Consider the following 288,358-nt stretch of genomic DNA (forward strand, 5'->3'; position numbering starts at 1 on the left):
TTAGGATCTCAAAAAAATTATCAGACGTTCAAGTCCCAAAAAAAAAAAAAAAAAAAAAAAAAAAAATTAACTTCTCGCTGCATTCAAATATACAGACATCAGGTAAGTACCCTTAGAGTGATATTTTTTTATCCCGGAAATCAAATTTGCCAGTATCTACGCTACAGAGACAAGCGCGCATCATCATAAATAAAAAAAATTATATGTAAAACAAAGAATATAAAGGCAGATCCAGTCTTTTTTTTTTTTTTTTTTTGGAATGTTAAAAACAAAAACTATTTTCCAAAAGTAGAGATTGGCGCCATTACAGTCCACAGAGGCGACCGTATACAGTTCGGTTTAACCCATCACCTTCCAATATAAGTGTTTTATGCTCCATTCACATCCAAAATTGAGCCGATATCACGCCCCCTGCTGGTTAAAGGCCAAGGTTTCGCTATGGGGTAGGTGCCAGACCTGAACCCTGCTAACCATCCCCCGGCGCCTCTTGTGATTGGCGTGACTCGTACCGGGGCCAGGGAAGCCACCGTCAGATAGATTTGCAGGGTTCTGCAGACTTGGGTACTTGCCAGTGATGAAGGAACGAGCTGGGATAAGGCGTTATCTGAGCATGCTCGAGTGCCAACAGTGTCTTCGGCGTGCTCGAATAATAATTTCGAGTCCCCGCGGCTGCATGTCTCGCGGCTATTCGACAGCCTTAACACATGCAGGGATTGTCTCTTTTGGTAGACATGCAGCCATGGGGACTCGAACATATTATTCGAGCACGCCAAAGACACTGTTAGCACCCGAGCATGGCGGATGACGCCGTATCCCAGCAAGTTCGCTCATTACTAGAACTTACAACTTTTACAAATGTCAAAAATTTCTGTATTGGTTGTCTACTTATAAATGGGATTTTTGTGACAAATCTGCCACATGTGAACATAGCTACAGTAAGTAGTCTCGGGTGGGTGGTTGGGGGGGGCCTGGTAGCACTGGATGTGAATGGAGTCTAAGTTCTGCCAAATTAGAGCTGTACAGAGAAGCAATACGGCTCCGCACTCGTGGGGCCATTACCCAGGCTCTGTCACATGCACGAGGCCAGATACACATCAGTGCATGGGAAGTGAAGCCAAAATATTCCTAAAATGGCTCAACACTATGTAGAGGTCTTCAAAGTGCTAAAATTCATACTTAAAAGTGAACCCACGATGTAAAAACAGCAGAATCTCTCGCTCTACGCCCTGACAGTGCCATCTTCCAATGAGCCCATAGGCCGCACTTACGCCCTTCATGCCCCCCATGAACGGAAGAGTCAGGTGCACTTGCATTTTGGTTAAAAAGTCAAAAACGTACATTAGGAGAAGCTCCGCGCGCTTGTACATTCACTGCCGTAGGAATTTGTGTGGACAGGAAATAAACACCAGATTCCCGCGCTGCTATATTTCAACCATCAAATAGAGGAAATCCAGTAGATTGTAGAAATTGGTTCCAATATCAGTACTTTATTTATGGTACATACAGAGAATAAAGTACTGATATTGGAACCAATTTCTACAATCTACTGGATTTCCTCTATTTGATGGTTGAAATATAGCAGCGCGGGAATCTGTTTTTTTCCCTCTTGGGATCTCCTCCTTGAGTAATGGAAGCAGACGCTGTCTACACCATCCTGCTGCAGATTCATTGCATGCGACTAAGCACATACAGTAGTTGTGGCTTTACACAACTATTGAGGGCGAGTACCCTGCACAATTTAATTTATATCCATTATATCTGCACTGGTACGGCCCTATGGGCGCGCTTTTGTGGTTTCTTTTATATTTGTGGAGAGGAAATGACGTTCCTATCAAGTCTTCAATATAATTAAAAAAAATAATTACAGAATTAAAGTCTAGCAGAAATTAAATTTCAATGATGGAGAAGGAACGAGAGACATTTGATTTTTTTTCATATGAAAAAAAAAAAAAACGAAAAAAAAAAACACGTAAATGAACTTTCCAGTTTTTAAAAACCTTTCTAAATAAAAAAAAAAATTCTATACAAGAACCACTGAAATGACCAAAATCAACAAGTCAGTGGTGACCAGAACCTTAAGTATTGAGAGACTTGCAGTCCTGACATGGGGAGAATAAAGCTCAGTTTCTACTCCAGAAAAAGTTTGTAATTTTTTTGTGTATTTTTTTTGATTCACAACCTGCCTTTTTGTAAAACTAAAGGTCCGCTTTTATTAAGTAAAATTTGTATACAGTGTAAAAACAGAACTGTCTGGAAAATACTGGTGTCTCTAGGTGTCAGTGGAGTTAGTCCTGTTCCATAGGTTCCTCTGCTACATCTGTCGCCCCTTCACTGTTATCCATGGGAGACTCGGGAGGGATTTCGGGGGTCTTTTCAAGAGTTTCTGGGTGCTCGGGTTCAGTGCACTCTGGGTCAGCTTTACTAGTGGAGGTTGCGCTTTCCGCCTCGTCAGTGCTCGAGCCGCAGACAGGTTCGGACGCTTCCGACTGCTCCATTTGCTGGGATTCCTCCTCGGAGGTGTCTTCAGTTACGCACACATCAGCAGATTCCTTCTCGACCTCTTCAGTCGCAGATTCGCTTGATGTCACTAAAGATTCTGCGTTGAGGAACAAATAAAGGATTAAACGAAGAAATGTGCCCTGAGAGGTTCAGAAGAAGCAGTCACTTTTGTGAATGGCAGAGCCGTGCGGGGAAAAACGGAAAGAGTGCAAAACGGACGATTCATAGGATTGGTTGGATCTAAGGATCATAACCTGATGGCACATCCTCCCAATGTATCAACCGCAAGAAGAAATGCAAAGTGTTAGAGATGGAATATACGGTTGAAACTAGAAGTTTACATACACAATATAAAAAGACATCTGCATGTTTTTCTCAATATCTGACATGAAATCAGAATAAATCTTTTCCATTTTAGGTCAATTAGGATTACAATTATTTGCTAAATGCCAGAATAATATGAGAGCGAGAGAGAAAGCGAGAGCGAGCGAGAGAGAAAGCGAGAGCGAGCGAGAGAGAAAGCGAGAGCGAGCGAGAGAGAAAGCGAGAGCGAGCGAGAGAGAAAGCGAGAGCGAGCGAGAGAGAAAGCGAGAGCGAGCGAGAGAGAAAGCGAGAGCGAGCGAGAGAGAAAGCGAGAGCGAGCGAGAGAGAAAGCGAGAGCGAGCGAGAGAGAAAGCGAGAGCGAGCGAGAGAGAAAGCGAGAGCGAGCGAGAGAGAAAGCGAGAGCGAGCGAGAGAGAAAGCGAGAGCGAGCGAGAGAGAAAGCGAGAGCGAGCGAGAGAGAAAGCGAGAGCGAGCGAGAGAGAAAGCGAGAGCGAGCGAGAGAGAAAGCGAGAGCGAGCGAGAGAGAAAGCGAGAGCGAGCGAGAGAGAAAGCGAGAGCGAGCGAGAGAGAAAGCGAGAGCGAGCGAGAGAGAAAGCGAGAGCGAGCGAGAGAGAAAGCGAGAGCGAGCGAGAGAGAAAGCGAGAGCGAGCGAGAGAGAAAGCGAGAGCGAGCGAGAGAGAAAGCGAGAGCGAGCGAGAGAGAAAGCGAGAGCGAGCGAGAGAGAAAGCGAGAGCGAGCGAGAGAGAAAGCGAGAGCGAGCGAGAGAGAAAGCGAGAGCGAGCGAGAGAGAAGGCGAGAGCGAGCGAGAGAGAAGGCGAGAGCGAGCGAGAGAGAAGGCGAGAGCGAGCGAGAGAGAAGGCGAGAGCGAGCGAGAAGGCGAGAGCGAGCGAGCGAGAAGGCGAGAGCGCGCGAGAGAGAAGGCGAGAGCGCGAGAGAGAACGCGCGCGAGAGAGAGAACGCGCGCGAGAGAGAGAACGCGCGAGAGAGAGAGAACGCGCGAGAGAGAGAGAACGCGCGAGAGAGAGAGAACGCGCGAGAGAGAGAGAACGCGCGAGAGAGAGAACGCGCGAGAGAGAGAACGCGCGAGAGAGAGAACGCGCGAGAGAGAGAACGCGCGAGAGAGAGAACGCGCGAGAGAGAGAACGCGCGAGAGAGAGAACGCGCGAGAGAGAACGCGCGAGAGAGAGAACGCGCGAGAGAGAGAACGCGCGAGAGAGAGAACGCGCGAGAGAGAGAACGCGAGAGAGAGAGAACGCGAGAGAGAACGCGAGAGAGAACGCGAGAGCGAGAACGCGAGAGCGAAAGCGAGAAAGAGCGAAAGCGAGAAATTGAGCGCGAGAAAGAGAGCGAGAAAGAAAGCGAGAAAGAAAGCGAGAACGAGAAAGAAAGCGAGAGCGAAAGCGAGAATGTTTTAAGGCATTTTTATTACTTAATGCAACGTCAAAAATTTACACACACTACTAAGATTACTATACCTTTTCTGGACTGCCCATATGATGATGTCATGTGTTTGGAAGCTTCTGACAGGTGTGTAACTCAGATGTTGCCAAAAAACCCTTGGATGTATTTTAATGCACACCTGAAACACACTGCTTCTTTGTGTAGCAACATGGGAAAATCTAAAGAAATCAGCCAAGATATCAGGAAGAAAATTGTGGACTTGCACAAGTCTGGATCATCCTTGGGTACAATTTCAAGATACCTTAAGGTGCCTCGTTCATCTGTACAAACAATTATAAGCAAGTATAAACAAGATGGGCATGTCCAGCCATCATACCGCTTAGGAAGGAGACGGGTTCTGTGTCCCAGAGATGAGCGTACTTTGGTCCGACATGTGCATATCAACCCAAGGACAAAAGCAAAAGACCTTGTGAAGATGATGGTGGAAGCTGGTAAGATTGTGTCAATATCCGCCGTGAAACGAGTACTGTATCGATATGGGCTGGAAGGCCACTTCTTCCAGGAAGAAGCCATTACTCCAAAAGTAACACAAAAAGCCAGATTAATGTTTGCAAATGCACACAGGAACAAAGGTCTTCATTTTTGGAGACATGTCTTTTGGTTTGATGAAACCAAAATTTAACTTTTTGGGCATAATGACCATTGTTACGTTTGGAGGAAAAAAGGAGAAGCTTGGAAGCCCAAGATGAGCATCAAAACTGTGAAACAAAGGGGTGGGCAGCATCATGTTGTGGGGTTATTTTGCTGCTGGAGGGACTGGTGCAAATTTATGGGCAAAGCTGACAAGGACGGTGCAAGCAAGGTGACCTACAAACCTGGATCGGTTACACCAGTTTAGTCAGGAGGAATGGCCCCAAATTCTGACTATTATGACAAGCTTGTAGAAGGAGATATGAAATGTTTGACCCAAGTCTTTCAGTTTAAGGTCAATGGTACCAAATACTATTGAAATGTCTGTATACTTTTGACTTCACAGTAAGTAATAAAAATGCTTTAAATGAGTTAGATTATACTCACCCAGCGGCGGTCCGGATCTGGTCCGATGGGTGCCGCGGTCCGGTGCCTCCCATCTTCTAACGGTGACGTTCTCTTCTTTGCTTCCAGTCGTGGATCCTGCGCAGGTGCACTGCTCTGCCCTGTTGAGGACAGAGCAGAATACTGCAGTGCGCAGGCGCCAGGAGAGGTCCGCTGCCTGCGCACTGCAGTATTCTGCTCTGCCCTCAACAGGGCAGAGCAGCGCGCCTGCGCAGGAGCAACGACAGGCAGCAAAGAAGAGGACATCACTGTTAGAAGATGGGAGGCGCCGGACCACGACACCCATCGGACAAAGACCGGACCACCTCTGGGGGAGTATAATATAACTCATTTTTCTTAATTTTCAGGTTAAACCGGGGGCTTATCTATAGCATTACAGACTGCTGTAGATATATTCGAAAAATGAGGTGACAGATTCCCTTTAAAATATTCTCCCTCTCTCATTCTGGCATTTGGCAAAAATTAATAAGTAATCCTAATTGACCTAAAACGGGAAAGGTTTAATCTGATTTCATGTCCGATATTGAAAAAAACATGCATATGTGTCTCTTTATATAGTGGATGTAAACTTCTGGTTTCAACAGTATATTATATCTAAAATCTTACAACTTTCACGCTGGCCACCAAACTTTATACAAAACTCACATTTCCTGTTCAGTAAAGAGTTTTCATCATCACAGATCTGCTACTGATCATAATACTCTATATACAGTACATTACACAGGATTCACCATTTACAATAGATGTCACTGCTCAATATAGTAATGTATAACCCAATACATAGCCTATTTTGGGAGCTGCAAGCTATGTATTGGGTTAAACATTACTATATTGTTTAAATTATTATTGTTTAAATTTTCATTTTAACAACAAGAGTCCATGCATCTATGATTACTTGCAATCAGGTTTACTTGATTGGTCTTCATGTTATGCAAATTATTTGCTATTGTATTTAATGCCTTGTCATGTTATACTATCATGTCTATTATATGGTTTATATAGGTCTCATTTTATGCATATATTTGCATCTTTATGCACCGTTATATTGTATGCCTTTGCCCAGTACATTGAAGGAGGTGAATATCAGGTTCTTATTTTAGAACCTTTTTTTTGGAGTGTCATTTATGGCTAATTTGTTTTGGCCTTTTTAATTGGTTTTTAATCTCATTCTTGTCACTTGTGTGTTCCTTTTTTGTATGTCAATAAAATTTACTATTTTTGTCATATATTATGTTACATTTTTGATTTTGGGGTTGATCGCGTCCATTTTACACACTTCTTCTTTGATTTAGTGTTCTGCGCAAATGTGTGGTCAGCAGTCCCCCGTAGATAGCTTGTAGTGCCCTCAAGTTTTTTGCTCTTTGATCTATGCATCACCCACTCACCCCCTGACAGGGCAGAAGTCATGGAGATCAGCCAATAATCTACTGTCAGCATGTTTGCACACTAAAGCAACAGATCACGTGTACAGGACAGACCCCCACCTTCTGAAGCAAGTTCTGCATCACAGCTCTCCTCCGCCTCTTCGCTTGTGGATACGGCTTCTGCGTCGTCAGTCATTTCACTGGATGACTGGCTGGAAGAAGGCTCCTCAGTGGCGGTGAGCTGCTCCTCGTCTTCATCGTCAAACTTGAGTCTCTTCACCTCATGCTCCTCTGTTGGATCTTCCTCCATATGCTTGTTCTTTACAGTACTTGGAGAACTGTCGTCAAGGGACAGGGAATCGCTGTGGAGAGAGTTCAGGGTCAAAATTAACAGCTGATTGATTAAAAATGTCCAGATGGTTTGGCCATACAGGGGGGGGTCTAATGTTGACCACCACTAAAATTAGGTCAAAACATTTGCATTGTTCAGATTAATCAGACAACACATACCGGGGAAGGAAGCAAGGCAGGCGACCACCCGATCGAGAAGGAAGCAAGGCAGGCGGCCACCCTATCGAGAAGGAAGCAAGGCAGGCAGCCACCCGATCGAGAAGGAAGCAAGGCAGGCAGCCACCCGATCGAGAAGGAAGCAAGGCAGGCAGCCACCCGATCGAGAAGGAAGCAAGGCAGGCAGCCACCCGATCGAGAAGGAAGCAAGGCAGGCAGCCACCCGATCGAGAAGGAAGCAAGGCAGGCAGCCACCCGATCGAGAAGGAAGCAAGGCAGGCAGCCACCCGATCGAGAAGGAAGCAAGGCAGGCAGCCACCCGATCGAGAAGGAAGCAAGGCAGGCAGCCACCCGATCGAGAAGGAAGCAAGGCAGGCAGCCACCCGATCGAGAAGGAAGCAAGGCAGGCAGCCACCCGATCGAGAAGGAAGCAAGGCAGGCAGCCACCCGATCGAGAAGGAAGCAAGGCAGGCAGCCACCCGATCGAGAAGGAAGCAAGGCAGGCAGCCACCCGATCGAGAAGGAAGCAAGGCAGGCAGACACCCGATCGAGAAGGAAGCAAGGCAGGCAGCCACCCGATCGAGAAGGAAGCAAGGCAGGCAGCCACCCGATCGAGAAGGAAGCAAGGCAGGCGGCCACATTAGTCAGCTGCTCATATTTATCAGCTCAGTCTGATGAATCACCTGTGAGTGTCAGCTTTTTGTTGTCCTTCTGAGTCTTTGTTTTCGCTGCCATCGGGCAAACCATTAGTTGTCATGGGACTTGAGACAGATATCTTCGGCCGGCTCAGTGGTCTCGGGGTCCCTGGACCATTAATGTTCGATCTGAAAGACAAAATATATTTCTTATACTTAAAAGCAGAGTAGTCACAGCAATGACAAGTAATTAGGAAGACTGCACTTTGGAAACACTCTCATAATGGGTGAGCGCCAGTGACATTCCTGAAGGCACAAAAGTTTCATTAGCATATCCATAGACATGTGGTTCTCACTGAGGTGTGAAGAACAAGAACTACTGACGCGGTGCGTTATTACATACCTGTCTGTGTAACTCTGGGAGTTTCCAGGGAACATCACACCGTTCATTCGGTTTATGCTAGTAGAGTTATTTTTCCTGTAAGAAAATAAACCAGATTTTAGAAAACTCGACAGACTGCAAAAACGAACCCAGTGTGCACATTTATACAGGTGCCAACGCCAAATGCAAGGCAGCCGGGTGCAGAAAGATACGTAATAAATCGCCGTCTAACTCCACAGTGTCGGCCGAGCTAAACAACGACCCTCTCTGGTGTAATTGGATTGGACTAAAGTGTGCTGGAAATCATTTCACCAAGTCAGAGTTATGGTCTGCACTCGGTCACAGATGTGATGCAAGATGATGTAGTTGATGCTCGTTAATTCTTAAACTACACAGCGGTCACATTTTCACCTGTCGTAAGACATCCATGGGACCTGCACAGACCACGAGAATTAATGGGGAACTCGAGGCCATTATAGTTTTCCCTGCAACACAGTTTCATGTACCGAATACAGAGCCCAGCAAAGAGACGTGCCGCGAAAACAGGGGAGAGCTGCGCCAACGCTTTCTCCCCGTCATTCTCAGGATTGCAGCGGTCAGTGGCTCGCTTATCAAAAAATGATGGAACACTTTAATAGTGCTGCCGCCAATCAAAGGAGGTCACACATTTTTTACAGATATACTACGAGATTTTCCAGCATCTTGGGTCCCCCGCTAAATACACGGCACCCCACAAGCATGGCTGCACTATGGTTTTATCCTATGTACTTACTCAGAAGAAGGGTACACACAGCTGACAACCATGACGTTCTGCAAAAGCAAAAAAAAAAAAAAAAAAAATGTTTTATGCATAGAACATACAGCGTACATCAGCGTTCGTAATAGGAACGACGCTCTGGCTCCCAGCTATGAGGAGATGCAATGCTGCAATGTACAGTTCCTCCATAAGTAATGCCTGGGGGGGGGGGACACAACCAACCATCACTTTCTCCCACATCTCTGGATAACTTACCTTTTCCACTCCTCTCAGAAACTTGTCTGTGCCGGTGTAATTCCTCCGGGGGTCGGTCACCAGCTCACAAAGCCGCTGAATAGTGAACGGTGTCCTGCAAGGGAGAGATACGAGGATATAAGAGTGTGTATGTTATAAGTGTGTGTAGTTCCTGAGAAAAAAAAAAATTAGTGGAGGTGCCCCATGCCGTGTAGTATACAGTGGCTTGTAAAAGTATTCCCCTCTTGGCATTTTTTGTGTTTTGCTACCTCACAACCTGGAATGTAACAGTTTTTTTTGAGGTCTTGCATCAGTTCATGCAAAGATGCCGACAACTGTGAACATTTGGTTTTCTTTTTATTGTGAAGCAAACAACAAATAGGACAAAACTAAAAAGTTCATTGTACACAACTATACACCCCCTAAAGTCAGTACTTTGTAGAGCCTCCTTTTGTGGCAATTACAGCTGAAAGTCGCTTTGGATAATGCACCATGAGTTTTCCACATCTTGCCACTGGGATTTTTGCCCATTCCTGAAGGTTTAACTGCTCTAGCTCCTTCAAGTTATGTTGATTCCTCTGGTGAACAGCAATCTTCAAGTCTGACCACAGATTCTCCATTGGATTACGGTCTGGGCTGTGACTCGGCCACTCCAGAATATTTACAAGTGTCCCCTTAAACCACTCGAGTGTTGCTTTAGCAGGATGCATTGTGTCATTGATTTGTTGGAAGGAGAACCTCCGTCCAAGTCTCAAATCAATTACAGACTGAAACAGGTTTTCCTCAAGAATATCCCTGTATTTCACGCCATCCATGTTCGCCTCAACTTGGATTATTTCCCCCCCATCCCTTCTCCCAAAAACATCCCCACAGCATGATGCTGCCACCACTATGTTTCACTGTAGGGATGGTGTTCTTGGGGTGATCAGTTGTGTTTGTTTGGAGCCAGACATAGTGATTACACTGGTGGCCAAACAGTTCCGTTTTGGCCTCATCTGACCACAGCACCTTCCTCCATACATATGGGGAGTCTCCCACATGTCTTTTTGCACACTCAAAATGAGCCACACACAAAATTTGTAAGGCTTTTTTATGCCCACTCTTTCATAAAGGCCACCTCTATGGAGTGTACGGCTTATTGAGGTCATAAGGACAGATACTCCAGTCTCTGCTTGGGAACTCTGCAACTCCTTCAGGGTTACCTTTGGTCTCTGTGCTGCCTCTGATTAATGCCCTCCTTGCCTGGGTTGAGAGTATGGTGATGTCCCGCTCTTGGCAGGTTTGTTGTGGTACCATGTTCTTTCCATTTGATGACAATAGATTTGATGGTGCTCCGGGGATCATCAGAGATTGGGATTTTTTATATATATATATATATATATATATATCCCAACCATGACTTGTATTTTTCAACAACTTTGTCCTTGAGTTGTTTGGAGATCTCCTTGGTCTTCGTGGTGTTTGGTTAGTGGTGCCTCTTGTTAACGGTGTTGCCGCCCTTCTGGCCTTTCAGAAAAGGTAAACTGTATATACTGACAGACTAGGTAGATTGCACATATGGAACGTCCCAACACTAACCATCGGACTTAAGGGAATTGCTTGCACCATAAATTTTTAGGGGCTTCACAGCAAAAGGGGTGAATACATATGCACATGCCAATTTCTAGTTATTTTATCAGATAAATGTAATTTATGCCTATATTTTCTCACTTCAACTTTAGTGCTGATGCATCACACACAAAAATATTAACAAAGGTTGTAATGTAAGAAAATAGGTAAAAAGCCAAGGGGGGTGGGGGAGTGACCATTTTCTCAAGCCCCTCTATGCAGGACGAGCCCCCCGTGCCATGCACAGAGGATCTGTAGCTGACGTGACGGAGGTATAATAGTTAGGGCATGCTAGGAGTTGTAGTTTCCCTAGATCATGAGATGATTGGAGCCACATCACTTTCTTGCTGTGGTTGCAGCTGCTCAGTTTTCTGGTTGGATTATTTCTTGGTTACCAGCAGCTTGTTACTTACCCATTAAAACCAGTTACAATCTTGAGTATTCTTTCCTTCATCTCATCGAAGGGGATGTACTCCACGTTGGGATTTGGGGGCCCTCTGGGCTCCGGTGCAGATGATCGGAAGTCGTCCATCACTGTTTCAAGCTTGAACATGAAGTAATCTTTAAACTGGGGCCACTGGACTCTGCAAAAAGAAAACAGGGAAAGCCCGTAATGAAAAATGCCCTTGAGCATAAGAATGTGACCGAATCATGTGGAACTTCACAGCGAATAAAAAAAGCAATCAAAAAACTTTGCAGAAAATTGTAAAAAGAGCTGAAAAAAGCATTTACAGCAACCTAGTAAAGTGCAGCTTTTATTGTGCCTTATAAAAATGAATGTGCACGGCGACTTAAGAATAGAAAAACATGTCAGCAAACACAGCTAGAAAATAAATTAGATCTCTGAAGTCTCATCTACACATTGCATTCTCTTCCATGTGGAAACTGACTGAACTTCAACCCCTTAACGACCTGTGTCGTGCATTTACATGATGGTCGTTAATTAAGAACTGAACCCATGTCATACCTGGCAGAAGATATACCTGCAGAGATCGAAGCGTGCTCTGATCATTCACTAACAGCAGCATGTATATCACACCATTGCCTGTGAACATGTACGTGCTGGATCCTATCAATCCGGATGACGCAAGCACTACGTAACCACGAAAAAAAGTCTGGTTACAAGATCTACTACAGCAAATCAATTGAGTATTTTCTGTGATTTTTTTCTGGTAGACTTCAAAAGTGCAGGGTTTTTGCACAAAAAAAAAAAAAAAAATCATAAGGCTGCGTTCACACGTTCAGGTTTTTACCGCGCAATTTTGCCACGAAAACGCAAAAAAACACATCCCATGCAATCCTACGGGATTCCGCAATGCTGTGCTAATGCTGCGGATTTTCCCGTGGCGGAAACGCGTAGTGGAAAAATCCGCAGCACGCTCATTCATTTGCGAAATCGCAGCGATTCCGCCCACATAGGAATGCATTATTCTGCTTACTTTCCGCATGTGGCTGTGCCCACCATGCAAAAAGTAAGCAGAACATTTGCGGATGGTACCCACGGTCCGGAGGAGAGGAGACTGTCCCTCCGGGCTCTGGGTACCATATCCCTGTAAAAAACAGAATTAAAAAAAAAATAAAAATAAATAATAATAAAAAAAATCGGGTTATATTCACCTTCCGACGTCCCGCGCAGTGTCCCCAGGCTTCAGCGATACACGCGGAAGGTCCCGTTCCCAATAATGCATTGCGATGACCTTTGCTGATGTCGCATCTCGCGATGCTGTAGCGGTCTCGCAAGACCGCGACTTCATCAAAGGTCATTGCCGCAATGCATCACTTGGGAACGGGACCTGTCGGAGCATCGCGGAGGCCTGGGGACACTGCGGGAAGTCGGAAGGTGAATATAAACCGATTTTTTTAAAATTATTTTTAACATTAGATCTTTTTACTACTGATGCCGCATAGGCAGCCTCAATAGTAAAAAGTTGGTCACACTCGTCAAACACTGTTTGACGAGTGTGACCAACCTGTTAATCAGTTCTCCAAGCGATGCTACAGATCGCTTGGAAAACGCTAGTATTCTGCAATCTAATTACGCTTGCAAATCGCTAGTTTTTCCGCGGGAATTAAAATGCGATTTTCCCGCGGAATGGAATTCCGGAATTCTCGCGGTAACTTCCGTGGGAATTCCGCTACATGTGAACTTAGCCTAAAAGGTAGCTTTCTAAAAAAAAAAAAAAAGTGATGCAAAATTACAAAAAAAAAACTTTGCCAAATAGCTTGTTGAACAATAATCCAGTCTGTTCTTTTATTTATAAAAATCAGACGCTTTGTGGCAATAAAGGGGCCTGATCGCGATTATTCGTTGCAGTAACGCCTCTGTGGGCATCACGGAAACTTGTAAATGCATTTTTTACACTTTAGAATCAGCTTCATGCATCAGAAGAGGACGCTGCATGGCGGGGAAGGGAAGGCAAGTATAATGTTTTTTTTTTTAAAATCATTTAGTACATGGTGCTCGTGGCCAATACGCCACAAGGACGCTGGGCCGTGCACCACGCCACATGGAGGACGCTGGGCCGCGCATTATACTTTTGGTATTGGGCCCCATGACCTCTATGTACGACCCTGGTGAGTAATATACCAGGCTAGAGGATACAGACAGATATATTAAAAATAAAGTTTGGGGGGGGGGGGGTTGAAGGGTCCTCTGGTACAGAGCTTGTACCCTGGGGGCCCATCAAACTCTAGCGGCAGGGGACCCGATCTGCTGCACACTGACTGACTCCTTGTGCAGTTTTCTTTTCCACCCCTGCCTGGGAAGAATCGCTGACTGGTATAATCAATCAGCACTGCTCCTTCACTTTGTGCTGCTTTTTCTATGTTGCATATAGTTAATGGTTCTGATTTCAGCCTAGCAATGGGCACAGTTTGGTGCTCATTTATTGGCCCCTTTACACAGGCTGACAAATCAACCATGGCAACAGAAAACGATGGTTAGCAGATCCTTCTGTCCCCAGCATTACATGATCGGCAGCACATCCTCAGTCTACATGGGGCGATGTGTGGCAGAAAACAATTTTGAGCTGGAATAAATCATCCGATCACTTGACAAACGAGCGTTTTCCTCGCTCTGGTGATTGCTGACATCTCGGAAACAAGGCTCCCTACAAACGCTTGTTTGCAGACTTGTTATTCTTGCTTTGCAGTTGTGTGGAAACCGCTCTATTTCCACATGCCCTTAGACATCAAAAGCAAAAAACGGCAGGTTATGTTCAGTTTTCAAACTCTTGAAATCAAAACTTGTGGTTTTTGCAATGTTTCTGCCCCAAAAAGACCTTAAAAATTTGGTGTGTCATGCCCTTGGGGGAATTTCGGTGCTGCTACCTTCTGCATGAAGCCATGCCTATGATGTTATGACCCCCACATGCTTGTCGGGATGCATGCACGATCGGCAGGAAAAAAAAAATACATCTCATACGTCTATCTCAATGGAAAAAAAACAAAAACAAACTATGATTCTTGGAAAAGGGGGAGGAAAAACCAAAAGCGCAAAAATGAAAAAAAAAAAGAATAAAAATTAATATGTAAAATTGCCCGGTCAGGAGAGGGTTAATCAGCATGTGACACTTTTAGCACCCTGTCTAGTCCATTCTTGGGACAGTTTACTAGGGCCCTGCTCACACGTGCACCGTCTCTGTTCCTGCTTTTTGACAACATATAATCGTCAGGCGATCTGTCCGTATCCGAATTAGCCCCTACAGTAGCATACACATGAATGTGTGGTCATATAAGAGGCCATCCGCAAGCAAGACAAGAAAAACCATGTCCTGCCATCATGCGCCACAACTGTTCGCAGGACGAGTTTGGTATTGCAGCTCAGACCCATTGTTTGCAATTGAGCAGAGCTGCAGTACCACCCACGATCCAGGGTCCGGTTGCTGATACCTCCTCTGCCGGCGTTAGCGAGGGGGCACGTGTCCCTGGTACACTATGGACGATTGCTGGGCACTTCCGATATAATCCCATCCCCACTTACATGGTCTCTCCGGTTTTCGCCACATGGCTCAGAAATTGATCCAGTTCTGAACACACTTCCTTCTTTCCTTTTTTTTCAAAATCTAAAAGGAAAAAAAAAACAAACTCAGCGTCAATGTTTTTTTCCCCCCATTAATCTTTTTATTGGCTGGTCCCGCTCTGCACGGCATAGGAGGGCTTCCTCTGAAAGAGCCATTGGCTTCAATGAGGCACACGTTTCATATTTTCCCCTCCGTTCGCTTCATTAAAGTCAGTGGCTCTGTCGGGATGAATGGCAGCGGATTTCTGGTATTCAGACAGGGGTGCTGAGCGGGGAATGGGAAGTGGTGTGAACTCATCCTCCTAAAACATAAAAGCACATATTACACCCCTATTTAGTATAGACTAAGGATGTACAGCAGACACAAAGCTGAAGTTATAACTCAGGATCAATTGAAAAGAAAACCATTAATGCAGCGAAATGCGACAGACAACCTATGCTGGAAACTAGATGCAAAAAAAAATAAATCGCAAAATGCACCAGTGAAACGTGAATCACGGTAGCAAGAAAGCGGAGCCTCCGCAGGTGAGATATCCACAGGAAGAATTGACAATTGTGAATATTGATTGGAAAGAACAAGGGCAGACGAGGTCATAAAGGCTATGATGTAACGTGTGAGCAGGAAGAGAACTTTCCTTCCAACACTTCCTTCTATGCGTCAGTACGGGATATAAAAAAGGTTTGCACAAAGATTAGGTAAAACTCAAACTGAAATCTGGTTTATGGTGATGGTCGGCAAGTCTCTGCTGCTCCTCCATCTGATGGGAACCAGGGGTCCCGTGCCATGTAAGAGGCACAATCACACAGGTAGAACATATCACCCGTGGCTGCGAAATCTACAAATGGTGCAGATTTATCCCAGAGTTTACCATCTGCCTTGCTGGGAAAGAAATCTGCAGCCTGAACTGCCATTCATTGGAGCTAGTTAGTAAAAAATCTGCAAGAAAAAGTAATGCTGGCCTGACCACATGTATCAGTTGGCAGTGGGCCGCACAATGCGACGGACACGTCCACTTCAGCCATCTCGCCAATATACAGGGCGTTCGTTCGGCTAAGCACCCGTGTTATATATACACGTGTCTGCGGACGGATAATTCTCTGGGAGAACAAGGTGATCGGCAGTCCAAACATCTTCCCTGAACAAGCAGTCGGCCGACGTCCCCATGCAAACTTGAAAGTGTACGGGGCCTTAACATCAGAGTCATCAGACTGGATGCAAAAACCAGCGTCCTATCCTTAATATATGAGTATAAGTTGTGCAGAGACATAACGGCACTATCGTGGTCCTATTATACTTCCATACTGGTACACAGGAGCATGCATGGATCAGATTAGCAGTGGCATGATCCGTGGTATGCCACGTCACAGAGCCGATATATAACATACTGTATTATCACCCATCCCTTGAAGATTGTGAGCCCTCGCGGGCAGGGTCCTCTCTCCTCCTGTACCAGTTATGACTTGTATTTTTTAAGATTATTGTACTTGTTTTTATGTATACCCCTCCTCACATGTAAAGCGCCATGGAATAAATGGCGCTATAACAATAAATAATAATAATAATAATAACATTCCCTTTTTGCTCCGCCAGTCTCGTGTGATAAAGTTGCAGTGCAGCGATTTTATTAATTTGTTACTTTTAATCTACCCCCCTAGTAATAGTTGTGTGCACAGTGCGTGTATTACAAGTCATCGGCCGTCCCCAGCCTCCTCTGCACCACGTGCACACACTTCTGACTAGCCGCTCCACACCGTGGACCATTAATCGCTTTCACGATGTAAGTTTTTGACATGAGTTTTGTATGGAGAACATGACTTCCGCTCTACACAGATGTGGCGAGGTGCCGGCAGTGACCGGTAAGTATTTTAACACATGCACTTTGCACATAATAAAGTCAAGTAGTTAAATAATTAAAAAAAAAAAATCGCCAGAGTGCTACTTTATCGCTTAAAAGAATCGATCATACCTTAATAGCCAATTGCTCAGAATATACAAATCCGATTTGCAGTGATACAGACGCCACGTTTTTTTCCCCCCTAGTTACAAATGAAACAAACAGCTGAAGGTTGTGACGGCAAAAAAGCTGGATTGTGCTAGTCCTGCTGGGAGGGGGTTGGGAACAGACTCCCTGGAAATAGTGCAGACAACCATCGTCCGAGTGCTCGCATAATGCCCGTGTCTCCAGAACACAGAGAGCATGCTCTCATCACACCCAGCTCCGTGCCCTCGCATCCTTCTCTCCGAGCATTCCCCTACTGGCCCGGGCAAGACAGACAGACAAAGCCAAGGAGGCCAGGAAGCTAGCCGACCAGGGCAAGTTTGGAACGACGACGTGCCAACCCGGCTTCACACAGCACGGAGGTGCAGCCATCCAAACAGCGCACAAATAAAGGGAAAACTTTTACAAACTCTTTTTGGGATGGGAAAATGACAAAACCAGAAATCAGTTCAGTGTTATTAGTTACCAAATAATAAATCCAAAAGCCTACAACAAATTTCAAGACAGGTTCCTAAGATCCAGAATTAAAGATCAGGTCAATTTCCTGCATCATACTCAAAACTAGTCTGGATACACCTTGTTAGGACAAAAAAAAACAAAAAAAAAAAAAAAAAACCACCAGAACAAATCCTCCATCTCTGCTCATCAGTGACCCCTCTGTGCATTAAAGGGGCTCTCCAGTGATGAAAAAGTAGCACCGATCCACTGATTAGGGGATCACATATCGGTGAGGGTCCGACTGCTGGGAATGGGACACTTTCACCCCACGTTAGAATGGAGCCGTAGTGTGCATGCTCGACCGCCGCACCATTAATTCTCTAAGGGGGGCTGCACTCTTTCTGGCAGTCCCATAGGGAATGAATGAGGAGTGGTCAGACATGCACACTGCTGCTCCATGAAAACGTCCAATTGCCAGCAGTCGGACCCTAGAACTTATCACCTGTCATGCTTTGGATAGTTGATAAGTTATCACTGAACAATCCCTTTACAAGAAAAATGAGAGCGGCTTTCCTAAAAAAACAAAAACAAAACAGATCTGCTCCTCAGTAGAATTTATTACCGAATCATCATTTTAGCAGCACTATAGTCTGGGACAAGGTCAGACAGACGTGAAATTTTCAGACAATTTTTCAACCGATTGTTTAGACCCAATCAATGTGTATTGCCAGAGCTTTGAATGTAGGGAGACAAATGGTTCAAAAAAAGAGACTAATATAACAGGATATTGTTTTGACACGTGTGACGGTAACACTTACTCGTTACATTCACTTAGTGTCAACCCTGATAATAAAATTTGCTACAGATGAAACGTCTGACTGTCCAATTTCTCTGGATGTGGCTGGTGCACACGTGCTCCACCCAGATACGTCACAGTTCCCTCATTTTCCAGGACCCTCAAAACCTCAACACTAGACTCACAAACGTAGTTTAAGCATTCACATCCCTCCACCTCCCTCCTCAAAAAATTCAATTTCCCCAAGCCTCTGCACTCACATCGTGAAGTCACTAAGGTACAGTACCCTCTTAGTGTCCTCAAACGGATCCCTTACCACTGTACCCTCAGTTTTAAGTTCCCTTTAACAAAAAAACTCCATGCTTGCCTCTCCCATACCACAAAACTATCTCCCCCAGGCCTCCACTGGGTCTCTGTGCACACCTCCGGGCTCGTCCCCTGGACCCCCTCGTAGCCTCTGCGCCCACCTCCTCCGGAACCCCTCGTAGCCTCCGCGCGCCCCGGAACCCCCCGCAGCCTCCGCGCGCCCCCGGGACCCACCGCAGCCCCCGCGCTCTCCTGCCCCCGGGACCCACCGCAGCCCCCGCGCTCGCCTGCCCCCGGGACCCCCCGCAGCCCCCGCGCTCGCCTGCCCCCGGGACCCCGCGCTCGCCTGCCCCCGGGACCCCGTAGCCTCCGCGCTCGCCTGCCCCCGGGACCCCGTAGCCTCCGCGCTCGCCTGCCCCCGGGACCCCGTAGCCTCCGCGCTCGCCTGCCCCCGGGACCCCGTAGCCTCCGCGCTCGCCTGCCCCCGGGACCCCGTAGCCTCCGCGCTCGCCTGCCCCCGGGACCCCGTAGCCTCCGCACTTATCTCCATCCTGACAGCCTTCCCTTTGTCCCCCATTACACACCCTGCACCCCGATAGTCTCTCCCTCCCATTACCACCACAGTCAGAGCCTGAAGAGCAGCATTGACCTTTCAGAGCCTCCTGGAGCCGGTCGACGTCCATGGCCGGAAGAGGGGTTGTCGCACACCGGCTGCCTCCCGAGCCTCCGAGCCACACTTTCACCTCCAGAACCAGGAGACCCCAACCCTTTCTCCCCGGTTTGGGGCCCCCTGTTCTGTTTCTGACAGGAATACGAGATCAGGAGCTGGCGGTCGCCGGTATCAGTCTATGAAGCAGCGGCGGAAGCAGCTTCGGGAGCGAGGAGCAAAAACTGTCGTTCAATATGGCGCCCGTGACGTCACTGGGGCCGCGCAGAGGAGGAGGAAGCGGCGGAGACGCGCTTCTCTACAGGGAGCGCCGCGGGCACGAGCACGTCAGGAGACAGGGCAGCGCGCGCGCAACAGCAGAGTGACGGGAGGAGTCAATCTCGGAAAGCTCGCTGATTGGTGTGTTCTGCAGGCCGGCTCCGTCCTGATTGGTGCGTTTTAAAATGACGTCACGGATGACTGAAAGGCTGGTAATGCTGTTTTTATCCTGTTTCTCTCCATCTCCAAGCGGTGGATCGTGGTAATCGTTGTTGGAGTACAACGACGCTCAGCATTTCTAACGATGTGGATACTTTGTGCAAACTTTTATGGGACTCTTGAGAAATGAACATTATTTGTTGCCCATAGCAACCAATCACAGCCCAGCTTTCATTTTATAGCGTGCCAACCCCAATCACAGAACAGCTTTCTTTCCTATAGTGCCAACCAATAATAGCCCTCCTGTCACTTTGTATAGTGCTCTGGAAAAATGAAAGCTGAGCTGTGATTAGTTGTTATGGACAATAAAGACAATTTTTCTTGTAGTCAATTAAGCCTCATGTTTCTCCCCAGAAAAGTAAAATATGAGGGCAGATAAAGGGGTTTCTGACAATCTATGAGCCAGACTGTACTCACTAGCTCAGAAACGTCAAGCTCTCTGCTTGCTGCAGCCAGTGTTACATGTCAGACAGACATTATTAGCTGCACTTAAAGGGGCTTTCCAGAATTGGGACACCATGTCTGTGTTTAGAATCGTACAGTTGGAAGGGACCTCCTGGGCCATCTGGTCCAACTCCCTGCTCAAAGCAGGATTCGCTAAATCATCCCAGTCAGATGTCTGTCCAGCCTCTGTTTGAAGACTTCCATTGAAGGAGAACTCACCACTTCTCGTGGCAGCCTGTTCCACTCATTGATCACTCTAACTGTCAAAAAGTTTTTTCTAATATCTAATCTGTGTCTCCTCCCATTCAGTTTCATCCCATTGCTTCTAGTCTTTCCTAGTGTTCTTTTAAAAAAAAAAACAGCACCCACCTGCCAACAGGTTGTGTCTGGTATTGCAACTCAGTGAATGGGGCAGAGTTATGGCGCAGTCAGACGGTCGTATAAATGGGAGCGAGATCGGACCGCAGTGCACGGACCAGCCGCACTTTCCCAATCTGAGTGTTACAGCTGCATAGAAACACATGAAGCCATCACGCTCGGGTCGGGAGAGCCGCCGGCCAGTCTGTGCACTGCGTCCCGATCTGTGTCCGCTTTATACGGCGGTCTGACTGCGTCCTAACATTACCAGACACAGGAGCGGCCCCTCTCCCCACTGCCGGCCCGATCTCTAGTCTCTGGAGAGTACACAGCACCCCTATACACAGCACCCCTATACACAGCACACACAAACATGAGACTCCTGCTCTCCGGTGTCTATGTAGCACTTTGTTAGAGCCGTCACCATTTTGTTTGTCCTCTTACTCCTTTTTGTATGCTTTCACCTAATGATATTACTTGGGATTACCCGGTTAGATAACATAATAAATTATTTCGTTTCTTTCCTGTGCATCTGCGTATTATGAAATCGGCTACGTGACTTCTTTGTTATATAAGGTTTAGTAACTCGTTAAAGTTTGGAAAACCCCCTTATACAACCCCTTGCAAAAATTATGGAATCACCGACCTTGGAGGATGTTCATTCAGTTGTTCAATTTTGTAGAAAAAAAACAGATCACAGACATGGCGCAAAACTAAAGTCATTTCAGATAGCAACTTTCTGGCTTTAAGAAACACTAAAAAAAATCAAGAACAAAAAATGTGGCAGTCAGTAATGGTTACTTTTTTAGACCAAGCAGAGGGAAAAAATTATGGAGTCACTCAATTCTGAGGGAAAAAAAATATGGAATCATGAAAAACAAACCAACAAAAAAACCCCCTGCAACACATCACTAGTATTTTGTTGCACCACCTCTGGCTTTTATAACAGCTTTCAGTCTCTGGGGCAGAGACTTAATAAGTGTCACAGTACTCTTCATCAATCTGGCTCCAACTTTCTCTGATTGCTGTTACCAGATCAGCTTTGCAGGTTGGAGCCTTGTCATGGACCATTTTCTTCAAATTCCACCAAAGATTTTCAATTGGATTGAGATCTGGACTATTTGCAGGCTATGGCATTGACCTTATGTGTCTTTTTTCAAAGAATGTTTTCACAGTTTTTGATCTATGCCAAGATGCATTATCATCTTGAAAAATTATTTCATCATCCCCAAACATCCTTTCAATTGATGGGATATGAAAAGTGTCCAAAATATCAACATAAACTTGTGCATTTATTGAAGATGTAATGACAGCCATCTCCCCAGTGCCTTTACCTGACATGCAGCCCCATATCATCAATGACTGGAAATCTGCATGTTCTCCTCAGGCAGTCATCTTTATAAATCTCATTGGAACGGCACCAAACAAAAGTTCCATCATCATCACCTTGCCCAATGCAGATTCGCGATTCATCAGTGAATATGACTTTCATCCAGTAATCCACAGTCCACGATTGCTTTTCCTTAGCCCATTGTAACCTTGTTTTTTTCTGTTTAGGTGTTAATGATGGCTTTCGTTTAGCTTTTCTGTATGTAAATCCCATTTCCTTTAGGCGGTTTCTTAAAGTTCGGTCACAGATGTTGATTCCAGTTTCCACCCATTCGTTCCTCATTTGTTTTGTTGTGCATTTCCTGTTTTGGAGACATATTGCTTTAAAGGGAATCTGTCATCCCATTTTCGGCCTATCAGCTGCGGCCACCTCCATCAAGGGCTTATCTACAGCATTCTGTAATGCTGTAGATAAGCCCCCGTTGAAACCTGAAAGACAAGAAAAACACGTTAGATTATACTCACCCGGGGGCGTGGTCCGGTCCAACGCCTCCCATCTTCATACGATGATGTCCCCTTCCTTGCTTCTCCCTCGTCTCCTGCGCAGGCATACTTTATCTGCCCTGTTGAGGGCAGAGTAAAGTACTTCAGTGCGCAGGCGCCGGGAAAGGTCAGAGAGGTCCGGCGCCTGCGCACTGCAGTACTCTGCTCTGCCCTCGACAGGGCAGAAAAAGTATGCCTGCGCAGGAGCCGAGGGAGAAGCAAGGAGGAGGACATCATCGTATGAAGATGGGAGGCGGTGGACGGGACAGCGGCACCCATTGGACCGGACTGAACGCCGGGGTGAGTATAATCTAACTCTTTTTTCTTATCTTTCAGGTTACATCAGGGGCTTATCTACAGCATTACAGAATGCTGTAGATAAGCCCCTGATGGCGGTCGCCACAGCTGATAGGCCGAAAATGGGGTGACAGATCCCCTTTAAGTTTCCGGTATTGATGCTTTGATGTCTTCCTTGGCTTACCAGTATGTTTACCTTTAACAACCTTCCCATGTTGTTTGTATTTGGCCCAGATTTTGGACACAGCTGACTGTGAACAACCAACATCTTTTGCAACATTGTGTGATAATTTACCCTCTTTTGAGAGTTTGATAATCCTCCCCTTTGTTTCAATTGACATCTCTCATGTTGGAGCCATGATTCATGTGAGTCCATTTGGTGCAACAGCTCTCCAATGCGTGATCACTTCTTTTCAGATGAAGAGTAACGAGCAGATCTTATTTGATGCAGGTGTTAGTTTTGGGAATGAAAATTTACTGGGTGATGCCATAATTTTTTCCCTCAGAATTGAGTGAGTCCATAATTTTTCCCCTATGCTTGGTTAAAAAAAAGTAACCATTACTGACTACCACATTTTTTGTTCTTGATTTCTTTTAGTGTTTCTTAAAGCCAGAAAGTTGCCATTTGAAATGACTTTAGTTTTGTGCCATGTCTGTGATCTTCTTTTTTTCTACAAAATTAAACAACTGAACGAACATCCTCCAAGGCCGGTGATTCCATAATTTTTGCCAGGGGTTGTACTTACACCTGACTTGTGTTTTGTTGTCTCTGGTTGCAGAGGCGTATCCAGGGGGGGCAGCCGGGGCAGTTCCCCCGGGCGCAGGCAACAGGGGGGCGCAGTTGGGCCGCCTAATGCAGCGGTCCACAGTGTCTCCCCCGGCGGCTGCGTTCTGCCGCTCCCCATCCTGGGAGTAGGCGGTTCTCTGTGTCAGCTGTCAAGCTGACAGCTGATGCAGAGGAGGCCGCGCCGGCATACAGATGCCAGTACAATTGAAGCTCTGACCGCTGGGTCAGAGCGACGTCAGCAGCGTGATCAGGTCATGTGATCACGCTGCTGACGTCACTCCCCGGCGCCCAGAGCAAACGCTGGTGGCAAGTGTGCTCCTCTGTGGAGCTGAAGAACCACCGAAGATGGGAGATGGGGGGGTGTTAGTGAGTGGGGGGTTTAATGTGGGGATGGGTGTTAATGAGTGGAGATGGGGGTTAATGAGTGTGGGGGTTAATGAGTGGAGATGGGGGTTAATGAGTGGAGATGGGGTTAATGTGGGGGGTTAATGAGTGGAGATGGGGGTTAATGTGTGGGGGGTTAATGAGTGGAGATGGGGGTTAATGAGTGGGGATGGGGGTTAATGTGTGGGGGGATTTGTAGTGGGGGTATATAATGTGTGGGGGGATTTGGGAGTAGGGACGAGGGGTTATTGAGTGGGGATGGGGGATACTTAATGTGTGGGGGGATTTGGAGTGGGGATGGGGGGTACTTAATGTGTGTGGGGGATTGGGGATGGGGGATTTGGAGTGGGGATGGTATTTAATGTGTGTGGAGAGATTTGAGGACACAAAATGAAGAGTATGTATGAGGGCATGTATGAGGAAACAGTATGGGGGATGGGTGCAGACAGTAAGGGGTGCGAACGGGTTAATGTATGTGGACACGGTATGGGTAATCAGGGGTATGTGTGAGCAGACAGTATAGAGAGTGAGGGGTAAATATATGAGGAGACAGTATGGTGAACAGGAGGGATGATAGAGGAGACAGTATGAGGAAGGAGGGGAATAGTGTGAGGAGACAGTATATTACAGATATTTTTTATTTGGGAGCATTATAATGACACTTCTATCTTTAAGGGCATCGTGTGGAGATTTGCTGCAGAAGACCGGAGAAGATGGACGGCGACAGAGACGAGATGTGGATGAGAAAACTCATCATGGGGTCGGGACAAGAAGAAGAAAAGAAGGAGAACAACTCCAGAGACGACGTCATCTATAAGGCACCTGGATGTAAATATTATTTGTGCTACTGACTTATTCTCTTGTTTTTATTTGTTAGGAACATTACAGGGATTGTCCAGGTTTGTGCTGAGTCTGCTGTCATTCTATGTGACTGCAGACTTCTGAATTCTCACAGTGCTCACTGAACGCTGTCAGGATTCTCTCGTGCCGGTAATTTACATACATGCGGTAACATGCTGACTAGACATGTGTGGCCTCACTCAATGAAAATGAACAGAGCGAGGCCGGGCACGTCTAGTCGGAGTGTGGCCATAAGTATCCAAGTCACATACTTGTGCTGACATGACTGTACATCGGCAAGGGAGAATCCTAAAAGTGTGCAGTGCATTCGTTGTGAGAATTCAGAAGCTGCAATGTCAGGATTCAGCTCTGCAGGTTCCAGTAGTCATCACATGGACACTTCACTCATATGCGATTTTCATAGTTATAGTCTTGTGACAACGAGCTTCTCTTCCTGCTTTCAGTTTTTTACTGAACATTGAGAGCATTAGGGAGAGCAGCTCGTGGGTACATGGCTAAGTGTGCAAGTCGCATATGTACATGGGGGGGGGGGGGGGGCGCCGAACCAAATTCTTGCCCCAGGTGCCAGAAAGTCTAGATACGCCTCTGTCTAGTTGCATCCGCTTTCTTTTTACAAGGTAGACTACTCCGACTCACACGTTCAGAAGGAGCAGCATCGAGAACATTATTTAGCAGTACTGAGCAGTGTAGCTGTAGCTACTGCATCAGGGTGAGATAAATACTTACTAGAAAGCAGCAGCACAGATCAGTGTTTTTATCTGTGCCTCTTTCTTTTTAATTCTGCATATCTGCCTCCCCTCCGCCCGCAGCTGTAAGAGGATACCAATGCAGGGGCCCTGAAGGGTATGTGCACACGTTGCAGATTCTGCTGTGGATTTTTTCGCACGGATTTGGCGTAAAATGACCTGCGTTTTACCTCCAGATTTAGTGCAGATTTTCTGCAGTTTTTGTGCGTATTTCCCCTGCGTTTTTACTCATGTGGATTCCTATAATGGAAGGTGTAGAAAACGCAGCAGAATCCGCACAAAGAATTGACATGCTGCGGATTCAAACCCGCGTGGAAAAATACGTAGCATGCGCACAGCGTTTTTTATTTTACATTGAAAATAATGGTACTGGACACCGCAGGAGAATCTGCTGTGGATCCGCAGAGCCAAATCCGCTGCGAATCCGCAACGTGTGCACATACCCTTATTCTCTGGATAGTTGGGGTTCATAGAGGTAGACTTCCACGAGTTCTTCGGATATGACATCACTTAATGAGATTGGAAAACCACCTACGACGGTAGGCGATCATCAGAACTGGACGATGAAGAATTAGAGGCCGGCCATGTGCACGTAGGTCACTTACCTGGGGAATTAAATACGAAAATATCCTCTTCAGGGAGGAAGAGGACAAGAACTTCTATTAGACATAGCAATCCGAAAAGTCAATATCCACCCTTTAACAAGCTTTGGCACATGATTTAGGATTAAAGCTAAACCAGACACTAACTTTGCAGACACGTGTTTCAGGGGAGTACGCCCTTCATCAGGGCAAAGCAGGAGGTCTGAATTGACAGAGTGATAACTTTTTTATTTTTCTGTCAATATGGCCATGTGAGGGCTCTTTTTTCTTGCGGGAACAAGTTGTACTTTTGAATGACACCATTGGTTTTAACATATCATGTACAAGGAGAAAATTCCAAGTGTGGTGAAATAGCAAAGAAAAAAAAAGTGCAATTCCACTGTTGTGGGTTTTTTTTTGTTCACTAAATGCTAAAACAGACCTGCCATTATGATTCTCCAGGTCATTACGAGTTCACAGACACCAAATATGTCTAGGTTCTTTTTCATTTCAGTGGTGAAAAAAAAAAAAATTCCAAAGTTTGTTAAAAAAAAAAAAAAAAAATTGAGCCATTTTCCGATACCCGTAGCGTCTCTGGTTTTTGTGATCTGGGGTTGTGTGGGGGCTTATTTTTTGTGTGCCGAGCTGACCTTTTTATTGATACCATTTTGGTGCAGATACGATCTTTTGATCGCTCGTTATTGCATTTTAATGCAATGTTGCAGCGACGAAAATAACATAATTCTGGCGTTTTTACTTTTTCTCTCGTTATGCTGTTTAGCGATTGGGTTAATTTTTTTTATATTGATAGATTGGGCGATTCTGAACCCAGCAATACCAGATGTGTATATTTAATTTTTTTTAATTTTATTTTGAATAGGGAAAAAGGGGGGGGGGGTGATTTTAACTTTTATAAAGTTTTAATATTTTTTTAAATTTTTTTTTACTTTTTGCATGCTTCAACAGTCTCCATGGGAGACTAGAAGCTGTAATATTTCGATCGCCTCTGCTAGACACAGGCGACGCCTGTATGCAGTAGAAATGCTCACTTGCTATGTGCGGCGACCACCGGGCGGTGCTCATAACAACCTGACAATGATAACTATAGAGGTCTGCTTCATGACCTGCGCATGTGACAGGGTCATCGATGGGCGGGATTTAAGACGCGCTTCCGGTAAGCGAGAGTGAAATGCCGCTATCAGAGATTGAGAGCGGCATCTAACTAGTTAACAGCCGCGGGTGGATCTCGATTCCACCCACGGCTGTTGCGGGCACATATCAGCTGTATAGATCAGCTGACACGTGTACGGAAAGGTGCGGGCTTTGACGTGGGCGCACTAACATTGGAAAGGGCTTAATGGATACTCTAGAATCTCTGCTTCAAAAACACTTGGAAAATTCTTTCCATTCATTTCTATAGGAAATCCACCTTTCTGTCCATATGAGCAGTTTTTGGAGTGTTTTTTTTTCCCCCTTCAAGAGGTTTTGAAATCACCTGATTAAAAAAAAAAAAACCACAGGTGACTTCTCTGAAGCGTCTCCTGATGGAATCTGTTCCAAACTACTAGATAATTTTCAATCAAAAGGATGACAAAATCTAAAACACTTCAGAAAAAAAAAAAAAACTTTTATACAATTCTTCACAACCGCTTCCAGAATATAAAAAGAAAAGTTTGATTAAAAACACAAGTGAGTTTTTTTCTTTTACATGCATTTTTTTTTATGTTTAATGGAGAAAAAAAATTTTTTTGATCGGATCATCGGATCACGTGCGTCCATGAAAGTCAATGGCTGCTTGTAAAACATTGGACTCGTTGGGATCTATGGTTTTATGGCAACAAAAAATTTCACATAAAAATGCAAGAATAATGTGGGAAATTGTGCACAGGTTTCAGATGTAGAATTGCTGGTCGGTCACTCATTGTGTATTTGCACCAGATTTAAGTGCAGAAATTCTGCAGCGTAATACGGCACCAGTTACGTAGATATTTTCTGCACGTAAACATGCAGCGAGTCAATTCTTAGGGCGAGTGCACACAGTGCGGACTCATCTGCGGATTTGCAGGTAAAACCGCAGGTAAAGTGACCTGTGGTTTACCTGCGGATTTGCCTGCGGTTTGACACCTGGAAAATGGAACAGGTGTCAAACCGCTGTGGAATCCGCAGAAAGAATTGACATGCTGCGGATTTCAAACCGCGGAAAAATCCTCCGCATGTGCGCAGCGGTTTTTAAATCCCATTGATTTGCATTGTACTGTACAGTGCCTGCGGATCCGCAGGGCCACATCTGCTGCGGATCCGCAACAGAATCCGCAAGGTGTGCACATACCCTTACTGCAGATTTAGTGCAGATCTCACCCTATAGAATAGAAAGGGTGAAATTGTCGCTAAATCTACAACAAAATGTGAATGGAACAGGTGCGGATTTTTTTTTTTTTTACTGCCGATACGCCTTGGAAAAATCTATACCAAATAGGCAACATGTGAACTTAACCTGAGGATATTTTCTGCATCTTTCCCATTCCTATGATACAATCCCATTTGGATGAATTGAAGAGATTGCGAATTCAACTTGGCGTACGTTCACACGTTGCGTATTTGGTGAAGATTTATTTCGCAACATATCTGCTGCAAAACCTTCAAATTAAAAAAAAAAAAATCTATGTGGATTTGCTACAGATCATCATTTCTTTCCAGTGCTGAATTCTGCGCATAGAATTAAAGGAGTTGTTGCATCTTCTATCTTCAGGACAGCATCACTCCCTCATCTTCCTTCTTGTCCAGGGGTCAGGGCACTCCTTAAAATTGACAGCTCAGGACGATGGCATGGGGGAGCCGTTGATCAGTACTGTGCGCTCTTCGTTGCTGCAAGCAGAGTCAACGTTACATCGGAGAAGGGTCCGAATCAAGCATTCCGGCTAGCTGCAGAGCAAAGCTTGCAGACATGCACTACTTGCCTAGAATCTGGCCACCTCTGATAAGACTGCAGAGGTGGTCGGTAACCTCGACAATGAGAGTTAAATTATTACAGCCCTGCCATGGGTTTTATCACTCGAATGCTACAGCCTCATAGGCATATGTATAAGGCTGCCGATTTCGGGGCCGGTCTGTAGATTTTGGTCCAGACCATGCGGTTAAGCTCATAAATCAGAGCAAAAACATTTTTTAAAAATGGCGGCGGCTTTAGATGGTAAAGAGAGTTCCTGAACTTGGCACAACTGGCTGTACGTAATACTGCGATTCCCTTTCAGCAGATCCCCGGTGATCAACTCCGCACCGGGGGAGAAGTCACAATAAAGTGCATTTTGGTGGTCCCATCCAATCTGTCCGTCCTCCGCCTTAAAATAAGCAGATAAGAACATGACGACATCTAGGATTGTTTTACCATCTTTATTCTCGAACTTAATGTTACACATGAGAGAAGTTGGAAAAATTAGCAAATAATTAGAAAAAAAAAACAAAAAAACAAAAATCAGACATTTAAAGTGTTAATAACCTGCACAAATTTGGGAGCAGCCATTCTGTGCGCCCATCCATCCGCAGAACAGCCTTCATCACTGGTCTGCCATGAACTGGTATGACCTGACATCTCCCAGCATGCCCCGAGAGTCGTAAAGGGCACAAAAGCCGGAGAGCTGCCATGCTGCAGACTGCTGGGTAACAACACACTAGCCAGCAATGTGCTTCATCCAGCCGTCCCGTACGCCTGGAAGTGATGACTGTACATATTCTCTTCTTCATTGTCTCCTTGGGAGACATAAACCATCAATGCGGAGATTCCGCAGGAAGTCACAAGGCAGATTTCACAGTTCCAGTATAATATAATGCACTTATGTAATAACGCAAAATAAACAAAAAAAAAAAAAGGCAACATGCTAACGTGTATTCCCCATAATGCAGGAAATAACATGGAGCCGGCAGGGGGAGGGGTGTACCACATGGAGAATTGGGTGATGGCGGAAGTCAAAAGAGATAACAAAACTCAAGAAGTGCCAAGACAACCAAAATTTGGAATATGCAAATTAGGCTTGAAGTGCATGTGGGCGTGTCACTGCACTAGGAAGACGCGGTTCTAGAGCATTGATACGCCCTCTGAGCACTTCTACGTAGTGTAGGGAGTTGAATGACAGGATAATATGGAGGGAAAGCCCTTACAGGCGGTGTTACCGAGGGCACCAGCCAACGTATGGCAGAATTAATCGCTTCTTCAATCTAGAATCATGGTCCACCCCAGGCACTTCTACAACGCACGGCCCTGTCTGCAGAGACCAGTCCTGCCGATAGATAGCAGAGCCTTATAAAAAGTTGCAGATGTGATAGGAACATGTACAGCACTACAGGATCTGTGTTCTGCAGTGTTTACACCGGCCACTAGGGGTGCTATTTCATGGGCCTCAATGGAAACAGACATGATCAATCTACCGTCAGGCTTCCTATAAAGTATTTGCAAAGTTACCAAACTTCATTTTAGGGCTTTTTTTTTTTGTTTTTAGATATGAACTAGATCTGGACATATGATGTTTTAACTGGAGTGGTTTGAGCCTTAGACAACAAGCAAAAAAGCTCAATCAACATCAAATTGCCATTTTTAGGAAATTGCATATTATGCCGCCATATAGTGCCCAAATAATATGCAGTAACTAAATGATACTCCCGTTAGTATATTGATCCCAAGAACGGAGCCCTTCTATCTCCAACAGTCCCATAGACAATGGATGAAGTGGAGGTGCACGTGTTCAACCTCAGTCCCACCTGAGTATTCCCCCACCACCTTTATATTTAGTTAAACTTTTTACGCTCGTTACAAGGGGGGGGTTAAAAGTACAGACACGCCTCTGAGGATCCTAAAAACACGCCTCTGAGGATCCTAGAGACACGCCTCTGAGGATCCTGTGCACCACTCGCTCTTACTGTACACAATGAAACTTAGTACTTAAGGGGAAAAAAAAGGTCCATATTTCTACAGCTATATGGCGGATTAAAAAAATAAAAAAAACAGAAAAAAAGGGGACTATTCAGGGGAGCAGTGGCATTAAAATAAGAGCAAAAACTGCCGACTTACGCCTTGCTGACCGCTCCTCTTTAAACACCCGATATACTGCCTCATAGGTCCGACATAATACTACAGTTCAGAGTCCAAATAATACCGCCATACACTGATGAATTAAATTGGGTGGTTTAAGGGGAACCAGCAATAAAAAAACAAAACATACTATAGATGTAATTTACAGGCAGGGCGTTCCAGAGGCGGCACCGGGGCAATCAGCACACAGTATACAGTGAGTGCGCTCTAATCACGCACAGGCACCTTGACTGACATCTTGCTGAGCACACACGCTGCAGAGCAGGCTGTCAATCAAACTGCAGGGGAGTGATCACAGCGAGCGGTGACTTTAATCGCTCCCTGTAGTCGTTTGCTTTCAGTCATTGGGGCGGTGCAGAAGGCAATTACAGTAATCGCTCCCCTGCACTGCCCTGCAGGGAGGGTACAACATCGTTTGGTGGTTTTGTTAAAAATGTTGCTCCGTATGGGCGCTTTTGTTTCGCTGCGCGCACAACTTTGATGCAGTCTGTGGTCATAAATGAGCCGAGATGAGCTCTCAAGACAAATAACAGTCAAACTCTCTCCCGCAAGGCCGCCAGAAAGAGCTCACTGATGGATTCTTTGTTAACTCATTCTGCAGCCAGCAGTAGACAGTGGAACGCAGAGGCTACAAAAAAAGCAAACGATCGAAAAATTTATAATCAAGCCCAATTGCAAAAATTGTTTTAGCCCCAAATTTATGCATTTAAATAAAGGAAAAAAAATATATAAGAAAATTGTCCCTGAAGTAAAACAACATTAAATCTATATAATAATTTTTGAGCATCTTTTTGCCGATAGGGTCCCTTTAAAAAGGGGTTGACAATTTTCTTTTTTTTTCCTTTAGCTAAATGCATAAATTTGGGGGCTAATATTTTTCACAATTGGGCTCGATTACAATATTTTCCCACCTTTCGCTTTCTGTAGCCTCAGTGTTCCACTGTCTATTGCTGGCTGCAGAATGAGTCAACTAAGAATCCATCAGTGAGCTCCTTCTGACAGAGAGTGAGTGTTATTTTTAGAGCTCATCTCAGCTGATTGATGACCGCAGGCTGCATCAAAGTTGTACGAGCAACGAAACAAAGCGCCAAACCGTGCACCATTTTTAACTAAACCCAATGGCAAAGTTTTTTTGTTTTTTTTTTGTACTCTGGGTTTAAAAAAAAAAATTAATTTGCTCATAAGGGATGGGGAATCCCTAAAATTAGCCTTAATTGTTTGATTCGGGCACATTTCCTAATACCGTCACGCATGGCACCAGTAGGCGTCTCAGTGCCTCGTGCCGACTCCCCATGAATCAATACCAGGCTCCTTCCTGCGCCTGCACGGAATCATAACCTGTTTGACAACAAACATTTTAATCTTCGCCTCCTTCCCGAGCGACGCACTTCATCAGCATTACACAAAAGTCGCTTAAGTGCGAACGTATTGGATTTCCCGCAGTAGTCGCGGCACTATCAATTACCACACGCTGTGAAAAAGTGGAGACGATGGGCAGCAATAAAACTGGATGTGAGGAAACTGTCAGACTTCCAGCCCCGGCGGCGAGGACTGAATTACAATGTACGGTCCTTTGTCTTATATAGAATGCCACATTGGGACGGGTTTAATAATCCGCTGCCCATGGGGGGGGCTCAAAATTTGGGTACTGCTTCAATGAGATCCACCCTCCATATCATGACGCTTTAACTCCCCTAACATGTATAAGTTTGGTAATTATTTTCATTCCCCATTATTATTATTTTTTAATCCCTCTGTTGTCCCTCCTGGAAATGTAAAATATATATATATATATATATATATAACTGGGTCTTACAATTGGGAAGGGTGTGTATCCATCCACACTGCAAGCAATGGTAGCCTGTAGTCATACTGTGCCGGCAAGGTTACACACCCATTTGTCAATGTATTCCTATATTTCCAGGAGGAATAGCAGAGGAACATCACTATGCAGCGTTCTATGAAAAAAATCCTCCAGCAATTTTATTCAAAAGACTAAGGCTATTTTTATTTTTGTAGGAATTTTTGTCCAAATTTTCCTTTAAATCTGGAAACTGTGCAAAAACTTGGGAGTTTTCGCTCAGTTTCTGCTCCAAGAATTAAAAAAAAAAAACAAGCAAAAAAAAAAACCACACCCTAAAAGGAGTTTTACATCAGTAAAAAAAAAAACAAAAAACATATAGAATTATATACTTCCAACAGCGCCCCACCAGCTCACAGGTTGTTCATGGTATTGCAGCTCATCTTTCTTTTAAGCCGAGCGTCACATTGGCAGGTTGGGAATACACGTACCATTAATGTGAGAATGTTTCATGATTCCACGGCTTTATTACAGAAAATATATATTTTATTACATTTTCTAATTTAAAGCTTAAAAATAATACAAATTAATAGCTCTTGAACGCTATTTAAATGGGTCTCCACCCCCCCCCCCCAAAAAAAAAAAAAACTAGCTGTAAAAATAAAAGTATTTAATGCAACTCTTATAAAAAAAAAAAAAAAAAAGGAAAAACATTGGTGGATGGTCTTGATTAAAAAAGAAAAAAAAAAATCTGATTTTTGTTTTAGGTCTACAGCTGCTATGCAGAGCTATGCGTTTCTATGGTAACAGACTACAAACAGGAGCTGTGTAGTCAGATCCCGCAATCCTGCTTTCATTTATCACTGATTCTGGTGACGGACAGACAGAAGGGAGTAGGGCTGTAGGATCGGAGAGTTTGTTTGCCGATTGTTACCATAGAGACACATAGTTTCGCATAAGTTGTAAACCAATTAAACCGGAGAGGTGATACATTATTCTATATTCTTGATTGCGAGACTCCATTATTAGATGCCGGATTATAGGAATTTTACAATATAAATTCCAATTTTTATTCATCACTATTATGCGTATTATTCCCATCTGAGAGATCCCTACTGTGACCATGTATGGGGTCATTCCGTGGCAATCAGTGGACATCTTGATTGGTTGTTATAGGTAACCTGAAGCTCTTTCCTTCCTGGGAATGCAACACTCATTTTTTTTCCAACAGAAGAGATTAAAAAAAAAAAAAAAAAGCACAAAAAAAATAAATAAATAAAAACCGGGGTAATTAGGCCTCATGTATGCAAAAAAAACCTGCTACAGATAAGAATAAGATCTGTTGCCCATAGCAACCATTCAAATTTCTTACATTCTTTTTTTTTTTGAATGTGTGCTGAATTCTGATTGGCTGCTAATGGCAACACCCCTGATGAAAAGACTGAGGATGAATTCGGATTGGCTCCTAATGGCAACACCCATGCTGAAAAAAAAAGGACAAAGCTGATTGGCTGCTAATGGCAACACCCATGTTGAAAAGACAGAAGATGAATTCTGATTCGCTCATAATGTCAAATTCTATGCTGAAAAGACAGAAAATGAATTCTGATTCGCTCCTAATGGCAACACCCATGCTGAAAAAAAAGGAGAAAGCTGATTGGCTGCTAATGGCAACACCCATGTTGAAAAGACAGAAGATGAATTCTGATTCGCTCATAATGTCAAATTCTATGCTCAAAAGACAGAAAATGAATTCGGATTTGCTCCTAATGGCAACACCCATGCTGAAAAAAAGGAGAAAGCTGATTGGCTGCTAATGGCAACACCCATGCTGAAAAGGCAGAAGATGAATTCTGATTGGCTCCTAATGGCAACACCTACGCGTAAAAGACTTAAAATGAATGCTGATTGGCTGCTATGAGCAACACCCCAATTTTTTGCCTGCACCGTGAAGGCTAATGTTTATAACAGTCTTTGTTATCTGCCAGGAGTTTTTTTTTATATATATATATATAAGTTATATTTATTTTTAGAAGATTTTATCTTTCTAAGAAATATACAGGTGTTCGTTCCTCTTGGATTTGAGATGCACAAAAAAAAAAAAAATCTTGAAAAACGTTGTAAATCGCGTTGTCCGATCCAATGAGGTTTATATTTGCATAGCATTAGACGTCACCGATAAAAAAATGTAAAAAAAAATAATAATAAAAAAAAAATTAAAAAAACCGAACAGTACCGAAAGTGAAAACTCCTCAGCTCCGGACTCGAGATCCGGCGTAGAAGATCACTCGCCTCTCGTACACCTTCTTCATAGTGTTCTCTATCTGCTGGAGGAACACCTGCGGAATCCGACCGCATAACGTGTGGACGCTTTCCAGGAATTTTGACTGTAGGGGGTAATACATGGACTGGAACAGATTTCCATCAAAGGGATACTGTCGGGGGAGGGGAGGAAAAAAGAAAGCGTTAGGTTAATACGTCATAAAACTATACAAAAACTCACCATATTCATGATTTGAAGTCTCTGTTGCACGTACGTCACGTATCACTTCGTAGAAAGCCTTGAATGCCGGTTGCTTGTCATCGTGATAGACGCCCCTGTTACCGTGGAGGATAGATACGCCATCTTCTTCTGCAGATTTACAGTTGCTCCCGTACATGCAGTGATCGGGTCGATAATTCCACTGACACGGAAACACAAACAGATTCTCTAAAAGAAAAAAAATAAATAAATAAAGTATAGAATTTGGCCTATGTTATTATGTAGCCACATCTCTTTTTATTGACATAATCTGGAAAAAAAAAAGAGCAGAACTGCAGTGTAAAGCAGCGGGGAGGGACAAAAATGTAAACTTCTAAAAAGAGGTTTTTAGATTACCATAGCCTCCCACTATACAATGCAGCTAAACTGGAGTCAGTGATGATAGCACTTCCCTAGTGGAGAACAGCCACAAAGCAGCGACTTATGCAGTACTCCAGTCATTTTTACCTGGGTTGAAGGAGAATATGATATTTAGTAAGTCTTGGTCTCCCCATGTGATGTAATTTTTGTATTTCTGATATAAGGGATGGAGCATCTCTTCCCACGTCAGACCAGCGGGAATCATGTTATTCTATGGGAAAAAAAAATAGGATAATTAGACATAAGCGTGCAGCCGGCTGATGTAATAAAGGCAGCACAGAGTGTTTCAGCCTCTTATGCTTTTTGGCACCTGAGGCTTGTGACCACAGAAAATCTTCAAGGGCTGTTCTGAGAACACAAAAAAGGATCACAGGAGAGGTGGAAAGTGCCTGATCACTGGGGGACCACCATTGATCGCAATATTGGGGGGGGGTCCGTGCTGTGCTCCCCCACTTGAATGGAGCAGCAGTAGGGTCCGCACACTGCCGCTCCATGCAATGTCTATGCGAGTGACAGATCTAGAGTACGATGAATTCTCTTTACCAACAATGTTTCTATTTCCTGACAACAACAAGAGAAAATTTGAAACAAAGTATATTAATTTCTATAGAACCATTCATTATATAGGGATTTTCGCCACTCATTTTTTTCTTAATCATTGCAGAGAACTAGGGGTCTGATCAATGAGGCTTCCCCTGGGGCATATAACAGAATTAATCTATTAGGCTTTGCTCACACGTTGCTTTTTTGCTGCAGCCAAAATCTGACCTCTTAGCAGTAAAAAAAAACTGAAGACAATTCACAGGTTTTTCTGCCTTTTTTTGCTGTTATAACCTTCTGCATTTTCCAGGATCCCAAAGTTCAGCTTTGCTTCCTCCTTGCAAACATTAACAATACAAGGGTAGGTCATTGTTTACTTAACACATTGGTAGTGCACTGAGTTGGTAGGGCAGTGTTTACTTAACACATCAGTAGGGCACTGAGTTGGTAGGGCATTGTTTACTTAACACATTGGTAGGGCACTGAGTTGGTAGGGCATTGTTTACTTAACACATCAGTAGGGCACTGAGTTGGTAGGGCATTGTTTACATTGCACATTGGTAGGGCATTGAGCTGATAGGGCATTGTTTACTTAACACATTGGTAGGGCATTAAGTTGGTAGGGCATTGTTTACTTAACACATTGGTAGTGCACTGAGTTGGTACGGCATTGTTTACTTTACACATTGGTAGTGCACTGAGTTGGTAGGTCATTGTTTACTTTACACATTGGTAGGGCACTGAGTTGGTAGGGCATTGTTTACTTAACACATTGGTAGGGCATTAAGTTGGTAGGGCATTGTTTACTTAACACATTGGTAGTGCACTGAGTTGGTAGGTCATTGTTTACTTAACACATTGGTAGGGCATTAAGTTGGTAGGGCATTGTTTACTTAACACATTGGTAGGGCACTGAGTTGGTAGGGCATTGTTTACTTAACACATTGGTAGTGCACTGAGTTGGTAGGGCATTGTTTACTTAACACATTGGTAGGGCACTGAGTTGGTAGGGCATTGTTTACGTTGCACATTGGTAGGGCACTGAATTGGTAGGGCATTGTTTACGTTGCACATTGGTAGGGCATTGAGCTGATAGGGCATTGTTTATTTTACACATTGATAGGGCATTGAGTTGGTAGGGCATTGTTTATTTTACACATTGGTAGGGCATTGAGTTGGTAGAGAATTGTTTACTTTCACACATCACTAATTTAATTAAACTGTCATAATGCTAATATCCAGTCTCATGTGAGATACCAAGACATTATGGTTTATACTTGGGAAAAATCACAAAAATAAATGAGTTATACATCCTGCTGTACCTTTCTTTTTTTCACCCAAAAATGATGCAAAAATTGCACTTGCTTATTGCTTACTAGGGGTAAAAAAAAATGCAACAAAAATGCTGAAAGAATTTATGCTGCAGTGTAATAAAAAAAAAAAAAAAAAAGCAGTTTTCCAGTTCAGTCAGATAAAAAAGCATGTGTGTGCATGAGACTTCTGAGAACTCCTAGCTTTTGCTGGTACTAGAAAAAACAGCTTCCAATTTGTATAAATAAAACACAGCAAAAATGCAACATGTGAACATAGACTTAACTTAAAGCACTGGCTGCACATTCATGGCCGAGACCTGGCGGTCCCATAAGCAATGAATGGGTGTGTTCTAATGGGGCATTTTTAGAGGGTTTGAGAAGTCGGACCCCTAGAGCCCATGGAGTTATCACCTATCCTGTGGGACGTTATAGACCCCTCTACTTACACAAGAGGATAAAATATTAATAGGTCATCAATATTTACCTTTAATTCCATGAGGGTTCTCATTTAATGTCCCTGAGCCGAGGTGGCATCCTGTGATTGATTCGCGCTGGTTATCTCCCTACAGCCGCCGCACATCCAGTAAACTATTATCCCGCGCACTACAGTAAATATCCGCGGCAGGAGTGGAGCCGGCGCTGTAGATCTCCCTAATGTTCTCCGCTGACATCCATGTTTCAGATCAGTAAGGACATGGACATTGCCGTTCACCTTGAGAGAGGATCCCGCTGATCCGTAACACGGCTGTCAATGCAGCGCTGAGTGAAGGACTTACCGCGGAGATTGGTTTGATTTACAATACCATGTAAGCGGTTTATCAGCCTCGTAGGCACGGTGGCGGCTCCTGGGCGCGGTTTTATTGTAGCAGCACTTACAGAACCCTTTACTTTTACATCGATGTTGGACCGACCTATCAAAGAGCAGTTAAATGGATGCTAAAATAGACCGCAATATCTACTTACGGCATTTTTTATTCTCGCCTTGTCACTGAATATTTTTTTTTATTATTAATATTGATTTGCTTTCTACATCCAAAGTTAGGCAATTTTCCAAATAGTCTGAATTAAAAATTTACAGACACATAGTTGTCGTAGAGTCTGTGTAACTTCTTCATATAGCCGGCTGTCCTGCTGCTTTTGAACACAGATCCGACAGCATATTGCTCTTGGCTCTTTTCGCTCTCTCTCTTCCTCTACTTAGGGTTTGGCTGGCCATTCACAATAAACGGCTTTAAGTCAAATGCTCCCTGTTGGGCAACAGTTAAGGCTCCCGATTCGCCGTGCCCATAAATGCAAGGCTCGTCCAAGCACGAATGCAGGCAAGTATGTTCACGAGGGTGTAACCTGCTACCAAACTCTTTAGGTGGTGACTCTTCTCCAGAGAATAAAGGATTGATCAGTCAAAATACAACCACTCAGTCCTTTACTCCTCCAACATACGACGTCTGAGGAGGGTTGGGAGACCTCTTTACGTATTAGAGGGTCTGCCGTTCCCATATAAACTGATGACTTTAGCTAATGAACAGCTAACGAATATGTTCATCTTAACAGAGCAACAGGGAGCAGAAGGGGTGCGTACACAACAGATCAAGGTGCGCAGAGGGGGCAAAGCATCCACAGCATCAGGGAGGACAGATCACATATGCTGTAGAGAGTAAGGAAAGAACCCATGGATTGCAGAAGGGGAAACAATCACAAACTCCACAGCATTACATTGTGACAGCAAGTAAGAAAAGATACAACACGGGCTGTACAAGGGAAAATCAGTACAGAAATGAAGCTGTGCTGATACATGAGAGCTAGTGAGGACACGTCACCTCCAGCCAGCATGTATTACTGAAAATGAGACATCTACTTTCAATCCTAGGGCCTAATAAGAAATATTCTAAAAAGACCTAATTGATAATACTTATCACTGTCAGCAAGCAAGAAAAGATACCACACGGGTTGTACAATGGGAAATCAGTACAGAAATGAAGCTGTGCCGATACATGAGAGCTAGTCATGACATGTCACATCCAGCCAGCATGTATTACTGAAAATGACACATCCACTTGAAATCCTAACTCCCAAATCAGAAATATTCTAAAAAGACCTAATTGATAATATTTATCCCAGCATATGGGGAAAAGGAACTTGGAGCCATCTCAGAAGCATCACCTTTTATTACCCCCTCCTTCAATGGATTTTGGTAAGACCGCAAAGGAGGCAAAGCAATGCATTGCAAAATCTGTTCCAACACCCCTCTCCCCCATAGTCATGGATCCTTCATGGCGCCGCTCTCATCATACGTGGCAGAGGAGCCTTAAAAGGTTTCAGAGGTGACATTGAAATATCTTACTAGATAAATGCTCTTCTCTTTTACTTAATAGGGGATGAACGTTCTTATAGGTCTGCGGAGAGGAGTATATAGCAAAAAGGTCATGCCCCTTTAAGAAACACGAGCAACAACAATGACCTCTATGGATGAAACAAGGAGACTTTCTAATATTGATCAAATACATTTTTATAGTAACAGTCTTTGTATGAAAAATTTCATCCCATTATCTTTCTTCCCTCGAAGGACCGTCTTCCCTCTCCCTCTGTAGAGACCATTAACATGTCGCGGGTTTCTACTCTCCTCTCCGCCGGGCACATTAAGTTCACTCATCCATCCAGATATATTTTATCCAGCGTTATTGCAGCCCGATGATTTATTTTCTATGTAGTCGGCGCCATTAACCCATTTTTTTTTTTTTTTTTACCTTAAACTGCTGCTTCCTAATACGTGTCAGATTCATCAACATGACCCCAGAGTTGACGCCCGTCGTGCCGTAGAACGGGTGACGGGCAAAGCGGCTGTACCAGCCGATCTTGGGGACCTCGTGCTCGGGAGCCATTGCTGCCAGTTGGGTGTCATTGAATTGTTTGAGAAAAGCCCAGATGTCGTCGAGAGGCCGCAAGAAAAGAACGTCGGTGTCCACATACAGCAAGGAGTCCACGTCCTGCAGAATCATCTGTCCGGTAACACAAAAGGGATTTATTTACAAAAATGAATATAAATGACTGAATTGTCCCTTTATGTTTCAGCGCCCCAAATCAGGATATTTTTAAGCCCAACCACTGGGAAATAAATTGGGATCACAGTTTTAGGGAACGGTGGAGAACCCTTCAGCAATTATACAATTTACCAACTACCCTGTAGACTAGTGATCGATATACTGTACTTAGCAGGTAAAACCCTCTAAATTTCTGGAATATTGAAATGACTCTGCTGATCTATCCCAGACTATACAGTAAAGCTGACAAATGTGTTCTCTACAGGAGGTGAAAATTGGAAGATTTCAGGATTTAAAACATAAAAGAAACATTCTCCCTCACCCCCCCAAAAAAATATATATATTTTTTTTCATTTCTTTTAGGTTTTAAATCTTTAAATATTCTTATTTTCACCTCTAGTAGAAAACACACTAGTCAGCTTTACTGTACAGGCTTGGACAGATCAGCAGTCATTTCATTACCACAAAATAAAGGATTTTACCTCTAAGAACATTCATCACATAAAGAAGTAACACATACAGTGGGGATGGAAAGTTTTCAGACCACTTTACATTTTTCACTCTTTGTTTCATTGCAGCCATTTGGTAAAATTCAAAAAAGTTCATTTTTTTCTCATTAATGTGCACTCTGCACCCCATCGGACTGAAAACCCAGAAATGTAGAAATTTTTGGAAATTTATTAAAGAAGAAAAACTGAAATATCACATGGCCATACGTATTCAGACCCTTTGCTCAGACACTCATATGTAAGTCACAAGCTGTCCATTTCCTTGTGATCCTCCTTGAGATGGTTCTATTCCTTCATTGGAGTCCAGGTGAGTGTAATTAAACTGATAGGACTTGATGTGTAAAGGCACACACCTGTCTATATAAGAGCTCACAGTGCATGTCAGACCAAATGAGAATCATGAGGTCAAAGGAACTGGCCAAGGAGCTCAGAGACAGAATTGTGGCAAGGCACAGATCTGGCCAAGGTTACAAAAGAATTTCTGCAATACTCAAGGTTCCTAAGAGCACAGTGGCCTCCATAATCCTTAAATGGAAGAAGTTTGGGACCACCAGAAGTTGTCCTAGACCTGGCCGTCCAGCCAAACTGAGCAATCGTGGGAGAAGAGCCTTGGTGAGAGAGGTAAAGAAGAACCCTAAGATCACTGTGGCGGAGCTCCGCAGATGCAGTAGGAAGATGGGGGAAAGCTCCACAAAGCCAACTATCACTGCAGCCCTCCACCAGTCGGGCCTTTATGGCAGAGTGGCCCGACGGAAGCCTCTCCTCAGTGCCAGACATATGAAAGCCCGCATAGAGTTTACTAAAAAACACATGAAGGACTCCCAGACTATGAGAAATAAGATTCTCGCGTCTGATGAGATGAAGATAGAACTTTTTGGTGCTAATTCTAAGCGGTATGTGTGGTGAAAACCAGGCACTGCTCATCACCTGCCCAATACAATCCCAGCAGTGAAACATGGTGGTGGCAGCATCATGCTATGGGGGTGCTTTTTAGCTGCAGGGACAGGACAGTTGGTTGCAAATGAAAGAAACATGAATGCGGCCAAGTACAGAGATATCCTGGTTGAAAACCTCTTCCAGAGTGCTCTGGACCTCAGACTTGGCCGAAGGTTCACCTTCCAACAAGACAATGACCCTAAGCACAAAGCTAAAATAACAAAGGAGTGGCTTCAGAACAACTCTGTGACCATTCCTGACTGGCCCAGCCAGAACTCTGACCTAAATCAAATGGAGCATCTCTGGAGAGACCAGAAAATGACTGTCCACCAACGTTCACCATCCAGCCTAACGGAACTGGAGAGGATCTGCAAGGAAGAATGGCAGAGGATCCCCAAATCCAGGGGTGAAAAACTTGATACATCATTCCCAAGAAGACTCATAGCTGCACTAGCGCAAAAGGTGCGTCTACTCAACACTGAGCAAAGGGTCTGAATACTTATGACCATATGATATTTCGGATTTATTTTTTTTAATAAATTTGCAAAAATGTTCAAATGATATTACAGGTTGTCACGGCCTAGCAAAAAAAACAACTAAACTTAATGTCAGAATATAACATACAGTACAGCACCCAAAGAAAGAAATAAGCTTTCATGCAAATGATTACAGGCGTCTGATCCAACTGCAATTTTTATTGGCTTGGAGCGTTAAACTAATTATCCCGGTGTCCCCTTTGAAAGGTTCATTATTATTCATGAGAAAGCAGAAGAGCAGCTTAGTATTAAACTGAACACAATTTATATAATATACATAATTATTTTATAAATTTTGGAACATTTATTCAATTGAAAAAAAAAAAGAAAGATCTCTTTTTAGGTCAATATTGAAGCTGCATCCTGCCTGCAGACTCAGATCCACAGCTTTATTTCAGGGTTGCCTAATAAAATTCTGACTGCTGAAAGCGATCACTAGAGGGAGCTCACTGCACATGGATTTATACAGTTAAAAATCTGTATGCAGTGAGCTCCCCCTGGTGGTGGCAGCAGACAGATGCTATAGCAGAAATCAGTCCATGTTTAAGGTAGGTATGATGTTCATTTAACCCTTTTGGTGACACGCTGTGCAAACAGGGCTTTTTAGAAGACTGAGATTCACTCTATACCACTATACTGAAGTTTTAAGTGATCAAATAATTGCAGGTTGAAGTCTCCTTTGAAGACTAAAAATTTCAGTGTAAAGAAAAAGTTTCTAAACGTACTTTACTTATAAAAAAAAAAAAAAAATAAAAAAAACAGAATAAATAATTTAGAAATAATAATAATAATTTTAGGAATAAATAATTTATTTTCCCCATTAAATGAAGAAATGTAAAAAAAAAAAAAATTAGCATATTTTGGTATAAAAATTAAATTTAGCAAATTATAAAATTATATAATCCAGAAGTTAACTGCTGTAAAGAGGAAAAAAAAAAATCAAAAAACATCAAATTCCAGAATCTTCCACAAAAAAGCAACACAGAGCGCCGTATGCATCCAAACAGGATACCCATAAAAAAGAAGAAATTTAAAAAGAATTAAAAAAATTAAAAAGAAAAAAAAAAAAAAGACAGCGCTCTCAGGAGCCATTCTGCCGATATATTATTAGGCAAATGCTAGTCTTGCAATTCCATAAAGAAACAAAATGTAACAGACTATCACACATAGCAGAATAAGGCATCCGGAGGATACCCCAGCAATGACCTGAGTGGTGAGGCGGGCGGCGCACCGCTCCACGAGACGCTGATTATCATCAGAAAAAGGTGACAAAGATAATTAAATACCAGGAGCGGTGAATTGAATAGTTGCAGAAACGCGTTGGCTCCCGCTATTTAGCAGTCAGGAAAGTGAGAACTTCTGTACCTTAGAAGCAAGGTGGATAAAAGGGTATAATATCGCTGGGGAAAACACTGTAATTAACCTCCGCGCACTCAACCTCACAGCCGCGAATCACTTCAACGCGCTTCGTAATTATCTGTATCTCGCCACGAGATGTAATCTCGCCCAGCAATCCCAGGGTGAGAGATGAACACTGAACATTTAATGCCCCCCGCAGGATGGCGGCGCTCCCCACGTCCCGCGCAACGAGTCGTTTAAAGGAGAAGCCATTTCATTTTATAACTCGCAGACGCTACTTCCGCATCTAATGCCTATTAAATGGTGGATTTACAGGGCTGGATACTTTACCTTACAGACAATAGCACTTAACGGGGTTGTCCAACAAGTGCTAGGGGAGACCTGGTGATCAGCGGTGACCTGGGGAGTAATGGGGCACGATCGATTCTGCTGCTGCGCCACCACAGGGGACATAAAGTATCACACTGGTTCTACTGAATTGAATGTGTAAAGTGCAAGTGCAACGGATCCTCCGGAGCGGGAGGCGTTGTGTGTGGGGGCACCGGGTCCTCCGGAGAGAGAGGCGTTGTGTGTGGGCACGCCAAGTCCTACGGAACGAGAGGCATTGTGTGTGGGCGCACCAGGTCCTCCAGAGAGAGGCACTGTGCATGGGAGCGCCAGGTCCTCCAGAGAGAGAGGCACTAAGTGTGGGAGCGCCAGGTCCTCCAGAGAGAGAGGCACTGTGTGTGGGAGCACCAGGTCCTCCAGAGAGAAAGGCACTATGTGTGGGAGCGCCAGGTCCTCCAGAGAGAAAGGCACTGTGTGTGGGAGCGCCAGGTCCTCCGGAGTGAGAGGCACTGAGTGTGGGAGCACCAGGTCCTCCAGAGAGAAAGGCACTATGTGTGGGAGCACCAGGTCCTCCGGAGAGAGAGGCACTGTGTGTGGGAGCGCCAGGTCCTCCAGAGAGAGAGGCACTGTGTGTGGGAGCGCCAGGTCCTCCATAGAGAAAGGCACTATGTGTGGGAGCACCAGGTCCTCCAGAGAAAAAGGCACTGTGTGTGGGAGCGCCAGGTCCTCCAGAGAGAAAGGCACTATGTGTGGCAGCACCAGGTCCTCCGGAGAGAGAGGCACTGTGTGTGGGAGCGCCAGGTCCTCCAGAGAAAGAGGCACTGTGTGTGGGAGCGCCAGGTCCTCCGGAGAGAAAGGCACTATGTGTGGGAGTGCCAGGTCCTCCGGAGAGAAAGGCACTATGTGTGGGAGCGCCAAGTCCTCCAGAGAGAAAGGCACTATGTGTGGGAGCGCCAGGTCCTCCGGAGAGAAAGGCACTATGTGTGGGAGCGCCAGGTCCTCCAGAGAGAAAGGCACTATGTGTGGGAGCGCCAGGTCCTCCAGAGAGAAAGGCACTATGCGTGGGAGCACCAGGTCCTCCAGAGAGAAAGGCACTATGCGTGGGAGCGCCAGGTCCTCCAGAGAGAAAGGCACTATGTGTGGGAGCACCAGGTCCTCCGGAGAGAGAGGCACTGTGTGTGGGAGCGCCAGGTCCTCCAGAGAGAGAGGCACTGTGTGTGGGAGCGCCAGGTCCTCCGGAGAGAGAGGCACTGTGTGTGGGAGCGCCAGGTCCTCCGGAGAGAGAGGCACTGTGTGTGGGAGCGCCAGGTCCTCCAGAGAGAGAGGCACTGTGTGTGGGAGCGCCAGGTCCTCCGGAGAGAAAGGCACTATGTGTGGGAGCGCCAGGTCCTCCAGAGAGAAAGGCACTATGTGTGGGAGCGCCAGGTCCTCCAGAGAGAAAGGCACTATGTGTGGGAGCACCAGGTCCTCCAGAGAGAAAGGCACTATGTGTGGGAGCACCAGGTCCTCCAGAGAGAAAGGCACTATGTGTGGGAGCACCAGGTCCTCCGGAGAGAGAGGCACTGTGTGTGGGAGCGCCAGGTCCTCCAGAGAGAGAGGCACTGTGTGTGGAAGCGCCCGGTCCTCCGGGGCGAGAGGCACTGTGTGTGGGCACACTCTGCTCTTGTCCCGACATGTACAGACAGACCAAAGCACCTTTAACACTGATCTAAAGACAGTAACAGATTTAACATTTAGTCCTTGGTACCAACCATGAATGTGGTCATATCCGTAGTCCGTATGCAAATACCTATATACAGCCGTGCCAAACCAGCGGACACCAGGGATGGGAACACTATGGATGTGACACCAGGTCACCAAGGAATAGGTCACCAAAGGATATGGCCATAGGTAAGCACCAAGCCACTAGACACCAGGGGGAATGGACATTAAACCTAAGGATATGTGCATAGGTGAGCCTCCATCCACTAGACAGCAGGGACTTGGGCACTAACATCGAGGATATGTTCACCTGGGAGCAAAATTAAACTAAATGCAGAGTTGTCCTCAGCGACATGTGCTATATAAGCCCCCAACATCTACAGGACAATCCCACCCCGCCATCACACGGTAAGAGGCAAGAATTCATAAACTAACCTCAGTGAAGGGTGTAAAGAGTTAATGGACGACGGACGGTCTCATGGTATTAAGAAGCCAGCGGGAAGTCTAATGCCAAGATGTTTGTAGTCAATCTAAAGGAACAGGTGCTGCCGCTACCTCCCCCCACCCGCAAGTCACACACGGCTCTGGTGTTAGGGGGTCCGGAGCGTTCCCATCCACCAGGGGATTAAACTGTGAAATGATATACATATAATGGACTCAATCAGAGTTTGTTCCCACGGACAAAGTTTGCCTTCCTTGAGACATCTGTACTGACACAGAAGTGTCCGCTATGTCTATGCTTGAGCACCGTAAAAAGGATCAAAATTCTGCGCTAATATCTTAATACATCTTTATTTCAGTTGGAGACTGTTTTTTTTTCTGATACAGAGCTCCAAATCCTCTGCAAAGACAAAAGTAAAATCATAAAATCCTAAACACTTACTGCAGCCATCACTAGGGGGAGCCAACATTCAACTCAATGTCAACAACCGTATGCAGGGAGCTCCCTCTAGTGGTGGCTGCAGACAGCAAAACAGTAGGTTCTGTCCGTGAAGTTAATTTGGAGCTGTGTGACAGACATCACGCTCCCTCCACTATTAATATATGTTAAAAAATGTAATCAGCCTGTTTGTTAACCTGAGATCACGCAGTGTCAGAAAATTAAATCGAGTCATGTTTGCAATGTCTTCTTCATGCATTGCATCGCAACTCCATCATAGACACTGAATCAAATCACTGCTGCGGAAATCTAACCAAGTCACGCCCCTATGTCAAGCCACGCCCCTAAGTTGGACTCCAGTTGAAATGAACAATGTCATGATCCAGGCCGGGGTTTGTTTCTTGTTATTTTCTCCCTGGTCTGATCGTGCGGGAGTTAACCTTATCTGCCTCGTTTTGGGATCTGTGTGGCTATTTCAGGCTGCTGCGGCCTGCAGACCAACGTCAGTGATCGTTCATGCTTCCAGGCTAGAGCAGCTGAGCCCTTGATACCATGTTTTGTCCTCTGCCCGTTTACTCTGATCCCATGACTTCCCTTTCCTGTCACCCCGCTTGTCTTAGTGTTCGCTCCCTGTGCTTGAACCTCTTGGTATGTGACTCGGCTTGTCTTCTGACCTGTTTGACTGTCTCACGTCTCGGTTATCTCTGCTCCTGTCTGGCTATGACTTCTGTCTTGTATTTGACCACGTGTATTGCTGTGACCTCTGGGACTTCTTTTCCTGACTCGGCTCGTCTGACCACTCTTTCGCCACCTGGTGGCGCCTGTGCTGCTGCAGTGGTGCTACACTGTGCATGCAACCTCTCTTCCCTCACCAGCATCCCCTGGTGGAGGTTGCGTTATACTGCACTGCAGCAGCATTACAGACAAGATGGGAAGTTTTTGGTCTGATGTTTTTAATACAATTTTCTTTTAAAAAAAAAAAAGTTTAGCCATGCAAAATGATTATGATATAAAAGTTTAATTTTTTTTTTTTTTTTTAGGGTGAGTGTCCCTTTAAGTAGAAACACACACGGTTCAAGGGCAAACACAACCCTGCCCGTTCACCTCAACCTTTGAAATGGTGCCATTGTTCGTCCCCAGTTTCTCTCACGGGGACACACTTTCCTCCTTCAATAGGACGACTATTCTTACTGCCCGGGCATCAGAATCAGTATTCCACGCCGTGGCACGCTCAGCGTTCCTGGCAGGGAGACTAAACTTGTGACCGGGTCTTCAAAGAGAGCAAAAAAAAATCACAAAGTGAAAAGTGGAAAAAAAAATAAACGCCTCCGGCCAGGAAAATCTTAAGAAGCCATAAAAAAAAAATAAAAAAATAAAAAAAATTTCTCGCCAGAAGAAGAAAGTAAAAGTTGCAGATAATCCGCTCAGGACGACCAGATGCAGAAGAAGAAGAAACCTGGATCCCATCACTGACGACTTACCGGAAGGAAGAGCCGCTGAGCGGCGCAGGGTTTGAATAATTTCTTCCATTCCTGAGCGTTTCCAACAGAAAACGTGATGGGGTAAATCTTGTAGTCAAATTTTCGGGAAAGCTGATGTGGCCATTCTTGAAGCTAGAAGAAAAGCCATCCATTAAAAACAACTAATATTGACATTAATGTATCGATCGGAATTCGTGAAGTTAACCTTAAGGCTCTGTTCACACGTTGCATATTTTTTTTGCTGCTTTTTTTTTTTTTTTTTTTTTTATGCAAATCCTATGAAATTTCAGAAATCTCATGCACACGATTGAATCTTAATTTTTTTTAAATTTCCCGGGCTGAATTAGAAAACTGCAGTTTACATGTACTGTAAGCAAATGTCACATATAATCTGCACCAAAAATATAAGCAGAAAAACCTGCATTTTATAGGCAGCTTCCTTACTGCCAAGACAGCAGGTTTTGCACACGCATTGTTTGCAAAAATGCAGCAGTTTTCCAAGTTTGCATTAAAAAAAAAAAACGTTGAAAAACCTGCTAAGAGAGGTGTTTGCCATTTCCAGAATCTGTTTTTGGCTTTAGGAGCTTTATCATTTTGCACTTAGTAGTAATAAATGCAATTACTATGGTGCGGCAGATACAGGCTGCCATAAAACACGTAGGACGGGAGCGCACTGCCAACGTTTGATTCTCTGCTATTAAATCAGCGGGCGTTAGACTTTCCGACAATAAAAATGCCAAATTACCCAGAAAAGGCCCCAAAAAGGCCACTTTTGGGATTGTTTTCACTACACTCCTGCAGACCGGTCCACAAGGATATAGGTGCAGACCCTCTATGGACGCTTCTGCTGACGGGTCACAAGTGTCAACCCTAGAAAATCCCCTTTAAGTTCCCTTTTGCTTCCTTTCCCTTTCCTGATCATGGCGGTCATTATGTCATATCTGTTCCTCTTCCTTTCTTTGCCTGGCAATTGGTGCTCAATCTTCTGCAACGTCAGCAATGGACCAGGTCGGGCAACGTCAGCAATGGACCAGGTCGGGCAACGTCAGCAATGGACCAGGTCGGGCAACGTCAGCAATGGACCAGGTCGGGCAGCGTCAGCAATGGACCAGGTCGGGCAGCGTCAGCAATGGACCAGGTCGGGCAGCGTCAGCAATGGACCAGGTCGGGCAGCGTCAGCAATGGACCAGGTCGGGCAGCGTCAGCAATGGACCAGGTCGGGCAGCGTCAGCAATGGACCAGGTCGGGCAGCGTCAGCAATGGACCAGGTCGGGCAGCGTCAGCAATGGACCAGGTCGGGCAGCGTCAGCAATGGACCAGGTCGGGCAGCGTCAGCAATGGACCAGGTCGGGCAGCGTCAGCAATGGACCAGGTCGGGCAGCGTCAGCAATGGACCAGGTCGGGCAGCGTCAGCAATGGACCAGGTCGGGCAGCGTCAGCAATGGACCAGGTCGGGCAACGTCAGCAATGGACCAGGTCGGGCAATGTCAGCAATGGACCAGGTCGGGCAACGTCAGCAATGGACCAGGTCGGGCAACGTCAGCATTGGAAAAGGTCAGTCAAGGTCACATCGATTGTCTCCTATGGTTGGAGGTTATGTGGTTTATATGTTAAGTCATTAACCCCTGCAAACACTGATGGCAAAAAGGAGTTTCACTCTAGAGGAATGGCATACAGAGATTTAGTATTTACACAGCGACAGAGAGGGTGATTCCATAAAATGTGTTATGTCTGAGATTCCCCGACATCCCTGCAGATCGATCACTTCTGCAGCTTTTATATTACCACCAACAGCGCCATCCCTATGAACATGGCTGTGCCTGGCACTGCAAGTAGAGGTACCAGATGCGGCCACATGGACCAGAGTAGTGATGTGGGGAAGTATAAGACCCCACTATGTGACTCATGGGTGGTCTTTCTGCTGGGATGTCTTTTTTTTTGCATATTTCCCCATTTACTTACCTTTCGGTCAAATTCCGGTTTTAATGCATCTTCGGCAAATATGTGGAAACGGATTTTTTTCACGCTGAAGAGCACGGCGGATTTCACCATAGTGACGGTCTCCTCTACACGCTCTCCGCACGCCACCACGGCCAGGTGCATCCATTCTGCAGGGGCCACGGCTTTCTGCTTTTGTTCCGTCACTCTATGGAAAGATGGAGGAAACATTGTTATAGAAACCGCAACCTCGGTGCTACAGATTTCACCAGCCCCGGGCTCAATATTGGGTCATTAAGGCATAAAGTGACTCAAAATACAAGTCTTTGGGTTGTTAGAATGCGTTTCAGATGCCACGTGGAGGGGACCAGTCACGGATTTTGCAGTGGCCCAGTTGGGATTGCATTATGGTGTATGTCTGGGAAAAGAAATCTGCGCTCCGTCCGCTGGCACCACCAATGGCTTCATACAGCACCCATGTACGCCATCTCTTCCGGAACATCCGGAAGGGCCTTGGAAAAAAAAAATTAATGAGGACATTTTGGACGAGCTTGGAATTCTTCTGGGTTTTGCACAAATTTCCCGCAAGGCAGCGCATGCTACAAACCCGATCCTCCCAGACAACGATTTGGAAAAGTTGGCAAGTATGATATAGACATTATCAACCTCGTAACCAAAAAACCTCGCACACAACATCCCCCCCTTATTACGTTCTCCTTGAATCACTCACACTAGATCAAAAACTTTTTCCTTGGCCAAAAGCTTCCAAGGTATTGTTCAATAGCAAAGCACAACAACAGAAGCACAACTTCCTCTCCGACTTGGCGCAGGCTGGTCACTACTCTATTGTGATCCGAACAGGATGAAGCCAACTGAAAAACAAAGCTCCAAGGAAGACGTACGCACAAACCTGGACTTGAAGATGGGAAAGGAACCAGGATTTCACGGATCCTGACAATAAAGGGAATGCACCACCAATTTACTGCAGTGTCCCTTTCTAATTTTTTCCCCTGCACAGCAGTACTCCCAGCCACTCACCCTGCGTGCACAGTGGTGCTCCCAGCCACTCACCCTGCGTGCACAGTGGTGCTCCCAGCCACTCACCCTGCGTGCACAGTGGTGCTCCCAGCCACTCACCCTGCGTGCACAGTGGTGCTCCCAGCCACTCACCCTGCGTGCACAGTGGTGCTCCCAGCCACTCACCCTGCGTGCACAGTGGTGCTCCCAGCCACTCACCCTGCGTGCACAGTGGTGCTCCCAGCCACTCACCCTGCGTGCACAGTGGTGCTCCCAGCCACTCACCCTGCGTGCACAGTGGTGCTCCCAGCCACTCACCCTGCGTGCACAGTGGTGCTCCCAGCCACTCACCCTGCGTGCACAGTGGTGCTCCCAGCCACTCACCCTGCGTGCACAGTGGTGCTCCCAGCCACTCACCCTGCGTGCACAGTGGTGCTCCCAGCCACTCACCCTGCGTGCACAGTGGTGCTCCCAGCCACTCACCCTGCGTGCACAGTGGTGCTCCCAGCCACTCACCCTGCGTGCACAGTGGTGCTCCCAGCCACTCACCCTGCGTGCACAGTGGTGCTCCCAGCCACTCACCCTGCGTGCACAGTGGTGCTCCCAGCCACTCACCCTGCGTGCACAGTGGTGCTCCCAGCCACTCACCCTGCGTGCACAGTGGTGCTCCCAGCCACTCACCCTGCGTGCACAGTGGTGCTCCCAGCCACTCACCCTGCGTGCACAGTGGTGCTCCCAGCCACTCACCCTGCGTGCACAGTGGTGCTCCCAGCCACTCACCCTGCGTGCACAGTGGTGCTCCCAGCCACTCACCCTGCGTGCACAGTGGTGCTCCCAGCCACTCACCCTGCGTGCACAGTGGTGCTCCCAGCCACTCACCCTGCGTGCACAGTGGTGCTCCCAGCCACTCACCCTGCGTGCACAGTGGTGCTCCCAGCCACTCACCCTGCGTGCACAGTGGTGCTCCCAGCCACTCACCCTGCGTGCACAGTGGTGCTCCCAGCCACTCACCCTGCGTGCACAGTGGTGCTCCCAGCCACTCACCCTGCGTGCACAGTGGTGCTCCCAGCCACTCACCCTGCGTGCACAGTGGTGCTCCCAGCCACTCACCCTGCGTGCACAGTGGTGCTCCCAGCCACTCACCCTGCGTGCACAGTGGTGCTCCCAGCCACTCACCCTGCGTGCACAGTGGTGCTCCCAGCCACTCACCCTGCGTGCACAGTGGTGCTCCCAGCCACTCACCCTGCGTGCACAGTGGTGCTCCCAGCCACTCACCCTGCGTGCACAGTGGAGCTCCCAGCCACTCACCCTGCGTGCACAGTGGAGCTCCCAGCCACTCACCCTGCGTGCGCAGTGGTTATCCCAGCCACTCACCCTGCGTGCACAGTGGTTATCCCAGCCACTCACCCTGCTTGCACAGTGGTTCTCCCAGCCACTCACCCTGCGTGCACAGTGGTGCTCCCAGCCACCCACACCCTGCGTGCACAGTGGTGCTCCCATTCTCCTCTGTAATATCTGCCATTATGGTACAGCTGGAAGATCGCCCCATACACACAAGATCTACTAAAATTGATGGATCAACTGACTAATGTGTGAGGCCAACCGGACAGCCATATACAACTGATGTGGAGCTCAATGGCAGCCCAACGTGGTGATGAAAAGAAGGATCTTACATGCACGGTCATCCTGTGTTCCCACAAGTCTTATTCCCTAGCACATTCCACTAAGTGAATCCACAGAAGATGTTGAGTGTTTGCCAACCAGCTCAAAATACATTGCTCACCACAGAATAGGTGCTAAAATGTAAGATCGCTGGGGGTCCGAAAACTGAGAATGGTAGTCCCAGAGCACCCCATCTAAACAGAACCATTGTGCGCATGCATGACCATCACTCTATCCACCTCTATGGGAATGATGGAGACCCCACTCAGCTATCTGTCTATTCGCCAACTGTCCAGGAGGCTACCAAAAAAACGGGTACACCTCCAAGACCCAAAACTCCTGGAAGCCACGAGGTTTCTTGTGCAGGATGCTCCATCATATCCAATTGGAGCGCCCGGCCAGGGCTATCGGGGTACTCGTCACCGGGCCCGTTGATCTCAATGGGAGTTGTCACGGAAGCTGTGACCCGGTCCGTGGCCCTGGGGCTCCATGGCAAAAAGGTGGTGAACGAACAATGAAATAGAATTGATGAATAGTTCGTGACGCCATCCAGCGTCGGACTGGAACACCTTGGGCCCACCAGAGAAAATCATTCTTGGGGCCCACTATGTAGCTGCATAGAGTTAAATACCAGACCACCAATTGTGCGGTAAAACACGCTAATATCCGGGTATAATATAAGGTTGTACATGTCTTAATTATGTAGCAGGAGTTGGGGTAGCCCCCTCATAGAATATAAAGCAGCCCCCTCATAGAATATAATGTAGACCCCTCATAGAATATAATGCAGCCTCCTCATAGAATATAATGCAGCCATCTCATAGAATATAATACTGCCCCCCTCATAGGGTATAATGCACCCCCTCATAGGGTATAATGCACCCCCTCATAGGGTATAATACTGCCCCCCTCATAGGGTATAATACTGCCCCCCTCATAGGGAATAATGCACCCCCTCATAGGGAATAATGCTGCCTCCTCATAGGGTATAATACTGCCCCCCTCATAGGGAATAATGCTGCCTCCTCATAGGGTATAATGCTGCCCCCTCATAGGGAATAATGCTGCCCCCTCATAGGGTATAATGCTGCCCTCCTCATAGGGAATAATGCTGCCCCCTCATAGGGTATAATACTGCCCCCCTCATAGGGAATAATGCTGCCTCCTCATAGGGTATAATGCTGCCTCCTCATAGGGTATAATGCTGCCTCCTCATAGGGTATAATGCTGCCCCCTCATAGGGTATAATACTGCCCCCCTCATAGGGAATAATGCACCCCCTCATAGGGAATAATGCTGCCTCCTCATAGGGTATAATACTGCCCCCCTCATAGGGAATAATGCTGCCTCCTCATAGGGAATAATGCTGCCCCCTCATAGGGAATAATGCTGCCCCCTCATAGGGTATAATGCTGTCTCCTCATAGGGTATAATACTGCCCCCCTCATAGGGAATAATGCTGCCTCCTCATAGGGTATAATGCACCCCCTCATAGGGAATAATGCTGCCTCCTCATAGGGAATAATGCTGCCTCCTCATAGGGTATAATGCTGCCCCCTCATAGGGTATAATGCTGCCCCCTCATAGGGAATAATGCTGCCCTCCTCATGGGGTATAATGCTGCCCCCCTCATAGGGTATAATGCTGCCTCCTCATAGGGTATAATACTGCCCCCCTCATAGGGTATAATGCTGCCTCCTCATAGGGTATAATACTGCCCCCCTCATAGGGAATAATGCTGCCCTCCTCATGGGGTATAATGCTGCCTCCTCATAGGGTATAATGCACCCCCTCGTAGGGTATAATGCACCCCCTCATAGGGAATAATGCTATATAGATATAGAGTTAGATAGATATAGATAGAAAGATAGATGTAGAAATAGATAGATATAGAGATAGATAGTAGATAATGGATAGAAAGTAGATAATGGATAGATATAGATAGAAAGATTCATAGAGATAGATAGAGATAGACAGAGATAGATATAAAGATAGATATAGAAAGAAATATAGATAGATAGATAGATCGATAGGTAGATAGATATAGAGATAGATAGAAAATAGATAATGGATAGATAGATATAGAGATACATAGCTATAGATAGAAAGATATAGAGAGATAGATATATAGATAGAGATAGATAATAGATAGAGATAGATAAGATAGAAATATAAAGATATAATAATAATAATATAGACATATATAGATAGATATAGAGATAAATATATATAGATAGATGGCTATAAATAAAAATAGATATAGAGATATATATAGAGATAGATAGATATAGAGATAATAGATAGAGATAGATAGATATAGAGATAGATATAGAGACAGATAGATATAGAAAGATAGATATAGAGATAATAGCTAGATATAGAGATATGTATAGAGATAAACAGATATAGAGTTAGAAAGATAGATATAGAGAGATATAGAGATAGCTAGATAGATGGATAGATAGATATAGATAATAAAGATAATAGATAGATGTAATAGATAGATATAGAGATAGATCAATAGATAGATAGATAAAGAGAAAGAGATAGAGATAGATAGATAATGAGATATAGAGATAGATATAGAGATATAGTGTTAGATAGAAAGATAGATATAGAGATAGATAGATATAGAGATAGATATGGATATAGAGATAGATAGATATAGAGATAATATATAGATAGATAGATATAGAGATAATATATAGATAGCTATAGAGAGAGAGATATAGAGATAGATATAGAGAGAAACAGATATAGATATAGAGATAGATGTAGAGATAGAAAGATAGATATATAGATATAGAGATAGAAAGATAGATATAGAGATAGAGTGATAGATAGATATACAGAGAGATAGATATAGAGATAGATATAGAGAGAAATAGATATAGATATAGAGATAGATATATAGATACAGATATAAAGATAGATATAGAGATAGAGCGATAGATAGCGAGAGATATAGAGATAGATAGATACAGAGAAAAGATATAGAGATAGATAACGGATAGATAAATAGATAGATAGGTATAGAGATAGATAGATATAGATATTAGATAGAGATATATATAGATAAAGATAGATAGATATAGATGGTAGCTAGATAGATAATAAATATAGAGATAATAGATATAGAGATAGATAGAGTAAGATAGATAGATATAGAGATATATATAGAAAGATATAGAGATAGATAGATAAATATAGAGATAGAAAGATAGATATAAAGATAGAGCGGTAGATAGAGATAGATATAGAAATAGATAGATATAGATAATAGATAGAGATAGAAAGATAGATAGAGATAATAGATAGAGATAGATAGATATAGATAATAGATAGAGATAGAAAGATAGATAGATATAAGAGAGATAGAGAGAGAGATATATAGAGATAGAGAGAGAGACAGATAGAGAGAGCGAGAGAGATATGAAAAAACAAAACAAAACACAATACTCACCTCTCCTCCTCGCTCCCACGCTGATCCCGGCTTCAGTGTCAGGAGCTGCCCCCTCTGCCAGACACACAGCGGGTGCGCGATGTAGTGACGTCATCGCGCACTGGCTGTGAGCCAGGAGCAGAGAGGACTGAGGGCGGCGCCGGCCCTGATGCAGAGCGGCTTACTGGGCTGGGGGCGGGGCCTCTGGGGGTGGAGACCTGAAATGATATGCTTCGCAGTGAATATTCATTTCTCTTTAGCAGCGGGGACAGGGGCTCCTGCCTCCTGACACCCGCTGCTGCTCCGCTGGCAGGGGCCCCCATAGCAGCTGCATGGTGTGCGACACACCACTGGCTGGGGGCCCCTGGAGCAGCGGGGGCCCTAGGCAACTGCTGGCCCTGTATGCCAGCAGGTGCCAGGGCCCACCAGATGCCAGGGCCCACCGGAGAATCCTCCGGTTCTCCGGTGGGCCAGTCCGACGCTGACGCCATCTATGGTGTTTGGCAAGGGAGATGTTAAGCCGACGCTGCATGCAGATCCTCTGGGACTGGTGGTGTGTTGCAGCCAAGATGGTGAAGCTCCCCACAGGTGGAGCTGTAGTCCCAGGGCAGTGTAGATGTAGCTGAGAGGCGCAGGCAGTGTAGAAGCTGGTACCCAGATGCAGCGGTACCAGGTGTGTTGGCGCAGGAATGAATGGAGGACACCAGGGTCTGTAGCGCCAAAGATTTACTCACAGTCTGTAGTACACACAGGTGCCTGCCTCCGTGCTGTGTCCTCCGGGTCAGGGACTCAGTCGACCTCCAGGCAAGATAGGACGCTCCCTTCCAATACTCCGCCAACATGTGCCTCTCTGAACGTCTCCTCTATAGCGCCTGTAAGTGTGAAGATCTCCTAGTACTGAGTTACACTGGAGTTCCTCCTGACAAATGTTCCCAAGAACTCTACTTGTACGGCAGACAGCTGTAGCCTGCTTCGGGGACTCCTTACTCCTGAGTCCCGGCTCACTATCAATGTTGCTGTTGTGCCCCCAAGTCTTAGATGGGAGTAGTGCATTTACAGCCCACTACTCCACCGGTGTCTGCTGCAGAACCATTAGTGTCCATACAACCTCGGGTACCGGGCCCTGGCCTTGCGCTTAGAACTTCTAGGCAGGGTTCTTCCTCTAACCCACGTCCTCTGTTCCCTTTTACTCCTACGTTCCGTACTAGTCTTTCCTTCTTATGGAAGATCAGGTTTCTGTTCAATGTCTTTCTCTTTCTTTCCTTTCCCGACCCAGGTCACTGAGATCTGCTGCAGCACCTCCTTCCTCCATCTCTCTCTCAGGGATCCTCTCTCCTCACTCAATGACCTCGAACTGACTGACTGCAATTCTAAACCTTCCCGCTCTTTATGTATTCTAAACTCCACCCGCCTCCCAGCACGTTTCGTGTTCCAAGCAGGGAGCCACCAAAGGTGCTCTGCTACACTCGCAGGGAGCCGCAATGTGGCTTTGCAGAACTACCGTGCTGTGTGGGATGCGAGTGTTGGAGCGTGGTTAGGAGCCTCCAACTCAAGTGGATGGTGGGGTACCACACCTCAGGAGGAGGTGCAGTACCTCTGTGGCAACTGAACCCTCAGGGGCGCCACACAATTGTACATTCAGCCCGGTTTCACACATCAGACTTTCACGGTCCAAGGATGGGTTGCGATGTCCGGACCAGCAACGGGTCACCAAACCTGAACTCAACAGTCTCATATATGACTGTTGCGTTTGCATCTGTAGACTCACGGCCGATCTGGAAATTACGCTCCGTACTTGGGACTGCGAAAGTCGAATGAGTGAAACTAGACTTGGTGGATTGGAAACGTTTCGCAGGACCCTGGTACAGCGGCCACGTCATGTCACCGTGGCTGCCGGAATCCCTGGTATCTCCTCCAGTGTGTAGCCCCGGCATGACGTTATCGTTGTGGTGTGACGCTTACATGATATTGACCCAGACCGGCTTATCAAAAAAGAAGCTGGGAATGTCAACTGGTAGGAGATGGTTCGGAGGGCTTCAGTCTGGCAGCAACAGAGAACTGGCCGCTGGATCAAGGATTTGCTCATCTCTGGCGGTGTCGCCTGCGCAGTACGGCTCGATTCACACGGGGATGTTAATAAAGATGGCGTCCGACCTGTTTCTTCTACAAGGCAGTGCCGAGGTCCTAGTTGCTCCAGTCTTATAAATGGCAGATTTCACGCTGGAGCTTGAACTCTGCTCCCACCATTACGTTATCCAAAGTGCATTACTCAGCAGGGGGCGTCATTGAGCGCAGCAGAATAACACCGGCACAGGCGGTCTCAGGGTACAGCGCGCGAGTTATATCTTTTTTTGCGAAGCGCAATTTCCATAAAATATGAAAGTCTGAGAAATAGCGAGCGAGAGCCATGAATAAAATGTCACAATGAAAGCTTTGCCGCCGGATTTACGAGAGCGACTACTGTGCAGCGATCCCGCGTATCAGTAAGACCGGAGAAGGCTTAGGTCTTAATTAAATTCTACTTTCAGAGGGGCATAAATATTGAATGAGCTCATTTATGTGAATTAGTATTTACCTTCCAGCTTTTAATGTAACACCGTGAATTATTAAAAGGGAAATACCGCGCGTTAAGACCCATCATCCGAGCGGCCGGATTTACAAGTAATATACTTTATTTTCAAGTATTCTGCCATGCAAAACCAAAGAGGGAATCGTATACAAAACACCAACGATGGAAAAGAAAAAAAAATATGGAACAAAATCAAAAAGTATTAAAAAAAACACAAAAAAGTTATAAAAAAAAAAAGTACAACTTACTTGTCTATCAGACTAGCGCCGCTCCACGCCGGCTAGCTGCCAACAGGTGGCGTCTCACATGACCGCTGCAGTTAATCTGTTGCTGCAGACTGGTTGCAGTGGTCACATTAAAATACATCGATTTAGATAGCACGTCGTTTTCTGATGACACATTCCCTTCAACTGCAATGTTATTGTTCTCACTTAATCAGCCTTTTTAGAATTTTGATAAAATCTTCAAAGGGAGGACTGATAAAACGTTAGGATAAATCTCTGTCCCCATGGCCTTCTTCAGTTCTGAGAACCCACAGTAACGTGAAGATGTATCACTGATATTTGCTAATATTGTGATACTTTATTACCGTATGCTTTTTATTTTAGAATACTGGCCCTTTAAGGAACCAAAAAAAAACAAACACAAAACAGTAGGAAAGTCTTGCTAAATCATAAAAGCAGATTCGGCCGAGCAGTGCAGAGTGTCCAGAGCGTTCAGAGCGCGGCCGCGGAGGCTTTTGTGCGTAACAGCTATTTCTTGTTAAGTCCTCTTCCATTTACATGAGAAAAGAGGAACAGTCCCGAACTCTGCTGCTCTGCTCAGATCTTACCGATTAGTAAGGATTAAATGAACGGCCGTAAAAAACCCACTGACTGCAGAGCGGCCTCTTATCCCTGCGCCCAGATACAGTGTACGGCTACAAAAAAATAAAGGTCTGAGACTCTGGCAGGATAATATTAAAGGGGCCGTTATCTAGACCAGGGTTCCCCAACTCCAGTCCTCAAGGCCCACCAACAGATCATGATTTCCTTTGTATCTGTTGGTGGGCCTTGAGGACTGGAGTTGGGGAACCCTGATCTAGACGCTTCCCTAAAAGGGAGGCAGAAGGAACAATAACATAGTAAATGATCCAACGTCATAGAAGACTGTGGCCGGCAACGTCATGGGGGAAGGAGGCAACCGCGGCCGGCAACGTCATGGGGGAAGGAGGCAACCGCGGCCGGCAGCGTCATGGGGGAAGGAGGCAACCGCGGCCGGCAGCGTCACGGGGAAAGGAGGCAACCGCGGCCGGCAGCGTCACGGGGAAAGGAGGCAACCGCGGCCGGCAGCGTCACGGGGGAAGGAGGCAACCGCGGCCGGCAGCGTCACGGGGGAAGAAGGCAACCGCGGCCGGCAGCGTTATGGGGGAGGAAGGCAACCGAGGCCGGCAGCGTCATGGGGGAAGGAGGCAACCGCGGCCGGCAGCGTCATGGGGGAAGGAGGCAACCGCGGCCGGCAGCGTCATGGGGGAAGGAGGCAACCGCGGCCGGCAACGTCACGGGGGAAGGAGGCAACCGCGGCCGGCAGCGTCACGGGGAAAGGAGGCAACCGCGGCCGGCAGCGTCACGGGGAAAGGAGGCAACCGCGGCCGGCAGCGTCACGGGGAAAGGAGGCAACCGCGGCCGGCAGCGTCACGGGGGAAGGAGGCAACCGCGGCCGGCAGCGTCATGGGGGAAGAAGGCAACCGCGGCCGGCAGCGTTATGGGGGAGGAAGGCAACCGAGGCCGGCAGCGTCATGGGGGAAGGAGGCAACCGCGGCCGGCAGCGTCATGGGGGAAGGAGGCAACCGCGGCCGGCAGCGTCATGGGGGAAGGAGGCAACCGCGGCCGGCAGCGTCATGGGGGAAGGAGGCAACCGCGGCAGGCAGCGTCATGGGGGAAGGAGGCAACCGCGGCCGGCAGCGTCATGGGGGAAGGAGGCAACCGCGGCCGGCAGCGTCATGGGGGAAGGAGGCAACCGCGGCCGGCAGCGTCATGGGGGAAGGAGGCAACCGCGGCCGGCAGCGTCATGGGGGAAGGAGGCAACCGCGGCCGGCAGCGTCATGGGGGAAGGAGGCAACCGCGGCCGGCAGCGTCATGGGGGAAGGAGGCAACCGCGGCCGGCAGCGTCATGGGGGAAGGAGGCAACCGCGGCCGGCAGCGTTATGGGGGAGGAAGGCAACCGAGGCCGGCAGCGTCATGGGGGAAGGAGGCAACCGCGGCCGGCAGCGTCATGGGGGAAGGAGGCAACCGCGGCCGGCAGCGTCATGGGGGAAGGAGGCAACCGCGGCAGGCAGCGTCAGGGGGGAAGGAGGCAACCGCGGCCGGCAGCGTCATGGGGGAAGGAGGCAACCGCGGCCGGCAGCGTCATGGGGGAAGGAGGCAACCGCGGCAGGCAGCGTCATGGGGGAAGGAGGCAACCGCGGCCGGCAGCTTCATGGGGGAAGGAGGCAACCACGGCCGGCAGCGTCATGGGGAATAGTGGCAACCGTAGCTGGAATTGTTATGGGGGAAGATGGCATCCGCAGCCAGCAAAATTATGGGGTACGGAGGCCAGCATGGCCATCAGCGTTATGGAGAAAGGGGGCAACTGCATTTGGCAACATCATGGGCCAAGGGGGCAACTGCACCCAGCAATGTCATAGGAGTAGGGGGCAACTGAGGCTGGCACCATCATGGGAAAAGGAGGTGGCTACCGTGCCTGGCAACATTATGGACGAGGGCAGGTGTGCTTTATGTCAGCTGTAATGGGGAGATTTGACTTGAGGTGTCTGCAATGGCGGAATATCCGACGTTGGCTTTCTGATATCGTAGCATTGATTTGAGGCAAAGTTGCAGTACCAGACACAGCCTGTATACAAGAGTTGCACTATTTCTTTCGAATGACTCTTACGGTCTCTTTAAACACAAGTCAAAATGATATCTGGGACCTGATAACGGAGCAGCTGTCAGTCCTAGCAGATTGCCGAACTTCATCCTGAGTATGGGATCAGGTTGCTCTGGGAAAACAGACGAGCGAGCGCTCGGAGCTGCACTGACGCCTGTCGTGTCTGACGGCCTCACGGGTTTCTATGTACGCTCAATGGATCCGGGTCCAGATCTTCTTGGTCCACACACGGTGGCTGCTTACAAAACGACAAGCAAGGAAACCCCTGCACACCTGTATCAGGTATCCTCCGCACTACCATAAGATCTTGTTTGGCTGGCACGTTTTTAATATTTCTTCCATTCTTTTTCTTTGACTGTAAAGTGTTTTTTAATCATTAAAATGTAGGCCGCTTCCCCTATGCGCAATAGCCCAGTCCACCATACTTTACACTGTAGTACAGCTGCTGTGTCATTAATAACTTGTGGATTTCGGGGAAGAGGGTCTGACCTCTGGGACCCCACCGATCACTAATCTGGGCTATCTCCAGCCTTAGGGAATGACTGGAACTGTGCAGAGCCCAATGGAGTTCACAAATGTTCAAGCCCTGATCCTAAAATTCACTGGATAGTTTGTAACTTTTTGGAGTGACTGACACTTGGCAACTTTTTTTTACTTTTAAAAGGATTTGCAGGAGGAACTCTTCTTCTGCCTTTCTATTAGATACAACGCCCCATTTCATACCTCCTAAATGGGCTCCTGGACATTGGGGCTTAGTCTGATGTGGAAGGTTCCCGGTGACAGACTCAAGAAACTTTGCAGGAGATTCTCGGAGGGACCCAAAAGTTATAAGGGGGTCACCCACTTGCGGGAGCGTCAAGGTGACCACTAATGGTTCTGATCACTGCATTATCTAATATCTATGTGGTTTCCTTTCTGTCTCACAATGGCAGATGTTCTGGCAAAGCAGGATTGGGCATGTTAATTTCAGCATGCCCAGTGCTATCGTTCTGCCACCGATTCCCGAGTAAACATAAAAAGTTCACACTCGGCTGAATCCCACTGACTTCCTTATGAATATTTAAAGAGATCACAAAATACATAATAAACATCTATCCCCCCCCCCCCCCCCATTAATTACGCCTCCCATTCAGTGCCCCCTCCGGAACTGCAACACATATGCAGTATATATCTAGGGCACTTCTACCTGCAGAGTAAAAAGTTCTGCCAGAAAAAAAAAAAAAAACTAAAAAAAAACAACAACCCAAAACCTCCCCGCCATCTACTACAATCGCGAGCAGTGTCTTTTATTCCAGCCATTACCGGGAGGGAATACGAAAATCAAAAGGCGCATTTGTATCCATTTTCCCCGTGGCAGATCAATCAATTACAGCTTTATAAAGAGTTTCTCGGCCTCACATCTGCTTAGACAAGCTGTTTATCAAGAGTCGTCCTCTGAAGAGACGTAAAACCCTTGATTTCTGCGCGGATATAAAGGCTTCGGTGCCGATTTTTCATTTTATGGATTCGACAATTATCTTCAAAGTTAATAAATGATGGCTGCCGTGCCGCTCGGCGCTGAGCAGGAGGACGCCAGACACGCGATGGCGGGACGGTCCGCGCCGAGGTGATCAGACTGTCCATCATTTACGGACCATGGTTTTCCGGTCCGTAAGAGATAAAAATAAAATATGCATTATAAATTACCGTAGTATCGGGGGTTTTCCTTGCTTGACACAAATTAGAACATTGAGAAAAGAGGAGTGACCGCCTGCTTGCGCTGGGAATAAATAGGAATCGTGACAGCGCGCACATTGCATACTGTCGTGATTCGGTGCTATGGACTCAACTAAAGCGATTGCAAAAACTTGTGTAGAGCGCGGAAAGCTCATTTTAAAGTGAACCTCCACCCTTTACTACCATGTCAATTTCAATGCTCTCATTCTGGACTGGTTAAGAAGGCTGCAGTACCAATTACAACCACTATACAAAGTATGGAGCAGTCCAGTGAGCAGCAATCAGATGATCGGAGGGGTGACGGGAATCAGACACGACCAATCTATTATTGAGTAGATGCGCTAATCATAGGTCAATAATATTAAATTCCCCCCCCCCCCAAAAAAAAACACAAGATAAAAAAAGCTAATGCCTGTAATTGGCTGCAGTAGTCACCTGCATGGCCAACGTGTGATCATGTGACATGCGGCAATCAACAGTCTTGTGCATGTCCGACATGCGATGCCTGCAGCAAATAATAGTCTTGTGATTTTTGCAAATGGCAGCCTTATGCGTTTCCGACATGCGATGCCTGCAGCAAATGACAGTCTTGCGCATGTCCGACATGCGATCCCTGCAGCAAATAACAGTCTTGTGCGTGTCCGACATGTGCTCCCTGCAGCAAATAACAGTCTTGTGCGTGTCCGACATGTGCTCCCTGCAGCAAATAACAGTCTTGTGCATGTCCGACATGTGATCCCTACAGCAAATGACAGTCTTGTGCATGTCCGACATGTGATCCCTACAACAAATGACAGTCTTGTGCATGTCCGACATGTGATCCTTGCAGCAAATGACAGTCTTGTGCGTGTCCGACATGTGATCCCTACAGCAAATGACAGTCTCGTGCATGCTCAACATGTGATCCCTGCAGCAAATGACAGTCTTGTGCATGTCCGACATGCGATCCCTGCAGCAAATAACATTCTTGTGCATGTCCGATATGCGATCCCAACAGCAAATGACAGTCTTGTGCATGTCCGACATGCGATCCCTACAGCAAATAACAGTCTTGTGCATGTCCGACATGTTATGCCTGCAGTAAATAACAGTCTTCTGCATGTCCGACATGTTATGCCTGCAGTAAATAACAGTCTTCTGCATGTCCGACATGTGATCCCTACAGCAAATGACAGTCTTGTGCATGTCCGACATGTGATCCCTACAGCAAATGACAGTCTCGTGTGTGTCCGACATGTGATCCATACAGCAAATGACAGCCTTGTGCATGTCCGACATGCGATCCCTACAGCAAATGACAGTCTTGTGCATGCTCAAAATGTGATCCCTACAGCAAATGAGTCTTGTGCATGCTCAACATGTGATCCCTACAGCAAATAGGCTTGTGGTATCCGACATGTGATCCCTGCAGCAAACAACAGTCTTGTGCATGTCCGACATGCAATCCCTGCAGCAAATGACAGTCTTGTGCGTGTCCGACATGCGATCCCTGCAGCAAATGACAGTCTTGTGCGTGTCCGACATGTGATCCCTACAGCAAATGACAGTCTTGTGCATGTCCGACATGTGATCCCTACAGCAAATGACAGTCTTGTGCGTGTCTGACATGTGATCCATACAGCAAATGACAGTCTTGTGCATGTCCGACATGTGATCCCTACAGCAAATTAGTCTTGTGCGTGTCCGACATGTGATCCCTACAGCAAATGACAGTCACGTGCATGCTCAACATGTGATCCCTACAGCAAATGACAGTCTTGTGCATGTCCGACATGTTATGCCTGCAGTAAATAACAGTCTTCTGCATGTCCGACATGTGATCCCTACAGCAAATGACAGTCTTGTGCATGTCCGACATGTGATCCCTACAGCAAATGACAGTCTTGTGCGTGTCCGACATGTGATCCCTACAGCAAATAACAGGCTTGTGGTATCCGACATGTGATCCCTGCAGCAAATAACAGTCTTGTGCATGTCCGACATGCGATCCCTGCAGCAAATAACAGTCTTGGGCAAGTCCAACTTGTGATCTCTGCAGGAAAGTCAACAGAGACTGAAAAGGTTCACGAGAGTAGCGGCGGTGTACGATGATAATATCAAGAGGTGATTAGCGGTGATTGTGTGTTTTTTTTAGATTTGCCGTTGTAAAGAAAATATAAATAATGTTAAATGCTAAAATTCTGACTACCTACAACGACCACTAGAAGGCGCTTACTGCACATAATTTAGGCTAAAGATTATAACATGGGAGCAAAAAAAACGTGCAGGACAGACTCCATTGACTATAATGGGGTCCATCGGGGCTCAGTGTTGATGTCTGCCATCTTTCCACTGCATACTGGTTTAGTAGCTTATGATACAGTCTTTCTGGTGAGCTGGTGCTAATGCACAGCAGCCAACCTGAACAAGCAGAGCCGCAGTGTAACACACAGGCAGATGAGGCTTAAATATACATTTTTAAAGGGATTTTCTGGGACATTAATACTATATACCTATCCACAGACTAGGTTCTCGATATTATATTAGCCAATTCCTTGCTCCCCTCACCAATTAGTTAATTGAAGGGGCCATAATGCACCAGAAGTGACACCACTTCATGCATAGTTTAGTGGTCATGAATGGTACTGCAAGTGGTCTTCTATTTGCTTGCAACACCACTCAAGGCCACTACATAATGAACGGCGCTGTACCACTTCCAGCCTGTTGTTCATGGGGGCGCTGTAAGTCGGATTCCTAGTGATTGATATTATTATTCTCTTATACATTCTTAGAAACTAGACTCACCCCCACCCCCCTGATGATGTATGGAGACCTTGTGTCTATGACCGTAACAAGTTTGGGTCACATGACTTATTTGGGGGTTTTGCGTCCAAGAACCCGCCAGGAAGCCAAATGGAATATTTCTGAGATTACAAAAAGCTGGAAACATAAAACAGTAATCCGATCCAAAACGCAGCAGCGGGAACGTATCCCCACATCAGACCCAAGCTAAACAATGCACAAAAGTGCAAACTTGTTTCATGGAGTTAATTAAATCCGATCTGAACCACTTTCTCTGCCAAGTAAAAGCTTTTTTCCCAACTCAATGTGAGCAGAGCTGAGATTACACAGCTTCGTGTTTTTAGGTCCCCAATTCTTTATTGATGAATTTCCTCATACAGATCGCCAAATCTCCAGCTTTCCTTCACAGTCGGTAAAATTCTGGTTCCTTCAGCCACCACTAGGGGGAGCTAACCGAACATAGATTAATATACAGCAAGCTCCCTCTAGTGGTGACTGAAAACAGCTAAAATTTTATCAATTAGATCTATGTGATGCCCAAGTCTCGACTGAAGTATTTGCATTCCCTATAATTATACCCCAAGATATGGCCTTCCCAAAACACTGTCTGATGACAAATGCACATATAGCAGGATTCTGCAGGCCTCCACTAATAAAGGCAAGGAGCAGCACAGGTGCAGACTACTGATAAAAACAACCACCCCACACCTACCAGACCATGGAGGGGTTGGCTGCCTAGTAGAAAAAAATGCACATAGATAAGGCTTGCATAGGACACTTACATGTGTGACTGGCGTCCTATGCAAGCTTTATCTATGTGCATTTTTTCTACCTGTGCTGCTCCTTGCCTTTATTAGTGGAGGCCTGCTGCATCCTGCTATATGTGCATTTGTCATCAGACAGTGTTTTGGGAAGGCCATATCTTGTGGTATGGTTTTTTTTTAAATTTTTTCTATGTTAGCTGTTCTCCTATAATTATACCCCTCTGCTTCTACAAACGGCTTGTAGCTCTTTGTCTACACTAATTGACGATTAGTCTGTTAGGGGTTAAAACTGATAGCTTTTCCTAAACAATCAATAACAGATTGGTGAGGGTCCATCTCTAGTCTGTTGGAAGGGCCAAGTGAATGGATCAAAAGTTGCAAAACCCATCACAGCTGCAATTAAATAGTTCAGAGTTACGTGGAGGCTGCAGCGATCACCTGATCACAGCACGCCTCTGGAGTTGCCATGTGCTGGAACACCCACAGATCTGAAGTTTATTTTATAGAAGCAGAAAACCTCTACAGATTGGTGAGGGTCCAATTCTAGTCTGTTGGATGAATTACAATTGCAAAACACAGCACAGCTGCAACTATGTGGTTCAGTGTATACAGAGTGATGTAGAGGTTGCAGCGATCACCTGATCACAGTACGCCTGTGTAGATTTGTCATGAACTGGACACCCACCAATCTGATATCTGAAAACCTCTACAGATTGGTAAGGGTTCAGCTCTAGTCCGTTGGAAGGAGCAAATGCATGTATCACAAGCTGCAAAACCCAGCACAGCTGCAACTAAACAGCTCCTTAGAGTTATGTAGAGGCTGCGGCGATCACCTGATTGCAGCACACCTCTGTGTCGTTACCATGATCTGGCACCTACCAATCTGTTTTAGAGAAGCGGAAAACTTCTACAGATTGGTGGGGGTCCACCTCTAGTCTGTTGGAAGGGACAAGTGGATGGATCAAAAGTTGCAAAACTCAGCACAGCTGCAACTAAATAGTTCAGTCTACACAGTTATGTAGAGGCTGCAGCGATCACCTGACTGAGGCATGCAACGAGCTGGACGCCCACCAATCTGAAATTGGTTTTATACAGGCAGATAATAACCTCTACAGATTGTGAGGGTCCAGCTCTAGTCTATTTAAAGGGGCAAGTGGATGGATCACACGTTGCAAAAAGCAACACAGCTGCAATTAGTTAAGTATACAGAGAGATGCAGAGGCTGCAGTGATCACCTGACTGCAGCACACAATGAGCTGAACATTCACCAAAACTGAAATTGGTTTTATAGAAGCAGGAAAACCTCTACAGTCCAGATTAATGGCAGCACGGGCAAGTCACATCCCACCAGCCTGTCTCCTATAGTCAGCCATGACTGACAAGCCGCAGTCCTATAATCTTCAGCTTTTGCTGCTACAACAAACCCCCGCTGAATACGGGAAATTATTCTATCAGAGATGGGGGAATCTGTGTTCGACTGATGCAAACACTCCAGAGAGCGCAACGTATCAACGAGACAAGCACAAAAGGCCCAACAGAGACGAGAAGCTGAGAATACTGATACATTAGATTCATCACCACCGGAGTTTTTGAGCTTTGAATTCTCTACAGGAAAATTTACGTTTCTCGTCTTTCCTTATAAAGCTGTCAAAACTCACAAATCCTTTGGAAACAGAGCATTAAATGTAACGTGGAGACGTCGTACGATTCTGCATTGTATCGCCTGCCAAACCCTACAGAGTCGTGGCACGCACCGCAGACGGCTCGGTAACAACGTATAATTGAAAGTTAAAAGTATCTGAACGGTAACAACGCAGGAAATTCCCATTTATGTTCTCCTCGCTGGCTGGCATCGCCCGCCGTAATGTATATTTAACACTTCGATTAGACGTTAACCTCCAGCCAATATTAGTCCTTCATCCAAACTCTAGAACATCCATCATGAATCGATATATAATTGCTACATAAAACCACAAATAAAACGCAGCTCTAAAATCCCAAATACGGAAGTGTCTGAACATTCGCCAACAATCTAATACAAGGCACACTGAATGAAAATTGGCTGAAATTGATGGGACTGGACAAAATCTGACATGTATGGGGGCTTCCCGACCCTCCCAAGGCAGATGATGTCGGGGGAGAGAAGGATCGGGTATTGGGAATTTTCACGGCTGATCTTTTTGTTTTCAGAGAAGAGGAATATGGCAAAGGCTTTCTCCAAGGAAAACCCATGAACGCTCTGCCGAGGGGAAACATTATGTGTATGGGGGAATGGAAAGAGACAGCGGTCTGCTGAACGAACGCTTGTCAGTTATCTCATCATGTATATGGCCTGCTTAAGTGGGCCGATCGAGAACAAGCTCGATCATGGGGTAATTGGATCATCCGTGCCGGCATTAAAATAATTGTTCTCGGAAGAACATCGACCAGTGTAAACGGAAGTGCCGCCGAAAATATGATATTCTTTGTGCACAGAACAATAGTACACATTAAAAGAAGTTAAATCCATCAATGCCATAAAAAGCAGAGATGGGAATAACCCTTGAAAAAAGTTTTCAAGAGGCCAGTGGCATAATGAACACTCACTGTCCTTGAAAGTCTAGAACTGAAGAAGAAAATAAACTAAGGCTGTGTGCACACGTAGCGATTTTTAAGCGTTTTTGCCGCGATTTTCGGAACGAAAACGCTTAAAAATCGTGTACAGAACGCCCCCCATGCATTCCTATGGTATTCCGCACATGCTGTGCTAATGCTGCGCTTTTTTCCGCGGCGGAATCGCATCGCGGAAAAAATCGCAGCATGCTCATTCTTTGTGCGGAATCGCAAAGAATTGCCGTGATTCCGCACCCATAGGAATGCATGAGAATCGCTTACTTCCCGCATGTGGCTATGCCCACCATGCGGGAAGTGAAGCGTCTCATGTGCGGTTGGTACCCACGGTGTGGAGGAGAGGAGACTGTGCTCCAGGCCCTGGGTACCATACCCCTGTTAAAAAAGAATAAAAAATAAAAAATCGGGGTATATTTACCTTCCGGCGTCCCGCGCTGCATTCCCGGCCTAAGCGTTCCCAGTAATGCCTTGCGGCAAGGCCCTGTAATGACGTGTCTCGCGTGACTCTAGCGGTCTCGCGAGATCGCTATAGCAACGCGAGACTACCTCATCACAGGTCTCGCAAGGCATTACTGGGAACGCTGAGGCCCGGGAATGCAGCGCAGGACGCCAGAAGGTAAATATACACCGATTTTTTAGTTATTTTTTTAGCATTTTAACATCCTATCTTTTACTATTGAGGCCGCATAGGCAGCCTCAATAGTAAAAACCTGGTCACACTTGTCAAGCACTATGTTTGACGAGTGTGACCAACCTGTCAATCACTTTCCAAGCGATGCTTCAAATCGCTTGGAAAGTGCTTGAATATCGCACGCGAAAATCGCGGCAAAATCGCGATCATAATCGTGGTAAAATCGAGGTGAAATCGCGTGGAAAAAAACGCGCGATTTCTGGGAAGGAGTCCGGTTTTTAGTAAGCGTTTTAACACGCACCGTGTGCACATAGCCTTACAGTCTGAATTGAGCTTGTTGCAAATATGTATTTTTTTTTTTACCTGGTGTAAATGCCGCTGTTCTCCTGAATCCGGCGATGTTTTTCTCTCGTTCCTGCGCCGCTCCGTTCCCGAGATATGGCCCTTTCTTCTCTGTATGTAAATCCTGTCTTTGTAGCATAATGGGAGTGGCCATCATGAAGATGCCCACAGAGAAGCGTTTGACCCCACCCACTTCGTTAAAAAGGCTACATTTACATATTGGAAGATGGGGCCATATCTTAGGAACGGAGAGGCGCAGGAAGAAAAGAAATACATCGACGGATTCAGGAGAACAGCAGCATTTATACCAGGTAAAAAAAAAAATACACATTTATGTCAAGTAACAGGTCCTGTTTAGACTATCTGATCCTTGTGAGGATGGGTGGAAGTAGATGTGTTTGGCAGCTGCTCATTCATTCACCTCCACTTACTAAAAAAAGTCTTGCTGAAACTTGGCAGAAAAAAAAAAGTTAATCTGCAGGGGCAAAACTTCGAGCAAAGATTTGTGTCCCCTGAAAAAGCAGAGGAGCGTAAACCCAGATTTCTCAGCGCGTAATTATCAAACACAGTTTACATTTGTAAATGATGAAATAGCATCTGAAAATAATGATCACACCGTGGATGAAAAAGGCGGCACCGGCAGCCCAACTCTGCCCCAATGAACCTTTGTGCCGTCGATCCCTGGAGTAGGAGTGTACGTGGAACTATAATAGTACATTGTTATAATAACCGCAGAAAAAAACCTGATAAACGAGCGCAGAGCACCGGCCAAAACTTTATTACGTAACCGAGAAGTCTGGATAACAGACCACAGAATAAACCTGGAGCGAAAAATGAAATTACAGCCTGACCCTTGCACCGAGGCTTCGTGTGTACGGATCCCAGCTGCCAAGATGAAATGCTCATTGTTACTCTTGGGCCAAAAATTGCCGAGCCCCAAACTCAGGGGGGCTCATTTACAATAAGCAGAGCAAGACTGAGGTTGGCGAAGGCCCCCCCGAGACCCCATCCCACCTTTGGACCACACTATAAGGCCGGGATCACACGTGAGAAACACGACCGAGCCTCGCATGTTAATACCCGGCACTGCCGCATGCACTCGGATCGGAGCATGCGGCCGCATAGCAATACATGGAGGCGCATGCTCCCCTCCCGAGTGCCGGGGGCAGTGCTGGGTATTAACATGTGAGACTTGGCCGAGTTTCTTGCATGTGTGATCCCGGCCTAACACAGGAAAGACAGTCGTCATCAGGCGGGTTTGATGTTGGGGGTTTCCTAGGTCGCTATAGTAGTGGATGCCCCCGGTGTGCCCACCCTATAATAAAATCCTTTAGGACATAATGAAGGGAAGGTTTATGTCCCAAAATATAAAAATGTAAGAATCAGTGAAAATGGAATGACTGGCACCAAGATGGCGCAGCTTACAAAAATCAATGTAATGTAACCACAGACATTCCCAGGCACCCCTGAAACCCCCAAATTCCCACTTTGTTTTGCTGAGACCCATCAGAGTGCACGTACACGGGGAAGTCAGAAGGAATAGCTGACAACGAAAAAGCGTTCTGCTGACAGCTACTGAATTTGTATGGCCACCTTTAAAGGGGATCTGTCACTTGCTATAAATATGCATTTTCTTTAGCCGGTGTAAATGCCGCTGTTCTCCTGAATCCGGCGATGTTTTCTTTTCTTCCTGCGCCTCTCCGTTCCTGAGATATGGCCTCCTCTTTCCTGTATATAAATCTAGTCCTTTTAGCCACAACTGGGCGTGGCACTGTATCTTCTATGTGAGCTTTTTCTTGAGGATCCCACCCACTTGGCTAAAAAGAAAAAAAGATTTATATCCAGACAAAAAGAGGCCATATCTCAGGAACAGAGAGGTGCAGGAACGAAAAAAAAAACATCGCCGGATTCAGGAGAACAGCGGCGTTTACACCAGATACAATAATGACATATTTATGACAAGTGACAGGTCCTCTTTAAAACCTACCACCCTATCTATGACACCCACTTTACAGAGCAAGAGGTACTGACCAGATGGAGATATATACTTTTGATGGAGAGCAGATGACTCCAGGGGGTGGTTTCACTTAAAAGGGTATTCTCATGTTTGAAAGCTATAGGGAATAAGTTTCCAATTGCTGGGGGTCCCTGACACCGAGTGATCCCGAGAACTGGGGCTCTTCAATGGAGCGGTGGTTGATTAGGACTACAATTCCATTTACTATTAAAGGAGTTGTCCACTACTTGGTCATCTCCTTCTTATACCCCACGCTTGGCCCCAATAAAATAATAAAGCCTACACTCACCTCCTGTGCCGCTTCCGCGGTGTCGACAATCGCTCTCCTGAGGCTCTTGCGCGATTGTTGTGACGCGTGACCCCAATTATCGCCTTTGGACAATCTGAACATGAAGTGGGAAGTCCGGGCTGCAGCTGATCTCTGTCTTCCTCTTCATGTTCAATTTGTCCAAAGGCGTGGACAGCGACGCCAGTGCCGGGTACCACGTGTCATATAACCGCATGAGAGTCCCGGGACCACGAGTGCTGACACGGCAGGCGAGTAAAGGCTTTTTTATTTTATCAGGGCCCAACTTGGCTTACGAGAAGGGGTTGTCCTATGAGGAGGGCTTGTTGAGTGCAGCGCCTGCCAATCTTTGGCAACTCCCATTAGAATGAATGGGAGCGGCAGCGCGCAATATCGACCTCTGCTCCAGTTCTAGGGATCGCTGGGGGTCACTGCAGTCAAAAAGTTATGGATGGGGGGGGAGTTTCAAGCTTAAAACTGCGCCACTCATCCCCGATAAGCCTATGATCTCCAATAGTCTGGGCACAGATGATCCATGTTGGTTCCTCGGCACACACGTGGATGTTGCTGCGCTGTCTCCGCACCATGGACAATATCACAACGGACTAAACTTTATCCCAGAACCCAACTTTTTACTGTCACCCGAATTAAAACTTGTGCTTCTATTAAAATGATGGCACTGCTGAGACACATAAACTAATACATCACTGCTTAGATCGAGCGAATCGCTTGCTAAATGCAGCGGTAATCACTCTCTGTGCAGCAATTTAACCTCAAGAGCACTTTATGGCTCCGGCGGCAGTCAGGAGGCGTATATTACCGAAATATACGAGACTCTTCAACTCTAAAACTGCAAGTTCCCGGGAGTCCTGGAAATCAATGTCGCCACCAATAATAATCACCCAATGCAGAAAAAGTTACAGTAATTAAAAGGAGCACACCGGGCAAAACTTAAATTGCGTTATGGCCGGAGGGGACGGTGTCATGCTCTGCCTCTTTAAAAGGTGCAGTCCAGCGTCAAGCATTTATCATCTATCAACTGGAGGAGTGGTGCAAGATTACAGTGGTTTCATACCCTGGGACCCCAAAAAATTGCCAGAATGGGGGAACCCTTGACCCTTGTTTTCCGCAGCCTCAAAATCGCAGCCTAGGAGGAGTTTGAATGGAAAGATGTTCAAGAAGATCTTTTGTTGCTCCACTCAACGTCGGTGGGACTGACCATAGAGTGCAATAGTGGGGGTCCCAGTAGCCCCATTAATGAGCATTAATAAAATATATTGGCCTAGAATACCCTCTCTACTTGATCCGGAGTTTTCCTTTAAAGGAGTGGCCTAGATTTAAGATATTGATGACCTATTCCAAAGACAGGTTATCAATATTACACTGATGGGGGGGGGGTGTCCGGCATCCCAATAGTCAGCCGATTACATCCTGCTGCCAGCGGAACTGAAAACAGTAAAACGGAGCTGAACGCAGAAATCGCTGCACAGAACTACAACTCCTCCTTTCCTCCTATTTATGGTCCTTCAGTAGATAGAACAACCAATTCCCAAAATGAAGAATGTAATAAACTTTTAGAGGGTTTTCGGTTTTCTGGGATCACAATGGTGGGGACCTGACACCTGGCCCCCTCAAACAGCTGATGGCGGGAGAGATTTGGAGCCGATTTGATAGAGATAGGCCATCAAAATAGTGTTCCCTAAAAAAAACTTTAACACTGTCCTTTTTTTTTTTTGCAAAGTTCCAGTTTTTTTGTCCTAGCGCTGTGTCGAAATATCCGGGCTTTTTGGCGCCCCAGCACACCTGCCCTGAACGCCGTGTCCATTACGGACACCCAAAAGCAAATCTCAGGCTGCTTAGTTCGGGTTCAGGAGACCCCCGGCCCATCTATAGCTCGGATTGTAAAAGTCTGGATGCGAGAAACAACCGGCTTGAAATAAAACCGCCATTCAGTGCTAAGAGGGTGTGGATCCAGTCACAACAGATCTGGGAATTGCTGGGAGTCATTTATCGCGACCAATGTTACATATCAGAAAGGGGATTAAAGAGGAAAATCCCTTGAAGAGAACAATGTATTGTAGTATTTAAAATATTGTTATATTCTGATAAAGGTGAAATGATAAAACCAAAGGTAAGAACCAAACCCAGGAAACCCCCCACCTACAGTCTGCGTACCGCCATCCTTTCCTGGATTACGCGGCGCAGTATCTTGCAATGTGAATAGATACTTTGCTATAATTTCTATAAATAATAAACAAACAATCGTAAACAAACAGAACACATTCACTAAACGGACCACTGCTGTCAATCATGATAGAAAGTACAAACCGCCAGCCAAGATGTTCCGCAGCAGCTGCGTCCTGAACTTCTTACCTGGTTTTAGCTGGTCTCCCGTTTGTGTTGCTTTTCTTCTTTTTCAGCCTGGACTCTTTTTTTGGTTTGTGCTCCTCTATGGCTCTGAAGTGCCTAGGGGTGGTGGTGGTGGTGGTGGGCTGCACCAGGTTATGTCCAGAGGGGGCTGGAAGTTTGGATCTCCTGGTCCCTTTACCAGGAAGCTCATCTGTATTCCCCAAGAAGAGATACAGGATCAGAAGCCCCCCCAGGCAGAGCAAGCTGACCAGGAGCTTGCAATGGATCCTCATAGTGTGGGGTCTCCCTTGTAGGTCATATTTGGAGGGGGGCTTCTTACCCCTTGGGGATCAGCATTGCAGGCAACATTGTTGAGAAGCTTCCACAGGGAGCTCCGGGGGCTGCAGGCAGTCACCACGTATCCGATTGTCAGGGCAGGGGGAGGGGGGCAGAGGAGACAGAGGTGGGAGGGATCCTACCGTAATGTGTGGAGCTCAAGCTCCCTCTGTTCTTTATGACACATTCTGCACGCGCTGCTGTTCCTGAGCTGACCTGCAGAGGGCGCGCACGCGCACTGTTACAAGAAGATACATTGTATCAACGTTCTACTGTAAACATTCCAAAGAGGATCCACCTGACCTAGGAGAAACAGAGGAGCATTGCCTCCCAAATACACCTCTATACCTGTCACTAAGTCATCAGTTTTATCTATATCAATGAGAGAAGGGTGACAGGAGCCCGAATAATGATCTAAGAATAATTTCACACATGGGCCTGATTTACTAGATAGAACAAGTACCCATTATAATCTATGGAGCTGTTCATACATTATTATTATTATTATTATTATTATTATGCATTTATATAGCGCCATTTATTCCATGGCGCTTTACATGTGAAAAGGGGAAATATAGACAAGTATAATAAACATGTGTAAGACAAGGGACACACAAGTACATAAGGAGAGGGGACCCTGCCCGCAAGGGCTCACAGTCTACAGGGATGGGTGAGGATACAGTAGGAGAGGGTAGAGCAGGTCGTGCGGTGGTTCAGTAGATTGAGGATCATTGCAGGCTGTAGGCTTGTCGGAACAGGTGGGTCTTCATCTGTTCTTTATTACGGAACAATTGTCTGAAGAAAGAAAAAAAAGTGTAGACGGGTTTGTTTCAGATCTGATTTACAGATAAAACTCGCTTATTCGATAAAATTCGTCAGTCAAAAAACGGATAGGATGTGAATGCCCTCCGTGGGTCAGCCGAGTGATGTCCTTTTGTTAGGGCTTAATCAGACATCAGTTTTTTCACGAAAGACCGGGGTCACACTTGTGAGTGCTATGCGAGAAACTCGCGCCTCAATACCTGGCACTGACCGGAGTGTGCGGCTGCATGTATTTCTATGCAGCTGAACGCTCCAGTCCGTGTGCCGGCGGCAGTGCCGGGTATTGAGACACGAGACTCGCGCATCGCACTCGCAAGTGTGACCCCGGCCTAAGAGGAAAATCGGAATAATTATTCTGATCAGATTGTGATACGAGTTTTTTGTTAGTGGAGAAAGGAAAAGAAAATAACTCCACCTTCTCCATGCTGAGTGTCTGTGATGTAATCCGAGTGTGGTCTGCATTTTTCCACTGTCCGTTGACTTAAATTGATGATTTTGATGCCACTTTCAGATTATAATTGAACATTTCTCCGATATATTCAGGGGTTCACAAGGAAAAAAATCAGACACGTGAATGCCCCATCAGTTATGGCGGATAGCACTTGTATGCAAAAATCAGACATCTGAATGAGGCCTTACTGTCTAATTAGGTCTCGTTCACAAGTCAGTATTTTTCATCAGTGTTTATATGCCAAAGCCAGGAGTGGAACTTACAGGAAAAAAAAAAACTATAATTAATAGATTTACACATATTCTGTGTTTTTTGAGACACTCCTGATTTGAGCAAACAAACAAAATACTGATGTAATACTGATAAAAAATACTGATGCATGAATAATGCCTTATGGGTTGGGAAAAGCTAGGAAATGTAAACAGAGTAGGAATATTGCATCAAAAATGGCACATGGGGGGTCTGACAGTCAAAAAGTGTTGACGTATCTTTGTAATTGGATGTTTATCATCACGACTGAAAATCACTTCTTGTCCAAAAATGATAATACCTTAGGGTCCAAACAGATAAATCACTGTTAGAAACTTCAATAACAATATATCGACGAAAGTCTATTGTGGCCAATTTGCCACTAGACCAGAAGAGATTCCAATGCAAAATAAGATAAAAATTATGCAAAGTTTATTAATAACAAGTTAAAAAAAAAATTTTTGAAAGGATACTAAAAATTAGATCTAAGACCTCAAAAAACAAGGAGGAAGATCACAGCCTAAAAAGGCACAGCATAGTAATATCAATCATTATCAGAGACGTGCCTATGTCGATATATATCTGAACATAAGGGCGCATACTCACTTGCGAGGAGGGCGGATATTTTATTGGTGGAACCAGGGGCCCAAGAGGTGAGGGGCCACTTTCACCTCCAAAACAAGTGGAATTGTGTATTATGATGAGCTATTAGACTGCAAAGGGTCTTGCATAGGGACCTTCTTCTGTCTTTGTCCTCTGGAGGCTCAGTTCATTACCTAAACCAGCTCCTATCTCCATCATGGCTGCTGCACAGACTGACAAATTGATTGGTTTAGCTATTGAACACTGCACTGAGAATGGGGGAGTTTCTTTCCTGTGTCAGAATGAATGCAAAAGTGAAGTTTACTATTCTGCACCCGTGGTGCTAAAATCAGAATTAAAGGGGTTGTCTAGGACTTAGGAGGACAGATCATCAGTAAAGGTTCCAACATCTGGCACCCCCACAATCAGTCACAGCTGGATGTACATGATGGACAGAAATGGAATAGAACAGGGTTTAGTGGCTGCTGCCGATCACCCCGGCTCAGATCCTATTCAATTAAATCATGCATGTTATGAAGAAGCTTTATATAATCTCCAGACCCGTCTGCCATTCAAAGCAACCAATGAATCACATCTTGTCCCTAGAGTCATATGTTGCACATAGATAAACTACGTTATCATTAACCCCCCCGTTATCAGTGATCAGCCATGCACAAGATGATAGCAGTACTGTCAGTCATACACTGCTGTGATATGGATGGGGTCAGCTATGCCCTGCAGAGATAACCACTCTCAATTGCTGGCCATGACTTGTAGACGCAGCGCCATGTCTGGTAGATGAATACTAGGATGGGATTAGCTGCCACAGTCCCAGAGATGGCCACGTGCACAGAGCCCCCCCCACATTACTAGCCCCTTATGTCACCGTATACTCCGCTACAAGCAATGCTGGAAGAATAAAGCATGCAATGGAAGATTATTTGTTTGTATAACATCATGATAAAGAATAAATCTGTATGCCACCCTACACCATTGCAGCCATACAGAATTGGCCCATAGATTTCTATGAACGATACATTAAGGACTGTAATTGGGATGGACCGATGCTAATTTTGAGTCATCACAAAAATGTGTCCATAGTTGTTCATTTAGACCCCATTCTCAGGACCTATGGGGGTCTCAGCTGTCGGACCCCCAGCAATTAGTAAGTGATCCCTTTTCATATGACTTGGAGATTATTTACATTCTTGGCGTAATCGCCACAGCATTGATTGTAACGGAGAAACCAAATGCAAAGTTCAAATATCAAATCCAGATACACCACCTGTCTTGTTTAAAGGGACAATGAACGATCGCTTCCCCCATGTGGTTTCTCATTAAAGCTTTGAGGGACCTAGGAATCTTCATATTCAGCAATTTACTGATTGTGCTGTACATGTGACCGTATAAGAGAAAACAGACGCCGTTTATGATGTTTATCTGTGAGTCCACATGTAGCCCCAGAGCAGAGTTCCCCAACATGTGGCTCTCCAGCTGCTGCAAAACTACAATTCCCATCATGCCCTCACAGCCGCAGGCATCTTTGGGTGATTTATCTTAGAGTCGCTATGTAACTTTAGGCAGCCTCGGGGCCTGGTATGGACTGGGGCTGAAATTCAGCCCAGGCATTTGAAATCACACAGGCCCATGGTGGCAGCATGTCCAAGTACCAGATAGGGATATATTACTAATATTACCCTGGATGGAGGATGCAAGATTTACTACAAGACCAATATGTCTAATAATACTCATGAGCTGCTGGGGTATGTGACAGAGTCATCAACTTTGTGATCTGTCACAACTCTGAACAGTATGGGTGTCTTGAGAACACAGATTCTGTTAACAATGTAGCAGACAAGGCAGCCCGCGACCAGACAGGCCCTTCTCTGGCATTTGCCACAATTGCCAGATGGCCAGTCCGGCCCTGCCCGGGGCTCTTAGGGCATGATCAGGGTTGTTGTTTTGCAGTAGCTGGAAACTCAGGTTGGGGAGCACTGTTTTAGAAAAGAAAGTGGCCACATCTGGGGATAAATGGGCACAACTGTAGGAACGGAAGTGACCACATCTGGGAATAAATGGGCACAACCGTAGGAAGGAAAGTGACCACATCTGGGAATAATTGGGCACAACTGTAGGACCGGAAGTGACCACATCTGGGGATTAATGGGCACAACTGTAGGAAGGGAAGTGGCCACATCTGGGGATAAATGGGCACAACTGTAGGAACGGAAGTGGCCACATCTGGGGATAAATGGGCACAACTGTAGGAATGGAAGTGACCGCATCTGGGGATAAATGGGCACAACCGTAGGAACGGACGTGACCACATCTGGGGATAAATGGGCACAACCGTAGGAAGGGAAGTGGCCACATCTGGGGATAAATGGGAATAACTGTAGGAACGGAAGTGACCCCATATGGGGATAAATGGTAATAACTGTAAGAACGGAAGTGACCACATATGGGGATAAATGGGCACAACCGTAGGAATAGAAGTGACCACATCTGGGGATAAATGGGCACAACCGTAGGAAGGGAAGTGGCCACATCTGGGGATAAATGGGAATAACTGTAGGAACGGAAGTGACCACATATGGGGATAAATGGGCACAACTGGTGGAACAGAAGTGGCCACATCTGGTGATGAATGGGCACAAACGTAGGAAGGGAAGTGATCACATCTGGGGATAATGGACACAAACATAGGAAAGGAAGTGACCACATATGGGGATAAATGGGCACAACCGTAGGAACAGAAGTGTCCACATCTGGTGATGAATGGGCATAACCGTAGGAACGGAAGTGACCACATCTGGGGATAAATGGGCACAACCGTAGGAAGGGAAGTGGCCACATCTGGGGATAAATGGGCACAACTATAGGAACGGAAGTGACCACATCTGGGGATAAATTGGGCACAACCGTAGGAACGGACGTGACCACATCTGGGGATAAATGGGCACAACCGTAGGAAGGGAAGTGGCCACATCTGGGGATAAATGGAAATAACTGTAGGAACGGAAGTGACCCCATATGGGGATAAATGGTAATAACTGTAAGAGCGGAAGTGACCACATCTGGGGATAAATGGGCACAACCGTAGGAATAGAAGTGACCACATCTGGGGATAAATGGGCACAACCGTAGGAAGGGAAGTGGTCACATCTGGGGATAAATGGGAATAACTGTAGGAACGGAAGTGACCACATCTGGGGATAAATGGGCACAACCGTAGGAATAGAAGTGACCACATCTGGGGATAAATGGGCACAACCGTAGGAAGGGAAGTGACCACATATGCGGATAAATGGGCACAACTGTAGGAACAGAAGTGGCCACATCTGGTGATGAATGGGCACAAACGTAGGAAGGGAAGTGACCACATCTGGGGATAATGGACACAAACGTAGGAACGGAAGTGACCACATCTGGGGATAAATGGACACAACTGTAGGAACAGAAGTGACCACATCTGGTGATGAATGGGCACAAACGTAGGAAGGGAAATTACCACATCTGGGGATAATGGACACAACCGTAGGAAGGGAAGTGACCACATCTGGGGATAAATGGGCACAACCGTAGGAAGGGAAGTGACCACATCTGGGGATAAATGGGCACAACCGTAGGAACGGAAGTGACCACATCTGGGGATAAATGGAAATAACTGTATGAACGGAAATGACAACATCTGGGGATAATGGACACAAACGTAGGAAGGGAAGTGACCACATCTGGTGATGAATGGGCACAAATGGGAATAAATGGGCAGAAAGGTAAGAAGGGAAGTGACCACATCTGGGAAAAAATGGAATTCCTTTCAGTTATACCTTCACAGAACAGAGGTTTGTTTATTCAGCGCAGAAGATGAGGACACATTGGTAACTTAACCAAGGATTTTTTATTCCTCTAATGCAATGATTTTGATGATTCAGATACAAAATTTAATGAGGTTAGGGTGCAAGAAATGATTATTAAGGTGCAATAAAATATTTTCCAGTTTAAACGAGTCACTTCTTCGAATTGGAGCAGTGGTAATGGATAGCACAGTGGCTCAGTGGATAGCACTGCAGCCTTGCATCGCTGGGGTCCTGGGTTCAAATCCAACCAAGGACAACATCTGCCAGAAGTTTGTATGTTCTCACCGTGTTTGCGCGGGTTTCCTCCCACATTTCAAAGACATAGTGATTCTAGATTGTGAGCCCCAATGGGGACAGTGATTATAATGTATGTAAAGTTCTGAGGAATTTAATGGCACTATATAAATGAGTAAATTAAATAAATAATGAAACCCTATCATACACGGCACTAAACATTTACAATAGATACAAGCATCCTTCTCTCGGGTCTGGTCACTCAATTCTTCTCTGAGGCCTGCTCTCTTGTAATGACGGCTATAACCCAACCTCGCTGCACCGTACGTCTGTCCTGCTGCAGGTTCCTAGCCTCCACTGCCCCTCTGGGCCTTATATAAATACTAACGCTGTCACCTGACCTGGTGTCTCCTCCAGTCTCTTCCCTGAGGGAACATGCACTTCACTCTTCCATTCCTGCTAATATAATTCTCTCTGATTCCCTTTTCCGATCATATCTGACCGGCAGCTGGGGTGTTCGACCTTAACTGTGTGCACCTTCTCACTTGTCCATCTCCTTACACTCACATTATTAGCCACTGTGACCCCATACAGGCCAACTCCAATACCCCCATAGTAGAGCAAGGGGGTACTATGGCGTGCCTAAATAAGTGCCATATCAGATCACAATGTATTATACACCAAATAATAAATAAATATTACCAAAACCCTTTATAAAACCTAAAATAAAAGATATCTGGCGAAATTAGACCGCGCTTGTCCCGTACGTGACCCGTGAAATCCGAAGCACGCTCCTAAAATGATGATAAAAACCATCACGTGGGGGTAGAAAGGGGCCTCTTTGGCTTTAAAACAGAAACACGAATCCCTGGAACATCTGGATAGCTTAGGACGACTCGACCAAGCGTCGTGCAGCTGCAATGACTTCATGTGCAGCGTGGCGGTAGTGTGGCCGTCGCTGACTAAATCACAAGAAGAAAACGGCGCGTTATCGCTCACTGCACGACTATATACACGAGAAGACCAGATATAGTTACTTTCCTTCCTGGAAATGGTGTTTATCTGTATCATTTTTTATTTTTTTATTATAGGCCCAAAATGAAGCCTGTTCTAAATTACTCCCAGAAAGTAACGTCTGTCTAGAAATATGACCGCACTGCGCGAAAGTAACCTGGAGTGACCCGTCGCTGTGGCTCCACATTTGGCTCTTGAGTGGATTTATGAGCGTGGAGGGGGTCCTTTTTTATTTTGGGGAGAGAGGGGATGTTTGAAATGAATCTTGGAAATATCAAATCACAGGATATAAAGTCACAAATGTGGGATTACATCTCCTGCTCCATAGGAGCATTTATCCTCCCTTGATAGGTTGTCTTTCTTTCATATGGTCCATATTACGGAGGGCAGAGCGGCACGACCTGGGAATTCATTGTGTTTTATGGAAAGAAAATAGCGGGTTTTTTTTGCTGAGTAAAGCGAGAATAATCCCCTGATTTCTTTGAAATTTATTATTAAAAGCAGAACTTTCATCACCAGTGTTGTAAAAAAAAAAACACAAAATTTTATTTTTAGTGTTAACCCCATGATTCCAGTGAAGGCTGAAAATGAAATGACATGTTGTCATAGGCTGCAGGGCATGCTGGGAGTTGTAGTTTTCCAGCTTATTAGAGATTGTGGACCACTGCCATTAATTTCTGCAGTCGTGGGGACATTTTTGCCATAGTGCTCCCCCTAACATTGGTAAATGTGGTAGTGGTACCACCATAAGCAACCGCTGGAGCCCCCTTACATCGCTCGCCATGATGACCCCGTTCTTGCCAGCCCCAGTGCCCTGGAGCAAATCACAGTGCCCATATAACATTGCTAGCTATGGTGACCTAAAAAGCGCAAGCTACAGCCCCCACCTACATTACCAGGCACACACTGGCAGACCCTGACAGAGGCCCCTGTGCAAGAACAATATATAGGCCCGCTGTAGACCAATAGTTCATCACAATGCACAATTCAACCTGCTTTGGGAGCTGGGCATGGGCCCCTTGACCTCCTGGGCCCATGTGGAACTGCACAGGTTGCACTAATGATATGTCCACCCCTGCAGGCATAGTGACTCCATTCCTGGCAACCTCAGGCAGCCATGATGCCCCATAACATCAAGACTTATGGTTGCTCAAAAAAGTACAGCGGATGAAGCCATAGTGCCAGCTCCAGCTTTTTGCAGGTCCGGGCGGCGACAGTGGGACCTTCTTCGCTTTCATTTTTACCTTCTCACCTTCTAAGAGCTATATTTTTTTCCTAATCATTGTAGATAGAGTTGATCGAGGCTCGTTATTTGCGGCAAGAGATGCAGTTTTCGTCATTACCGCTTCAGGGTCCGTTTTTTTGATTCTTAAATTTTTATAGTTTTTGTTTCGGCGTTACTGTATGATATTAATAATGTATTTTATTAATTTGGATTGTTACGTACCAAGTAGTTTTTTTTTACATTTTATTTATGTTTTGGAAAAAGGAGGGTGATATGAGCTTTCATATACTGTATTTAAACTTCTTTTTTTCATTTTTTTTTTATTAGTCTTCCTGTGATCGCTTGTAGAGAACACCATAATACTATAATTTTGCACTTTATTGTAAAATGACCGACCTCCTATGAAGACTGAGGCAAACATAGCCGACATGGGGGTCTTTCATCTAATCCGACGCTGCCATGATAATGCCTTTATACATATAAGGCCGGGGTCACACTTGCGAGTGCAATACGAGAAACTCACGCGAGTCTCTGGCATCAATACCTGGCACTCGGGACCGGAGTGTGCGGCTGCATGTATTTCTGTGCAGCTGAACGCTCCGGTCCGAGTGCCGGCGGCAGTGCCGGGTATTGATGCCAGAGACTATCGCGCGTTTCTCACATTGCACTCGCAAATGTGACCCCTGCCCACCATTGCCGATGGAAACGTGCTGCTGTGTAATATTCTTTGCATTTCAGGTTTTCACCATTTTAAAACTCTGCTTCCTGTCACATTCTTATTTGCCAACAAAGACTGAAAACCTGATTGTGTCTTACTAGTGCATAATCAGGACAAGTACTGAGCCTGAGTGCAAACATCAAAGGTCCTATTCACTGTCGTAAGAAGTGAGGAACATTTCATACACATTTATATATTGTCCTTTAGTTCCTATATCATGTTACATGACTTTTTTTTATCTCGTTTCTATGACAACCATGACGCTTGAATGGCACTTTCATCTTTCTTTCCGCCAACCACAAGATGTCTGAACGCCCCGCCCTGTAGCCCCTGTGTCAGTATCCAATCTCCGCCTGTTTGTTTCTAATCTAGGCTGTCATTGGTGAGAAGGTATTGAGAGGGTGGGGACTCGTTGGATCATTCGTCCAATCAGTGTTCTGCTTTTGCTCTCATTCTGAAACACGTGCAGACCCGGAAGTAGTAAGAACTGGAGCGCGGCGTGTGCGGAGTGTGTGGCGCAGGTGAGTGGGGAGAGCGCTCCGGTACTGACAGTTACGTATAATGTGGGCTATTAGCCGGAGTAGCCTTACCGGACTGTGGTGGTCTGCAACATGTGGCTTTACGGCTGAAGCTCAGGGCATGCTGGGAGTTGCAGTGTACAACCAGCTGACAAGTTATAGATAGACATTCGTTGCATGCTGGGAGTTGTAGTTCAAAGCAGTTGGAGTGCTAGAACTTGCAGACTCCTAGTGAACAAAGTATTGGGGGTAATGTCTGTGTGGAATAAGCTTAATAATCTGAAGGGGAACTACAAGTCCCAGCATGTCTCAGATGTGTTCTCCATTATAAGTGTTTTGTGTGGACCGACCATTCACCGGCTCACATGGGTTAAAATTGGACCTCCAAAAAAGTCTGTGCTCCCCTCTGTAGCTGATCATATATTTATATAATTTTTATTCATTTTTCTTTTTCCAATAGCCATCACTGTGTTTTGTTTTTGTCTCCATACCCATCTGAGGGCTTGGTTTTTTTTATTTTATGTGTGTGTGTGTATATATATATATATATATTTGGGCGGGAGTTGTAGTTATGATCAATGCCGTTCATTTTACCGTATACTTGTAAATAAACTTTCTGCCATTGTGTTTTTTTTTTTTTCTTTTTATAGTGTTTATTATGCATTGAAAATGACCCGGTAACATGAGTCTCCAGGTCAGGATGATTTTGGCATAGCGAATGCTTTAATTTTTTTTTATTAATTCAGTGATAAAAAGTTTGGTTTGGAATTTTTTTTAATTTCTTTTTAAAATTTCCAAGACCTAAACCCCCCTTTTTTTTTTTTTTTTTTTTTTATGGCGATGTGCAAGTTGTTTTAAATTATATTATTTCCGGGCACATGCAACAATTTGACAAATAGAAAATGAAAAGCAGCACCAGAAAAATATGAAATATGGGGGGGTGCAGAAAATCCTTCCAGGTAGATACCAAACCTCATGCTATAATTCCCCCCCCAAAAAAAAAAAAAAAAATGAAGGTAGCACTCCAACATGGAAAGTGGATGCGGTTTTATTGGCCCATGTGCGACGTTTCGGTCCAAATGTGGACCTTTCTCAAGCTTGAGAATGAGAAAGGTCCTCATTTGGACCGAAACGTCGCACATGGGCCAATAAAACTGCATCCACTTTTCATATTGGAGTGCTGCCTTCATTTTTTTGTAATATATATATATATATATATATATATGTGTGTGTGTATCTATCTATCTCTGGGGGCAAGTTAAACATAAAATCGCATGTTTCTAGAATCTACCTACTGGGGGCACAGAAACCACCTGAACCCTGTTCACCTAGCTCTTGTATGAAGAGAATAAATGGCATCCTATAGGACAGTGTGGTGTGGACGGACCCTTCATATAGGACTGAGTGATAATAAATGGTTTCACATCCAATTGGAGGAGTGTTTCAAGTGGGGACCACAAGGCTCTGTCCTGGCCCCAGTGTTTTACATTTTTATAAATGATCTAGATAGTCCCTTATCTAGATAGATCCTTCTGAATCCTTTGTCTTCTCTAGTGTTAGCTATCCCTCCAAGCTTTGCATTGTCTGCAAGTTTGATCAGTTTACCTTCAGACAATGCAAAGCTTGGAGGGATAGCTAACACTAGAGAAGACAAAGGATTCAGAAGGATCTAGATAAGCTTGAACAATGGGCATCTACTTATAGAATGGTATTTAACAAGGAGAAATGCAAGATTCTACATCTGGGCAAGAAAACGAAAATTACATCTGTAGAATGGGAGGAATAGAACTAAGCAATAGCACGTGTGAAAAAGACTTGGGTATACTGATAGATCACAGACTGTACATGGGTCAACAGTGTGATGCAGCAGCAAAAAAAGGCGAACAGGGTTGTAGGGTGTATTAAGAGATGCATAGAGTCTAGATCACGTGAAGTAATTATCCCCATCTACCACTCCTTGGTCAGGCTTCATCTGGAATACTGTGTCTGGTTCTGGGCACCACAGTTTGAAAAATACATTGAAAAACTGGAGCAAGTTCAGAGAAGAGCGACCAGGATGGTGAGCAGACTGCCAAGTGTGTCCAACAAGGAACAGTTAAAGGATCTGGGAATGTTTAGCTTGCAAAAAAAAAAAAAGTTTAAGAGGAGACTTAATAGCTGTCTACAAATATCTGAAGGGCTGTCACAGTGTAGAGGGATCATCATTAGGCCGGGGTCACACTTGCGAGAAGCTCGCAAGAGTCTCGCATCTCAATAGCCGGTACTTGGGACTGGAGTGTGCGACTGCATGTATTTCTATACAAGTGCCCGGCCTTATTCTCATTTGCACATGGAAACATGAGAAGCAATGGAATGAAACAAAGGGAGAAGATACAGATTAGAAAAAGGTTTATGACACGGTGATCAATGAGTGGAGCAGGCTGCCACGAGAGGTAGTGAGTTCTCCTTCAATGGACGTATTAAAACAGAGGCTGGACAGATATCTGTTTGAGAGGGTTTAGTGAATCTTGCATTGAGCAGGGGGTTGGACACGATGACCCTGGAGGTTCCTTCCAACACTAGTATTCTAAGAGTCTTCCTTTCTCTCATCCTCTGGGAGTTAATATTGGGGAATGCTGATTTTTGGTTGGGTGGGGCGGCTACTTGTCCAAAATCAATAGATATAAAAAAAAAAAAAAATTGACTTATGTTGTGTTCTCTTCTAGTGTGACCCATAATGATCACTCCGGCGTTTGGCGTTGCGCAAGATCCAGACTTTCTTACCATAACCATCAAGGTTCCCTATGCCAGAGTGTCCGAGTTCGATCTCTACATTGATGGCGAGGACTTGAAGTTCTATGCCAAGCCGTACTTCTTAAGGTGAGATAAAAGCCACGTTTGGCCTCATTCCGACTTCCATTTTTCACATTTTGGGTTCTTACTGATGGAACGCATTTTAGTTTGTGGGACGTTTTGTGAACCATATATCTAGTTACGCAGTTTTGCTACGGATTGTACTAAGGATGCACTGGATGAGATTGGCGGAATAGGTGCAAGAAGATGAACTTTGTAAAATGTATGCATTTTGCCACAAAATTGATGCCGAATTTGTGATGAAATTTGCAATTAATTTTTCCTATCCGAAGGACTCTTAAAGGGAATCTGTCACCCTTTTTTTCGAGTATCAGCTGGCGGCATAGACATCGGGGGCTTATCTACAGCATTCTGTAATGCATTCTATAATGCTGTAGATAAGCCTCCGATGTAACCTGAAAGAGAAGAAAAACACGCTATATTATACTCACCGGGGTGGGCGGTCCGGTGCCTCCCATCTTCATGCGATGGCGTCCTCTTCTCCCCGTCCTGTAGTGGCTCCGGCGCAGGCGCACTGCTCTGCCCTGTTGCCGCTCTGAGCCAGCATCGAGTAGAGTAGGCAGGCTGTTGCCTCTGTTAGTAACTATCTACCTGTTTGCTTTTAGGCCCATAGTGAAAAAATAAAATGGTCCTGGACAACCCTTTTAGGCTATGTGCCCACGTAGCGATTTTTAAGCGTTTTTGCCGCGATTTTCGGCGCGAAAACGTTTAAAAATCGTGTACAGAACGCCCCCCATGCATTCCTATGACATTCCGCACATGCTGTGCTAATGCTGCGCTTTTTTCCGCGGCGGAATCGCATCGCGGAAAAAATCGCAGCATGCTCATTCTTTTGTGTGGAATCGCAAAGAATTGCCGCGATTCCGCACCCATAGGAATGCATGATAATCGCTTACTTCCCGCATGTGGCTATGCCCACCATGCGGGAAGTTAGGCGTCTCATGTGCGGTTGGTACCCACGGTGTGGAGGAGAGGAGACTGTCCTCCAGGCCCTGGGTACCATACCCCTGTAAAAAAAGGAATAAAAAATAAAAAATCGGGGTATATTTACCTTCCGACGTCCCGCGCTGCATTCCCGGCCTAAGCGTTCCCAGTAATGCCTTGCGGCAAGGTCCTGTAATGACGTAGTCTCGCGTGACTCTAGCAGTCTCGCGAGATCGCTATAGCAACGCGAGACTACGTCATCACAGGTCTCGCATTACTGGGAACGCTGAGGCCCGGGAATGCAGCGCGGGACGCCGGAAGGTAAATATACCCCGATTTTTTTAATTTTTTTAGCATTTTAACATTCTATCTTTTACTATTGATGCCGCATAGGCGGCCTCAATAGTAAAAACCTGGTCACACTTGTCAAACACTATGTTTGACGAGTGTGACCAACCTGTCAATCACTTTCCAAGCGATGCTTCAGATCGCTTGGAAAGTGCTTGAATATCGCACGCGAAAATCGCGGCAAAATCGCGATCATAATCGCGCGCGATTTCTGGGAAGGAGTCCGGTTTTTAGTGAGCGTTTTAAAACGCTACGTGGGCCCATAGCCTTAATGTTATAGAAGTTGTCTTATATCAACATTTATTAGCTATTCACAAGATAGAAAATGAATATATGATAGTTGCGGTCCAACTTTTTTTTTTTGGATCCCTGCCAATCACAAGAAAAGTCCTTTGTATGATGGAAGAATTAATAAGCATTTTCAGATTCTTCCCTGTTAATTATAATTTAACAGTTTCCTGACCGAGTGATGTTTTGTTCTTGTGCTTTCATTTTTTTTTCCCCTTCCCTTCTTTCAAGTCCCATAACTTTTTAACTTTTCTGCTCATATAAAGGCTTGTTTAAATAAAAACAAAATTAAAATCAAAGGAGAAAATCCACTGCCAGGCCAAACTGATATTTCTAAGCCCTGACCTTGTTGGAAAAAAACAAACAAAAAAAACATGTCCAATATAGAAATATGATTGTGACAGAAAGGCGAACACAATTTAATATGTCTCACAGTGGACCTAAAAAAAAAAAAATTGGCAAAAATACACGGGCATACGATTGTGCTATAATTCATGCCAGTTTTGTGGTGCCAGTGTTAGGAAATGCCCCTCCGAGAAATCTCTGTCCACTTTTCAAAAAAGATGGTGGAGCTGGCATAAAAGCATCAAAACTAGCAACAGTTTTGCACAACTATGTATTTCTCAAAGAGGTTGATGGATTGGCCCCTTTTCTCTTTTTTTTTTTTTTTTTTTTTTTTATTTACGGTACATTTTCCCAATACACAGTAAGAAAAAAAAAATACGACTATAAAAGTTACATAAAAATCAGACTCCACATGCCATGAAAAGCAAATTTTATTTGAATAACCGATTTAATTTTTTTTTTTTTTTTGAACTCTTGAAACCAAACATATGAAGAAAAAAAAATATGTATGGTCGTAAAGGGGGGGGAAATGGCCCGGTCTGGAACTAGTTAATAGAGCAGCAATTGCAAATTCTCACAAACAATTAATTTATACAAGGAAGATATTCGCGAGATTAGTAAGGTTCTCAGCGGGCAGACCCCCAGTAATGCTTCACTTATCTATACCGTGGATATGTGATAAATGGTATTTTGGGGGGAACAACTTTAAAATTACCAAATAGAAGTTATACCCTGGATAAGTAAAGTATTTATTTAGCCATAATATAATATATATGTATATACTGTGTGTATGTGTGTGTATATATATATATATATATATATATATATATATATATATATATACTGCTCAGAAAAATAATAGAGAATGATTAAAAAAGTTGTGCACTACTTCTACAGTGGGGAAGAAGTATTTAGTCAGCCACCAATTGGGCAAATTCTCCCACTTAAAAAGATAAGAGCGGCCTGTAATTGACATCATAGGTAGATCACAACTATAAGAGTCATAATGAGAAAACAAATCCAGAACAACACCTTGTCTGATTTGTCAAGATTTATTTTGCAAATTATGGTGGAAAATAAGGATTTGGTCATTAATAAAAGTGAACCTCAATATTTTGTTACATATCCTTTGTTGGTAATGACAGAGGTCAAATATTTTCTGTAAGTCTTCACAAGGTTGGCACACACTGTTGGTGGTATGTTGGCCCATTCTTCCATGCAGATCTCTAGAGCAGTGATGTTTTGGGCTTGTCGCTGGTCAACACGGACTTTCAACTCCCTCCAAAGGTTTTCTATGGGGTTGAGATCTGGAGACTGGCTAGGCCACTCCAGGACCTTCATATGCTTCTTACGAAGCCACTCCTTTGTTGCCCTGACGTTGTGCTTGGGATCATTATCATGCTGAAAGACCCATCCACGTTTCATCTTCAATGCGCTTGCTGATGGAAGGAGGTTTGCACTCCAAATCTCACGATACATGGCCCCATTCATTCTTTCATGTACACAGATAAGTCGTCCTGGTCCCTTTGCAGAGAAACAGCCCCAAAGCATGATGTTGCCACCCCCATGCTGCACAGTAGGTATGTTGTTCTTTGGATGCAACTCAGCATTCTGTCTCCTCCAAACACGTCGAGTTTTGTTTCTACCAAACAGTTCTACTTTGGTTTCATCAGCCCCCCCGGTTCCCTCTCTGGGAAAAAAAAAAAAAAAGGAAAAATGCCTTGCTCATGCAATATGGCCAGGGAGGGTAAAGAGCACACATTATTTATTTGTTACGCTGCATGCATCTCCGGTAGAGTAACTGTGCGAGGGCCACCGGCCATTCTAGGCCGAGCAGCAGGTGGCGGCTGCTAGGCAGCCTGAATCTAAGCCCAAACATGCCCAGGAGCCCCCATCCGGTAGCTGAGTCCAGAGAGCCAAATCCTCCGGAAGGTGGCGTCGCTTACAAAGGCGATCGAGTCTATTCACGCCCGGAGAAAGGTCCTCCATGTCACGAGAACCCTCGGCCTGCAGGGGCCGCTCTCATGCCAGACTGATGCCAAAGAAACGCAGGTCTTCCCGGGTTGCCCGGTGCCTCGGCATCGCTCTCTGTCGCCTATGTTCAGGAGCAGGCAAAGTGTCGATTGGGACTCAGACGCTCCACCGGACCTGGATATCCTGGGCTGTCAGTAGCAATAGACAGCCTCATGGAAGCTGTCAAGCAGGCCTTGGGGGTGGAGAATGAAGTTACCCTGGCTTTGAGCCATAAAGTAGCCTTTAGATAGGCCAGGCGTCCGCACAGAGTCTTTGGCACTCACCCAGAGTTTGAAGGCATTGGGCAGCACAGCGGAGAACGCCCTGATAGGTGCTTCTCGGGTCAGGAGACTATGGAGGCAAGATACACATTTGCCCCTGAACTCTGTTAAAAAAAAAAAAAAAAAGAGATGAATCACCAGTGGTGGATCCACCAGTATCTCGTCTGGCCTCGAAGTCCCTGTTGTCGGTTCCTTGGGGCTCGTGCATTAAGAATCCCTCGGATAGGCTCATTGAGAGCTTGGCTCGATTAGTGTTTTTGAAGCGTCAGCTTCAGCGCTCGCCCCTCCTTTGCGCAACAGGGAGAGCCAAGGCCAGGATGTCATGGCTGGAGTTGCTGAATAAGGTTTTGCGAGATAGAGACCTGCCTGCGGAGGTGTTAGAGGTCACAAATCAGATCCAATGGCCGGAGACTACTTGATCAAGGCCTCCTTGATTACGGCCATTTGTGCAGCATCGGCAGCCGCTAACGCAGTAGCCATTAAGAAAGCCCTTTTTGTTAAGGGCTTAACGAGAGGATTCTATTTCCGAGAGGTCTCTGACTTCCGTACCCTATTAAGGGTCGGTTTGGGGGAAAAATTTGGATCAGCGCGTTTATGATCCGGCAGGAGGAAAGAGCAGCTTCCTTCCGCAGCAACCTTTTTTCCTAGTTTCCGACATAGTTTCGGGTTTTTCACAACTCCGGGTGGACGGCGGCAGCCAGTTCGGCCGGTCCAAGTCGCCCCAGCCAGGATAGGGAGCGACAGGTCTCATGTAGACCCAATCCGGTGGAGAGTTCCGCGCCCTCCAGGTCGAGAGGTACCAAGAACCCCGAGCCAAATGGCTCGGGGAGCATTATGGGCGACATCAACAGGGCAGGAGGGCGCCTGCTCTTATTTCGTCATTCTGGGTCGAGTTAGCACACGACTCATGGGGGACGAAACTGGTGTCTACGGGTATGTCTTACAGTTTGTCAGGAACCCCCAAGACGGTTTCTTGTCTGCCCGACTTACCAAGGTACAGTCCAGGGCAGGGACGTTGCAGGGGGGGGGCCGTCAGGTCACTCCAGGACAACAGGTCGTTATTCCATACCAGAGCTCGAGAGGGCTCAGAAGTTTTATTCCAATCTCTTCGCAGTTCCCGAAAAGGACGGGACAGTCAGGATGATTTTGGACCTGAGGCTCCTGATCAAGTTCATCAGGATCACACATTTCAGGATGGAATAGCTTCGTTCGGTTATATCGGGCAGGATGCAGAGAGAATTCATAGCCTAAGTCGGTTTTTAGGATGCCTACCTGCTTTTCTCCTCTGCATCAGAAGCTTCTTCGGGGCGCCATCAATGGCCAACATTTTTAGTTTGCGGCACTGCCCTTCGGGCTAGCACCACCCCTGAGGGTTCACAAACTAAGGGTAGGCGTGAGGGCCATCTTACGCTCTCGGGGCATAGTCGTCTTGCATTCTTAGACGACCTCTTGGTGAAGGTTCCCTCTTTTTGAGCATGCAAGGAGAATGTTAGCATTCCGTTAAATACACTATTCCGCTTAGGATGGTTGGTCAACAGGGAAAAGTCATCCCTGGTCCCAACCCACAGTTTTTTCTTCCTAGGAATGATCTTCGATACCTCCCGAGGGCTGGTGAGTCTCCCTCAGGACAGAGCCGTACCGCTCCAGCAGGGAGTCCGGAGGCGCCAGCAGCCAGTTCCTCGCTCCATTCTTTTCGGGATGAGGCTGCTGGGGAGGATGGTAGCAGCAAGGGAAGCGATTCCGTTTGCCCAGTTTCCTTCTCCACCCACTACAGCAGGCTCTTTTCTCAGATTGAGATAAGAATCCATTCGCCCTCGATCAGCGGTGCCAGCTATTCTCTCAGATCAGACAATCACTGGAGTGGTGGACGGTCATATCTTCACTCCTTCAGGGTAAACCTTTTTCCCCCAGAGCACTGGCTAGTGGTCACGGCAGATGCCAGCCTCCTGGGCCTGGGGAGCAGTTTTCATCACCACACGACTCAGGGCCAATGGTCGCGACAGGAGGCACGCCTCCAGGTCAACTTGTTGGAGATACGTATAGTCCGGCGGACACTGCGGTATTTTCGGCACTTCCTAGCCGAACCACCCGTTCGGATTCAGTCAGTCAATGCCACGGCAGCGGCTTACGTAAATCATCAAGGGGGAACGCGCAGCAGGACAACCATGCGTGAGACGGGACACGTCCGTCAGTAAGCCGAGAACATCCAGCGGTATCTTTGGCGGCCCACATCCCAGGGGTAGAGTATTGGACAGTCTACTTCCTCAGCCGACAGGAGGTCGTGGCTAGGGAGGGGTCCCTGCACCCCGAGGTTGTTCAGCATGTTTGCAACGATGGGGGACACCAGATGTAGAGCTGATGGTGTCCAAAATGAGCGCCAAGGTGCCCGTGTTCGTTGCTCGGGCACGGGTCCCTCGAGTGTTCGGGGTGGAGGCGTTGGTTCCACCAGGGGACCAGTTTCGCCTTTCCATACCAGTTTCCTCCGTTGCCATCGCTTCCAGGAGAGGTCAAAGTGGAAAAGGTACCAGCAGAGCTGCGGGCACCAGATGGGCCCTGACGGGCATGCTATGCAGATCTGATACAGCGGCTCACCGACATCCAGTGGCGATTGCCGCATCGTGCGGATCGGCTGTCCCAAGGATCGATCTGCCACCCGAACTCGGAGGCCCTGTGTTACACGGCATGGCCGTTGAATCTTGGATTCTAGCTCAAGCGGGGTTGTCACCACGAGGTGGTCGCTACAATGGTTAGCGCCAGGAAGCATACCTCGGCGAGAGTCTATCGTTACTCCTGAAAGTTGTTCTTTACTTGGGGTCGAGAGCATGGTCTTTCGCCCCGGACATTCTCTATTCCCGACATCTTGGCCTCTCTCCAGTCGGGCCTAGACTCAGGATTAGCCCAAGCTCTCTTAGGAGTCGGAGATCGGCATTGTCCTTCCTATCCCAGTGTAGAATGGCTACTAATATGCAGGTAAAGGCTTTCATCCAGGGAGTCTCTCATCTAGTACCTCCCTATAAGGCGCCAATGGGCACCAGGGATCTTAACCTGGTCCTCAGTGTTCTGCAGGAAGCTCCCTTTGAGCCACGACAGGTCGTTCCCTTACCATTTCGTTCGTAGAAGGGGTTGTTTTTGGAAACAGTCACCTCAGTTAGGCGATTGTCGGAGTTGGCGGCGCTGGCGTGCAGAGCACCGTTCCTCGCTTTCTGCAAGATAAGGTGGTGCTTAGGTCAGCTCCCCCCTTTTTTCTTCCAAAGGAATGTCCCCATTCCACATCAAGGAGGATATTGTCTTGCCTTCGTCCTGTCCGGTATCAGTGCATCGTGTGGAAGAAGCTTTGCACACGTTTGACCTGGTAAGAGCTCTCCGGAGGTACGTGTCAAGGACGGCACCTTTGCGCCAGACGGATGCGCGTACGTGCTCCCTGAAGGGCGCAGGAAGGGACTCGCTGGCTCAGAAATCGACCATAGCCAGAGGGATCCGTTTAACTATTCAAGAGGCCTATCGCAACTGAGGGGCGCTGGTTCCATCAGGGATCAAAGCGCATTTTACTCAGGCAGTGGTGCCTCTTGGGCGCTTCGGCATCAGGCTTCGTTGGAGCAGGTATGCAAAGCAGCAACCTGGTCCAGCCTGTACACGTTACTAAATATTACATTGTCTATACTCAGGCTTCGGCGGATGCGAGCCCGGGTAGAAGGATTCTCCAAGCTGCGGTAGCGCACCTTTAAACAAGGGATGCATGGAGCTTGGATAGGTGAGTCAATCTCCCACCCAGGGACTGCTTTAGGACGTCCCACAGTACCTGTGTCCCCCAATGAGACGAAGGAGAAACAGGGATTTTTGTGAGTACTCACCGTAAAATCCTTTTCTCCGAGACGCTCATTGGGGGACACAGCTCCCACCCTGTTAGCCTGTCGGTTTTTGGTTATTGGATTAATTGGCATGTTGTTGTGAATGTCAGGGTGGTCCTTTGCCAGACATATTGTTTACTGCATTAAGGCTAATGGTTATTGCTCTCCTACTGCTTTTGCACTAAACTGGTTTCCGCCCGCAATCAGGGCGAGGGTGTATGCGGCGGGGGAGGAGCTAACTTTGTGTTGTATTGCCTAGTGTCAGCCTCCAGGTGGCAGTAGCATACACCCCACAGTACCTGTGTCCCCCAATGAGCGTCTCGGAGAAAAGGATTTTACGGTGAGTACTCACAAAAATCCCTGTTTCTGTCCTGTCCTATCTAGACAACTTGGGCCCCACCATTTGCTCAGTCTATTTTTGTGCCTGTGGTTTTGTTCATCTTGTCTCACCAACAATATATGTTTAGGGGCTGTCTATTCCTTTGGGGATCTGCTTCGGGGCAGTTTAGATTTCACCTTTCTGCCTTTAGGCTTAGTTAGCTCTCCGGCTGTGCCGAGGTGTCTAGGGCTTCGTAGGAACGCTCCACGGCTACTTCTAGTTGTGTTGATAGGATCAGGGGTCTGCAATCCGCTCAGTTACCAACCTCTCTGGTTTCCTGGTGGCTTAGCCTGTTCCTGCCATCCTCCTCGGTGACCCATTCATAACAGCCATCCACTTTCCAGACACTTGAAGGATTATCATAAGAAATCAACAAGAGGAATTTTGTTCTGTGGTATCCAGGTGGTACGTAAAAATAAAAGGGGCGGTGACTACCTCAAACGTATGTCCTAGGTGGAATCCCAGTGGATTTTCACCTTGGATTGTCTAGCCCCTAGGGGCCTCAATCATGAGATTGAACTTCATGCCTTCTCATGATGGGTGAAAAGCTCTCTCACCCACATGTTTTTATTAATCAACTGCATTTTTATTTCCATTTTTTATCATGGCATAACTAATAATGGTCAGTCTCATACATTTATCTATTTTTACGATTTTTAATAGATTGTTATATTTTTTAATGTACTGTATATACTCGTGTATAAGCCGACCCCCTCTAAATTTGCCACAAAAAACTGGGAAAACTTATTGACTCGCGTATAAGCCTAGGATGGAAAATGCAGCAGCTACTGGTAAATTTCAATAATAAAAAGATACCAATAAAAGTAAAATTAATTGAGACATCAGTAGGTTAAATGTTTTTGAATATCCATATTGAATCAGGAGCCCCATATAATGCTCCATACAGTCCAAGATGGCCCCATAAGATGCTCCATACAAAATACACCCCATGTAATGCTGCACAAAGGTTATGGCCCCATAGATAACGCCCCCATATGCTGCCCCATAGATAACGCCCTCATATGCTGCTCCATAGATTACGCCCCCATATATTGCTGCTCCATAGATTACGCCCCCATATATTGCTGCTCCATAGATTACGCCCCCTTATATTACTGCTCCATAGATTACGCCCCCTTATATTGCTGCTCCATAGATTACGCCCCCTTATATTGCTGCTCCATAGATTACGCCCCCTTATATTGCTGCTCCATAGATTACGCCCCCTTATATTACTGCTCCATAGATTACGCCCCCTTATATTGCTGCTCCATAGATTACGCCCCCTTATATTGCTGCTCCATAGATTACGCCCCCTTATATTGCTGCTCCATAGATTACGCCCCTTATATTGCTGCTCCATAGATTACGCCCCCTTATATTGCTGCTCCATAGATTACGCCCCCTTATATTGCTGCTCCATAGATTACGCCCCCTTATATTGCTGCTCCATAGATTACGCCCCCTTATATTGCTGCTCCATAGATTACGCCCCCTTATATTACTGCTCCATAGATTACGCCCCCTTATATTGCTGCTCCATAGATTACGCCCCCTTATATTGCTGCTCCATAGATTACGCCCCTTATATTGCTGCTCCATAGATTACGCCCCCTTATATTGCTGCTCCATAGATTACGCCCCCTTATATTGCTGCTCCATAGATTACGCCCCCTTATATTGCTGCTCCATAGATTACGCCCCCTTACATTGCTGCTCCATAGATTACGCCCCCTTACATTGCTGCTCCATAGATTACGCCCCCATATATTGCTGCTCCATAGATTACGCCCCCATATATTGCTGCTCCATAGATTACGCCCCCATATATTGCTGCTCCATAGATTACGCCTCCATATATTGCTGCTCCATAGATTACGCCCCCATATATTGCTGCTCCTACAGATTACGCCCCCATATATTGCTGCTCCTACAGATTACGCCCCCATATATTGCTGCTCCTACAGATTACGCCCCCATATATTGCTGCTCCTACAGATTACGCCCCCATATATTGCTGCTCCTACAGATTACGCCTCCATATATTGCTGCTCCATAGATTACGCCCCCATACATTGCTGCTCCATAGATTACGCCCCCATACATTGCTTCTCCATAGATTACGCCCCCATATATTGCTGCTCCATAGATTACGCCCCCATATATTGCTGCTCCATAGATTACGCCCCCATATATTGCTGCTCCATAGATTACGCCCCCATATATTGCTGCTCCATAGATTACGCCCCCCATATATTGCTGCTGGTGCCGCTGCAAATAAAAAATGAAATACCTCTCGTCGCTGGGGCCCGGTGCCGGTGTCCTGAGCAGGCGGTGACAGGTTCTGATGTCACCGCTGGCTCAGGACCCCGGCGCTGGCGATATTTACCGATCCCCGCTCAATGGCTGCGCGTCGCTCTGTCCTCTCCTCCGCATCCTGTCAGTGACGTTCAGGCAGAGGGCACGAAGCGCACTAACTACGTCACAGCACCCTCTGACCTGAATATCACAAACAGGACGCAGAGAGGATGCAGCGATGGACCCGGGACAGGTGAATATAGCTTATACTTACCCCCTCCTGGCACAGTCTCTGCAGCCCCCCCTGCTTCTCCTGGTCTCAGGCTCCTTCCTTCAGTGGTCACGTGGTACCGCTCATTAAAGTCATAAATATGCACATATTCATGACTTTAATGAGCGGACCATGTGACCACTGAAGGAAGGAGCCTGAGACCGGGAGAAGCAGGGGGCTGCAGTAACCACGCCAGGAGGGGGTAAGTATGACCTGACACCCCCTCCCCCTCTCCCCCGCCGACCCCCTGGTATATGACTCTCGTATAGGCCGAGAGGGGGACTTTCAGCCCCCAAAAATGGGCTGAAAATCTCTGCTTATACGCGAGTATATACAGTATTCACCTTCTTGTTTGTTTTTATTCATATTTTTCATACAGTATATGCCTCTATATTTCTGGTAAGCTACACCATGCTGCATGGTTGACTCTTAATTGCTCTTATTTAATTTTTAATTCACTTAAATAAAATATTTAAATTTTAATTAATGCATCCCCTCTCCCACCATTATGGTCTTTCTTATTACCATTCTGATTACCCACATGCTTTCAGCCTAACTATGCATATTTTCACATTAATATATCAGTATGGGCACTTCTATTATTCACTTTTTAACATTGCACTTTCTATGGTGGCGTCAGATGGGGGGAGGTGCGGGTCAAGCTGTATAAGGGGTTGGGCGCAACAGGGGCTGATAGCCCTGACGAAGAAGCTCCAAGTACCTTGGAAACGCGTTGGCACTATTTTGGCCCACTTGCGCTCCCATCCCTAGTCGCGTTGATGTCACCCTGACCACGCCTCCTCATCCCGCTGCCATCCGGCGGCGTCTCTAGACCCGAGTATGCCGCCGCTGCCTTTCCACTCCAACTTCCAGCAGCATCGGAGTCATCGTCGCACCAACAAGGGGGGACACCCTTTGGTGCCACGCCACCATTTCAACCATCCCTCTGCAGTGATTCCAGCCATCACTCCACGTGCCAGATAACCGCTGCTTGCTAGCTAAGTTCCTGCAGCCACCGCACTTCCCTACTAAAGTAAGTTTACTGCAGTCTTTGTCCTTGCTTTAATTACTCTAGGTTTGTGCGATTTATGACTCATTGTTTGCAGCTACTACTGCACATTTAATTGATCTTTTCATAAGTATATACAGTGGCATTTAAAAGTTTGGGCACCCCTGGTCAAAATTACTGTTATTGTGACCAGTTAAGCAAGTTGAAGATGGAATGATCTCTAAAAGGGCTAAAGTTAAAGATGACACATTTTCTCTGTATTTTAGGCCAAAAAAATTATATATTGTCATTTTTTACATTTTAAAAATTACAATAAGGAAAATAGGCCAATGCAAAAGTTTGGGCACCCTGCATAGTTAGTACCTAGTAGCACTCCCTTTTAAAAATATCACAGCTTGTAAACGCTTTTAGTAGCCAGCCAAGAGTCTTTCAATTCTTGTTTGATGGATTTTCATCCATTCTTCCTTGGAAAATTCTTCCATTTCTGTGAGATTCCTGGGTCGTCTTGCATGCACTGCTATTTTGAGGACTAGCCACAGATTTTCAATGATGATTGAATCGGGGGACTGTGAGGGCCATTGAAAAACCTCTAGCTATCGCCTTTTGAGGTAGTCTATTGTGGATTTTGATGTGTGTGATCATTATCCATTTGTAGAAGCCATCCTGCTTTCAAATTCAGTTTTTTTACACATGGTGTTATGTTTGCATCAAGAATTTGTTGAAATTTCATTGACTCCATTCTTCCCTCTACCTGTGAAATGTTCCCTGTGCCATTGTCTGCAACACAACTCCAAAGCATGATTGATCCATCCCCATTCTTAAAGGTTGGAGAGATGTTCTTTTGCTGAAATTCTATGCAATTTTTTTCTCTGCACATACCTTTGATCTTTGCTGCCAAAGAGTTTTATTTTAACTTCAACGATTCACAGTGTGATGTGAGACTAAGGTAGATCTGGAGTGGACCCGCTTGACCGTGGCAACGAACCTCCCACGGGCGAGCTGGCCAGGTGGACCGCCCCCTATACAGGGAGTGTATGGGGCAGGCCCGCGGGTAGCTATCGCCACGGCAGCTGGTACCCAGAGAGAATACAGGAGGGCCGACAAGAAACCGGAGATGCAGGCGGAGGACCTCCTCTGGAACAGGAACACGGTTGGCGGGCAGATTGGGAGCACGGCCGAGACGGAGGGAAGAGGGCACCAACTAGACAACACAGCCAGGGGACCAGGACAGACCGGAATGCGACCTCGACCTCTAGAGCCTAGGAGAGAGGACAGAGGTAAGACGGGAGAACTAGCGACAGGAAGGAGATGGGTGCGCACAGGGACAGGGGCCAGAATCACTTAGCAGGGCATCAGTGATAATCAGGCACCGCCAGCAGGAAGAGGCGGCCTGATATAGGGGGTAGTAGCAGGGACTTCTGGGTCATGGCCCCTCCCAGAGCTAGGAGGGGAGAGCGCGCGACCTCAGGAGGGACAGGGAGCGCGCGTGCGCCTGACGACAGTGTGCGCGCTCCCCCGCTGAGGAGCAGGAAGCTGGCCTGGGGTGCGCGCCCGACGAGGCACAGGACACCGGGCAGAAGCAGGCGCCGGGTCAGTGAGACGGGGGAAGGAGGACCGCCGATAGGACTGCGGGAGCCGGGACCGCGGTGTGGAGACCGCCCGAGAGTGCGGCAGAAGAACAGGTACTGGCGGGGGCCGCGGCGGCAGCAGCGTGACAGTACCCCCCTCCCTACGCGCCCCTCTCCGCAGAGTGGAAAAAAACTTAGCCAAAATACGAGGGGCCAGAATATTCTCCTGAGGTTCCCAGAATCTCTCCTCGGGACCAATGCCCTTCCAATCGACCAGGAAATAGGTCCTCCCCTTTCGCTTCTTCATGGCCAAAGTGTCTTTAACCTCAAACTCATCGTCCGCGGAGACAGGCGGCGACGACTGAGTAGCAGAGGTTTAGAAGCGATTGAGGATGACCGGCCTTAGAAGGGAGACATGAAAGGCATTAGGGATGTGGAGTGAGGCGGGAAGTCGTAATTTGTAGGAGACGTCGTTAATACGAGCCAAGACCTCGAAGGGACCAATATAGCGAGGGCCCAGTTTATGGGACGGGCTCTTGAGACGAATGAACCTGGAAGACAACCAAACCCTATCACCAGGGTGATATGGCGGGGAATCCAGGCGCCTTTTGTCTGCGTGTCTTTTTACCCTGTCGCGTGCTAACTCGAGAGCGGCCTTGGTCTCCTGCCAGATCCTGGAGAAATCCCCGGACAGAAGGTCAGCCGCCGGTACACCCGAGGCAGAGGGAACCGGAAGCGGTACACCCGGATGCTGCCCGTAGACAACAAAGAAAGGAGATTTACCAGAAGACTCGCTGACGTGGTTGTTATAGGCGAATTCTGCCCATGGGAGTAAGTCTGACCAGTCGTCCTGGTGGGCATTAGAAAAGTGCCGGAGATAATTCACCAAATAATTCACCGCTTGTCCATTGGACTGTGGATGATACGAAGAGGAGAAGTCAAGTGTGACATCCATTGACCTGCAAAGGGCTCTCCAGAATCGAGAGGTGAATTGGACTCCTCTGTCCGAGACAATATGTTGGGGTAGACCATGGAGACGGAAGATGTGGTGAATGAAAACTTTTGCCAAGTCTGGTGCTGAAGGTAACCCGGGAAGAGAGATGAAATGTGCCATCTTCGAGAATCTGTCGACCACCACAAGGACGACGGTACAACCTGCAGACCTGGGTAAATCGGTAATAAAATCCATGGCAATGTGTCGCCAGGGGGACGATGGAACTGGAAGCGGATGTAAAAGACCGGAAGGCAACTGCTTAGGCACCTTGGTTTTAGCACAGGACGGACAGGAAGCGACGAAGTCTCGGACATCCAGGAGAAGAGTCGGACACCAGTAGTAGCGGGAGACAAGGACACGTGTCTTTTTAAGGCCGACATGGCCCGCAAGTTTGGAAGCGTGTCCCCAGCGTAGGATCCGTCTTCGGTCCTTTTCTGGTACAAATGTCTTACCAGGTGGCGACGACACGAGAGAGAGGGGTGCCACGGTGATGAGCCTGGATGGATCCAAGATATGCGTGGGTTCCTCCTCCACATCCACAGAAAGGAAGGACCTGGACAAAGCGTAAGCCTTAAGGTTTTTGTTGCCGGGACGAAAGTGCAGATCAAAATCGAATCGGCCGAAGAACAGGGACCACCTAGCCTGCCGAGGATTGAGTCTCTGTGCCGAACGAAGGTAAGCCAGGTTTTTATGATCCGTGAAGATTGTGAACGGATGTACGGCTCCCTCCAACAGGTACCTCCATTCTTCCAGAGCCAACTTGATGGCAAGCAGTTCGCGATCTCCGATGGAGTAGTTTCACTCCGAAGTGGAGAAGGACTTGGAGAAGAAACCGCAAGTAACCAGCCTACCAGAGGGAGATTTTTGAGACAGAACTGCTCCAGCCCCGGTTGCGGAAGCATCCACCTCGAGGATGAAAAGTTTGTTGGCCTCGGGGCGATGGAGCACGGGTGCCGTGGCAAAAGCTTGCTTCAGAGACATGAAGGCGTTCTCGGCTTCAGGAGACCAGACGTGCGGATTAGCTCCCTTACGGATCAAAGAGGAGATAGGACTATTCAAAGAGGGAAAATGAGGAATAAACTGCTGGTAGTAATTTGCGAAGCCCAGGAATCGCTGAATGACTTTTACCCCCTGGGGACGCGGCCAGTTAAGGACGGCAGATACTTTCTCCGGGTCCATGCGCAAGCCAGAGTCGGAGATGACGTATCATAAGAACAGAAGGGAGGACTGTTTGAAGGCGCACTTCTCCAACTTAGCATACAGGCGATTCTCCCTTAAACGTAACAGTACTCGACGGACATCTCTCCTGTGGGCGGGCAGATCAGGAGAGAAGACAAGGATATCGTCCAGATATACAACCACACAGGAGTACATCTCGGAAGATGTCATTTACAAATTCCTGAAAGACGGCGGGGGCGTTGCACAATCCGAATGGCATGACAAGATACTCGTAGCTCCATTCCCTGGTGTTGAAAGCGGTCTTCCATTCATCTCCGGAGCGAATACGGATGAGATTGTAGGCTCCACGGAGATCCAATTTGGAAAAGATCCGCTCCCCTCGCAGCCGATCGAATAACTCAGGGATGAGAGGTAGGGGGTATTTGTTCTTGATAGTGATCTCATTAAGACCCCGATAGTCGATTCACTGGCGGAGAGACCCGTCCTTCTTCTTGACAAAAAAGAAACCTGCTCCAGCGGGTGAAGATGACTTCTGAATGAAGCCTCTGGCCAAATTCTCCCGCACGTACTCCGACATGGCTTGGGATTCGAGCGGACTCAAAGGATAAATTCGCCCCCGGGGCGGGGTGGAACCTGGAACAAGCTCGATCGGGCAATCATATGGCCGGTGCGGTGGAAGAGTCTCTGCTTCCTTCTTGTCAAAGACGTCAGCAAAGGACCCGTAGGCCGGAGGCAGGTCCGCTGGACCCAAGGCAGGTAGCGAAGTCTTGAGAGGTTGTACTGGAAGAAGACATTTAGACTGGCAAAGACGGCCCCAACGAAGGATGTATGCAAAGAGGAGAGACGGGACTCCATGGATTTGAGGAACGACATGATCCTCGCCTGATTTTCTCAGAGGAACAAAAGTTCCTTCGGGGTCGGGGTACCAGCGGGATCCATGGCCTGATTATTCTGTGATGTGAGACTAAGGTAGATCTGGAGTGGACCCGCTGGACCGTGGCAACGAACCTCCCACGGGCGAGCTGGCCAGGTGGACCACCCCCTATACAGGGAGTGTATGGGGCAGGCCCGCGGGTAACTATCGCCACGGCAGCTGGTACCCAGAGAGAATACAGGAGGGCCGACAAGAAACCGGAGATGCAGGCGGAGGACCTCCTCTGGAACAGGAACACGGTTGGCGGGCAGATCGGGAGCACGGCTGAGACGGAGGGAAGAGGGCACCATCTAGACAACACAGCCAGGGGACCAGGACAGACCGGAATGCGACCTCAACCTCTAGAGCCTAGGAGAGGACAGAGGTAAGACGGGAGAACTAGCGACAGGAAGGAGACAGGGGTGCGCACAGGGACAGGGGCCAGAATCACTTAGCAGGGCATCAGTGATAATCAGGCACCGCCAGCAGGAAGAGGCGGCCTGATATAGGGGGTAGTAGCAGGGACTTCCGGGTCATGGCCCCTCCCAGAGCTAGGAGGGGAGCGCGCGACCTCAGGAGGAACAGGGAGCACGCGTGCGCCTGACGACAGTGTGCGCGCTCCCCCGCTGAGGAGCAGGAAGCTGGCCTGGGGTGCGCGCCCAATGAGGCACAGGACACCAGGCAGAAGCAGGCGACGGGGGAAGGAGGACCGCCGATAGGACCGCGGCGTGGAGACCGCCCGAGAGTGTGGCAGAAGAACAGGTACTGGCGGGGGCCGCGGCGGCAGCAGCGTGACACACAGGACTTGTTTCTAAAATGCATTGGGCTTGTTTAGATGTTCTTTTGCATACCTCTGATGCTAAATTTTATGGTGAGGGTGCAGGAGAGGTTTTCTTCCGATGACTCTTCCATGAAGGCCATATTTGCTAAGGTGTCTCTGAACAGTAGAACAATTACCACAACTCCAGAATCTGCTAAATCGTTCTGAAGGTCTTTTGCAGTCAAGTGGGGGTTCTGATATACCTTTCTAGCAATCCTACAAGCAGCTGTCTCTGAAATTTTGCTTGGCCTTCCAGACCTTATCTTGACCTCCACTGTTCCTGTAAACTGCTATTTCTGAATTACATATTGAACTGAGGAAAGGACAACTTGAAAACGCTTTGCTATCTTCTTATAGCCTTCTCCTGCTTTTAGTCTAAAATACAAAACAAATGTGTCTTCTTTAACTTTAGGCCTTTTAGAGATCATTTTATCTTCAACTTGCTTAACTGTTCACAATAACAGTAATTTTGACCAGGGGTGCCTAAACTTTTGCATGCCACTGTATTATATTTTTTTTTTCTGGCACCATTTATCTACACAGCAATTTATTTTTAATTAACTCCTAATATTTATCAGTCGGACTCCACTAAGGGGATCCTTGGGAACACTGTACTTTTGTCGCAGAACCGCAATCCCAACAAATAGCCAGCGCAGGTGTCTGTCATACATATATCAACACAACCTCATTCTCAGGAGGAAGCAACAACAACGTGTAGGGAGGGCTGTAGGAAGGAGCCGGTGAGTTTACGTGTTACATGGTTACTGTGCAGACTACTAGAGGCCCAAAACCTACTTATTCAGAAATTCCTGTTTTATGTCACTGTGGACATCAATTACTTCTCACTGATGTGTAATGTAGAGGATAAGTAATAGTATATGACACCCATGACAATGTGCAGTGTTACCACCTTTCTATAGATCACACACTGGTAATAAATACAGAAATACACGAGATACAGGATGATGATGTTCAATAATTAATCATTTTATTTTTTTCTCCTATCAGTATGTTTTGAGTTGTGGGAGGAAACCGGAGTACCCGGAGAAAACCCACACGGACACGGGGAGAACATACAAACTCTGTGCAGATGGTGTCCCAGATTTACACCCAGGACCACCGTGCTGCTCGCTAACAGCGCTAATCACTGCGCCACCGTGCCGTCCTGTAGTATGACGGTCCTGCATCTCCAAGTAGCATGCCTGCCAGATGAGAATGCAGGAGATTATGATCGCTGATATGTAACAGAATAGATGGAAGACCTTGGGGGTGGGATTCCAACAGACTCCGCCTGTTTCTTCAGACCACACCCAGGTCCACGCCTCCCTGACCCAGTAGTCAGGTATTGGGGGGGAGGGGACTACGTTATATTTCCATTGCTGTTATTTCTGCGGCTGTTAATGCTCTTCCACCTGTTGCTGATGTAGGAGAAGCCACAGAACAGCCGCTTGTCCTCCGGGGTTATAGATGGTTTCTGAGCTTCAGTGCCAGATATCACTTGGTGCAATTCTGTTTCTTCGCTGGTTTCCATAACCGGGATCTATAGAAGAAAGACAAGTCAGTCTGGTTAATTCATTAGGTATTTAATGATATCCGTCCCCTCCCGAGGGCACCTGTACAGATTGTGGATGAGCCGTGGTAACCGTGTGCAGATTGACGCTAATCACCACAATGCATTGTTACCTGCAGCTTGAGAACAAGTCAAGTCCTGGTGCTGCCTGGCAATCTGCGGTCTCCACATCTGCTACAACTGCACCATGAAGCTGTGTTCACACGTTGCAACCACATTGGGTTCTTTTGCCACAGTATCAACAAATATGCATAGTTTTGTTGTGGTTTTCCCCAAAAATTGGCGAGAATATTATGTGTCTTTCTAAAAAAAAAAAATGCACAGTGTGAACACAGTCTAATGGATCCAAGTTAGTCACTAAGTGGCCTGAAGAATTGGGGACAATAATTACACTTTTGAGAAATATATAAAAGCCTGTCCATCCTGCCCCCTACTGTAATTCCACCCATTTACCAGCAGGGGAGGATAAACACATTCTGGCCTACACTATGTAGGATTGTTACTCATTATCAGAGTATTTCTTACACATATTATCACATTACACAGACGAGGAGGTGACATTATAATAAAATAACGCTGTGCACTTACAGGTGTCATTGTAAATGGTGGACGGGACCTTCCCGCCTCTAATTCCTCCCAGTTTATGGGCGAGAAGAATGGATGTCCTTTTAGATTGCTGCAAAGAACCTGCCTCTTCTTTGGTGATTTACACAAGAGCTGCAAATATAGAAGAACCATTATTATATCACAAGTAATAATATAAATAATCTCAGACAAAACAGCAGTAACAGAATTATGTTCTTATTTTCTTATAGAAAGATGAATTTGTTAAAACAACCATTGCTAGAAACAAATACAACAGGATAGGACAGGACAGGATAGGATAGTACAGGACGGGATAGGACAGGACAGGATAGGATAGGATGGTATAGGATAGTACAGGATAGGATGGTACAGGATAGGATAGGACGGGATAGGATAGGACAGGACAGGATAGGACAGGACGGGATATGATAGGATGGTACAGGATAGGATAGGACGGGATATGATAGGATAGGACAGGATAGGATAGGACAGGATAGGACAGTACGGGATAGGATAGGACAGGATAGGATAGGACGGGATAGGATAGGACGGGATAGGATAGGATAGGACAGGATAGGATAGGACAGGATAGTACAGGACGGGATATGATAGGATGGTACAGGATAGGATGGTACAGGATAGGATAGGACGGGATATGATAGGATAGGACAGTACGGGATAGGATAGGACAGGATAGGATAGTACAGGATAGGCCATCAGTAGTCGATCAGTCCGGGGCCGATACCCAGTAATCCTGATGATTAGCTGTGTGAAGAGGTTATGGTGAGCCCGGCAGCCTCTTTACTGTATAAACTGGCCTGTAGATAACAACACTGTACATATAGGAGAGGCTGTCCCGGGGCTCCAGCATTGCCCCAATTCCTTCTATTGGATAAAGCTGAAATACCCAACACAGTGGTGATGAAATGTACGGTGTATTATCAAATCTCCTGACTGGTCTATCCTACCTATATCTCCAGGTAGAAGTGTCTATTTACTCACTCTCTTTATGAGATCCCTGAGCTGAGAATCCATGGTGCGCGGATAGCAAGGTTTATCATTTGCTACTGAACTGGCGATCCTTAGAGGACACGGACCAGAGTAAAACGGGTACGAGCCTGTGGCCATTTGGAAGAGTATGACCCCAAAAGCAAACAGGTCGACCGTGTAATTAAAGGGCTGTTGATAAATCAACTGTGGAAATATAAGATTCGAAGAGTAAGTTAGTACATTGTCCATCCTGAGAGAGAGAAAACTACCGTGGTCCATGATTACTGGTAGTGTTTTTCCACACCTAAGCCCCCATACATATGACATGTCGGCCAAAAGATCATTTGGTTGATAGCTACCTCTCAAGTCGAGAAGCCCCAGTACACATTAAACTTTTTTTTTTTATTTATTATGCTTTTCTTATACGGCGCTATCTTATTCCGCAGTGCGTTACATACAGTGCTTTCCCTATCACTATGTCTTTGGAGTATGGGAGGAAACCGGAGATCCCGGAGGAAAACCACATAAACATGGTATTATCCTTGGTGGGATTTGACCCCAGGACCCCAGCGCTGCAAGGCTGCTGTACTAACCACTGAGCCACCGTGCTGCCCTAAGTTGATCCCTCTGATATTGGCCGGTTCAGCTGACTTTAGTGTAATGTGCATGGGGGCCCTTACACAGTGCATCTATATGATAGCGTTAGGAAATGTGGGCGCTGCGGAGATAGATCTGTGATTCCACAAGCTCCACATTAAGTGAGAATAAAATATGAGATATCAGTAGTCACATAGTCACCTCAGGAGCCATATAGCGAAAAGCGCCGTCAAATTCCCAGGTTATCATAGAGTCAAATACATTCATAGCAGCAAGGCCGAAATCCGCAATCTTAGCGTGTCCATCACTGTCCAGAAGAATGTTGTTTGGTTTTATATCACTTAAAAAAAGAAAGAGAAATAGTTCTGTGAGTCAGACATAGATCAGCTGTAGTGCTTGGGTTGCTGTGGGGGCTTCACAGGACCACTCACTATACACTAGGTGGCAGAGTCACTAATCCTATCTTGTGTTGACATATACCAGGCTTTCTGAAAACGCACCAAATTCATCACAGTGGCTGTGTGACTCAGGAGCATCTTCAGAGACTTTTGTCTGATCTTACACCACTATTGTTTTCATTACTTAGAGCCAATCATTATCACAAAAATCTGGTTAGAATTTAGTTGCACGTTGTGACATTGTAAGCCACATGGATTCCCATCAAACTATTCCCATCTCCATAAAAGCCTTGTCCCCTCTTCAAGTGAGCCCCAAAAAGTGTCTAAAACTTTTGATAAATGTGGAACACGTCATGTTCACCAGAATATTGGCACAAATAACACCACAATTCTGGCACATTTAACTATTTCCCATAGTAAATCTTTCCCTATGTATAAAACAAGAAATTACTTATTACCAGTGAATAATCCCACGACCGTGGAGAAACTCTATTCCACTCAAGATTTCTGCTGCAAGGAACCTAATAAGGAAGAAAAAATCCTATCAGCATTAATTGTTCTACGGAACTACTAATAACTATGAGGGGAGACAGCGGCTACAGATATCACAGAGCGGCTGCTCTCTTACCTGGTCGTGCAGACATCCAGGGGGGCTCTGGAACGGATAAATGCAGACAACTCGCCACCACCCAGATATTCCATGGCATAAAATGCATAGTCCTGTGCGAGAGAAAGGGAGAAGATGGTAAATAATGCAGATTTTATCCATCCTGATAACATTTACTATGGTTCTGGGACCTATACTGTATGCTCAGAAGACATGTCTCTGTGTCTGCACACACTGGAGAGGTGTCCAGGGTGAAAACGAAGTCAAACTCCTCTACTGATTGCCGTCAGTAATGGCGCCCAGGGCATACAGGCACACAGAGCATGCAGCAGGTCTCTTCATTTACACAGGCAAAGATTGAATTTGCAATCAAATGGAAGCAAGTGGACATGATGGGGAGAAAGGAGAGAATATCTAGAAGGTGAGGAGTCCCTTACCGCTGTCTGGAAGGTGCCATAGGCATGTGTGAAGAATCTGCTGTCTTCAGTGATTTCCAGGATATCTCTCTCTGTGCGGAGGTTGTCTTTATCATTTTCCAACAATGTCCTCTTCTTGACTATCTTGACCGCCAGCTGAAGTCCGCTGGGTTGATGTGTCGCCAGCATCACCTTGCCGTAAGCGCCTTCTCCGAGCTTCCTGGTAAAGATGAAATTCTCCAGGGAAAGACAGGCAGTCACTTGCTCTGAAGGGCTGGTGGTCTGAGCACCGACTTCACCTAGAACAGAAAACAGATATAAGAACCAACAATTAATCTTACAGTCACACTCACATATAACACTACAATAACTTGGCAATTTTTTAAAATCTATCATGAAGTTTGAACCATGATGAACCTGGTTACCACCATGTTGTGGCTGGAGAGCCCCAAGTATAGAAGGTGGAGAGCTCTGATGTACGCGATAAAATTATGTCATTAGATTACATTTTGTAAAATAAATAAACACTGTATATAAATCATGGATGTGGCCTGTGATTAAATGACTATAGACTTTACCTTCTGGAGCTTGATCGATGGATTTGTCACTCTCACGTCTTCTCTTTGTGGTGGTCTCAGTGTCAGATGTCCTCTTTCTCTTAAGTTGTTCTCTACAACTTTGATTTTCAGCTCCCTCATGATGGATGTGAGAGCTCCTGGTTTTAGCTGATCCGCTAAACCTTATTTCAGAGGTAACATCCTTTGCACTCTCAGATTCCACCATTCTTCCTCTCTTATTTGGGGTTTCATCTCCTTTCTCAGGAGATGTGTTCCCTCTTTTCTTCCCCTTTTTAAGGGTCTTTTTCTCTGGAGAATGTCCAGAAGATGATGTACAGGGATCATCTGTCTTCTCAACAGGTACGTCCTGTACAATGTCCTGAGAAGTTTCTCCTCTCTGGGAAAAATTCTCTTTCATGCATCTCTTTTTAGCATTCCTCTTATTCTTTTCACCACGCTTCCTTTTTCGTCCCATGATAAGTTAATATCAATAATAACGAATTTGCTAAGTGTGCAGTAGTCGTCTTCACTCTCCAGCAGTTGAAGGTAAAGTGAGAAAAGTGGCATCGGAATCCTTAACCTAACACACCTAGTATTGTGACATCATCACCATCGTGACATAATCGCCATTGTGACATCATTAGTCAGACTCGCCAACAGTTGAAGGTAAAGTAAGAAAAGTGGCATCGGAATCCTTAACCTAACAGACACCTAGTATTGTGACATCATCACCATTGTGACATCATCAGTCAGAGTGTAAGCAATGATGTCATCTGCTGCTGCAGCACTAGGTTTAATCATATGTCCTAGTACAAGAAAAGTTTAGTTTTTCATAGTAACATACTTAGCATATTTTAATATCCTACTGAAGGACCCTAAATGTTTTGCATCTAATTTAAAAAGCTGTGAACACCTAGGAAAAAAGCAAGAACTGATGCAGCATCAAATACAAAGATTAATAAACAAATAAATATATAAATGTTTCTTTATTCAATATGCAAAATTGCTGGACGTGATCTCATTAAAATAATATATGAAGAAAAACATTAAAATAACAATCGGAGACTCAGGTCTCCAAAGTACCAAAAATATTAGACAGGTGTTTTTTATGTTATGGCTGATGGGTGCAAATCTGCTGTGATGCACATGAATGAAAATAGGAACAAATCCTTATATTTCACATTGTGCCCCCACCGCCTCCATCCCACAGCCCTGTGTTGTGTAGAGGCCAGAGTGACTTTTCATGTACATACAACAGTGTATAAAGTCTCCACATTCTCCAGTGGATTTTATTCTATATAAAAAAGAGAAAGAAGCCAGCGCTGCCTATGGTCACAACACAATACATTGATATCTAACTGTATTTCAAAATGAGACATTTAGCAAACAATTGATCAATTCTTTGAGCCGCCACGCCAAGGCGTTCTCATATGGGGGGGTCCTACTCTACGTTTTTTATATTCGCTGTGCCATTACAGTCTCCTAAATGTATTAAAAGCAAGACCACATAAAATACAAATTGTATCTGAAGCGTTTCTGAATCACTCCCATGGCGCCAGAAAGGACAAGTGCAGATAAAGGTTGACCGGGTCATAGACTTTTCAGGTCCAACCTCCACACTGCCAAACCAGCACCACAGATGATGGGTGAAACGGGCCCAGACACACAGGTGCGCCATCCAACAGAGCCTGAGCCGTCTGCTGGTCTCTCTATAGGCTTCATGGTTTTCTTCTCTCTTTAGATTAACGCTTCCTGGACGGATAGTGGAAGATGGGCGGCAGAAAGCCACGTACAATGCAGATGATGGTAAGAATTTATCACGCGCTTCATATATGCTTTTTAGCGGCCTCCGGAATTTTTTTTTTTTTTATTTTTTTTAATTCTTTGTGGGTTTTCATTTATTCACACATTTATTGGAAAAGCACGAAAAAAAATGCACAAAGGATGTGGGAAAAAAAATGCTACAAATGCAAACCACCGCACTGCTTGCTGTGCATCTGATATTTAAACGGTGACTTGTGGAACGGTGGTGGTCTGGCCGCTCGGACCCCCACTCAACCCAAGAGTTTAGGTCTGAAATGCCCCATTGGAATGGATTCATGGTTGTGTACAGTTCTCCGGCAGGCCCATAGAGAATTAGCAGAGTAGTGGGAATTTCAGTGCCCTATTCTCGGGCACAAAAAAAATATATATTTTTTTTTTGGGAATACATCTTGTCTATGGTTGTACTGCCATATACAACCGAAAATTGGGGGGGGTGGTCTTTCTTTTGTATTTTTTTTTTGCGCAATTCAGGCTTATACGTCTTATACTTTTCTTCACCGCTCACCTCTGCGATTTGTGCCGCTTTTCTTAGGCGTTTTCACTCTCCATGTGCCTAAAGAGACCCCAGGACAGGAATTTAAGGGCCTGAATCTGCTGACTTCTCTGTTAGCACCTAAAGGGGCGAGGACGTGTAAACCCTTGATTGAAGAAATAGGTGAGTGCTTCCCTTTAGTTATGTCTCCAGTGTAAATCTGACCATGCTGATTCCCCCCATCCGCCATCTCTCCCAACGCCGCCCCATGCACAGGAATACTCAGCTGAATGTACAAGTGTGAGATTGGAGAACTCTACTGCCAAAAGGATCGGGTGGTGGAAGTTAAATTTCCGGATCCTTGCTGCCCCTCAACCCATCATCTGTCGGAGGAGAGTTGGGAGACCCCCTCCACCCACACACACACTCGGCTGTCGGCTATTTTTTTTACCCATACGGTGAGAGTTGGCCAATATATAGGGCACCGCTTATCTCTCCCTGTTGTCAGAAGTTTATTCTGTGCCAACCACTGACTTATTGACATGTGACACCATCTCTGGAGGAGTTATACCAAAGTGTGGGCAAGTAGCTTCACACCTCAGCCGCTGCAGATCTTCTTTATCACAAATGACACACTCTGATTGATCAGTGGATGATGTGAACGTCTCCTTGATCCCTCTAGAAAAGAGGATCTGCAGCAGCCGATGCGGCTATTAGGAAGAATTTTGAGTCCCTACTGTAAATGAGAGACTATGAAAGTGTCGATCATTGATAGTCTGACTGTTGTGGTACCCTGTCTGGATGGAGCGGAGGTCATACCTGGACACCTCCTCTCCATATATTCTCTAAGGGGCTACCAGGAAAAAAAAAGCCTTGTACATCGCTCCCATAGAGGAGTCATTTAGAGGAGGTCAACATTCTCTGGATTGTTGGGGGACCCCCAGCGATCAGTCAGTTGGCGGGGGAACGAGGGAGGTGATAGGATAGTAAACGAGCCCTGCAGTGTGGTGCTGGGATTCTTGCTGTGAGAGTGGCAGGTGGAGCTGCTGGGAACGACCAGATATAGATGGGGTGTCAGTAAACTGTCCAGCTGCTCCCGGGTCCTCCTGGATACAGTTTCTCTGTGACTCGGGACTCTGATATTTTACAGGTTTTGCAGATAAACAATGTAATTCACGTCCCGGGATCAATATTCGCTCTCCTGGCGCTCTGCAGTTTTCTGCCCAGAGTGCTCGTATGATGTCCCCGCGCGAGGGGAACATGTCCCGCAGGAGTAGTTGAGGTGCACGGAGCATACAGAGCTGCTCGGCTCGCTTCTCCAGAGGCTCCGTCGTCTGCGCTCCGCTGTCTGACACCGGGAATAGTTAAGGATGGAGACGGCTATTGACTGCAAACTGGCATTAAGCCCTGGGGAAATGCACGGCTTCCGTGGGACGGAGGGACGTGCGCTGGTGAAAGCTTAACTAGGAAAGGAGAGTCCACCTCTGGGAGACCTTTAAAGCGGATTTATGCAGGAGCTGCTCTGTGAGGAAGTAATACAGAAATGAATGATCCCACTGTGATCAGATCACTGCCGATTGCATTGCTGTTTCCTTCAGTGTTTGCAGCAGTGCCACCATGTGGTTGAGAAAGGGTATAGCAGGATGGTTTGTGTATGTCTTCTGCAGCCGTCCAGCGTGTTCTCTGCATCCAATTTAATGACTGTTCATATAATGCAAGGGCAGCTGTAGCCCACCAGGACAGAAGACGCCCCAATACAGATCTACTAACCGAAGACCACCAGGGAAGCTAATATTAACCCCTCTATTACCCTACTCCATCAGGAAATGCCAATATTAACCCCTACATAACCCTAGTCTACTTGGGAAGCCAGCATTACCCGTGTATAGTCGTAGTCCACCAGGGAAGCCCCCCATTACCCTAATTCTGCAGAAAAGCAGGCGTTAAATGCCCTATCCCACCTGCTATATTACCCTGGTCCTCCTAGAAGCCAGTATTAACCCTTGTACTGCACTAGCCCACCAGGGAATCCAGAATAAGCCCCTCCAATACTACCCTCGTCCACCAGAGCAGCCAGGATTAACCCCTCTACTAACCTCGTCCACCAGAGCAGCCAGGATTAACCCCTACATAACCCTAGTCTACTAGGGAAGCCAACATTACCCGTGTATAGTCGTAGTCCACCAGGGAAGCCCCCCCATTACCCTAATTCTGCAGAAAAGCAGGCGTTAACTGCCCTATCCCACCTGCTATTACCCTGGTCCTCCCAGAAGCCAGTATTAACCCTTGTACTGCACTAGCCCACCAGGGAATCCAGAATAAGCCCCTCCAATACTACCCTCGTCCACCAGAGCACCCAGGATTAACCCCTCTACTACCCTCGTCCACCAGAGCAGCCAGGATTAACCCCTTTATTTCCCTCATCCACCAGAGCAACTAGGATTAATCCCTCTACTACTCTAGTCCACCACAGCAGCCAGGATTAACCCCTCGACTACTCTAGTCCACCATGGAAGTATTAATGAAACCCTCCACAACCCTAGTCGAACAGGGAAACCAGTGTTGAACCCTCCACTACCCTAATCCAGCAGGAAAGCAGGCATTAACCCCACTACTACCCTCGTCCACCAGGTAAACCAGAATGAACCCCTGCACTACCCTTGTCCACTATAGTAGCATTCATTAAATCCTCCACTTCCCCAGTGGCATATCATTAGGCCATGAATATTACATCGGCGGGGGTCCAGTTCTTGGATCACTCATCTGTATGAAGGGGCTGTTGCACCCGTGCGAGTGTTGCAGCCCCTTGAATGCTCCTCTCCGCTCACGGGCTGGTTTGTTCCCTCTAGTGCCACTCTCTTCTTAGCGGTGAGGCCAACATCCTGCATCGCCGCTAAGTACGATCCTGCCTGTGAGTCTGCTTTAACTTGCACAAGCTCCACGGCTTTTTCATACTGTGAATAACAATTGATCGATTTAATTCAAACCATCGATTTTTAAATAAAAGGGATCATCCCATTAATTCTGCATTGTCCGCATCATTGGAAACTAAGAACAGTTTTATCAAGAGTTGTATTACTAATTTTTTACTTGTTGTCAATCACTTTTCTATTTCAGGTTCTGCAAGTGAAGCCCCTGAAGAGGAGGAGGAGTTTGATTGGCAGATAGAGCAGACCCCCTTTGAAGAACCGTCCAGCGATGGCCTCCTCTCACATTGTGGCTATGGTTTCGGGAACCTGCGTGCCGGCGTGTTCGGGAGACTTCAGGTGTGTGGTGTGATGCCCCTGAGGCACAGAGGGGATATACGGGCAGCGTGCGGCGATGCCGTCCTTATCTGCTGGTCTATATCCACATTACCACATATTGCTGCTGTCTTACTAATTGCTGATGCCTATCTCCTAGCATCGACTTCCTCCCCTCGGGGACGTTCAGGCTCCGCCTGTCATTTCCAGCGCGTCTTAATATTTTATTCCAATATCGCCCCACCTCTTGTCAGAGCGAAAGCTTTTGCTGACTAACTTTCTAGTATAAGTTGCGTCTCCATTTTCAGTACCTCCTCTTGCAGTCAGTGAATGGACCTTCTTGTTTGCATCCAAAAGCTGAAAATTTTTGCAATTGTTTTGTTAGTTGTTTCTAACCATGACCCGTGCAAGTGTGGCACCCGTGTCATGGTTAGAAACAACTAACAATAAATGGGCACATTGTAATACCACTCTTCAACAGCAGTGGCCACTGTAGGAGAAATGTGCTGCTGCTGTCGCTTTCTGCACTGATCACAGCTGATCGCCTGAAGGTCTTTGGTTAGAGAAAGAGTTGTCCGCATTGGAAATACCTCTTTAAGGTATAATAAGATCCCCTAATACAGAAGTACAGGGCTTGTTACGGTAAGTGGCACATCATTACATCAAGCGGCCTCTATGATAGCATGTTATAGTCTGTGTGTTTATAACCTTGATGTCTGCTCTGACCGTCACACTGGAGACGCTTGTGCTCTTCTCTTCATCGCTGCGCACATGATCATCCATCCCCTTGAAGCCTTTGTGTTCGGCCCCCAGATGACACACTGCTCTCTATTACAGGAGGAATTGAATGATGTTATTGACTTACGAGATCCAGACGTCACCCCGGCCTCAGAACGCACGCATCGGCGTCTGGCAGCCGAAAAGGCCAAGTTTGACCCCGATCATTACCTGTAAGTGCCTTTTAATGTCTGCGAGGCAGCATAGTCCCCAGTAGGATTGACATCACTTTAGGTTTGATCCTGTAAGATCTGGCGCCTGTGTATCTTTTTTTTTTTTTTCTTTTTTTATTCTCTATTTGCTTTGATGCGTTTCTTCTAGCTGAAGGAGTGTCAGTGTCAGATCATATCTTGGAAATGCACCGTGTAGACGGCAGCCCCCTAGTGGGGTGTAAGAGTAAAGCCCCCGTTACACACTGCGATATCGCTAGCAATATCGCTGTAAAGTCACCGATTTTGTGACGTTGCAGCGATATTGCTAGCGATATCGCTGTGTCTGATACTTACCTCCGACCGGCTCCCCCGCTGGTTATCGCTGATCGCGCGAGAAGCTCCTGGACCATTCCTCGTCGGCCACTTCCTGCTGGGCTTCCTGTGGAGCCGGGCGGGAGGACGCAGGATCGCCGCGTCTGACAGGTAAGTAGCGATCCCCGACCACTGCTATGTTGCTGGTGAGATCTGCCTGTGTGACAGCTCACTAGCGACCACCTAGCGATGTACCAGCGATCCTGACTGCGTCATATCACTAGTTGGGATCGCTGGTGCATCGCTAGGTGTAACGGTACCCTAACCGTGCTAAGTACTGCTGCTATTAAATGGTCCCCTCCCATATCTCTAGGATATTCTGTAACATTCAGGGTGACCTCTGGGGCTTCTGCCGATCACAAGAACGAAGCGGCCAAAGTTTCTGAGGAATCTGTGCCGGAGTTTCATCACGTCGTTGGCACCGTGACCGCTTCATTAATTGAGTGAAACAAAAAATAAATAAATAAGCATACGATCAGTTTACTCATTTAGCTGTCACCCGCTGCTCGATTTCATGTCATTCACTTTCATTCACTCTTTCAGTAGCTTACTCATGCTTTATTCACCTCATTTATTCTCATTCATTATTTTTTATTTTACTGGTTTGCCTTCATTAATTCACTAATTCATCTTCGTTCAGTCATTTGCAAACATGCTCTTTACTTTATGCACAGTCATTTATTCAATAACTTTATTCAATAACTTGTTCTCCTTAAATGTGATCTCATTTCTTTTTATCATTTTTATTTTTTCCTTTTTAATGCTTTCATTCACTCATATTTTCTCAGTTGTTTACAGTCAGTTGCCTTATCACTCATTCACGTGTTAATCTTCAAATTCATTAGTTTCCTTATTATTTGATCCCCTCTCTCTCCGCCCTCATACTGCCTACACTCTCCGCCTGTTGCCGCGCTCGTTTTCTCCGCCTGTCGTCGCGCTCGATTCCTCCTCCTGTCGCCGCGCTCATTTCCTCACCCCTGTCCCCCACCTCTCGCCTCCCTCGTCTCCTCACCCCCTGTCCTCCACCTCTCGCCTCCCTCGTCTCCTGACTCCCTGTCCCCCACCTCTCGCCACCCTCGTAGTTGCCCTCGTCTCCTCACCCCCTGTCCCCCACCTCTCGCCGCCCCCGTTTCCTCCCCCTCTCGCCGCCCTCGCTTCCTCCCCCTCTCGCCGCCCTCGCTTCCTCCCCCTCTCGCCGCCCTCGCTTCCTCCCCCTCTCGCCGCCCTCGCTTCCTCCCCCTCTCGCCGCCCTCGTTTCCTCCCCCTCTCGCCGCCCTCGTTTCCTCCCCCTCTCGCCGCCCTCGTTTCCTCCCCCTCTCGCCGCCCTCGTTTCCTCCCCCTCTCGCCGCCCTCGTTTCCTCCCCCTCTCGCCGCCCTCGTTTCCTCCCCCTCTCGCCGCCCTCGTTTCCTCCCCCTCTCGCCGCCCTCGTTTCCTCCCCCTCTCGCCGCCCTCGTTTCCTCCCCCTCTCGCCGCCCTCGTTTCCTCCCCCTCTCGCCGCCCTCGTTTCCTCCCCCTCTCGCCGCCCTCGTTTCCGCCTCAACCCCCCCCTCTCGCCGCCCTCGATTCCTCCTCAACCTCCCCCTCTCGCCGCCCTTGTTTCCTCCTCAACCTCCCCCTCTCGCCGCCCTCGATTCTGCCTCAACCTCCCCCTCTCGCCGCCCTCGTTTCCTCCTCAACCTCCCCCTCTCACCGCCCTCGTCTCCTCACCCCCTGTCCCCCACCTATCGCCGCCCTCGTCCCCTCACCCCCTGTCCCCCACCTCTCGCTGCTAGTCTTTTAATTTCCTCTTTCCATTCTTTGCTTCCTTTCTTTTCTTGTCCATTTTCTCGCGACTTTTCCTGTCTCCCTCATTTATTCGTTCCCTTGTTTTCATTACTTTACTCTTCTTTTCTCATTTTCCTATTTGTCGGCGGCTCGGTCCCTCCTCCGGGTGTCTGCTCATTCTTTCTTTTCTGTTCATACATGGTTATTTATTCGTTCCCTTGTTCTCCCCGCGGTCCTCATCTCCTCTTCCCTCCCGCATATTGTGTGCAGCGCTGTAGTTGCTGCCCCTGGTCCTCCTCCTCGCCTCCCATCTTTTCAGCTTTTATCTCCCTGATCCTGGTCCTCTCCTTCCACAGTCCCCAGTGTCACTATGGCTACAGCGCTCCGTCCTGTCATCTAAAGCCGGGGAACCGTGTTCCTCTAAGCTGCGCCTCCATCCCGACGCCCCAGAGGGAGCGCTGCCCATCGATCACATCCTGGGCTCCGGCCCAGCTCCGCGATCCTGCACAAGCCCGCCCGGGTCAGGCTAATCTGCCTGATGAACACCAGAGGAATTCTCTGCAGTTGCCGCTGACATCATTCATTCATCCGTCAGCCCGGAGCCAGCTGGCCGCTCTCCTGCCACCGCTTGTTTTTCTATTTTTGTTGCAATGATGCTTATCTATTAAGGGGAGGGGAGATTTAAAGGCAGTGCGCCCCAACGCCAATCACAATATAGGGTCTTATGCGTATCGCCAAGCCGTGACCTCCCTGAACCACGGTTTCTGCTTTCCTGCAGGTGACGCTCCAATTTAATGACTTGATTAGGAATTTGCTCAACCAGAAATTCCCAAATTCAGTTTCCACCTGTGAAGATCTCATGGGTGACATCACAATGATGACAGCCTCTAACCTCTAGACATGCAGCGGCAGAAATATCGGGCGGAAAAAAAAAAAGTAAAAACTGTTTTCACCCTCGAGTCCTTCACCATTTGCAGATGTGGCTGCACGGCGCACTGAGCCATATGGGTCTTCTAGATCAGCTCCACTGTAAGTAGAGCTCAAGGTCCAGAGATTCAGGCCGCTGGGTATCCCTCCAACTCCCATGCAGATTGTATACATTTAGAATAGCTCCACCCTCGTCTACAGGTCGTGTCCGGTATTGCAGCCCTGTCCTATTTATTTGAGTAGTGCAATATCAGATGCCGCCTGTGGGTAGTAGAGGCGCTGTTTCTGCAGTCCGGAGGTCTAAATGCACCATTCGCTGATCCAGTTATAAATTCAGTCTCAAGGTTTGTTAATAGAAGCAAAACTCTTCTCCAGGAAGCAAATAATCACGATCCGCTGCCTCCCCCCCCCCCAACCCTGCCGAATCGATTCTCCGGACCTGTGACGGATTCTCATTCCAGGACTCGCTGTCAGTCATTTTTATAGCTGTCTGGAGCGGCGGCGGGTAGCAGCAATCTGAGAAAAGGCCCGGTGTCAGATGGCACGGCTAATGAAAGGGGGTCTGCACCTGGGAAAGGACTGGTAGTAACGGAGCTGGCGGCTCTGCAGCCGCGGCGGGTGCAAGACCGGGAGCAATTCACCTCTGTACCTCGTCTTTAACTCTTTCCTGCTGCTTGGATTTGTGACCATGTTACTGTTCAGAAACACTTCACATTTAGGGCTCATACTCATCTGCGAGAAAAAAAAAGGTCTGATTTCTGGACAGAAAAAACGGACGAGTGCCATGCGATTTATGTGCGTTTTTAAATGGAACATCCGTATGACATGCGATTTTAACACAAGCTTTTACATACAGCAGTTCTCTATCCTTTCCACATCGTTTTGGAACAAAATATTTATATATATATATATATATATATATATATATATATATATATATATATATATATCGGTGACAAATACAATTAGTATAGTGTGTGCGCAAAATTTTGGACATGTATTAATAAAAGATTATTTCACGGAAAAAAATGGCGTGGGGTCCCCCTATAATTAATAGCCAGCAATAGCTATGCAGACGGATGAGAGCTGATATTTATAGCCTAGGAAGGGGCCATGGATAGTTCCCTCCTGGCTACAAACACCAGCTCTCAGCCTGCCCTGTAGTGGTGGCATATGGGGTAATATTTGGGGTGTTGATGTCACGCCCCGAGATTAGTAATGAAGATACGTCAATTAGACGCCCCCATTACTATCCCCATATAGTCAAATAGTAAATAAAACACAGACACCTATTAAAAAATCCTTTATTTGAAATAAACACACAGACTCCTTCATTGTTCTTAATTAAACCATACTTACAGCTTCTACTAATTCCCCAAAGCCCTCGTTCTTGTGTAATAAACATAAAATAATAAACCAACAATATACCATACCTGTCCGTCATTCTGTCCCACGCCGGAATCCATATCTGGGGAATATACAGTTTGCAACCAGGACGGTGCCAAGATGCGACCGTCCCGGTTGCAAACTATTGGTGAATGAATGAGATGCTGCCAGCGCAGACTCATTGACTAGCGGTGACGTCACTGATGCTGCGCTCCCTCACAGCCTGAACTGCGATGAACTCTTGAGCGTGGGAAAATGGCAGTTGATTTTCCCACGCTCCAGAGTTCAGCACAGGTCAGGTTGTGAGGGAGCGCAGCATCAGTGACATCACCGCTATTCACTGAAGCTGGTCTCGCAGCTGGGCTGAACTGCTGTGACCTCATCTCTGGCATTCTCCCACGGTCCTGAGGTCACAGAAGTTCAGGCCGGCTGTGAGAACAGCTTCAGTGAGTAGCGGTGATGTCACTGATGCTGCGCTCCCTCACAGTTTGACCTGCGCTGAACTCGTGAGTTCCTTTTTAAAAGTTAGCTCAACTTTTAAAATAGTTTTGATTTGTTACGGCCCTGCTTTAGTAGTTTTTAATGTCGGGGGCTCTGGGTCTTGGAGTCCCCACCAAGTAACAGGCTGATGTCCTCCACTAGTCAGACTTTGCAGTGAGCCTATATACGGCCTTACTGGCGAATCAGTGGTCTACGGGCTCAACAGGGAGTCTATGGGTCTGTATACCGCTCACATAAACACCTCTTCTGCCCCTTAGTTTGAGCTATCATTGGGGGCGTCGGGACGGGGACACCATCAATCAAAACTATTAAACAGTGGCTAACGCTTATAAGAACTTTTAGCCCTGATTTTAGCAAGCCGCTCACACCAGGTGTTAATTGGCTTTGTTTAAGATTTCACAAAATTCTAAGAGTTCCAAAAACCTTTTTAGCTTTTGGCGTCCTTACTCCAGATTCAAGTTATCTGCAAAAACTTATTGGAAACTGGGCAGAGCTCAACTGGAATTGAGTCACGATTGAGTCGCTCATCACTGTTGCCTTTTAAGACTTTTTTGGCAGCAGGAGACTGAAACTTTTGTTTGTATTAGTGATTTTCGTGATTTGGGGATGAGGTGCAAGTACTCTACTATGTATCCGAGCAGTAACGAGTAGTTCTTTTTTCCTCTTCCCCAGAGCGGACCTCTTTGAGGACGACGCCGTTCAGCACCTGCTGAAGTTTAAACCGTGGTGGGTGCAGATAGCGAAAGAAGCCAGCGGCACATCACCAGGCAGCCAGGACCCCAGAGGTGAGACCATCGCTTTATGGGAAGACATAGTAATATAACCTCCTTCCAGTCGTGTTCAGGACATATTGTGATCTCAGGAAACTGCAAGGAACAGTGATCTCAGAGAACAGCTGCTCCATGATAAGAATGACTGATTACAGCCGGCGAGAGATGGCCGTGATGCTGTAATCATTGGAGAAGCATGTCATCTGTAGAGGTGGCCGGAGACAGAAACGCACCCCCTTCAATTTCTAGGGGGAAAACCAATATCTTATTTCAGCAAATCTTAATCTGTGGGAACTGATGGATGGTAATCCAATGCCGGAGGAAGTAAAAAGTCCTCCAGACAAAAATCATGCCGCTTGGATTCTCTAGCACATCCTGCTGACGTGGGAGCAGGCCACAAGGCGCGCTGGTGCCCGTAAGCAGATCGCGAGGTGCGCCGGTGCCCGTGAGCAGGTCTCGAGGTGCGCCGGTGCCCGTGAGCAGGTCTCTATGTGCGCCGGTGCCAGTGAGCAGGCGTCGAGGTGTGCCGGTGCCCGTGAGCAAGCGTTGAGGCGCGCCGGTGCCCGTGAGCAGGCGTCGAGGTGCGCCGGTGCCTGTGAGCAGGCGTCGAGGCGCGCCGGTGCCAGAGAGCAGGTCTCGAAGCGTGCTGATGCCCGTGAGCAGACCTGGAGGTGCATCAGTGCCCGTGAGGAGACCTGGAGGCGCATCGGTGCTCGTGAGGAGGCCTGGAGGCGCATCGGTGCCCGGGAGCTGCCCACGAGGCGACTGATTGACTGGACTTTTTTTCTAATGTTTTTTTCCACCAGTAATATTTACAGAAAACGAGAAAGAGCGGCTGCGAAAATTTACAAACAAGTCTTATCTACTGGAGAAGAAAGCCGAGCATCTCGCGTACCTGGGCCTGATCGATCTGCTCCTGGCTTACTGCTATGAGGTCCGCGTTACCGAAGGAGAGAGAAATGTAAGTGGATTTTTATTTTTTTCTTCTTCCCTCTCTCTCTGGCTCAGTCTTCTGTCTGGAGAATACTCCTGCCAAGAGGATTCTGCTGTAATAGTCTTCTATTGTGAGCCTCACGCCTCCTCTCCTGACAGGCGAGGCACGCAGACAACGAGCCAGGAATAATCTGACAGGTGAAAAATGAGTCCCACTCGTTCAGAGGATAAGGCTGAAGGCTGCTGTTAGAAGTATTTGGCAGTAGATTTAGCAGGTAGCGAGGAGCGCTCTCCGCCCATTCTGGCATCACCGCCTGCCTTCTGAATTGCCCGGCGGCACGTAGCGGAAAATATCTCCCAGCAAAACTGCATCGCGTATAATGTATATTGATGTTTTCTATCGGCTCTGTACATCATGTACTGGCGGCGGGCAGAGACTATGTTTTCTGCAGGATAAGTTAAAGGAAATGCACATTTTGCTTAGTCTATAGTTTCCTCTATCAGTCCATAAAAATTGTATATATTCTACAGAAAAAGAGGAATTGCTGCAAACATACATTACTTACCCTAAGTTACACTTTAGAGCTGCGCATGCTTTTCTGCTGATACAGACATAGTATACATACATTGCATTACTGATCCTGAGTTACATCCTGTATTATACTCCAGAGCTGCACTCACTATTCTGCTGATGCAGTCACTGTGTCCATACATTACATTACTGATCCTGAGTTACTTCCTGTATTATACTCCAGAGCTGCACTCACTATTCTGCTGGTGCAGTCACTGTGTACATACATTACTGATCCTGAGTTACTTCCTGTATTATACTCCAGAGCTGCACTCACAATTCTGCTGGTGCTGACACTGTGTACATACATTACATTACTGATCCTGAGTTACATCCTGTATTATACTCCAGAGCTGCACTCACTATTCTGCTGGTGCAGTCACTGTGTACATACATTACATTACTGATCCTGAGTTACACCCTGTATTATACCCCAGAGCTGCACTCACTATTCTGCTGGTGCAGTCACTGTGTACATACATTACATTACTGATCCTGAGTTACATCCTGTATTATACCCCAGAGCTGCACTCACTATTCTGCTGGTGCAGTCACTGTGTACATACATTACATTACTGATCCTGAGTTACATCCTGTATTATACCCCAGAGCTGCACTCACTATTCTGCTGGTGCAGTCACTGTGTACATACATTACATTACTGATCCTGAGTTACACCCTGTATTATACCCCAGAGCTGCACTCACTATTCTGCTGGTGCAGTCACTGTGTACATACATTACATTACTGATCCTGAGTTACATCCTGTATTATACTCCAGAGCTGCACTCACTATTCTGCTGGTGCAGTCACTGTGTACATACATTACATTACTGATCCTGAGTTACACCCTGTATTATACCCCAGAGCTGCACTCACTATTCTGCTGGTGCAGTCACTGTGTACATACATTACATTACTGATCCTGAGTTACATCCTGTATTATACCCCAGAGCTGCACTCACTATTCTGCTGGTGCAGTCACTGTGTACATACATTACTGATCCTGAGCTACATCCTGTATTATACTCCAGAGCTGCACTCACTATTCTGCTGGTGCAGTCACTGTGCACATACATTACATTACTGATCCTGAGTTACATCCTGTATTATACTCCAGAGCTGCACTCACTATTCTGCTGGTGCAGTCACTGTGTACATACATTACATTACTGATCCTGAGCTACATCCTGTATTATACTCCAGAGCTGCACTCACTATTCTGCTGGTGCAGTCACTGTGCACATACATTACATTACTGATCCTGAGTTACATCCTGTATTATACTCCAGAGCTGCACTCACTATTCTGCTGGTGCAGTCACTGTGTACATACATTACATTACTTACAGAATACAGACTGCAAATGGAAAAAAAGTCAGTAACCACTGGTTTAGGACATGGTGATATAAGACTCTAAATCAGGGAATTGTTATTTAAGCAGTTTCTTGTTCACCTGATATGAGCTTCTTCTATGTCTCTGCTATTTCTGTGACGCAGGTGGAGTCTGCATGGACCGTACGGAAGCTGAGTGGGACCCTCTCTTGGTTCGAGGTGAGTCTCACACCAATTGTGCAAACGTCACACCAAATGCGGAATAAAGGTTTTCACCCTCCAAAAGGAGGTAAAAATCCCCAAAATCTACCCTGGCCTCCATTGCCATGACCCTAGTGTGGCCATTTGCATCTGCACCCCTCCAGGTATTTTTATGGATTCATCGGACTTTATCATTTACCCAAATCCTAGGAATCCAGGAATACTCCAGACCTGGGTCCCCCCCTAATAATAGACGCTTTCCACCGCTTTTCCACAGCATTGTAAAAGGGCATGGAAGGGGTTAAAGCGAATATGTGACGGACGTATAATCTTGGCATGCGGAGGCTGAGCCGCTTGAAAGACTTCCAGTAATAATAATATCGCGTTTCGGCAATAGGAAAGACGTGTGACCACAGGCGCTGCGTCTGCTGCCGGCTGCCGAAATATCAACATGTCCGTGTCAGATCCAGGTCTGGGTTGTTTTATTTTTGTGCTTTAGTTGGCGGCAAAAAAAACTGTTGATGCAAAAACTCAGCGTTCCCAGATCTCCTGCGACCGGAGGTCCTGCATGATTTTAATTGGGAGGACTCGCTGCTTATGTGTCAGTCAGGAACATTGGAGGACACCACAACACGACCAGTATGGCCACCATTGTGGCTTCCACCCAGCTTTCTCAGCCCCTTATTATGGCAGGTCACAATCGGGCCACTCACTTCTGCAACTTGCTCACTTGCTGTATCAGTCCGGTGGATGTGTGCAGGGGCTGCCATGGCGGCCCGACGCAGGGGGTGGTGCCCTGGTTCGCTAGCCGAAACCACATGGATCAAGGATCATCCCACCGAACAACCGCTCTCCTTTCACTGTGGGCAAAATAGCATGGCAATTACTGAACCACAGGCAAATAACACATAGGACAGTCCCAGCAACATACCAAGATGGTGCACATTACAGAGTCTCACTCTTCCACTGACTTGCCGGGATAAGAGCAGCTGTGACTTCAGAGCTTCCAGGGCTGAGGTTTCGTGCCAATGTGTTAGGGAGAGCGACCTACAAATCCACCCAGGGATTGAAAACGCCTGTAGTGAAAGACTAGGTGAGTGTGTGAAGGACCTGTGATGAGGTCATAGCCATGTGATCCGGTGGGCGTGGCTACGGACCATATAAGGTGGCCAGGGTAGGTCACATGAGTGAATGCAGGGACCTGGTTGGTTGGTTTTGGAAGGTCCCGTCTGAGAGAGATGGGGGCTGCCTTCTGACAGCAAGTGAACGCTGTGTGTAATGGCTGCACGTGCCTGGTAATTCCCTGGAGGGAATGGACGTCTGCAGCATGGAGAAGGAACCATGAGTGAACCCTGACGGGTGAGATAACTGAGGCTGAAGAGCCTGTGTATGCATAACCTGTGTGACCACAGGGATTACAGAGCTGAACTCTGTCATGGACGCTATGCTGAATCTATGAACTTTGTTACTGCTGTGGGTTTATGATGCCTGAATAAACCGCATGGACTATGATTGTTTTATGGAAAACCCGTGCCAGATCTCGTTTTGTGGCTGCTAAGCGAGTATCCCCTACTTGTATGACAGCGCTACCTTACAATTGGTGGAGAATGCTGTGGGCAGTGTTGTAGCCTTGTTGCTAGGAGCAACGGATGAGGACTGCAAAATTCGGTTGCTAAGGGCAACGGTTTCCAAAAGCACCTGGGGCATTGCTGGCAACGCTGAGCCAGGAGGGCTGATGGTTGTGAAAGCCGTGTGATATACTGACAGCAGGTCAGTGGAAGAGACTTATAGGACACCCCTGCGGTAGAGGGGTCCGAGAGCCTGCGCGGCCAGCAGGTGACGGTCGTGAAAGCCGTGTTGTACTGACTGCACATCCAGTTGGAAGAATGTCTCAAGTGGGGTACCACAGGGCTCTGTCCTGGGCCCTGTATTGTTCAACATCTTTATCAACGATTTAGATGAAGGAATTGAGGGTAAACTGATTAAATTTGCTGATGACACAAAGGTAGGAGGGATAGCTAATACTAGAGAAGAGAGAGAGAGGATTCAAAAAGATTTAAATAAACTGGAGAAGTGGGCAGCAACTAACAGAATGGTTTTTAACAGGGAGAAATGCAAAGTACTACATCTGGGCAATAAAAATGAAAAAAGCATATATAGAATGGGAGGAATAGGGCTAAGTGACAGCACATGTGAAAAAGACTTGGGTATACTAATAGATCACAGACTGAATATGAGTCAACAGTGTGATGCAGCAGCAAAAAAGGCAAATGCAATTCTAGGATGTATTAACAGAAGCATACAGTCTAGATCACGTGAAGTCATTATTTCCCTCTACTCCTCTTTGGTCAGACCTCATCTGGAATATTGTGTCCAGTTTTGGGCACCACATTTTAAAAAAGACATCAACAAACTGGAGCAAGTTCAGAAAAGAGCGACCAGAATGGTGACCGGTCTGCAAACCCTGTCTTATGAGGAAAGGTTGCAGGATTTGGGAATGTTTAGTTTGCAAAAGAGAAGACTGAGAGGAGACTTAATAGCTGTCTACAAATATCTAAAGGGCTGTCACATTGTAGAAGGATCAACTTTATTCTCATTTGCACAAGGAAAGACTAGAAGCAATGGGATGAAACTGAATGGGAAGAGACACAGATTAGATATTAGAAAAAACTTTTTGACAGAGTGATCAATGAGTGGAACAGGCTGCCACGAGAAGTGGTGAGTTCTCCTTCAATGGAAGTCTTCAAACAGAGGCTGGACAGACATCTGACTGGGATGATTTAGCGAATCCTGCTTTGAGCAGGGGGTTGGACCAGATGGCCCAGGAGGTCCCTTCCAACTCTACGATTCTATGATTCTATGACTGGGGTCAGTGAGAAAGAGACTGGTGATTGCTGTAGGGTGCCTCTGTGGAGAAGAGGTATCCGAGGACCTGTGTGGCAGACACAGGTAATGGACAGGTGTTCATGTTGTACTGACCTAGGTCAGTGGGAAAGACTGTATCAGGAGGGTTCAGTGAGCAAGTTCCTGGAGGGTCAGTGTTGGGAGATTCTAGGAGAAGAATCGGATTCCTAGAGCATGTGGTATGACCTTGGACCTGGTGAGGCGTGAGTGTTGGGCAGTTTCAGGAGGAGATGGATGTCCTGAAGAGCACCCGCTGTGGCTGGTGTGTTGGGAGACCCTGGGAGGAGGGTCGGCTCCCTGAATAGCACCCACTGCGCCCTGTGTGTTGGATGGTCTCAGGCGGAGACGGAACTTCCTGAGTAGCACACACACAGGACACGTGAGTTTTGTGTGGTGTGGTTTTTTTTCTCTTTTCTCAACTCAGCTGCGGTGGCTCAGTGGGAGTCAAGAAGGTGACAAGCGGCTTGCTGTAACTCGGCGGGATTACGAAGGGGTCAAGCGGCTTTCTGTAACTCGGCGGGGTTACGAAGGGGTTAAGCGGCTTGCTGTAACTCGGCGGGGTTACGAAGATGACGCCAGCAGCTGTGTGAACGGCAGCCAGTGGTGTCGGTGATCGGTAACAGCAGGAGCTGTGGTGGTGCCAGCAAGGACTTGTGTGGTATTGTAAGAGACATAAACTGTGTTGTGTGAACTGCGGTCTAAGGAGACCGGTAAAACAGACATGGGGAAGTCCCGAAAGGGGGTGGAGTCCCAAATCGGGGTGGTAGCCCAAATAGGGGTGGAGTCCCAGAGGGAGGTGGTAACCCAAAAAGAGGTGGAGTCCCAGAGGGGGGCGGTGGCCCAAATTGGGATGGTGGTCCAGAAAGGGGCCGAGTTTTCAAAAGGGGCAGCACTGGGTACCTCAGTGGACATGTCTGGGGAACCACTGTGTGTATGACTTTTTCTGAGTGCGGCATGTATTTTCCAGATAACGACGGGCCACAGGTGTGTACCGTGATGCTGCATCGGGAAGGAGTCTCTGGTAGGCTGGATTCAAAGAGTCAGGTGACTCTGACAGGAACTCTCATTTTATCTCTGACCGAGAAAAACATCAAGGTTCGCTGGTCACGGTGAACTATGCTATAGACAGATTAATGTTTGAGGGGACCAAAGGTGGTGAGTGCCAAGGGGGCGGGATACCACGTGTCTTAGTGTATGCCTTGCAGACGGGCCAGGACTTTGTTTTGTTTGATGACGTATGGTCGGACGATGGAGACGTTTTGACTGTGGGGCCAGCAGACACTGAGACGGTGACGCCTCCTAAAGTGGACAGGTCAGAGGTAGAACTGACAGGAAGAAGGGGTACGTTTGCCCAACGGACGAACCTGATGTCTCGTGACAGGACTGACGGTGACCTGTTTGATAAGACGGCTGAAGTATTCACACGATTAGTGTGTAACTGGAGGGATGACTCGGCAGGTCGGGGTAACTCAGACTCTGGGGGTGACTGTGGCTTGGAGAGAGAAAGGGAGCACAGTATAGAAGAGCTAGAGAAAGAAGTCTCTGAGCTCAAAGGTCACCTGTCAACGTGGCAAAACGTGAGCAAGACCCGTAGGAAAGAGATGGAAGAACTCAGAGGAGTAGTAAAAGGTCTTCTGCGGGAGTAGATCTTGGACGAAGATGTACAGCGGCCGGGTCCAACTGGTGGTGGAACGGAGCTGCCGGTGCCCGTCTTGGCAGAGGGTTGTGAAGAGATGAAATCTCGTGAAGTTGGTGAACAAAGAGCTGAAGAAGACAGTCATCCGGTTGGGTCAACTGTAGTAAGGGAAGTGTCCGTGGTAAAGCCATAGCCTTCTGTCCAGGAAGAGAGCGAGACCACGACCTTCAAATCTGTGATCGAGGTACCTGAAGACATGCGAGAAGTCTGTGCTGAGGAAGGAGTGCATGAGGCTTTCAAAGAGGCAGTCAAGGCGTGTAAGGTGCACTGGGCACCTGAGACTCGGGAGTTGGTAATATCAGCCAGGGAAGATACAGCAAACCGGGTAGCTGTCCTGAAAGAGATGCATTTGCAATGTCTCCACGCCAAACAGCTGGTCAGGTGGAGTAATATGAAAGCTGCTCGACACCTAGAGTTAGCAAGGGAGGCTATGGATCGGCTGGGTTTGCGGAAAGATGTAGTTCCGGTACCCAAAGGTCTGATTGGGAGAATCATTGGAAGATTCGGGAAAGATAATGCAAGACCTTGTAAATATCTCCGGTGTGGTGAGGGTGAGTATCCCTCCTGATGATTAAGACCAGGTATCCAGTGAAGAGGGTAGGATCCCCATCATGGTGGTTGGCTCCGTGGAAAGCCTGAGAAACTTTCGGATGCTATTGGAGTATCGAGTGGGGAACCTGCAAGAGATTGAGCAGTTGAGGCTGGACCGTCGGCGGATCAATAAAGAGATACGGAACACCAGGTGGCAGCCGCCTTCAACCCAAGATGTAAGGACCCGAAGGGTTTCTCCAAGTAGTGACATGGCAGGTGGCCGAAGAATGTCAGCAAATGGCAGTTCGACGGGCCGTATGAGGCTGAGAGACCTTAGTTCCTGTGAGACGCTGAATGGGTCAGACTCAGGCCAGACAGTAGGCTCGATTAAGACTTATGACCGCACCAACCGGGAGAGCCGGTCAGTGAGAGAAAGGAGTGTGGTGACTAAACAGTGTCTGATGACGCAGACAGACTGTGACTGGAGGGCCAAAGATCAGGGCCAATATTCTGACCGCTGGGCGCGGGGGAGGCTTAACGTAGAGATGAGGCCGGATGACAGACGGAGACTGTTTTCTCGACCTGTGGGGCAAGGTGTAATGAGTGCCCGGTCTTGAGATCCTGGGGTAATGTTGTGTGTTCAACCCCACAAGTTTGAACATAGGGGGGAGGTATGTGGTGTAGTGACCACTGTGTCCGCTAGGGGGCGCTGTGTGGGTGTCCCAGGACAGGCGTATAAGCATTTCCAGTGTCCTGATAGGAGTAGGATGCTGAATGGTCGTATTGTATCTCAAGGTGGGTGGCCTTGAGATGAAGACTTGTGTATGTGTTGATCAGCAGTGATACTGCTGAGGTTTCGTGCCAATGTGTTAGGGAGAGCTACCTACAAATCCACCCAGGGGTGTATCTGAAAACACCTGTAGTAAAAGACTAGGTGAGTGTGTGAAAGGACCTGTGATGAGGTCATAGCCATATGACCCGGTGGGCGTGGCTACGGACCATATAAGGTGGCCAGGGTAGGTCACATGAGTGAATGCAAGGACCTGGTTGGTCCGTTTTGGAAGGTCCCATCTGAGAGAGATGGGGCTGCCTTCTGACAGCAAGTGAATGCTGTGTGTAATGGCTGCATGTGCCTGGTAATTCCCTGGAGGGAATGGACGTCTGCAGCATGGAGAAGGAACCATGAGTGAACCCTGACGGGTGAGATAACTGAGGCTGAAGAGCCTGTGTATGCATAACCTGTGTGACCACAGGGATTACAGAGCTGAACTCTGTCATGGACGCTATGCTGAATCTATGAACTTTATGTTACTGCTGTGGGTTTATGATGTCTAATAAACCGCATGGACTATGATTGTTTTATGGAAAACCCGTGCCGAATCTGGTTTTGTGGCTGCTAAGCGAGTATCCCCTACTTGAATGACAGCGCTACCTTACAAATGTTACAGAGGCATTTATCCTCTTTTATAGTTACCAGTTGTCCTTCAAGCCAGCATTCACAGGTAAGAATGGTGACGAGATCAACTCGCATTGTTTGATTGTATAATCTGTTTTGCATAGGTTTTACTCCTCTGTTTGCAAGTCAACAAGCTAGCTGGCCTGGACAATGTGTAATCAACATATCAGCAAACATCATTGTTCAATTTTCCTGGATCTCCATCGTCCAGGATAACAGCACAATATGTTACAAGGAATGTCAAATTACAAGTCATTGTTACAGGCTTATACGAACAAAAGTGTGTGTTTTCTTGACCGACAGAAAGACACACATAAATTCAAACGTCAACATATAGATAAGTCTATTCCTCCTGGCTTGCTGTAAATAGACATCTGGTTAATTTAGTTAAAATGCTGTGTCGTCTCAGGCTGCCCAGGCGGGCGGGAGCGAGGGGTGTTCAGGCTGACGGGCGCTTGGGGGTGGCCAGGCTGATGGGTGCTGGGGCTGCCCAGGCGGGCGGGAGCTGTCCAGGCTGCCAGGTGCAGGGGCTGCCCAGGTGGATGCAAGGGCTGCCCATCATCACAATCACTATTTTTATCGCTAAAGCGAATCAGACTATTGGACCTAATATCCATTTTGAAAATCGCTGAGAAAAGGTACAAATCGTCCATCTAGTGGTGTGCCCCCAATTGCAGAAGCCTCGTCACCCACGGTGGAGCCTATGCATTGAGGGGATAAAGCTATGCCGAACTGTCCCACCCCCTACCTGCCGTCTGCCCACTATTCTCGAAATACACCACATAGTTATGGCAGACATATGGAGCCGAGTCCGCTCCGTAAAGTCCGCTCCGTACCCGACGGGTGCCAGCTATTTTACACCACCTTAAGCCCCCTTAGCTGCTGTGATGAAAAGCAGTCACTGCACTTAGGCGGCTAGACTGGGAAAGGGACTCGCGGACCTGTGGTGAGGGGTGGGCACAATCCAGACCTGTGGTATGAGGCCCCAGGGGGATATATTTCTACACTGCCGGGTGGAATAGATCACACTCAGACAGAAAAAACAACTCCTACGTATGGCAGACTAACATGACTGCAGGATCAGATTACATTCACGTTTAAGTTCTGTAACCATAGAATCACATTGTTCTGCATAGGAGCTGCGTACACAAAACAATATTTTTAAAACAATTTGCAAAGATGCTTAATTTTTTTATTTTTTTTTTTATTTTTTTTTAAGTTTAATTGGGGCAAATCCTTTTAGAACATTTTTTGTCATGTCTATTGTTAGGAAACCAGGCCTGGACTAGTTTGTTGCACCATATTCCTCCCAAGAATAGCACGTGCTGGTGCCGCCGTTACTACTAAGAGCGCTAGTAAATGTCGGCGGGATGTAATAGCATGATCTGTAACATCTGCCATCTCTCCTCCATCACTCTCGCGTTTCCCCGTCCTCTCCGCTGCTGATGCCAGTCTTGCATCTCTGCTCTCTGGCGCCCTGCCATCTCTTTGGTGGGGGATTATCAAAGTGCGATCTTATCTGTGCCCGGAGCGACACTCGCTCAGTATGTGATAGACCTTATTGTGCTTTGAAATCTCGCCAGAGGAATCCCCCAATGTGCGGCCGCGTGCAGGACGCGGCACTGTCTCCTTTTGATGCTCCGTGCCTGGGAATAAAAGAGAACATTGTAGATTGGGATAGATTAGATTTCTATTTAATCCCCATTCTGTTTCTTTTCCTAAACGAAGAAAGAGAGAAGGACAAAAAAAAAAAAAAAAAGAATCTGAGCTCTACCCACAAGAACAATTGTAGTTCGTTTTCTTAAAGGGTTATTCCAAAGATTAGCTATAACAGGATAACTTTCTGATCTCTTGGACCCACCACGATCCTGGCACCATGGAGCTCTAAATCGTCTGCAAAGCCCCGTCCTGAATGAAGCGCAGGTGCGCGTGCTTTACCTTTACTCTGTGCATTCTCTGATACTGCCGGCCGTCCTATAGACAATGAAAGGGAGTGCAGGTGCACATGCTCTACCTTCACTCTGTGCATTGTCTAACACTGTCGGCCGTCCCATAGACCATGAATGGAGCGCAGGTGCACATGCTTTACCTTCACTCAGTGCATTGTCTGATACTGTCAGTTGTCCAATAGACCATGAATGGAGTGTAGGTGCACGGGCTCTACCTTCACTCTGTACATTGTCTGATACTGCCAGGTCCCATAGACAATGAATGGAGTGCAGGTACAGATGCTCTACCTTCACTCTGTGCATTGTCTGATACCGCCGGGTCCCATAGACAGTGAATGGAGCGCAGGTGCACATGCTCTACCTTCACTCTGTGCATTGTCTGATACTGTCAGCTGTCCAATAGACAATGAATGGAGTGCAGGTGCACGGGCTCTACCTTCACTCTGTGCATTGTCTAACACTGTCGGCCGTCCTATAGACAATGAATGGAGTGCAGATGCACATGTTCTACCTTCGCTATGTGCATTGTCCGACGCTGTCGGCCGTCCTATAGACAAGATCGGTGTACACCATATGAACGGGCATCGGTGCTCAGGTAGATCTCCTTTTTCCTGCACATCGTTCCCATCATCTACTGCGCAGGGGACTCCAGCCTTTCCCTGGTGCGTAATACCATTTTATCTGCCTGATGCCACCACTAGGGGGCGCTACCTGCATACAGATATTACATTGAGTTCAGTGGGAGCTTGTAACTCTAGCTTCGGTAAACTCCGCGTTGCCGTGTGATGGTGGGGGTAGTAGTAGTGCTTCATGACCATCTACTGCCACGGCTGCCATCCCTTGCGCCACGTCCCATTGCGCTTCCCTCCACGTTTGTCTCTCTTTTGAGCTGTAGTCTGAGTTCGGTTTTTCAGTTTTCTCGCTTTGTTTCTCTGGACGCCGGGAGCCGCGTCTTGGCACGGAACACCAGCTGTGATCATTTATTTAAGAGGCCTCCGGGAGACACAGATGGGTTGCAGCACTTACGGGGCACGGCAGGGCGTCACTTCTCAAATTGCAGAGGATGTCAGTGGATCTTACAGACACATGTTCAGTAGTCGGCGGCGGGCCAGTCTCTCGGGGGTTAATGCTCGCAGTACACGGGGTAATGAAGATCATTGCTTTCTGGGGGGGTTGCAGTTCTATCTGGTGGTCTCATGGTTATTCGGAGGGGTGGGGGGGTAGATGGATAAGTCAATATGGCCCGTCCCATGGTTGACCCAGAGTGACCATTCGGATGCTTCCTCCGTCTCCCAGTTTTTCCGTTCTGGAGGATGGGAAAGCTGGGTGCTCGCCCTCCCTGGTGCGTCAGTAGCGGCCATATTGTACCGCCACCCAGCTTTCCTGATCTCAGTAAGAAACCGACGAATACAATATTTAAAGGGTTGGTGCATCGGTCAAGCAGGTGGCCGCTCGTGTCTGCAGATTTCCGCATTCACTTCTATGAGATTTAGGGATACAGCGCCGCCAGGCGGGACGGAGATTCTGTTTGTAGAGGTAATACCCTCTTTAAATGGGTTAACCCCCAGGATTAAAATGTTTTTCTCCTACCCAAAAGGATCGATGATAAATCACAAAAGGCAGCAGCAGCACCCTCCAGTCCTGGCAACGAGGCCCTGGGACGGAGCGGTGGCCATGTATGCACCATTCATCATCCATGGGAGATGGCGGAGTACATAATCCTCATCCGGCAGTGAAGGGGTGCCTTTTTTCCATACCGACCGGTGAAATATTAATGCCGAGCCTCCGCAGGGCCAGCGCCGGTTTAATTTTTAATCCGCGGTAAATGTCGGCGTCTAATAAACACAAGCCTCGTCCTTAAGCAGAATCCTCCGCTGCCGCCGCCAATGGCTAATTACCTCCACCAAAGGCTCCGCTCTCACCCCTGGCTCGCTCCACTCTACGCTCCGCCACCGGATTATGCATCCTCCCCCACATCCCTGTGTCAGCGCTGAATTTCTGGGAAACGGTCTCATAAATCATCTTTTAAAGATCAGCTCCGCACGCGCGGCTCCTATAAACACCACATGTTGCGCCGCATTCGGAAGGGAGAAATAAGATTCCGAGCGCCGAAGGACCCGGATGGTGAAGGTGCCGGGTATGATGCGTGCTTCATTAAAGGGGATGTTTGCTGCCTCCTTTTATTTTATTTTTTTTGTATCACTTTCATTCTATATTACCAATGGACTGTGTAGAAACGCACCCTGTTAGCCCGGCCGTCCATTTATTCATGCATTTCCAGGAGGAACAACAGAGGAACTCCACTATGTAGAACGTAAAAAAAAAGAGAAAAATTATGTATTTTTTTTGTAATTCGTAGATGTTTCACCTCCCTGCAGCTCCCCCGCAGGAGAAGTGCGGCATTACACCTTTCCCATTGTAGCTGCCCTCACTGTGCCTAATCGGTGAGGGTCCTAAACAGGGGAACTGCCTTCAGTGGGCTGGTATCTGGTCCCTTTGAAGTGGTCCTGATTGCATTTCTGTGCCGCCTGCGTTGACTCGCTAGTGTATGTGACAGGATGGACGTTGACTCGCCAGTGTATGTGACAGTATGGACGTTTCTGATTGCACAGCATGTGTCACTTCTCTTTCGCACAGAATTACCGTTTGGTCACAGATGTCCTGGTGTCATTCGGAAGACGGGTTTTATGCTATCCGCTTTATCGAAACTTCTGCCTGGTCACCAGGGCTGTACAGGACACCTGCACTCTGCTACAAATGGGTAAGAAATTGGATCTGGACATAGACTAGAGATCAATATGTTTGGTCTGTCTTCATAAAACCTTGATGACAAGGAGTAGAGGGGAACTGACGTGCTGCTACTTTCCAGTATGTGTTTATCCCACCACAGAGCTGGATTCACAGCTACACTGTTTAGTACTGCAGTGTAATGTAATCTGTATTGGTGGTTTCTAGTAAGTTTTTCTCACTTCAAAGCTTGATTCACTGCTACACTGTTCAGTATTGTTATATAATGTCATCATGTTGCTGCTTTCTAGTAAGCATTTAGCTTCCTTCAGAGCTGGATTCACAGCTACACTGTTTGGTATTGCTGTATAATCTCATCAATGTTGCTGCTTTCTACTGTTTATCTCACCCCAGCTACACTTTTCCGTTCTGCTATATGTCATCCATGTTGCTGCTGTTTAGTATTTATCTCACTTCAGAACCGGATTTGTAGCTACACTGTTCAGTTCTGCTATTGGTTACTCATGTTGCTGTTTTTTAGTGTTTTTCACTGCAGTGCTGGATTAACGTCTACACTGCTCAGTTCTGCTCTTTAGTATACTCTATGCTGGTGCTACTTCTGAACTTTGAAAAGACAATTGAAAATTAAAGATAAAGGGAAAACTGGTGAATAATGCAGGCTACACGTCATATAATGTCCAGATATGGTGTTATTCCTCATTTACTCGCATGACGATGCCTCATGAACACCGACCTAAAATAACAGGTGGTAGACGCTTTGTCCAACAGTTGACTTTGCAGATCGATACCGGGCATCATCGCTCTGCCTGGGCAGCGCCACTTAGTCCTGGCTCGTGGATACGGAGATCGGCGGGACGCAGGAAACCACGTAACGTCCTGCGGGTTTCTGCTTGCGTCTCGGTGGGGAAGTTGCGGGTTTTGCGGTAGAGCGAAAAATGTGTGTTTTATTTAACACAATCTGGATATCATTTTAGCCCAGCGCATCGCCTGCCAAAGAGAAGGGGTGTGAAAACGCGAGAGCGCAGAGGAATGCCAAAAAGACATTTCAGTTTAGACAACAATCTCTGTTATTTTTATCTCCTGCGGGTAACGGAGCCAGGAACGCGCGGCGGTGGCGGCGAGCTCAGGAGCAGCCTAAAGGGCGATTCTCCCGTCATATATTTATCCATGGACATATATATATATATCCAGCATCTAGGTATAAACACTTCCGGGGCAATTAGAGGGTTATTTCCATCTCTGGCATTTATAGCTTCTCCGTCCATCAGTAGAGGACACATTGCTGTCGACGGAGCCTGTGTGCTGTCGGCGGAGCTGGTGGGATGAACAATGGCACCTTCATAATAACACGAATGTTGCAAGATTTTCCAGCTGTATAAGACCCAAATACAAATGTCTTTATGATGTAGGTTTTTTTTTTCCTCTTTTAGGTAAAGCTGCTGTCCTAAAATGTTTGCTGGACATCCACGCCATATTTCAAGAGAACGACCCTGCGTACATTCTCAACGACCTCTATATCACAGACTATTGTATCTGGATTCAGAAAGTCAAGTAAGTCCCTAAGCCTTTATCTGTCTTATCTATCACTGTGTAAAGGCCCTTTTACATTTAGCGATGCACCAGCGATCCGACCAGCGATCCCACCCGGTCAGGATCGCTGGTGCATCGCTAAATGATCGCTAGTGAGCTTTCATACAGAAAGACCTCACAGCGATTCAGCAGCGACGCAGCGCACGATACTTACCTTTCACACACAGCGATCCAGACGTCCTCCCGCCCGCGTCCAGCGTCGCTGGTCGTCACAGCAGGAAGTCTCAGCAGGAAGCTGACGACGAGAAATGGAACCGGACATTCTCGCGCGATCAGCGATGGACAGCGGGGGAGCCGGTCGCTGGTAAGTATCACACATAGCGATATCGCTAGCAATATCGCTATAACGTCACAAAACCAGTGACGTTTTAGCGATATTGCTAGCGATATCGCTTAGTGAAAAACCCCCTTAACTGTATGCATACAGCCACGGAGCGCCCCCTATTGGGGGCAGCAGGCCCACACAATTTTATATTTTGAAATCTTTGGGCTGGAGATTTGGAGCTTTGTATCAGAAAACAAAATAAAAAACATTCCAACTGATGTACAGATATAATTTTTAAAAAGTGAATGGGCACAGAATTGTGAATTGATTTAGCTTGAAAGGTTAAAATGATATTTAGGGGTGGAAAATTCCATTAAACCGTACCTGTCCTTTGAAACATTAAAACTAGAAAAGCATGGTCCATACCAGATGTGTCCACTCTCTCATGCTTTAGTGAGCATATCCATTGCATTCTGCTAGCACTGTAGGATCTGGGACTTCCTTTCTCTCACTTTCCAGCTTACAGTCCTTCTGCACTGTCCATTAATTTGCCTTCTCTGAACCGAGCAATTTCCTCAGTGTTATAAAGTGTGAAAGGCAGAGAGATGACGAGCCGCAACCTACTTTCTGAGGAGCCACAGTGAGCCGCCACCCTACGCTCTGTGGAGCCGCCCCTATGTTCTATGGAGCCGCCCCTATGTTCTATGGAGCCACAGGGAGCCGCCCCTACGGTCTGTGGAGCCACAGGGAGCCGTCCCTTATGGTCTCGGGCCATGGGGAGCCATCCCCTACGTTCAGTTATACCACAGGGAACCGCTCCCCTATGCTCTGTGGAGCCACCCCCTACGTTCTGTGGAGCCACCCCACTTCGTTGTTTGGATCCGCCCCTACATTCTGTGGAGCCGCGGAGAGACGCTGTCTACCTTCTGTGGCACCACGAAGAGACGCCCCCTACATTCGGTGGAGCCACTGGAAGCCGCCCCCTACATTCGGTGGAGCCACGGGAAGCCGCCCCTACATTCACTAGAGCCATGGGAGCTGCCCCCTACATTCTGTGGAGCCACGGGGAGCTGTCCTCCCTGTATTCTGTGGAGCCATGGGGAGCTGCCCCCTACTTTCTGTGGAGCCACAGGAAGCCGCCCCCTACATTCGGTGGAGCCACGGGGAGCTGCCCCCTACATTCGGTGGAGCCACGGGAAGCCGCCCCCTACATTCACTGGAGCTGCCCCCTACATTTGGTGGAGCCATGGGGAGCTGTCCTCCCTACATTCTGTGGAGCCACGGGGAGCTGTCCTCCCTATATTCTGTGGAGCCACGGGGAGCTGTCCCCTACTTTCGATGGAGCCACAGGAAGCCGCCCCCTACATTCGGTGGAGCCACGAAGCCGCCCCCTAGATTCACTGGAGCTGCCCCCTACATTCGGTCGAGCCACGGGGAGCTGTCCTCCCTTTGTTCTGTGGAGCCATGGGGAGCTGCCCCCTACATTCACTGTACATTCACTGGAGCTGCCCCCTACATTTGGTGGAGCCATAGGAGCTGTCCTCCCTACGTTCTGTGGAGCCACGGGGAGCTGTCCTCCCTACGTTCTGTGGAGCCACGGGGAGCTGTCCTCCCTACGTTCTGTGGAGCCACGGGGAGCTGTCCTCCCTACGTTCTGTGGAGCCATGGGTAGCTGTCCTCGCTATGTTCTGTGGAGCCACGGGGAGCTGTCCTCCCTATGTTCTGTGGAGCCACGGGGGAGCTGTCCTCCCTACGTTCTGTGGAGCCACGGGGGAGCTGTCCTCCCTACGTTCTGTGGAGCCACGGGGAGCTGTCCTCCCTATGTTCTGTGGAGCCACGGGGAGCTGTCCTCCCTATGTACTGTGGAGCCACGGGGAGCTGTCCTCCCTACGTTCTGTGGAGCCACGGGGAGCTGTCCTCCCTACGTTCTGTGGAGCCACGGGGAGCGGTCCTCCCTACGTTCTGTGGAGCCACGGGGAGCTGTCCTTCGGATGTTCTGGGGAGCTGTCCTCCCTACATTCTGTGGAGCCACGGGGAGCTGTCCTCCCTACGTTCTGTGGAGCCACGGGGAGCTGTCCTCCCTACGTTCTGTGGAGCCACGGGGAGCTGTCCTCCCTACGTTCTGTGGAGCCACGGGGAGCTGTCCTCCCTACGTTCTGTGGAGCCACAGGGAGCTGTCCTCCCTACGTTCTGTGGAGCCACGGGGAGCTGTCCTCCCTACGTTCTGTGGAGCCACCCTGCAGGGATATCTGAGCTTCTGATTTACCCCCTTCCTTGCAGCTTCTGCCACTTGGGGCTTCCAGCTGTCCTGAAAGTACAACACCCAGCATGTTGGGGGTTGTAGTTCTCCAGCAGCTGGGTGGCCATTAGTCGCAGACCACAGCAGTAAAACGTTCATTCATCCCCAGCTATTTGGTGTGAAATCGTCCTTCGGTCCGGGCTCAGCGTCCCCTCAGGCTCCGTCTCCCCGTGGTGTGGGTGTGTGTGATAACACACTGACTGGTAATATCAGCACCAGCCATCTGCGCAGCGCACCAGCTCAAGTGCAGCGCAGACCAGGGAGTCAGAGCCGGCTCTCGTGCAGAGCGCGCGGCCCCCAGAGAGACACATGGCAGATTGCTCTAACTTTCCTGGCTGTCACAGTGATGAGAGCGCGCCGGGTCGTTTTGTGAGAAGACAACGGAGAGAGATAAAATATGAAATGTTTCCAGCATTAGGAGCAGCCGGGGCGGGAGCGCAGCATCTCTCAGGATAGGGGGGCTCTGCACGAGCAGATAAGGGGGTGCAAGCGGCGAGTCATCTGTAGAGGGGAACTAATGCTCTAATCTATTGGCTAAAGCCGCGCGGAGAGTGGGGGCTGCTAGACGGTGCTGCAAACACTGTATTTATAGACTTGCCCTACTGGGAAGTTAAAGGGGTTTTCTTAACTCTGTAAGTGGTGGATTATTGGGTTCTGACCTCTAGAACCCCCTCTAATCCAGAGAATGAAGGAATCCTTCTACTTCTTTCCAGTGAAATGTCCCAGGTCCATGCACAGCCAGATGGCGGGGGGGCGGGCACCGATGAGCAGCACTGGAGCCCCCTTAGTGGGATCGGTGGAGGTCCCAAAAGCCAAACTCTCTGCAACAATAAGCTGCTGAGATATCCTAGTTCTATGCCACCGCACACTCAGATGGGAATACCCCTTTAGTAGGGCTGAGGTGTAATAGCAGGCACTGCCTATGGACAGAGGTGGCGCTGCTCCTGAGAAATAAAAATCAGCCCCTTCCACTCTAGCCAGCGGTGGCCGAGCATGCACAAGCTCTTTTTAATAGAGCTTGTAAGCGCTGATCTAAAGCTGGTTGTATTGCAGGAGGGCACCATCCGGCCAGATATCGTGCTGCTCTGGTCAGAGGGCACACGGTTCTGGCTAGCGGAGCGACGGCGCAGCTTGACGAACCAAAGCCCAGGAGGAGGCAGGGGGGACTCTTTTAAGTGCCGACTTTTTTCCCATGTAATGCCAATTTTTTCCCCCAGTCTTTTTCAGTATAGTTTGGCCACTAGGTGGCGCTGCTCTGCTTCTACTGTTAAACATGCAGCTTCCTTGGTGATCAGAGGATAATGGTTTCGGTAGCGTCTCCAGTATCTTTTCATGTAGGAGCCGGGTGGCCTCGTCTTGAAGGTTAACGCCGGTAACGAGGAACATCTTGAGTTGGAGGATTAGGGAGAAATGTGGCTCCGTCTATATTTTTTTTTTTTCCCTGATCGGGGAATCTCCAGGGTTAATTCTCTTGCACTCAGCGAAAAACGTCTTTGTGGGGAGCGCCATTCTTTTCCACTCCTGAGTGATCTCCGCGCATCTCCGTATTGTCAGCTAATGTTTTCAGTGTCTATTAGAACCATTGCTTGGCAGACGCTGTGCAGGCATGTGCAAAACTGCAGCTTTTCACTCGCGCTCTCTCCAGGGGAAAAGCTTTGTGGAAGCCAATTGTGCACAGACAGGCGCACTCCATATATTGTGTGCAGCGCGAGAGGAGCAGCTGTTTCCAAATTGACACACTTTTTTTTTTTTTTTTTTTTACAATTCCAGAAACAGCTCTATAAAATCAGAAGTGTAAATATCTCAGCTCCAGACATTAATACTTCCCTGGTTGTTTTTCCTTTAAAGTAGCAGAAAGGCGGCAAATGGATAACTGTTATTCTGGAAGCCTCAAAATAATAAGGTTTCCAGAAATGGTGACTACATGCAATACAGCGAGTTCATGGATTGTTTCTTCTCTGATCATAATCGATGTAAAACTGCTTACACTTCTGAAGTCACCAAGGCAGGTCTGACTGCTGAGACCCCACAGTTCATGAGATCGGGTCTGACGGCTGGGACCCCACAGTTCATGAGATTGGGTCTGACTGCTTGAACCTCACAGTTCATGAGATCGGGTCTGACAGCTTGAATCCCACAGTTCATGATATCGGGTCTGACTGCTGAGACCCCACAGTTCATGAGATTGGGTCTGACTGCTTGAACCTCACAGTTCATGAGATCGGGTCTGACAGCTTGAATCCCACAGTTCATGATATCGGGTCTGACTGCTGAGACCCCACAGTTCATGAGATCGGGTCTGATGGCTGGGACCCCACAGTTCATGAGATTGGGTCTGACTGCTTGAACCTCACAGTTCATGAGATCGGGTCTGACGGCTGGAATCCCACAGTTCATGATATCGGGTCTGACGGCTGGGACCCGCACGGATCATGGGAATGTGTCTTGTCTGCTGAGACTCCGGGGAATGAATGGTACAAAAGCTGTGACCACTGACACCACCATTAATTACTCCTCAGACCCTGCAGATCACCTGAACGGGTCTGACTGCTGTTACCCGCACTATTAACCAGAATGGGTCTGACTACTGGGACCCCACGGCTCTCCAGAACGGCACTGACTGCTTGGACCTGCAGGGTTCTCCAGAACGGGGTCTAACTGCTGGGACCCGCATGGTTCACTAGAATGGGTCTACCTGCTGGGACCTGCACAGTTCTCCACAAGGGGTCTGATTGCTGGGACCTGCACGGTTCTCCAGAACCTCTCTGACTGCTTGGACCTGCATGGTTCTCCAGAATAGCTCTGACTGCTGGGACCCGCACGGTTCTCTAGAATGGCTCTGACTGCTGGGACCCGCACGGTTCTCCAGAACGGCTCTGACTGCTGGGACCCGCGCTCTTCTCCACAAAGGGTCTGACTGCTTGGAGCCGCATGGTTCACTAGAACGGGTCTGCCTGCTGGGACCCGCAGGGTTCACTAGAATAGGTCTACCTGCTGGGACCCGCACAGTTCTCCAGAACGGCTCTGTCTGCTGGGAGCCGTATGGCTCTCCAGAATGGTTCTGACTGCTGGGACCCACACGGTTCTCCAGAATGGTTCTGACTGCTGGGACCCGCACGGTTCACCAGAAGGGCTTTGACGGCTGCGTCCCTCATGGTTCTCCAGAAGGGCTTTGACTGCTGCGACCCGCACGGTTCACCAGAACGGCTCTGACTGCTGGGACCCACACGGTTCTCCAGAATGGTTCTGACTGCTGGGACCCGCACGGTTCTCCAGAACGGCTCTGACTGCTGGGACCCGCACTCTTCTCCAGAAGGGGTCTGACTGTTTGGACCTGCATGATTCACTAGAACGGATCTGCCTGCTGGGACCTGCACGGCTCACTAGAATGGGTCTACCTGCTGGGACCCACTTGGTTCTCCAGAACAGCTCTAACTGCTGGGACCCCACTGTTCTCCAGAACGGCTTTGACCCGCACGGTTCTCCAGAAGGGCTTTGACGGCTGCGTCCCACATGGTTCTCCAGAAGGGCTTTGACTGCTGCGACCCGCATGGTTCACTAGAACGGCTCTGACTGCTGGGACCCGCACGGTTCTCCAGAACGGCTCTGACTGCTGGGACCCCACGGTTTTCCAGAACAGCTCTGACTGCTGGGTCCCGCACGGTTCTCCAGAACGGCTCTGATTGCTGGGACACGCACGGTTCTCCAGAACGGCTCTGATTGCTGGGACACGCATGGTTCTCCAGAACGGCTCTGACTGCTGGGACACGCACGGTTCTCCAGAACGGCTCTGACTGCTGGGACCCACACGGTTATCCAGAACGGCTCTGACTGCTGGTACCCCCATGGTTTGGGAGAACAGATGTGGCGGGTGGGATCATCCGAGATCGGGAGAGCGGATCTTAATGGGATCGTCACTTATCATGACAAAGGGTTTGACTACTGAGACCACCATTGAGCACCAGAATGGATATGACATTTGTAATCCTCTCCATCACAACAACTCTACTGCTAGGACTCAGGCAGGTCATGAAACTGCGCCTAACCACCGAGATCCCCACTAATCACAAGGACATGTCTGACCATTCGGATCCTGCTGATCATGAGAATGGCTCTAACCACTGGGTCCCCCATTGCCCATGAGAAGGAACCTCACACACGGCCAAACCGTGATCCGTCCGCTTTGTCTGTGATCCTTTTTATCAGTTAGCCTGTAATCATTTTAATGCATCTATTAGGGAATTACCTTTTATGCATTTGTCTTGTACAAGTGCACACTTTTTTATGTAAATTAGCGAGGAGAGCAGGCGCCGAGTGCAAGAATGCGATTTGTTGAGGACATTGACGGTACAATATGGAAATCTCGGCGGCATCGCCTGCACGCATACAGATAAGCTGATTTGTTCGAGGAAATGACTGAACTGGAACAGCAGCTTCGGCGGCGATTTCATTGTCAGCGGATTGATTCTTCAGATCCTCCAGCGCCAAACAGCAGGTGGTGGCAGCCTGCGCACCGGAGCCGGGTTCCTCCAGATGGAAAATTGCATCCTTAACCCTCGAGGTCACAGTGGAATGTCATCACTTCGTTCCATCCTCCCGTTAAGTGAGCTTATCGAACATCCCGCTGCCTCCGACGCTTACGTTTAGATAATGCAATTAAACGGAGCCTCAGTCTCTGCAGGTTCTGGTGAAATCTCTTATTTTCTTTTTTTCCTTCTCATCCGTCATTATTCCGGTGTTCTCTGTTATCAGCCAGAGAGGCTCACTGTCGTGCCGCTGTGTGGCCTTTAATGCTTGAGTACGTCTCACCATGAGCTTCTCGTCCTGCAGATCTGCCCCATTTACTGGATTAGTTCTCCTCTCCAGTGGGGGGTCCCGCTGGGGTCTCTCCTAAGGATAAGCCATCACTATGTCTTCCTGCAAAGCCCCCTTAAGAGTAAATCTTATCCCCCTCTCTACTGTGCCGGCAGTTTTGGGTTTTGCTTTTTGTTTTTCTCCTCTTCTTCCAAGAGCCATAAGTTTTTTTTATAATTCTATTTGTATATCCATCTTCGGAGACCTGTAACCCAAGTGGACGCCCCATCAGGATCACGCCACTTAAGGGAAGAGTCTGGCGGCCATAAAACTTGGACGAGGATTACAACACAATGCTCGGACAGGCCGTTGGCTCTCCCGACCCAAGCTCAACGGCATGTATTTCTATGCAGCTGTCGCACTCGGCTAGGGATGAGAGTGAGATGTCTGTCCGGCTTCAGGTTCGGCCATCACTAGATGGACACATATAGGGGGCTGAGAGTGAGATGTCTGTCCGGTGTCAGGTTCGGCCATCGCTAGACGGACACATATAGGGGGCTGAGAGCGAGATGTCTGTCCAGTGTCAGGTTCGGCCATCACTAGACGTATACATATTAGGGGGCTGAGAGCGAGATGTCTGTCCAGTGTCAGGTTCGGCCATCGCTAGACGGACACATATTAGGGGGATGAGAGCGAGATGTCTGTCCGGTCTCAGGTTCTGCCATCACTAGATAGACACCTATAGAGAGACAAGAGCGAGATGTCTGTCCAGTGTCAGGTTCGGCAGGGGGGATGAGAGCGAGATGTCTGTCCGGTCTCAGGTTCTGCCATCACTAGATAGATACCTATAGAGAGACAAGAGCGAGATGTCTGTCCAGTGTCAGGTTTGGCCATCACTAGACTGATACATATTAGGGGGATGAGAGTGAGATGTCTGTCCGGTGTCAGGTTCGGCCATCACTAGATAGATACCTATAGAGAGACAAGAGCGAGATGTCTGTCCGGTGTCAGGTTCGGCCATCACTAGATGGATATATATTAGGGGGATGAGAGTGAGATGTCTGTCCGGTGTCAGGTTCGGCCATCACCAGACGGATACATATTAGGGGGATGAGAGTGAGACGTCTGTCCGGTGTCAGGTTCGGCCATCGCTAGAGGGATACATATAGAGAGACGAGTGAGATGTCTGTCCAGTGTCAGGTTCGGCCATCACTAGACGGATACATATAGAGAGACGAGTGACATGTCTGTCCGGTGTCAGGTTCGGTCATCACTAGACGGATACATATTAGGGGGATGAGAGCGAGATGTCTGTCCGGTCTCCGGTTCTGCCATCACTAGATAGATACCTATAGAGAGACAAGAGCGGGATGTCTGTCCAGTGTCAGGTTTGGCCATCACTAGACGGATACATATTAGGGGGATGAGAGTGAGATGTCTGTCCGGTGTCAGGTTCGGCCATCGCTAGAGGGATACATATAGAGAGACGAGTGAGATGTCTGTCCAGTGTCAGGTTCGGCCATCACTAGACGGATACATATAGAGAGACGAGTGAGATGTCTGTCCTGTGTCAGGTTCGGTCATCACTAGACGGATACATATTAGGGGGATGAGAGTGAGATGTCTGTCCGGTGTCAGGTTCGGCCATCACTAGACGGATATATATTAGGGGGATGAGAGTGAGATGTCTGTCCGGTGTCAGGTTCGGCCATCACCAGACGGATACATATTAGGGGGATGAGAGTGAGACGTCTGTCCGGTGTCAGGTTCGGCCATCGCTAGAGGGATACATATAGAGAGACGAGTGAGATGTATGTCCAGTGTCAGGTTCAGCCATCACTAGACGGATACATATAGAGAGACGAGTGAGATGTCTGTCCGGTGTCAGGTTCGGTTATCACTAGACGGATACATATTAGGGGGATGAGAGCGAGATGTCTGTCCGGTCTCAGGTTCTGCCATCACTAGATAGATACCTATAGAGAGACAAGAGCGGGATGTCTGTCCAGTGTCAGGTTTGGCCATCACTAGACGGATACATATTAGGGGGATGAGAGTGAGATGTCTGTCCGGTGTCAGGTTCGGCCATCGCTAGAGGGATACATATAGAGAGACGAGTGAGATGTCTGTCCTGTGTCAGGTTCGGTCATCACTAGACGGATACATATTAGGGGGATGAGAGTGAGATGTCTGTCCGGTGTCAGGTTCGGCCATCACTAGACGAATACATATTAGGGGGATGAGAGTGAGATGTCTGTCCGGTGTCAGGTTCGGCCATCACTAGACGGATATATATTAGGGGGATGAGAGTGAGATGTCTGTCCGGTGTCAGGTTCGGCCATTGCTAGATGGACACATATAGGGGGATGAGAGTGAGACGTCTGTCCGGTGTCAGGTTCGGCCATCACTAGACGGATATATATTAGGGGGATGAGAGTGAGATGTCTGTCCGGTGTCAGGTTCGGCCATTGCTAGATGGACACATATAGGGGGATGAGAGTGAGACGTCTGTCCGGTGTCAGGTTCGGCCATCACTAGATGGACACATATAGGGGGATGAGAGTGAGATGTCTGTCCGGTGTCAGGTTCGGCCATTGCTAGATGGACACATATAGGGGGATGAGAGCGAGATGTCTGTCCGGTGTCAGGTTCGGCCATTGCTAGATGGACACATATAGGGGGATGAGAGTGAGACGTCTGTCCGGTGTCAGGTTCGGCCATCACTAGATGGACACATATAGGGGGATGAGAGTGAGATGTCTGTCCGGTGTCAGGTTCGGCCATTGCTAGATGGACACATATAGGGGGATGAGAGCGAGATGTCTGTCCGGTGTCAGGTTCGGCCATCACTAGACGAATACATATTAGGGGGATGAGAGCGAAATGTCTGTCTGGTGTCAGGTTCGGCCATCACTAGATGGACACATATAGGGGGATGAGAGCGAGATGTCTGTCCGGTGTCAGGTTCGGCCATTGCTAGATGGACACATATAGGGGGATGAGAGCGAGATGTCTGTCCGGTGTCAGGTTCGGCCATCACTAGACGGATACATATTAGGGGGATGAGAGCGAGATGTCTGTCCGGTGTCAGGTTCGGCCATCGCTAGAGGGATACATGTAGAGAGACGAGTGAGATGTCTGTCCAGTGTCAGGTTCGGCCATCACTAGACGGATACATATAGAGAGACGAGTGAGATGTCTGTCCGGTGTCAGGTTCGATCATCACTAGACGGATACATATTAGGGGGATGAGAGTGAGATGTCTGTCCGGTGTCAGGTTCGGCCATCACTAGACGAATACATATTAGGGGGATGAGAGTGAGATGTCTGTCCAGTGTCAGGTTCGGCCATTGCTAGATGGACACATATAGGGGGATGAGAGTGAGATGTCTGTCCGGTGTCAGGTTCGGCCATCACTAGACGAATACATATTAGGGGGATGAGAGCGAGATGTCTGTCCGGTGTCAGGTTCGGCCATTGCTAGATGGACACATATAGGGGGATGAGAGCGAGATGTCTGTCCGGTGTCAGGTTCGGCCATCACTAGACGGATACATATTAGGGGGATGAGAGCGAGATGTCTGTCCGGTGTCAGGTTCGGCCATTGCTAGATGGACACATATAGGGGGATGAGAGCGAGATGTCTGTCCGGTGTCAGGTTCGGCCATCACTAGACGAATACATATTAGGGGGATGAGAGCGAGATGTCTGTCCGGTGTCAGGTTCGGCCATTGCTAGATGGACACATATAGGGGGATGAGAGCGAGATGTCTGTCCGGTGTCAGGTTCGGCCATCACTAGACGGATACATATTAGGGGGATGAAAGTGAGATGTCTGTCCGGTGTCAGGTTCGGCCATTGCTAGATGGAAACATATAGGGGGATGAGAGTGAGATGTCTGTCCTGTGTCAGGTTCGGCCATCACTAGACGGATATATATTAGGGGGATGAGAGCGAGATGTCTGTCTAGTGTCAGGTTCGGCCATCACTAGACGGATATATATTAGGGGGATGAGAGCGAGATGTCTGTCTGGTGTCAGGTTCGGCCATCACTAGATGGACACATATAGGGGGAGCAGAGCGAGATGTCTGTCCGGTGTCAGGTTCGGCCATTGCTAGATGGACACATATATGGGGATGAGAGCGAGATGTCTGTCCGGTGTCAGGTTCGGCCATCGCTAGATAGACACATATATGGGGATGAGAGTGAGATGTCTGTCCGGTGTCAGGTTCGGCCATTGCTAGACGGATATATATTAGGGGGATGAGAGCGAGATGTCTGTCTGGTGTCAGGTTCGGCCATTGCTAGATGGACACATATATGGGGATGAGAGCGAGATGTCTGTCCGGTGTCAGGTTCGGCCATCACTAGATGGACACATATAGGGGGAGGAGAGTGAGATGTCTGTCCGGTGTCAGGTTCGGCCATTGCTAGACTGATATATATTAGGGGGATGAGAGCGAGATGTCTGTCTGGTGTCAGGTTCGGCCATCACTAGATGGACACATATAGGGGGAGGAGAGCGAGATGTCTGTCCGGTGTCAGGTTCGGCCATTGCTAGACGGATACATATTAGGGGGATGAGAGTGAGATGTCTGTCCGGTGTCAGGTTCGGCCATCGCTAGATGGATACATATAGGAGGATAAGGTTCATCACAACGGCTTAATACTGCGCGTCACATTCATGTATTTTTGCCACGGCCAATACCCCTCAGCGTCTCCCTGAATCGGAGGTTCGCACTTCGTACAGACATATTTGCCTTGGCGCGGACACAAGACGCAGCTTGTGTGAGGAAGATGGATTTGGCAGTGTAAGACCCGAGCTATGGAAGAGCTTTTATTACAAGTGCATTTGGCAGGGAAGCGGCTCACTTAATGTATGTGAGCACTCGACGGACGCGGCGTGGTATTGAGGCCTGGATCTGATCTCGGTGGGTGGCTATATGTGTAGTATTGACACATGATCCAGAGCTCCCCCCCGCGTGGAGCAGATCCCCCTACAGATCTATCTGCTCGCATCGTGTACCGGCCGCTCAGACCAACCAGAGCTGGTGATGATACATTATATATACAGACCGTAAAGCCAGCGTTGTAGCCCAAAGTAAAAAAAAAAAAAAATTTGCGATTTAGGAAATAGGCATTGGGCCCCTTTAGTATAGATATAAGGCAAAAGTTAAATGGAATGATGCAATATTGTTTTGGTGCGACCCTGAACTTAAAAATCAGCCCCCCCCCAAGTTACTGTATATTTTCCGTGAGTTTTTTCAGGGTGATAGGGCTGTGTTAATACAGATTTACTATTGAGTGCAATGAGGGTTGTACACGTCTGTACGCAGTGAGCTCCCTCTAGTGGTGACTGCAGGCAGCCACAATTATTTCATCTGTCATAATGTACATAGTGACGAAATAAGTGCACATTAATGTGACGTCACTGCAGATTGGGGGTGTATGAGGCGCCTATGACCAGGTCTTTCATGGTCGATGACCGGGTCCCCCTGTGTTCTTCTTTGGACGCCCCCCCCTCCAGCAGAGTCATTTGTAAATCTCTCCCATCACTGGAATCGAAGATAATGAGCCAGCGCTGACGGCTCATCTTCTGATAGACGTTAATAGCTTCTATTACCTGACTCTGACCTTGGCGGTGAGAACCTGCTAACCTTCATGATGACCGGGGGGACTGACCACTTTTTATAGCGTGTAACCACCAGCGGAGAGAGTCCTGGCGGCAGCGGCGCACGGATAGAGGAGCGCTGCGGACATCCTGTGCTGCCGCTCCCTGCAAGCGCTGCCATAATAACACTTCTATAGCAGGACCGCAGCGTAACATGAACTGCCCGAATCTACGATAGGGCCTAAAAGGGGTAAGATTAAATGACATCACCCCCATCCTCCACTTAGCCTTAAGTTAGCGAAGCATAGAAACGCCTAACTTTTATGAAATACTCTCTTTTATTATTATTATTTTTGTAGGAAAAAAATACCTGAAAACCATCAGTAAGTATGTCGTTTGCCTATTGGTGGATCCTACTTTGGCTTAAAGGAAATTTTCCCGGAATTTCATATTGGCGCCCTATCTTTGAAATCATCTGATTGAAGCCGTGCTGTGTAGCAGAAATGTCACAGCGCCGTTCTCTCTTGCAGTGGCCGCAAATGGAACTGCAACCGCTCACTTGCAGTACCGTTTACGGCCACTCCACATTATTGATGCAGCAGAGCGCCTGCGATCGGCTGATCAGTGGCAGGAGTCGGACCCTCAGCACCCCCTCCACCAATCTGATATTGATTGTCTGGTCTAAGGGTAGGTCACCAGTTTTAAAGGGGCTGTGTCCAGCCATGCCAAAAGCCGTACAGATGCCATGGATGTGATAAAGGTGCAAAATTGAAATATACTCGCTTATTCTCACCCCTGTGGCTCCGACACAAGCTGCTCCAGGCTGAAAGCCATGAAGTGACTGTTCTACTTTTACTGGACCGCTGCGGCCTGTGATTGGCTGCAGCGGTCAAGTAACTAGAACAGCACGTCGTCAGATGTTTCTCTAGCCACCTGACCACAGCCAACAGTCCTGTGACAGAAGGCAGCGTGACATCATGGCTTCCATTACGGGGGCCTGTTCTGGATCCACGTGTCGGAGCATGCTTCAATTTGGTGTTTGCACCCCCACGTGTGGCAGCTGTACAGTTTTAGTATGGCCGGATAACCCCTTTAAAAGTCCTTGAAACCCTCTTCAATTTCACTCTGAACTTGAGAGTCTGCATGCTGATGGTTTCCAGGTGTTTCAAAGAGATTACAGCAATAGCTCAAGGATTATTTTCACCCCTAATTATTAACCTGGTTTCAAGCCAAGAGAAAAAAAAAAGAGATATTAACGTTTATTTTGCAAGTAGAATAGTCGCTGACTAATATTTAATTTACGTTTTCCAAAAGATGAACTTTTCCCATTTTGTGATTTTTTTTTTTTTTTTTTTTTTTTGATTTTTTTTTTTATTCCTTTAAATAATTGCAGTAATTTATCGAGGAGGTGTGTGATTATTATTTTTTATTTCGGGTTAAAAGAAAGAAAAATATTTTTCTGTCTGAGTAAAAAGGTACCATTCAGAATTGCAAATTGGTTGCACATGTACCTCGCACTGTCCTCACCTAACCTCATTAAATACAGATTAAATGGCCGACCGAGGAACAACTGCATCCCATTATGGCGGAGACTTCTCCCACAACAGCCCCGTTTATGATACAGGATGTGTTTCGGAAAAGAATAACCCACCGTGATCCCTGGAAAAACCCGCCGCTGTCCGCGAAGCTTCAGAATCCTCCTCCGCATTAATTTACCGATAACGGAAGAAAATATTATAATTTGTCCTGTTCTGAAAAAGCGGCGGTTTTCTCGCCTCCTCGCGTGCCTGTCGTTCCGATTTTCCCTTCCCGGCAAGACTGTTTGCAAAGGTTCAGAAACCTCCTTAGTCGCCACTAAAAAAAAAAAAAAAAAAAAAAAAAAAAAATTCCTGTTGCGAAAAAGTAAATGATTGATATTGGAGGAGGGAGAGGAGGGGGATGCAGCTGCAGAATCTCCCTCTGTGTCCAGGTAAGACGCATGGTGTATAAAGTGGGTGGAGATCATGTTATATTATGTCCGCCTTTGCGTGAGACTCGTATTTATTGTCAGATTCTATTCTCTCTACCTCTGCCGAACAATGAGAGTTATGCTGCGCTGTGCTGTGAGAGGGGAGAGGGAGCATCCCGAGGAGTTGTCTGACAGCTCGCCAGGCAAGCATCCAGAGAGAAAATGTTCTCATTAAAGGGGAAATACACTCCAAAGTTTAAGGATCTTTAGAAAATGAATATGGGCATCCCTTTTAAGCATAGAAAATAAGGTTTCTCATGATCGTCAGTGGTTTGTTCTCCAGCGCCAATTCCGCCAAAAGATCAAAAGGAGCCGGCATGTTGAGATCAAAGAAACCCAACCTGTCTTTTCTCTTCAGGGTGCACCACCTATGGAGTTGAATGATAAAATTCTCACCGCCAGCAACCACCACTAGGGGGAGCGTGCTGTTGATGCATTGAACTCCATAATAGTAAGGAATGCAGTGAGCTCCCCCTAGTGGTGGGACTGCCAGGATGTTATCATTTTAGTCTGATTGTACCGTGGTTTGGAGCTATGAACTTGAAAAAAATAGATATTAGAGGTTTTTTTTCCCCTCTTTCATCTGATGTTCGTTTAGGTGTGGCGGGATGCTGCATTCAGTTGCCAAAGGAAACCACCCAATATCGGACATTTGCAGTGTGCAGCAGCTTCTCTCTGCACCCAACGTCGGGCATCTGGGGAATGCGGCAGCTTCTCTCCTTACCCAGTGTCGGGCATCTGCGGCATGCAGCAGCTTCTCTCTGCACCCAATGTCGGGCATCTGCGGCATGCAGCAGCTTCTCTCTGCACCCAATGTCGGGCTTCTGCGGCGTGCGGCAGCTTCTCTCTGCCCCCAATGTCGGGCATCTGCAGTGTGCGGCAGCTTCTCTCTGCACCCAATGTCGGGCTTCTGCGGAGTGCGGCAGCTTCTCTCTGCCCCCAATGTCGGGCATCTGCGGCATGCGGCAGCTTCTCTCTGCCCCCAATGTCGGGCATCTGCGGTGTGCGGCAGCTTCTCTCTGCCCCCAACGTCGGGCATCTGCGGTGTGCGGCAGCTTCTCTCTGCCCCCAATGTCGGGCATCTGCGGTGTGCGGCAGCTTCTCTCTGCCCCCAATGTCGGGCATCTGCGGCGTGCGGCAGCTTCTCTCTGCCCCCAACGTCGGGCATCTGCGGAATGCGGCAGCTTCTCACTGCACCCAACGTCGGGCATCTGCGGAATGCGGCAGCTTCTCTCCTTACCCAAAGTCGGGCATCTGCGGTGTGCGGCAGCTTCTCTCTGCACCTGATGTCGGGCATCTGCGGCATGCAGCAGCTTCTCTCTGCACCCAATGTCGGGCATCTGCGGCATGCAGCAGCTTCTCTCTGCACCCAATGTCGGGCATCTGCGGCGTGCGGCAGCTTCTCTCTGCCCCCAATGTCGGGCATCTGCAGTGTGCGGCAGCTTCTCTCTGCACCCAATGTCGGGCTTCTGCGGAGTGCGGCAGCTTCTCTCTGCCCCCAATGTCGGGCATCTGCGGAGTGCGGCAGCTTCTCTCTGCCCCCAATGTCGGGCTTCTGCGGCGTGCGGCAGCTTCTCTCTGCCCCCAATGTCGGGCTTCTGCGGCGTGCGGCAGCTTCTCTCTGCACCCAATGTCGGGCTTCTGCGGAGTGCGGCAGCTTCTCTCTGCCCCCAATGTCGGGCATCTGCGGCATGCGGCAGCTTCTCTCTGCCCCCAATGTCGGGCATCTGCGGTGTGCGGCAGCTTCTCTCTGCCCCCAATGTCGGGCATCTGCGGTGTGCGGCAGCTTCTCTCTGCACCTGATGTCGGGCATCTGCGGCATGCGGCAGCTTCTCTCTGCACCCAATGTCAGATATCTGCACAAATCCTTTGCGTTTTTACATTGTTTGTCCTCTTTTTGTATATTTTTCTCATTAGTGGGTGCAGCGATCAGGTCGTTCTTCTATAATCAGAGACATCCCCCAAAAAATCCTATTAGATTGTGAAGCACAAAGTTTGGCAACATATTAAATGATTATCCTCCCGGGAAAGAAGAGATGAAGCTCTTTAAAAGCCACTCAGCCGAGAGATTCTGCACCTCCGCCGCGTCCTCCTGGGACCTGTCTATTACATTATGTGCTGATTGCTCCGCTGTCAGTGCCGCGCTGCCTTGGAGGTTACTGAGGGGCTGCTGCAGAGGAAATTAAATCTCAAGATCCGTAGCTGCAGGAAGTCGTCTTTGGTTTACAGGGCTACAAGGTAAGGTGGACACAAACAGGATGTACCCGTCCGATACAAGAATTATGAGAGCGGATTAACCCATTACGCAAGGTGTGATGTGGAGAAAACTGCAGCACAAAAGGAAGACTGCGTGGATGGCAGTATCCGCGATCCCTCCTTACACCACTCCATCCGACACTCGGCATTGTGCTTGGTGATATACGGCTGCTCAGCCATGAAGCTCCTGGCGGGGGCGCTGTGTTTGTGCGAATGTTAAACCAGAGGAGGTCTGGAGTCAGCAGAGCGGTGGTGACTTTTCTGCCCTCTGCTCCTCAGCACTCGGACCCCCAATCTGTAATGTTACAGGGTCTTCACGTCGTGGCTGAGTTGCTGCGCTTTCTACCACTTCTCAATAATATCACTCACAGGTGATGGAGGAAGAAACGTCATGGACGGACTTGTTACCCCAGTGGCTCCTATTCGGTCACGTTCGTAAAGGCAGATGGCAGAGCGGGGGGACGGTGGTTAGACACCAGGGGGGGGGCAATGGTGCTGGATGCTAGACATCTGTGCTAATGGGACTGGATGGGTAAGAGGGGCCTCCCAATCCTTTTGTCCCTTTAGGGTAAGACCACTCACGGCAAAATACATCAGCAGTGCCGGTTCCTCCCTCATCCTGTTTGCTACAATGTGTCAGTGCAAGTCAAATGTTTGAACCTGGAGGAAACTCAGGTGAAGTATTAGTTCTGAATGCAGTCAATGGATTGGCTAATTCACTGAAGGCAAGCAGTGCTGCTGAAAATGGTGATAAAAAGAAAAACCATGTAATAGTAAGTTGCTGAAGCTCTCGTTACAGGATGATTCATCTGTGTTTGCAGAGTAAGATTCGGCACATGGCGGGGCACACGGGTCTCCTGAGTGGCTGGCACCGAGCCTGTGTAAACATGCCAGATGTTTCCACCTTTTGCATAGATCCGTTTACGCCAAAGGTGAGGATTTCACAGGTGAAGTGGGAAGAATTGATTCTCTGATGACGGCTCCTGCCTAGGGTGGAAGGCACCGGGTACTATGCGGTCAGCCGGTTCTTAACGTTGATATGTTGAAAGCAGGAAAAGTGGCCAACTGCGAAGGCCAAATAGTGAAGGCTAAGCAACCGGGTCAGCATCTCCAAATCGCAGGTCCAGTGGCCTGTTCCCGGTGTACAGTGGAAGGACAGCTGTGTAATGGACACAGGGTCAGGGGCTCCCAAGACCCGTTGATGTAGGGTAGCCCGCCAGAAGAGTGAACGGAGCAGAAAGTACTAAAAAAAAAGTAGTCACTGCTGCCTGTCATCGAATTGTGCCAGGACAGAGTGCTTTAGCTGATCACTCTGAAAGGTCCCAGCACTCTGTGCACCACTCTGAAAGGTGCCACCACTCTGAAAGGTCCCTACTACTCTGTGCGCCACTCTGAAAGGACCTACCTGTCTATCCACCACTCTGAAAGGTCCTACCAATGTGTCCGCCACTCTGAAAGGTCCTACCACTGTGGGCGCCACTCTGAAAGGTCCTACCACTGTGTCCACCACTCTGAAAGGTCCTACCACTGTGTCCGCTACACTGAAAGGTCCCACCACTCTGTGCGCTTCTCTGAAAGGTCCTACCACTGTGTCCGCCACTCTGAAAGGTCCTACCACTGTGTCCGCCACTCTGAAAGGTCCTACCACTGTGTCCGCTACACTGAAAGGTCCCACCACTCTGTGCGTTTGTCTGAAAGGTCCCACCACTCTGAATGGTCCCTACTACTCTGTGCGCCACTCTAAAAGGACCTACCTGTCTATCTGCCACTCTGAAAGGTCCTACCTGTCTATCCACCACTCTGAAAGGTCCTACCACTGTGTCCGCCACTTTGAAAGGTCCAACCGCTGTGTTCGCCACTCTGAAAGGTCCCACCACTCTGCGCCACTCTGATAGGTCGCACCACACTGTGCGCCTCTCTTAAAGGTACCACCACTCTGAAAGGTCCCTACTACTCTGTGCGCCACTCTATAAGGACCTACCTGTCTATCCACCACTCTGAAAGGTCCTACCACTGTGTCCGCCACTCTGAAAGGTTCTACCACTGTGTCCGCCACTCTGAAAGGTTCTACCACTGTGTCCGCCACTCTGAAAGGTCCTACCGCTGTGTCTGCCTCTCTGAAAGGTCCCACCACTCTGCACCACTCTGATAGGTCCCACCACTCTGAAATGTCGCACCACTCTGTGCGCCACTCTTAAAGGTACCACCACTCTGAAAGGTCAGTACTACTCTGTGCGCCACTCTAAAAGGACCTACCTGTCCATCCGACACTCTGAAAGGTCCTACCACTGTGTCCGCCACTCTGAAAGGTCCTACCACTGTGTCCTTCACTCTGAACGGTCCTACCACTGTGTCTGCCACTCTGAAAGATCCTACCACTGTGTCCGCCACTCTGAAAGGTCCTACCACTGTGTCCGCCACTCTGAAAGGTCCTACCACTGTGTCCACCTCTGGAAGTTCCTACAATTAGTATGTGAAAATCGAAACTGGACCTTGAAGAAATTTAAAAGAAAATGTGGTTCATGGGACCAGGCCACCTTATTCCATCATGTGGACAACCATGTTCATGTGCTCTTACCTGGGGAAGAGATGTCACCAGGACGCACTATAGGAAGAAGACGAGCTGATGAGGCGACGTTCTCCTGGGAAACTTTGTCCTTGCATCATGTGGATGAGACGCGTACCAAACACCTAACGATTATACAGACCACGTACCAGCATCATTAAGGTAAGATTCATTACTTGCAGCGCCTCTTTAGCAGGATAACGCCCCTGCCGCCCTGCAGGAATGGTCTGACGAAGAGCAAGTGGTGACTAGTCTCCAAATTCCACGATAGCTGTCCTATCAATCATCTGAAGAAGGTGCTGGAAAATGAATCCAACCCATGGAGGCAGCCAACGTCTCGCGCCGGACATCACAGGGCATATTCATGCAGGTTTTCAGGTCTTCTGGTGTCCAGGTCTCAGGAGTACAAAGGGGCCAATCACAATATTGGGCAGAAGGACGTAATGCTATGGCTGAGTAGTCCATAAAGACGTCATCGTAACTTAAGTCGTTTCGTGTTATTTGGGATCGTTAGATATAGGGTTGGACTGGGATTTGCATCTGTAATATGGGCCAGTATTCCGCTTCTGTAGAACTGGCCGCCGTCCCATTTATCTTCTAGGTTCTTGATCCAACCACCTTACTGCGAGCGAGAATAATCCGTCTCACCCCCTCGGTGTCTTCCCTGTAATCTCCTTATCGCGGCGTATACACGGCATCACCTTGGCACTGCTTATGTTATATGTGGTATCGCCTGGCATCTTCTTATATCAGTGGATTATTGCACTTCTGTTTCTGTCCTCCTTTGACGGCAGAATTGGCGCTGCTTTCCTCCAAGACACTGTTGCCGAGATTTTCCGTGACCTCCGCCAGGTCGGGGCAGGCACCTTCTCTTTGCCGCTGGACTCCATTGCTCTCTGATCCTGTTTTTTTTTTTCCTGCTTATTTTGCAGTCAGACCTTTTGTGTTTGGCAAAATGCTGCATTTTCATTGTGTAACATCACAGACGCCAATAATAATTATAACGTCCACACAAAACAATTCTCTGATCAGAATCCTGAGCCTGGCAGCAACATGGCAGTGGCAGACGACGAGCGGCAGCTCTGGGGATCCGGGCAGAGGACGCAGCCGATTCTAGGGACGAGGCGGGAGATTTACACAGCGACATGCTCCTGAATTCTGCTGAAAATCGCGCCAAAGTAATGGCCAATAATGGCACGCGCCAATCTGTAATGGCCTCTATTATGCCAATCTGGGCTGCTTTGAAAAGAGAGGAGAGGAAGGAGCCGTAAAAAAGTGTTAATTTCCTGCACAGTGTGGTTATATGCAGCAAATGCATGCCGGGAATAAGGGTATGCCGCACGGCGTGTGCACAGGATCACCCAGGGAAACAGCACAACCAATAAAAACCCTTATCACTTAGCTGTAAAATCACATATTGGCACTGGTGCTTATTGTAAGTCATTGTACAGGAGGAGGAGGTGAGCTGTGTCATCACCTATTGTGAATGGCGGATCCTGTGTTACCTACTGTATAAAGAGGTGTTATCAGTCATTGTACAGGAGGAGGAGGAGGTGAGCTGTGACATCACCTATTGTGTATAGTGAATCCTGTGTTATCTACTTTATATAGAGGTGTTATCAGTCGTTGTACAGGAGGAGGAGGAGAGCTGTGACATCACCTACTGCGTATGGTGGATTCTGTGCTATCTACTGTATAGAGAGGTGTTATCAGTTATTGTACAGGAGGAGGAGGTGAGCTGTGACATCACCTACTGTGTATGGTGGATCCTGTGTTATCTACTGTATATAGAGGTGTTATCTGTCATTGTCCAGGACGGGGAGGAGGTGATCTGTGATATAACCTATTGTGAATGATGGATCCTGTGTTATCTACTGTATATAGAGGTGTTATCAGTCATTGTACAGGAGGGGGAGGTGAACTGTGACATCACCTGTAGTGAATGGTGGATCCTGTGTTATCTACTGTATATAGAGGTGTTAAATATATCAGTCACTATAATCCTTTCTGTGATAATGAATCATCTTCTGTACAGAATAGGAAGTAGAGGCCTAGTAGTCAGTGTGACGTGAATGTGAACAAGGATCGAGGGACTGAACCACTAGTAAAAGCATAGGCCAGACAGGATGGTTTTCCCAGCTCAGAAAGAGGGCGGTCACACCCATATATGCACAGAATGCACAATGAAATGAATAAAAAACTGGAGTCTGAATTGAGAAAGTAAATTAATGTGTATGCACAATGTAAGTGCATATTAACACATGACCATTAACCAGAGAAAACAAAAAGCAGAAAACACAAATATCCTAAAATAAAAAAGTAAAAAATAAACTGCAAATAATGCATAAAGGTAATATTAATAATAAGGGTATTTAGTAAACATAATTTTGATCAAATTCTGTCCCACTAGGGTTGCCGTGACGTGGCGGGATGGCTTGTACATTATTTTGATCAAAATTATGTTTACTAAATACCCTTATTATTATTATTACCTTTATGCATTATTTGCAGTTTATTTTTTACTTTTTTATTTTAGGATATTTGTATTTTTTGCTTTTTGTTTTCTCTAGTAGTCAGTGTGTAGATGTATTTTTTTCCAATTCACATATATATCAGAAAAAAAAAAAAGCAATTATTAAAACACATGTCACACGAGCTGGTTTTCCGATGATCGTTCTCTGATGACACGTTCCTTTTAAGGCTGAATAGGATATTAGTTGAGGATGACTTGAGGGCCCTTTTACAGGATCCGATAATCGTCTGTCTGTGGCAGTGCCCGCACCCGATCTTTGTCCTGTGTAAACATGGCAGCGAACTGCGAACAAAGTGCTCATTCGTAGGTGGATCATTTGTGCGGCCGCTTGAAATAATGGCCGTTGGCAGAATATAAGTGGGGTGCGTGGCCGACAATATCCAGAGCTCACGACGACCAAGCAAATTATCAATTATCAGCTCATTGTTCTGCTTTCGGAAAAGGACCCGTAGGGACTTGTGTTTCCTCGCACGTCTCTGCAGTCTGATCTCTACTTGAAAATCCCGGGGATATTGATTCCCTCATTGGCTTTATACCCAAATCCCCGCCCTTAGCGCACAGTGAGCCAGATAGAAAAATCATTTTTGATCTCCACACCCTAGATAAGGATTTATTTCGCCAGGGCCAGCACACTCGGATTTCCCTTTTCTGACTTCCTGAGGGTTTCTTCCTAGACTCCCAAGAAGTCGCTAATGTCATTTTTCTTACCTATTTGCCCCCAGTGTCCGTATGCTGCACATGAGGCAAGGATGTTGGGCAGAGACCCCCCACCATCTCCCCCCTGGCCTGAGATCTGTGGCAGCTGCTGATCCACCTCTCCCTATTAAAGCCAACCATATGCCAGCCTGATAATGGGGGGACGTCGTGAGAGATGGCTGCCCGCCAGGCCTGCTTTTGGGTACGGCCGGCCCTGATCAGCAACAGCTGGATCCGATTTCCCTGCTATTTTGTTTCTTCAACGTAAAAGTCATGAAACAATCACTTTTTAAGAAAAACACATTGCAAGAGGGTTTTTTTTATCCTTTCGCAGAATGGGGTCACTTTTGGGTGTTTTTACTATTTTGGAATTTTTTTCTTTTTCAGGACTCTGTGCTGATTTCTGATTAAAGACCGCATGAGAATTGAACTGAAATTCACTGCGGTCAACAATCGGCTCCAAAAAAAACAGTCTTAAAATTCCTCTTGTCAGACCATTAGAACGCGCTCACTGATGGGTTTCTCAGTTAACTCATTCTGCAGCCAGCAATAGTCAGCGCAGCAACATAGCCAACGGTGCAAAATTTTAAGTGAAACCCAACTGCAAAAATTAAAAGGGAATTACCGGTACCTTGTTGGAAAGAAAAAAAAAATAATCGGAAAGACAGCACCACTCTTGTTTATCGTCTGTCAAGGATTGTTCCTCCGTTAATTGACTGCACTACTAGACACGACCAAAAGTATTAAGGGTGGAGCTGTTTCTTAAAAAAGATAAAAACTTTTTTTTTTTTTTTTTTAAATATTGGACTTCATCTCCTGAAGAAATAACGACAAGATGTTTTAGGGATTTACCTGCCTGCAGACCACCAGAGCGTTACAAAACTTCCTTCAGAACGAGCTCACCTATGGATTCTCAGATGACTCATTCTGCAGCCGGCGATGTTGAGGGAGGCAATCCTGCCTGTGAAAGTCCATACGGTGCAGAACTTTAAAGGACACCCAGATGCGAACATTATTTTTTACCCCAAGTAAATGCATTTAAGGAACAGGGGGGAAAAAAAAAAAAGATTCTGCAAGTTTCATAATGGGATGTCTATCCTGGTGGTCTAGTGGGGTCTGAGAGTTCCTCACCGCCCTTGCTACACCTGGTTTCATCTTTGTTGACCTAGACGGCTAGAATCCTGGTCCCGGCTGGGAGAAAATCGTGCTCAACCTGAATTTTGGAACGGTCACCAGCGATCACATAGCGACTTACTAGCGATCCTGACACCTTCATATCGGTGTCGGGATCGCTGGTAAGTCGCTTAGTGTGACGGGGCCTTAAGGGTCGGATAGATCAGCCCCCGAGGTGCACAGCAGCTGCGCCCTCTGATCCTCCGCCAGTCGTCTTAAGTCTTTCTTCCAGCGGGGAGAAGGTTAAATATTGGCGCTGTAAATGTCGGCTCGGGGGTCTGCGCGTTGCTTGTTTTCTTCCCCTCGTTGAGTTCATTTTTATTCCGTTTCCACTAATGTCACAGGAATGGAATGAGAGGGAAGTGGGATTAAACCTCGTCCCTCCCCCCCCTCCGCTCTCCCCGAGGAGCGGCCGCCTGTGATTGCGCTGATACATCCAGCTGGTTATAACTGCAAACAGATCCCCGCGCTCGCCGATAGGGAAGAGTGCAGTTTAGGACATGACGTATCGGCTTGACAAGACGCTGATAATCCCACGCCTGAGCTCTGAACAAGCCGGAAACGACATGCCGAGAGGTGCCAAGTCTGGGAAAAGTCCAGGGAAAAAGTCCCCGACAATCAGTAAAGGGAACTTTTACCCCTCTGTGCGGTTGCCAGTGACCCATACAAGAGAAGAGCCTGTGTGAAATCCGCATCCTGCCTCAGCAGAAGCTCAGGCTGCTGTATTTTTTCCCCCATGCTTTGCTCTGCAGCTCAGCATGCTGACATTTTTTTTTTTTTACATGATATGCTGTTGGCTAAATTTTCAAGAATAGAGCGATTTTTAGTTTGTGGTGGGTCAAAGAGAGCAGCGCTGACAAGCTCTTTACTATAGAGCTTGTAAGCGCTGCTCTGAGGCTAGCTGGAGGAATGGATCTGGCAATCTTTAAAGTCCCTGCTCTGCGCTGATGTTTCCTCTGCTTGCAGCACGGGGGAGCACACATTTTGAGCCAGACTCCTGCATGACCACCTGCCGGTCACTGCATACCCAACACAGCAAAGAGCTGTGGATTGGAAGCAAGTAAAAGAAATTTCCGGATTTTATGAACTCGCTCTAATAATTTCTACAAGCTCTAAGACCAAGCATCGGTGACATGTGGAAAATGCCATTTTACGATATGGCACTTGCGTTTTACTTTTATTTATTTTTTTATGTTTTAGCGCCCCCTGATCTTCTGCATTTTGGGCTTTTAGCAAAAGTTGAATCCTCAGCGTTTCATTCAATCTTATCACAGACAGCCCTGAGACAGGACGGATGTGGTGAACTTAGCCCCAGAGGCCGTCGTCGCTGTTTACACTGAGCAGGAAGCGTCCTGCAGCATTTGTGCCGAGACGTGGGGCGGGAATCCCTCACCCGCACCGCGAGGTGTGTCACCTCCTAATAGCTCACACCCAAATACTCTCAGCTAATTATCATTGACGCCTACAGATACACTGACCTGCAGGGAGATTGCAGGGAAGGAAAAACAGTATGATAACAGCAGCTGGGCAAGATGAGGAGGACACGTACACTGGCCAAATGGTAAACCAGCGCGGACCGTCCACAGGCAACCGGACCTGTCACAGGCAACCGGACCGTCCACAGGCGACCGGACCGTCCACAGGCGACCGGACCGTCCACAGGCGACCGGACCGTCCACAGGCGACCGGACCGTCCACAGGCGACCGGACCGTCCACAGGCGACCGGACCGTCCACAGGCGACCGGACCGTCCACAGGCAGCCGGACCGTCCACAGGCAGCCGGACCGTCCACAGGCAGCCGGACCGTCCACAGGCAGCCGGACCGTCCTCAGGCAGCCGGACCGTCCTCAGGCAGCCGGACCGTCCTCAGGCAGCCGGACCGTCCTCAGGCAACCGGACCGTCCACAGGCAACCGGACCGTCCACAGGCAACCGGACCGTCCACAGGCAACCGGACCGTCCACAGGCAACCGGACTTGTCACAGGCGACCCGACCGTCCACAGGCAACCGGACCGTCCTCAGGCAACCGGAGCAGCCACAGGCAACCGGAGCAGCCACAGGCAACCGGACCGTCCACAGGCAACCGGACCGTCCACAGGCAACCGGACCACCCACAGGCAACCGGATCACCCACAGGCAACCGGATCACCCACAGGCAACTGAATCGGTGGTCGTTTAATAAGCCTGTTTAGACAGTTCGACCACATATCCATGCAGACAGAATGATTGGTATCACAATTGTTCTTTGCGCGTGGAATGCTATGTTCTCGGCAGCACATTTCCTTCCTTCTTAAAAAGGACTACGGTATGTGCTGCAGAGAAGATTCAGTAAAATCTGCCCTCAATGATTGCCTACTGATACGTTTCCATCTTGATACTGTTACTATGACTATTTGTTGATGCTGTGTTGGGTTACAGTTTGCATATTGTCAAACGGCACAAAGATATTGTATTTTGTCCGTTAAGACCCCATGAAAATCTATAAAAAAAAGATGGTCACAGCATGGCTAGGTTCACATGAATAGATCCAAAATTCTGCACTGAATCCTTCCTTAGTGTATCATGTTTGTGTCCGGAGCTCAGTTTTGTTGTTGTTACAGAGCTCCAAATCTAATAGACTTCTATGATAAAATTCAGAAATTCAGTAGTCACCACTAGGGGGAGCACAATGCATACAGATGATACATTGATCTCCATAATAACACTGTCAGTGCTAAGCTCCTCTGCTCCCCCTAGTGGTGGCTGCAGGCAATGTGAATTATCACGTAATTCTTTGTGAATTTGTATTTTCGGTTACTAGTATACGCGACCTGTCAGCAAAAAAAAACAATTGCAATCATTCATGTAAAAGCGGTTTGTATTTTTTAGTTTTGACTGTTTTTTTTTTTTTTTCTTTTCCATTTTCTTCTTCTAATCTAGATCTAAGAAATTGGCTGGTTTATCAGATTGCCTGCAAGCAACGACCATCTCCAAGGCAGATCTGGGCCTGGAGCTGGATGAGCTGGAGGAAGCTGCCACTTTGGTTCAAGAGGAAGAAAAACTGCTGCAGGCGTCAGACCACGTTCCCCGGCAGCCGGCAGCGCTCATTACATCCGAAGCATCGAGCAGCTCTGACTCATCAGAGACAGAATACAGCTCATCAGACGCGGAGGACGAGAGCGGCGGCAGGAGCGAGGAAATGGAATTACGGGACCCGTCTGCGACGCTCCGGGGGGAGCTGGCTGCCACTCTCATACAGGTTATAGAAAACGCTGAGGACCTCCAGGACTCCGAGTCCCAGCCTGACCTCACATCTGCCTCCTCGCAAGCACCGAAGTGCGCGAAGGAAAAGCTGCAAGAAGCGACTACCACCCTGGAGAGTCCCATAAGGCACCGCCGCGCTGCTACCGGTACCGCTGACAATTCCCAAGACCAGAGCGCAGCAGACAGTAGAGCGCAGCGGCACGTGCCAAGCAGCGAAACAGCGCAGCACACCAGGGAGATCGTAGAGGAGGCTCCAAGGATGATGGATCGCCTCCACATTGTGGGGGAACCAGCGGAGGAGCAGGGGGATGATAAACTGCTGCCTGTGGGGTAATCTTTCCCGTCATGGACGCTCCGGGTCGGTTCCCTTTATGGATTTATTCTGTGAATATTTCATTATTTCCACTATATAAAAGCCTTGGATCTGTTACTGCAGCGTTATCTGTGCCAGGTGTGATTTGTGGCTTATAGAACTTCGCTGCGATATGTCTGACGTCCCTCTGATCCAAGCTCTCATCTCCGCACACCCATAAGTCTTCTTCACTCTTTTGCTGTCATCTTCTCTTTCTCTCCATCATCTGTTCTCCCTTCATCTTATTTTTTTCTCTTGTTCTTTTTTTTTTTTTTTTTTATTTCTCTCTTTCATTCTTTTTCTCTGTCTCGTTTTCTCTCTCATTCTTTTATCTGTTATTTTCTCTCCCACCTGGGCAAGATATGACACGATACGACCTCCTATATTAAGTCTGTACTGATTGTCGGCTGTGTAATTACCTGTTTACACAGGCAGATCAGAGTAGACGATGTGCACTGGGAGATCTGTAATGGATCAGTTCTCACAGGCTGTCATGGTTCTTGGTAGTGCAAGTGAACAATGCACCGCCGAGAACTAAGATCTTTTTGCCCTGCTCAAATGATAATTTCACCCAATGAACAAGTGTTTTGGTCATTCATTGGGTGATTGGCGACCGGTGAACGCAGCAAGATAATCGTGAAACGAGGGTTTGTAAGAAAGTTTGCTGCCGATAATCTGCTCAGTGTAAATGTAGCGTACTCTCTACTGTAGTTAGTGCTCTCTAACTCGTTCACTTTTTTTGTTTTTTTTCCTCTCCCCCTTTCCTGTTTGCTCTTTTTTTTTCCTCTCTCCTTATCATTTAGGCTGTCTCGCACTTTTGCGCTTTCTTGCACTGGTGCCCTCTAACGCTCTGGCGTCCTCCCTCGCCCTGTGTCGCTCTAGCGTCCTCCCTCTGTCGCTCCGGCGTCCTTCCTCACCCTCTGTCACTCCGGCGTCCTTCCTCACCCTCTGTCGCTCCGGCGTCCTCCCTTGCTCTCTGTCACTCCGGCATCCTCCCTTGCCCTCTGTCACTCTGCGTCCTCCCTTGCCCTCTGTTGCTCTGGCGACCTCCCTTGCCGTATGTCACTCCAGCGTCCTCCCTCGCCCTCTGTCGCTCTGGCGTCCTCGCTCTGTCTCTCCGACGTCCTCCTTTGCCGTGTGTCGCTCCAGCATCCTCCCTCGCCCTCTGTCCCTCCGGCGTCCTCCCTCTGTTGCTCCAGCGTCCTTCCTCGTCCTGTATCATTCCGGTGTCCTCCCTTGCCCTCTGTCGCTCCAGCGTCCTCGCTTGCCGTGTGTCGCTCCTGTGTCCTCCCTCGCCCTCTTGTCGCTCCGGCGTCCTCCCTCACCCTCTGTCCCTCCGGCGTCCTCCCTCTGTTGCTCCGGAGTCCTTCCTCATCCTGTGTCACTCCGGTGTCCTCCCTTGCCCTCTGTCGCTCCGGCGTCCTCGCTTGCTGTGTGTCGCTCCGTCCTCCCTCGCTCTCTGTCGCTTCGGCGTCCTCCCTCTGTTTCTCCGGCATCCTTCCTCGTCCTGTGTCACTCCGGCGTCCTCCCTTGCCCTCTGTCGCTCCGGCGTCCTCCCTCGCCCTCTGTCCCTCCGGCGTCCTCCCTCTGGTGCTCCGGTGTCCTTCCTCGTCCTGTGTCACTCTGGCATCCTCCCTTGCCCTCTGTCGCTCCGGCGTCCTCCCTCGCCCTCTGTCCCTCCGGCATCCTCTCTCTGTTGCTCCGGTGTCCTTCCTCGTCCTGTGTCACTCCGGTGTCCTCCCTTACCCTCTGTCGCTCCGCCGTCCTCGCTTGCTGTGTGTCGCTCCTGCGTCCTCCCTCGCTCTCTGTCGCTTCAACGTCCTCCCTCCGTTTCTCCGGCATCCTTCCTCGTCCTGTGTCACTCCGGTATCCACCCTTGCCCTCTGTTGCTCCGGTGTCCTCGCTTGTTGTGTGTCGCTCCTGCGCCCTCCCTCGCTCTCTGTTTCTCCGGCATCCTTCCTCGTCCTGTGTCACTCCGGTGTCCTCCCTTGTCCTCTGTCGCTTCGGCGTCCTCCCTTGCCGTGTGTCGCTCCTGCGTCCTCCCTCGCTCTCTGTCGCTTCGGCGTCCTCCCTCTGTTTCTCCGGCATCCTTCCTCATCCTGTGTCACTCCAGCGTCCTCCCTTGCCCTCTGTTGCTCCGGCGTCCTCCCTCGCCCTCCGTCCCTCCGGCGTCCTCCCTCGCCCTCTGTCCCTCCGTCGTCCTCCCTCTGTTGCTCCGGTGTCCTTCCTCGTCCTGTGTCACTCCGGCATCCTCCCTCGCCCTCTGTCCCTCCGGCATCCTCCCTCTGTTGCTCCGGCGTCCTTCCTCGTCCTGTGTCACTCCGGTGTCCTCCGTTGCCCTCTGTCGCTTCGGCGTCCTCACTTGCTGTGTGTCGCTCCTGCGTCCTCCCTCGCTCTCTGTCGCTTCGGCGTCCTCCCTCTGTTTCTCCGGCATCCTTCCTCGTCCTGTGTCACTCCGGTGGCCTTCCTTACCCTCTGTCGCTCCGGCGTCCTCGCTTGCTGTGTGTCGCTCCTGTGTCCTCCCTCGCTCTCTGTCGCTTCGGCGTCCTCCCTCTGTTTCTCCGGCATCCTTCCTCGTCCTGTGTCACTCCGGTGTCCTTCCTTGCCCTCTGTTGCTCCGGCGTCCTCGCTTGCCGTGTGTCGCTCCTGCGTCCTCCCTCGCCCTCTGTTGCTCCGGCATCCTCCCTCGTCCTCTGTTACTCTGGCGTCCTCCCTCGCCCTCTGTCGCTCTGGTATCCTCCCTCGCCCTCTGACGCTCCGGCGTCCTCCCTCGTCCTCTGTCGCTGTGGCGTCCTCCCTCGTCCTCTGTCGCTGTGGCGTCCTCCCTCGTCCTCTGTCGCTGTGGCGTCCTCCCTCGTCCTCTGTCGCTGTGGCGTCCTCCCTCGTCCTCTGTCGCTGTGGCGTCCTCCCTCGTCCTCTGTCGCTCCCGCGTCTTCCCTCGCCCTCTGTCCCTCCGGCATCCTCCCTCTGTCGCTAAGGCGTCCTTCCTCGTCCTATGTCTCTCCTGTGTCCTCCCTTGCCCTCTGTCGCTCTGGCGTCCTCCTTTGCCGTGTGTCGCTCCTGCATCCTCCCTCGCCCTCTGTCGCTCCGACGTCCTCCCTCGTCCTCTGTTACTCCAGCGTCCTCCCTTGCCCTCTGTCGCTCTGGTATCCTCCCTCGCCCTCTGACGCTCTGGCGTCCTCCCTCGTCCTCTGTCACTCTGGCGTCCTCCCTCGTCCTCTGTTGCTCCCTCGTCTTCCCTCGCCCTCTGTCCCTCCGGCATCCTCCCTCTGTCGCTCCGGCGTCCTTCCTCGTCCTATGTCACTCCGGTGTCCTCCCTTGCCCTCTGTCGCTCCGGCGTCCTCCCTTGCCGTGTGTCGCTCCAGCGTCCTCCCTCGTCCTCTGTCGCTCCAGCGTCCTCCCTCGTCCTCTGTCGGTCCAGCGTCCTCCCTCGCCCTCTGTCGCTCTGGTATCCTCCCTCGCCCTCTGACGCTCTGACGTCCTCCCTCGTCCTCTGTCGCTCCGGCATCTTCCCTCGCCCTCTGTCGCTCCGGCGTCCTCCTTCGCCCTTTGGCATCCTCTCTCGCCCTCTATCATTTTGGCGTCTTCCCTTATCTTCTGTTGCTCTGGCATCCTCCCTCTGTCGCTCTGACATCCTCCCTCACTCTCTTGACGTACTCCCTAGCCCTCAGGCGCCTTCCCCCGCCCTCTGGCGCTTTCCATCACCTGTACAATGGCGCCTTCTCTCACCCTCTGCCATCCTCCATCGCCCTCTGTTGTGCTGGCGCCTGCTCATCATTTTACATTACCTTAATCTAACAGAATTCCTTTAATCCACCATCTGATAATCTGCTAATTCTACTGTGACATACTGTGGAATTTCAGAAGACTGGACATTTAGCAACTTTCTCTGCATTTGTGAATTTCGTGTTACTGTGTTTGTTTTGGGCGTCTGTCCCGGTGATGGTTCGGCATGGACTTTGGGTGGAAATGCTGCTGCTCCAGTAATCCAGCACAATGCAGCCTGGCCGCTCTCACTGATGCCGGATTATCGGACGTGCTCTCGTAGGCTCTTCCACTCTCTGATTCTCTGGCAGGATATCCTCGGAGGAGAAAGTCATCTATGGTAAAAAACCCTTCTGGTAATAATCCATTTTATTGACGCCTGTCTATCGGCTTTGACGCCAGAAGTGTGGCGGACGGTGCGGGAACAAATAGGATTAAAAGGCGATTGCTCTTCTTTCTAATTCTTCTCGCCAGGTTTTTCCGGAGGGTTTTTTTTTCCCCTTCCTGCAGATTTCTCTCAGTATCGGCGCAGGCGATGTACATTGATTAGTGTGGATTTATTGCGCTTACTGATAAATGCACCAAACAAATTGATTAATGCCTTAGAAAGCATCCGGGAGAAGCGGTGCCGCGCCGGCAGACATCTTAAACAATGTCAGAAGATTGAGCTGATGTCTCAAGGCTGGAGAAAACAAACTGGGACACACATGTCAGAGAGATAAATGCTTGCGCTGTTTGAGACGTGCGCGCAGGCCGTTCGTCTGCAAGATAAGCGACGACGGAGCTGCGGCACGAGATAAGCCATACGGGGGGTGCGATCAACGCCGCGAGCCGCAGAGAACGGACTCTTGTGTGGTCGGAAGTTTATCCGTGACCAATTTTAGAAGGTTCTCATTTATTTGAGGCGCGTTGTTTTCTGACATTCATACTATATCCACTACGTATGCCGGTAATGACTGCTGGAGCAAGAACCGCATTTATCTCGCGCCACCAGGGATGAGCATGCGCCGTTCCCTACATTCACTTCCACCCTGCGCAAGCGTGATCTTCCCCCGCGGGCGTACCCTATTAAGTGGAGAACCCCTGCTTTATTAATTCAGCGCCCCCCTTAGACAATAAAAGCAACGTATACTCACCTCCCGAATCGGCGCGGGTGACGAGACATTGTTACGCTACGTGACCGCTGCAGCCAATCATCTAAACATCAATATTCCATTAGAGCTCGGGCAAAATAATAAATGTTTCTTGATGGTCAGCATTCGCTGATTGGCTGCAGCGGTCACATAACAATGTCACATCATCCGCCTGGAATAGGAGGCGATTATACAATTTATTTTTTTATATCGGGCCTTAACGTGACCATTAGTGAACGTCCCCTTTTTAATTTTAAGTATGTTTTTAGCCCCCAAAAATAATTTTTGTAATTGGGTGTCAGATTTTGCATCCATTAGCTTTTATTGTCTCCTTTTGTTTCTTTTATTTTTTTACACATCGCTGGCTGTAGAATGAGTTAACTAAGAATCCATCAGTGAACTCATTTTGATGGGCAGTGTGTAATGCTTTTTTTTTTTTTTTTTTTCGTCCGCTCAACTCTCAGTTAACCTATTTTACAGCAAGCAAAAAACGCAGGTGCAAACATTTTTAATAAAACACATTTTTAGACTAATATGCATTCATTTAAGTTAAAAAATTGCCCGTGAAGGCGTCCACAAATTTTTTATTTTACACAGTTGCAGGTATTTAGCATTAGAAATACTTTTTTCCTATTGGGTTTCATTTCCTTTTGCACCGTTTGGCGTTTACAAGGCTGCAAAATGACAGAGAATCCGTCAGTGAGAGACGGTGCGACTATTTTATCAGTGTTTTTCCATACTCCTTTGTACTAATCTATCACCCTAGACCACGTCAGAAGAGCTCAGAAATAGAAATCTAGAATGAGCTCACTGATGGGTTCTCAGTCAACTCATTCTGCAGCCAGCGATTGAAACTGTAAAAGCCAAACGGTGCTTAATTTCTAATCAAACCCTGTTGCAAAAATTATTTTTGCACAAAGTATTTAGAATTAAAAAAAAAAAAAAAAAATCAAACGTTACGAAGGTATTTAGATCCTTTAAGAAGAAAAATGTACAACCCCTTTAAGAGCTCCCAACAGGCAGTTTGATACTGACCACATTTATTATGGTTTGTGTCCTAGAGATCAGCAGTGCCAGATGTTTGCAGAAGCCGCTTATCTCCTCCGGCACCATTCACAAAGAAGGGTCATATTAAAAAGATACAATCAGTTTCTGGGTGCTTCAGCCGGAATTGGTCGTTTTCGCTGCCCATTTTCTCTGTTGCGGCAGGTTATTGACTGGTGTCGTTCTCGGGAGATTTGTTTCTGTCCGTGGAGATGGAGCTCCGTGCACACAGGCCCTGAGCGCAGAACAATATCACTTTACACCACTCTGCTCTAAAGAGGAGAATCCCAGCTGTGACTGCAAATAGCAGGTTATTGTAAAACCCCGCAGGGGTCCGCTCCCGGAGATGGCAGACAATTGCTCACACCCAGCACGGGCAATTCCCAATAACCCAATTTCTATTGTAACAGTTACCAATCTCTACCAGCCGGGGGATTTTACGCTGAGTTAGGTAAAGATCTGGGGGGGGGGGGGTTTCACGTCAATTTTAGAGAATATATATGAAAAAATTATATACAAGGATTCCTGATGCATTGGATCTGGCACATCAATATGAACGGATCCTATGACACCTGTGTGAACATGTGCCCTTGACTGTCGTCCAGTAGCTGATAATCTGGCGTAGATGGAACCTGATTAAGGGAACTGTCTAGCAATTAAAATGCCACTATGACTGCATTCTTCTAGAAAATAGCGCCACCCCCGGCTACATGTTGTGCCTGGTATTGCAGCTCTGCATCTCATTTCAATAGCGCTGAACAGTAATAATAATAATTTTATTTCTATAGCACCAACATGTTCCGCAGCGCTTTACATATTAGAGGGAACTTGTACTGACAATAAAGACGTAACAATAATCACATAAATCAAGAGGATTGAGGGTCCCGCTGCTCGCAAGCTACAATCTATGAAGAAATAGGGGGGACACAAAAGGTGGATGGTAACAATTGCTTTCATTGTATGGTCCGGCCATCACTATAATGGGGTGATCACATAATGCTGCATGGACCAATCACCAGTCAGTATGTGTACAATACAGACACAGAGGACTATTAAATGCATGCAGGGTGTGAAGAGATAATACGAGGGTCCTGGTTTTGAAGAAAATTTTATATGGGAAAAGCAGGGATAGTATGTTGAGGTGGTCGGCAAGTGTGAAGAAATGCATTTATAGGGCAAGCTTAAAACTGTGGATTGGGGATTAATCAAATTGTCTTGGGTAGTACATTCCAAAGAATTGGCGCAGCACGTGAGAAGTCTTGGGAGTGGGAGGTTCGGATTATTAAGGGTGTTAATCTTAGGCCATTAGCAGAATGGAGGGAGCGGGTAGGGTGGTGCTGAACCGTGAACCGCTTTGTGGGTGAGAGTGATAAGCTTATACTGGACTCTGTAGCAGATTGGTAACCAGTGTAATGACTGGCACTGGGTGGAGGCACCGGTGTAATGGTTGGTGAGGAATATGATCCTGGCTGCAGCATTCAAGACAGATTGGAGAGGGGAGAGTTTAGTAAGAGGGAGACCGATTAGTAGAGAGTTACAATAGTCCAAATGAGAATGAAGAGTTTTTGCAGAGACAAAGGTAAGAAAAGGTCAAATTCTAGAAATGTTTTTAGATGTAGGTGACACAAGCAAGTGATCGAATGTAGGGAGTGAAGGAAAGATCTGAATAATGTATGAAGCGAGTGTAAAGAGCGGAAACCGGATTGTAGAGGGTCAAGAAAAGAGTGATCTGAGAGATAGCGGATGAGATGGGAGTGGACCAGGCGTTCTATGAGTTTAGAGCTAAAGGGAAGATTAGAGACAGGTCTATAGTTAGCGGCCCAGTTTTGGTCGAAGGATGGTTTTTGTAAGTAATGGCTGTATGCTGGTGTGTTGAAATGAGGAGGGAAAGATTCCAGAAGAGAGAGAGAGGTTGAATATTTGGTGACAGAGAAATGGACTGAAGGAAATGTGAGGGAATAGGGTCACTTGTGCAAGCATTAGGGCGAAAAGATGCAAGGAGGCTGGTAACTACTTCTGTGACTGGCTCAAAGACAGAGAGTGAGTTAGATGCAATGGAGGAGGGAGGACAGTGCATGGTATGAAGGGATGGGGAGAAAATTTCCTGTCGGGTATGGTCAATTATTGTCTTTGAAATAATTGGCCAGATCGTCAGCTCAGAGGTTGATGATCGTGGCCTGCACTCTTGGATTGAGGAGAAAATGAAAAGTGTCAAATAGACTAGATGTTTTGGATTCTTGGACAGTGAGGCGATGAGGGTGTTGAAGTAGGTTTGGAGAGGTGAAGGGCAGTGTTGTATGTTTTAAGCATAGACTAATAATTTATGAAATCTTCGTGTAGATTGGATTTTCTCCACAGACGTTCGGCGCACCTGGAGCACCGCTGCAGGAAACGTGTTTGCAGCGTGTGCCAGGGTTGTCGTAGTCTGTGCTGAGTTCTATGTCTAGGAGGTGTAACCGTCATTCAGGGCACTTTGCAGTATTTCATTATAATATTTCAGTGCAGAATCAGGACATGAGAAAGTTTTTGGGGTGTTAAAAGCGGAATCTGTCACTCATATTTAGTGATATCATGTCAAGATATCACTAAATTGTGCATCCCATAAGGATTTTATTCGGGCTTTCGACTCCCCCCCAACTGTGGGCGAAGCATAAAATCGCTACTGCGCAAGCACCGGTATTTTCCAACGCAGTCTATTCCCTGGAAGTCTTCACATGCAGGACACACTCCGGGGCATAGGCCGCCCTGGAAAATACTGGATGACTCTTTTAAAGGAAATCTGTCATAAGAAAATAAATTATTGTTTCAATTAAGGTTTTATGATACATTTATTTTTAAGCACTTTTTTTTGTCTATATATTAAAAAGAATCTTGCAGTTTTCACACTAACCCCTAGGACTAATGTAAGGATTCTACTTCCTGTGGAATGCATGGACTTTAGCAGCAACAGACTGACTCTACTGTATATAGAGGTGGTACCAGTCATTGTACAGGAGTAGGAGGTGAGCTGTGACAAAACATGATCCCCCATTCACAATAGGTGATATCACAGCTCACCTCCTCCTGTACAATGACTGATATCACCTCCATATACAGTAGATAACAGGATTCACAATAGGTGATATCTACTGTATATAGAGTTTTTATCAGTCATTGTACAGGAGGAGGTGAGCTGTGATATCACCTATTGTGAATGGTGGAGCCTGTGTTATCTACTGTATATAGAGGTAATATCAGTAACTGTAGAGGAGGAGGAGGTGAGCTGTGACATCACCTATTGTGAATGGTGGATCCTGAGTTAACTACTGTATATAGAGGTGTTATCAGTCATTGTACAGGAGTAGGAGGAAGTGAGCTGTGACATCTACTGTGTGTGGTGGATACAATATTATCTCCTTTATATAGAGGTGTTATCAGTCATTGTACAGGAGGAGGTGAGCTGTGACATCACCTATTGTGAATGGTGGATCCCGTGTTATCTCCTTTATATAGAGGTGTTATCAGTCATTGTATGGGAGGAGGAGGAGGTGAGCTGTGACATCTATTGTGAATGGTGGATCCTGTGTTATCTCCTTTGTATAGAGGTGTTATCAGTCATTTTAGTCTTGTCTATGATAAGACTGCTGAATAGTCATCTGTACAGAACAGTGTATGTAGGTCTATTAAGCCCCCGTTACACATAACGATGTCTCAGCGATCCCACCAACGATCCGACATGATGTGATCGCTGGGACATCGTTAGGCTGATCGCTGGTGAGCTGTCACATAGACAGCCCTGGCGATCAGGACCAGCAATGCTGGACGCTGGTCTCCAAGGTAAACATCGGGTATCTAAGAGCCGCGCGGCTCCTGGATACCCGACGTTTACATTAGAAACCAGCGTCGCTGATTGCTGGTCTCTCGCTGCCACACGGTCGCTGATCCCCGTCACACACAGCGATCTCGCTGGCGAGATCGCTGTGTGTGACTGCGCCTTTAGACCTGGTGGCCATTGTGACAATTTCAATATTTCTGAATTTTCTTTTTATCATTGTAGATAGTGGTGGAAAAATTGTAAAACAAAATAAATAAGGTAAATAAAAAAATCAACAATATTTGCATTAATACATTTAACCTATGAAAACCTGATTTAGGCAGTCGGTCATTTTGTGATGCCACATCCCCTTTAGCTGTATTGTATTTGGTTGCTGTTAGTCCCAAAGACAGTGTCTTTTGTCAGTTAAGGGGGTTAAAATATGGCGTATCCGGACCATTATGGGGGACGACAGATGGTTTATTTCTATTATCGACAGCCCCTCGAAATGAATGAGATGAGCAGACGTTTGTAACGTGGAGGAGCAGCCTTAGGGGTACCGTCTCTTTAAGAGTAGCAGATACCTTGGTCTGATTCGGCGAGCTCCCCTCCGCTTTCCTGTGTTTCACGCTGTGGTTGTGGTCTACATTCTGCTCAGTAATAAGCTGGATTGTGTTTCTTCCCTATTCCCTAACCCGCCATCCTCCAGCACAATCCTCAGACTTCTCGCATCATGTAACACCAGCCCGCAATGATCTGCTTCATTTTCCACCCAATTCCCTAATTATGTGTATTACAAGTGTGCAGCTCCGCAAGCAGCCGGGGGGCGCCGCAGCCTGGGATAAAAAAAAAAAAGGAGAGGTGCGGAGAAGAGATTACATCCTGCAGGTGTCAGAGCAGGTGCAGTGGCCAAGAGGTAACATCCAAGGAAAACGTGGAGGCGGCGACATGTACGGGAATTATCCGTATGTCACACAGGCCGTGTCTCTAAAACTACAGCTCTCAGGGTGTAAGGATAGCTGCAGGCTGTCAGGGCATGCTGAGATTTAAAGTTCTGCAACAATCACTGCTGTAGACTCATCCTGCTCGCTGCAAAAAAAAAAGAACCTCTACAGGAAAAAAAAAAAGCGGACGACCAACTATAACCATAGAGCAACTTATTGTGGAGGAAACCAGAAAACTGGGCAGCGAGTCAAAAAAAAAAAAAAACTGCAGGTGAAAAGTACCCAAAACAAGACAAAAAAAAGCGCAAGTGCAACATTGGCATTTGCGCCTTTTTTTTGTCCGGTTTTTGGTGCCTTTTTTTGTACACATGGCTGAAAAATGCACATCTAAAAAAAAAAGTTTAGATGTGGATTTTTCTGCCATGTGTACAAAATAAAGGCGCAAATGCAATTATGAAATGTTGCACTTGCGCTTTTTTTTTTGTTTGTTTTTGGTACTTTTCATCTGCTGTTTGTTTTTTTTTTACTTGTGGCTGAAAAATCCACATCTAAAATATGTGGGTTTTGAAAGTAGAAACGTTTCAATGCTTCTTTTCTGACGGTTTTTATCATATGTAGCAATAAGCTGAGACTTCGTCATGTTTCCGCTGCAAAATCGACGCCAATGTATCAAAAAAAGATGTGCGGAAAACGTGGCAAAGATTTGGAGATGATGACGTCTTTGCTGACGTTTGTTTACTTTTCCGTAACGTCTAACGTCCATCCCTGCGACCGCTGCAGCCAATCACAGAACTGGTGGTGATATTTTTATAGACATGATTGCTGCTTGCAGTGATTGGCTGCAGCGGTCACATGAATGTGCTGGGGGGGGAACCTTCTTGTTTTTTAAAAGCTGATTCTTTGATAATCGTGATTGATGAAAAAGGTGCCTTGCCATACAGAAGAAAGGAACGGAGTAACTTAACCTTGGTGCCGCTTATCCCTTAAAGGAACAGTTCCTCCCATGATTATTACTGAAGTTGATCAGTTCTCCGGATCTACCGTTTCATCAAATACTCCGGCTTTGACTGATCGATTTTGCGCAATGTATGCCAATGAGAAACGGGTCGTGATCCGATTAACAAAATCGCTTCATTTATTTGCTCAGCGCCTGCTTAAGGATGCGACAAGCTTGTTCTCTGCTCCTTTAAGAGATCAGTGATGGTGGATAGCGGCTCTGGAGAGGCGGCGGCGGTGGCGGAGGACCTCACCGCTGCAATCCGAAGTTCTGCGCTGCCCCCGGAGGCCAATTTAGTGCGCTGAATCTATATTATACTGCTCTTTCAGCGGTCTTTAGAACACTCCCTCATCATCTCCCCATAGTTCTCATTAACGAGCCGCGCGGCTTATGTTGCATGAATCTCAGATCTTGGCTTAATTAACCCCGTTGCTTCCTGAAGTGGATGCACTAAATAGCAATTAATTATGTCATTTCTTGCCCTGGAAGAATCTAACAATGCAAACTTAGCCGCTTCCTACGTTTCACTGTCGTCAAGCTGCTACGGGTGAGAAGTTGCAGGAGAACTACAAATGCCAGCAAGTCTTCCCTTGGAATCCTTAACCGATTGCTAAGGCCGAGGTTCAGACGGTCGTAGTGGGAATTGGACTCGTTGCATCTGCAAATTATATACGTGACCGGCTCTGTGCTCTCCCGGGTGCCGAAGTCGCCTTTATATTTATATTTTCCGCATCTAATGCGATTTTCTGTGAAAAATCTGCATGGAAAATCAGCACATATTTCCCACCGGGTTTGCTGAGAAGTGTGCTATTCTTCATGGTCTTTAGAAGGGGGGAGTGGCTCAGGATCCTCGTGGGCGTGTCTTTAAGCGGCTCTGCATTATTACCCAGTGAGCACCACCCCCTTGGCAAAGAAAATACTAATGAGCGCCAAATAAAAAGGCCATTAACTTTGGACCTATAAGTTGGATTAGAAAAAGAATACCGAGGGGAGCATCGGGAGTCGAAAGCAAAAACTGGACACTTCTGACCTGATTACAGTTTCTCTTTAAAGTGAATCTGTCGCCATATTGTGCAATACAAACTGTGAAGTGCTGAGAAATTAGAAATTGATTTATTATGCTATATTAAACATCTGTTAGACCGGATGAGGCTGGTATATTTACTCTTAAAATCCATTTCAGAATGGTTGTATGAATTCTGAAATTTTATGTCACCTCCCATCTGCTTATTTTAATATAAGGCAGAAATAAAAAAACGTTCAACAAGGATTATACAGCGGTTCTGATGTGAATTTTTCAGCGTAAGTACATCAGCCCCATCAGGTTGGAAAATCTGTTTGAGGTTACTGTGAAATCTGGTGACAGATCCTCTCTGATTACTGTTTTTCTATTCTTCCGAATTAGAAATGTTCCTGACTCGTCGAGCGGAGACTAACATCAGCTCACGTACAGTCAATGCAGAAGTTTGATTTAGATCACTCGTTATGGCACCGACTTGATCAATACATGGCTGGAGACACCAGGGCTGCAGTCCTGCGGTTTTTCGAGTCTCACAGAGCGGAAGTGGCTACTAGAAAATGAAATGCAAAAGCTGCACCACTTCCCATGGTCGCCGCTACACGCCATCTGCATTACAGAGATGGAATACGACTTGGACAGAAGATTCTTTTTTTTTAAATGGCGCCCATCTGGCAGCGGCTCACTGCACTCTCCCCATAGAGAACACCTGGATACTTTGCTGCGGGGAGCATTCCTTTATTAGGCGAGTAAGCGGCATAGCCTAATGGGGTTGTTTCATGTTCATTAATGGCTAAAATTGCTAGGCTTTTGGAAAAACCAGCCACTTTGTAATTTACCTCTTTTTTAAAAATCCCCACTGTTCTCAGGAAGAGAGGGACTTTTAAAGCTGTAGTTTACCTCTGAGTGGCTGGTTTCCTTGGCCAAAAGTGTGAAAGTGCCGCCCTGGAACTGGCTGGATCGGACAAGCTTCAGTGCTTCATTCTTCTTGGGTTTCGCCGATGCTGCGGTGGTAAAGCTTTATCATGGAGCGCACAGTGCCGCTGGTCTGAAGTATCATTCTTCAGGAGCGCACCGCCACAACCTGACAAGCAATAAGCCTGGAGGCAGAGGAGCTATGCGCTCCTGAAGAAAGACGCCATACACTTTAGATAGGTATTGGCCAAATCCTCATATAGCTCACACCCCTATTGAAAACACATGGACGGTAAGCTGAGCATGCATGTATTCCTAATGCAGAAGAGGGTCTAAGCCACTGCTTAACTTCTCTGGTGGCAGCACGGTGGCTCAGTGGTTAGCATTGTAGCCTTGCAGCGCTGGGGTCCTGGGTTTAAAGCCCACCAAGGACAATATCTGCAAGGAGTTTGTATGTTCTTCCTCTGTTTGCGTGGGTTTCCTCCCATACTAGGAAGACATACTGATAGGGAATGTAGTTTGTGAGCCCCATTGGGGACAGCGATTATGTCTGTAAAGTGCTGTGGAATACGATAAGCAAAGATAAAAATAATGTGGCGACCCTTCTTTCTCCCAAATTCGGCCATCATAAAGTCCGGATACCCCATCCACGTGTGATTGGCAGTTGGTTGTGCCGAAATTGAGAGATAGAAGAGGAACAGCTGCCATGTGCCATCATCTCCCATCCGCCGTCATCTCCCGTCCTTGCTGCTGCCACTCTGTACCACCTGAATCTGTAGACTCGGAGCTTCTGTAACACAACTCTTTATATTAATACGCCGCTATAATACATCCCTCCTAATCGGTTGCTGCAGTAACCATCCGTTTCGCTCCGGCGCTGGCTTCACATGTCTATCCTCAGTTATTAGACGCCTGAGCTGATTACGGACCAGTCCGTGGTATTTTGAGCCGAGCTGTCACACTGCGTTTCTGGCAGAACCTGCTGATAAATCACTGTTGTACGTCTGCTAATACTTTGACTGACATCCCCCATTCATGCGCATTGCCGGTGGTGAAGGCGCCGTTATACAGATCTCTCTGTATTCTCCTGCCTGTCTTATTTTCATCCAAGGATTTTTTTTTTTTCTCCTTTTTTTTCCAGGACACTAATTTGCACGATGAAGATGAAGGTTGTAGTTAATGTCTGTTATATCCGAAACACGTCAAGGATCTGACAACGGTGGTCTGCGGGGACGAGATGCTGACAAGGGCCTCACATCAATCACGGTGATGAGTACAAGGTACTAAGGAGCCTCCGGATATTCATCAGTATTAATAATGGAGTGTTAAATGGGGGAAAAATACAGTTCCAGAAACGGCTGATAACGGGGACTAATAGATTACATCCTATGGCCAATAAGTAGACTTTAGGGTTGGGGCAGCTAATGGCTTTTAAAGGCTAATCAGATACTTAAGGAAAACTTGTTGCACTATGAAAAGTTCTCAAACTTTCAAAGTAACGGCAAAACTACATGGGGTTTTCAAAGCCGGAACTGTGCCAATTGGCTGATCGTCAGGTCTCCTTTAAAGGGACGTTCCCATCACTAGGATTTGATTATATGACCCTTGGAACACCTTCCGATCTTGAGAATGAAGGCGTTACAGCTCACCCTTGGCCCTACGCCTCCGTCTACAATCGTGCATTCGAAACGTGTTGCCTTTTCCCTCTTGCAAAATGCAATCAATTTTTAATATACTCCAATATAGGATTGCCTTTTAATGGATCTGGAACGTAACAGGGCTGTAGCAAACACCGCCACTGTTACCGCTTCATTATCAAGATTGCTGGGGGGTCCCAGTGGTCAGACCCCTAATGATTATCGCGCTTGAAATTAATACCTCTAATAAATACAGTTATCGTTACACCTAAAGAATAAAAAAAACTTTAGGCCATATTCACACGATATAACTGCGCTGCTTTTCTTTGCCACGATTTTCCAAGGTCGCGGTAAAAAGAGGCAATTTTACACCAATTTAAAAAAATTGTCGCGAAAAGCACAGTAATGCGCAACTAAGGTCTAGATGACAACCAACACGGCCACCATCGTAGTCTTTCATCGTTCTAGTTTCCCCATACAATTGAATGGCAGACGTCGTCTATGTATCTGCACCGCCAATTTTTGATAAATGTGATGCATCCACTCATGCTGGCAGTTGCAGTTTTTGCATCAGCAGAAGCTTTGGAAACAGTGTTTAGCGTATAAGATCAATAGCTTTGTACCCATATAATCCATGCCAGTTCTATGTACAAAGGGAAAATGCCATTGACCCCAATCCCTGGTGACAACACAAGCAAATTATTCTTCCTACAGATGTTAAACTGCAGCACATTGGAAAAAAGCCCTCCCTCGGTGTGCCGTCCTGTTGGTAGAACTATTAATTAAAAATGTTCTACGGAAGCCTTTTGACTCATTTAGCACTCGGAAGCTAATGAGGTGTAAATCCTACAGACTGCTATATCCTACAGCTGACACAGTAATTTATATCAATTGCTGCGATTAGTAGCCGTCCTCAATCATTCTGTTCTCGCTTGCTCCAGTCTGTCGCAGTCCTAATGGAGGACACTGAGGTTTGGGTTAGTATTAGGGATTCCTGCCGCGGTGTTGGAATAGGCAGAAAGCCGACAAACAGAAGGGTCTCTTGGGAGTTTTAGGATTGAATTCAATGAGAAGACAATTTTCTTCACTAGTGTCTGCTAAAAGAAAATGAGATTTATTAGTGGGCAGTATCGGTCATGGTCTTCGGTAAGACAAGTCGATGACACCAATGACTGTGGCTTTCAGCTACGGTTGCATGTGCCATAGGGTTCTTGCAAATGTTATGCCGGACAAGGTTCTCTGGTAGAGTTGGACCCCTCTTCCTTACTCATGGTTATATCAGGCTACCCAAACGTCGTCAGCTTTCCGTTCAAGGATGTACATTCAATGAAGGTCAGCCCATGCAAAGATGGAGATCTTTTGAAGACCATGGAGATTATTATTATTATTATTATTATTATTATTATTTTTTATTGTTATAGCGCCATTTATTCCATGGCGCTTTACATGTGAGGGGGGTATACATAATAAAAACAAGTACAATAATGTTAAACAATACAAGTCATAACTGGTACAGGAGGAGAGAGGACCCTGCCCGCGAGGGCTCACAATCTACAGGGGATGGGTGAGGATACAGTAGGCGAGGGTAGAGCTGGTCATGCAGCGGTTTGGTGGATCGGTGGTTACTGCAGGTTATAGGCTTGTCGGAAGAGGTAGGTCTTCAGGCTCTTTTTGAAGGTTTCGATGGTAGGTGAGAATCTGATATGTTGTGGTAGACAGTTCCAGAGTAGGGGTGATGCGCGAGAGAAATCTTGCATGCGATTGTGGGAAGAGGAGATAAGAGGGGAGTAGAGAAGGAGATCTTGTGAGGATCGGAGGTTGCGTGCAGGAAAGTACCGGGAGATGAGGTCACAGATGTATGGAGGAGACAGGTTGTGGATGGCTTTGTATGTCATGGTTAGGGTTTTGTACTGGAGTCTCTGGGCAATGGGGAGCCAGTGAAGGGATTGACAGAGGGGAGAAGCTGGGGAATAGCGGGGGGACAGGTGGATTAGTCGGGCAGCAGAGTTTAGAATAGATTGGAGGGGTGCGAGAGTGTTCGAGGGGAGGCCACAGAGCAGGAGGTTGCAGTAGTAGTCAAGGCGAGAGATAATGAGGGCATGGACTAGGGTTTTTGCAGATTTTTGGTTGAGGAATGAACGGATTCGTGAAATATTTTTGAGTTGAAGTCGGCAGGAAGTGGAAAGGGCTTGGATATGTGGTTTGAAGGAGAGATCAGTGTCAAGGATTTCCCCGAGGCAGCGAGCTTGTGGGACTGGAGAGAGTGGGCAGCCATTTACTTTAATGGATAGGTTCGTTGGGGGGGGTCACGTGAGATAGGGGAAAGATGATGAATTCTGTTTTGTCCATGTTAAGTTTCAGAAATCTAGCGGAGAAGAAGGATGAAATAGTGGACAGACATTGAGGGATTCTGGTTAGTAGGGAGGTGATATCTGGTCCAGAGATGTTGATCTGTGTGTCATCAGCATAGAGATGATACTGAAAGCCATGAGATTCTATGAGCTGTCCCAGGCCAAAGGTGTAAATGGAGACGAGCAGGGGTCCTGGGACTGAACCTTGTGGGACTCCGACAGATAGGGGGCGAGGTGAGGAGGTGGTGTGTGAGTGGGAGACACTGAATGTCCGGTCTGTTAGGTATGATGAGATCCAGGATAGGGCCAAGTCTGTGATGCCAAGAGATGAGAGGGTCTGTAATAATAGGGAATGGTCCACTTTGTCAAAGGCAACCGACAGGTCCAGGAGGAGGAGGACAGAGTAGTGTCGCTTGCTCTTGGCAGTTAAGAGGTCATTGGTGACCTTAGTAAGGGCAGTTTCAGTGGAGTGGTGTGACCGGAAGCCAGATTGTAAGTGGTCGAAGAGGGAGCAAGAAGAGAGATGGGAGGACAGTTCAAGGTAGACGTGTTGTTCCAGTAGCTTGGAGGCATAGGGGAGAAGTGATATAGGGCGATAGCTAGATACAGAGGATGGGTCAAGAGAGGGCTTTTTGAGGATAGGTGTGATGGAGGCATGTTTAAAGCTTGAGGGGAAAACACCAGTTGTTAGTGATAGGTTGAAGAGATGGGTTAGGGTTGGGATGAAGTGGGATGGGATCGGGTCAAGTGCACAGGTGGTGAGATGTGATCTTGAGAGTAGAGTGGAGAGTCGATCTTCTGTGATGCTGGAGAAGTTGGTTTTGGAGGTGGAGGGCTGGGAAGTCGGGAGGAGGGGCTCTGGGGGTTGTTGACCAAAACTGTCTCTGATGTTATCAATCTTCTGCTTGAAAAATGAGGCAAAGTCTTCAGCTGAGATGAGTGGGGAGGGAGGAGGTGCTGGGAGACGGAGGAGAGAATTGAAGGTGTTGAATAACTGTTTAGGGTTGTGAGACAGGGAGGATATGAGAAATGAGAAGTAGGTTTGTTTAGCTGTGGCGAGTGTGGTCTTGAAAGTAGTGAGGGACTGTTTGAATGCGATGAAGTGCTCGTTGGAGTGGGATCTTTTCCATCTGCGCTCAGCAACCCTGGAAGCTCGCCTCAGTTCTTTAGTCAGGCTGGTGTGCCAGGGCTGTCTGTTGATTTTGCGAGCTTTGGTATGTGTAAGTGGGGCAGCAGACTCCAAAGCTGCAGCTATTGTCATGTTATATAGAGCAGCAGCGTCATCCGCATTGTGTAAGGAACTTATATCTGTGAGAGGGACGAGGGATTCAGAGAATGAGTGTAGGTCAAGGTGTTAAAGATTTCTGCGAGGGTATGAAAGTTTGTGGGGTGGGGATTGTAGACATGGAGTGGAGAGGGAAGAGAATGTGAGAAGGTTGTGGTCAGAGAGAGGAAGAGGTAGAGAGGTTAGATAGGGAGCAGAGGCAGGTGAAGATGAGGTCCAGTGTGTGGCCATCTTTGTGGGTGGCTGTAGAAGACCATTGAGTGAGGCCGAAGGAGGAAGTGAGAGATAGAAGTTTAGTGGCAGCTGAGAGGGAAGTGTCAATGGGAATGTTGAAGGCGCCCATGATGATAGTAGGGATGTCCGCGGAAAGGAAATGAAGTAGCCAGGTGGTGAAGTGGTCAAAGAAGGTGGTGGCTGGCCCTGGGGGGCGGTAGATGACAGCCAGTTCGAGGTTGGAGGGGGAGTAGATGTGCACAGAGTGCACCTCATAGGAAGGGAGGGTAACAGAGGGTGGCAGTGGGATTGGGGTGAAGGAGCTGGTATCTGACTGGAGAAAACCAACTCCTCCGCCATGTTTGCTGCTGGGGCGGGGGTGTGAGAAAGGAGGAAGCCACCATATGAAAGTACAGCAGGAGAGGCTGTGTCAGAAGGGGTGAGCCAGGTTTCGGTGATGGCGAGGAAGGAAAGTTTGGTAGTAACAAAAAGATCATGGATGTAGGAAAGCTTGTTGCAGACAGAGCGAGCGTTCCACAGAGCTCCTGTTAGAGGGACTTGGGAAGCGGGGGCTGGGTGAATGGATATAAGGTTGGAGTGGTTACGGAAGGTTGTGATAGAGCGTGGATGGGAGTTAGAAATGACTGTGGGAATGTGGTGAGGAGGACCAGGATTTGGAGAGATATCACCAGCAGTGAGAAGGAGCAGATAAAGTGTTAGCAGGTGGGAGCAGGAGAGGGCATGAGGAGGCTGTCTGTGTTTGGAGACGGAGGATTGTATGTTAAGGAACAGTTTTGAGGAGGAGGTGAGGTGGATGGGGAGGATTGAAGAAGAGATGAACAGTTCCTTACTAGGAGTAGGTATTAGGGGAATTAGCAGAAAGTGAAGGATTATAGGGGTGAAAGTGAGATTGAGCTTCTGTTAAGGTTGGTCCTTTCTTACCTCCGTCCGCAACCACCGATTAATCGAGAAGGAGTCAGTTGCTGGAAGGGGTCTTTTGCCAATCTCATTTAGGCATAGTCCTTCTGAGCCAGCCTACAAAAAGTGAAGAGGGTCATAAATGTAGCAGATTGTCCTGTCCTAAGAATCAGAGTGTGGGAGTGGTTGGTTATATGAACCAAGACTACAAACATCAAACTTGTGCCTATATATAGATGAATGATGGAACTGGCCAAAACTTCCCCGATGGCAAATGTCAGGTGGAAGACTGATTGATCATGTTGGAGACAGCATGATTGATCTTTCTTCTTCTTTCTTCTCTCCCGACTGAGAATATGAGCATGCATGGGGAATCGGAAAGGAATATTGGTTGGCTAAAGGAGTATTTGGATAAAAGCTATTTAAGGTGTATGACCACGTTAGATGTCATTGAGGTAGATCATGGGGTCTTTGGAGAGAATTGTCCCTTTCCTGATTGGTTCCCATTGGCTAGTGAGTGGTTAGAATCTGGAGATTAGGAGAAATGGAGGGATCCTATAATTAAGGACTTTTTTTGCACCAGAAATGTGTCAGATGTTGCTTTTAACCATTTTTTTATGATTTCCAAATAAAAGTTTTTGTTTTTTTTTAACCTATATTTGGATGGTCCTGCTGGATGAAAATTCCCTCCTCCATTCCATTACTTCTTGCAGCGGTCTAGCGGGATAAGCACCTTCCAAAGAACTTCAACGGTCATGAATTGACTTTCCAGAGCGGTGAGATGTACCTACCCCTGTTTTTTAATCTTGAGATTAGTTGATTTCCCAAAGGGAAAACTCTGGATTCTTCTGTCCTGGGTGCCAAACCTGGCATCATCACGGGCAATGAGAGCTGAATTAGCCAACATTAGATGACCCACCATCTACTTCTCAAGTGGATGGATAAGCACTGGAACCACCAAATCTTCATAGGGGACAACAATGAATGAATGTAAATTTCCTTTTGCCGTGTAGTTCGAAGCTAATGAACAGAAGCACCCATATTGCAAATACTGAAAATCTCATTTACTTTAATGAGCCATCCTGAGAGGATAATTCTTTTCCTGCCGTCACCATACGATGTGACCTTTGGAAATGCGACACCACTTTGAATTACATGAGAAAGACAAATTGAGAAGTAATAGCCACCTGTATGCTGTTTACATGACAAAACGAGAGCTTAGGCAAATCCTGCAGAGATAATGTAGCAGCCGCAGTTTTAGGAGTGAAATCTGAGACCAGGAGGTTCATGGACGTGAGCTAACACGTGACTAAGCTTGGCCATAGATGTACCAATGAAAAAAAGATAAAACAAAATCCAACATTTTTGGTCAATTCTCAAAAAGTTCAACTTTTCAAAGTATCCTTAGAAAGAGTGACTGAGATTCAGAAGAAATTGACCTTTGTAGATGCTTCTGGCTTAACATTCCCCACCAGGTCATGGTCCAATATGTTGGAAAATGTCTGCATTAGAAATGATGATGGAGATGAGAGAGTGGTGGATGTGCAACATCGTTTTACAACTGAGGCAACCTATAATGGTGACTTGATCCTTGAGTCATAGTTGGGGTATGATTTCACATGTCTATCATGACCAACCCACTCTGGTATATCATCCAGCGGCAGGTATAAATAGAAAAAAGTCTTTGTCTCAGAATTGAGGCACATTTTCTCTGCTCTTTAAACTTTACCCTCGTCTTGGCACCATCATAGTTCGGACTTCTGGTTTTGACTCTTGGCTTGGTCTTCTGGTAACACTTTTACCTCCTCCTCTGGCTTTACTTTGACACTCACTCCGCATCATCCCAGATATTACTTCACTCAACGCCAACTAGGGACCATAATTCAGAAATCCAAGTGGCAGACAATTATTGGGGTCGTCCGGTGTAGACGCCAATCCTTGGCTAAAAAATGGTTTCAATATCCGCTTCTCAGTTGAGACCCACGAGATCGGATCAATTTTATAATGGAAATTTCTACAAGATGAATAATGGTGACTATTCCAGGAAAAGGAATCCTTATTTTTGAAGAAGAACCTTACCAAGGTTCAGTGAGTGAAGGATCCACAGCTCTCATGAGAAAACATCAGTCCCTTTAGAATTTTAACATTGGAAAGGAACTAATTTGTTGAACATTCCTCACCGAGCTTTTCTTCAATTTCGAGTGAAAATTAGACTTCAACGTAGCAATTAGCTTTCCAAAGATGTTTGCTGGAATGTTTTTTTTCTTTCTTGAGGGTCAAGGTTAGGGTGACCTGAGAGGTCAATGCTTAGAAGCTGCGCTCCCTCAGTAGCGCAGGTGCACAATCTCACACTCTCTTACTGTCAATTCACAGACTTGCAGAAGGGGTGATATCATGATCCTGGCCTCATTAACACACTCGGTGGAATTGTCGCTGCCAAGAATTGATGACTTACAGATCCCGATGTGTGTAATGCCACCAAAAGAGTAGCCTGTCCCTCATTCAGTCATGTATTTTCCCAAGTCGCACACTTAATCCCCGTTAAGGAAAGTTAAACCTTTAGGATTAAGGGCCGGCTTTATGTTCCGAGTGTGATCACTTTTTGATCCCCACCTTTCTCCCTTGTACACGCACACCTGTTGTTTGACCATTTGATAAGTCTAGACTAGAACATGCAAAGTCTGTAGAACTTCCTGTCTCTTATTTTGAGACTGATTTCCTCTAAAACATCTAAAAATAAAAAATTCTTGCGTTTAAAATGAATATGACCGTCTTTATATTCCACACGCAGGGAATCAAAAAATCTATAGAGTCCATAAATTGCTCTTGAAGAAGAGTAGATCAGAAACAAAGGTTGTAGATCGCAACTGAGCTATCTTCCGCTCTGGCTAAGCGATGATTGTGGGTTTTAGCAACCAGACCACCACTGAGTAAAACTTTGGACATCACTAAGGCCTTTTGATACCCAAATCATCTGCATTGGTTTTGGAGGAATCAATGTACATAATGTAGAAGCCCCATTTAGATACATGGAATTTCACCATGTATTAAATTCAACATTTAGGATCGAAAACACAACCTGTCGATACAGATTGAGAATGTGAGCATCTGACGGGTCTCATTTACTGTAAGGAACCGAGACGTAATCTAAATAATGTGTATATAACATGAAACAACGCAACTTGTGATTCACAGACGACACTCACCGTAACCACGGCGGGAGATGATCTCACCATGAGTATTATACAAATTGTGGGCAACTCTGGGAAGGAAGAATAACTCGGCTTTGAGAATGACCACAGGAAGCCAAGTCATGGTCGGGATTCTTGATATTTTTCCACAACTTTTTTGCTTATAGAATATAATTGAAGTCTTTCTACTTGCAGGTGACCAATATAGTCCTGGACTTGGTGAAAAACCATGGTAATTGCTCATACACAGAAAAGTCATGGCTTCATGCAGCCTTCTATAGAGACATAAGGCACCACCCTCAGATTTCCTACGGATACACAGCTTCTTTCAAGGGTGAATATCCCTGTAATACAGTGCAGAACTGGGCGCCTTCATGGTCCCACATTTGACTAATGTTGGCTAAACCCTCCAATATTGACTGGATTTGCCGAGGGTCTAATGTGTATGAGGGCAACGGACGATTGATGGTCAGGAGAGATGTCGGACTGCCGATTGCATTGTTCTTCCTGAGATAAGAGATAAGTCGCTGGCTTTATTATGGAGGTCACAGGAGCGCTCCTGTGTATGGGAGAGTCAGCTAAACGATTAACCAAAGCATTGTTCGGCAGACAACCGTCTAATGCATATGGCCAGCCATACAGGCTGCAATGCACTGCCATGTGTATACAGTAGTACCCTAAGGCATTTATACATCATAGCAGATAGGTGGGGCACAAGAGATAAAGGCAGGAGACTTCAGGCAGGTAGCTGGAATGCAGGAAACCGCAGGCAAGCAGGAGATGTCAGGAGACAACAGGCAGGGAACCGCAAGCAAGTGGGAGACGTCAGGAGGCACCAGTCCGGGACCCGCAGATAGGCAGAAGACATCCAGGAGACAACAGGCAAGTAGGCTAAAAATGCTAAGAGACCGCAGGCAGGCGGAGTGCAGGGAACCGCAGGCAAGTGGAAGACGTCCATGAGACCACCGGCAGATAGGTGGTGAAATGTCAGGAGACTGCAGCCAGGCAGAGTGCAGGAAGCCGCAGACAGGTGGAAGATGTCCGGGAGACATCAAGAGACCGCAGGCAATCCGAGTGCGGGGAACCATGGGAAGATGGAAGACTCCAGGAAACTGCAAACAGCAGCAGGGCAGGTCAAGATGAATATAGCAAGCCAGAGTCTAGCAACAATGAATTCTTTAAACCAAGCCATGGGTGTGTGTCTTGGTGAGCCTTATATAGGCTTTGGCGGATGCTCACATGGGATCATGGTGGAGCACAGCAGAATCTAGCGGACCAGGATGACTGAAGCATGCACGTCTTCTGGACAGGTGTGATGCAAGTATATTCCTTCACTTACAGTATGATGTTCCACAGTCACCTACGCAACTTATGATGTCCACACAGTGCCCCTCAAAAAGTATGATACCCCCATGATACACTCCCCCACGTAGCGCATAAGGTGATCAATATGTCCACGGTTACAGCTCCTCATGGGTTGTCCCCCAGCTTTCCCAGCCTCCCAATTATTAAATTTGCCTTATTAAGCAGTGATGCATTATTGACTGTTTTGTAGTCCATGGCAACCAATCACAGCTCAGCATTCATTTTACCAAAGCTGTTTAAAAACTGAAAGCTGCGTTGTGATTGGTTGCTATGGGCAACAAAGATGATTTTGATTAACGAGGCCCCGACAATTGTTTTCTTCTCCGGCCTCGCGTTGTCATCTGACAGATTGTCAGTACGTTGCACGTAAGAGACTCCCCTGTCAGGGTTTTGTCGCGGCCATTGTTACTTCAGGTGTGACGGTGACGATGATCGATGGTGATGCTCTAAGCGGGAATCTCGGTGTCGACTGTCAGTTCGGATAAGGCAGCGCGTGTTGTTTTTTTTTTTTGGCAAAGGAGCGGAGTGAGCGAGGAGAGTCGGGCTGCCAAGAGCGGTTCTGACCACAACATCTGCCTCCAAATCCTCTATAGATTTCCACATAATGAATCATAACAATGAATTAAATAAGCTCCTTGTTCGCCGCCATCTCATCCCCTACTACTGAATCGTCCCTGCCAGCGGGGCTTATGGCGGCGTATAATGCGTTACAGAGATTTGCCGAGCTGCCTCTCACCGTGGAGAGCGCGATATAATATTCTCATAGCAATCAAGGGAAAAAAAAAAGTATTAAATCCTGTAATATTTCCCCGCAGAGCAGTTTGTTTCCCCGACAGCAAATGTCCTCGGAGCAGCGTTAGGCCCGGTGGCGGCCATGACATGAAATGAGGTCACCGTGCTGATGGTCGGAGGACGTGACAGGCGGCAGAAGCTCTTCATTGTGTCGGGGCCCTGCTGTGATTTAGGAGCAGGAAATGTCGGACTTTTCACTAAATATTTGCCTCAGACAAATAACGTCAAAGACTCCCGGGCCGGAATGTTACCCTGCGGCTCCGCACCCTATAAGTGCCATCTCTTCTATGGGGGGGAAAAAAAATGTTTTATTGGGTCTCATTCACAACAGCTATTCCAGCCTTTTCCTCCTCACTTATCTTTATTTTTTTTAATTTTTTTTTACATTTTTATAGTCAATAGCTTTATCAGGGCTTGTGTGTTTTTATTTTTTATTACCATTCTAAGCTTTCAATTGTTCCTCCTCACTTACCTTTATTTTATTTTTTTAGATTTTTCTAGTCAATAGTTTTTTCAGCGCTTGTGTTTTTTCTCATTACTATTCTATGCTTTCGATTTTTCCTCCTCACTTACCTTTATTTTATTTTTATTTTTTTTAGATTTTTCTAGTCAATAGTTTTTTCAGCGCTTGTGTTTTTTCTCATTACTATTCTATGCTTTCGATTTTTCCTCCTCACCTTTATTTTTATTTATTGTTTTTTTTCTAGGCAATAGTTTTACCAGGGCTTGGGCATTTTTTTTCATTACCATCCTATAGTCTCGATTTTTCCTCCTCATTTTTTTTTTTAACTTTTGGTTTTTTTTTTCTTTCACATCAATAGTTTTACAAGGGCTTGGGGTTTTTTCATCGCCATTTTGGGGTCCATACGACTTTCTGATATCTCTTTTTATTCCATTTTTTTTTGGAGGAGAGGTGAAGTAATTTAAAAAAAAACAAACAAACAGCAATTCTGCCATTTTTTTTTTTCCATTTTTTGTTTTCCCCATTTTGACTTTCATCATATAGGCTAGATATCATATTTAATTAATCCAGACAGTTATGTACTCAGCAATAAAACATATGGTCGTTTATTTTTGTGGGGGGGGGGGGGGGCTTGTTAACTTTCTGGGAAAAGGAGAGTGATATGAACTTTTGTATGTTTTTTTGTTTTGTTTTTTTTTATATTAAGAGTGGCGCTGCTTTTGCACTCTTGCCTCTCTTGGCATATAGTATTAAATGATTGATGACATTTTTTTAATAGATGCATGTATTTTGGGCTTACAGCATCCCTTCAGTGGTTTATTTTTTCTTTTATTGCAGTGCTGGAGTGGCGTTACTAATCTACGCTCCCTGCCCCCCGGTCATATACTCATCACTGGCGGACACAGACAGAAAAGGGCCCCTTACCTCTTGGGCCCTTAGCAACCGCACAGATTGCACCAATGATATGTCCACCACTGCTTATCTACCATCTTCATCTTTTGTTGGCGCCGCTCCGCTCCGGTCGGTCTCCGGCAGATTGTGTCCTGCCAGTGATTTGGAAGTCACAAGTCAAGACTCCCATAGACCTGCATTGAGAGCTTATGACCGTTACCTCTGACTCCTTATGTGGTCATAAGATGGCGGCGTGTGACCGAAACGGTGCCAGAAGAACAGAAGACGGCGGTTGCTGCATATTATAGTAGGGTCAGGTTGGCGTGGAGCTTTAAAACTATTTTTGTAGTTGGGTTTCGTGAAAAATGTTGCACCTTTTGACTTTTGCAGGGTCTTTGTTTTCTGCACTTTCATCTCTGATGTGGTCTGTGGTCATAAATCAGCCGAGAAGGGCTCAGAAAAAGACAGATAAAAGAGTTACAAACTGCCCGTCAGACCATCGCAGTGGCCCTTACTGATGGCTTCTCGGTTAACTCACAGTGCAACGCGTAGGATAGTAAAAGGAAAAAAAAAAGTGCACATTTTTTAATGAAAAATTGCAAAAATCTATGTTTAACCCCACTTACATAAAAAAGGAGCATTTGTACTACTAAACTGTTAAGCAGTATGTGTAGGGTATACCCCTTTAAATGGAGACAGCTAGTCCCAAGAACATCACACAGATTACCGCCCGTGTAAGACAATGATTATTTGTATCGCCTCTGTTGGTCCATGCTTTTAGGATTGGGTAAGGCCCCTCATGAGAATCCCCCCCTGCACACTGATGGGCAGCTGGGCCCGATAATTGAATTGAGGATCCCACTGCGCCGGGCTCCACAGGGGGCACTTGCTAGAGGTGTAACATGTTTAGAGAGCAGCCAAGATTTCCCAGTGATTGGCAGAGCTGCCGATTAAAGGCCACTTCAGCTCCTTAACTTTGCCCTAGATGAGATGCGGTGATCGCTCTCTCTCCAGTCTGGAGCTCAGTTCTCTTATTAATAAAAAAAAAAACAAAGTATTTGGTGGCTGAAATGCCCGGGGCATATTTAGTAGCAAAGCCAAGAAGAGAAATCCATTAATCCCATCAGAGCTGGCGGGATCTCTGACGCACTCTATATGTCAGCATCGCAATGATCAACGGAACTCTCCTCTATCTGTTCTCTGCAGGTATCTACATGTCGATGCTTTGCTGAACAATGCCACTTTTCATTCCGCGGTTCATCCTAGGTCACAAATCACCGGAGTACGGGGACCACAATTATGGGATTTTTTTTTTTCTTCTACATGAGAAAAAAAAAAAGGGTAAGTTCATAGGCAAAGTAAATGGGAGAGTTGTCAGTCTCCTTGTAGGTCACCAATACATTCCTAAAAGTTCAGTACAACACAGTCCCTTTGTCAATATCACCCAAGAATTGTGTCTTATTAGGGTAACCTTAGGTCCTGGAAGGTTTCCCAAAATTCGGCACCCCATTGACATTGACGTACCATCAATTTAGCAAAAAACTGGAGACGAGAGACCGTAGATGATCATCTACAACATCTCAATAGTCTTCAAGACTAACCAAGAGCAGATTGCTGAGTTTTAATATGGGCACGCAATTTTGCCATGGCAAGAAGACTTCATATTAAGCCATTTCAGACCATCAACCAAATATTTTTATAATTGATGGGTTCCGCCATTACCACAGTCGTTTGTTCCCGATGTTACCAGCTGGTAAGGAACATAAAAATGATGAAAGCATAGATTGAGCCATTGGCCAACAGTGCAGCAACTGTTGGGGATATGTTATCAGATGAAACCACCACTGGTCATCCAAAATCAGAGGGACACTCCCAGCTCATTTTCCCTTGGCCTAATCTGGGCTGTAGATATTAGGTAAATGTTGCCGAATGATTGCACACACCGTAACCCAACAGACCTTTTAACGTGCACCTGTTGGTAATCAACCACATGTCAGATCGAGACAAGAGCTAAAGAAGAGCATCAGTCAAGATGGCTAAGGTAGAAGGATGGACCTGTGGGAGTGGTGAGGATGGCGTTCCATTCTCTAACATCTCCAAGGGGTTAAATGCATGGAAATGTATTTTACGGTGATGTATGTTCTTTGAGAATGATGCTCCTGGTGCTGCAGCTTCCTGTTGGTAGTATAGACAGGGTTTACTATAAAGGCTGACCTAGGCTGGGGAGGAGGATTGGGGGATTGTGGGTTAGTGACAGGAAAAGGAAGTTGAGAAGTTAGTAAGTTCAGACAAGGAGAGATGTAAGGACACCCCTCTGGTCCAAGTGATCTTCACCAGAGTGTTTGTGTATGCAAAAGAGGTGAACAGAAAAGTTGACAGAGAAGGAAAACGACTAATGAAAAGAGCTTGAGTGGGGGTCATGGCATATCTCAGGAGGTGAGTTAGGGAAGAGGATTTTGGTCCAGCAACTTTGTGAGAGTCCCTAAAGGCCTCCGGGCAGAGAGTGTCAGCTGTGGGTTCGAGAAGTGACAATTCAGCGAGGCTGGGGACATGTACAGTAAAGAAGTTACTCACAGTCGCTTCATTTACATGGTTCCTGAAAAGTGGACTGAAGATAGCGAGGACAGGAAGAGAGAAGCTGAAGTGTCATAGCAGTCTAGGAAGTTTGCAAATCCCTAACGCTGCTAGTGAGAAGTTACTTCAACTGTGCGCTGAAAATCTTTGTGGAAGACGTGCCAATGTTCTGTCACCCAAAGAAAGATGTCTGCATCTCTTGCTGTGCTTTGTTGTCGACTACAAAGGACAGTAAAGTTGTTTTTATTTATTTGTATATATGTAGCGCGATTGGTTCCATGGTGCTGTACATGAGAAGGGGTTACATACAAAGTTATAGATATCACTTACAGTAAACAAACTAACAATGACAGACTGATACAGAGGGGAGAGAGGACCCTGCCCTTTCAGGCTTACATGCTACAGGATGGTGGGGAAGTAGACAGTAGGTTGAGAGGTTGCAGCAGCTCCAGTGATGGTGAGGCGGTAGCTCCTGTAGTGGTGAGGGGGCAGCGGGGGTCATTGCAGGCTGTAGGCTTTCCTGAAGAGATGGGTTTTCAGGTTCCATCTGAAGGATCCGAGTGTGGTTGATAGTCAGACGTGTTGGGGCAAAGAATTCCAGAGGATAGTGGCTATTCGGGAGAAGTCTTGGAGGCGGTTGGTTGAGGAGCGAATAAGTGTGGAGGAGAGAAGGAGGTCTTGGGAGAACCGGAGTTTACGTGAGGGAAGGTATCAGGAGATTAGTTCAGAGACATATGGGGGAGACAGGTTATAGATGGCCTTGTAGGTCAGTATTAGTAATTTGAACTGGATACGCTGAGGGAATGGGAGCCAGTGAAGAGATTTGCAGAGGGGAGAAGCTGAGGAGTAGCGAGGAGAGAGATTAATTAGTCGGGCAGCAGAGTTAAGGATGGACTGGAGAGGTGCGAGGGTGTTAGCAGGGAGGCCACAGAAAAGGATGTTGCAGTAGACGAGGCGGGAGATGATGAGGGCGTGCACAAGCATTTTAGCAGAGTGAGGATTGAGGAAAGGACGGATTCTAGAAATATTTTTGAGCTGGAGGCGACAGGAGGTGGAAAGGGCTTGGATGTGCGGTTTGAAAGACAGGGCAGAGTCAAGGGTTACTCTGAGGCAGCGGACTTCCGGTGTGGGGGAAAGTGTGATGTCGTTAATTGTGATAAGTCAGGCAAGGAAGATTTGTGAGATGGAGGAAAGATTTCCGCTCTTTACACTCCACTGAAACTGCCCTCACTAAAGTCTCTAATGATCTGCTAACAGCTAAATCAAATGGTCATTACTCCATGCTAATTCTCTTGGATCTCTCTGCAGCATTCGACACTGTGGATCATCAGCTCCTCCTCACTATGCTCCGTTCCATTGGCCTCAAGGACACCGTTCTCTCCTGGTTCTCCTCCTATCTCTCCGACCGCTCCTTTACTGTTTCTTTTGCCGGTTCCTCCTCCTCTCACCTTCCTCTTACTGTTGGGGTTCCTCAAGGATCGGTTCTAGGCCCCCTCCTCTTCTCCTTGTACACTGCCCCTATTGGTCAAACAATCAGTAGATTTGGTTTCCAGTACCATCTCTATGCTGATGACACCCAATTATACGCTTCTTCTCCTGACATCACGCCAGCCTTTCTAGAAAACACTGGCGATTGTCTAAACGCTGTGTCTAATATCATGTCCTCACTATATCTGAAACTGAACCTATCAAAGACTGAACTCCTTGTGTTTCCTCCCGCTACTAATGTACCTACACCCGACATTGCCATTTCCGTCTGTGGTTCCACTATTACTCCCCAGCAACATGCCCGCTGTCTTGGGGTCATACTTGATTCCGAGCTTTCCTTTGCCCCCCACATTCGATCACTGGCTCGCTCTTGTCATCTGCACCTCAAAAACATTTCTAGAATTCGACCTTTTCTTACTTTTGACTCTGCAAAAACTCTTACTGTTTCTCTTATTCATTCTCGTCTCGACTATTGTAACTCTCTTCTAATCGGTCTCCCTCTTACAAAACTCTCCCCTCTCCAATCTGTCTTGAATGCTGCAGCCAGGATCATATTCCTCACCAATCGTTACACCGATGCCTCTACCTTGTGCCAGTCATTACACTGGCTACCCATCCACTCCAGAATTCAGTATAAACTTATTACCCTCACCCACAAAGCCCTCCATGGCTCAGCACCACCCTACATCTCCTCCCTTGTTTCAGTATACCACCCTACCCGCGCCCTCCGTTCTGCTGATGACCTGAGGTTAGTATCCTCAATAGTCAGAACCTCCCACTCCCGTCTCCAAGACTTTACACGTGCCGCGCCAATTCTTTGGAATGCACTTCCCAGGTCAATACGATTAGTCCCCAATACCCACAATTTTAAGCGTGTCCTGAAAACGCATTTATTCAGACTGGCCTATCGCCTCAACACATTAACCTAACCTATCCCTGTGTGGCAGAGCCAAAAATTTTACCATAACCAGGTTCCCAGCATCATGTTCCCACATGCTTTATGCATCCATTAGCCCTCTGTGTCTGTACTATTACACACTTAACATTATGGCTGGTCCATACAATCAGGGCAACTGTTACCACCCACCTTTCGTGTCTACCTCTTTCCTCATAGACTGTAAGCTTGCGAGCAGGGCCCTCTTTCCTCTTGGTATTTGTTATAATCTACTGTATGTGATTATTGTTATGCTGTAATGTCTATTGTCTGTACAAATCCCCTCTGAAATGTAAAGTGCTGCGGAATATGTCGGCGCTATAAAAATAAAATTTATTATTATTATTATTATATTAAAGATGATTAGTTTAGATTTCTCCACATTAAGTTTGAGGAAGCGGGAGGAGAAGGAGGAGGATCTGGCTGATAGACACTCCGGGATTCTGGAGAGCAGAGAGGTGACATCTGGACCAGAGAGGTAGATCTGAGTATCATTGGCATAAAGATGGTACTGGAATCTGTGGGACTTTGAGTTGCCCCAACTCATGTGTATAGATTGAGAAGAGTAGAGGTCCTAGAACAGAGCCTTGGAGGACTATAACAGAGAGAGGGTGGGATGAGGAGGTAGTATGGGAGTGGGAGACACTGAATGTGCGGCTGGAAAGTTATGAGGAGATCCAGGATAGGGTGAGGTCTTTGATGCCAAAGGAGGAGAGGATCTGTAGTAGGAGGCAATGGTCAACCGTGCCGAATGCAGAGGACAGGTCTAGGAGCAGGAGTATAGAGTATTGACCGTTCGCTTTGGCTGTAAGTAGGTCGTTAATAATTTTGGTCAGGGCAGTCTCAGTGGAGTGATGAGGCAGAAACGAGATTGTAGATTGTCAAAGAGCAAGTTAGATGAGAGGTGGGAGGAAAGTTCAGTGTGGACGTGCTGTTCCAGGAGTTTGGAAACGAATGCGAGCAGCGATATTGGGCTATAGCTGGACATAGCGGTTGGGTCGAGGGTTGGCTTTTTAAGGATAGGCGTGATTGTTTGAAAGCAGAAGGAAAGGTACCAGAAGTTAGTGATAGGTTGAAGAGGTGGGTTAGGGATGGGATAAGAGTGGTGGTGAGGTTGGGGAGGGGGTGGGATGGGATGGGGTCGAGTGCACCGGTGGTGAGGTACGATTTGGAGAGGAGACAATTAAGCTCCCTTTCGATCTTATTTTTGAAGTGTGTGGCAAAGTCCTTAGCAGAGATGAGGGAGGATGGAGGGGGCAGTGGTGGGCGGAGGAGGGAGTTAAAATTTTTGAATAACTATTTGGGGTTGTAGGATAGGGAAGATACGAGGGTTGTGAAGTAAGCCTGTTTAGCAGCGGTGAGAGCAGATTTGAAAATGAGTGTGGCTTGTTTGAATGCAGTGAAGTCATCTTGCAAATTTATTTTCTTCCAACGCCACTCTGCTGTTGAACTTGTTTTTATACATTGTGGACTCATGCGGTAGTGGGGAATCTCGGACCAGAGGGTTCATGAGGTGCCCACAGACTCAACAGCAACACACACACCCGAAGTAGACGCCTGTTTTTTGCAACATGCCAAGGTGTTGGACTCGGAACACTCGCCTACGACTACCACCCGGGCACAGTTACACACCAACAAATACATAATATCTATAACTAACTTTAGAATAGATTTTGGTGTCCTTTAGCTGTGGTGACCACTCTGCTTGACCACCTCTTCTTTGAGTTTCTTAAAGACTTGACTAGAAAACTTTTCAGAAATTTTTGATGAACCCTGGACGTAGAACATTGAACAATTTAATTTATCAAATTATTCTTTTCTGATGATCTTATTGTTATTCATCTCTCTCCGATCCAGTGTGGCTCTTCTTCAGAATGATGTTATCCATATCTCCTATGAGAAACGATTGGGGAACAATAAGCACCAGTATCTACTGTCTTAAATAATGGGGTGTGATGGCATCAACCAAGCTAAGTTAGGATCCCTACTTTTATTTCTTTATAATGGAGCTCCACAACTCTAAAAATTAACAAGAACAATTTCTTCTGCTCTTTAGACTAAAGAAATGCATTGACATCACACAAGGAATCCCTGCTAATTGTAACGAAATTAATATAACATTGTATTTAGAACAAAATAAAAATACACCTACAGCACATGGCCTTATTGCCCTGACCTAACATTAGTCCTCCAGAGGTCATGCCCTGCAGCTCGTAGGTTAACAAAGTATGGAAAATCAGGATGCATTGCCCACCAGCTATTGTAAATGTTTTTTTTGTCTTTGATTAGCCATGAATTAATTTACATTTGAACAGTGGGGTGTAATACAAATGAACTCTCGCTTGGCCTGGGGCTGTTTGGAGTACAATGTTGGAGATTTTGGGTTTTTGACCTGTATTGGTCAGGTTGGGAAAGTTTCACACTGACGCCTTTGTTTGTACTTCTTTACAACAGAGGTGGCCCTAAATTTACGAATTTTTAGTTGTGTCCATACACCTTCTTTAGCAATGAATTTTGGTGTACTTTTTAGCATACAAACATACCTCAGTAGTCCCAATTTTTGTTCTCAGGTATCGAGGAAGGAATAGGCTCATTAAAAAAAAACAAAAAACATTTTAGAGTAGTAGTCTTCAACTTTTGGTTGCCTTTTGTGAAACTGCAACTTCCAGTACATTCTGAATTTCTGTGGGTGGGGGATGTCGTCTTCCATCAGCTGGAAGGCTACGAGTTGGAAGCACTGTTTTCGATAGATTATTTATATACTTCTAGGTATACACAAACAATATTATTATTTATTTATATAGCGCCATTAATTCTATGGTGCTGTACATGAGAAGGGGGGGTTACATACAAAGTTATAGATATCATTAACAGTAAACAAATTTACAATGACGGCCTGGTACAGAGGGGAGAGGACCCTGTCCTTGCAGACTTACATTCTACGGGATAGTGGGGAAGAGACAGAAGGTCGGAGGTGCAGCAGCTCTGGTGGTGATGAGGCGGCGGCTCGGGCGGTGGTGAGGCGGCAGAATGGTCATTGCAGGCTGTAAGCTTTCCTGAAAAGATGGGTTTTCAGGTTTCGTTTGAAGGATCCGAGGGTGGTGGATAATCGGACGTGTTGAGGCATGGCATTCCAGAGGATAGGGGATATTTGGGAGAAATCTTGGAGGCAGTTGTGTGAGGAATGAATAAGTGTGGAGGAGAGTAGGAGGTCTTTGGAGGATCGAAGATTACGTGAGGGAAGATATTGGGAGATTAGTTCTGAGATATAGGGAGGGGATAGGTTGTGGATGGCTTTGTAGGTCAGTGTTAGTAGTTTGAACTGGATTCGTTGGGGAATTGGGAGCCAGTGGATGGATTTGCAGAGGGGAGAGACGGGAGTAGCGAGGAGAGAGGTGGATTAGTCGGGCAGCAGAATTAAGGACAGACTGGAGTGGTGCAAGAGAGTTAGCAGGAAGGCCACAGAGGAGAGTGTTGCAGTAGTCAAGGCGGGAGATGATGATGGCATTTACAAGAGTTTTAGTAGGTTAAGGGCTGAGGAAGGGACGGATTCTGGAAATATTTTTGAGTTGGAGGCGACAGGAGGTGGCAAGAGTTTGGACGTGTCTTTTGAAGGACAGGGCAAAGTCAAGAGTTACTCCGAGGCAGCGGATTTCAAGAACAATAGTTCTTGATGATGAAGACTATCAAAGCCATGACTGGTCACGTTTTATATTTTCAGCCATTACCAGAGTTTTTTGAGTGTTGATGTTACTGGTTGGTGTGCAACATGAAAATAAATCCAAGAGTAAATGAATTTAAAAAAAATAAATAAATAAATCAAGAGTAAATTAGAGTTATTGGCCAACAATGCAGTGAAAAAATTCTGTCGGGAACATGTTTCCAGTTCAATCCCCCACAGGTCATCCAATTTTGGAGGGACACTTCTGGTGCCTTGTCCCTAATTTGGCCATGCACATTAATATTTGCAGATTATCATGGACCTATTAACCTGCACATTTGCGTCCATCAGCCACATGTCAGATCTCAAGAAGTAGATCAGTCACGATGTCCAAGATTTGAACGACTCCTACAAAAATAATAATTTTAGAAGTACTAGACTTCAACCTTCAGTTATCTGTTGTGAAACTGCAACTTCCAGTAAGTTCTGATCTTCTGTGACTGGAGGACGTACTCTTGTATCAGCTTGATAACCATGAGTTGGAAGCAACTGCTTTGGATAGATTATTGATATCCTTCAAGGTGGATATAATCAATATTTCTCTATGGTGAAGACCATCAAAGCCATGATAGATCATTGATATTTTCTGCCATAGCCAGAGTCTTTTGGGTGTTGCTGATGTTACTGGTTGATGAGGAACATGAAAATAACTCCAGCTTAAATCAAGTTATTGACCAACAATGCAGTAAAAAAAAAAAAACTTATGTTGGGAACGAGCTCCCAGGATGATCCCACCACAGGTCGTCCAAATTTGGAGGGACACTTCCAGTGCCTTGTCCCTTGGTCTAATCTTGGCCATGCACATTAGATTAGCAGATTATCCTGGACCTATTAACCTGCACGTTTGCATCCATCAATCACATGTTGGATCGAGATTAGATCTCGAGAAGAGATGTCCAAGATTAGAAGGATGCGCCAATGAAAACCTTAACGTCTACGGAAGCTTCAGAACAGATTTTGGAGGCCTTTAGCTATGAAAGAGTTAACAAACTTCCTTTCTACATACCGGGCAAGTGTCCCAGCAGGGTTAGATAAATCATTCAAATGTGTTTCACTCCTCCTAATTTCCATGTAAATACACAGCTGATCCCAATTATTGTCATGGTCAAGTGCCCCTTTATTTAAAGGATATCCTAAATACTGGCACTTAATTCCTAATGACGACCCCCAGCGGCAGATGTGGCCTTGAAGACAAGTTACTTTACAATCTTATTTTCATGCTTCAGTTTATAATTTGATGGGTTAATTGCTTCAGAAGATGTCTTGTCCTGAAGTTTGTAGTCGGGAAATTGATATAGATCGATCCATCATGTTAAATACAGAGAAGCATTGTTTGAGGAGATAAAGGGGCTGTCTGCTTTTGAAAACCCACTTTCAAATAAACTATTAGGTAATTAAGGGTTCGTAGAGGAAAACTCTCATTAGCCATAGAGTGGAGCATGGTTTGAGAGGGGGTTTCCCTCTCTGGAGGACCTAGAACATTTGTATGCATGACTTACCATGCAATGATTTCAGTAGGAAACGTGTAATACATAAATTCTCCTTCGGAGGCACTATAGGGAAATTTAACACAGTACAAGATTCCACCGTTGATCACAATTGATCTCTATGAATCTTAGCAGCTTTTTCAAAGTGGAAAACCCCTTACAATCAGATGTCACCACTGTAGGATCAGGTTTTATGACTTGGCTGTTGACAGAACCAAGTATGGAGCCTCCCATAATCATAGGGGATTCTGGAACATGAACCAATCATAAGAAAGAAGGCCCAAGCATCCACTATTGTGAATGCACCCAGGTCCTCTGTTTCGCCGACGTCTTGCACACTTTCTAAACGCCACCTTACTCATTGTGTGTTCCGCTCTGCTCCACTAAGTACCTGACCATCACTATGAGCTGCTTTGTGCAACACTTCTGCCAGTTGCAGTGCGTCTCCACCAAGCTATAGGGAGACATGGCAAAACTCTGCAGGAATTTGCATCCACTCTGTCCTGCGGATTTCCACCTCCCTAGCCTATCACCTGCCAGCAAATGATATATCGGACACATGTAAAGCGCCATAGAATAAATGGCGCTATAATAACATGGGCAACTCCACCCTCCACTCCTCTTCTGAACTTGGGTTCCTAGCAGCTTTTCGCTAGTTCTTGGTTGTGCATGTTCGTTCTGTCTCTACTGTTATTGACCCGGCTCGTTTTCTGTTTATCCTGATCTCTCTGCTCTTGACTTCTGCTATGAATATTAAACTTGTGCTACATGCCCTGCCCTCGAGTTGTCCGACTACATCTTTGCCTTCATCCACCTGTACCTCATACCCATGTCTTTGGCTCTCCGGTCAGCTGCTGCAGACCCTGGGACTGCCCAGGAGTGGCATGTGGTGACCATTGGCAGCCAAGCCTATCCTCACCATCACTTAGTCACGCCCCAGAGGATTAAGCGCGGACCGTGGTGCCGTGCGTCCACACCCACCAGTGTTACATCCTCAAACCCTCGAGCCTAGGAGGTGCAAAAGTTCCCTTTGACTGAGAATATCAATATTATTAAAAGAGCTGTGATGGACGCCCTGTTGGAGATTTTGCATTGGGGCCTACTTGTTTCAAGTTATGCCTCTGTGCAAGAGTCTCACGACTGAATGGAGCGTAGTCTACAATGCTACCTCTATTAGTCCTGTAGACTTAGAATGGAGCGTCAGTGTGCATGTGTGACCACCAAAGGGAAGAGTTATGACTGTAAGTAGAATTAAGTGAAACGTTTCGCAAGACCTTCATCCAGTTGACCACGTTGGTAGTGAATGGCCGCCAAACCAGCAACATCTACCTACCGACCTGCCAAGTGTCTCTTCTAATTAGTAGGCTCATCGTGACGTCATTGTTGCATGAAGTTGAGTTGGGCTAACCAATCAGAAGAGGCTCCAGGAAAGGCAAGTTCACTGGGATCTCGTCTGTCGGCCATGGATTACTATCGTGGCCGCAGGACCAAAGCCCTGACAATCTTTTTGCCAAACTCTACAACCCAAAATGTCTAATATTTTTTAATCTACAAAATTCTAACCAATAATTTAGAATTTTTTTTATTCTATTTCCTCTCTTCTATTATAATACATGTCAGAGATTCTGTATTACAAAAAAAAAATTATGCTAAGAATTTTGTTTGGCTTTTTAACAAAGTGTAAAAAAAAGTATAAACTTTTTTTGTACAAATTTTATGCAATTTTTTTTTAAAGAATTTTACATCGAAATTTGACTTGAAGCTTTGATTGTAAATTTTTCATATAAGACTTGTAAATGTATTCGGGAGATACTAGTTTTAAAGATTGTTTTTTTTGTGTTTTTTTTAATTTTTTTTTTTATAATGTATGTATCTTCGTTGTCATTTCAGAAATGATTGAACTATTAGAATATAAAAGGGAAAATACCTATTCCAATTTCCTAGGCAAATCAGCGATTTACCACCCAGAGATAGCAAATACGATCCTCTCTCTCTCTCGTATATTGGTGCAAATATAAATTAATTTTTGACTCGGTCTGGGCTCCTCTGGAGTCGTGCTTCATTTTCCTGCCGTAGTGGTTCGCCACATGATGTAATTGTAAAGTGTAAACCAACCCAATTAGTCCGGCACTTTATCATAGCCAATCCCCCTAGGCCATACTCTCATCTTTCAAAGTGCCCCGCTCTAACCTTCCCATTAGAGAGTGATTGGACATCTTTATTTTCGAGTAACTGACAACACCCGAGAGGCCGTTCCCGTCCTCCCCCTTCTGCCCGGGAGAATGATCTCTTCGTATTGAACATAATAGACTCGGGAGAATGTACAAGCGTCAAATTTTTCACACATCTGTGCTGTAAATTAATAATGAGTGGAGAATTTCAATGCCGAACATAAGGGAAATGGCCACAGGAAATCTCATCATCCTTCCCGCAACTTGTCTTCTCGGATCAGAGAAAAAAATAAAACAATTGCTAAACCCGCAATTTATAGGTAGAGCTGCTGATATCACTCACACATAGGGGTATGCAGATATTTTAGGCAGTTAACGTGGACTGGATATATGTTCGAAAAAGTAGAGATTAATTTGAAGATCAGCTGGCCAAAAACAGCCCATTTTTGCTACCGATCTAATGTCTACTGATCAGAAACTTTGCCGCCACCGTGACCAGTCAGTTTCTTTCTTTGGAGAAATTTATGTTAAGGACATATAACACTGCCCTTCACCTCACCAAACAGACCTACTTCACCACCCTGATCTCCTCACTATCCAACAACCCCAAGAAACTTTTTGACACCTTTCACTCCCTCCTCAGGCCAAAAGCACAAGCCCCTATCACAGACATTTGCGCTGATGACCTGGCCTCCCACTTTATAGAGAAAATAGACAATATCCGTCAGGAAATCCGCTCCCAATCACCAAGTTCAGTGACTCCCATCCCTCCCTGCATTTCCCCTGGCTCGCTCTCCACATTTGCTCCCATCACAGAAGAAGAAGTCTCCAGGCTCCTCTCCTCTTCTCGTCCGACTACATGCACAACCGACCCCATTCCCTCACATCTCCTCCAGTCTCTCTCCCCAGTCGTCACAACTCACCTAACTACAATCTTTAATCTCTCCCTCTCCTCTGGCATTTTCCCCTCCTCCTGCAAACACTCTATCATTACTCCATTACTAAAGAAACCCACCCTCGACCCATCCTGCACAAACAACTACAGACCAGTCTCCAATCTCCCCTTCATCTCTAACCTCTTGGAGCGCCTGATATACTCACGCCTTACCCGTTACCTCTCCACTCACTCCCTCCTAGACCCTTCACAGTCCGGTTTCCGCCCCCTACATTCGACAGAAACTGCACTCATCAAAGTGACCAATGACCTTCTGACAGCAAAACGTAATGGTGACCACTCTCTGCTCATTCTTCTCGACCTTTCTGCAGCTTTCGACACTGTTGACCATCCTCTCCTACTCTCTAGGCTCCAGTCACTAGGCATTAAGGACACTGCTCTTTCCTGGTTCTCCTCCTATCTTTCCGACCGCTCCTTCAGTGTTCTGTTTTCTGGCTCCACTTCATCTCCTCTTCCTCTCACTGTTGGGGTACCTCAGGGCTCAGTCCTTGGCCCCCTTCTCTTCTCTCTCTATACGGCCCCAATTGGACAGACCATCAGCAGATTTGGCTTTCAGTACCATCTTTATGCTGATGACACACAACTATACACATCATCCCCTGACCTTACCTCCACTGTACTACAGAACGCCAGTGACTGTCTGTCTGCAGTCTCCAACATCATGTCTGCTCTCTATCTGAAACTCAACCTCTCCAAAACTGAACTTCTTCTGCTCCCACCATCTACTAACCTCCCTAAATCTGACATTTCCCTCTCTGTGGGTGGCACCATAATAACACCCCGACAGCAGGCGCGCTGTCTGGGTGTTATGTTCGACTCCGATCTCTCCTTCACCTCCCATATACAATCTCTTGCCCGCTCATGCCGCTTACACCTAAAGAACATCTCTAGAATCCGCCCTTTTCTCACCATGGAAACAACAAAAACTCTCACTGTCGCCCTGATTCACTCCCGCCTGGACTACTGTAATGCTCTATTAATTGGCCTCCCTCTCACTCGACTCTCCCCTCTCCAGTCTATCCTTAATGCAGCAGCCAGGGTTGTCCATCTGGCTAATCGTTACTCAGACGCGTCTGCTCTTCGCCAGTCGTTACACTGGCTGCCAATTCATTACAGGGTACAATTCAAAGTACTTGTTCTCACCCACAAAGCTCTCCACAGTGCGGCACCCCCTTACATCTCCTCCCTCATTTCTGTCTATCGGCCTAACCGACCGCTGCGCTCTGCAAATGACTTTCGACTAACCTCTGCCCTAATCCGTACCTCCCACTCCCGACTCCAAGACTTCTCCCGTGCTGCGCCAATCCTCTGGAATGCTCTACCCCAAGATATTAGGACCATCCACAATTTGCATAGTTTTAGGCGCTTGCTCAAAACACATTTGTTCAGAGCGGCCTATCACATTCTGTAATCAAAGTCATGTTATGTTTGTGTGTGTGTAGCCCATTCACTATCTCCATCTAACCCCCACCCCCTGAAGATGGCTGGACCGTCATTGTAAATACATCATTGTAAATACAAACCTGTGCTTTGTATCTCCCCCACCTCATTGTAGATTGTAAGCTCCACAAGCAGGGTCGTCTTATTTCGCTTTAATTATTGTATTGTTAACGTTGTTACTTATGACTGTTGTGTTTGAAACTGTTCAACTGTAAAGCGCTGCGGAATATGTTGGCGCTATATAAATAAAGATTATTATTATTATTATTTATTGGAGAGAAGAGGGATGACTTAGTTATAATTATGAAGTTAAATTAGGAGATGTGATAGTACTCCCTAAAAGATGTTGGGAAGTAATATGACTGCCCAAAGTAGAACATCCCAGAGAAATGGTGCAGCACAAGAGAAATCCTTCAGATAGAGGATGTTATTCATATGTTTTTAACAATGTGACAGAGGTGCCACTCATGCGCGGCCAATGATGAATCCACAATATACCCAACCGGATATATTGAATGATTTATTGAATAGGTTTATAGATTCAATGCGTTTCGAGGCCACGCAGGACTTCTTCATCAGGACAGAAACCTCAGTTGGAGGCACTAGTGTAGCAACTGTACAGAATGATGATATGTTTTAGGAGGAAAGTAATTGGTACATTAGGAAACGTGATGTTTTGGATCTGATTGTTCAGGGTAGTACATTCAGGAAAAATGGTGCAGCACAAGAGGAATGCTAGAGATGGGAGGCTCAGATAATGGAAGAGATTCTTCATAGATTGTTGGCACACAGAATGGTAGATTGAGGTGAGGGAAGAGATGGAAGATGGTGCAGCACTGTGAAGGACTTTTCAGGTGACAGAATATTTAATTGGGTAAGCAATTGTGACTGGCACAGGGTAGAGGCACTGTTATAGCTGTTGGACAGAAAGATGAAGTGTTAAAAGAAGAAAGTAGAGTAGATATAGAATTAGGAGTCACATTAGGAAAGGTGATAGTGCTTCCTAAAAAGAGCACACTGAAAACTATGGCTAATGGGAATTAATCTGATTGTCCAGAGTAGTGCATTCCAGAGGAATGGTGCAGCACGAGAGAAAATCTAAAATGCAGCAGAATGAGATGATTATCTAATATACATCCTTTACCTGCGGGTTTGTGCTGCTTAAAAGTCTGCAACCTGTCCTCGCTGATTAGTCTTATGTATGCTCGCTGTGTAATGATGGAGTCTCCATGTACACTACAATCACAGGCAGCAAATTGATAGATGATTTCATGCAGTTCCTAAACATTCTGCAGCAGATCTCTACAACCAGTCAAGAACGATTTGCAGCAGGAGCGAGCTGAATGATGTCAGCTGTGAAATATCAGTCTGAACCAAGCACTGGCTCTCTGATTTAATTAATGCCGCCTTAATCAATTCATTGAAACAAAAAGGGCTTGTTTTCCGTCAATTAATTAATCGGAGTGTCTTGTGGCATCTCAGATGTTGCAACGTTCTGAGCAGGTAAATGAGGCATGTAAGCACTCTTCTAGCACTGACTGAGAAGAGCGGCACATGTGAGGCTACCTCGTGAAGCTTGTGATGGGATTTCGGGACCAGCTAGGACAAGGGATCAGGACCTCTGTGACCCCTACATCAAAGTACCCATTAGCTAAAAACCCTTTAACTCAATTTTCGATACCACTTTCAGACACAGACAGCAGTTGGTCCATGTACAAGGAAAGTATGAGCCCCTTGGCCTCCAAGGGGACAGTGGGCCCATTGCCCACCAGGTCCTGTTGCAGCTGGGCAGGTTTCACATATGGGACATCCACCTCTACTTATAAAAGGATCTATAGGAAAATCCTGGTAGAGGAAATGTCATTGTTTTCTGCTTTGTTACTGAATGAGGACTATTAGGACTGGAGGGTACACGCAGGTTTTGTGTGAGTGATTTGTGAAGTTTACGAACAAAGGAGATTTATTTGACAAAGGGAAGCCTGATCTATTCTTCTCACTCCTCAAAAACCTCTTCATCCGGTCAATGAAACAAACAAAAAAAAAAACCTGTCTAGACATTTTCACTTCTGTGTGACCCACCAACTTAATGACCATCCCCCCAGAAGAGCCTAAGGGAACTCGGAGAAAGCTTGTGAAGTTGTCTCCAAAAGTTGAACCAGCCTTGTGGAAGATTTCAAATTAGCTTGTAACCTGATGCGTATTCTGAAAACCCAAAGTCATATTGTCCAGTGGGTCGCATCATTCAGAAGGTGTCGTCTTGATGTTCCATGTACTCCAACATCCATACCAATGATCAAATATCGCTCACTTTTGAGGCTCCTTTAGGAATGGAGTTGACCCTATGGTGACTATCATGCCTGGTTATTATTATGCCCCTGATGTTACTCGCTTGTCCCGGCTCCATCACTGGGCTCTGCTTCTTCTCCAAAGTCCAGCTGTCTCTGTTCTTCTGCTTGTTGGGTTAGCATGATAACCCAGTCCATACTTCTGTCATTACCCTAGTCATTTTTAGACCGGCGCAGGCAGTTTGGTATCCTTGCTGTCTACCACATTCCTGAACCCTGTGTGCTAAAAAACAAACCCATCTCCGTTTAGTCATTGGTTTGCTGCTACATTTTTCCTGAAACGTGTCTCTTTACAAACTCATCTGTGGTCTACTGCACGCTCAGCTTGGCTGTTCCAAAGTGCCATTTCGCATTCTCGGATCTGCTGTTCCAGGTGCCAACTAGCATATACAACTCTACTATTAAACGGATTGTCCATTTATCCTTCTACATAGTCGCTTGCTGCATCGACATCTCCAGTCTGTGCTGCTCATCCAGAAGTATGACTTAGAGACTAGAATGTGACGTGGCACTACTGGTGGTGGTGCTCAAGTAGGGTCCCAAACCAGTAACCGTAACAAAAAGAACTTGGCACCTAACTTATGTGGATGAATAAGGTAGTATTTATTACAGTCAGTGGTACAAAATCCAGACGTTTCGGTCCAAGTTGACTATCAGTGTAACGAGTGCTAAGTAGAGCAAGATTGTGATGAAAGGGAGCAAAGTATGGTGTCCCTAAAAATGCTTATTATTTTTGGTGGACCAGGCCCTATGTAGGGGAGTACCTCTTAATAATAAAGGTGCTGTTCATACACTAAAGTACATCCTGCGGAATGCGGTGTCGCTTCACTCCATGCTTGCTACTTCCAACCTTCTATACAAGAGTGACCACCTCGCCTCTGGGGTGAAGAATCGAGTGCCCCAATTCTCAGGACTAATTGGCTTCCCAATAGTTAGACCCTGAAGAATCAGACTTTGTGGTTATGGTTAGTGGCTATTTAATAAAAGTTATGATTAGGAAATATCTCCATCGGTGGTTCAAATTGCAATCTAATCAGTCAGTAATGGGTTTAGAGAACCGTAGATCGAATTATAGTTATAAACAGTCCAATTATAAATGATTGATCTGGGAAATTTTGCTGAAAAAAAAAAAAGTTTTTGATTCCTTCAGACCAAATGTTGTAATTGGTCAAAAAGATGAACATGATCAGTGAAAACGATTCCTGGTATCCGTCTTTGTATGACCATTTGCTAACCACCAACCTGAAAAATATTGGAATCCTGGTCAAACTACTGGAAAACCTTCCCTATCAGAGCTCTATGCCAGTAGGTTGAAGGTAAAGTCCACTACGTGAATGAAAACCCCCACAATGAACTTCTCAAATCCCATTTGAACAACGGTTTCATTTTTGGTCCTCGAAGCTCCTTAGATATAAACTGTTCTCCACCCTATGAGTACGTAGAAAATATGATGTCATGGAAATGACTTAAAAAATATTTCTCCCATCCACACAGATTTATCTCCTTGGCCACAGATGATCTTCCCATGTTGGAACTTGAGTTTATCTTTGTTTATGACCTACCAGAGTAGATAAAACCCAAGAGCCGATAAGAAGAAATGAAAACAGTAATGACGAGCAAAAATTTGCTGACGCTGCGCTCCTGGGCTCATTAGTTTCGGGCATCAAACTTGTGTTTATTTTTAAGGATACGCTATAATTTTTGAAGGTCTGTTTTTTCCATACTCTAAATTTTGGAAGTGGGGAGAGAAAGTATTTGCTCCCTACTTGAATAGTCCAAGGCCAAAGCCATGCAACGCAGCAGACTCTCGTTGGCATAAAATGCAGAAGAAGTCTGAGGATTCTATTTCATTTTTAGGTACTACCTAATGGCGCTGCGATTTGGGATCTAAATCTTGGAAGGTACAAAAAATGGTAAAAAGTTATTTCCTTTGAATGCTGCTTCTTTGTCCTTTCCTATATTTTGTCAGGTCGCCTCATTTATGCCTAAATATATTCACATTACAGAGGCAGTCGTCCTCGTGAAAAATCTCCTCCTTTGTGTTTACTGATCCAGATCTATCTCCACGGTACCAGACTACAAACAAACTCTGTGTAGTCTGATCCTGCAATCTAGATACTAAAAGTATGCTAGCAAGAAAGGGAGGCAGATTAAAGTATGACTGTAGACTTAGAGTACAGAATCATTTATTATGCTACTTGTATAGTTCCATCATATTCCTCAGCACTTTACAAACATTATCATCACTGTCCCCATTGGGGCTCACAATCTACATTCCCTATGAGTCTGTCTTTGGAGTGTGAGAGGAAACCCACGCGAACAGGAGGAGAACATACAAACTCCTTGTGGAAAGGCTACAGTGTTAACCACTGAGCCACTGTACAGTCCTGACCACTGAGCCAGTTTATATGACTGAACCTGAATGGGGCTGGGCTACAATACCAGACACAACCTGAGAAAGGCGCTTTTTCATGTAAAAAGGTTGTTTGTTTGTTTTTGTAATCTTATATAAACAATTTAAAGACTAATGTTTTATTTGTTTTGTATGGTAAGGAAAGTTATGAAACTTTGAAAATCACTTTGATAGGAGATTTGTTTTCATTCCTGTAAAAAAAAAAAAGTGGTTTCTACACCTCGACTTTTCCCATGTCCATTTTTCTACATTGATCTCAGAAACATACTCATGTGGAGTACAGATGATGGCAGTGATGGGTCAGCCCCTGTCTCCTCCTCTGAATATTGTGCTCATCACAACAATCTTCTGCAGCAGCAGCAGCTTCACCCCAGAGTTAGCTCTCAAGAAGATGTCCATGCAAATCGGTCCGATCTTGAACGGCAACGTACGGATTGGCCCCGGCTCTCCCGACCTGAGCGTCCCAACTTCTATGAGGCTGTCACGCTGTGGTCGGGAGAGTCGCGGCCAGTCCATGCATTGTGGTCCAAGATCAGACCAACTTGCATGGACGTCTTCATGAGCTCCTAGTGAGACACAGCTGCTGCTGACCCATCACTGCCATCATCTGTACTCCAAATGAGGACGTTCATATATTAATGCAGCTGAAGGCATGAAAATAGACTGGAGAAAAGCCGGAGTTTGGAAGCCAGTTACACTCCCTAAAGAAGAGATTTGCATAGTTTCCATGCTGAACAAAATGATAAAAAAACAACAAAAATAACCTGATGAAATTTCCATAACCTGCGATCAGCTGCCCAAAAAATGCTAAACATGACCCTATTTTGCACCCACATTTTTATCTGCCTAGAAATGGCTTGTGCTGAGCTCCAGGATGCAAAAGCAATTCTAAAATTAAAGAAACGACGATGAACGTTTTAATCTTCTGCAGAACACGAAGAAACAAATAGCAGGGTATAAACAATATATCTGACGAGAGCCGCGTGACACATCGAGCCGCCGGCTAATGGGGGGAGGGTACCGGGTACATAAATTTAGTTAAAAGAAGAAATAAATCCCAAACTATTGGACACAATCCAGTCCGTGTACAAACTGCTGACTCTGTATTTTCTGCAAAACGAGGAAAAAAAGGAAAAAAAAACACATTTATAGTTCTTTTTGGAGGTAATGATCACCGACGCACGCTGGGGGAAGTGGGGCGCCTTCTAAATGGGGGCACTCATTATTGTCAGTGACTAAGGAGCTGCGAGTTCCCAGTGGAGGCCTAATTAAAATGAATGGAGGCAGGAACATGTGTTGCTGATAAATATGCTATAGTACAAGGCGATGTGGGATAATACAGGTTAAGAGCTATTATCCAAAAGATTTCTTAGTTAAAGAGTCCTAGACTTCTCCACCTTGGATAATTATTAGAGGGTTCACCAGGGATTAGCTGATCACAGGGCATCCTGCTGGTGGGAATCACAGCGATCAGTGGTGGAGGCAAGAACGACCTGATAGCAAGTGTTCTAGTTCCCTGCAGCGCCATCACTGGAGAAAAGCAGCATTACACCGCACCCGATGATCTCCATAGCATTGTGCATACATGACACAGAGCCAAATACACTCTTTGCAGCCATCCTTTGCTCTGCATAATGGTTGTGGCTCCTGGATAGCTAGCCCCCCTTTAATATTTAGTCACCAAGCGAGGTCTTTTGAAAGAAATCTCCTTTCAGATAGAAAACTCTGCTTGTCCTTGAAATAACTACAATTTGCACAAATACGACAAAATGGTGCAGCGGAAAAAAAACGAAGACCGGTGCGGAGCACTGGGGAACTGCGTTGGCATCGGAGTCGACATTCGACAGGTGAGAAAATTAACCCTTTATTGAGTTTTGGGGTCAAATCTGCCTGAAGCGAATGATGGGAGGTTCGCTCATCTTTAGGCAAAGGTCATGATTAGGGGAGCAGTTTTGTGCCCCCCCCCTATTATTTTTCTGGATTTTGCCCCCCTAGACAGAAGGGCTCAGTTGTCATGGGAAGGGTACATGTTCCATCCTTTGCTTGCCAACAAAGTAGTTCTTTAGGAGAGAGGTGTCCTGCAAAGGGACCTGCCAGGACTGGGCTCCCTCTCTCCAAGGGCCCCATAGCGGTCGTCTGGGCCACCGTGTTGTGCACATAGCTGCCTCCTGACCGGGCTTCTACTTTCTGAGCAGGGCTCAAATGTTTCTATTCACTGATAAAAAGTAGAGTTCCTGACACTCGTCGTAGATGGCGCTTGTAGGAGAGTAACTTTGGCGCAACCCACTCGTGTTGCTCCACGTTGCTTGGTTTTATCCTCCAGCCCTGAGACACAAGACGATCATATTCTACAATGAACAGATGAGAATTTTTACTTATAAACTGAATGATTAATGAAGAGGCCAAAGAAGAGTAAACATTTTCTGTCCAGTCCGGTGATATCTGGTGGCATCTACAAAGCCGAATAGAACGGGTGGCGGAGTTATTCATCCTGAGTGGCTCCTCCGACTTCAAAGCACCGCGAGATACTAAGCACTTACTTGTCCTAGAATAGATAAAAAAAGTACTAATTAATTACAGATCTTGCGTGTAAAGAAGAAGAAAGGAGAAGACTGAAAGGAGACGTATTCACCGAGTCGCAGCTTCACCAAACCACAATGTCACCGAGCCACCACGTCACCGAGACACAGCATAAACGAGCCGCAGCGTCACTGAGACACAGCATAAACGAGCCGCAGCGTAACCAAGCCCTAGTGTCACCAAGCTGCATCATCACTGAAACACACCATCACCGAGTCATAGTCTCACCGAGCTGCAGTGTCAGGGAAACTCATTGTCACTGAAACATAGCATCACCAAGCCGCCGCGTCACCGAGCCATAGTGTCACCAAACCGCAGTGTCATCGAGTTGCAGTTTCAACGAGCCGCAGCATCACCAAGTCAGTGTCACCAAACCGTAGCATCACCAAGCCACAGCGCCACCGAGCCATAGTGTCACTAAACCGCAGAGATACCAAGCCATAGTGTCACCGTGCGGCAATGTCAACGAAACACAGCATCACCAAGCTGCAGAATCAACGAGCCATAGTGTCACCAAACTGCAGCGTTACGGAAACTCATTTTCACTGAGACATTGGCTCAGTGATGCTGCGGCTCGGTGATACTATGTTTCAGTGAAAATGAGTTTCCGTAACGCTGCAGTTTGGTGACACTATGGCTCAGTGATGCTGCGGCTCGGTGATACTTAGTGTCACCAAACCGCAGTGTCACCAAACGAAGGTATCATCAAGCCGCAGTGTCACCGAGTCATAGTGTCAAACAGTAGTATCGGTGCCACCGAGCCAGTGTCTCGAAGCTGCAGTAGCACAGAGCTGTAGGGTCATTGATCCACAGCGTCACTGAGCCTCAATGCCACCGAGCCATAGTGTCACTAAACTGCAGTGATACCGAGCCATAGTGTCACCATGCAGCAGCATTACCGAGCCTCAGTGACACTGGTGACGTTGCGGCTCGGTATCACTGTGGTTTGGTGACGTGACTCAAACTGCCATGTCACCGAGCTGCAGCGACACGAGCCATAGTGTCACCAAACCGCATTGTCACCAAGCTGCAGCATCACCGAGCCAGTGACACTGAGCCACAACATCACCAAACCGCAGTGATACCGAGCCGCAACGTCACCAAACCGCCATGTCACCGAGCTGCAGCGTCACAAGCCATAGTGTCACCAAACCGCATTGTCACCAAGCTGCAGCATCACCGAGCCAGTGACACTGAGCCAGTGTCACCAAACTGCATTGTCACCAAGCTGCAGCATCACCAAGCCGCAGTGACACTGAGCCGCAACGTCACCAGACGGCCATGTCACCGAGCCGCAGCGTCACAAGCCATAGTGTCACCAAACCGCATTGTCACCAAGCTGCAGCATCACCGAGCCAGTGACACTGAGCCAGTGTCACCAAACCGCATTGTCACCAAGCTGCAGCATCACCAAGCCGCAGTGACACTGAGCCGCAACGTCACCAGACCGCCTTGTCACCGAGCCGCAGCGTCACAAGCCATAGTGTCACCAAACCGCAGTGTCACAGATCCGCAGTTTGTTTTTTACCAAACCGCCATGTCACCGAGCCATAGTGACACCAAACCGCATTGTCACCAAGCCGCAGTGACACTGAGCCGGAACGTCACCAGACTGCCATGTCACAGAGCTGCAGAGTCATGAGCCAGTGTGACTAAACCACAGTGTCACAAGCCATAGTGTCACCAAACCGCAGTGTCACAGATCCGCAGTTTCTTTTTTACCAAACCGCAATGTTACTTAAACTCAAAAATGAGAGATGTTCTAGAAAAGTGGTTTATATTTGTTCCTCCTGTTCTATAGTACCAGTTCTCATTCTCGTGTGAGTCTCTCGCATGAAAACCTGGCACTGCATGCAGCCGCACGCTCCGGTCCGAGTGCCAGCGGCAGTGCCAGGTTTTCATGCGAGAGACTCGTATGAGAATTGTGCAAGTCTCTCGCAAGTGAGTATGAGCCCTTATATGTGCCCACCAACCACGACAAGGCAACATTTCTCCGGAGGGACTCTAACCATTTCTATTAGATATACCTCTCCTGGGGGCTAAAAACCTACAAATTGATGGCATCACCATCACCTACATTCCTGACCTGAAATAATACTAAAAATGTCTTCTTTTTTTTTTTTTTTTAACACTGGAAGAATGACTTTCTTCAAAAGTGAAGCTCCAGCAACACAGACAATATAGCACAACAGTTTTGTAAAAGTAAAAATGGTTTACCATATCCATGGAACCTTGTGCAGAAAAAGGGAAGGATTTTGTTATCACATCAAGTGTCAACCAAAAGGAAATAAAGATGTACAAGATGTAGATGGAAGAAGGGCTCCCGGGACCCTGCAGATGTCTGTATGGGGCCAGATCTGTCCAACGCTAGCCGTGATATCGGCATCCAGCAGCCTCCATTTCCTTTGCTCATTAATCTAGAAGCTGTGAAAAAAATATAATGATGTTTCAGTAATTTCCCAGCAGGTTCTCAAAGGAGCAGAACAACAGCGGAAAAAAATGTAGATCCACAGAAAAACACAGCCACACGTATTCCTTGAGGAGCAGCTCATGGGACGTGACCCGGGGAAGGGCTGAGCTCTCCATTATCATCATCCTAATGCCATCGTCTATCATTTATTTATATGGTGCTGACAAGTGTTATAGACGACACAGAACAGTGATCTACAACATGGTCATTTACATACAGAAAAAGGAGACATAAGCACCTCCGTAGGGAAAGGCCAATGAATAAGCATGAGAAAAGCACAAAAACATCTGTAATTGTGTCCAAGCAACAAAAATGAATAATACTTCAGAGCTGCACTCACTATTCTGCTGGTGCAGTCACTGTGTACATACATTACATTACTGACCCTGAGTTACATCCTGTATTATACTCCAGAGCTGCACTCACTATTCTGCTGGTGCAGTCACTGTGAACATACATTACATTACTGATTCTGAGTTACCTCCTGTATTATACCCCAGAGCTGCACTCACTATTCTGCTGGTGCAGTCACTATGTACATACATTACATTACTGATCCTGAGTTACCTCCTGTATTATACCCCAGAGCTGCACTCACTATTCTGCTGGTGCAGTCACTGTGTACATACATTACATTACTGATCCTGAGTTACCTCCTGTATTATACCCCAGAGCTGCACTCACTATTCTGCTGGTGCAGTCACTGTGTACATACATTACATTACTGATCATGAGTTACCTCCTGTATTATACTCCAGAGCTGCACTCACTATTCTGCTGGTGCAGTCACTGTGTACATACATTACATTACTGATCCTGAGTTGCATCCTGTATTATACCCCAGAGCTGCAGTCACTATTCTGCTGGTGCAGTCACTGTGTACATACATTACATTACTGATCCTGAGTTACATCCTGTATTATACCCCAGAGCTGCACTCACTATTCTGCTGGTGCAGTCACTGTGCACACACATTACATTACTGATCCGGAGTTACATCCTGTATTATGCTCCAGAGCTGCACTCACTATTCTGTTGGTGCAGTCACTGTGTACATACATTACATTACTGATCCTGAGTTACATCCTGTATTATACCCCAGAGCTGCAGTCACTATTCTGCTTGTGCAGTCACTGTGTACATACATTACATTACTGATCCTGAGTTACATCCTGTATTATACCCCAGAGCAGCAGTCACTATTCTGCTGGTACAGTCACTGTGTACATACATTACATTACTGATCCTGAGTTACATCCTGTATTATACTCCAGAGCTGCACTCACTATTCTGCTGGTGCAGTCACTGTGTACATACATTACATTACTGATCCTGAGTTACATCCTGTATTATACCCCAGAGCTGCACTCACTATTCTGCTGTTGCGGTCACTGTGTACATACATTACATTACTGATCCTGAGTTACATCCTGTATTATACCCCAGAGCTGCACTCACTATTCTGCTGTTGCGGTCACTGTGTACATACATTGCATTACTGATCCTGAGTTACATCCTGTATTATACCCCAGAGCTGCACTCACTATTCTGCTGTTGCGGTCACTGTGTACATACATTACATTACTGATCCTGAGTTACATCCTGTATTATACCCCAGAGCTGCACTCACTATTCTGCTGGTGCAGTCACTGTGTACATACATTGCATTCATTACCTGAACGCCTGGCAGCCCTGTAGATGATGAATGCGGTGGCAGGTGAATGTGCCTACAGTACTGTCGCTCAATTTGAAAGGGGATAAACATTCCCTAATCTGTGGATTGGTGCATGTCCCTGCAGTCGGACCCCCACCCATCAATAAGCTACCAACTACCCCATGCACAGGTGATACCGCCCCCTCCAATATTCTTGCACAGGGGAGTGCGGCCATTACGCTCCTAGTTATTAGCTGTGGTGTAACTCGCGGCTCCGTATTGTCGGATTCCATCCCAGGCCCCAGCTCGGCCCGGGCCCCACATCCTCCGCCATGCATTCAAGCAGTTTACAATAGAGGATGGCGGGCGCTTTGTGGCATAATTAAGCATGTGACAGCAGATAAGGGTCGGCCGTGGTGAATAAGAGGCCATTACTGACAGCTGCACAGAGAAGCCATACTTCACTATGAGGCTTCAAGACTATAAAAATCACTCCACTCCCTCACAGCGAAGTCTCTCCACAACCCGAGAAACGCGGCTTCACCCTTGACATAAATTGTTTCCAAACCCAATGTTTACCCGACATCTGATAAGTGGCCCTTGTTCAAACAGAAATTACATGGAGGTGATTAGGCGCGAATGTAGCGCTGACAAGACATGTGCCTCCGTGGTGAGGCTAAACACGAGGTAGCGAAACGCAAGAGGGACCTCAACTCAGGCCCCTCAGTGTCCTCCAGTGATCACACGGGTCAGAAATGTGCCCCCAGCCAAAGACCCGCCACTGATTCATGTCTAAACACGACCCAGATGTGAGGGGCCTTCTTCTCGTCACAATGGTAATATCACAGGATGGGAGCCGATAACTCCAGCTGGACAACGCTCACACCCATACTGCCGAACCGAGAGGCGCTACAGGTCCCAGACCATGAAAAATGGCGATAAAACAGCAAACACTTGTCCGTCGCGACATCGGATCATTAATGTCAGCATCAATATCATAGTTGTTAGCAACACATCAACCCAAGCAAATAAGGAATGTTCTACCAAAAGTTATAAAGCTGGCCAGTATGGGGGGGATTTAAGTAGGCCATAAACTTCAGAGATAAATTCCTCCATGTGCCTTGCTACTCCAGGAATTGTTCACAGAGGGTCTACTCTTGGAGGCCATCCTTCTATCGAGAACTTCCCGCCTTTGGCGCTGGAGAACATCCCCTTCTGGACCATCGAGAGCTATTTGACCTGGAATTCAGACCAGTGCATGCTCTGTGCACCACACCTGGACCATGGATGGCCTACCCTAGAAGCCTCCTGAGATACTTATCTCTAACACATAAGTGATGAGCTCAATTAACACTTTTTCTATTTTTTGTCCTAGGAAACTGCCTGGTTTACCCCATGAACACCACCCCCTCTTCTACTGCTCCACCAGGCATAGCACCCAATTACAGTAGGGATGGGGTATACATTGAAAAACCACATAAGAATACACTGTACATCATTCTTGACAATGCTCCCAGAAAGTTCTAGAAGACTTGGTAAACTTCCCAAAGTCTCCCGGTAAAGAGCCCTCTTTGAAAATTTAGGTTTTTTTTTTTAGCATAGCACCTGGATGCTTTGCGATTAGACTGCTCAGATAAAAGGCTGGTAGCCCATTCCTACAAAGGGGCCCACCGGATTATTCTCCTGCGCTCCGGTGGGCCAGTCCGAGCCCGTGTGTGTTCTCATGTAAAAACTCTATTCAGTCTTCAGCGATGAATAACACGTCGTCAAATCTGAATCTCCGCTTACTTTCCCCGCTCATCCTCTTGTCTTCCCCTCCTCTCCATAGATTCTGGAGATCTTTGGAAAACTTTAAACACAGGTTCTTTTCTTTTTTTTTCCCTTGAAGATTTATTACGCCCTGAAGACTTAGGCACAAACGGCGAGGTTTACACTCGACCACAGTCCTGACTTTCGAAAGAGGATTCTGTCTTTGAAACTTTGTCTTGATTACTTCCTTATGAAGTTTCCTTAGTAGCTAAGCTCTTTCATCATTACCGGAGCTTTGAAAAAAAATATCTGAATGGCCCAAAAAAAAAAAAAAAAAAAAAAAGGGGTCATTATCATTCATTAGATGCTCCAATAAGTCATTCTGGGAAAACCTCTCCCCATCAAACAATGGAATAACTTGATCTACTTGTAAGATATATAAGATAGGGCTACGGTTGATATTAGTCACATAAAAGGCCTTGAAATTACAGAAACATATTATATCGAAATATTTTCGCCACCTATTTCGAGAAGAAACTGGCCACATTGAGTACTGGCGACCTACCTGGACCTTAGGGGCTCGCATAAACCAGTAGAGGGGTCACTTCCCTGGTGCCTATATATCCACAGACATAGTGGAGGAGAAAAGGGCCACGTATCCATCAGCCCGTTTCCCCCCTTCCTTTTTTTTGTTAAAGGGGTTGTCCAATGTTAGAAACTCTTCCAAAAACAATTTTTGTCTGAAACTGCAACTGAGCTTCTTACAAGTTAATGGAGCTGATCTGCAATACCACACACAACCTGTGGATACATGTGGCGCTGTTTTAGGAGGATAGCGGCCATGTTATTCTAATCCTGGAAAAAGTATGTTCTTTAAAAGTCCGAAGCAGAGATCTATATTTAGGTTTACATAATACATACGTGAGCACTGGGCCCGGGTCCTTAAACCTTTCTTCTCAATACTTACTATACCTAGTAGCACCTGCCCTTTCTCTTCAGCTTTCATTTCTTTAACCGGAATTTATATGATTTTTTATGTCATTATCTCATGCTTCCTGCATAGAGAGTGACCTGAAACAAGACTGTGTAAGAAAGCAGGGTAGTCTCCTATATAGCCAGTACATCCAGTGATATGCAATCAAGCTAAAATTGTTCCTTTTCCCATGTCCAACCAGACAAGTTTAGACAAAATTATGTAAGTGGATTTCCCCCCCCCCCCACCTACGCCATTTTCTAAAATAATATGGATAGGCGATGCCTATATAGTGAAAGGTTCACTGTAACATCCCTGGTGATCTAGGGCAGCCAACAGATCAATGGCCGAGTTTCTGGAATTGAAGGGTAGGGTCCCGGGTGGGTTAAGGCAGTGAGTGGATTAGAAGTAGAGTCCTTGATCAGTGAAAGGATCAATGGCCAATTATCTGGTGGTCCAGGGATTAATGGTTGAGTCTCTGGTGGGTTAGAATAGTGATGCGCTCATTGGCAGAATTCCTGGTGCTTCAGGACACTGAAGGGACATATAGTAGAGTCTCTTTTGGTTCAGGGTGATGAAGAAATCAATGGTCCTTTGTGGGTTAGAGCAGTGATGGATCAATGGCAGAGTTCCTGCTGTTCAGGACATGGAATGAATATATGTCGTAGAGTCCCTGGTGGTCTAGGGCAGTGTAGGAATCAATGGCAGAGTTCCTGGAGGTTCAGATAAATGGTCGATTTCATGATATGTTAAAGGGGTAGTCCGGGCTTTTCACATAATCTCAGTACATATCTGGGCTGCAGAATTAGGGCAATAAGTAATTTACTTTCTGTCACTAGTTTGCACGGTTTTCTAGATATTCTGAACAGAACGGCCAAGGCGGGGGGTGGGGGAGGGGGGTTGTTATGGCATTGAAATGAGAACTAGTCATAACCTCCTGCTCTACTCCAAACCTGCCCTCTATAGCAACAACCCCACCCTCCATAGCTACAGGCCCTCCCCGTCCACATGAAGAAGCCCTCATCACACAGTAAGGCTATGTGCACACGTTGCGGATTCTGCTGCGTTTCCGCAGCGGTTTTGGCCCTGCGGAACCGCAGCAGTTCCGCTGACATGGTACAGTACAATGAAGCCCTATGGGGTTTCAAAAACGCTGTGCTCAAGCTGCGGTTTACAAACCGCAGCATGTCAATTGTTTGTGCGGTTTCCGCAGCGGTTTCACACCTTTAACATAGTAGAGGTGTGAACCCGCAAGGCAAAACCGCAGACCAAACCGCAGGTCACTTTACCTGCGGTTTTACCTGCGTTTCCGCACGGAAAAACCCGCAGCGGAATCCGCAACGTGTGCACATAGCCTTATGGATTCTTCCCCTCCCCTCCAGCAGCCTCAGTGCAGAGAGCAGAGAGCTGCTCCTCCCCCAGACACACACTGAACAGTTATCTATGGAAAGTGAAAGTAGTGAGGAGGGAAAATCATCCTGTATTCTGGGCCACTCCACGATTACAATACATAACTCATTATCAGTAATTCCTTCCCTCACTGTCCCAGGCTGCTGGCAGCAGTGAGAACAGACTGTGTGATGGCCAGTGATGGGGGTCTGCAGCTTCTAATCTGCACAGGGGATGGCAGTCACTGATGTAATCAGTTGTGTGACAAAGCCTCTGCTGAGTGAATGAGACAGCTCTGTGCCCTGATGTCTTCACACAGCAGCAGATTTGGTGCAGTGTGTGTGCGAAGCTCCACCAAACTCCCAGCAAGCTCCAGTGACCAGCACCACCCACTGCTCATTCATTGGCTGGCAGTAAACTGCACCAGCACTCATCTTTATCATTATTCCAGCATTGGAAAAAACACAGCAGTGATCCTGTATTTGTGAAAGCAGCACAATACATACATACACCCCCCAACACTTCCCACTGTTACAGCTGCTAATTGGACAGGCTGCTCCCATCAGTATTTGTGTCATTAGAGACACAGTGCTCACACATACACTGCACCAAATCTGCTGCTGTGTGAAGACATCAGTGACACGGAGCTGTCTCATTCACACAGCAGAGGCTTTGTCACAGAACAGATTACATCAGTGACTGCCATCCCCTGTGCAGATTAGAAGCTGCAGACCCCCATCACACAGTCTGTTCTCACTGCTGCCAGCAGCCTGGGACAGTGAGGGAAGGAATTACTGATAATGAGTTATGTATTGTAATCATGGAATGGCCCAGAATACAGGACGATTTTCCCTCCTCACTAGTTTCACTTTCCATAGATCACTGTTCAGCGTGTGTCTGGGGGAGGAGCAGCTCTCTGCTCTCTGCACTGAGGCTGCTCGAGGGGGAAGAATTCGTTACTGTGTGATGAGGGCTTCTTCATGTGGTCGGGGAGGGCCTGTAGCTATGGAGGGTGGGGTTGTTGCTATAGAGGGCATGTTTGGAGTAGAGTAGGAGGTTATGACTAGTTCTCATTTCAATTCCATAACACCCCCCCCCCTTGGACGTTCCGTTCAGAATATCTAGAAAACCGTGCAAACTAGTGACAGAAAGTAAATTACGTATTGTCATAATTCTGCAGCCCAGATATGTACTGAGATTATGTGAAAAGCCCGGACAACCCTTTTAAGATAATGAAGGGTTAAAATGCAGAATCCTTGGTGGTTCAAGACAAAAAGTAAAGCTCAATGGTAAAGTGGGTTAGGACAGTGAAGGGATTTAGTGGTGGTTCGGGGCAGTGAAGGAAATATTGGTATAGTCTCTGGGAGTTCAGGGCAGTGAAGGTTTACATGCTCTATTTGGTTATTCGGGCCCCTAGGAAACAGTGGTCACTTTTTTTTACTTCCTAAAACCCGTCCTGCACCCAACAGCCAGTGACCGATTCCCTTTGCTGCAGACGTCCTACTCCACGGTCCAGCTTTAGTGATGCTACATATTCCCGCTATTCTAGCTCACGCTCAGGGGGCGGTGTGCACCTCACGTCACCTGCCGGGTATCAGATCCCTTACAGATCGGTGACATCTGTTGTATGAACGGATCGGGTTACTTGCCCCTTGTGTGAAAGGATTAACGGCGGCTTTAGATCCATCACTTGTGCCGCTTCTTGTTCTGTTGCCGAGTTTCTGTAAATAATGATCGCCGTGCCTATAGGGGTAGAGTTACGCGAATGTTGGTGCCATGTGGTGCCCACAGCCAGTGGCTCAGGATGCAACTTTCACTCAATTCCATTTCGTTAGACTCTGTGACCAATTATTGCGTAATGGCTGTAACCAAGAGGAAGGACGGGTAATGCAACCAATGGGCAGCACAGTGGCTCAGTGGTAAGCATTGTACGGTGGCTCAGTGGTTAGCACTGTTGCTTTGCAGTACTGGGTTCAAATCCCACCAAGGACAACATCTGCCAGGAGTCTGTATGTTCACCCCCGTGTTTGTGTGGTGCTATAGTTTCCTCATACACTCCAAATAGCAGTAGATTATGAGCCCCAATGGGGACAGTCATGATGATGTGGTAAAGAGCTGGGGAATATGATGGCGCTATATAAGCAAAAGCATAATAATAATAATAGCGCTATAATTTCCAACTCAGTGCTCCATCCTCTCAGCCATGTTAGTCATGTAGCTTGACTTCCAGAAAAAAGTGAAAAACCTCCATGGCTCCTCAGCACAGACCGCGGTCGGGGTCTCCAATGAGCATCCCCCTCTTTATGAACCTGATTGTTTACATCTGTGATTGCCTGCAGTGGTCATATGAGACGGCAGTGGATGTGCATTGATGGCTTGACCACTCCAGCCAATCACAAGACTCAACCTTCAAATGACTAAAAAACGTACTGCAGATGGCATCTCTTTCAAGATACCTGACCGCTGCAGCCAATCACAGGCAACAATGGTCAAGTGATCGAAGAACAGGATGCCTTCACTTTCTGCTTCGTGAGGGTGATGTCTTCACTTCACTCCCTGAGGATGATCAATGAGTGAAACAGGCAGCCAGGAGAGGTGGTGAGTTCTCTTTCAATGGAAGTCTTCAAGCAGAGGCTGGACAGACATCTGTCTGAGATGGTTTAGTAAATCCTGCACTGAGCAGGGGGTTGGACGCAATGATCCTGGTGGTCCCTTCCAACTCTAACCTTCTAGGTGGAGATTTCTGGAATGTCCTAAACTAGAGTGAATGGGGTTACTGCCATTTTCAAAAATGTTTGAGCAAGTTAGACAATCTCATTAAAGATTATGTCATATGTTACACTAAAGTCCTGTAGGATCGCTATGGAGGAAGGGAAGGCAGAGATGGTAATCTCACACAAGTCCTGATTTAGATCCCTGATGGTTGGACGCCTACAAATCCAACATTGTGTTGGCCAATCTAAAGTCAAAACCAAGCTATCTATTAGCCGGAACAGAAATCCATACTCTTGCATCCAAACACCCTAGCCAAGACTGCGTGACTTTTTGGCGTTCCCATCGGCACCCATGACTTGAGACTCCTGCTCCTCCAGCCCTTCCCGTGATATAATGCCGAAATAACAGGATGAGAGCTTTAGTCTGAAGAACGACGAGTCAGCTCTCTCCTTCCGTTTGATCGATTCTTCGACTCCAACTGCACCACCGGAGTAGAGAAGTGATGGACTCCACGGTCTTTTGGGAGTTTTTTTTTTTCTCAAGATTCTAAAAGCAAAATTCTACAGACGGAACACAAGATGACTCGAGGCGGCGCATCCCGAAGGCCGAGGAATGTTGTGAACAAGGGCTGTCGAGATCTCCCGCTGAGGGCGCAACAAAGGAGCCAAAAAACAGACACTTAACTAGAGACGTACGTGGTTAAATGACGTCCTCATCTCTATTGTCAGCCAGACGGAAAGCAATTTGACTAGCCCATCATCCAGCAAGTGGGTATTCATTCCCCGTCCACCTGGAAGAAGCTGAGAGGAGATAACGCGTATTATTATTTTCATCATGAACAGAACAATTTCGCATAGTTTTTGGCGCTAGAAATGTTCCTATTGTTTGTTGGTGTCGGACATGGACCTGCTTAATATTCACGTCTTGTGAACGCAGGACTTTTGCAAACAATGCATGACACTTTTAAAGAAAAAAAAAAAAGCCCCTACTGTTTAGTGTATGCAGCTCCTTTGAAGATCTATGTGTCTCCATGGTTACAGACTACAAACAACCCTGTATGTAGTCTGAGCCCGTAGTCATGTTTCACCCCATTGCCTCTATCACTTCATCTTGCGAAACTCTGCTGTTCAAGGCCAGCAGCCCATTCGATGACATATCTAAGATATCACCGCTGGTCCACAATGGTCAGATGGGATGATCAATCCTATTCCTTATCAGGTCGGGGGGTAGGTGCCTGGCTCAACTCAAGGAGATCTGCCGAGAATGGTTGACCATTCAGGGTATCTCCCTCCACAAGCTGGCTTATTGCTCTTTCCTTCCAGGGGAGATAAGATGCAGGTTTTCCCATGGAGCATTGCCAAATTCAGCTAGTCTCCATAAGGAGAGCCAGAGTTCCACTTCCAAAGATTCACCGGGAAATAATTGGGATGATTCTTATTTCCCCCATATTTTTGTATTAACCTGCCCGTTGGGGTTGGTAGATGTTGCTAAATGACCACTATCTAATGTGTATTACGCAAACCAACCAATGGAATAAAATTAATACCAGGGTATTACGCATGCAGGTGGCGCACGTGGTTCGTGGACCCACAGTGCCACAGGATGGTCTTACCTAGGAGGGATGTAGCTAAGCGACTACCAGGTGTTCACTGGAGCTCCTGCTGGTGGAGTTAGGCCTGGCTGTAGGTAGCCACCAGGAACCACTCCTAGGCAGTCCTCAGTACTTCAGCTGCAGGTAAGCAGACACAGATATGGACAGACTGCGTTCAGACTAATAGGTTTTGGATCCTCTGCAGGACAGTTACTGACACGTAGAGACAGGACAGATTCAGGTACCGCCGGAGCAGCTCCAGGATACAGATGCCACCAATGTGGCTTCAGTGTTCGGGGACTGGTTGTAGCAGTCCGGAGACACGGAATACACGTACAGGCCTGGCAGCACAAGGAAAGGGACTTCGGATTCAGGCATGGCCGCACAAAGACCAGGGACTTCGGATTCAGGCTTAGCAGCACAAGGACAAGGGTCTTTGGATTCAGGCCTGGCCGCTCAAGGACCAGGGACTTCAGATTCAGGCCTGGCCGCACGAGGACAAAGCACTTCGGATTCTGGCATGGCCGCACAAGGACCAGGGACTTCGGATTCAGGCCTGGCCGCACGAGGACAAAGCACTTCGGATTCTGGCATGGCCGCAAAAGGAGCAGGGACTTCGGATTCAGGCCTGGCCGCACGAGGACAAAGCACTTCGGATTCTGGCATGGCCGCACAAGGACCAGGGACTTCAGATTCAGGCCTGGCCGCACAAGGACAAAGTACTTCGGACCCTGGCATGGCCGCAAAAGGAGCAGGGACTTCGGATTCAGGCATAAAGACCAGGGCCTTCGGATTCATGCATGGCCGCACAAAGACCTGGGACTTCAGATTCAGACCTGGCTGCACAAGGACCAGGGACTTCGGATTCAGGCCTGGCCACATTGGGACCAGGAGATCTCACAACTTCACTGGTATAATACCACACTACCTAAGGACTGAATGTGTTACTTGGCACCTCCCTATTGAGGAGGGTGCCTTTTAAACAAGATGCCTCTATTGGCTGAGTACCATCTTGCAGGTGAACACTTACATTAAGTGCTTCTGACCAATAGGCTTAGGGTTTTTACTATATGTGCTCTCCCTAGGCATGCCGACAGGACCCAGAACAGGAAGGAAGCAAGGAGCACATTGGGGAACCATGCCACGCAGCCGGGCAGTGAGTATGCCGGAGTCCCTGCTTGGTGGGAGAAGGGGCAGTGATGTTACACAGGACTACATTGGCCATAGAACAGTGTAGGTCATTGAGACTTTGGGTGCAGTTTTTACCCCAAGTTTTCTATGGCATGGGACACTGATCTGATCATGCAGGCGTGCCATCTGCTGCTGGGAATGATCTACAGAATCCACTGATGGTCAATACACGACCATGCTTCCATTTTGGCACATAAATGACTACTATGATGGAAGTTGGCACCTAAAATGGTATGGGCACACCATGGACCATCGCCTCCCTCACGGTATGAAGTTTGGAGGTCCTCTACTAGTTATGGAATGTCCTCAGGAAATAGAAAAAGGAAAGAAAAAAAAATCTCAATCTGCAGCCGTTTGCTGATATGATATTCAGGCAGATGACGTTCCGTGCATGCCAATGCGCTCTCCTCGGAGTATGGGGACACCCTCCTCTAGTAATCGAAACCAGAGCAAGACTTGGAGGCGCATTTCTCCCAGCATAACCAGTTCATTTTCTCTGCTTAGATCACTTGGCTGACAGCGTAGAGTTACACCCTCCAGGGACGCTGGCACGGCAGAGTTTAGAGGCTGTACTAATGATTGACTAATTAACCAATTAAAGGGAAACCAACACCATTTTATCACTGTGAAATGACTACCTAGTTGTTGTCAACCTTGGTGTGAACAACGCATTAATAACCGCCATGCCATGCCAAAGATGGCAACTGGCCACCGAAAGCATCGCGGCGGCTGCGGTTCTGTCCTAAAGTCCACAGGTTGACAAATGGGTTATGATTATATTCACACTGGTCCTTGTCCTCATCTGTGGTCGTGGGATTATACTGCGGAGCCACTATGTCCATGCTAGGGACCATTGTGCCGGTAGTCGTAATCCTGGGAATGTAAGACCACTGGACGAAAAGGTGTTTGGACCTCATGTTTTAGGAAGTAATACTGGGAAATATTTCCCAAATTGCATATATAGTAATGCCATATAGTGAGTATATAATATGGACACACAGGGATGATATAATAGTATACATACAGTGAAGAAATAGTACTGCCATACAGAGTAAATAATAGTGCTACACTGTGAATGCCTAGTACTGTTACATAGTGAATACTTAATAGTGCCATACAATGAACACATAGTACTGCCATACAGTGGGTATATAATACTACCACAGAGTAAATAACATCCCTGTACTGTGGTATTATCAGAGTACACATATAGTGAACACATTATACTGTCATACAGGGATTATATAACAGTACCATGCAGTCAACACATAGTACTGCCATACAGAGTAAATGATAGTGCTACATGGTGAATACTGTCAAATAGTCAATACTTAATAGTACCATACAGTGAACACATAGTACTGCACTACAGAGATAATAGTGCCACATGGTGAACACTTTGTACGGTACTAGTTTGTATTCACTATATGGAAATACTATGAACACACAGCACTGCCCTATAGTGACTAGACCACATTACCATACAGTGAGCATATCGCACTGTCCAACATGGTAGATGGTAGTAAGGCACCATCTTATATATTATGCCATATATTATATTACTGCCCTTTAGTAAGTACGGTAAATAATAGAACCATTCAGTGAAAACATAATAGTTCCATGTAGTGAAAAATATAATCCTGCCATATAGTGAATAGATAATAGAACCATGCAGTGATCACATAAGTCCTGCCATAGTGATCACATACATAAACAATTGGGCCTTGAGACGATAAAGCAGGTGGATCATTGATGACACGAGTCAGCACACATCATATTTGGGCTGGAGGCCAATATAAACCTGCTCCACGATAGTTTACATGGAATGAGTCATCTATACATGCCAATAAAACACGATGATTAGCCTTTAACCAGAACATCTGAACCTGAAGAAAGAAGACGACCTCAAGAGGCTCTGACCTTCCTGATCCTTCTCCTTCTAAGGTTTCCCGTCAGAGACTTTGACTGTAAAATGGGGGGCACAATATTAGGGTCCATTTACACCGGCCAATAAGTCGTCAGATTCTAACGACCCATTGTTCCTAATAATTGTGTAATGTGCACGGATTGAGCGACGTATAGGGAATCTGTCAGCAGGTTTTCTTATCTGAGAGCAGTATAACATAGGACAAGAAAGCCAGATTCCAGGGATGGGGACCAGAATAAAGGAAATTACTAGAAGATGAGGACATTACTACAAGATGGGAACCAGGATGGAGACATTACACCAATATGAGGACCAGGATGGGGCATTACTACAAGATGGGGACCAGGATGGGGGACATTACTACAAAAAGGAGACCAGGATGGGGGACATTACTACAAGGTGGAGACCAGGATGGGGGACATTACTACAAGATGGGGACCAGGATGGGGGACACTACTACAAGGAGGAGACCAGGGGACATTACTACAAGATGGAGAACAGGATGGGGACATTACTACAAGAAGGAGACCAGGATGGGGGACATTACTACAAGAATTAGACCAGGATGGGGGACATTACTACAAGATGGAGAACAGGATGGGGGACATTACTACAAGATGGAGAACAGGATGGGGGACATTAATACAAGATGGAAAACAGGATGGGGACATTACTACAAGAAGGAGACCAGGATGGGGACATTACTACAAGAAGGAGACCAGGATGGGGGACATTAATACAAGATGGTGAGCGGATCCACTCAAAAAAATAAAACTCCTTAAGAACTAGCTCACTGATGGATTCTTAGTTAACTCATTCTGCATCCAGCAAAAAGGCAGTGCAACACGGTAGTCAACAATGCAAAAATTTACATGAAACCCAACTACAAAAATTATATACTGTATATATCTTACATATTATATATATAGCATCAGGGAGGTGCTGTTTCTTGGAAGAAAACAAAGAAACTATATAACCCAACATAATCCTGGACTTAATCTCCTGAAGAAATAATGTTAAATAAATGAGAAAATGTTGATACCTTTGGATGCGGATTTGTTACATTAAACGTCTGAGCTTTTTTTTTCACCCCGAACATGTCGCAAACTAAACTGGTATCATTTCCGGAAATTGCATTTATCGACATGTGGATTAGGACAGCTTCCTGAGGAACGAGACAAAAGAGATGGATTCACAGATTACCGGTGTCGAACGATTAGCAATATAAATGGGTCATTGGAGGGATGGATCACTGTCGCTTGTAATAATGTGCAAATGGCCAGGGCTTAGCGTACAGCCGTGGTCCGCAACCGGTGACTTCCCCGTTGTTGCAAAAGTACCACATGTCAGCATATTCTTCTAGCGCCACCACTGGAAACCCCAAATATGGGGGTCCCGTGTCAGTCACATCAATGTAATTTATCCTTATTAGCCCCTTTGGCAAGTTTGTAGCAAGAATATCTGAGATGATTTGGTGGCATGCCACGTCTGACAGCAGAAGCACAGTATAGGCCTATACCAGTCCACGGGCACCACAATATGGATACGTACAGATGTATATCCCTGACACCTAAGGTTCATGCCAACTAGGTAGTTGGATTTATGGAGATATCGACTTTGGACCACTTTAACCTGCTCTACTGGAACGTCCAGGAGGCTCCTGGAAAAATTAAAGACTTTTTGAACTCTCGAATAAGTTTGCAAAACTTCTGGGCTCTGCAAGTACCATTCCTGGAAAGTAATGCAAGACTTATCCGGTGCATGACATTGCTGAGATGGAGATGCACCTTCAGCAGGTTGGGAAGCAGGAGAATGGAAGAGAATGGGACAATTTGCAAAACGGGGCATGGTTTTGCCCATCATGTTGCACTGCAGATTGGATTCCAAAAGTGGACAAGCTTGCTCCAAGACAAACCCATTCCATCAATACCATGAAGATACATATGGAGGTAGAAAACAGAGATCCCCACAACTTTGGCAGAGCAGATAGCCATTGGAAAGAGCAGTTCTTACTTTGAAGGACCATTGGTGTTGGGCAATGTTAATATGATTAGACCTTCTACGTAGACCCCCAATGATCAGCTATTACCAGTTGACCTACAACATGGGAAGAACCTGTCCAAAGTGGAAACCCCAACACATTATATATAGGGTCAGTGCTCCGGAAACTACCACTCGGCTAAACGAAGGTCTCCTAGATGATTAGTAGGATGTCTTCACCTTCATGACGGTGCATATCTGCCTATACCGTGGCTGAATACCTGTAACAGGTGTGATTTCAGCTCTGGAGCACCGGTCATGGATATTAATCCTTCATTCTGCCCATAAAGCAGAAAAAAATCTAATGTATCCTTCCTTCAATGCAGATAATAAAACAGATCTATAATCTCCCGTTATCGGTCCCCTCGCTTTTGTTTTCTTATCACCTGCGCAGTACTACCTGCTTTTGTGTAACGGCAGTCACACTTAATTAGCTAATTCGTCTAATTACCTAATTAACTGAAATTGCTAACAGCAAAGTAACTTAATTAGGCTTAGCCAGTAGTGGGTGATTTAAGTTAACGTACGGAGAGGCAGTTAAGGTAAGGATCATATGACTGAGGGCATTATATGGTTCTTCAAGATTAAGAAAATCAATTGGGTTTTGCAAAGCGGCAGACACGTCCTGCAATATCGCTTTTGGGATAAGAAGATTAGCTTTGCCAAGATTTTTTTTTCTCCATCGAAATTAGGTTGTTGTAATGTAATGTGATTGTTAATAGTAGAACCTGGTGCATCCCGGTCCCCAATGCAAAAAAAAAAAAAAATAAAATCACATTTCACAGGCATTTGGATCACCTTAGGTATCAGGGCAAAGACACCGCTGATATCTTAGTCCCTCTTACCTCCCTGGTCTGGTATCTAGAAGTCTTGACCCAACAAATAAGTATGGGCAACTCTTCTGTTACTCACCTGTCCCAGCTCCATCACTGGAATCTGCTCCTTTTTTCCTATGGCTGGTCCCAGTTCTATGTTAATCTAGAGCATACTCCTCGATTGTCATCATCCAAGGCCTTTTAAGGTCAGCTAAAGTGTGTATTCAGGTTGCAGTGCGCCATGCTACTTGCAAGCTTCTCAGGGGTATGCCTACTTGGCACTGCCACAGCCAAATGTCTGATTTTCTACTCTGCTGTTCTTCGTGCTGACATCATGCCCAACTCTGTTGCCTCAAGGCACCTGTCAGCTTATTCCTCTCTGCTATTCAAAGGCCCTGTCTGCTGTAATGCTAATGCCGGCATCCCTGCATATTCCCTTTCCCTCCTTCCGGGAAGGGACGCCGGCATACTCACCAATGTCTCCATGCCCTCAATGTCTTCCTGGTCCCTTGGCAGCACATCTAGTGCACGCGCTCTATCCCCGATCCTTAAACGGGCAGCACTTGCACTTTGGAAATGCCCCCAGCCAATAACCGGGAGATATTTAGTATTTGTATCAGCATCCCCGGTAGGTAGATGCCTGTACGATGCTCTTATTAGTGTTAGTCCGTGTTTGTCCCTGCTAAGTTAGTTGCCAGGTCCCTGAACCTATTCTGTTAGTACCTGAACCTGTTGTAGAACTCGCTTAGTCTGAACCTGTGCCTGTGACCCATGCTGACTAACCCAGAACTTGTCCCTGTTGCCTGTGTTACCTGAACCTGAGGACTCGAACCTGAAGTTTCCCCGGTGGTACCTGAGCCTTACAGCTCTCCAGCGGTATCTGGACCCCGAAGCCGCACTGACAGTACCCGAGTTAGACACCGCTCTGGTGGTACCAGAAACTGAAGCTGCACGGGTGGTACTTGAACCTGCAGCAGTATCTGAACCTGAAACAGCTCCAGGGGTACCTGAATTCTGATGCCACATCGGTTATACCTGTACCCTGAAGCCGCACCAGTGGTACCTGAATCCTGAAGCCGCATCGGTGGTACCTGAGCATGACACCTACGGTACCTGAACAAGATGCCGCACGAGTACCCCAAACCATTCCTGCAGTACTTGAACCAGTACCAGTGTCTCTACTGGTTAGCGTTCCAGTCCATACTGTCAGCGCCTGTTCCAGTATCCGAATCCAGCCCTGCCTGAGTTTTCGAGCCTGTGGCCGTTGTGCGCGGCGACCCACAATGTGTGATATTTGAACAGTGACCGAATCCTGTCCTGCCAGAGAATCTGAGCCTGTGTCTGCAATCATGGCCCCTAGAGTCAGCAGCTGCAGTACTAGTGACTGCCTAGGATTGGTACCTGGCGGTTACCTGCAGCTCAAGTCTAACTCCACCATCATGAGCCCTAGCGAAATCCAGATAGCTGCTTAGCTACGCCCCTCCTAGGTAAGCCTGTCTCCGTGGCACAGTGGGCCCACAATCCACATGTATGACATCTGCACCCTCAACTCTTCTGCATCAAGTTATCTACAAGCCTATTCATATCTCGTATTCCATGTTGACATCCGCACCCTCAACTTTCCTGCAACCAGGTGCTTGATTGCCTACTCCACTCTGCTGCGCCTGTGTGCTCTCCACACTCATGCCTCAAATTGATGTCCGCACATATTTAGCCAAGCTGAATGTAGCTCTTCCAGCTCTGCTGATCCACCTGCCGTTCTGGATTTCCATCTCTACTGGTCCTCGCACCATCCGGCTGTTCTTCTACACTGTATAAACACTTCCGGTCTGTGCTGCTCACCTTCACTTATGGCTTAGTGCAGGGGTCCCCAACTCCAGTCCTCAAGGCCCACCAACAGGTCATGTTTTCAGGGTTTCCATTGTATTGTACAGGTGATGCAATTATCACCTGAGCAATACTAAGGAAATCCTGAAAACATGACCTGTTGGTGGGCCTTGAGGACTGGAGTTGGGGAACCCTGGCTTAGAGGATCTACCTCACTATGTAAGCCCACATCATCTTCAAAACTGAAGGTAAATTCCCACTTTGTCGGAGCTGATAAAAATGGCGTGAAAACGACAAAAGTCGCAAGATTTTAGCACATCCTCGAATTGCACCTAAATTTAACAACTTTTCAAAGCCTTTTCCACCAGAATTCTGGCGTAAAACATTGATGAATCGGGTCCTATAGTCCCATGAGACAAACAACTCTCAATAGCTCACTTTCCTGGACCTTAGTGAGGATGAATGCATTTAAAGGCATTGGACAGGGTTAGAAAAACAAACATGGTAGATTTCTTCCAAAACCATCACAAGTGTCCACAGGTTGTGTTCGGTTTTGCCAATCAGGCCGTCATTGTTACTTCTCCTTACATGAAGACTCTATCATTACATCACGTTTACCATCTCATTGGATCCTATGAATCCCCCCCCCCAAAAAAAAAAAAAACACTGCAGTTTTTTTTTTAGACATTTTGAGGAATTTTATGGATTTTGATGGAATCTAGTGTATCAACTGCATCCAAGTTCTGAAATAGGTAAGCCTCTCTATGACAAGTGGACATGCTCCACGCCCAAACATTTAGATCTTAAAATGGCCATTCCTTTCAGAAATCCATTACGGTTCATTCAGTCTAAGCTTATTTAGCTGTACTGTCCTATAAATGGTCTATGCCATTAGCTGTAGTGTCTCCAGGCATCTCCCATCTAACTTAGCATTAATGAACTAGAGATAGAGGAATTCAATATGCCCTATCCCTCCAGCAGATTTTGAGGAACAGCCAAGAGCCAGATATATACATCAGATTATAGGTCGACCACTAGGAGATCAGCTAGTTTGACCCTTGAATGAATTTATTGGTGGTGGACACATAGATGTGATGTCGGTGGGTGTGGTTCCACTGCACCACTGGCTGGGCTTACCCTGGAGGGCATGACTAAGTGGCTGCCTGGTCTTCACTACAACCTCTGATGGTGAGGATAGGTTTGACCATTAGGGTAGTGACCAGGTGCCACTACAGGGCAGTGTTGAGTCCTGCCGCAGCTGAACAAAGAGTCAGAAGCACAGATGCAAAGCACAGAGGGAGGAAACAAAGACGTGGTCAGGGAAGTCCAAGGTCAGGGCAGGTAGAGCAGGTTCAGAATACTAAGCCGGTGTCAGGAGCAGAGAGGTCATATGAAACGGCTACACAAGCTGGGTCAGTAACAGGAGAGTCAAAAGAGGAAAATACCAGGGGGAACTAGAAAGAGTCTGGAACTAGTAACCTTAGTTCAGGCAAGGCATGGAGAGAGGAGCTGCCTAATATAACCCCTACTGGCAGGAAAAAGACCAGGGAAGCAAAACTCTGCAGAACACAGCAGGGTTAAATTCCTGCACAGTATGGCCGCATCTCCCTGTAGCCAGGTGGAGACAGCAGGAAGATGCAGCAGTGTTGGGAGTGCTGCAAGAGGCAACTCAGAAAGACGGACTGACACAGGGAGAAGCAGAATGGCGAATGCAGTGAGTAAAGTGGAGCACACTAACTCAGAGTCACTGGCATGACAATAGATAAGATAAATGTTGGTTGAACCTTTATAACAACCTAAGAGTACACTTTTGGAACCTCTGGGAACCCCTCCAGAAGACATCAACATTTCTTACTTTGCAATGGTGATGAATTGGTTTTTGGGCTTCCCCAGGAAAGAAACATTTTACACAAGTTACTTTATGGGGGAAAAAGTTGTGATTATAAATCAATAAAGTTCTTTAGATAGCTCAAAATAATACTTATGGTATAGGATCAAAATTTGTTCATGTTTGGACCCATTATCTGGACAACTTCACCAACTCATTAAAGTTTGGTATAATAATAATGACCAAACCCTTCAGATTTTTATAGTACACCTTATCCATAGGGAGGTGCCCCGCATTACCCATTTTTGTACCCATTTGGGAAAAGAAGGATTGGGTTGTTGGATTTCAACATGCCCAATCCTTTTGTTTTAGTGGAAAAAAGTTTTGGACAGAAGAGTCTAGCAGAGGCATACGGCCCTCTTCCCATCCAGGACACATGCACTGTTGGCTGAACTGATTGTGCATGTGCTTGGGGAGGTCAGAAGGAGGAACTGATGGCCAAATAATTGCTCGTCATTGCCTGTGTAAGGTGACATTTAGGCCTCAGATGTGCCCAGCAACTGTATGGAGGAGCACAGGGCAAATGTTATTAGGGAGGAACTCCTCTGCAGCAATTGAGGTCAGGACATAAAAGCTTTGTCTCCATTGGGTCAGGTGCCATTGACTGATGATCTGCCCCCAACTTTCCACTGCCCCTATGACTCTCCCTTTCCACAATGTATAGAAAGCTCCGCGGTCAGATATTATGTAGCCAAAACGATTGGACATGTTGAAATAAAAACAGCCTGATCATTCTTTTCCTTGCAGTGAGGAGAGAATCGGGACAGTGCCAACAATCTATTTGTCTGATTTAGTCAAAATTGGTAATAACTCAGGTAAAGAAGAATCAGGGTTTACACAACGTTTGCCACCAAAAATTGCTGATCCTGGTTAAATTGGAGGAAGGACGGAGCGAGGCGGAACCATCTTGAAATTGCCAGCTCCATACACATTAGATGGTCCTGAATGTGCATGACCCCCACCATTAAAGCTAAACAGAGTTTTCAGGAAATGACAGCACAGAGTATTTCAGGCAGCCATCATAGAAGTCCCGATTTAACCCCTACATGACATATTTTCCAAAGTAAATACTTCTGTGTTATTAAGGTAATTCTAAAGCTCCCCGTCACGAATGGCACAATAGGAAGCTAGAGCCAGTCAGCGCATGGCACGGAGGACGCCCATCACCTAACGTATTCGGGTGTGTGCACACGCTGCGGATTCTGCTGCAGTGTACAGTGCCATAATATCCTATGGATATCAAAAACCGCAGTGCGGATTTTTCCACGCGGATTTGCTGCGGGTTCTAAACAGCAGAAAGAATTGACATGTCAATTCTTTCTGCGGATTCCGCTGCGGTTTACCATGTCCTCCATTGTAGAGATGATAAACCGCACGGCAAAACCGCAGGTCTTTTGACCTGCAGATTTACCTGCGGATTTTACAAAATCCGTGCGGCCAAATCCGCAGAGCATTCCGCAGCGTGTGCACGTAGCCTTCAAGTTATTACATCGCGCACAGGAACTACATTTCCGATCAAGGTTAAAGCATTCGGGCTCCCGGCCCTCCTGCATTCAGAACGCGGAGACGCAATTAAGGCTGTTAAATAAAAAGCTTTTTTTTGTTGCCTTTTATTTTTTTCCCCCCTTTTATTTCACCCACAGAAGGATGGAGGCGAAAGAAGAGAATGTGTCTAACACACACACGCTGGTAGCCTGTCTGGTTGCCACAGAGACAACCAATACTATGGCAGAACCGGCTCGGCTCCTCCAAGAGCTCGCTAGCTAAGATGCTTATCCCTCTAAGTGCTGATCTGTGTATTTAGCATGCTCAATAGGCGCCGCGCCATTCTCTTGTGTCTGATAAGTGGACGGGTAAGGAGCGCCCGAACACTCTTCAACTACCTGCAAAGCGTTAGTCAATGGTGGGCACTTGCCATTGTATGAAGATGCCATTGACTGGTGAAATGCCAGTCCTTTTGCCATCTTCAGACCAGACCTGAAGAACAATGGTCAAGTGAAATTTAAGAACACATGGAATAAAAAAAGGGGACATGGAAGTATTAGAAAAATATTGAGACCGGCACCGATGAGAACGCCCACCCTGGCTCTCATTCAGCCACCGGAGATTATGGAAACATGGGGGGTGGCATTTATGGGGAAATATCTGCACCCAAGATTTGGGGGTAGCACAGACTGGAAGTTGTCGGCACACCGAGGCTGCCAGAGACACTGAGGCGGGCACTCTTGGTCATGCTCCTGCCCAGTACAGGTGGGGCAACACAACTTCTACATTTGAAAACCCTGCCGCTGATACATATAGGAATGATGCAGCAGGTATATAGGGGGCACTGCAGTGGGTACATATTATTATTATCATTTATTGTTATAGCGCCATTTATTCCATGGCGCTTTACATGTAAGGGGTATACATAATAAAAACAAGTACAATAATGTTAAACAATACAAGTCATAACTGGTACAGGAGGAGAGAGGACCCTGCCCGCGAGGGCTCACAATCTACAAGGGATGGGTGAGAATACAGTAGGCGAGGGTAGAGCTGGTCATGCAGCGGTTTGGTCGATCGGTGGTTACTGCAGGTTGTAGGCTTGTCGGAAGAGGTGGGTCTTCAGGCTCTTTTTGAAGGTTTCGATGGTAGGTGAGAGTCTGATATGTTGTGGTAGACAGTTCCAGAGTAGGGGTAATGCGCGAGAGAAATCTTGTATGCAATTGTGGGAAGAGGAGATAAGAGGGGAGTAGAGAAGGAGATCTTGTGAGGATCGGAGGTTGCGTGCAGAAAAGTACCGGGAGACGAGGTCACAGATGTATGGAGGACTCAGGTTGTGGATGGCTTTGTATGTCATGGTGAGGGTTTTGTACTGGAGTCTCTGGGCAATGGGGAGCCAGTGAAGGGATTGACAGAGGGGAGAAACTGGGGAATAGCGGGGGGACAGGTGGATTAATCGGGCAGCAGAGTTTAGAATAGATTGGAGGGGTGCGAGAGTGTTAGAGGGGAGGCCACAGAGCAGGAGGTTGCAGTAGTCAAGGCGAGAGATGATGAGGGCATGGACTAGGGTTTTTGCAGATTTTTGGTTGAGGAATGAACGGATTCGTGAAATATTTTTGAGTTGAAGTCGGCAGGAAGTGGAAAGGGCTTGGATATGTGATTTGAAGGAGAGATCAGCGTCAAGGATTACCCCGAGGCAGCGAGCTTGTGGGACTGGGGAGAGTGGGCAGCCATTTACTGTAATGGATAGGTTCGTTGGAGGGGTCACGTGAGATGGGGGAAAGATGATTAATTCTGTTTTGTCCATGTTAAATTTCAGAAATCTAGCGGAGAAGAAGGATGAAATAGCGGACAGACATTGAGGGATTCTGGTTAGTAGGGAGGTGATATCTGGTCCAGAGATGTAGATCTGTGTGTCATCAGCACAAAGGTGATACTGAAAGCCATGAGATTCTATGAGCTGTCCCAGGCCAAAGGTGTAAATGGAGAAGACCAGGGGTCCTAGGACTGAACCTTGTGGGACTCCGACAGATAGGGGGCGAGGTGAGGAGGTGGTGTGTGAGTGGGAGACGCTGAATGTCCGGTCTTTTCGTTATGATGAGACCCAGGATAGGGTCAAGTCTGTCTACATAAGTCTACATATGGGGATAGTGCAGCAAATATATATAGGGCACGGCAGCTGGTACATAGAAAGGCACTGCAATTAGTGCATGCGAAGCACTGCAGCTGGTACATCTAAGACCACTGCAGAGGTTACTTATTTGGCACTGCAGCTGGTATATATGAGGGCATAATAATATATTAATTTATTTACACTGCAGATGGCGCATCTGCGGTCACAGTTGCTGATACATTTGAGGGCACTGCAACTAGTTCATATGGGGGCGCTGCAGCTGGTACATAAAGGGACACTGCAGATGTTACATATGGGGCTCTGCACCTGGAACATAAGGGGGCATTGCCAATGGTACATATGGGGGTACTGCAGATGGTACTTACAGGGGCTCTACTGATGTTACATACGGGGCACTGCAGATGGTACATGCGGCGGCTCTGCACCTGGAACATATGAGGGCACTGCAGATGGAACACAAGGGGGCATTTCCGATAGTATATATGGGGGCACTGCAGCTTCAGATTTCAGTTTTCTATGAAGGAGAGATGCAGTCTGGTTGCTAATGGTAACTGCTGCACCTTTCCTTGTGCTGATAAATTTCCTCCATTAAGCGTCTGTTCAGGTGTAAGAAGATTTAAGTTGTGCCCACGTTCCCCCTTAACCATATGTAAAATGATGTAATGCTTTATAGTGTTTGAAATGTTTAATGATTTATATAGCTAGTGATAGAGTTGTGTTCTGCCCAGCAGCAGGTAGTGAGTAGGTATGGATAGAGTTAAGAGTTGGGACTAGCCCAGAGAGAAAGGGGCTATTTAGCAATATCAGAGAGAACTTCCTGATAGTGAGGGAAATAGGGCCCAGCCTGCTTTAGAAGCAGACCTATGGTTTGACCAGCGAGGAGAGCTGCATTAAGTGAGTGTCCCTGTAGTTAGAGGAGAGTGAAGGGGGCTTTACACATAGCGATATCGCTAGCAATATCGCTAAAGCATCACCGATTATGTGACGCAGCAGCGATATTGCTAGCGATATCGCTATGTGTGATACTTACCTCCGACCGCTCCCCCGCTGGCTATCGCTGATCGCGCGAGAACGTCCATTTCTCATTGGCTGCTTCCTGCTGGCGCCCACGAGCGACACGTGGAAGTGGGCAGAGGACATCATCATCGCTGCGTCTGAAAGGTAAGTAACGACTGCTGCTGAGTCGCTACATTGCTGGTGAGATCTGCTTGTTTGGCAGCTCACTAGCGACCATTTAGCGATGCACCAGCGATCCTGACCGGGTCATATCGTGGTCGGGATCGCTGATGCATCACTAAATGTAAAGGGGGCTTGAGGCTATGGATAGAGATGAGGAAATGAGATAGAAGGTGTCACGCTGGGTAAAGGAGAAGCTAGGTGCACAACAACGGGAAGAGGCTGGGGAAGGCCAGAAGCTAGGAATGGGGGAAGTAGAGACCTCTAGGAAGATCTGACAACACCCTGTCTGCCCTTACGTCCCTAAATGGTTCTGCACCCATCGCTGAGCAGGAACCCAATCCCTGACTGCCCTTAGTGATAGTCCCTGGATGAGGGGAAGGGGTAAGCACTAGTCAGTTCCACTACCACTAAAGGCAAAGCAGAAAAACAGATGAGGGAATACACTTAGCTTGAGAAGACACAAGACAGCTCACGCCAGCAATCCTCCAAGAGAACTCCAAAAAGGCACGAGTCGACTACTACTACTTCCAACCAGACAGAGGTGAATAGAACTAACACCAGCACCTTGCTGAAGGGACTCGGCGTATTTAAACATCCAGCAAGGGTGTGTCAATAAGCAGCAGAAGGTGGAGGTTGCTGCTAGGTCCTAAAGGTAGAAGTATATCACTCTATATAGAGATGAAAATCAAGAAGTGCTTGCAAAGCCAAACAGAATTACCTTCTACAGCCAGATCCAAAATGTGATTCTCCGGAGACAGGATCCGGGGCAGGAGGCATAGCGGGACGGTCCTGAGTTCACAAGCCAAAGGGGTAATGGGACAAAATCGAAGCAGAGAACGTGAGATGAAGAGAGTGCCACATGTGGTGTTTCCAAAGCGTCGCCAAGCAGAGAAGCAAGCAACGACCATAGCGGCAGAAGTAGGTCCCCTAAGGGGAAAGGACGTGGATCCGCGGGTTGAGAATAAGTATTCTTGCTTACTGAGCTGTTCATGAAGATTTGCACCTGCCATCCACCATACACCCTGCTCCCCACGTTATGGTTCAGTAGAAGACAGGTTATTTTTGAGTGGTGGTGGTCTCCCTTATTGAACGCCATCACATCCGGTTCTGGACAGCCTAACTCAACGGCACCAAGTGGCCTCCAAGGGCGTAGCGACCCCGTAGACAAAGTCCACACACCCAGCCAGGACCCCAATTATAATGTAGCGTGAAATACAAGTACCTCCCCACAACTACCTCCCCACGTTACACGTCTTATAAGAGGTATACATCAGGGACATACGGTGTCGGGAGTGTCCCCTGATGTACTCCTGTGTACAGCCATACGGCGACCTGCAGCACGGTATACATTATTTTTTTTTTCCAATGGCTCGTGTGCTCTGTGGTGGCAGACATGTTGTGGGGCCGAACTCAACCAATCAGATTACAGCTTTCATTTTCCTAGGGCAGGTTAGAATATATATGGTGTGATCTGATTGGTTGCTATGGGGAACATTTCCAACTGATGTGCCTTGGTTACATACATGAGACCCATTATACGTAGAGATAATCCCAGACTGGTGACTACGATCGCAAGGACTACTACTCCATCATCCCATCACATTAAGTGACAATTACCCGATATACCGACTGTATATTGTCCAATCCCCGCGTCACCTATCGATCATTACATGATGCCATCACTGTAGTAGGAAAATTCCATTAACCCCTTAATGATCCATCCAATGTCTGTTTTTTGTGTTTTAATTTTTTTCCTCTTTTTCCAAGAGCCATCATTTTTTTTTATATTACTACATTGTTTTATTTTATTTTTACAGTGTTCATTGTGCCGTAAAAATGACCTTGTAACACGATTCTCCAGGTCAGGACGGATACGGCGACACCAAACTTGTATAGGGGTTTTTTAATTATTATTTTAGTGGCTTAAAAAAAAAAAATTCTAAACTTAGTAAAAAAATTTGTTTTTTTTTTGTCACCATTTTTCAAAATTTGGATTTTTTGTTAATTCTTCTGTCGATGGAGTCGTGTGAGGGATGTTTTTTTTTCTATTGCGTAGCTTTTAGTGGTAGCATTTTGGGGTACATACCAGCTTTTGATCACCTTAGCTTTCATTTTCTATTGGGGCGGAGATGTGGCGACCATATTTGTTGTTTTTTTTTTTGGGGGGGGGTTTTTGGAGGGGTGAAATAGGGAAAAAGGTGATTTGCATTTTTTTTCTTCTCCCCTCAATGTTTTATTGATTTTTCATTGACTTGCAGTATATAGTAAAAATCACAGTCTCGCTAGAAAACCAGCTTGAAGCCTGGCTTACAGCAGCACCAAGATGATGGCGACAGGGGGCTTTCAGCACCCACCAATTACATCAATGAGGGGCTAATGGGTGTCCCAATGCCGCCCCCACAGGACCACATCACTAAAATTCTCCTGGTATTTATGTGGTTATACAGCAGTGATTGGAGAAGACTCTGGTTAGAGATAGGCGCCAGGTGTATAACACAGCCACAACTTTCCTCTGTGGTGCAGGCTCAGCTCCTGAGCCTGCTCCATTCACCTGCCCCCAATCCATAACCTAATATTATGTCATGGTACATTATGGAGGAAGGGGCTGTCTGATGAGGACAACACCTGCCCATTTGCTCTGTTGGTCCATCATAAAGTGGACCCTGCTCCGGCCGCCCCTCTTGGACCCAGGAGAAGCGATACATTCCTGATCTTTCGGAGAGGCTCCTATTTTAGTGAACTCGAACCTTCCTTTGAATGGCTGTCATGTAATACTACATTTCCCCTACAAGCAGTTTGCCAACAATGCCAGGAGCTGGACTCAAGGCAATCAGTCGATTTCCCCAGCAGCCATATTTTAAAAGAACTTGTCTCTGATAAGACAATGCCTTTAAGGGTGCAGCGAGACGACCGAGATCAGACCGCAGAGCACGGACAGGCCGACTGGTCTCCCAACCAGAGCGGGACAGCTTCATCTATTTCTACAAAGATGTCATGTCCAGGTGATGAGACCCGCCGGCCAGTCCGTGCACCGACAATCGATCTAGATCCAAACTATACGGTTGGGTCTCATGATCGTCCTCCATCGCTTTTTTCTCTTTGGAGGACCCAACACGTCTGGGCATCGATTTGCGCGTCGAATTGTGTAATACTTCATGTTTCCTGTGGAGGTGCTGCAGGGAAAATGAATCCTTTTTCCAAGTTCTGCTGATCACTGGGGATTCCCAGCAGCGGCACACCAAGTCATCAGCTTATATTTAATGACAAGTGCTAAGAAAAAGGAAGCTTCCAAAGTGGACAATCTTTACTTCCGCCATGTAACTGAAATCATCAGCTCTGGTATCCTCTTCCTGTCCTGTAGTCATCACCGTATCCATGTCTCTCACCATGTCCTCTATCTTTCCCCGCTTCCTGTGCCATCTGCTCACAGTAACATCCTCTTTTCTCGGTGGACCCCTCGTGGCTTCCTATACTTGTGGTATCCGCTGCGCTCCGGCATCCTCTGTGGGTTTTTAATTAGCTTTTACATTTTTTTTTTCTATTTATTTCTTTTTTATCTTATTTGTTATGCTCACTCTGATCTTACATGGTCATTTTATATTTCATGGGAGGAAAAAGAAAATCCAGCCAATCAGATCGTTGCGACCTCTAGGGTACCGCGATGGCGGCAAGTCACAATACGACATCCCGGCGCCTCTCCTGATTGGTAAACCCCAGCAGTGTCATCACACTGTGCTGCAAGGCAGGATTGACTTCGACATAGCCTACTGGCAAGTGGAGGTGCCGGGAAAGTTGCAGGTAGGAGAAGGCTCGGACTGACCCACAGGCGAAAAGGGCAATCCTCCGGTAGGCCCCTCTGATGTAATGCTGATGAAAAGTGCTGTTACATTTGATTTACTGTTTGCAGAAAAAGATATAATGTAATTATTCATTAAATAAGCTATTCAAATTAATGTTACATACAATTAGGGTCAGAATACTTTTGCATGTAGCTGTACAGTGAGCCTTAGATCTACTTTAACCGCCTATCATTCCTGCCATTCCTCTTGGATTTTTCAGGAGCCTCATGAAATCGGGTGATCTACAAGGCTCTCATAAATATGGCAGCTTTTTTAAAAAAACAAACAAAAAAAAAAAACAGCGCCACCTCTGTCTAGAGGTCATGTGTGGTATTATAACTCAGCTTCTTTTTTCCGGAATGTAGCTGAGCTGTAATACCAGACACAACCTATGGACAGGTGTGGCGCTGTTTCTAAAGCAGCCATGCTTTTCTAATCCTGGACAGCTACCTAAAGGGGTATTCTGGTCTACAGTAATGATCACTTATCTACTGAATGGTCATAACTGATAGATAGGTGTTGCTGGCGTTTTGCAGCTTCATACAAAGTTTATGTAATTGAAGAAGATAGCTGGGTACAGTGCTGCGCTCCACCACCTTTGTATCCGTAGAATGGAGCGGTAGGGTCCAGGCACGACCAGACGCTCCATTCAGCTGTAGTCTTGTGGCCACTATACACAGTGTGCACCATTTCCCTTCTATAGCCTCTCTGTTGCACTGTCTATTGCTGACTGCAGAAAGAGTTAACAGAGAATCCATCAGTGAGCTCATTTTAACAGGACAGTGGGAGAGTTTGTAAATCTTTTATCTGTCTTTTTCAGAGCTCCTCTCAGCCGATTTAGGACCACAGACCACATCAAAGTTCAATGTGCAGGAAACAAAGAGCCTGTAAAAGCCAAATACATAAATTTAAGAAAAAAATGTATATATTGTCCCCCTTTATATCCACATTCAGCACTTACTTCAATGGTGACAAGTGACTGCCAGACACGACCGGTGACATTTATCAAGTCCACCCTTGGGTTTCCTACTCTCAATAGATGGAACTAAACAAGTCTGAACATGTGCAGCTTAAAAAAAAAAAAAGAAAAGAAGAATTACCTATATTGCTGAGAAAGTTGCCATAAAGGGGGTGTCTAGGTGGGCTGGGACTTGCAGTTCTACACAAGTTCTAAATTAATTTTGCAAGATAAAGGGACAAGAATCCACTCCCTGCAGTTATTCTGGCTTCAGCAGTCTCGATGACCAAATATCTCCTATCAAGAGGTTCCGCAGCAGCTGTTACCCATATATTTACTTTCCCCAGCTAGAAATCTTAATAATAAGGTGCTTGATGTGAGACTGCCTTGGCCTGCTGGGCCTTTTAGCAAAAATGTCAGAGAACACTTATACGGACAAACTACCTGCTGAGACCTGTAGTTCTACAAGACCTGAAATGACAAGAGGTGACACACCTGAGACCTTCTTAAAGCTACAATACAAATCTGGGACAAGAGTCCAATGTTGAAAATTTGCTGGCACAGTCTTTGCATGCCGGAACTTGTAGCTCCAAGCTGGGACTTGTAGTTCTATGCTAAAATTGCAGCCTTCTGCTAGCCTGGTATGCTGAGTCTTGTGGTTCTACACTTAGAATGATACACGATGCCCAACCTTCTTAAACTGGCATCAAGAAGCACTAAAGAGCCTGAAACTCACACCCAGAGTTGTAGGAGAATGCTGGGACTAGTAGTTCTAGAGTAAATGATGCCCAAACCTCTGGCAAAACGTGTACAGAGGACAGGCAACTGAGCTCTGACAGTCACAAACCACCTGTAGCTGCTGCAGAACTTCTTTGTCATCATGGCTATTAACCATATGGATCTCATAGCAGAAGAAACATTGCAGATATAAACCTCTCCTACCAAGAGGTTCCGTAGCAGCAAAGACCTATATTTTGGCAATAGGAATACTAAAAGAGGCTGCTGTCAAATCAATTTGTGTGCTGGGATCAGTAGTTCCAAAACACCTGAGACAACTTCTAGCTTGGATTAGTTACCACTCTAATCTTGGCATGCTGTAACTTGTAGTCCTGCTGCAAAAGCTGTCAAACTTTCAAAAACTAGGATAAACAGGTGACAGCCACAATACACCTGTAGCTGCTGCAGAACTTCTTTGACATTATGACTTCCAACCATTCCCATGCTCTGTAACACCATCCCAGATAACAATATATAGGACATGCTCTGGTTCCAAGAGGTTCAGCAGCAGCTGGTACCTGTATCCTCACTCCCCAAACTAGCAATATGAAAACTGAAGGAGGCTGATAGAAAGCGGTAGGTGTGCTGGTACCTGTAGTTCCATATCATCTGAGAAACAGTCTAGCTTGGCCTGAGGACCACTTTTGTCCTGACATGCTGGGACCTGTAGTCCTACCACTAAAGCCGTCAGCATTTTCAATACCAGAACAAAAGAGTACAGAGAGGTGACAGCCACAAACCACCTGCAGCTGCTGCAGAACTTCTTTGCCGTCAGAACTATCAATCACTCCTTTGCTTTTTTTCCCTCCCCCAAGTCATAGTTGTAGAAAAAAAAAAAAAAACTACTGTTCTTTTACCAAGAGGTTCTGCATCAGCTGGTACTGATATCCTTGCAATTTGAAAACTGAGGGAGGTTACTAGTAAAAAAAAAAAAAAAAAAAAAAAATGGATGAAAGCTGGGAGTCTGGGATGTGTGCTGGGATCAGTAGTTCCATAACGCCTGGGACAGCTTTTAAAGTGACCACTTTAACATTGACATGCTGGGCCTTGTAGTCCTACTGTAAAAAAAAAGGTGCAAACTTTGTTTCAAAAATCGAGCAGAGACAGGTGACAGTCACAAAACACCTGCAGCTGCTGCAGAACTTCTGTCATCACAGTCCTTAACCATAGGGATCGTACAGCTAAAGAAATATTGCAGATATAAAGTTCTCTTACCAAGAGGTTCTGCAGCAGCAGCAGCAGAAAAGTGATTAAACCTATGAAACAAACACATGTTTTGGGACTACAGATACCAGGACATGTGGGACAACCCCTAGCTAGAACTGGTTACCACTGTTATCTGGAAATGCTGGGACTTGTAGTCCTGATTTCTAGTACAAGAAAGCACAGACCGGAGACAGTGTGAAATCCACCTGTAGCTGCTGCAGAACCCCTTTCCCAACTTGACTTCTTTTTTTTAAAGTCATAGCTGCAGGAGAAAAAAAAAAAAAAGCGTTTCCATATTAATACAGCTCCTTACCAAGAGGTTCTGCATCAGCTGGCACCTGTAGCCTCGCAATTTAAACACTTAAGGAGGCTGCTAGAAAAAGCTGTGAGACTAGCATGCCTGCTGGGATCAGTAGTTCCACAGCACCTAGGACAACTTTTTAAGTGAGCACTGTTACTTTGACATACTGGGACCTGTAGTCCTACTGATAAAAACAAAAAAGAAAATCTGTACTTCCAAAACATCTGGGACAACCCTTGGCTTGGCTTGAATAGTTTACCACTCTTTTCGTGACATGCTGTGACTTGTAGTCCTGCTGTGAAACTTTTCAAAACCAGCACAGAAAAAAAAAGACAGACAGGGTAACACCTGTAGCTGCTGCAGAACTTCTTTGACACCAAGAACTATCAGTCACTCCTCTGCTCTATGAAATCATGCACCTCCCCAGATCAAGAGATTCTGCAGCAGCAGCAGTTGACCCCCTCCTCCAATACTGGGGCAGTGCCCCCCCCATCAATTATAAGAATATTTCACCTTCCCCACTTGCTGGACTTTTAAATCCCCCACGTGCGGCGATTGGCTGGCGGGGGCTGTGACGTCACGGCGGCTGCGCCCCGCCCTTCCTTCCGTCCCTGAGTGTCTGTGCAGTCTGGCAGCGGATCGGCGAAGGAGAGAGAGCGCACGGCTGGGGCTGCTCCCGGAGCTACCGAGGAGGACCTGCCAGCCCCCTCTCCCCGAGCACGGCCAGAGCCCCTCACCTCGCTCCGGGCCGCCAGACCTCCCCCCTGGACCCTCCCTTTAAATCCCTATTTATTTCTAGGTGTTGGGGGGGTTCCCTGCAGAGCACAGGAGGGGGGAGGGTGCACCACCTTCATGATTATGGGCGACAAGAAGAGCCCGACCAGGTACAGTGCAGCAGGGGAGGATGGGGGAGGGGGAGCCTAATGAGCCTTAAAGGGGAGGGGGGCAGGGTTATTTATACCCCCCATTCCCCTGTAGACAGATGGAGCCCTAATCCCCCAACCCTCTCCCTGTCAGCCCCCTCCCCAGTATAGAGCCTATAGGCGGTGTATAGGGGGAGCTGTGTGTGCTGGGGAGGAAGTCACCGCTCCACTATGGCGGCTGCTCCTCTCCCAGACACATAACACACACACTCCCTGCACAGAGCCTCAGACAAAGAGAATATTTACCAGGAGAGAGGAAGAAAAAAAAGGCAGGGTGGAGAAAGAGAGAAACGCCTCCGCGCCCCTTAAAATCTAAATAAGTCATTACCCCCCCCCCCCCCCCAATATCCTTCAGTATTATTTCATTATTGATAGGTGGATTGGGGAGGGGACGGTGGGTGGCAGGAATGTCTCTTGTCGGCCACGGCGTCTTTGTCTTTCGTGTGTTATTTTCACAGTGGGGTGTGTTGTGTTTTTATAATGCATAATTCCTTGTAAAGCCGCCCCCCCCTCCAATCCGCCTCCCTTCCTCCCCCCCCCCCCCATGACCGTCCTCTTGATTTCTGTAGGAGCATGTAAGGGGTTAAACATGACTGGTGACGGCTTTAGAAGAAGGGGGGGGGGGGTAGTGTTGTTGGAATGGCTGCATGTCATAATGGAGGGGGGGGGGTGCTGGCACAGGGTGGCGGTTTGGGGGGGTAAGGTGAGGGTATATCGGAAGGCTGCGAAAGGGCAGGTTGGTGGTTGGACTCTTCCTTGGGGCTGTTTTTAACCCCCTTCCCCCAGCGTAAGGTTAATTTGAAGGGCAGGAGGGTCGGGTATGACAATTTTTTTTTTTTTTTTTCGCAGCAACCTGCTTTTGGGGTGGGCCGCAAAGTTGGGGATTTGTATCCCTAAGGTGGTGATGGCGGAGGGGTTGGGGGTTCTGGTAGATGACAAGCGCATTTGACAAGTCCTGATATTTCTCGTCCTTTTTTTTTTTTTTTTTTTCTCCTTGCTTCACAGGCCAAAGCGGCAAGCTAAACCGTCGGCGGACGAGGGATATTGGGATTGTAGCGTGTGCACTTTTAGGAACAGCGCGGAAGCCTTTAAATGCAGCATCTGCGATGTCCGGAAAGGAACGTCCACAAGGTACGGTGCCCGCCGCCACCGCTGCCAGGTCCCAGCCCTTCATGGAAATGTTGCCTTTCTCTTGTGTAAATATTTACATGATATATTTCTTGTTTGTTACTTTTTTTTTTTTCTTCTCTGCCCGATACATTTGTTTATTATTTCCCAATGATGTTGTGACATCGGGCCGGAGACGTATGCCGTGTGCCGCCCGGTGCAAACGTGTCATGCCCGTTCCTCCTTTCATGCCACTTTGCATTATGTCATACAACCATCGACTTCCATGGATTGTGCAAAAATTGCCATCAGCTCTGTCAAGTTGCACACATTGCTTCCTTCCTAAAAAAAAAAAATGGCAATGTCACCCATCTAGAATGTATGGGAAGACTTAGCAGAGCTGAATGTGCCATTTAACTCTGTAGGGGCTGAATTGTTGATGATGGAGAAACTGTAAGTGGTGCCATGTGGCAAACTCCACTCTGCTGTGCCATGTCTATGTCTGATCAGTTTATGTGAAATGTGACTTGTCTGGATGGTTATGTATTTTTTTTTTTTTTTTTAATGCTCTTTGTCCGTCAGAGGGTTTACTGCAAAATGACATTTCCAGGTGTTTACGTTCCATAAGTATTGAAATGTTAGTACTGGCTGCAATGAAAAAAAAAAAATGCAGGATCATATGGTTAACATTCCGGAAATATATTTGTTTTTTTATTGTCTTTTGACATGTGTGATTTAAGAAGTTTTTACCCTTTAAAAGCATATCAAATCGCACACGACTCATCTATAGAGAGGAACCATAAAGTACAGTATGTGACCAAGTATGCTGGGAATTGTAGTTCACCACGGTGGGAAATGTTGCTATATTTTGGACGCTTTGTCTGTGCTTGGTATGATTGGCACAATCCATGATATAAATGTTGTTCTTTTGCTTCTTATGCTTTATCGAAATATTGACCTGACCCATAACAGGTGGTTGAAGCAATAATCGGAGCATCCTCCTCATTGATGATTTGGATTTGTTTTTGGACATATTGGTGTTGCAGATTTATCGCTGGTTGGAATTTTTTCTATTTTTTTTTTTTTTTTTTCTAAATATTCGAAGTTATTATCAATATGTTTCTATGGATTTCTTAAAGGGGCATTCCACTGTAGCTTAATTTAGAGGTCGGCAGTGCTTAATAAAGGGGTGGATCCCCTTAGCTATTCGACTTTGTATAAGGTCGTTTTTTTTTGTTTGTTTTTTTTTTTCCCGTGATACATGACCATTGATATTAACTTGGAGATTGAATTTCGGAAGTCTCTGACCAACACCATAGAGGTCTGGCATCTACCATCTGTATTATCAGTGGCGGCTTAAGCTCGCAGCCGCCATTGTTGTTGCCGTTTGACGTGAATTTGCTCTTCTAAGAAACTTCCTTGTCATCAGGGCAGAACACATTGAAAGTGTATGTGATATCAGACTTCTGGTCAACCGTTCAAAGATAAGTCATTGAGGTCAGCGCTCCCTTCCCCCTCCACCGAACACAAGTGCCTATTCCTGTCTGTCCCTTTTACATGCTGAACTTGCAGAATTTTTTTTTTTTTTTTTGATGTTGCTCGAAATGACATACGGGATTCTCTACAAACCCGAATGATTCATGTGAAACTTCCAGCATGTGGCCAGGAGTTCTCGTTTTGAGCGGTTGCGAGTATTTCCTGCACGTGATTGACAGTTAATAATAAACAAGGTGCAATTCTCGTGAACGTTTGTCGACTCGTAATGTAGTGATACCGAAAGTGTGTTGGTGTCCGTGCAAAGCGGAGACGGAAATCGCCGGTGTCGCGTCCTTGAGAATTTAGAATGTTTTGGAAGTAATGAAAAAAACAAACAAACCACTTCAGAATTCAAAGGGGTCATCCTGTAAACAAATCACCTGCCCGCAGGATGGGTGGCAAATGATCGCTGGGGGGTCCGACTGCTCGGAGAAGAATTGGGGTGTGTGAATGGAGCTGTAATGAGCATGTACGACCCCCACCCCGATCCATTCATGGTCTTGGGGGGGCTTTACCAGAGTGGTGGTCATACATGCTCACCATTGCTCCATTCACACGGGGAAATGTTGAGTTTTGCAATCCCCATCCCCGTGATTGGTGGATAAACCAGCGATCATACACTTTTTTTTTTTTTTTTTTTTTTATGTAACCTATGGCGAAGTGATAGCTGTTCATCAGGGGATAACCTCATGGACCGGACCATTTCCTTAAGTCTGGTTTACACGGCTGGCTCTCCTTAATAGTGCGTCGCCCTCTGACAGCAGGGTATTCTAGGTATAGATATAACCCAGGAAGATCTTGCTTTCTGCAGTCCCTTGTGTCATCCCTATGACTTGCCTAGACTGGGTAATATCCTGACTTTATAAGTGTTTGTTGAAACGTTAACTTGTGGAAATATGAAGGGTCGTTTTTGTAGGGTGATCTGGTCGATCCATTTCTCTTTTATCAGCACCAGGGAGAGCGGACTCTGGGTTTTTTGGATTTGAGCAGAAATATAGGTGCGCGCTACCTTTTTAAGTGTTTTCTAGTTTTGATTCCCGCGTGACCTTGGTTGCCTTTCACTTGCTGAATAGTAAACCTCCCCTCCCCCTTCCCTTAGGCAAGGCAAATCTAAATGACTCTTGATAAATGGGATTCCTTCTCGTGATGTCATGCTTGGGAGGGTAAAGCATAGTTAAAACGTTTGACTCATGACAGGTGTGGAAGCCCTTAAGGTCTATTCAAGTGCCGCGGTCATATGGCAATTTCAGAAGTGGCAGAATGGACCCTTCCACCATCACTACAGGGATACATCACCAGAACCACCATCAGTACATGAAATGACAGCAGTCATAACTTCAATTGAACGAACGTGTGTGTGTATGTGTGTGTGTATATATATATCTATATCTATATCTATATCTCTATCTCACATTCTTGTAATGTCTTTTGAGCTATTTGCTGAGGTGCGTTGTCCATTGATCAGAAGTCTGGACTGGAGCACATTTGATGGAGCAGAGCTGGATTTTGGCTCAGTAGTTGTTAAATGGTCAGAATACGCTGTCCTTTGGGTGAACGTGAGAAACACTATTTTTGGCCATTACCTGACTTTCGATGCTGCATAGTCGCCAGTTTCCCCTCTGCATGCACTATTTTTTTTTAATTTGCAGTTTTCTCTGAGCTGGTGCGAGCAGAGATTTTGGGCTAGTTATCGAATGTGTATTGGGATCTTCCAACTCTCCTGCTTCAGATGATGTGTGGTAAATTTAACTGTCAGATTCCTTTAGTCTCCCAGGAGGAGTCCGTAATCCACTCATTCCAATCTCCCAATATATAACACATGAACGCTCGGCACAGCTGAGCGTGCATGTCTACTGGGGATGTCGAGGAACAGTAGATACATCCAAATACTACCTAATGTGTTTGGGCATTTTAAAAAAAAAAAAAGTGAGATCTCAAAGTTTTCATGCAACTTGTAGCTCATGTTTTACGTTAGTTTCAGCCACCTCCGCCAACTTTTTTGTAAAGAGGGTGAAACTTTGCAGAGAGGGGATGTTGACAGAGCACGAGCGGAAAGTCCATGATGAATTATGTCCAAAAAGTGGCATAAGATAGGACAGAAAAGCACTCCATTCCGATTCGGAGTAAAGTTCTTGAAGTGGCGCACGGAAACCGAAAGCTTCGCCTAGTAATGATTTTGGCACATATAAAAGCCTGTCTTGATGAATCAGGGCCTTTGTTTTTAATATATATATTTAATGAGTTTCCTGGAAAGCGGGGCGTGCGAGCTGCCGAGGAATGTTCCTCGTATATAATGTCACAGTCATATAACTTGTCCCTGTAATGAAATCACTCGGTTAATAATTACAGGGCCTCCCCTGCAATGGCTGCCTCTCTGCTGTTCTACCCAACCATCTAATATCTGGGCCATCAATTCCCATTCATGGCTTTCCTTGGGCACAATGATACCTGTTGTCTTTGGGTTTGGAGATTTTGTGCATCAGTCGCAGCCCGACCACATTCACTTGGGTCGTAGTACAATTTTTGTCCGAAATCGCGTTGCATCCCCCAGATTTCTCACTACTGTTGAAGCGATGGAGCAAAGATCTAGACTGAGGATTGTCTGTGATACATTGTTTTAAACTCTAGAGAGAATCTTTTTGTTGCTGTTGTGTTTATCAAGAATGGATGTACTTGTAACAAACTTCCATTTATTTATTTTTTTTTTCCGCCTTTTTATATTAGTATTTTCCCGATTTGTGAACTTGTAGATTGAGATGATGTCAAGCCGCGGCCTCCTGTACATTTTGCTCAGACGACGATGTTGCTCGCGGGGTTCTCGGTGTTTTTAGTAAAACGATCCGGGCTCGTTGGGTGTTTTGGCTGATTCTGCGCTCCGTCTTTTTAACACTTTCCCCTCCCTGTCCAGTTGTAGTGCGTGCAGGCATTTAATCTGAGCGCTTCCTTGGAGTAAAGCTCTGGTATGCCTTAAAGGGCCGGTTCACCTTTGCGAAGAAACTTTTTAACTACTGTTCGTAAACAAATGGAATAAAAAGAAATGTAGCAAATGGTTTTGAATGAAACCTGGAGATATTTGGGTTGCGTTGGGTGTGTGACATGAAATGCACTAAAACTTAAAAGCAAAAAAAAACAAATTGCACCCAAAGTTAGAAAAAAGCGCCACCGACGCACCAAATATACTGTCCGGCGTGCACTACTGGGATAAAATTGGCTTATTCCACATATGTTCAGGGTGTCTGTTTTAACCGGAGAGTTTTCAGAATGGTGCTCTGCCAGGATGTGCGCACAATTCCTTCTGGCGTGTCCCTACGTCATCCGTGCCATCATTGATCCTGCAAAAGAAATCAAGCCGTGATGTTCCTTATACCCTGCAGTAGCCTTTACGGCGACCCCCGCTTAGGGTTTTAGGTCTGTAGGTTTTCTGTGTGCGGTGTTTAAACTTTTTGTTTACAAGAATTCTTTTTATTGCGCGCAGCTTGTCGTCACCGAAGGGCATTGTTAACATCGATGTAGACGCGTCCTTATTAATCTGCACAGTTAACGCCGGTCTTGTTCTTGGGCTTGCACGTTAGACTTTTTGTTTTTGTGCCGCTTTCACCCCTTTCCCATCGCACAGCTGCTTTCGGCGGCTTCGCGCTGTCGGAGGCGCTGGCAGCGAACACTCTATGACAAGGGCAAACGAGGAGATGAAAAGATGATGCATTGAGCGGGACTCTCCAACCATTCTTCTAGAAAATCTCTTTAATTTCTTCCAGTCGAGGACTCCGCTTGTTAATTGATCTGTGGACGCAGCATGCGTCGTCTCCATCGAGCTGTTACCGCTTCACATTTGCTGTGTTTTTTTTTTTTTTTTTTTCATTAAATTTCCGTTCTTGGGAGGAAAAGTTTGTTGCAGACCTGATCTAGGAATAGATCGACTTTTCGTGGGATTCATTGGCTAATCAGAAATGTTGGCTGATGTCTTTTGAAAATAGCGCCACACTTGTTTACAGGTCGTGTGTGGTATTGCAGCTTAGCCCCGATTACTTAAAGGGGTATCCCAGTCTATAAAATGATCACTTATCCAATGCTGAGACTCAAAAATGGGGATCTCGTATCCCCCAATTTTAGAATGGAGTGGCCGGTGCGCTGCATTAATAGTCTATGGTGACGTGTTGAGCTATTGCGATCACTCACTAGACAATGATAACGATTCCTGACGCTGGTTGGGCAGAACTGTGGGACATAAGTTAATTATTCTGGTCATCAGTGGGACCCCTGCTGATAATTCTAGTATATAGATGATTTTTTTTTGTAAATGGATCTGAGCTGCAATACCAGGCATTACCAACATGCAAGGGTGGTGCTGTTTCTGGAAGAAAATTGCAATGTTTTCCTGATCTGTACAATTCCTTTAACCAAATGTATGTCTGTCTCTCGTTTGTGGGGGCTTTAAATGTCAGTGATCGCCAGCATTGCAGAGTAGGTTTTTTTTTTTTTTTAAATAAACAAGCCCCCCAGGCAAGAAGAGCCGGCCCTTAAGCCCCCCATTGTCCTCTTCAGCACTCTCCCTTTCTTGTCCTGCTCTGGTTACGGGGGAAGCGTCTGATCCTTGTGATGTTCTCCGGCACCTCGGGGGGCTACGAGCCTCATGAAGCCTAAATTCACTTTGAGAGTCGATCTAGGAAACTGCTTGAAGGCAACGTGACCAGAAACCTGAGATTTACCTCTTCTAATGACTGAGCTGCTGTTATGACTTAGTAGGGTCTGTACCTCCAAGAGGTGGAAGCTTTTGGTATTGGTATCCAAGATCTTGTTTGCCAGCACTTGTTGCCTGCTTCATGGTTGGCATCGGCGGGTTCTGGCGGTCATGAGGCTGCCATGCTGGGCACATGGTTTGCATGGAGTAAATTAATCTTCATTAGCAGTCCATGTGGGTGTCATCGGGAACACTGAGGCATGAGGACTTGTGTGACCAGATCACAGACAACAGATCTCATGTAATCTTTTGGTGCATATTTGCCATAGAAAAACTTACAATTGGGCTCCATCTTGGCCACCTTCAGCTGAAGTGAGGTCCGGACCTAAAAGCTTTGGTCTCCACTGTGGCCCATGCCCCTTCCCTTCATTTCCCAGTGATCTACGTTGGTGCCCCTTGCACTTGGTTGCCGTCAAACAAGGTCTGCTACTGAATGATTCTTTATGGTGGCACATAAAGTTCCAGGGGTTCTGTGTTACAATCATGGGCACTTAAAGATGACCGGCTACTTGTTAGAAAGATTTTTTTTCTTGCCAGGCACCATCTAAGCCCACCCCTGCCGAATCCACACTTCTGTATCTTGCACTGATGAGGATCATCATCAAGGCCTTCCTGTTCTCATAAATGAAGATTTATGGTCTTCTGGCCTGGTGGGCCCATATCTTCCCTAAGGTCCTTGACCTTTCAGGTCAGGTTGAAAGGTCAGAGAAACGTTAGATAAGATCAAGGAAATGGCAAATGGATCAGGCATGAATGGAACAGGAAAAGATGAAAGCCGCTCTTTAATATCCTTATTACAGGCCAAGCCCTGGTGTGATGCAGATGGGCGACTTATATTTCTCTGACCTAGAAAAAAAACCCCCATACTAATCAATGCCTCGTGAAAATTTTGCTTAAAACCCTTTGGAAATTGCATGTAGTCTATCTTCTTGTTGCGTCTTTATCCTTTTGATGCCCAGTGACTGACTGTAGCTTTTGTATCGGCACGTGGGCAGTAGTGTTACGGCTGCATAGGCGCTTGTCTCCCTATAAAAATGATACCGTCTTTTGTAGAAATCAGACTTGCCCTTCATGAGAAACGCAGCGTAGAAGCTGCATCTTCCCAAGTGCATTGACACGCCCCCAATGCACTTCCAGCCTGATTTGCATATTACTTCTTTCCAAGATTTCTCATGACTGGCACATCCGATCTGTATAAAACTGGTAACATTTTGCTAATGGAACAAGCACCTATTTAACCAATACCACTACTTCCAAATGTAAGTTTCCTTTTAGGTTTTAATCACAAGTATATCTACCACCGATTGTTCTGTTAGTCTCCGCTGGGATGGGAAGTAGCGCAACATCATGGTTTTTTGGTTACCCAATGGCAGAGTCCTGAGTTGTCCTATCGGGTGACTAGAAAAGGCCGTCACCTTTGTCACATCCGTACCGGACCCTTGATTGCTGGATGGGGGTCCAGCCGATTATAAAATAGGGGCGCGGAAGCGTTCACCCCACCACTGATCCGATCAGACTAAACCCTTCCTAAAGAGATGGCCGCTCGGCTGAGCATTTCTGAGGTTGTGGTAGTGATCGGATCCATTGCCAGAAATCGTCCATCATCCTGTGCCTCTAATTGGGCTTCGAAAAACGTTTCTTGCCAAAGACATATTGATCCAAAAAAGAGGTGAATTGAACATTAAAAAAAAAATAGAATTGGTCTAGAATACCCTGAATTTTGGCTTCAAAAAGGTGTAGTCTAAAGTTAAGCAAAAAAGTTGCCAAACCCTGGTCCAACTGACTAAAGCCATGCAAACTTCCTCCTACCTGCCGGCATCCCCTGGCGTCTCATGTATGTTGCTCCACAACGGCGGCGTCACACTGGGAATGGTGGCAGGTAGAGGGAGGTGTGAAGAGTTCTGCTCTGGCAGCCTCAGACGATCAATGACAGATTTTAGCTAGGCAGTAAGAACTCTCGTAGAAGTCAATATAAAAATAAAATCCTCAAATTTTGACCCCAGTACCAAATTTTTGGGTGAACCTGGTTCCCAACAATTCAATGCTGCAAGGTCAGGAGATACAATAGTGAAATAAAAATGTGACTCTAGGAAATTAAATGGAAGGGATAATGTAGTGCATTCACCCAACCTGGAGCATCCTCCTAGGGCGCCCCCTATGCCCGGTACAATTACTGCCACCCTACAGATCACATGGGTTTAGGTAGCAGTTGTCAGAATCCTGGCCGACAGCTATTCCTCCCGATACCCCATTGACATGCATGCTCATTGTGGCCGATCGTGCATGTGCTTTCCATAGTTCTTTCTGATTACTTTGTGGATAGTCTGAAGGCCCTAATGAAATCGGCAGATCCGGCTGACTTTGCTCTCATATTTATACAATCCATGTTAGTAAAGGTGTTCTCTCCACTTAATAACTCCTTATGACCTGTTATGGCACGTGACTGTTTTTCAGTGGACATCCATCTTGGCACAACACATACTAAAAAAAAAAAAAAAAAAAATAGCATTCCTAGCGGATTTGGACACTCCATTTACAGCAATCTGTTCGCCTGGCTGAGTAAACGTAACACCACGTTTCCCCTGTAGTGGCCTCTGCAGGCAAAATAGACAGCTGATGTCCCCTCATGAGCTTGATCTGCAGCGATCACGTGATTGCTGTGGCAGCCACCATGGAAAAATGGTTGAGGCCCTTGGAATGATGACATTTATGATTGCGGGTGTGTGTAAAAAAGAATCGGCAACAAAAGTTGTAACTCCTTTACGTAAGACCTGTTGGGGCACATCGATGTAGAAGAAGGGACTCCCAAACTTTGGACACTTGATTAAAAATGGTGTCCATGCAGTCCCACGACACAGGTGTTTTTTGACTGGCATGTAATGCCGCTTTTCCTCTCTAGTGGCCACTGCAGCGAGAATAAGCAGCTCATGGCCTCTCTTGTGTTGGATCTGCAGCGATCAAGTGATCGCCTCGGAAAGTCTTCCTATCCAACAGGTTGTGTGTGATTTTTGGTTTTATGTCTGATTTGGAAAGATGGTAGAGAGTTGTTGACTGGTGGCCGTGATAAAAAATAAATTGGTGGAGTATAAAGAAATCTGTGGTTTCCAGTAGAATCTTTTTACCCAACTTGTACCTTGAGAGATGGAAATATGCAGAAATTAAGTACACCCCTGCAACTGGTTTAATCCATCTCAATAAAAAAATGTCTAGCTCTCTCGCGCCGCTCGCTTCCGGAGTCCGCACCGCGTGATATAACGGAGATACATTTGCCCTGTATGCAGCAATTAGAATGGTGACAAATTTTCACCTCCGCAGCACATTCGGCTCATCTATCTGCGGCGGTGTTTGCAGTCTCTAATGCACGGTATATTACATTCTCCACGAATTTCCGATCATTCGTCTGGATTAAATTTGGATATATGCACAGCTTGAGAAGTGTGGATTGAAGCATCCGTGTAAATCCAGGCGATGATGGATGCGTGTCGCGTGCCAATAACTTCAGGCAGTAGGTTAAAATGTGCATTGTAAATATAATGTACTGGATTGGCCTCTTTAAAGGGATGTCTTGGTTTGGGGGATGGTTTAAAGGAGCCGCTCCAGGCAGGATTGAGTTGGCGGGGGAGTGAGGAAGATCATGACATTGTAGTCCTCTCCTAGGTGTCCTCAGCTTTTTCCTAATAATGGTACACAGGGCAGAGTATGCTATTTTTCATTCTGGGGTTGCCAGCAATATCTAACCCCATTTGATGTCTAGGCCCATGGGTCATGAATGTTGCAGGGTTCTGCCAAACTCTCACTGATTTTCATTATTTCTTTCCATGATCTGTTTTTTGGAGGGTCACTTCTCAACGAGGGTGGAGTTCTGGTGTAAAGCTGAGGGTCTCAGAAGATCCATGGCTTCTTTCTTCCTTGGCTCCAGGGTCTCGACCTGATCGATAGTTGGAGCCGAACACTTATGATGATGTGGCAGTGGTCTTGAATGTTTGGTTTGGTAATGGTATTTGATTACTGCTGAGAAGTTCCAAGGACTGGCATCTGGATATTGGTCTGGATTCAGCTGCGGAGGACTACCAAGGACTGGTGTTGGCAGTGCTACTCAGCCACATCCCAAGGGCTGGCATCCTGATAATGGCCCTGATGTGGCCGAGGAGCACTCCCAAGGGCTGGCATCCTGATAATGGCCCTGATGTGGCCGAGGAGCACTCCCAAGGGCTGGCATCCTGATAATGGCCCTGATGTGGCCGAGGAGCCCTGCCAAGGGCTGGCATCCTGATAATGGCCCTGATGTGGCCGAGGAGCCCTGCCAAGGGCTGGCATTCTGATAATGATCCTGATGTGGCCGAGGAGCCCTGCCAAGGGCTGGCATCCTGATAATGGCCCTGATGTGGCCGAGGAGCACTGCCAAGGGCTGGCATCCTGATAATGGCCCTGATGTGGCTGAGGAGCACTGCCAAGGGCTGGCATCCTGATAATGGCCCTGATGTGGCTGAGGAGCACTGCCAAGGGCTGGCATCCTGATAATGGCCCTGATGTGGCTGAGGAGCACTGCCAAGGGCTGGCATCCTGATAATGGTCCTGATGTGGCTGAGGAGCACTGCCAAGGGCTGGCATCCTGATAATGGTCCTGATGTGGCCGAGGAGCACTGCCAAGGGCTGGCATCCTGATAATGGTCCTGATGTGGCCGAGGAGCACTGCCAAGGGCTGGCACCCTGATAATGGTCCTGATGTGGCCGAGGAGCACTGCCAAGGGCTGGCATCATCCTGATAATGGTCCTGATGTGGCCGAGGAGCACTGCCAAGGGCTGGCACCCTGATAATGGTCCTGATGTGGCCGAGGAGCACTGCTAAGGGCTGGCATCCTGATAATGGTCCTGATGTGGCCGAGGAGCACTGCCAAGGGCTGGCATCATCCTGATAATGGTCCTGATGTGGCCGAGGAGCACTGCCAAGGGCTGGCATCATCCTGATAATGGTCCTGATGTGGCCGAGGAGCACTGCCAAGGGCTGGCATCATCCTGATAATGGTCCTGATGTGGCCGAGGAGCACTGCCAAGGGCTGGCATCCTGATAATGGTCCTGATGTGGCTGAGGAGCACTGCCAAGGGCTGGCATCATCCTGATAATGGCCCTGATGTGGCCGAGGAGCACTGCCAAGGGCTGGCATCCTGATAATGGTCCTGATGTGGCCGAGGAGCACTGCCAAGGGCTTGCATCATCCTGATGATGGTCCTGATGTGGCCGAGGAGCACTTCCAGTTCCAAGGACTGGCATCTGGATATTGGTCTGGATTCAGCTGGGGAGGACTACCAAGGACTGGTGTTGGCAGTGCTACTCAGCCACATCCCAAGGGCTGGCATCCTGATAATGGCCCTGATGTGGCCGAGGAGCCCTGCCAAGGGCTGGCATCCTGATAATGGTCCTGATGTGGCCGAGGAGCACTGCCAAGGGCTTGCATCATCCTGATGATGGTCCTGATGTGGCCGAGGAGCACTGCCAGTTCCAAGGACTGGCATCTGGATATTGGTCTGGATTCAGCTGGGGAGGACTACCAAGGACTGGTGTTGGCAGTGCTACTCAGCCACATCCCAAGGGCTGGCATCCTGATAATGGTCCTGATGTGGCCGAGGAGCACTCCCAAGGGCTGGCATCCTGATAATGGTCCTGATGTGGCCGAGGAGCACTGCCAAGGGCTGGCATCCTGATAATGGTCCTGATGTGGCCGAGGAGCACTGCCAAGGGCTGGCATCCTGATAATGGTCCTGATGTGGCCGAGGAGCACTGCCAAGGGCTGGCATCATCCTGATAATGGTCCTGATGTGGCCGAGGAGCACTGCCAAGGGCTGGCATCATCCTGATAATGGTCCTAATGTGGCCGAGGAGCACTGCCAAGGGCTGGCATCATCCTGATAATGGTCCTGATGTGGCCGAGGAGCACTGCCAAGGGCTGGCATCCTCATAATGCTCCTGATGTGGCCGAGGAGCACTGCCAAGGGCTGGCATCATCCTGATAATGGCCCTGATGTGGCCGAGGAGCACTGCCAAGGGCTGGCATCCTGATAATGGTCCTGATTTGGCCGAGGAGCACTGCCAAGGGCTTGCATCATCCTGATGATGGTCCTGATGTGGCCGAGGAGCACTGCCAGTTCCAAGGACTGGCATCTGGATATTGGTCTGGATTCAGCTGCGGAGGACTACCAAGGACTGGTGTTGGCAGTGCTACTCAGCCACATCCCAAAGGCTGGCATCCTGATAATGGCCCTGATGTGGCCGAGGAGCACTCCCAAGGGCTGGCATCCTGATAATGGCCCTGATGTGGCCGAGGAGCACTGCCAAGGGCTGGCATCCTGATAATGGTCCTGATGTGGCCGAGGAGCACTGCCAAGGGCTGGCATCCTGATAATGGTCCTGATGTGGCTGAGGAGCACTGCCAAGGGCTGGCATCCTGATAATGGTCCTGATGTGGCTGAGGAGCACTGCCAAGGGCTGGCATCCTGATAATGGTCCTGATGTGGCTGAGGAGCACTGCCAAGGGCTGGCATCCTGATAATGGTCCTGATGTGGCCGAGGAGCACTCCCAAGGGCTGGCATCCTGATAATGGTCCTGATGTGGCCGAGGAGCACTGGCAAGGGCTGGCATCCTGATAATGGTCCTGATATGGCTGAGGAGCACTGCCAAGGGCTGGCATCATCCTGATAATGGCCCTGATGTGGCCGAGGAGCACTGCCAAGGGCTGGCATCCTGATAATGGTCCTGATGTGGCCGAGGAGCACTGCCAAGGGCTTGCATCATCCTGATGATGGTCCTGATGTGGCCGAGGAGCACTGCCAGTTCCAAGGACTGGCATCTGGATATTGGTCTGGATTCAGCTGCGGAGGACTACCAAGGACTGGTGTTGGCAGTGCTACTCAGCCACATCCCAAGGGCTGGCATCCTGATAATGGCCCTGATGTGGCCGAGGAGCCCTGCCAAGGGCTGGCATCCTGATAATGGTCCTGATGTGGCCGAGGAGCACTGCCAAGGGCTGGCATCCTGATAATGGTCCTGATGTGGCCGAGGAGCACTGCCAAGGGCTGGCATCCTGATAATGGTCCTGATGTGGCCGAGGAGCACTGCCAAGGGCTGGCATCATCCTGATAATGGTCCTGATGTGGCCGAGGAGCACTGCCAAAGGCTGGCATCCTGATAATGGTCCTGATGTGGCCGAGGAGCACTGCCAAGGGCTGGCATCATCCTGATAATGGTCCTGATGTGGCCGAGGAGCACTGGCAAGGGCTGGCATCCTGATAATGGTCCTGATGTGGCTGAGGAGCACTGCCAAGGGCTGGCATCATCCTGATAATGGCCCTGATGTGGCCGAGGAGCACTGCCAAGGGCTGGCATCCTGATAATGGTCCTGATGTGGCCGAGGAGCACTGCCAAGGGCTTGCATCATCCTGATGATGGTCCTGATGTGGCCGAGGAGCACTGCCAGTTCCAAGGACTGGCATCTGGATATTGGTCTGGATTCAGCTGCGGAGGACTACCAAGGACTGGTGTTGGCAGTGCTACTCAGCCACATCCCAAGGGCTGGCATCCTGATAATGGCCCTGATGTGGCCGAGGAGCCCTGCCAAGGGCTGGCATCCTGATAATGGTCCTGATGTGGCCGAGGAGCACTGCCAAGGGCTTGCATCATCCTGATGATGGTCCTGATGTGGCCGAGGAGCACTGCCAGTTCCAAGGACTGGCATCTGGATATTGGTCTGGATTCAGCTGCGGAGGACTACCAAGGACTGGTGTTGGGATGTGGCTGAGTAGCACTGCCAAGGGCTGGCATCCTGATAATGGTCCTGATGTGGCCGAGGAGCACTCCCAAGGGCTGGCATCCTGATAATGGTCCTGATGTGGCCGAGGAGGACTGCCAAGGGCTGGCATCCTGATAGTGGTCTTGATGTGGCCGAGGAGCACTGCCAAGGGCTGGCACCCTGATAATGGTCCTGATGTGGCCGAGGAGCACTGCCAAGGGCTGGCATCATCCTGATAATGGTCCTGATGTGGCCGAGGAGCACTGCCAAGGGCTGGCATCATCCTGATAATGGTCCTGATGTGGCCGAGGAGCACTGCCAAGGGCTGGCATCATCCTGATAATGGTCCTGATGTGGCCGAGGAGCACTGCCAAGGGCTGGCATCATCCTGATAATGGCCCTGATGTGGCCGAGGAGCACTGCCAAGGGCTGGCATCCTGATAATGGTCCTGATGTGGCCGAGGAGCACTGCCAAGGGCTTGCATCATCCTGATGATGGTCCTGATGTGGCCGAGGAGCACTGCCAGTTCCAAGGACTGGCATCTGGCTATTGGTCTGGATTCAGCTGCGGAGGACTACCAAGGACTGGTGTTGGCAGTGCTACTCAGCCACATCCCAAGGGCTGGCATCCTGATAATGGCCCTGATGTGGCCGAGGAGCCCTGCCAAGGGCTGGCATCCTGATAATGGTCCTGATGTGGCCGAGGAGCACTGCCAAGGGCTTGCATCATCCTGATGATGGTCCTGATGTGGCCGAGGAGCACTGCCAGTTCCAAGGACTGGCATCTGGATATTGGTCTGGATTCAGCTGCGGAGGACTACCAAGGACTGGTGTTGGCAGTGCTACTCAGCCACATCCCAAGGGCTGGCATCCTGATAATGGTCCTGATGTGGCCGAGGAGCACTGCCAAGGGCTGGCATCCTGATAATGGTCCTGATGTGGCTGAGGAGCACTGCCAAGGGCTGGCATCATCCTGATAATGGCCCTGATGTGGCCGAGGAGCACTGCCAAGGGCTGGCATCCTGATAATGGTCCTGATGTGGCCGAGGAGCACTGCCAAGGGCTTGCATCATCCTGATGATGGTCCTGATGTGGCTGAGGAGCACTGCCAGTTCCAAGGACTGGCATCTGGATATTGGTCTGGATTCAGCTGCGGAGGACTACCAAGGACTGGTGTTGGCAGTGCTACTCAGCCACATCCCAAGGGCTGGCATCCTGATAATGGTCCTGATGTGGCCGAGGAGCACTGCCAAGGGCTGGCATCCTGATAATGGTCCTGATGTGGCTGAGGAGCACTGCCAAGGGCTGGCATCATCCTGATAATGGCCCTGATGTGGCCGAGGAGCCCTGCCAAGGGCTGGCATCCTGATAATGGTCCTGATGTGGCCGAGGAGCACTGCCAAGGGCTTGCATCATCCTGATGATGGTCCTGATGTGGCCGAGGAGCACTGCCAAGGGCTGGCACCCTGATAATGGTCCTGATGTGGCCGAGGAGCACTGCCAAGGGCTGGCATCCTGATAATGGTCCTGATGTGGCCGAGGAGCACTGCCAAGGGCTGGCATCATCCTGATAATGGTCCTGATGTGGCCGAGGAGCACTGCCAAGGGCTGGCATCATCCTGATAATGGTCCTGATGTGGCCGAGGAGCACTGCCAAGGGCTGGCACCCTGATAATGGTCCTGATGTGGCCGAGGAGCACTGCCAAGGGCTGGCATCATCCTGATAATGGTCCTGATGTGGCCGAGGAGCACTGCCAAGGGCTGGCATCCTGATAATGGTCCTGATGTGGCCGAGGAGCACTGCCAAGGGCTGGCATCATCCTGATAATGGTCCTGATGTGGCCGAGGAGCACTGCCAAGGGCTGAGATTCTGATAATGGTCCTGATGTGGCCGAGGAGCACTGCCAAGGGCTGGCATCCTGATAATGGTCCTGATGTGGCCGAGGAGCACTGCCAAGGGCTGGCATCATCCTGATAATGGTCCTGATGTGGCCGAGGAGCACTGCCAAGGGCTGGCATCCTGATAATGGTCCTGATGTGGCCGAGGAGCACTGCCAAGGACAGCAAAACCTTTTTTTGGCTTGGTTACCTTTTAATGTCTGTTGGGGTTGGTTTTGATCAATTTTGATGGCAAAAATACTGATCTACACTCAGATCTTTTCCATCTAAATGCCAAAATCCCAACAAAAGCAATGGCAGCCTTTCTAATAGCTAAAATAGTTTTTAACCATGAACCAGTTGGTTCAAGATGAGCGCTACTATGACGTTATCCAACGTCTTCAGGCTTGCAGCAGCTGGTTTTAATGTTCAAAGTGTTGTGGGTTCACAGCCTCATCGGTTGAGCATGTTTTCCATAGCCTTCATTCTTTTACCATCAGACAAAACCCTATTGTGCTCTGTTTGGCTCCCCCCAGCTCTTTTGAGGATTACATTAATAGCATAACTTAGTCTCCTGGCCGGTTCCCTTTAAAGGGAATCTATCAGCATGATTATGCTACGTAATCTGACAGCAGCAGGATGTAGGGGCAGAGCCTGATTCCAGTGATGTTACTTATATTTATGTTACTTATATTTGTGTTATATGTATGTATGTGCATGCGTGCGCACACACCCCTTTCCCCTACTAATTTGCTGACTTACTAGGTAGCAGCCACATCATCCTGTAGACTGTTTCAGCGGCATGAAGGAGTTAACACTGTCGGAGTCGCTTCTCCCGCTCTCCATCTCTGGAGGACTGAAGCGCGCAGCATATTATTAGTCTGTAAAGTGCCTCTCCTCCATGTAGCGTTTCCAGAGGCCCCGGACTCGGCGTTCTCATCTACAATAGCGGATAATTCCATTTGGCTCATGTCACATATTACTAAGAGACAATCTCGCTTCTCTTAAACTATTACATTAGTGCCATGATCTGTTCAATTACCGGCCAAATCCATAAATCAGCCAAATTACAATATCATTCCATTTTATTTATTTTTTTTTTTCACTTCTTCCCTCCCATCTCCTCCACCCCCACCTACATGGCGGCTTTTAAACTCCTAAATATAAGGAAAAGATCATTTATGGAGACGCGTTTCCCCACGGGGTCCAGTTACAATCATTCTGAGTGTGAAGTCAAATCACGAAATGAAAATGCTCTTTGATTTTTATTAGAGAAGATGCCGCGTCTAGAATGTAGTCTGAAACGCTAAAGAAATGGAAAGAGTTTAGATTTTTTTCTTTCCTCTCTTGGCCCCTTCTGTGAGAGATCCGCGAAAAAGGTGTTTTAGTTCTCCGCAGCCGTCAGTGGGCTCGTTATTACTGTGATGTGGCTAACACTCTGATTAAAGGTTTTAAGTCGGCATTTACATTTCATGAACCCCGGGAAACGAAAGGGCAGAGTCATTACTGTGCTTCTGAAATGTGTGTGTGTTTACGTACGATGATACGTTGTAGCAAAGAAGTCAGGAGGTTTAGTTACTGGAACGTGTACGATTGTAGCAAACCCTCCGCTGTGCCCAATGGCCAAAAATCGGGGACCGATTTATCACAATTCTGGAGCAATTTGCATCCCCAAAAACGGTCATGGCTTGTACCACATTTATTGTAAAGAAAAAAAATTTAAAAATGAGCATATACCCTACAGCAAGTAAACAGTAATAGTACATGGAAATGCTGTATCATGGGGTACTTGGTTAGCTTGATCAAAAAAGCAGAAAAGCCATCCCACCACGACAAGGTGTACCCAAAGGGACGGTCCTAACATGTCTCTAATACTAAAACCTTTCCTTGTGTCAAATGACGTCAATGTGAATAAAGGCAGAGCTAGACATTGAGTTTTAGACACCTTCCCCCCAAAAAATTATCCAACAAGAAGGCCCTGGTTTCAGTCAAAAAGGACCACATTGTACAAAGAGAAAATTCTGGCACCAAGACAGTAAGTGGTGACTAGAAGTTCCTATAAATTTTCATGGTCAAAGAATTACCGTAGTATTGATCAATCTACCCCCATTGTGGATCAGGAAGCCAAATGCTGACTGCTGTTCTTCCTGCTAAGTCCATCTGACGCCAAGAACATCTGTCTGAGAGACAGGAAAGCACCATACTAGGGAGGAGCGAATCGATTCGTAGGTCCAATGGCCACATCAATAGCCCATGGCCCCTGACAGGAGCTTTGCGAACCTTCTCCTATAAACCAGTGTACCTGGCTCTATTGGTGATTAGCCGGCCCGGTGTGACGCACTACAATAGGTAATGATGGTGCCCCAGGCCGGCTAATCGAGAGAAGAAGCGGGGATGTAGCTAGGAGTAGCATTTTGGAAAGTCGCAGTTCTTCCAAAAAGAGAAGGCCAAGTTTGGGGACACCACTTTATGGGACATGTTTCATCCTATGATCCTCCATAGAAGAGGATCATGTTGGCTTGTCCCCTATTCTTAGGACTGGGCATAATTTGTTGATCACTGAAGGTCCAACCACTTGGACCATAAACGATCCTGAGAACTTGGCTTTGGCTCATGAAAACCGGGCTCTGCAGACCCCCCTCCCCCCCCATTGAGCCTTTACCCGATTTATTGTCCATGGGAATGCCAGAAATGGCAGTTATCATGAGGGTCCCAATGGTCAGACCCCAATTGATTATTAAGTTATCCCCTATTCATATGGCCCTTCAGGCTTGGCAAGTAGCCTTTAATAAATCTAAAGGGAGGTAAGGCAAGCCATGAGCTATTGGACCCCTGGGATCCCCCACTGCTTCTAGCTCACTCTCTGATTTTGAACCAGTCACAGAAGTAGTAGTAAGCAGGCTCCTTGCATCTTCACGCCCAACCACTTGCACCAGTGACCCAGTTCCGACACATCTCCTCCAGTCCCTTTCCCCTGCTGTCACCCCTCACCTAACTAAAATATTTAATTCTCTCTCTCTCTCTCTCTCTCTCTCTCTCTCTCTCTCTCTCTCTCTCTCTCTCTCTCTCTCTCGTATTTTTCCCTCCTCATTTAAGCATGCCATCATATATCCACTACTTAAAAAAAACCATCTCTCGACCAAAACTATGCCGCGAACTATAGACCTGTCTCTAAACTTCCCTTCATCTCTAAACTCCTGGAACGCCTGGTCCACTCCCGTCTTATCCACTATCTCTTTGATAACTCTCTTCTCGACCCTCTCCAATCCGGTTTCCGCTCTTTACACTCTACTGAAACTGCCCTCACTAAAGTCTCTAATGATCTACTAACAGCTAAATCTAATGGTCACTACTCCATGCTAATTCTCTTGGATCTCTCTGCAGCATTCGACACTGTGGATCATCAGCTCCTCCTCACTATGCTCCGTTCCATTGGCCTCAAGGACACCGTTCTCTCCTGGTTCTCCTCCTATAACTCTGACCGCTCCTTTAATGTATATTTTGCCGGTTCCTCCTCCTCTCACCTTCCCCTTACTGTTGGAGTTCCTCAAGGATCGGTTCTAGCCCCCCTCCTCTTCTCCTTGTACACTGCCCCTATTGGTCAAACAATCAGTAGATTTGGTTTCCAGTACCATCTCTATGCTGATGACACCCAATTATACGCTTCTTCTCCTGACATCACGCCAGCCTTTCTAGAAAACACCGGCGATTGTCTAAACGCTGTGTCTAATATCATGTCCTCACTATATCTGAAACTGAACCTGTCAAAGACTGAACTCCTTGTGTTTCCTCCCTCTACTAATGTACCTATACCCGACATTTCCATTTCTGTGTGTGGTTCCACTATTACACCCCAGCAACATGCCCGCTGTCTTGGGGTCATACTTGACTCCGAGCTTTCCTTTGCCCCCCACATTCGATCACTGGCTCGCTCTTGTCATCTGCACCTCAAAAAGATTTCTAGAATTCGACCTTTTTTTACTTTTGACTCTGCAAAAACTCTTAGGCTGTGTGCACACGCTGCGGATTCTGCTGCGGTTCCGCAGCGGTTTTGGCCGCTACGGGTCCGCAGCAGTTTTTGCTGCTGTGTACAGTACCATTATTCCCTATGGGAATAAAAAACCGCAGTGCAGACGGTGCGGATTTTTCAGCGGTTTTGAAACCGCAGAAAGAATTGACATCTTTCTGCGGATTCTGCTGCGGTTTGCCATCTCCTCCATTGAGGAGATGAAAAACCGCAGGTAAAACCGCAGGTCTTTTGACCTGCAGATTTACCTGCGGATTTTACAAAATCCGCACGGCCAAATCCGCACTACAATCCGCAGCGTTTGCGCGTACCCTTACTGTTTCTCTTATTCATTCTCGTCTCGACTATTGTAACTCTCTTCTAATCGTTCTCCCTCTTACCAAACTCTCCCCTCTCCAATCTGTCTTGAATGCTGCAGCCTGGATCATATTCCTCACCAATCGTTACACCGATGTCTCTACCTTGTGCCAGTCATTACACTGGCTACCCATCCACTCCAGAATTCAGTATAAACTTATTACCCTCACCCACAAAGTCATCCGTGGCTCAGCACCACCCTACATCTCCTCCCTTGTTTCAGTTTACCACCCTACCCGCGCCCTCCGTTCTGCTGATGACCTGAGGTTAGCATCCTCAATAATCAGAACCTTCCAATCCCGTCTCCAAGACTTTACACGTGCTGCGCCAGTTCTTTTGGAATGCACTTCCCAGGTTAATACGATTAGTCCCCAATCCCCACAATTTTAAGCGTGCCCTGAAAACGCATTTATTCAGACTGGCCTATCGCCTCAACACATTAACCTAATCTATCCCTGTGTGGCACAGCCAAAAGTTTTTTACCATAACCAGGTTCCCCGCATCATGTTCCCACATGCTTTATGCATCCATTAGCCCTCTGTGTCTGTACTGTTACACACTTAACATTATGGCTGGTCCATACAATCAGGGCAACTGTTACCACCCACCTTTCGTGTCTCCCTCTTTCCTCATAGATTGTAAGCTTGCGAGCAGGGCCCTCATTCCTCTTGGTATCTGTTATGATCTATGTGATTATTATGTCTATTGTCTGTACAAGTCCCCTCTGAAATGTAAAGTGCTGTGGAATATGTCGGCGCTATAGAAATAAAATTTATTATTTTTATTATCTTGGTGGAAAAGATTACCACCCATCATGCATATCCTACCAATGGTGGATCACTCAGATTAAATAAATATCCAGTTAGTCAAATCAAGTTAGATGTCTCGATCAGGCGCTCATTGGGGCAACCGGTGTAGGACACGATGCCCCATGTGGTTATCATAGATACCAATGGAGATATTGCACCACTGACTCCCAAAAACCCCGAAGTACGACGGACCGGTCTCAGTTTCCATGCTGTGGTCGCCCTCTGATAAAGTAGCTGACTGACGCTGGTGATCCTCGCACCTCTCTGCAGTCTTTACCTTGTCTCACTAGATGCGGGCGGTGGGTTGTGATGGCTTCTTGCGGTGACAGCTGTCATCGTGACGCGCAGTTTCATCGATGTGATTACATATAATACCAGTCTCATTTCTTCCTGTTTTTCGCTTTAATTTCTATAGTCGGCCATGATGCTTGCAAAATGGTTTTTGGGATCCCCTCTCCGATTTTACTAAGATACTAACCTGACACTGGATTAATGTGGGTCGACGTAAACCTATTCAGTGACGACTCATCTGGACCACGGACCCCAAAATCTCATTGTCCCTAAAAGATAATCAGAAGTTTCACTGCTTTTTGGAAATAATCTCCTGCTTAAAAGGTGCACATACTCTAGCGATCCTGCCATACACGTGCACGCTGGACTCTTGACGAATGTGCATGTGTTCAATGGGGAAAGGGGACTAACCAGCTTTCAAATCCTTTTGGCAATGGCTTCTCTCCTGTGTGAACAGGAAGATCTGATGTGGAGATGAAAAATTGAATTTATGAATTTTCCAAAAATTTGAGATTCTGGCGAACCTGAAATTTTTGATTAGCTCAAATCCAGAAACGTGGCAGTCGGCTGACCTCTGATTTGCTGGATCTTTTTGAGGGTCAAGAAGTAGTTAAAATAGGAAGAACCCATCATATTCACCGATCGTAGACCCTCGTCTGACTCCTTCTGCCGCCTACGCTTCCCGTACTGCTCCCCAATCCTGGCCCGTGTGGTCACCTTGGAGGGCATCTTGCATCCGTGTCGGGCCGTACCCATCACATGGGTCTTGGGGCTGGAAGAATTTAAGACCCACGAGGAGGACCAAGGAGCTGCGGCAGAGGCAGCGTAAAGAGTCTGGTGAGTGTAGATGCGTAACTTACAAATTTTGCAATCGGCACCCAGAAATTCTATTTGTACAACCATGATTATTTATCGGGGTTCTTCTTTTGCCTGAAGAACACCAGTGACGTTGGAGCGTGGCACAGAGTTCATCAAAGCGGTACAACGCGTCTCATAGTCAAAACCGATGAAACCACTTTGCGAGCTTTAGAGTCCACGTCATCTGGAATCCTCCCTCCGTCACACTTCCAGTATCGCTGTATTCATCCAATCATGCTGCTATCAGTCCTGCTAAGACCAGTGGTTCCAGAGGTGATCACCGCCACCAATCCGGTCACGGGTTTCCGTTGAACTGTCAGACTATCGGCTTTCCATTACGTTTCTTTTTTCTAATATAGTTGCAGAAATATATTTATCCAACCTGGGGTTTCGCCTGTTGACTTCATCTTGGGGCATGCCCATATATAGGAATACTGCAAATACTGTATTATCGATCTATGGGGATTTTTTTTTTTATTTGAAAGCAAATTGACGGTGCTGCCATGTCCGGTTGTTTACTATAACTCGTGAAGGTATTGTAGATGGTGACCAATAGTATGGCGTTCAAAGGGAGCATGGGGGGGGGGGGGGTTAAGAGTGTGGTGTTGTCCCAACTGTCAGGTTATATGGGGGTTCAAGATTTCAAGCCCCCACCCAGGGTCAGAATGTTTCAGGGTGGAATGACCACCCTGTTGGGAGTCTTTATTAAGTGGCCTACAAGTACCACTTCTACTGGCATCAAATGGGAGTAGTGAGTTCCCAGCGCGCACCAGAAAGTCCACTCGTTGCCAACTGCAGTACCTCTGCAAAGCGCAGCGGTAGAAATGACTTTGCCATGGGCTGCTGTCTGTATTGGCGTTGACTAAGCAGTCAAAGCTTAGATTATACTGAGCGCTTTGTCATCTCGACCACTACTGATGCAAAGTGCAATGCCTTGACAGTCATCTCTACTGCTAAGCTCTGCATAGGCAGAAGGACTGTTCTCGATCAGACGAATAAACTCAGGGCTGAGTATTCACATGCAGAAGAACATCCAATGTATGCAGTCTGCAAGGCAGGAGGAGCGGGATGACCCTGGTTTCGGGAGATGTTGGTCCAGAGTTGGGGACAAGATTACGTTTCTCTGTCGTTTAGAGGAACCGACAAATACAACTCGCACTTACAATGATGCAACTGTTCTTGAATTTCACATTTGTCCTTAGTTGACTGATAGATTAGGTTCACCGACTTTTTCCAGATTATTTTTAGGCGGTGTACTGAAGTTTTTGGACGCCGGCGCAGAACTCCATGTACTCTGCTAGACTTTGTAAGGCACGCTGCACCAGCTGGATCTAAACACAGTGGATCGCAGAGGAAAGTTTACATTTTTAACATTGCTCCAAGTTTCTTCGAAGTTTGAGTAGAGACTCTCGTATTTACGTGACGTCATTCGTTGTCTCATAGTTTGGCTTTCTCGTAAGTTTCCGTTGATGCTGCCTTTGGTTAGAAATCTACTTGATGCTTCGGGAAACAGTCAGCAGGCGACTTGTGTACTCGGGGAATTGCCGTGCATTCGTGGACAGACTTAGATTAATTTGGTCACAGTTTTTGTGGTTCTGAGGGATAACATTTCTCCATGTGGGGAGTGACGAGCCAAGCCTGGCATGTCAGAAACAGGAGACTTTTTAGCCAAGCATGCTCCTCTGGGGAGTTCATTATGCAAATTGTCTCTTCAGATAGGAAGCGTGGGCTAGAATTCTAGCGCCCCCTATTGGAAGCAGCGATCCTAAATGTCCATATCGTCTCTTTAACGAGCCTTGCCAAATGACTTGGGATAGAAACCAAACTAGAACCTCAATTTGCAGACACTGTGTTCTGGGGTTGTCACCCCTCATCAGTGCAAAGTATGAGATCTGATTTGGCTAGGTGAGAGGCTCTGGACTGGTTTCCAAGGAGTAAATGTTGTCCTTGTGGAGAGTGACAAGCCTGGCATGTCAAAGTGAGGAGACTTAAGGCCCCTTTACATTTAGCGATGCACCAGCGATATGACCCGGTCAGGATCGCTGGTGCATCGCTAAATGATCGCTAGTGAGCTGTCACACAGGAAGATCTCACAGCGATGCAGCAGCGATACACCGGACGATACTTGCCTTTCAGACATGGCGATCCTGACGTCCTCCGTCCGCGTCCACGCGTCGCTCGCTGGCGCCAGGAGGAAGCGCCCCGATGAGAAATGGAGCTGCATGATCAGCGATGGACAGCGGGGGAGCCGGTCGGAGGTAAGTATCACACATAGCGATATCGCTATGTGTAAAACCCCCTTTAAAAGCCATATTTGAAATCCTGTTAAACTAAATTAGCTGGGAAATTCTAGGGTCTTTAGTGTTATTCCAATCAGTAGCGTTTACCACCTTCCACTGCATAGCTTGTCCTAAAGGCGGGGGATGCACGACGGTTGTGTGAATAAGCCTTTACTCCTATAATAAGGTAGCTTGCAGACCTGTGTCCAGGAGCCGCTCGATGCTCTGGCTTCTGTCCTTGTCATATATTACCTTTCCTGTAATCGACCTCTCTATAAAAACAATCGATTTTGGAGCCTGAACTGTCAGGATGTCTCCATTTTTTTTTTTTTTTTTTTTTTTTTCTGCTCTCCGCACAGATCAGTTCTAAATTTCTCATGACAGCACAGCAGGGCTGATCAGAGCACATGACGTTTCTGAAATTGGAGGCACCATCACGGACAGACGCCGTCGCACCGTCTTGTTGACAGCTGTAAACATCCACATCTGATAGAAGCCGTTCCTCCAGGCGGTCAGGGGAGCAACATGAAAATTCAAGCAAATGTGTATGTGCTCCCAGATGAGGAGTCGAACAGCAATCCTCCCCTCCACGGCTCGCTCTGATCTCCGGCAGAACAGGTCACCAGGGGCTTCTCCTGACAGCCGTCTGTCGCTTTCCATAGCCGAAAAATCATTGCTCCACCTGCAGCAGTAGAAGCATCTTCTGGGTAAACCGAGGAACGTCTCCGAGCCGCTTTCATATCTAGCGCCGCCAGTCCATTTATATTTCCCCAAACTGCAGGCGAGTCGTAAACTATTAAGGGAGCCCCTCAACCGTCACGCCTCCTCCGTTTCCTGCACGGTGGTTTATAGATGAAATGGACCCTCTTAATGACGCGTGTCGTCGGGCAAACTGCTATGTGAAAAATGTAAATGCGTGTTTCCCTATTTTAGATTGCATTAGAGGGGTACGCGGGGGTCCCATCGTTGGGTTCGGGATCCCATTTTTGAAATGTGACTTCAATGTCGTAAATGGGGCCTAGACTGTATGACTTGCCAAGTGGATGCTTGGAGGGTCTCATAGGTCGGGGAGGCCAGCAGGCGTGAAGGTTTCGATAGGGCAGTGCGCAGCATTTCTACCCATCTTATCACGGAATAGAGGCTCAAGAGTCTCATTTTTGTTTGTGGTAATTACATTTTCACTTTTTACGGCAAGTTACTTTTAATATAAAATCTCTGGGGCCTCATTCAGACGTCTGAATACTATCCTTGGTTTTCATGGATCGTACTCGTACCTCTTATAGGCTATGGGGCCATTCGTATCTCCATGATTTTTTTTTTTTTTTTGTGGTCCACGGACTATTGCAGAGACCTGTCCGAGCATCGGATCAAAATCGGCAATGTAAGACTGTCTGTGAAAAAAAAATCAGACCGAACTCGAATGACATCCAAGTGCAGTCCATTTTTCACAGATTGTCTCATAGGAGAACATAAACGATTTTTTTTTTTTTTTTTTTTTTTTTTTTCCTCCAGCAACATGCAGGAAAAACTGACCACACTGGGGTCAAAGTCTGCTTCCAAAACCTCAGCAAAAAGACTGAACAGACCCTTGCTGATTTTAATTTTTTTTAAAGGGACCATTCAAAGCAGTTGGGTTTATGTAAGGGAAACTTAGCAGAACCTACGTCATTCCGGGACTGCAGGGATAAAAAGGCTCTGGGCCACTTTTGACCTTTTCTTAGGTAGACTCCTTCCCAGTCATGGGGTCGATGTCGCCATAATTTCCCCTGTGTAATTGTTTCCTCCTCCTCCATCCCATGTAGCCAAAGGTGCGTGTTGCTGTTTTCGCACAGATTATAGTGTCGCTGAATCCTGGCAAAATCTACCCTGGCAGCACCCATATTCCTATGCGGTAGCAGCATAAATCGTTGCCAGACATCTGGTGGTGGCTTTTCTCCCTTGAGAGCGACTGATCGGGCATGTTAAAATTAAACATGCCTGATCTTTCATACCTCATGACATCTGCTGCCAGGGAGAATGTCAGGACACCCTCTACACATTAGATGGACGGCCAGCCTATTGAAAGGTTCAGTTAACGTTCATCTAGTGTCTGACCCTCTGCACGGTATGTGCACACGACGTCTTTTTCGTGCAAACCTGCCAAGGTTTTCAAGAGGAAGACTCTACAGGAAACGCCAGATTTTTTTTTTTTTTTTGTCTCGAGCGGTTTTTACCTCCGGTAGTTTTTTTTTTTTTTAAAAAATTTAAGACATTTTGTGTTGTCTATTTCAATGACATTTTACAGTCTTTTATTTTTAGTTTTTTTTTTTTGTCACCAAAAAAAACTAGATTTTTTTTTTTTTTTTTTTTTTTTTTTTAGCCAAAATGTTCAAAGCGACACTGGCTGTCCCATTTGACCTCCACTGCAAAGTATAGGCGCATCTCCAGTGCAGGAAAATTCCTGAAGAATGGTCTCGCTGCTTTTAACCGCTTGACACCTTTGGAAACCTGAAGCGGTTAAAAAGTGCTGTAAAGGCTGAACATACAAACTGCAAGCCGTTTTTACGTAGAAATACAAATGTTCATTCTTTTGAGCGTTTAGCCAACAGCTTTTTCACGAGTTGAAACCTCCTGAAAAAGTCGACGTATACCCTCTTATTGCTCTTTCTGGATGGAGTGTTCCTTTAATTCCTCTTGTAGTGTGGGCTTTGTGAATGAACATTATGTGAAGGATAAAGGATCTGTGTTGCGTTAAGCAATGGTCTCGGATGTTCAGAAAAGTCCATCATCCAGCAGCAGGGAGAGATCACACGGAGGGACGCTTCGCATAATGACGGCGCCTCCTCTCCACTGACCTCTGCTGTTGTGATACTTTTTGGGAGATTTCACTAAATATAAAAATAGACTTAAGTCTAACATCAACCACTAAGTTGTGGTCAGCATCTCAGACCGCCACTTATAGTTATGGTTATTGTTGGGAAGGGGCCAGCCGATTGGAAAACGTCCATATGAAACCGGAGTAAGATTACTTTACGGCTTTCAGTGCTTGGATGGACTGACGGAGGTGACAGGCGGAATGTCCTGAGTAATAGACTTGGCTTGCCATTTCATCACCCTGTAACGGAGCTGCCTTATGTGATCAATTATATTAAAAGATCAAAATAATCCTTTTTAATGGTCCCACAATACGATTTATTCAAATGCAATAAATGGGAATAATTTTGAAGTAGGCTATCCGAGGCCACAGACACTGTTAGTTGCCTAATCCATCCTATAATACCGGTTCTGCCCATCTTGGTGACTTGTATTCCCCAAGTAGTAGGTTGCAAACATCTCCATCATGACCATTAAAGAGGTATTCTTGTGTGACATCTTTAGGAGCGCACCACTACTCTGCATTGTTCTTGTGTGACCTTTTTAGGAGCGCACCACTACTCTGTATTATTCTTGAGTGACCTCTTTAGGAGAGCACGGCTACTCTGTGTTATTCTTGAGTGACCTGTTTAGGAGCGCACCGCTACTCTGTGTTATTCTTGAGTGACCTCTTTAGGAGCGCACCGCTACTCTGCCTCCCAGCTTCCTGGGGGTTGTGCACTCCTGATGATTGATAGTTCTCTCCAATGGCACTGTGCAGCGTCGGTGGAGCGCAGGGACCCTAAAGCTGGCCGAATCTTGCACTCCAGTTATCCTGCAAGCTTTAGATCAGTGCTTCATTGAGTCGCTTGTAAGCGCACCGCCACCACTGCAAGATTTACAAGGTGGACAGTGACCTAGACATAAGCATTAGACAAAAAAAATGCATACATTAAAAATCCCTAGTTTTCAGAATGAAGAGTATTTAAAATTGCAAGTTTTTTTTAAATGCATCAAGAATTAACTTTGGGATCTGTTCACTTTTATTTATTTATTTATTTATTTATTTTTTTTGTTTTTTGCTATTTTGACTTCAAACTTATGTGCGCCCATAAGTGTTTCTCATTGAAATGAATAGGAAGCGAATTCAGAGTGTTGGAAACTGATTTTTTCCTGTGGGTTTTGGAGCAAAATCTTCAAAATCCACATCCAAAAAAACTGAACATATGGAATCTACTGGGAAATAAATCTGTTCCACTTTTGCTGTGGATTTCCCGCGTCCATAAATACGTAAAGCGGATTTCTGCCTAGAAAAGACGAATATTTCGGTGTGTTACTGATACTACAATACCCAGACCACCTGCAAATCATGATGGAAACCTTATTTTAACAGCCTAAGATGAAACTTCATTCACGCACCGCGGATAAAATCTGCAGCCTGAAGCGACCGATTCTGCAGATTTGCAGCGTGTCCGTTTACGCTGGGGTTGTTTCCGCAGAATTTTCCGCTTTGCAATGCAAACCGATTAAATTCTCTGCGGAGATTCCCAGGCTGAATGGAGCAGATAGACAAAACCAAATGAGCCGCTGAGTCTTTGGCCGGTGGTAGATAAATAAGTAGAGAAAATCCATGGATAACGTGCCCGTGGTCGGAGATGAACTCGCGGCCCCCCCAGTCACTGCATGGCGGTAATTTTAACCACTGTGCCACCATGCTTTTTATTCCCTCGCGAGTGACGTTTAAATGGCTGCGGACTCTCGAGCCTCGGGGCTGTTCTAAAAGCGACAATGCCTAGACCGACTCCAGATGACACGCTGCGCCTGCTCTACAATCCCACACGTGTTGTGGGTCAGGCAAACAGCCAGGAGTTCTGTGTTTAGCCAGCGGGAAAAAATAAGCATTAGGATTCCCAGTAAGCCTCGCATCCGTCTGTGTGCGCCTCACGGTCAGAGCCGCCCGAGCGCGTGAACTGCGGGGAGATTGCGGCTATTAAGTGGGACGGGTAATGAAAGGCTTCCTTGGCTCCATTCTGCCCAATTTCTTTTTAGATTGAAAATCCCTTTAAATGCCGGTATCAAGGGCCGTCCTGTTCCTTTCCATCTGCCTGTAACAACAGAGGGAAAAGCTCATTAGGTCGTCCTTATTTGGGCTCGATATTAAATGCAGTCCCTGCAGAGGTAAAAGGCGATGGCCACCGTCCTCGTTCTTAATTTTTGTAATTGCTCTAGTGCAACGAGAATGCACTTTATGGACAAAACTACTGTTTTGGGTATACAGCTCCCATGCAGACCCATGTTATATATGGGTTTGCGTAGGAGCTGTATACCCGAGACAGACAGTAGTTTTGTCCAAAAAGTAGATGCAGCAGAGACAAATTTAAAAATTGACGCCTGACCCTCTAGTTTCTGGATCTCTTTTTTAGCCACCCAAGAACTCTTAAGGACACCCTTCCAAGAGGTGATTGAGCCTCACCCCATGGTGTGTTTTTCCCCCCCCCCCCCCCCCCCTTGTGGCCATGCTTTTTCATGCCTTTGTCATGCCCCTTCCACTCCTCCCTGAATGTACAACCGAAGGTTTTCAGCGGCACACAGGATATCGGTGGGGAATTACAACCTGTTGACCCTCGCTGCCAGGTATGGGGAATAGTGGTGGTCCTTTCAATATCCCACTGCTAAGGCATATCAGTATGAGCATGCTCACTCGTAGGATCGGTGGTCACGTGCTCGTTAGTGCCCCAGTCATACAGGATTCTGGGGTCTTTGAGGATAAGTGGGGGTGGGGGGGACTTGTACCCACTGCGATCATTCCTTTTATCACCTGCCCGGTGATAAATGCTGTCAGTTGGACAATCCCTTTGATGAATTGTAAAATTACCATTTTCTGATTGGTGAATTTACAAATTACCCCCCCCCCCCCGAGGTTAAGCTGAAACTTCATGCTAAAACCAAAAGACCTCTCATTGAATGATTACTTCTGGCCTGGTAACGCTTAATCATTATCATATAAAGCTTTTGATTTATCCTCCGGTGACTTTTCAGCATCCTTTGTTACTGGGCTATGTGGTGGCTCAGTGGGGTCCTGGGTTCGAATCCCACCAAGGACAACATCTGCAAGGAATTTGGATGTTCTCCCCGTGTTTGTGTGGGTTTCCTCCCACATTCCAAAGACCTACTGATGGGGAATTTAGATTGTGAGCCCCATTGGGGACAGTGATGATAATGTGTGCAAACTGTAAAGCGCTGCGGAATAGGTTAGCGCTATATAAAAATAAAGATTATTACTAATTGGTAGAATACAGAAGGAAAAGAACACGATAGAGCGACTTTCCAGTACTCATGTCTAAAATGCGAGACCTAGAACCTCCGATACCTCTGCCTGTCCTTGTACTTAAGGCCGCGTTTCTATTTTCCAACCCCACCTACTCACACCCACCCAAAGCCCCTAAAATGAGAAAAAAATCAAGTTTGCTGTAGGTGATAATTAAAAATGTCCTATCATGTTGCTTCTACAAGTTTTACACGTCTCCGTGGTAACAGACTACAAAGCCTGTGTAGTCTGACCTTTCCTATTGATATTTTTCCTTTTCAACCCAACTGTACATATGGAAGGAACGTAAAGGAGTGATGTACACTGTGTTCCAAATCATTATGCAAAAACTATTTCCTCCTATTTTCTCTAAATTACCTCTATGAATTGCAGTCATTGTGATTTTCCAGTCATCTAATATTCTAGTAGAATTGCAATGTTTTTAACAAACTGCCTATGAAAACAGTATATTTTTTAAAAATAAGAAACACTCAAAATTCATGTTCCAAATTATGTACAGCAGAGTTTTCAACCTTTTTATTTTGAACAAAAAAAATGGTCTCAATTGTGAAGTGATAAGCATTATCAGCTTATTACAAAATGAAATCAAGCAGTTTTCAAGTCAAAGCTTTCTTCTCGGTGATGTTACATTTACACATAGGACCCCTTGTTGGAAAGAAGCTTCTGAATTCTCTCGTCCATTGAATTTGTCAGTTTTTGGATGGTTTGTGCTTCGATTGTTTTGCCTGTGGACAGAATCCCCTCCCAGAGCTGTTGCTTAGATGTGAGCTGCCTCCCGCCATCATAGACACTCCTTGTGATGATGCTCCAGAGGTTCTCAATGGGGTTGAGGTCAGGGGAAGATGGTGGCCTCACCATAAGTTTGTCCTCCCATAGCAGCCAGAGATGCAGATGTGTTATTTGCAGCAGGAGACGGTGCATTATCAGGCATGAAAATGATCTTGCTGCGGAAAGCACGGTTCTTCCTCTTGAACCATGGCAGGAAGTGCTGTTTTAGAAACTCCACATAGATTATGGAGTTCATCTTTACCCCTTCAGGGCTCCTAAAGGGGCCGACAATCTCTCTCCCCATGATTCCAGCCCAAAACATTACTCCACCTCCTCCTTGTTGGCGCCTTAGCCGTGTTTTCATGGGGTGTCCATCAACCAGCCATCCTCCACTCCATCCATCTGGACCATCGAGCGTTGCACGGCCCTCATCGGTGAACAAAACAGTTTGGAAGTCAGTCGTCTTGTCTCGTTTGGCCCACTGGAGCCGTTTCTGCTTGTGTGCAGTGGATAGAGGTGGTCGACAGGATGGCTTACGCACAGCTGCAAACCTCTGAAGGACCCTGCATCTTGTTGTTCGGGGGACGTTGGAGGCACCAGCAGCTTCAAAAACTTGTCTGCTGCTATGACAAGGCATTTTTGCAGCTGCTCTTTTAACCTGACGCAATTGCCTGTTGGAAAGAGTCCTCAATTTTTCCTTATCAGCGCGCACACGTGTGTGCTGGGAATCCGCTACATACTTCTTGATTGTGCGATGATCACGATGAAGTGTCTTGGCAATGTTGATTGTAGTCATGCCTTGACCTAAATACTCCACAATTTGTTGCTTCTCAGCAGCCGACACATCCTTTTTTCTTTCCCATTTTGGCAAAAAATGTAGGCTGCTTAATAATGTGGAACAGCCGCCTTAAGTAGTCTTGCCTTTATTTGGACACACCTGCCAAACTAATGTGCACAGGTATCTGCAATTGCTTTCAGTGATATAAAGAGCCCTGACACACATCACCATCAATGAGTGAAAAGGACAAACACAAAAATTCTAACCTTATCACTCCGAAACTCTTTTTAAGGCCGCAGGATCAGGCTGTACGATGTTTGGTAGGAAAGTAAAGGAGTGATAGAAGGCGTGTGACCGCAGGATCAGGCTGTACGATGATGTTTGGAAGGAAAGTAAAGAAGTGATAGAAGGCGTATGACCGCAGGATCAGGCTGTATGATGTTTGGAAGGAAAGTAAAGGAGTGATAGAAGGCGTAAGGCCGCAGGATCAGGCTGTAAGATGATGTTTGGAAGGGAAGTAAGGCTAGTTTCACATCTGCGTTTAAGGAGGCGGCCGGCGCACGGCCGCCGCTATGCCCCGCCCCCTGCCGTGCCTCCGCCAGTAGCTCCGCCTACGGGCGCATGACGCTGCATGAGTCATGCGTCCCCTATCTATAGCACTGGGGACGCAGGCCGCGCGCAGACATGCGTTTGGCGGCACATGCGTCCTTTTGACGCTGCGCCGAGCGCACCAAATTGCAACCTGTTGCGTTTGGCGCTCGTCGTCGCAGCATCAAAAGGACGCATGCGCCGCCAAGCGCATGCCTGCGTCCCCAGTGCTAAAGATAGGGGACGCATGCAGCGTCATGTGCCCGTAGGCGGAGCTACTGGTGGAGGCACGGCAGGGCTTAGCGGCAGCCGTGCGCAGGCCGCCGCTGCTGCCTTAAACGCAAATGTGAAACTAGCCTAAAGGAGTGATAGAAGGCGTGTGACCGCAGGATCAGGCTGTATGATGTTTGGTAGGAAAGTAAAGGAGTGATAGAAGGCGTGTGACCGCAGGATCAGGCTGTACGATGTTTGGTAGGAAAGTAAAGGAGTGATAGAAGGCGTGTGACCGCAGGATCAGGCTGTACGATGTTTGGTAGGAAAGTAAAGGAGTGATAGAAGGCGTGTGACCGCAGGATCAGGCTGTACGATCCATAATGTAAGGTCCGTAATATTGAAATTACATATTGCCAAATGCGCTATGGCTGAACAGAACTCAGCTATAAAGGGGTTGCCTCTTGAACCAAACATGACTGGCAGATTTTTTTTTTTTTTTTTGTTCCTGGATTATATTTGTGTTTGTAATTTTAAACATTTTTGTTTTTGCAAGCGTTTGTTCCGTATACACGGCCGCCTTTTATAATACGGGTTTCTCTGTGTATTTAATGCAACACAATACAGGGAGAATTCGGCGTGCGTTCAGTCTTGCGGCCTCGTGTTCTTTGTCTTTTTTTTTTTTTTTAATACGAGCACTTCTCAATGATTAGCCAGCCCTTCTCAGCCCCGGAGCAGCGCTCATCTAATAAGCTGGAGAGCAGATCAAGTAACAGGAAATTCTCTCTCTCTCGCTCGCTGGGTAAGGGTCAGGCGAGGACAGGAGAAGAATACGAAGTTTCACACCGACTCCCCGTGTGCCGTTAAAATCCTGCGCTCATTCAATGTGGATGGCCCGCATTCTTCCAGTGCTCGCATGCATTGTTTGCTGCAGCACGCTGGTAAAGTGCTAGCGGCCTGTTCCCCTCCCCCATAGCTGCTGTAGCACGTACTAAGCATTTGCAGCAAAATTCCGCGTAGGGCAGGTGTTGGGATCTCTGGTTGGCATTTTACACGGTCCGATCATACAATGTCTTACCTTTTAACGGCAAAATCCGTCTAAAAATTATCCCTCTATATTTGCACGGAATATTTATGAAATGATACATTTTAAAGGGGTGCTTCACTTCCCTACTTGTTAGGATTCCCCTTCTGGGGACCTCCAGTGATCACCTGCAATCACCTGGCAGTAAGTGTTAGATTTCCCTGCAGCTCCACCCTAGGGAAAAAAATGAGTCATTGCATAGTGTGTGCATTTTTGAGGCAGATTTTTCCCCTCTCATTGGTATGGGGTGACATCTGCAGCAAAAAACGCTGAAAAATTGACATACCGCGGATTTAAATCTGCAAATTACAAATAAGCAACGTGTGCATTAGACTTCCAAGATTCTCATGCACTTTGCCGGCATCAGGAAACCCTTGAAGTTTTGTGACAAATCTGCACTGAAAAAACGCTAATTGTGCACCCAGCTTACAGAAAAAGGCGCATGGGGTACCCAAACTTCCTTTATTGACTTTTTGGTAGCAGAGAAGGGATGGAGGGGGGGGGGGGGTCCTGCTTTTACAAACCCTAATCTGTGATTAAGGAGTCATCAGGGAATTTTTTGGGAAAAAAAAAAAATAACCTGCCTCAAAATAGCAACAGCCTTATTCATGATGCCTAATCCATCCTTGCTAACTGTCCCAAATTTCTTGGGAGTCCTGCACTGGGGTTTGTAGTTTATGTAAATACTCGGTGGGCCGGGGATGGTCGCAAAGAGCGGAGTTGGGTTCTGGAAATCCTTAAATATTATGGCAACTATCTTAACCATTTATTCCTATGACTGTTGCAATACCAGTCGCAGCCTGCGGACAAGTGTGACACTGTTGTAATCTTAATGCGACTTGCTTAAAATCAGTTGCTTAAGTTCACTCCAGATATAATATTATGTAATATTCAATTGATTGGAAAATTCTGTGATGTCTTTCCTTTATTGGTTTCCTTGAAATATGTTAATAAATTGACAATTGGACATTACCAGATTCGCTATAGTGATTGGACAATGGTACTGACAGGGCACACCCCACTATAATTGACTGTAATTCATACATTTCCAGGAGGAGTAACAGAAGAAAAGCAAAATGGGAAACTCTAAGCAAGGATGCTAAAAAAAAAAAAAAAGTGTGACCGTTTTTACTTGCCTTTTGTAGAAATTATAGAGTTTTAAATAAAACCTGTCACTTAACATTAACATGTAAATTTTTTACCTAGTGTAATTGCTGCTGTTCTCCTGAATCCGGTGATGTTTTTCTTTTGTTCCTGGGCCTCTCTGTTCCTGAGATACGGCCCTCTCTACCCTGTATGTAAATCTAGTCTTGTACAGGACCACGCCCACATAGTAACAAGACATAATTTACATACAGGGAAGAGGAGGCCATAACTCAGGAACAGAGAGGCCCAGGAAAAAAAGAAAAACATCTCCAGATTCAGGAGAATAGTGACATTTTCACCAGGTAAAAACACTACATATTTATGACAATTGACAGGTCCCCTTTAAGGGCTATCAATGTATGTATCCCTATTAGAATCTCTCACCTACACATCTGGTGAGTCAGTATGGGACCTGCATAGAGGCACGTCATATTTTTATATAGTGTGAGCATAACCTGTACTTTTTATCTCTTCAATAAAATTTATTGACTCCAATATTAAACTGCATTTACGAGACAAACTTTAATATCACATGTAGCATTGAGAGAACATTTTTTTTATTACCCTATTTGCCCATTAATGAGAGTCTACTAAGTGTTGTATTTTTTTTTTTTTTCTTTAAAATTGGCTCCAATCCAAAAACAAAAAATGGAAAAAAAAAATTAGCTGTAGAGCAGATGCTCGGCGTAGTTTAGATCTAAAGCAGCATGTTACGCTTGGATTAGGGGCGAGTCCTGAATGGAAGGGGAGCATAAAAAGCACCCTGCTAAAGTTACATGTACACACTAGTGGCAGCCATATCGTATAGTGGCCCTGATCAATTTTGCAAAAAAAAAAAAAGCAGATCAAAAGTCACAATGAGAGTCGGAA

At 46.8% G+C, this 288,358-nt stretch overlaps 4 protein-coding genes and 1 long non-coding RNA gene across 11 annotated transcripts in view; 2 read left to right on the forward strand and 3 right to left on the reverse strand.

Annotated features, from left to right (window-relative positions):
- Positions 1-2,138: 2,138 nt before the first annotated feature.
- PPP4R2 (protein phosphatase 4 regulatory subunit 2) lies at positions 2,139-19,392 on the reverse strand. The gene is made up of 9 exons (XM_073569694.1): positions 19,016-19,392; positions 14,788-14,869; positions 11,219-11,389; positions 9,219-9,312; positions 8,979-9,016; positions 8,228-8,302; positions 7,873-8,013; positions 6,803-7,044; positions 2,139-2,596 (listed from the first exon to the last, which is right to left on the reverse strand). Exons 1-9 carry the CDS (start codon positions 19,047-19,049, stop codon positions 2,286-2,288), a joined length of 1,188 nt encoding a protein of 395 aa, XP_073425795.1. The 5' UTR covers positions 19,050-19,392; the 3' UTR covers positions 2,139-2,285.
- A 9,824-nt stretch (positions 19,393-29,216) lies between these two features.
- On the reverse strand, positions 29,217-75,771 carry GXYLT2 (glucoside xylosyltransferase 2). Its single transcript, XM_073569695.1, has 7 exons — positions 75,301-75,771; positions 50,208-50,391; positions 48,246-48,377; positions 40,223-40,474; positions 35,713-35,836; positions 35,261-35,433; positions 29,217-35,158 (listed from the first exon to the last, which is right to left on the reverse strand). The coding sequence occupies exons 1-7, from the start codon at positions 75,567-75,569 to the stop codon at positions 34,976-34,978; spliced, it is 1,317 nt and encodes a 438-aa protein (XP_073425796.1). The 5' UTR covers positions 75,570-75,771; the 3' UTR covers positions 29,217-34,975.
- Positions 75,772-85,144: 9,373 nt separating this feature from the next.
- Positions 85,145-167,318, forward strand: SHQ1 (SHQ1, H/ACA ribonucleoprotein assembly factor). 2 transcript variants are annotated; one of them, XM_073569698.1, is made up of 12 exons: positions 85,145-85,288; positions 87,991-88,144; positions 113,078-113,142; positions 113,693-113,815; positions 116,750-116,898; positions 117,712-117,824; positions 123,427-123,539; positions 124,331-124,485; positions 126,528-126,581; positions 137,737-137,860; positions 139,278-139,398; positions 166,560-167,318. In XM_073569698.1, exons 2-12 carry the CDS (start codon positions 88,002-88,004, stop codon positions 167,215-167,217), a joined length of 1,818 nt encoding a protein of 605 aa, XP_073425799.1. In that variant the 5' UTR covers positions 85,145-85,288; positions 87,991-88,001; the 3' UTR covers positions 167,218-167,318. The 2 variants fall into 2 exon arrangements, with proteins under 2 accessions (XP_073425799.1, XP_073425800.1); XM_073569699.1 differs by lacking the exon at positions 85,145-85,288 and adding an exon at positions 87,325-87,344.
- Positions 167,319-213,234: 45,916 nt separating this feature from the next.
- LOC141084782 (uncharacterized) lies at positions 213,235-250,783 on the reverse strand. 6 transcript variants are annotated; one of them, XR_012231109.1, is made up of 4 exons: positions 250,680-250,783; positions 247,886-247,993; positions 218,276-218,482; positions 213,235-216,023 (listed from the first exon to the last, which is right to left on the reverse strand). It is a non-coding gene; the product is annotated as an uncharacterized lncRNA (long non-coding RNA). The 6 variants fall into 6 exon arrangements; XR_012231107.1 differs by lacking the exon at positions 250,680-250,783 and adding an exon at positions 250,179-250,622; XR_012231112.1 differs by lacking the exon at positions 250,680-250,783 and adding an exon at positions 249,517-250,096.
- Positions 250,773-288,358, forward strand: part of RYBP (RING1 and YY1 binding protein) — a 77,902-nt gene continuing 40,316 nt past the window's right edge. Inside the window, exons 1-2 of the mRNA XM_073569700.1 lie at positions 250,773-251,050; positions 252,095-252,220. Coding sequence (XP_073425801.1) covers positions 251,019-251,050; positions 252,095-252,220 — 158 coding nt within the window. The 5' untranslated portion in view covers positions 250,773-251,018. The remainder of the gene's footprint in view (positions 251,051-252,094; positions 252,221-288,358) is intronic.

Source organism: Dendrobates tinctorius, unplaced genomic scaffold (genome assembly GCF_039654945.1).
Source record: "Dendrobates tinctorius isolate UK_male_01 unplaced genomic scaffold, ASM3965494v1 ptg000027l, whole genome shotgun sequence".
NCBI lineage: Eukaryota > Metazoa > Chordata > Amphibia > Anura > Dendrobatidae > Dendrobates > Dendrobates tinctorius.

Coding starts and splice junctions, on each gene's coding strand:
- PPP4R2 (XM_073569694.1), bottom strand. CDS start 19,049: ATGGACGTCGACCGGCTCCAGGAGGCTCTGAAAG. Junction 11,390..14,787: donor GCGAAAACCGGAGAGACCAT/GTAAGTGGGGAT, acceptor TTCTTTTTGCAG/AGTCCAGTGGCCCCAGTTTA. Junction 9,017..9,218: donor TTCTGAGAGGAGTGGAAAAG/GTAAGTTATCCA, acceptor TTGCTTTTGCAG/AACGTCATGGTTGTCAGCTG.
- GXYLT2 (XM_073569695.1), bottom strand. CDS start 75,569: ATGAGGATCCATTGCAAGCTCCTGGTCAGCTTGCTCTGCCTGGGGGGG. Junction 48,378..50,207: donor AACCGGAATTTGACCGAAAG/GTAAGTAAATGG, acceptor CTTTTCTTCTAG/CTTCAAGAATGGCCACATCA. Junction 35,434..35,712: donor CATATTCTCCTTCAACCCAG/GTAAAAATGACT, acceptor TTTTTCTTTTAG/AGAATCTGTTTGTGTTTCCG.
- SHQ1 (XM_073569698.1), top strand. CDS start 88,002: ATGATCACTCCGGCGTTTGGCGTTGCGCAAGATCCAGACTTTCTTACC. Junction 123,540..124,330: donor AGGCAGCCAGGACCCCAGAG/GTGAGACCATCG, acceptor TTTTTCCACCAG/TAATATTTACAGAAAACGAG. Junction 124,486..126,527: donor TTACCGAAGGAGAGAGAAAT/GTAAGTGGATTT, acceptor TCTGTGACGCAG/GTGGAGTCTGCATGGACCGT.